General features: G+C 41.9%; 1 protein-coding gene, 1 long non-coding RNA gene and 2 pseudogenes across 2 annotated transcripts; 2 read left to right on the top strand and 2 right to left on the bottom strand.

Annotated features, from left to right (window-relative positions):
• Positions 1 to 8795: 8795 nt before the first annotated feature.
• Positions 8796 to 184181, bottom strand: TSPAN5 (tetraspanin 5). Its single transcript, XM_042935846.1, has 8 exons — positions 183720 to 184181; positions 41929 to 41979; positions 22719 to 22865; positions 18566 to 18736; positions 15497 to 15622; positions 13553 to 13600; positions 13338 to 13454; positions 8796 to 10975 (listed from the first exon to the last, which is right to left on the bottom strand). Exons 1-8 carry the CDS (start codon positions 183798 to 183800, stop codon positions 10910 to 10912), a joined length of 807 nt encoding a protein of 268 aa, XP_042791780.1. The 5' UTR covers positions 183801 to 184181; the 3' UTR covers positions 8796 to 10909.
• LOC122218024 lies at positions 143742 to 144675 on the bottom strand (annotated as a pseudogene).
• A 7021-nt stretch (positions 184182 to 191202) lies between the features above and the next one.
• Positions 191203 to 191335, top strand: LOC122218720 (annotated as a pseudogene).
• Positions 191336 to 206625: 15290 nt separating this feature from the next.
• LOC122217065 lies at positions 206626 to 209174 on the top strand. The gene is made up of 3 exons (XR_006201276.1): positions 206626 to 207009; positions 208140 to 208221; positions 209111 to 209174. It is a non-coding gene; the product is annotated as an uncharacterized LOC122217065 (long non-coding RNA).
• Positions 209175 to 252020: the final 42846 nt, after the last annotated feature.

Here is a 252020-nt window from a genome sequence, read left to right as displayed (position 1 = left end):
AAAAGGTATACCTTACTCAAAACTTAGGGAATTAAATCTCCGGAGATGGAGACTGGGCATCTGAATTTTTAAAGCTCCAGAAGTGATATCTATCTGCAGCTATAGTGGAAAAACATTGGCCTATTAGAAACTAGGCCAATCAAACTTTCCTTAAAGTCTTCAGAACTTGACCTGGCCAACAAATGGCAGGTGGCCATTTACTGCATCAATAATCCAGGATCATTATTCAACCTTCAACCTTTTTGGAAGCCACTAAGTTCTGACCCAGGGACCAATAACAACTTTCTTAAGCTGCTCCACTCCAGATGTGGTCTAAGGTAGACATCTCCCAGAATGGTCACAGATCTTTCTGACAACCCAAACTCCCTGGAATGGTTATTCTTGACACATGCTCTGGAGATATGACCTGAATATCCTCCTGCTTGCTCAGTCTTACTGGGCATAACTCCAGATACACCCATTGTCCACAACATTCTGCCCCCATCACCTTGATGGAAAGCCCAGACATCAAGAGCCTGTTGCTGATAATCTGGGGCCTTGAGCTCCTAGAGAAGGTAAAGGGAGTGAATGCACCCCTGATATGCACATAGCCTTTCTCTTCAGCTTTCCATGTGTCCATGTGTGCCTTACAACTTTCCATGTGAGGACCCATGACTTCCTCTTGTCTGGAAAAGGGTAGTTTCTCTTCCCACCACTGGATACCTGAAGGATAGCCAATTAGTGCAGCACAAATACTCTTACTGTTTGAACCTAAGCTCATGAGACTCATGAGGATCTCAATTTCATTTGGCAATCTCACAAGAGTTTTTCTCAGCTTAATGTTGATCCCCCCTCCCAGCAACATAGCTATTTCAAAAAATAGTTGTTTCCAAAATCCTTCAAGCCTGGGAAAAAGTCAGAATTCATTAGCAAAATAATTTCTCCCAAGGTCTGATCCTCACCCACATTTGCCTTCCCTGTTCGATGCTTAAATAGGATTGGAGGGAGGGAGGAGAAGAGAGCCTGTGAGGGTTAGACACAGGCCGGAGCTCATCCAGGGTTGTCTGGCAGTTGTCAGGGTCAGTTCAACTTTGAAAAAAGCATCTTACAGGGAAGTAGAGATCTACTTTATAGAATAAAAGTCCATCCTTTAGGTGAGCCTATATTCTCTATTCTCATCCTGTACTGACATGCTCAGAAAAGCAGCTTCATGAATATTTGGGTGCTTGAGACACAGCGGTCAACAACATGGGCCAATTCCATGGAAAAAAGGCAATGTTCATGGGAATTCATGTGTTAGGAGTTCTTCAGAAGTGAGTGTTGTGGAGCATGTGTTTGGGGGAGTGGAGAGAGGGCCCCCCGAGTTCTGACAGGATCTCCCTGAGAAAGCCATTTTTTTTTAGGTGAGTCTAGGGCATGCATGGGGTTTGGAGAAAAAGAGCAGTTTGACCCCTTTAATCCCACGGTATAGGTACCACCATCTCCATCTTACAGGGTAGAGCACTGAAGTAGGAGAGAAAATAGTGTATCTAAGGACCCACCTTAGGGGCGGGGGTGTGGCCGAGCTCTAAGGAGCAGCAGTTTATGACCTTCTGACTTTACCACGAATGGGTTTCCTTTTTTCTAAAAGCAACCCCAAGACTTTTCACTGACAGTATTAAAAACAAGACAATAGCATCACCATCACCCTAAAATTGAGTAGAACACTTGATACACAGGAGGTTGAGAAGACGCATGTTGAGAGCCAGCATTAGCAATTGTTCAAGGAAGCAGAGTAACGAAAGCATTAGTAAAAATTAAATTAGGACTTGAAGCCAGAGTCCTGAGACGATCTTTCCCAAAAGATATAATGTACCCTCGAGAGCCATTTTCTTACTCATGTTCTCCCACTGAGAAGATGGTGGGAGAGGACAGCACTGCTCTGCACTCAGACAGCTCAGTGGCAAATACCTCCATCACAACAGATTTGGGGGGTGGGGTAACCAGCCTTCTAATATTTTATTAGGCTAACATAAGTGCTAATCTGGAAGAGATAAAAGAAAATTTTCCTCTTTTGATTTTGGGTGCAAATCTTCACCAAATTAACAATTTTCATTTTAAAATTTGTGAATGATAAGGTATCAACTTTGCACAGTTTTAAATAAGGCTTAACTGTAAATGCCACAAATTAGATGTGCTTAGTTAGTCCTTTGATATAGTTCTTCCACTGTTAGGAGTCTACCAATGTGCAAAGTATAAGAAATGTACAAGAAAGTTTACTGCAACTGTATTTAGTTGGAAAGGGCCTAACTTTCCAATAGTGATGGTTGTTTAGTTAAATTATGGTTTATCTAGACCAGCAATTCTTGAACTTTTTTGGCTCAGGATCCTCTTACACTTAAAAATGGTTGAGGCTCCAAAGAACTTTTATGTGGGTTATTTCTATGAATATTTACTATATTAAAAATTAAAAAGGAGAAATGTTTAAGGCACAAAAATACCCAAATATATATTCCGTTAGTTGTCAGAGTGAGGACATCACTACAGCATTCAGTCTCCGAAAATCTCCACTGTGCACTCAGCAAGGATAATAAAGAGGAAATGTCTAAGTATTATTATGAAATAGTCTTGATATTGTGGATTCTTTGAGAAGGCCTGGGGAACCTCAAAAATTGCCTGGACTTTTGCCTTCATTTTGCCTTTTTTGAAAAACCCTAATCTATACAATAGAATACTATGTGACCATAAAAATGTTTACTGTATAAAATATTCAGTGATAGTGAAAATGTTCTATTTTGAATAAAGCAGACTACAAAAGAGCATAACCAGTATTAGAAAATTTAAAACAGTCTATGGCCATACCTCCCTGAACGCACCCTATCTCGTCTGATCTCGGAAGCTAAGCAGGGTCGGGCCTGGTTAGTACTTGGATGGGAGAAAATTTAAAACAAAAAAGTCATAGACACACTAATTCGTGAGTCTATACCAATACAGACCTTTAGATGGTAAAAATATAAAATATATACAATATATATACACATATAAATACACAAAGATATAAAATATAAAAATGAAAACACATATTTCTTTTTCTGTTTTCCTGTGCTTCTTGCACTGAGATTCTTCTTTTGCAGTTAGCACAAGATATACTCAACAAATACACACATATTGCCTATTTATTGCCACCCTGAGTTTTCCTTCCCAGACATGAAAATTTCAACTCAGTAACTTTAGGAAAGATGTCATCCAGAAATATCAAAGATAAGGTATGAATTTTGCACTGCTGTAACTAAGGCCTACCTGTACATTGCCTTTGCCTTTCAGAGTGTGGTCTGTAGATGACAGCAGCGTCACCTGGGGCCTGCTAGAACCATGGCCTCCACTGCTACTCAAGACCTGCTAAATCAGACCCAGGTGATTTAAGGTGACCCAGATGATTCATGTAACATGAAAATGTGAAAAACTCTGGTAGTGCAGGAGGAATTACCTGGGAGCTTAAAAATGGGGAATGGGGGGCACCTCAGTCAGTTGAGCATCCGACTTCCACTCAAGTCATGATCCTGCAGTTTGCAAGTTTTGAGCCCGAACGTTGGGCTTGATATTGTCGGTGCAGATGCCGCTTTCGATCCTCTGTCCCCCCTCTCTCCCCCCTCCCCACTTGTGCACACACACACACACTCTCTCACTCTCTCAAAAATAAATAAACATTTAAAAAATGGGGAATGGAGGGGGCACCTCGTGGCTCAGTTAAGTGTCTGACTCTTGATTTCAGCTCAGGTCATGATCTCATGGTTCATGAGATTGAGCTCCATGTTGGGCTCTGCCCTGACAGTGCAGAGTCTGCTTGGGATTCTCTCTCTCTCTCTCTCTGCCTCCCCACCCACTTCTCTCTCTCTCTCTCTCTCTCTCTCTCTCTCAAAAATATGCATTTTTAAAAAAATGGGGAGTGGGGAAGGTCTGCATGGTGGTGTTTTGGGTTTGGTTTTGGTTTGTTTTTGTCTGATACTCCGATTGGATTGTAATGTGCATCTACTGCTGAGAACAACTACTCTCAGGCAAGGGCCTGGCTTCAACCTGAAAAAGAACAAGACTGTCACCTCCAACCTCCACATGCTTCCATGCAATGTTCCCCGCTGCAACATGTTGGTGCTCACCCTGCCAGCTCCCAGATCATAGAAATTTCACAGGGATGGTGGAGCTGGATGGAGCAAATGGCTGGGTTCCAGAACAAGGAGAAAATAAGGTATTTGCTGCTGCCCTGAAGAGCTCTAAGGCCATTTGATCTGTAAAGTTACAGTGACTTCATGCATGGGCATGGGTGTCATGGCTGTTATTTTATTTGCTTCCCACAAAATACTTCGAAAGAGAATTCTGGCAAATTTTTGAAATGATTTTTTGAGTATTCTCATCAAAAGCCAGGTTTTTGTACCTGCAGACATTGTCCAGCTTTACCACAAATCCTACTTTGCATCAAACACCTCTTCATTCCAGAAGGAGGGGGCTATGGATCACCTCAGGTACCAACCCCCGTCATTCAGCAAGTTTCTGAGGTCTTGGCCTGTGCCAGGGACTGGGCCACAGTTCCGGGACTCCGTACGCTTGACTTTCTCACTGCTTATCTGCACTTTTCCTCACCCCTGGGGCCTCCCCAGCAACACTCACCTTCTCACTCCTGCCCTAGGATGGCTTCCTCTGCTCTTGCTGGGGGCCCAGGTCAAGCCTGTCTTCCTTCTTGAGGCCTTCTTCCATGGCCCTGTGTTCTTCCCCTCTGGGCCAGCACCACCTTGGAAGATACTGGTTTAACTCAGGATGAAGTCTAAATTTTCCACATGCGTGGGGTTATTCTCTCCTTTGGTTTACATTTCCTCAAAAACGTATGCAGAGTGCTTACAGCACAGTGCCTGGAACATAGTAAACTTTCAGTAAATGCAGCCTGTTACTTCAAGGCATAGATGACACATTACCCGCAGTACCAGCTTATAGGAGGCTGTGGGTGGGCCAGTGGGCTGATTCAGTCACAAAGTAACAAAACTTAAAGAAAGCACACATCATGGAAATATAGCTATTTTATTTATAAGGCTTTAATCACCCCAACAAGTTACATTTAAGATCATTTACTTAAAAATGGACCACGATTTTTAACAATAAAACATCCCTAGGGCACCTGGGTGGCTCAGTTGGTTAAGCGTCCGACTTCAACTCAGGGCATGATCTCACGGTTGGTGAGTTCCAGCCCCACATGGGGCTCTCGGCTGACTGTGTGAAGCCTGCTTTGGATCCTCTGTCTCCCTCTCCCTCTCTCTCAAAAATAAACAAACATTAAAAAAAAATTTTTTTTTTAAATAAATCATTCCCTATGTTTAAGATGCCCCACAAAACATGCTGAGACTATGTGTAAGAGCTTAAGGAAGATACAGAGAGCATGTCCTAAGCCATGTTCAGGTGCATCCATTTAAACAATACGGAGGAGCTCTGCCCAGGGCACATACATACCAATTCTAATGTGAAAAGCAGCATGTGGACCTCAGAACAGTCCTCCCACTTCCTCCCTGAAAACCAGCACAAGGCAATCAAACTCTGTATTTGTTTCCTAGGGCTACAATAGCAAAGTACCACAAAGTTGGTGGCTTCAGCCACAGAAATTGTCTCAATTCTGGAGTGTAAAGGCCCAAAATTAAGGTGTTGGCAGGCCTAGGTCCTTCTGGAGGCTCTGAGGGAGAATCTGTTCCTGCCGCTCTCCTAGCTTCCAGTGGCTTAGTGGCAATTCCCGGCATTCTGTGTTCGTGTGGCATTCTCCCTCTGTGTGCAGCCACATCCAAATTTCTCCAGAAGACCCATCCTACTCTAGTATGACCTCATCTTAACTAAGTACATCCACTCTATTTCCAGATAAGGTCACATTCTGCTGTATTAGGTTTAGGATTTCAACATACGAATTTTTGGAAGACAATTCACCTCACAACGAACTCCTAAAACACAAGTTACAGTTGGTAATCCAGACCACCCCCAAAACCCTACCAATCTTCTTTAAAATCAAAGTGGCAAATTCTCGGATCAAAGCAAACTCCAGGGGATCCAAACGGGTGCTTATAGAGAAAATACCAGAAATGTCGTATTCATTGCTTCAGGAGAATTGCTTGCCCGGCAGATAAGCAGTTTTAGACTGCCACCACCTCTCATGTAAACTGTGTCTGAGTCTTGACAGGAAGGCAGGGCCCAGCTTCACCTGCATGCACCCTGACACAGAGCCCTGTAAAGTCCCAGGACATAGACGGTAAAGAGAGCCAAACATCCTGCTCTCTCACTTTCCAAAACAAACTATGTCATTTTCAGGAGTGCATAAAGGGAATGAAGGACTTACCAACCCAGAGCACACAAAATACAGCCATATAACGCTCAAGTGTCTCCAAAGCACAAGTACTTCTGAATAGTGATTTCATTCCTGCAGAAACCAGAACTCCAGCCAGTAGTTGTTCTACATGGTCACCACTAGGGGGCAGGCCATTAATACGTTCCTGTCAAACCATTTGCTCTGCAAAAGTTAATATACGAAGATAAGTTCCAGATTTACAAGACCAGTGCCCTAAACCCTGAGCTAGAGAGCCTATAAGCTCCAGATTTAAAAGGAGTCTTTCTAGTTGGTTTTCTCCCACATACATTGCAAGTACACATTCAAAGAAAAGCAACAACATGGGAAGCACTATCTTGTTTGCATGCTGTTTTCTTTTTAGAATGTATTTGCACAGTAAGAAACTCTTAAACTAACCTGCTCTTCCTTCAGGTATTCTCCGATCGGGAGCTCCTAGAAGTAAATTGGGGCCTCCACTGGCCAGTGCAGGTCCCAAGGAGTTTGATTTGGGTTAACGGATACCAGGAGTGGACTAATTCAGGCATCCTGTCATGGGTGCCAAGCTTATAAGAGAAGTACTCATCATGAACACTCCAAAGGAAGCTGTATTTAATTCTTCAAAATTACAGAAGTCCTAAAAACTAGCACTTCTATAAACTCGACCTTTGTCACAAACTCTTCCAAAAAAGAAGGCAAAGGAAGTCTAAAGTTGGCGTTGGTCTTCGTTCCGAGTTTGGCTTCTCTTCTCTAACCCCTACCCCTACCCAGAGACATCCGCCTTATCTGTCGTCATATATAGATTTTATGTCACCAGAAGGCCAAAGTTAGTATATTTCCAGGCAAACACTATATTTTTCCCTCAAAGACGCGGCTTCTCACTGCTGAGAGGGCAGCACCTCCGAGCAGTCCCATGACCTCACTGGAGTGTGCTGGCCATGAACCCTCGTTGGCCAGTGTTCATGGAGAGGTTGCCAGTTCTTCCTTGGAGGTCTAAACAGGATTTCCCTAGAGAAGGAGGGCTTCACTGAACAAATGACAAAGAGAGCTGCAGAGGGCCAGCCAGGTCACTGGGCTCCAGCTCCTCATTGTTCAGCCCCCCGGCTTCCCAGGGCTCCTGTCCAAGTGAGCCGGAAACTGACACTCAGAGGGACTCCACAGAACTGCAGAATGACCCCACTCCTGCCCACACAGACCCAGGGCATGAATGAGGAAACATTCTGCACAATGAGGCCAAGAGATACTTTTCAAAATCTCCTGGAGAGAAGGAAGACTGGGACCTACAGTAGGGAGAAGGCTGACAGAGACATCAAGGTTTACTCCTTGGGAGGAGAAAGGAGGGAGAAAAAATAGAGGGACTGACTTCTCTTTTAAGTGCTTTGTGATGCAAAATTCTTTTATTCCTGTGTTCGTTTTTAAAAATGGTATTAAATATTTTTAAATCATGGAAGCAATGATTTTGTCGTAAGCAAACAATACAGATAAAGAGAAATTTAGGAACCGTCCTGCAGGAATCTACCTTCAAAACAGGAAGAAACTTCCTGTAAGCCCTGAGTTTTGTGGACAAAGCATCCTTTTACATCTAAGCTAGAATTTTCTTTGTTGGCTCTGTGTCTGCTGTGAGCAAGGAGGGCCAATCACCTCACAGAGGTACATATCCCTACCAGCACAGCTAAGAAAACTCAGTAGGGACTGTTTATCTCCAATTGCCACTGACAACTTTCTCTAAAGTCAAAATAACATTTTGGTCTCAAATATCCAGGGAAATGAGGTAAAACGTTTCTCAAACAAGTCTTGGGACCTACTTGGGTCTCTATGAAACTTCACATTTTGTTTGATCTTTGAAAAAAGTCTAATAGTTTTAAAGACAAGTCTTTCGACAGTGGTAATTCACAATGAAAGGACATTTACAATAGCATTTTTCAAATGGGTTTTTAAGATTCTTATTCTCAGGGACTACTAGCAATTATTTTCTTAGAAAAAAGTTGTGAATATTACCAAGATAATGAGTCCTGAATTTCACTGTGCATTAAATTTTTAACAGGAGCTTCTTAAAAGCATAGGCTCTGGCTCATGCCCTCCCAAACTGCCAGGGGCAAGGCCTGATGATCTGCATCCTACGTGGTCCCCAGGTGACTGTGACCAGCAGACAACGACCTCAAGGACAGACAGTTCCTACATACCCACCTCTCTATCTGCACCCAGTAGCACAAAGGGACTTTTCCCTCCCCAACCCCGAAATGTTCCTTTCCCCCTTAGAGAGCTGATCAGAGCAGTACTTCTCAAACTGTGCATCCAAGACGCACAGCATCACCAGGGAACTTGTCAGAAACGCACCTCCTAAATCAGAAATTCTGGGGATGGGGCAAACCCAGTAATCTGTTTCGGCAAGCCCTCTGGTTGATTCTGATGCCCGTTAAAGTCTGAGAGCCACTGGATTTGAGAATTCTGCAATTCCAAGACAAGTAATGAAGAAAGACAGAACTCCACGTAAGGTAGAACCAGTTTATTAATGACAGCCTTAATTACAACCACTCTCAAGTGTAAAAAATAAAGGGTGACTAATTAAAATTTAGAACGCACTTGGACTTGCCGTTTGGCCTTTCACTGGATGTGCCAAAGGGAGGGGATCCTGCCTGATTCTGAATCAACTGGTCAGAGGGAGTTCACCGGAGAATGAGGTAATAAAGACAAGAGTGCCAATTGCGGGGCTCGAGTCTTCTCCGTGTTGGAATGACATTACAGAATGACAACTGCGTGGGGGCAGAGATGACATAAAATCATCTTACAGCCAGAAGATGGAATGAACATCTCTAACTACACAGAGACACAAAAACACACATGCAGCCACACACACACCCACACTCTGGAGACAGTTTTCAAAGAATTTCTGTCTTTTCTCTGAGCAGATTGACACGTTCGTCAGCCACAGCGATGCAACATGGGGCTAAAACAGAAAAGCTTGCTAAATTTCCACAAAGCATGCTAGCTGCCCAGTTTTGTGCTGGCAAGTGTGGCATCACCGTAAAATGTACCTGTGGTTTTCCCGCCGTTCCACAGGCTGATGTCTGCTCCCCAGGAGAGTGGCATCCTGGTGGATACCAGCTGGATTAAAATGTGGGGGCAGGACTCATCCCTCCCCACCTTCGTGGGGGTAAGGATGAGCGGCAGCACCTGGAAGTGGTGTCCGACCTTGGGTCACAGAACACTTGCCCCATCAATGCCCCTCCCTCCTAAGTATTTGTGCTTTGTTACCATCCTGATGGCTAGTCTGCACTAGGAGGGAGTTCTGGCCATGCTTTTTTGTTGTTGTTGTTAAATAAAAGCAAAGTAAAACCAGAAGGGGGAAAAGAAATTATAAAGTTCTTGATTGTGAGTCAACACTGTCTCAGCATTAGGTTCAATTCCATTCAAAGAGAAAACTGGGGGCTGCGGATGAGGCCCCGGAGACTGATGGGGTAAAGGGACTATCGAGTCTGTGGAAGCATTTACCAGTCGCTTCGCAGCCAGGGAGGACACGCCACACCTCTCAAGGCCGGGAACCTATGAAGTGAAATGCCGACCAAATAACATTTATAAATGTTCGTGGGAGACATGGCAGGAAAAGGAGTTGGTAGATTCAGGTTCACAGATCATGCAGGGAGATTATACCAAAAAATTAACATTGAGCTGAGTAAGAAAACACTTTAAGAGAAACTGCATCCCAGCTCTCACTTTTGGGAGACAAAAACAAAAACGCAAAAAAAGCCAAACAAAACCCAGAATATTCCAGAGTTTCCAAAGAATCCAACAACTAATAGGGTGGGCGGGGGTGAGGGATGTTAACCAATAACCTCTTCATTAACTTCAATTTCTCCTTGAATGTCATTGATAAATAAAGCTCAGGCCTACTTAGAACAACGATCTGTCCTGCTAAAATTCAGCATCACAAAGTGTCCTGCTGCCCTTACTCCATGCACGTGGGATACACAACGTCCCTTCTAAGGGACACTCCAGGAGAGACCACGCATGCCCACCCGCATTACTTGCTGAATGCGGTCACAAACTCTGAACCCCGAAGACAAGCTGTTTTCTTCTTGGGATCACAGTTGTTAACAGTTCCTTGAAATGTACAGCGAAGGGGTGCCCCAAAACACCACAGCCCCCCCAGGTAAGGGGCTGAGTTTTAGGAAAGATGTACTTCTTTAGGCCATGGAACAGAAAGCAGTCCCTTCAAGGTGTGACAAAGAACAAAACTGCTTCTTCCAGCCCTCCAGTTATCGAAGTGGAGAACGAGACTGTGTGTTCCACAAATTCAGGTACATCTGGGTCCCTCACCCTCCCTCTTTTTCTTGTTTTGGTAAGTATCCATCCATAAATTCATGGCTACAGTAGAGATTCACGGCTCAACGACTTTCATACTGGTTATCTGTTTAATTCTGTCAGTGAGCAGCATTTCCCAGTTGCACCACCCCCCTCCCCCAAACCAAGTTCTTGGCAGCTCCATCAGGTGAGATTGCAAGATGCCTCTGTGATCAGGGTCCGTGCAGCATGGATTGGGTTGGGCACGCTGGAGGGGCAGGAAGGCTGGGTCTGTCCAGTGTTTTGCAGCAGCATTGCCGGGCCCTACCAGCTAGCCCTGACAGCTTCAATATCACTAACCAAATTCTGGGCCAGGCAGATCCCAAAAATCTGGGAAAGGAAGGAAAAGAGAGTCAAACAGTGAAACTCAGAACGTCATTAGGCTTTTCCTAGGTCAATGAATCTCTTTTCTTTCATTTTTAAAATGGATACATAATTCATACACTATAAAACATGCCCTAATTTTAAAGTATACACATCAGTGGTTTTTAGTATATTCACAAGGGTGTACGACTATCACCACTGTCTAATTCTAGAACATTCCATTACCTTGAAAAGAAACTCTGTACCTATTCACAGGCATTCCTCTTCTCCCATCCCTCGCAACCACTCAAGATCAATCCTTTTGATGACTTGACTAATATTCCATTCTATGGATAAACCACATGTTGTTTATCCATCAGCAGCTGATGGACATTTACACTGGTTCCACTTTTTTGTTATTATGAATAGTGCTGCTATGGATGTCCCTGTACAACTTTCTAGTGAGCAGATTTCCAGTTCTTTTCGGAGTGGAGTTGCTGGGTCACAATGGCAACTCCGTTTAACTTTCCGAGCAAGTGCCGAATTGTTTTCTACAGTGACTCTATTGTTTTCATTCCCTTTAACAATGTATTACGGTTCCCATTTCTCCACATCCCTGCCAAGACTCATCATTGTCTTCCTTTTTAATTATATCCATCCTAGCATGTGTGAAGTGCTAGGTCATTGTGGTTTTGATTTAAACTTCTCAAATATCTAATGATGAGCATCTTTTCATGTGCTTATTGGCTATTTGTTACTTTCTTTGGAGAAATATCTATTCAAATTCTTTGCCCATCTTTAGATTGGGCTGGTCTTTTTATTGTTGAGTTGTTCTTTATATATTCTAGACTTTGGACCCCTATCCGACACAATGATTTGCAAGTATTTTCTCTCATTTTGTGGGTTGTCTTTTCTTTCTTATCATTTTTAGCACTCAAGTTTTAAAATTTTGATGAAATCCAACTTATGTACTCTCTGTGGTTGCTTGTGCTTCTGGTGTCATATATAAGAAAACACTGCCTAATCCAAGGTCACAAAGATTTACACCTACGCTGTCTTTAGCTTTAGCTAAGAGTTTTATAGCTTTAGCTCTTAAGTTTAGGTCTTTGAGCTATTTTGAGTTAATTTTTATATATGGTGTGAGGTAGGAGCCCAAATTCATTCTTTTTACCTATAGGTATCCAGTTGGTCCAGCACCATTTGTTGAGAAGACTATTCTTTTCCCATTGACTGATCTCTGTTCCCTTGTCAAAAACCAACTGACCATAGGGGCACCTGGGTGGCTCAGTTGGTTAAACATCTGACTTCAGCTCAGGTAATGATCTCATGGTTGGTGAGTTTGAGCCCTGTGTCAGGCTCTGTGCTGACAGTTCGGAGCCAGGAGCCTGTTTCAGATTCTGTATCTCCCTCTCTCTCTCTGCCACTCCTCTCCCCTCACGCTCTCTCTCTCAAAAATAAACATTAAAAAAAATTTTTTTTTTTTTTTTTAAATCAACTGACCATTGACATAGGGCTTATTTCTGACTTTCAATTCTCTTCCACTGATCTGTGGATCCAACCTTATATACCATCTTGATTACTGCAGCTCTGTAGTAAGTGTAATTGGAAAGTGTGAATTCTCCAACTCTGTTCTTTTTCAAATTTGTTTTGCTATTCTTGATCCCTTACATTTCCACATGAATTTTAGGGTCAGCTTGTCCATTTGGGGGCGGGGTGGGGGTGGGAAGGCAGTTGTAATTTTGAAAGGGATTGCATTGAACCTGTAGATCAATTTGAGTACTGCCACCTTCACAAAATCAAGTTTTCCAATCTATGAATACGGAACGGCTTTCCATTTATTTAGGACTTCTTTAATCTCTTTCAACCACTGTGCCCCATTTGTGACCCTCTAAGAAAAGTATTACATCTCTACAAGATAAAAACCTCAGCTCTTGGGGCTGCTTAGGAGGAAAAGTGGGTGTCTTCCTTCCCTCACTAGCATTTTGACAAGGTGGTCCAGAGAGAGAACAGAACACTGGATGTGTGTGAAATTCTAAAAAGTCTTAATGTTGCCACTGGGATCTACTTCTGACCATTCCTACCTGCCCCAACTGTCACAATACAGTATTATTTTGCCCATGGAAACACTGGAATGTCAGCAGACAACTGCTAACCCAATCAATTTCTCCATCTTGGAAAGGAAAAAAGATTTCCTGAAGTATTTCAGGATAGTAGCATCTAAAATGGGCTTTAAATAAAATATAAACCCAATAGTTTAGGTCTGTTTCCCAGCCTTCCAATGTGTCTTAAAAATTGTAATGTTAAGGTGATTAAGCAGAGCTCCTGTCCTGGGAAGGGCTCTCCCAGAGCATCATTTCTCTGTGACATCCATAAAGGAGCCTGGTCTTACCTGTAGCAATGCAATGCCTATGAAAATACCAGCCACGATGGTTAAATTGTCCTGCAACCACTTCTCAAACTGGGGCACACAGCCTTTCGTGTAGATAACAATCTGCTGGTCAACTTCCTTCGCAAGGGAAGAGGAGAGCACAGTGTCACCATGCAAGTTCAAAAGCTCCTCAGAAACACCCTTTGTGCTAAGTGACAAGATGAGATTCCACTTACTGGTTTTTGCCTGGCATCATAGCCACACTGAGTGTTGATGACATCTTCCTGGGGAGGAAGAAAACAGAAAAGTGAAATTCACTCAATAGACAGGAAGCCCACCTAAGAATTAGCAGAAGATCCCTGTTAAGTGTCGTTAATAAACTGCGTGCTTAGGCATGGAGATGTCCTAGGTACCATGTTAAACACTTTTATGTATTATCCTAAGTAATTGTTATAAAAATTCTCAGAAGTAAGTATTAAAATATGCCTTCTTTTTTCCAAAAGAAGAAAACTGAGGCTCGGGAAATATAAGAAAAGCAAGCATGTTATTGACAACTTCAGGAAGCATATGGGGTTCAGAAAACTAAGACATAGATAAAACCATGGTAAAGGGCACACTGACTATGTTTACTTATGCTCTTTTGGGGGGGGGGACTTCTGCTTTTTAATCTATATACTTCTGTATCACTTAAAGGATTTTTCAATGAGAATGCATTACTTTAATAATTAAAAACAAAACAATGTGCTGACAACACATCACATGGACAGACACCCTGACATTTCACAGGTCTGACAAGAAACGTGGGTTCTGCGGTTTTAGGTTTATTTTTTCCCCTCTGCAGGGTACGGGGTGGATTTTATTAGCTTGGCATTTATGGAATGAAAACTCTCTACCCAGAGTATCTGTAGTCAAAAGGGGACCATAATGCCTTCAGAGACGCTTCATACTTCTGATGGAATGTTAACACAGGGCAGGAGCTGGAGACAGAATAATTTGCACCTGCCGGCCAGTACCTGCGTGGGCACCCAGGGCTCTGTACTGGGTGCTCTCCTGCCTGTGAGCCCTCCTTAGAGGAGAGAGCATGAAACTAGCCAGTAGGAAAGGTGGACTTCCTGGCAGGGTCTCAGAGCAGGGAAGCACAGTCCTTTCTGATTCTCAGTCTCTTTCAGACCAAGAGTAATAGCCCGGAGACCCCTCAGAAGCCCTCAGAGAACTACTTTTCCACCCGAAGACCACGGCCTCTTTTAAAGAGCCCCACACCTTACACCCTCCATGGGGAAATTGCTGACGAGTTCAGTGTCCCTCACTGGGCTCCACTTGATTTCGAGAAGGGCGGCCTGGAGGAGGCTGCCTGGACTGATGTCCCAGAAGGCCGAAGAGTGGGGGATGGACATGTGCAGAAGCAAATTCTCCCGCTTGTTCTAACATTCACTCCTGGCTTTCAACTTACAACAAGACACTTGCATCTCAAGACATCCCATATCCCAGTCACATGATTTGACCCAAAATACAACCAAAGTCATGGTAGAAGGGGTTATGCACAGGTGTAATATTTTATCTTTTTCTCAAATACCAACTACAGTTATTATCATCATTGCAACTGAAAGTCCAGGCAGCTGCGGTCTTCCTACCTAGTAGATGAGCCCTATCCTACCTCAAACTCCTCTCCTATCCCTAATATCTCCCCCAGAACCAAGTCAGGATGCAAAGGATCACTAACCCCAAACCAATGCAGGGAGCTCTCACCTAAGAGCATCCTTCTCACAGAGAAGGAATTAGAGACACCACAGGCAGGCTTCCTGGGTCTGAAGCTCGGCTCCTCACTTGCTAGCAATGTGAGCTTGGGAAAGTTAATTAAACTCTACCGGCCTACATTTCACCCAAAGAGGGAAGATAATGGTGGTATCCGCCAGGAGGAACATTCTGAATTTTATTGAGCCAACTCACAAAAAGACTGAGACTAGGAACCAGCACGTACTACTAAATTAAGGTCAGCAATTATTACCCCTACTGGGAAGATCTGAGCACTGTGCCCCCTACAGGAGCTACAATTGGGAATGAGCACGTGAGAAGAGGCTTCGAGAAAAAAGTCACTCTGCTCATCCCCCCAAGCCCCCCACCCCTGCCCATTCTCGGTGTGACGTGTGGAGCTGGCCAACAGTCTGCTGGCCTTCACTTACTGCGGGGTCTTTAGTACAGCAGGAGAATGGCACACCGCATCGCTCTCGACTTGCATTGGAATCTGTGCAATTGAAGTAAATATTTAGGTTCCAATCATCAGCTCCAAAAGCCCCACAGCACTGCCACTAGAGCAAACAGGAGAGAATTAGAACATCTTGACTTGGAGGCGACCAGGCGCCTATACTCACGACCAAACGACCGACACCCAGCTTCCGCCAGCTCTAACCTTCTTTTCGGTCTCAGAATTTAGTTGTAAACCAAACTAAACCTAAGCAGCTCCTATAAAAGCTTCCAAAGTGATTAAGGCCCAAGATTTGTAAGATGTGTTAGCATCTGATTTAAATGATTTAGGAGACCCATGGTGTTAGGTGGAGGAAGGGGAGGAGTTGCTCAGCAGGCTCAATCAGAACAAGGTCTGCCTGGCTTGGGTACATGGAGGAACATTCTAGAAGGATAAATAAGACACTGAACCCTGACTGTGCCTGAAGGAGGCAAGTGGGGTTATGGGTGGGAGGGCTAGAGGCTTACTGTCTAAAAATTGTGGTCTCTACCGCATTAAGGGTTTTTAAAAAATCCTTTTTGTTAAGGTATAATTGACATACAATAAACTGAACATATTTAGAGTGTACAACTTTTTTTAATGTTTATTTATTTCTGGAGAGAGAGAGAAAGAGAGAGAGAGAGACAGAATCCAAGCTGTCAGCACAGAGCCCGACATGGGGCCCGAACTCACAAACTGCGAGATCGTGACCTGAGCTGAAGTCGGACACTTAACTAGCTGAGCCACCCAGGCACCCCTTAAACTGTACAATTTTATAACATTTGACATACGTATACATTTTTAAACCATCACCACAATCAAGATAGTGAACATGCTCATTACCCCCAAAAGTTTTAGAGGCTTACTTTTCATTATATATGTTACTACTCTGAAGTTTTTAAAGAGCATGTATTTACATTTTCAACTTAAAAAATTTAATGATCCAGCGGCCGCTAGGTGGCTCAGTCGGTTGAGAATCCGACTTTGGCTCAGGTCATGATCTCATGGTTCATCAGTTCGAGCCCCACCGTGCTGACAGCACAAAGCCCACCTCGGATCCTCTGTCTCCCTCTCTCTCTGCACCTCCCCCACCGGCGCTCTCTGTCTCAAAAACAAATATTTAAAAATATGTAAATGCACTTAAAAAAAATTCAATCATCTAATTAAAATGTATATAAAATGAGCAGTTAAAGTCAGTGAGTCTCAAATGGGGCCTGGTTCGAGAACTGCTTGCTCCAGAAGCCAACTTCGTCACTCCCCTCAAATGGACTAGCTCTACCTCTCAAGAGTTAAATCATCAAGCCTTGACCATTTTAAGGCTTTCAGGACCAATAGCTACTTCAACACATTAAACTCCATAACAGAAAAATAAAATCACATGAAATAACAGGATTTCCATATAAAGCAGACAGCATTTCAAGAGAACGTGTGCACGCATGTTCTTCCAACCCGTCTGGTCCTTTGAGGGCTTGGGTTGTGCGTCTCAAGGTCTTCCTACAAAGCTTCATCAGATCTGTCACGCAAACTAGTCAGTGATGACATTTGGCAAGGTGTGAGCTTGCATCCATTATGACCTAACAAAACACTGAAGTCTGCTGAGGAGATGAAACAGGGCTTAATTTCACACCTGAGGTGCAACTTACTCGAGGATGGTCATTGATGCTACTGAACAAAACCAACACAACTCAGCTGACTTCTGAGTACCTAAGGAAGGAGGGTGGTCTGCCAGATAGCAAGTGCTGGTGCAGTCGTCTCCTCCCTTTATCAGAAGGGACCCCAGCTCATTCTGGAAAGCTGTCCAACCAAGAGACCACCATTGATCCACTGGGCTTCTGTTGGCCCTCCCGTCCTGCATTTATGGCACAGACAGCACTGTCCAGTTCTGCTCACCTTATCCAGTTTCTCAGTGCATGCAAATAAAGACCTTAACACCTTAGGACAGTTACACCTTAAGCCTAATATAAAACCATGCACATCTCATTAGAGTGCCCTAATATTTGCAGGAGTTAAACAGTAGCTATTATTATTTCCGTTTTACTCTTGGGGAAATAGGTCAAGGTTCTGTTAGCCCACGGTCACTTTGCTAATCAGATTTTGGCACTAGATCTGTAGTTCTTCTGAACCTTGTTTATACCATTTTGCATTTTGAGTCAAATGGGGTGCCTGCTACTTCATTTGCATTACAGAGGACATCACCTGGTAACGTTCAGAAACCTGGGGTGGGGGGTGGCCCTGTGAGAGATTCTTTACTTGTTAGAAGCCACCAGGGCTTAGAAGATTCTCAACTTTCAGTTGCATGGAACTGCATGTGCTAGGATATTTGGATGGGCATGTTAGGAACTTTGTGGACAGACTTTCTATTGCTAAATGTATTATTGTGAGCTGTGAAGTGTGGAAGACGATCAAAAGGGAACAAGGGGTGCCTGGGTGGCTCAGTGGGTTGAGCGTCCGACTCTTGATTTTGGCTCAGGTTATGATCTCATCATGGTTTCGTGAGTTCAAGCTCCACACTGGGCTCTGTGATGACAGTGTGAAGCCTGCTTGGGATTCTCTCTCTCTCTCTCTCTCTCTCTCTCTCTCTCTCTCTCTCTCTCAATCTTTCTACCCCTCCCCACTCACACTATCTCCGTCTCTCTCAAAATAAGCAAAAAAAAAAAATTTTTTTAAGGGGACAAGGAGCAAGAAAGAATTCATGTTAAACACCAAATAAAACGCTGCACCTCTAGCAAAAGAATATTCTTCAGATGTCAATAGGAAACAACAACTGTAGTTATAATCTTGTTGCTCAAGAAGTTTTCTTGGTCCCTTGGACTTCGTAGAAATTGAGGTAAGTGAAAATAGGGCATTTCCATTCAGGGTGCAAATCATGTAAGTCATAAAGCAGGTCAGAAAATAATAAATACACAAGCAAACAAACAAAACCATGTGGAAGAATCAGAGGTAGGTTCCAGCTGGCACATGCAGAAGCCAGGAGGAATGTTCTCATTCCTCGAGAAGGCTTTCAACTTAAAAATAAATTTAAACTTACATATTCCTGGGTGAAGTCTATGAGGTTCTGTAAATCAATGTCATCTCTGTACGCTCTGATGTTGTTGTTTATAAAGAAATACAGCTGGTCTTTGATCCAGTCTTTGAAAACAAATGCCAGAACCCCAGCAGTGAGCTCCAGGAAGAAAATAATTCCCAGGAACACAGAAAACTAAGACAAAAGACACACAGAGAACAGTTAAGAGGGCTATTTTGATCATATATAGTTAGAAGGTTCCTTCTAAAAAGGTTTATAATTACATTGGGTGGTTGTTACACATGTCCAAAGCAGATAATCTTCAGTTTAAGATTCATTAATAGAATATTATATTCCAAGAAAGGATTTTTAAAAATCATTCATAATCACATTTTAGGGACTCTTGTGGTCCATTTGGTAATTAAACAACAAAGCCTATAAGCAAACATGGATAAAAGGAATTTCTCATTAGACCCACATTAAGACCTAATGAGTTTCTTCTGATTGATGTACTGCCAGACTCTTGAACCATGACCTGCCCCTACCTCTAGTAAGCTTTCGTAATGCTGAAAGAGAAATTATCTCAGTATTGTAAGATTGACTGCCATTTGTTACTATGGCCTTGATTCTGTATGCAACATGTTCCTTTTCTGGATTCAGATACTGCTTTAATTCTCCTTTGCACCTGCTTTATGGTGTAAGATAGCAGATGTGTTCATCTTGGATGAAGAGGTCAAAGAGGAAGTTTGTGTGTGTGGGCGGGGGGGGGGGGTGGTGGCGGCGGTGGTGACTAGGATGTGAAAATCATTTACCATCATGAAAACTGGGTTGAAAGCTTTCTTAGGAACACTGGCTGTGCTCACCCTTCTTTGTAAATACCAGTCTCAGAAGATTTTAAATAACATCAACCTGCAGCCAAAGGAAGACTTCTGGCTAATGCAGACAACAAGAATTTAAACAGAAAGGCTGGAGGCCACAGGTAATGTGATTGCCCATAAATCTGGAGAAATTGCCTTTCCATCTAGAAGACTCAGATGGCAGTCATACCAACGTATCATTCACACCCACGGTTCTTTCCACTTCCTATCGCCCCCACCCTCTTACTCTTTTCTAATTCATTGTGCTGAAACAGATTATGAGAAATGAGGTTGTGAAGGACGAGGTGAACTTCTGGTAACAAGGACAGAAAGAGGGCCACAGCTGCTCCGCAGAGCTCCTGAAAGCTACAGGACGGAGAGTGGTTGAGAGGCAGAGGGGGCTAAAGCTCTCTGCCTCAGCAAGCAGACATCAAGCAGCCAACCGAGAGAAAAAGGTGCTGGAGGAGTGGCGCGAAGCAGACTACACAGTTACTTATTAAAACAAAGCAAAGACAACAATATGTTAATTCCTCCAGCAAACATCGAAGGACCCATAATAGATTGGGCCCTGGATATGGAGGGCTTTGCAGAAGCAAGGATGAGTAAGGCATAATCCTGCCTCCAAAGACCTCACAGTCTTATGTGCGGTAAGGGTGGGAGAGGGCAGTGGGGTGGGGCCTTCTCACATCAAATGTCTGCATATCTGACAGTGTTTTTCCAGGGTACCAAGGGCCATCTTGGGAGGGTGGGCATGAGGGGAGGGGTGGAAGAAAGGAAGAAGTCCCTGGCAAAGTCTAGGACCCCAAAGTTTAGGCCTTAATTCTAGACCCTCCAGGGCTCAGGTTCAGCTTCCATAGATCTCCTGGTTATCTGTCCTTGATGCATTCAGTAGAAACAGGATCTCAACTGTTAATTATCATCAGTGGTACCAGTAATTTCAAAGTAAGCTTTCCTCAATCTAGAAAAAAGGGCAGGAAAAAACTATCACTTTTACTCAATGCCTACCCCATAGTATAAAACAACTCCCGTCCCTTTATTAGGTACAGAAATATACTAGTTATCACACTATACAAATGAGAAAATCATTTGTATACAAATGTACACAAAATACCAAGTACAATACAATAGTACACAAAATACCAAGACGCAAGTCATGAAGAGATTTTAACTAGCTTTTTGTTCTCATCACCATAAAGGTTAGGCAAGTTCATTTTCCAGTTACCCTGGGAAATTTTCCTTTAATGTTATATGATACATATATGTCAAAAATTAAGTCCAAATTAAATTCTTATAGAGTATTTGGCAGAAACATATATGCCCTGGCCCTGTAACCTAATTTCCCCCACTTTCAAAGGTGCAGAGACTGACTCACAGGCTTCAAACTAGGGCCTTAGCTGACCAGGAAGCTCCATTTCTATTTCACATTATCTTAGCTCTCAGATTTTCCCTCAGCCAATCTCCTAGCCTTACAGAATCCAATCTTCGAGGCTGTTTTCAAGCCATGTTGACATTTGCTTCTACTTACTTCACAGCTCCTGCTCAAAGAATATTCTGGGCCAGGTTTTATTGTTTGTACTAAATAGAGACCATTTTAAATATTATCCGACACTTTTAAAAGCCAAGAAACAATTCAATTTTCTTCACTTCCAAAATGGGACTTTAGAAATTAAGGTGCTGATTTAGAGAAATGTATCTATTTCTGCCTGTTCAGTTAACTCTGGTATCTTCAAGTACAAATACAATAAACTACATTAAAGGGATTCCTCTTACAAACTAAACTGTATTCAAGTAGATCATATTAAAGGGGATCCCATATTGAGGCCACAGAGGCTAAAACTGATAAAATAGTGGCAAATGCTCAGTATTATCTGTGGCCTTATGAGACTACAGAAAAACTGAGTGAGGTGAGCCCACGCATTTAGAAGGCTCTCCTGCCAGGAAGACTGGCAGGTTAGGATCATGGACAGAGCTCTCCTGGGGGCTCCACAGGTCTTTGATTAGGTAAGGAATGAAGTAACTCTGTGTGTGCATGTGTTTAAAAGGGGGAACTGGGAGATAAGGCAAACGGAGTGTTAGGAAACCAGTTGTTCCCAACACAGACCTATGTATACAGAACAGAGAACCAACTGGTCACTTAAGTGTAGAGAAGACCAAATATCCCTTAGTTTTCCCTGTTAGTAGAGTCACATAAACTTTCAGGATAAACATAAGAACGTTCAGGTCCGATTCTCCAAAACCTCATCCGCTCCAGAGCTGCCCAAATTTGAAATGGGCTACCCTGGGTAGGGTACAGTGAGTCTGCTCTCTTCAGGGATATTCAAGAAAAATGCCAGAGGATGATGTGGCCCGGAAAGAGAATCACATATCGCATGGCTGCTGGCACTAGTTCAAGTGTAGGCTCTTGTTTTAAGTGAAAATGTCCCTGAATGATGAGAAGTATGATTCTAGCAACAGGGGTTATTACACGAATACTGTTGTCCAGAAATCCCACCATCTTCCCTCACCACAGGAAGGTGGATTGTTTTCACCCTTCCGCTATTATTCAGAGGGCATCCACACAGGTGCCCACCCGCATGCCAAGCTCCAGACTGACAGGCACCTTTGGCTGACCTTTGACTACACCTAACAAACCTGTTTCAGATACATACACGTAAGCATATGCCATTTTTTTCTCCTTTGGAAGGAATCTCCAAAGGAAAGGCTTTCATTTCTCACGCTCTACTTTATTACTTATCTGCCCCTGGTAAAACTCCTCCTCTAAAAATTTTCATGCTAACAGTGCACACACCCTGCAAGGGACCTGAAAATTATGCTGATCATACAAAAGGAGAAGTCTGTACTGGCAGAGAAGGAGGAGGACGTCCCTCTTACTGTTTTTCCATATTCGCCGAAACCTACTGCTTAACAGATTTAATCAGGACAGGCCACAGCCAATGTGCTTATGTCTGGTTTTTCTCAACTATGTGAAGAGTTCACTACCAACTAGGTACTTAAAAGAGGAGGTAAAAATCACTTAAGAGAAGAAAACTATATGTATACCTACCTTAATCTAAAGGCATTTTAGGGACTGGAAATGCAAATCCTGATATACACGTACAAAACCTCCACGGAGGGCACGGGCTGGGGGTGGTACTTATATCGTTAAGAAAAACGGGGGAGCACGTAGCTGGTGATCTAGAGAGCTCTCCCAAAAGGAGAGCATTAGCCGGGCCATATTTTTGCTTTGCCTTTGGTAGAGCCACTTTGCCTACAGATGGGGTATCCTCCTGTGGAGAGACGGGAGCTTAGCCCTCAGCCTGAGAGCCGAGTGGGATACTCACGAACTTGAGAAGGAAGGTGTTTTCCCGTAGCGCTCCAATGCACCCTGCGAATCCCAAAATGAACATCACTCCTCCCACCACAAGGAAGAGCCAAACCGGGTCAAAGCCACCGAGATCAGTGATGGAAGAGATGTTGGACAGAACTCCCTGGGGACGGAAAAGCACACACAACAAGGCACCAGGATGCCCGGTCAGTGTTTCAACATGGAAAGATTAATACAATGGTTTATTCCCCCTTTCAATGAAAAACTTCAGAGGTCATCTGATTATTATGCATGATTAATACTCAAGAAACACTGCAAAAAACAAACAAAAGACTACTTTTTTCTAAGGTCTAGATAAGTTTGCAATTTTGGTAAAATTACATAAAGCAAAGAAATGACCCCAGGAAACTGTCATCAGACCTTGTATGGAGAAGATGTGGATGTTACCTTTTTTTCTATGTCCAAATATAAGCAGTCATAAGTAAAAACATGTGGGTAAGAGAAACACACTTCCCAACCCCCAGGAAGAGGAGTCATTTTTGAAGCCCCAAGGCAGACAAGGGCCTGCTTCAAGCCTGTGGCATTTCTCAGGAACCAGGGTGTGGAGCTGGATGCTGAAGGCTACCACAGCAGGCCAGCCCCAGCAACAAGCCCCTGCAAGTCTTCCAGGGAAGGACCATGCCTCAGGATCCACCCTTGAGCTTCACAGTAGACCCTACCCGGCTCCGATCCCCCAAAGCCCACTTAGGTGATCTGTGCTGATGGCTATCTCACACTGACTCATTAGGGGTATTTAACTTAATACCTTTTTTTTTTTTTTAAGAACTGAGATATAGGGGCCTCTGGGTGGCTCAGTCAGTTGAGAGTTCCCATCACAGACCTATGTGTACAGAACAGCCTTGATATTGGCTCATGTCATGATCCCAGGGTCATGGTATCAAGCCCCCACATCGGGCTCTGAGCTGAGCATGGAGCCTGCTTGGGATTCTCTCCCTCTTTCCCTCTGCCCCTCTCCCTGCCCCCCACATGTATTCTCTCCCTCAAGAAATTTAAAAAATCAATAATTGAGATTTAAAGGATTCATACGTCAAAAGTTACTCCCAGACTTTCCACCCTTTTGTTTTCCTTCCAAAGGAACCCAGAGTGATTTCATTTCTTCATGGACATGCAACTTTTTTACAGAAATCATTTCTCCCTCAGCTGTGATACCACATCACATACCACCCAGACCCTATGTTAGAAATTATGAGATTTTTTCCCCCTAAAATACAAGGTACACATTTACTATTCATTCCTATAGAGGCAGACACCTGTTTTTTTGAAACTGCGGATGTATAGGAGTCTTAAATACCCAATATCATCAATATTTTATTTTATTAAATTTGTTTTGAACTCTCAAAATATCCCAGAATATCATAGTATAGCTTGCTGTGAAGTCTTATAACAATTTGTTTTCATAGCACTGCCAACAACCTGAAAGAACATAAAGTATGTATCTGATTCTATACTTGAGGAAAATGAAACCCAGAGAGGCTCGGTAGCTTGCTGAAAGTCACACAGCTACTGATATTTTGGAACCAAAACAGAATGCCTACCTCAGTGTTTGCCTACCAAGTGGAAGCCATGTATTTGCTTCCCAGCACTTCCCAGTCAGCATGAATTAACACCAAAGTTTAGGAGTTTGAAGTTTCCATCCATTTTAAGGTTGTAGGATCATTTGGACAAAAACAATTTGTTTGTTGTTATTGTTGGTGTTTTTAGACGGGGCATTAACTTAAGAACAATAGGATATTAATAATAGGACAGATATGAGAAATACAGGACTCTTAAAATGTACAATTTAAACTTTACAGGAAAGGCCAAAGGTTTAAATAAGTCACAGATAAAGGGTTGAGAGATTATGAAAGCAGTTAGGAATGTAGGGTGTATTCACTAACTTCTGAGGTGACCTCACAAACACAACCACACCCTTCATGAGACTGCTTAGACCAATGGTTTGATCCAGTCTTGTGTTTCTCATATTTCCAAGCTTCGAACTGTGACTACTCTGGGGAGGCAGGGGAGAAGAGGAAAACACAGAAATAGTTATCAACTCTCTACCTGCACAAATGATGCTGAGAAAAAAATTGCCAGAAAAGACACACAAAATCCAAGCACCAGTGGTGAGGGGCCAGTGTTAGAAGGAAATCAATCTCTCCCCCTAGAATGTCTCTGAACACAGGTGTCCATACTTAAAGTCTTAATGTTTTAGACCTGCTAATAAGACAGGGGAAAAAAAAGGACTTTGGAGGGTATATAGATAACATTCTCTTAAAATTTAAAGAGTTAATTATGAGATAAGTAGATTCAATTTACTTGGTACCGAAAAGAGGCAGCAGAGGTGGAAGTGACAGGAAGAGATGTCAGTACGATTGTAAAAGAGGGCTTTCTAATACCCTCCAGCAATGGATCAGAGAAGGCTTCCCATTCATGGGGAAGCCAAACTATGAACCTTGCTGTTCAGTTGTGTTAGGATGGATTCCCAAATTGGATGGGAAACGGGGCACAAGGACCTTCAGGTTCCTCCCAACTTTAATACCATTCTATGATTTCACCTATTTTTAATGGGCTTTTTGTGACTCACACTCAAGTTTGAGCAAAGATCCAATTGTTCCCTAACACTCTTCTGTGATCTGTGGCTCTACACAAAGAGGTTATGGACAACAGGGGCATTTATCTGGGCAGCTCTGGCCAAGCCACCAGCCAGCCAACACACATACCTGCGTCTCAAACACAAAGCTACACCCCAAAAAGAAAAAAAAAAAAATGATGTCAACTATCAGTAGATTCCTGGATCATTTGTCTTCTCTGGGTTTCATTTGGAGAAGGAGTATTTGGCTTCCCAGACAAACTTATTTTCATACTCTTACTCTGTCCAGCCTACGGGGGCAATTTTAATTGAGAGGCCTTCAACTGTTTCCATGGAAACAACAATCATTTGGGGGCCTAGCAGGCCTGCAGATTCTACTCATTTAATCCTAAATTCCGGCAAAAGCCAGGGCTGGAGACAGATACTGAGTGCTTGTGGGAGACAATATTCTGCAAAGCATGAAAAAGACTACCAAGAACTTTATTTTTAATGGATTCAGAATACACCCAGGTCGATATCTGTTGAAAACTAACTCCAATCTTAAAACACAAAGTGTGGAAGTCAATGCCCAGTGCCCAGCTTCCTTTTCCTCAGGATTAGGGCTACTTACCTAGACAGAGATGAAAAAAGACTGTACTTCACCTGTGCTGTGTTTCCAAATATTCACTGAAAAGCAGTCTTACTGCTTCTGACTACACAGATTAAAGAAGAGCTGAACGTAATCCTGGCAACAAGATTCTGGATTACAAAAATGATGGGGAGTTGATAGTTCAGCCTTCTGTTGTCTTAAAGATGGGGTCTCTCATTGGACTTCTTAATTTTGTTAAGTTCCATCTGACAAATGAGTAAGAAGTGTTAGCACCATGCCTGCTGAAGAATAATTATAATCAAAGCTTGTTGTTGACAAGAAGCCGGGGGGGGGGGGGGGGGGGCGCGGGGGGGGGAATACAAGGTCTAAGATTACAGTTAAGTCTGCCAAGTGATTTAAAATAGATATTCTGATTGGTGGTAAATCCTGAGGAATGCGCAAGAACAACACCAGCAGATACCTAGTCTTCTGGGAACCTGTGGGCACCACTCTCTTCTTTGGGGAACAACACTTCCCCTTCTTGTAAGGATTCCTTCTCCCCCAAATGCATTCCATGTGCCCCTCAGAGCTGCCAATTCTCACATGACCCCACTGCCCCAGGACAGTTGAGAAGTCTGAATTGCCTTCCTCTGACACTAGGATTTACAACAAGCGTCTCCCTCCTGTGGCTGAAGTTGTAAAATACCAAATTCTGGAGCCACATATACTGTGTTTTCCACCACGTGGAGAAAGTCAATCTGCAGTGAGAAACAGAAAGCCAGGCTTAGGCAGAAACAAAGAATAAGGGTAGGGAGGGAAAATCCTGTCAGTATTATAATCCCTGGCCTGCCAATGAGTTCTACTAGTCACTCCCAAATACTTAGAATACCCCACCCTTGACTGCACAAGCTGGTTCTATTTGAGTCTGTGTTTGCATTTGAGGACCTGCACAACCTGACAACAGCTGAATAAATTGTGCTTTTAATGCCACATGTGTGCATATATACAGGTGCATCACACACACACACACACCCCTCCAAAACCGGAAGTTCACACTTTAGCAGGGGGAAAAAAGGTTTTGGGGGGTGGGATGGGGAGCGGAAAAGAGCAGAGGTAAGCTTGGACTTAATATGGTTCCTTTACTCAGCTGGCTGATATTTACAGTCAACACAGCAATTAAGCCAGTGTAAACAGTCTTCCTTCATGTTGACTCGCTATCAACTCAGCATCATTAATGAAATGAGTTCTGCATGGAATTTTTAGGTGCTTTGTCTCGGTCAATACTTACATAATTTAAATTCCAATTCTCCATGTAAATCTGAACGCTCAACCCTTGAGCTTAAATATCAACTTTTTAGAATTCAAACTTATTTGCGCACCTGGGTGGCTCAGTCGACTGAGTGCCATCGGCTCAGGTCATGATCTTACAGCTCGTGAATTCAAGCCCCACATCGGGCTCGCTGCTGTCAGTACCGAGCCCACTTCAGATCTTCTGTCCCCCTCTCTCTCTGCCCCTTCCCCACTTGTGCTCTGTCTCAAAAATAAAGATAAAAAAAAAGAACTCAAACTTATTGAAAAAAATAAATACAAAATGTCATTTGGCTCCTCTCTTCCATCCCCAGCACTGCTGCTTATGTGAGAAGTACATACACACAGCCTGGTATTTGCATCCCACTTACTAGTAAGTTCTTTTACTTCTACAAGAATCCTGCAGGCAGAGCCCTGGGAGCAAAAGCTGTTAAGGGCACTGGGCTTCATGCATCAAGTCAGAAAATACCCTCCAACGAAGCTGAATCATGAAATGAAGAAAAATGGAGAAGTAGAGCAATTAGCCACATGTACTTATTCCTTTACCCATTTGTTTTGGTTGACATGAAAATGGAATTCTGAACAGTAGCAGTAGAGAAACATAAAGAGTCAGAATAAGAAAGCCAGAGACCAAGACTATAGATCACAAGAATATATTCAAGTACTACAGACTCAAGAATATAGGGAGATATCCTACACATATATTCTTAATTTATCATTAAGATTATATTAATAAACACTGGTTTTTAAGAGTTCTTCATATTCATACTATGTATTTCTGTATCTATAGTCTGATGCCCTCAGCTCCTCCAGACCTATAGCCGGTGCAGCAGCAGAGGCAGAAACAAATTGACCATAACGTAAAGTGCTGCTCTAAAGACAAGATGAATACCAGGCAATTAAAAAAGTTGAAAGAAACAAATATATTCAGCAAATTAGCGATTCCACAAATTGCCTTTTGGACAACTAGCTTAGCTCTTGGCATATCAATTCAGAGCCTCCAAGAGAGGATCCTCCAGTGAAAATAGAAGATTTCCATTATCTACTAGGGACTGGATAGTATCTCTCAGAACTTAGCAAGAAGACCAATATGTGCCTAAAAAGAAATAAAACAAGTTCATGGAACATGTCTAAGGCAATACCATACAGAAATTTAGAGAGCCAACAAAAACATGTATCAATATGCATCCTCTATCTAAGGTAAAGGGGAGACTCAGATATTGCAGTCACTCAGGCTGCTCTAGAGTGTGGCAGGGAGCATTTGTCCTGCACTGTACTCATGCCCACCTGTCCACCTACAATTTCCCCTGGAATCCAGAAACACAGAAAGAGGGTAACCTGGACAGGGCTAGATGAGGGGCAAAGGGACAGGACACGATAATACAGATATATCTTGTCCTGAATCCTAGTTCCACAACCTACTATCTGTGTGATCTTGGACAAGTTAACAAACCCAAGTCTCAATTTCCACATCAGTGAAATGGTATCTCACATCCTCAGGATGAAGGAAATAATTCAAATAAATCCAAACACTATGCTAAGAGCTTGGCACAAAAGAAGAAGCCAGTGAATGTTTACCACTTTCCTCATTATCATCACTATTATATGACACCACAAGGAAGCGATCTGATGCTTTAGAAGCACATAGGAGAGGCATCTAACCCAATTGCACTGGAGTGGAATCTGTTTTGCTCTGGTACTTACTTTACCTGACCCCCCTCCCCTGCCCTTTTTTAAATGTTTATTTTATTTTTAAGAGAGAGCATGCAAGCAGGGGAGGGTCAGAGAGATAGGGAGAGAGAATTCCAAGCAGGCTCCACACTGACAGCAGCAAGCCTAACCTGGGACTCAAACTCACGAACTGTAAGATCATGACCTGAGCCAAAGTCAGACACTCAACTAAGAAGCCCAGGTGACCCTGTGCCTGACCCTTTCTAAGGAAAGCCATACCATATCTGATGATCATGCCTAATGGAGGTGGCAGTAACTGACTTGCAATCAGATCTTCTTTATTGGGCAATGGGAAATCACCTAAAGGCATTCAGAGTAAAGGCGGAAGAGAGAAGCCATGAGTAAGCAAAAGCCAGGAGTAGGCAGAAGCCATGAGTGGGTGGAAGCTAAGAGTACACAGAAGTGGTGCAGCGGAGAAAAGAGCAGCGAGAAGTGTGAGTCAACAGTGGTGAGCACACGGAGCAGTCAGCAGCCATGCTGCCATGATGGCGGCACTCTGGACCAGGGATAGCAGGCTTCTGCTGTCAAGGAGCCAGATGGGTGCCCTGGTGGTCAAAAATTCACCACTCCTGAGTGATCTTCCAGCTGCTTAACAATGTCGTACTCCCTGTGGGATCGCGTCATCCGGTGGCTTGATGAACACGTATATCTCAGTAAGAATGTGAAAAATCAGCCCACCTTCCCTCTGCTCTCCTTCCTCCTCATCAGCACCTCATTCATTCAGCTACCTCTGGAATTTAAGCAGCTTCTCACCAGGGTTCTTCAATAAAGGAATATGCTCTGAGGATAACGATTTCTTCTTGGAAAAGGTTTCTATGCACGTGCAGAAATGAAAAGGCAAACAAAGCTCCAGAAGGGTTTCAAACCAATAAACCTCAGGAGCGTCTGTGGTTTTTTTCCACCACCAGCTCAGAGAGTCCTCTGTGTACCACCTGGCAAGCTTCAGTTTCTTCTCTCACAACCCACACAGAAAAGAAATGCAAAAATAGCATTAATAAGCCCCTAAGGTCTGGGACTCTTCTGCTTTGGCATATACAAGCACATTCCTTCCGACTGCTGGATGAGAAACAAAGAGACAGTCACATGGAATGTGCACCCACAGCCTGGCCAGATGGACCCCTTTGAGATTTATGAGACTGGGTCCTGATTCACCTACCCCTCCAGAAACCAGACCCTACTGGGGTGGAACTGGCAGCAGTTCTAGAGTAAAAAGGAGAGAAGCATTTCCCTACTTGAGAAAGGAGGTGGTATAGGACATTCTAAAGAAGATGAGGGACCGGGGGAGGGGTGGTCCTGAAGAGCAGGAGGTGCAGCTTTAAACAACAGCCACAGGAAGACCCAGCTGAAACCAAAGGCCGCAGGGAGGCCTGCTCCTTAAACATTCACCAGAGATCCCCCCAGATATTAGAGAGGAAAGCCACTCTGCAAACCCCCCAACGTCCATTTGTCTAAAGAACTGCAGCAGAGTCCAGAGACAGAACTCAAAGGCGAAGAGACAAGAGCTCACTGGGGCCTGAGCGGTCTGGGGAGATGTAAGGTTGTGGGGGCAGCGGAACTCGGGGTCTGGCCAACAGATGCAGGGTTAAAGGAAGACCAGCCGCATTAAAGGCATGCGGTTTCCCTTTTTTTTCTTGTCAAAGGTCATCGATGAGATTTAAGGATCCCTTCTTACAGATAAAAAATGGCCATGACCTGCTTTGGGAGAAGAGGAGGAGAGGCCATCACCTTCCAGGTCTCCATCAAATCCTGCAGCCAGGCAGCTGGGGGGGCAGCCAGCTGTACCAAGTCCTATCCATTAGTGCCACTCACAGGCCAGAAATGCCCCCCCGGCCTGAGGGGCTGCCTCTCTGAACATGGAAACAAAGCTTTTTCAGAAATCCAGCATGTTCCCAGGCCACTGCCCAGATATTTTCACATGCATGTTCTGATGATGGAATACGTACCCAGAAACAGCCCTAAGTATAAAGTTTAAACTGAAATATGTAACAGAGGCTCTGATCACGGTGACCCCAAAACTAAAGTGAAAAAGACGAAAGCAAAGTCTAGCCTAGTGGCAAGTAATCACTGTATTCGAGGGCTCCAGAGATACAACTCAGTTATTGAGTAAAGACCTTCCTGGGGATCACCTGAGAGGTGACAAGTACTGCGTTTGTCAGGGGTAGTCCGAGTGAAGGCATAGTGACACCCCCAGGAGCGAGTCTAGAGGGGAGACAGGGAAGTAGTGTGTTGGACAGAAGTATCTGCAGTGGGTATTATGGGAACACAACGGGGAGGGGCAGGTGATGTCAGCAAGTGTAGAGACAAAGTGACAGGGTCTGGCTCACCGAAGGGTCTACGTGCGAGTGGAACAGGTGGTGAGAGGAGACTAACAGGTCGGTGGGGTGAGCAGAGGGAGGCCCAGGTCATTTGTGCACTTAGAAAGCTCACTCCTTGGGCAGGACGTGGGTGTTAAGGAGGCAGCTGGTAGGCTCTGTGGGGATCTGCACTACTGAGCACACTGTGTGCCCGGCATGAGGCTCCCTGGATTACTTCACCCTCACAATAAAGCTAGGTAGGACCAGTGTCCATGGCAAGAAACAGACTCAGAGACGGAGTAACCTGCCAGCCCATCCAATTAAGAAAGTGGTAGGGCAGGGTGCGGAGGTCAGGCTAACAGACCCCAGAGCAGTCTGTCTGCCTACCGCCATGATGCTCTACAGTCTGAAAAAAGCATGCAGCAATGAGCAAGAAGATTCTTATTTTCAACGCGACGTCGTACACCTGTTTCTAAAATTTTAAGAAAAAGATGTAACGTGATATTAGAATGACGTTTTTACCCTAGACTTCCCTGATCACTATCTGAAGACCAACATGAATAGGAGACAAAGACCCGCCCCCCCCCCCCCGCCTCCCATCCCCCACACACCCCACAGGCAAAGAAGAACTTTCTCTTGCACACCCCACAGAAATCAAGTGGATATAAAGTGGCTTAAGGGAGAAGAGAGTGAGAAATTCCCGCTTCTCTAGAGAAAGTGGTTACTGTGCTGGGCAACACCACTCCCCAGCAGCTTGCTTTTTACCTTAAATCTAGTGAGGAGTTTCAAGGGGACCACTGGGAGGGGCGGGGAGGGGGCGGTGTGTGCTCTGAGACACAGTGATTAGGATCAGACTGCCCAGGAAGAAGCCTGTGGGCTTGGCTCTGACTCCCGCCCTGGAAATCTAGAGAGAGAGGAAGGCTTAGGGCAGGCCAGTGCTGTTCTGGTGGCATTGGCCTCACCCCCAGATGAGTGTGTCCAGGGAGAGGCAGCTTGGGGTGAGAACAGGAAACCTGGGGGGAGAACAGGAAACCTCAAAAGGCAGAGTGCAGAGGAGCACTGGTTGAGGAAGATGGCCAGGTCTGAGCAGGGGAACCAGGCAGCCGCCAAGAATAGAGAAATCCACCAAACTCAAGGGAACCACTAGACAGAGGGACTCAGCAGGGAAGCCTCAAAAAGACCAAGATATCATCCCCTTCACCATCTGCCAGGTCCCAAGAGCAAAGCTCCACTCCCACTTCAGCTCTGGCAGGAAGTGGGCAGAGGAGCATCTGGTGAGCTGGGGAAGGGTGACAACAGGAAGCAGGGGGCAAAGGCCTCACCCTGCTCTCCTCCTTCAGGGGCCCAAGGCAGATGGGGCTGGGAGAGCAAGAACGTTGTAACACAGAGTTAGGTTCGGAGATTTGATTACCATCCAGCCCATCCGGGCTTGGACTTGTGCCTCAAGAACAGAGTAGAGCTATGATATCTGAGAGTGAACTCCAAAGTCACAGGATTGTTGACCCACCTGAATTTTCATTCCTGAGAAATCCCTCTGAAAAAGAGTTTACACAGATACACAAAAAGAAAACAGGTGTCAATATATTTCATGTGTTTGTTGAACATGCTGGTGACAACACATCAGCTCACATGCTAACTTTCCAGGTATTGAGAAAGAGCTGTTTGGTTTTCAGATTTTTGGCTACAACAGAGAACTTGAGAGGATTTCTTGGATAACACAGAGAGAGGCAGACAAACTTACTATGTTTCGGTCAATAAAATGCTATCTCCAAAGAAGTATTTTCAGCATCTCAGAAATGTCTCCTTAAAGTAGTTTTGAAGCCAAAGCAGGCATTTTTCTGTTCCAGTTAGCTGGGGAACCACCTACACCTACTGCCTCCCTCTGGCTATGGAAACTTGACCACCACTGCTATGAACTGCCTGAATCACTGAATCTCCTGGTCTCAGATTTTCCTTCCAGGGAAAATGGAGGCAGTTTTTCCAAGGTGAGTCTCGGAAAACAATCATGTCAATGACTATGACATGAAATAACTGGAAGGTTCTAAAGGGAGACTTACAGTGAGACAGTGGTCAGGGGAAAGCCTCCAGGAAAAAGAATCCTTCTTGTCCATCCCGCAGGAAAGCCAGAGAGAAAAGCAGTCCAGGCCTGAGATGTTCTAATTCCCATTCCCCTACTAGGTCAGGACTGCCACCAACTTTCCCTCCAGGATGCTTGCTGCAGAGCCCAGGCAGGTTAGCGCAATGGAGGGAGAGGGAGGACGGGGCGGGGGTGGGGGGGGGTGGCGCAGACTTCCAGTGTAACCTCTCTGGGCCTCAGTTTACCCACCTCTGAAAGCTCTCAAAGTTTAACCCTAGGGATCCACAGGTCATGGAAGTGAAAACAAAACCCCTTCATGAAGAGCTGCTTTGTCCGGTGCAGTCTTTACAGTATGTAAGGGTCCTCTGAGTGTTCTCATTCATTTGCTCACCAATACGTTCTGGGCACATGTGGTGTATGTAGGAGGCACGCAGCCAGAATGGAGCATAAAAGGGCAAAGAAGACAGGCTCCTGCCCGCAAGAGGTTTTCAGGTCCCACGAGCCCAGGCTGCACCCTCTGCCCGGCTGGCCAGCGCCTGTGCTGGGGGGACACAGGCAGCCACGGGGGCCTTGACTGAAGACCAGGGATCGACACTCTTCCTACTCCAAGAAGCTGAGTCTCTGCCTGGCCCTCGACAACTCTGCTGCAGCGCCCCCCTTGCGACCACTAGTGATGTATCCCTCCACCTCTCGCCCCCACCTGAACACTAAGTGAGAAGCACACACAGGAAGCAAAATGGAAAAGGAAAGGTGCCCCTCATTTTTCCACGAAACGGGGCAATCATATATAGATTCCTATTTTCATGCCAGAAATGAACGTTTATTTTCTTTCCCGACATGTAGAATTAATGGATTTATTGTTGTTTGTAACACTGTACCATTATCAAATCAGACAGAACCATATGTAATTCTACTTGCTTTTATGCTGTAAGACCCGTCAACACTACATGCTTATGAGAGATCTGGGGCAACTTCAGACTTGCGTAACTGAACCCTACTGGTGTTACGATTTAAAAGAATGCTTGCTTCGTTCATTTGCTCATTCATTCTTTTATAAGCAATATTCTTTGAACACCAGCTATATGCCAGTCAATGTTCTAGGTATTGGAGTGAAGCAGGAAACAAAAGTCTTTGCCCTCACAAAGCTGCTTTTTTAGTGGCGTGTGTGATCAACACACTTGCTGGCATGAAAGTGGTAAAACCTATAAAAATAGGTAGGAGAAAAATCCAGGGAAGAGGGAGAGTAGCTACTCTAAATAGGTCAGGAAGGCTTGTGGACAGAGATCAGAAAGTAAGGAACATGCCAAAGTGGAACTCTCGGGGACAGCATACCAGGTAGGGGAGAACAAGTGCAAAGGCCCTGGCTGGGGTGGGGGAGTTATGTTTGAGATTTTGGAGAAACAGCAATATGGTCAGTGGGGGCTACAGCGCAGCAGGGAAGGTCCCAGAAGTAAGGGGGGCACCATATACGGCTCAGAGAGTGATGATATGCTCATTGGAAGGTTTGGAGCAAAGAAGTGATAGGATCTGACTTACATTTTTTTTAAAATTAAGTACAGTTGACATAAAATATTAATTTCAGGTATACAACATAGTGATTCATCATCTACATACATTATGAAATAATCACCAAAACAGTCTAGTTACCATCTGTCATCATACAAAGTTATTACAATATTACTCACAATATTCCCCATGTTCTACTTTTCATTCCTGTAACTTATTTTACAGTTGGAAGTCTGTGCATCTTACTCCCCTTCACCTATTTCACTTATTCTCTAACTTCTCTCCACCCCCCCCCCCCCACCTCTAACCACCAGTTTGTTCTATGTATTTGGGAGTCTATTTTATTTTTTTAGGTTCCACACATAAGTGAAATCATATGGTATTTGTCTTTCTCTCTCTGACTTACTTCAGTTAACATGATACCCTCTAGGTTCATCCATGTCACAAATGGTGAGATTTCATTTTCTTTTTTTTACAGTTGAGTAATGTTCCATTATATATAGACATACCACAAATCTTCTTTATCCTATCATCTATCAATGGACACCTAGGTCTAGCTTCCATATTCTTGATATTGTAAATAATGTTGCAATGAACATAGGGGCATATATATCTTTTTAAATTAGTGTTTCTGTTTTCTTGGGATAAATACCCAGAAGTAGAATTGCTAGGTCATCTAGTATTTCTATTTTTTATTTGTTGAGGAAACTTCATAGGTGTTTTCCACAGTGGCTGCATCAATTTACATTCCCAACAACAAGGCACGAGGGTTCCCTTTTCTCTACATCCTCACCAACACTTGTTATTTCTTGTCTTTTTGATACTAGCCATTCTATATTATATTTTAAAAGGATCACTCTGGATGCTTCATGGAGATGGACCTGGGATAGGAGTAGGTAGACAAGAGTAGAGGCAGGGAAATAACTGTGGGTGTGGTAGCAGCTTAGATCAGGGTATAAAAGTGGAGGTGGAAAGAAGACATGAGATTCTCCATATATTCTCCAAGTAGAGCCAACAGTGTTTGCTAATGGACTGAGTGTGGTATGAGAAGAAAAGAAGGAAGAGTGTGAAGAATCACCCAAGCAAGTAGAAAGAGAAAGTTGTCATTTATTGCAATTGGGAAGAGCAGATTTGGGAAGGGGAATCAAGAGTGGTGTTTTGGATTAAGTTTCAGAAGCCACTGGACATTTAAGTGGAGATGTTGGGTAAGCTATTGGCTATACAAGTCTGGAGTTCAGATGACGTCCAGATCAGAGATCTAACTTTGGCAATCATCAGTGACAGATGGTGTTTGAAGTCCCGCACTTGGAGGAGATCTCCTAGAGCCTGAGTGAAGATAGAGAAAGAGGTCTTGGGACCGAGCCTGGGGCACTCCAAAATTTAGAGGTCAGAGAGGTGAGCCAGAATTAGCAAAGTGTGAGAAAGCATTGCCTATGAAGTAGAAAAACTGAAGTGTGGGATATCTTGGAAGCCAAGTAAGAAAACCATTTCTAGAAGGGGGAAATGATAAACCATGCTTTAGTACTTGCTTTACTGACAGGGTTTATGAATTCCTGGGTGAGAAAATAACATGCTTCAGGACCCAGTATGGGTCCAGTAAGAAAGTACTAGGTTCAACTAAGTCCCTAGGCTGGTTAATCAGAGATAAAGCGAAGGATATAGTCTATCTACAAAAACAAGAAACAGAAAAACAGCCTGATGTAATGACAAGTAGATGGATTAGAAATTGCTTGACTGATGATGCCCAAGGGCACATATAAGTGAATGAGTGTCAACCCCAAAGGAAATTTCCAGTAACATGTCAGTGGGTTCTGTCTTGGCCTGCTCAACATAGAAGTGGCTTTTATCAGTGATAAGTAAACTTGACTGCAATCAGAACAATCTAGGAGGCTTGTGAAAATAGAGCACCCCAGTGTCTACCCCAGACCTACTAAATCAGAATTTCCCTGAGAGGGCACTGGGGGGCAAGGACCTAAAGGAAAGCCTGAGTTAGAAGAAAGAATTGAGGGAGAAGCTTGATCCAAATGTACAGCTAAAACCAACATCAATGGAATAGGGAATGTGCTGGATGACAGCTGGGTAAATGTATTTGATTCTGAAAATCAGCCAGACATGAGGTGAACAGGGTGAACTTAGCTGGATCTGAGACCAACTTGGGACTCCCAGTGATCAACAGCAGGATCTCAACCTGCACTGACAACAGATGAGAAAAGGGACATAATCCAGCCACACCTCCTATGGCCCCTAAAGCACCTTCTCAATGGTACAGAGGACACACTAGAGAGAGGTCAGGGGATCACAACCAAGATGGTGAAGGGACTCCTCACCCATAAAAAGCAGCAGATATTTAGCTTGAAATGCATAAGGAACCAGGCCTCCACCTTGAATGCCTTAAGGGCCAACAGGTAGAAGGACTTACTCTGTGGGATCCAACAGGGTAGATCCATAATCAAGGAGTAAAAACTAGTAAGACATGATTCGACTTTTGTAGAAGGAAGGTATTTCCAATAGTAAAAGTAACCCAAAGAGACAGAAGTGGTGAGTATTTTGGCACAGAAATTGCTAAACTTATATACACCCCAAATTAACATATATTACAATGTTATATATTGTATAGTAGTGTGTGTGTGTGTGTGTGTGTGTGTACCTTTCCTAGACTGTAAATTCTCTGAGGAGTTATATCCTGAGTCCAGTACGAACCCAATCCCGTGCTATGTGCTCAATAAATGCTATCTGAAAAAGTAAGTTGATTATGGCTGGATGCTGCCAAGCCTATTATAGAGGTGATTCATGCTACATAATTGTTAATGTTCCTTCTAAACAGCAGATTCTATGATTTCTGAAAACCTTCACATAAACCAGCTTCCCCTGGAGACACAGTTATCCTTTGCACAGTCAATTTGGAATTCAGATAAAATGGATTATTTCATTATCATGTCTAATATTCAATGGTAATATTAGCCCTAGGTTTAAGGCTCAGCCTGGTATTATGTATGCACAAGGGGGTAATAATTTTTGTCACTAAAAATGTGTAAAAATGTGTAAAAATGTGTAAAGCCTTGTCTGTTAAAGAAATCTCATCCTTCCAGTGGAAATCTGGTCCTTCTAGCTGGGACCGACCCAGTTTGGAGATTTACAAATTCTACATCCCTACTGGGGGGAGCTCACTGATTCATGGGCTGGTGTTTTCAGCCCAGCAGGTGCATGCTACCCACCACCCTTGGCCAACTGTGGTTCACCTCAAAATTTCATCCCATCAGAGGTGAGAAGTTAACCCAAGGTGTTTTCACAGAGAAGCTTTCGCAGTCACCAAGGTGATCAATGCAGATCATATCTTCCTTAAGAGACCCCCAAACAAAACCAATTCTTTGCTCCATAGATCAAAGCCTGAACTCTCCTAAAATTTGAGGCAGCTTCCAACACCACCATTCTGCTCCTCCCCATGCTATAGTCATGCGTCCAAGGGAGGCAGCCCTATATACAAGGAGCATTTACTTTATACCAGGCACTTCTTGGGGACCATCTCATTTAGTCCTCAAAACAAGCCTATGAGGTGGTTACTGTCCTCAATGCACAAATGAGGAAAGGACATCTCAGAGAAGTTAACACAGTTGCCCAAAGTCACACCGATGGTAAATGGAGAAGCCAGTATTTGAACTGTGGTCTGTTTAGCCTCAAAGCTGTGCTCTTATTCCACATAGGAACCAGAGCAATCTTAAAAGCCAGACACTTAAAAAAGAAAAAAGAAAAAAGAAGAAAAAAAAAAAAAGCCAAATCAGGACACTCCCTTATCAAACTTCAGAATGCTCTGGTGACTTCCTCTCATCCAAACTTCTACAGGACCCTGCCTGCTCTAACCTCTCTGTCTGCCCCTCTTGCCACATCTTCTTCTTGTCCTTGCTCTCTCCCTTCCAGTCCTACTGACCTCCTTCTTGTTCCCTGGAACCCCAAGTCCCTGACTCAGGACCACCACACCTGCTATTCGCTCTGCCTGGAATGCTATTCCCCCAGTACCCTGCAGACCCTGCCCACTTCCTTCGGGTCTCTGCTCCAATGCCACCTCCACAGGGACACCATTCCCAACCATCCTTTTCTAAAAGACACCCCTTCTCTCACCACTCTCTAACGATACCTTAGGTTTCTCGATAGCACTCACCAGGACTTGAACAAAGGCGGGTTTGGGCGGGGGAGGAGTAAAATGGGAATGGAGTCAGTGGGAGGGGGTTGTGGGAAGACAGGGTCAGAGGGAGGGGGTTGTGGGGACAGGAAGCTCAGCAGGAGGGGCAGCTTGGTAGTGTGGCCTGGCGACCACCCATTGAATCACATTGGGTTCCACGGCCTCATGTTAGGGGTGCTCTGATGGTGGCAGTGCAGGGGCCTGCTTAGTGCTCACCCTGAATCCAGTGTCCTCAGGTAACCCAGAAGTGGGGGTGTGAAGGCTAAGGGGAAGAACAGAGCCTGCAGACCACCATGGGCAAGACTGTAGCCCTACCTGTCCCTCCTTCCTGCTGGTTCACTTCCCCCAGGTGGGTTTCTTCCCTATGTGCCCCCTTCCAACCCCACTGTACCTTCTTTGAGACCTTGATTTATTGTTCACCCCTCTTCTCGAATTTACTCCTTGGAAAATATATTTCCCCAGAGTCTGTCCGTGTCAGGCACAATTCAAGACGGTGAGGACATGTCATGAAAGGTCTAATGACAGGAGACAGGAAAGGATGAAGTGAGACAGACAGAATGTCACATGGACATGGGTGTGGGGAAACAGGTCCATAGTTGGGAGGCTGGTGGTCAGGTAGGTTCCACAGGAAGGTGATTTGAGCCGGACTTGGATCAGAGCTTGGTGACAGCTAGGCAAAGAGCACTCGGGATCCCATGAAACTCCTGAGGGGACAGTGTCTACATCAGGGCCAGTGAAGGCAGAGGCACAGATGCCATCAGGCAACAAAAAGGCCTCAGTGCTGGGGCAAGGGCCCAACGGGGATTGTATCAACTCTATGTTTTGCAGCCAGCTATGGAAAATCAGCTGGCTGGAGTAGAGAAGTGAAATTATCTGACATACATCTTCAAGAAGTCCGTTGAGGAATTAAGGAGACCAGTATGGGTCCATTGCAGTTCGAGAGACCTTGGTGGTCAGCATCGGGGTAGGTAGCACCCAAGGTGGTAGGAAGAGGTCCTCAGCTAGTTAACTGCTTATTGTCAGGGCCCCACAAGAATGCAAGCTCCACAGCGCAGGGACTGCACGTCATTCACTGCTGTGTCCCCACGCCCAGGGGCCATACATGTGGCCGAAGTTCACTAGAGAGGGTTGCTATGAGTCCTTTACCCTCTGCTACCTCCATTTATTCCCAGCTGGCGAAGTTCTGCTACATAGTAGCTGGATGGCTGGCTGGCCAAGTAACTTCAGCTCTCCAGAGAAACTTTCCATTCACTGGTAGTGGCTTTGACAAAGAAGGGACTGCTATTTCAACCCTACCCAAAGGCTGCGTCACTCCCTTGCTCTGATATTTGTGTGACACTGCCAGCTTTAGAATTTTGTCATTTTATCAGAGAAGAGACATTTGGGGTAACTGATGAAACAAAAAGGTAATTATATTTCACAAAGTGGAAAAAAAAACCTTCCAAATTACCAATGGTCTGTTTATTGCTACAATAGACAATTAGTTCATTTAATGCCTTCCAACATCTTTTCAAATCAGATAGAAATGGACTCTTATTAAAGGAGAGTTATAAAAAGCTGTGTTATCTGGCATTAACCAATCAGAAGGCTTCAAAAGTAACATTTCTGAGATTCCACCAATACAAACCTACAAGCCTACAAGGGGACCAGGCAGAAGACATGTATTCAACATAAAAGTTTCTAGAGAGAAAATGTCTGTTCTGGGAACTTAATTTGTCTCCCTTCATCACTGGCCTGCCTCAGAATGTTGCTGGAAGGTGGTTCACTTTCTGTAAAACATTTTACATTCTGTATAAGTAGTCTGCAAATAAACAAAGGATGGTTCACTTTCAAAACTCAGAATGAGTTTTATTTGATGAGTTCTATCTGAACATTTTTTTTTTCCTTTTTTTACTTATAGAAATTCCTACTGGCATCCGAGGGGCTTTTGATGGCTGGACTTTCTTAGTTTTTCCTCTCCTAATACACAGAACATCTCACAGAAACTCTTGGCTTCAGGCCGTGGTCAAGCTCAAAGGATGAAATACCAAAGAGATAACAGACTGGTCTTCTGGGAAAACTTAAGCTAAACTCTGTTTACAAGCTTTCACTGATCCATACACTCCCTCACTCTCACAAGGTGGGTGATAAAACGCTGCCAACGATTTCACTTCCAAAGAAGGAAGAAAAAAAGCTCACGTTAATTTCTGAATTCCAGTGCTTGGCCTCAGTAGAATTTGTAAAGAAACAATTAAAAGGTGCTGATGGGAAGTAAGGCAGAGGAGTGGACACAGAGAGGTCGGGTCATGAGAGTGTTGCTTAGAGCATAAACTGCCGAGAACATTGTATCTTCACCATAGCCTACAATATGCCACTCTGTACTTCCAGATATTTCCTTTTACTATGTTGTATTTAAATTTCAAACATTACTAAATACTTTCAATCAGCAGACAAGTATTCACATTCTTATTAACGTTAAGTTTATCTGATATTCAAACATGAATTTTATCCAGCTTCCTTCATACAACATGCTAATAACAGCTTATTACATAATGCTCACACTAAAAAGAAAACCCATCTTTTACGGCTTGAGTAATCTTCCAAAGGGTTAAAAGAGAAAGAGAGAAGGCTGCAGGTGGTTTAGTGGTATTTATAAGCATTACTGAAATTCTTGTGCCAGAGTGAGGAAACGTTCCACATGAACGCACATCTCCTGCTAACTGATGTTATGCACATGTATTGTTACTTTTGTAATTATTTTGATAAGATGACTGATTTAGCCTTCATTTCTGAAGAGCCTTTGAAATATGACACTATCTTCTAAGAACACTTTCTTTCATTAAAGAACCACGTTTCTTTATACTCTGCAGCTGTCAAAGAGGAAAGGAGACAACATGTAAGGCAAAGTGCAGCCTCTAACGACCAATATGTGTGCATTTTCATGATATTCAACTTACTTTTTCATTCCACGCCCACAGTCCAATTCCAAGAAATGCTATTCCCAAAAACTGAAAGAAAGAAAGAAAGAAAGTGTTAAGTATAAGGGTAGATGCCATGTTTTTACTAATACAAATAAATATAAATAAAGTTTTCAACCAATTCTTTTATCACTTACCTGGCTGAGAAATAGCCTTGCCTAAAATCTGAGTAATAGCCTTTTATGGGAAAAGAAACACCATAATCACCTTCATTAAAGCTATTACAGCATTAAGAAGGCTTGGGTAAAGAAAATGTAGTATACATTTGCAATGGAATATTATTCAACCTTAGACAGGAAGGAAATCTTGTCATTTGCAACAACCTGGAGGGCACCATGCAAAATAAAATAAGCCAGACAGAAAAGATAAATACCACGCAATATCACTTACACGTGGAATCTAAATAAATAAGTTGAGAGGTGCCTGGGTGGCTCAGTTGGTTAAGTATCTGACTGTTGACTGCGGCTCACGTCATGACCTCACGGTTCGTGGGACTGAGCCCTGCATGAGGCTCTATGCTGACAGCAGGGAGCCTGCTAGGATTCTCTCTCCCCCTCTCCCACTTGCACTTGCTTGCACACTCTCTCTAAATAAATAAATAAAACATTAAGAATAATAATTATAAATAAATAAGTTGAACCCATAGAAACAGTAAAAATGTAGGGGCCAAGGGTGTAGTAAAGGGTGTAAGTTGTAAGGTAAATAAGGTCTGAGGATCTAACGTAAGCATGGTGACTGTAGTTGGTAACACTGTAAAAGTTGAACCTTGCTAAGAAAATGGAAATGATGTCCCACACACAGGAAGGTAACTACAGGAGGTGATGGAAGTGTTAACTCAAGGCTAGGGAATTCTTTCACAATGTACACTGAATCATCACATTGTACTCTTTAAATATCTTATAATTTTATTTGTCAATTATATCTCAAAGTGGGGAAAAAACTTCTAAAACATTTTTAAAAGACAGGGTGGGGACATGTCGGTGCTTAGAACTCACTGAAATTATGAAGAATAATAATTAGGCAGAACCTTGAGCAAAATCAGAGTCATTAATATGTTTAATGCTGCCTTTTAGGGTAGGAGAGGAAACAGTACCCACCCCCGTACACCCAAGCCAAATGTTCACTAAAAAAATGGATGACCAGGGACACGAACGTGAAAGAGCTGGCGACTCTGTCTATGCCATCATGCCGTCAGAAATGGGCCAGGTCCCGGAGGGCAGGCAGAAGCCCAGGATGCCCCTCAACATACTCTTCACCACGTCTTCAAAAAGTAACAAGAATCCTACCAAGTTCAATGTGACCCAAAGAAAAGTCCTGGATGCTGCCATTTTTCAGAAAGTTAAATGATTTACATTGCAGTTGAGAGGCCTTCCACAACTTGGCCTGCTCTCAACTCTGTGCCATACGTTCACATGCACCGTGAAGCACAAACCACACACCCCCAGCGCTGCCCGCCAGGGAGGGAGGGGGAGCAAATAGTAACAGAGGGATTTTCCATTTTAGTTAGTTGTCACTGTATTCCCTCTGCTCTAAGATACACATTCTCCCCCCCCACATTTTAACATGTCTAAAATTGGGACAGATCTTGAAATCAGTGGCATCCCAGTTTTTTCCCCTCTTGATTTTACCTAACTAAAATAGGTCTTTTTTTTTTTTTAATTAATCAAATTAAAAATTTTTTTCATGTTTTCATTATTTATTTTTGTGAGAGACAGAGCATGAGTGGGGGGAGGGGCAGAGAAAGGGAGACACAGAATCTGAAGCCGCTCCAGGCTCTGAGCTGTCAGCACAGAGCCCGACACGGGGCTCGAACTCACGAACTGTGAGATCATGACCTGATCCGAAGTCGGACGCTTAACCAATTGAGCCACCCAGGCATCCCAGCAGCATGTCTTGTAATCAGGGTGTCACATGTTTGAGGACACATTGTACAGGGCTGTCTGCCCACTAAGAGCTCAGCAGTCAGAACTGGGTGTAACGGAGCATGAGGGAAAACACATCTTATTCCTCATCTTCATTATCAATAGCAACTCTGAGTGAATTTCCTTCCCAAACGCTGAAGTGAAAAGAGAGTGGGCAGGTTAATGAGCAGTTTCAATCGGATGACAGCAGCACACTGTTTATTTTACTAACATCTTGATTAAGTTAAATGTCAGGAAAGCTGTCCACCGAGAGGGTGTGCAGAGAAGACAAGAGTGAGTGAGGGTGGTTATTCTTTGCAGTTTGGGGGAAATCTGAGAGCTGTCCACCTGGCGAGGTCATCATTCGCAGCAGGGAAGCGTGGGGGTTGCTGACGCTTTGAGGGCATCGGCTAATGGATCCAAGAGGGGCTGGGGGAAAACAGAAGGAGCAGAGGGGAAACGCAGGACTGAAAAAACAGACGGCTGACTGCCCTGAAAATCTGGTTGTGTTTTTAGAAGAACTTCCCAAATCTCCCGCCAATTATCTGATTCTGCAGTGAGACAGCATGTAATACCTTCTGAGCCTCCATGCGCAAAAGCTTCAGCAAGTCCTTGATTTGGCAAAAACTGAGGACCCCTTTCTTTTGTTCTTATAGGTTTGAAAAGGGTTTAGAAAGAGCTGTTGTTCTGAACCTCCCAAAAGAAAACTAAGGTCCCCTCTATGGCCCTGGTTGGAGTGCTATGTCGCTTTATGTTTTTGATGGAAAACAACAAATGTACCAGTCCCCGAAATGACTCAAAGATACCTGGGACTCTGTAGTACAAAAATAAAGCAATTCAGCATGTTACTTTCCTATTTATAGGTCCTAGGCACAACAGGGTAACAAGTGATGACTGCATACACAGCACCCCATCAGACCTAGAAATCACAGAGTGCTTGACTTCACACCTATTGATGTGAAACTCGTCCCGGTGAAATGCCTGCCCTACACTAAAGCTCTTCATGGACAAATGTTCAATCATCTTCCTGATGTGGCATTTAATCACAGTTACTGTAAGCAACGGGTGGGATGTTGTGGCAGAGAACATCATGGTCAGCCGTTCCTCTGGGGTGGACATGGTACTGCTGAGGGCCCTGCTAATCACTAACATTCATTTCTTCTTACTTGCCAGGCACTGTGCTTACTGCTTTGTATGTAGTGTCTCTTTAAGCTTCACAGCAATTTTATTTTGGAATAGGCACTGTTACTAACCTCCTTTTAAGAGAAAAATGGGGCTTACAGAGTTGCATTTGCTTAGAAGCACACAGCTTGAACCGAGAGGAGATTAACACCAATGTAGTATATGTTCTTACCAGTCCTGATAAATTCCCATTTTCCTCCCTGGGACGGGAAGTAGAGGCCCTTGGGTTAGAATTACATGTGAGATGAGGAGGACATCGTATACTCTGCCCCCAGCAAGCAAACGGGAGTTGAAGAGGTAAAACAATGAGAACATGGCCTTCACATAAGAACTGGCCATAGAACAGAAATTCCCGTGCTGGTGTCAGCAACGGGAGTGATCTAGAACAGAGAAACTCAGTGGCGGGTCAACATTCTCCTCTTTGCATGAAGTTCTCCTCTTGCACTTTGAAAACCCATTTTCCCTCCCGGATCATAGAAACAGACTGGAAACCAATGATCTTCCACAAAGAAGAGAGAGAGAGAACTCAGAATTTAAAGAAGACTCACAGCTTCCTTTACAATCCTGCTCTAATACTTTCTGCTCTGACTTTCCAAACAAGGTTTAAGAATTTTCAGAAAAAAAAAACAAAAAAAAAAACAAAAAACCACTGAATGTGAGGTCAAGGAAAGCACTCACTACCTAAGCAAGCAGAATGGGGCCGGGGCCTCAACTGCACATACCTTCAGCACTACATCACTAGCAAACGTCCTCCCAATTACTCTCGGCCCATGTGTTTTGTTTTAAAATCAAGTTGCTCCAGCTTCAAATAATTAAACAGAAGAGAGCCAGAAAACAGAGACAGGCACGCAGCACTGGAGGCACGCTGAGTTTCCCCTTTCCCACCTCCAGAAGGAAAGTCGACCGTAAACCACCAAACTGACCTCATTCTGAAACCTAGGGGCCAACTTCCAGGGAATTGGCCAAGAACATTCAAGTCAACTCTTTATTCCTTTGAAAGAGAAAAAACAACAACAACAACAACAGATCTGAGGCCTCCCCCTTTGGCAACGAATGCAAACGGGCAGTACTAATGTTTGACCACCCAATTTTTGACGTGTTTAAAGTAAGTTACGATCATTTTGCCAACAGTTGTTAACTGGCAAAGTATGAACTAGGTACTGTGTTTTATATGAATTCCTGAAGACAGCACTGCCTAAAATATAGCCACTAGCTACTGAGCTTTAGAAATGTGACTAGTGCATGCTGAGGTACACTAATACGTTGGATTTTAAAAGACTTAATATAAATGAAAGGAATTAGTCATCCTACTATTTTTAATTTTTTAATGTTTGTTTATTTTTGAGAGAGAGAGAATGACAGAGTGTGCGCAGGGGAGGGGCAGAGAGAAAGGGAGGCACAGAATCCGAAGCAGGCTCCAGGCTCCGAGCTGTCAGCACAGAGCCCAATGCGGGGCTCAAACCCACAAACTGCAAGATCATGACCTGAGCCAAAGTTGTACGCTTAACTGACTGAGCCACCCAGGTGCCCCAGTTGTCATTCTATTATTGATAACATGCTGAAATTATAAACTTTGGATATACCGGGTTAAACGGATTTTTAAAATTGATTTCACCCGTTTCAGTTTCCTTTTATAAATACAGTACCTGGAACATTTAAATTATATATGTGGCTTGCACTACATTACTGTTGGACAATGCTGGTCTAAAGTATCCCAAGTCAATCCCATACAGGAGATAGGGACATTATCCCCCATTTTACAGATAGGGAGACTTAGAAACTTTAAGGTGGGTTGCTCAGGAGATCTGACTCCTCAGTCCAAGCTCAAAACTATTTTAGTGCTTTCCTGAAACTCTTGTTCTAAGATGCAAAATTGGCCCCTTAGTTTTTAGGCATTCAGGGCAATGTTGTTCCTGACTGGGGTTGAGAATGGCACTAGGTGCACACAGAGTGGCATGTGGGTGGAAGCTGGCTGGGGTTGGCAGAATAGAAACCAGCCGGGTTGACCCCAGAAAAGGCTAGAGAGGAAAATGGCCCTAGTATGTGAGTAGGGGAACTGGGTGTCTGTGCCAGGAGGGACAGCTGCCCCCTTTGGGGGCTATGAACAGAAGATCTCTCTCCATCTGTTGCTTCAGTTCTTGCTGAGCCTTCCACAACATGGAAGTGGAACAGTGCCCTGTTCTAACTGGTATAAAAATAGACAATTTAAGAAGCCACTCATCTGTCCACCTACCATCTTCAAATATTCTTGAGTTCTGTGTACTAGATACTACTTTTCTCTTGTGATAAATATACAATTCCTGCCCCCAGCGAGCATACAGTCCAGTAAGCGAGATAGATTTTAATCAAATAAAGCATAAAAGACAAAATTGTCCTTGATGGTGCTTTAAAGGGAAGAAAATAAGGCCAATACAGACAAAAGAGGGAGATCTGACCCTGAGAGCAGTCCAGGAAGGTTTCCCTAAATAAGGCATGTAGGACCTGGGGTCTAAAAGATGAAATGTTAACCGGCAAAGAAAGGAAATAAAGTTTCAGGCAGAGGGAAGAGAATGTGCAAAGGCCCTGTGGTGAGAGGAACACAGCAAGTAAAAAGGTCTACAAGGTGACTGGTGTGACTAGTGTGTGGACAATGGGGGTTGGGGGAAGTGGCAGGTTTGAAATTAGAGATGTGAGTGTCCACCAGCCCATGCAGGGCCCTATAAGGTACATTAAGGAGTTCAGTCATTAAGCTAAGAGCGACAGGAAGCCTTCCAAGGGCCATCTGTGTGTAGTGGGCTGGGGTGGGGCAAGGGCACAGGACTTTATCATATTTGGTCTTCATAAAAATGATAATCTGGGCTGCAGAAAAGAAAGACCAGAGTTGACACACAAGGACTGGAAAGAGGCAGGTTTAGTCACATAGACAAGACCTGGCTGTGACCCGGATGGAAATGTGGTGAAGAAAAAGATGAATTGAGACTATTTAGAAGTAAAACTAACATTTTCAGTGATGACTCCATATGGTGAAGGGGGGACAGGGGTGAAGAAGAGAGAGGAGGGGTTATAGATAATTCCTATGTTTCTAGGATCTTCTGCATGGAGACTAGGGCTCTTCAAAATTCATCTTATGTCCTCTCTGACAGAAATAAATCTCAGGTGCCAATTTCACAACTAGCTTAAGATCTAGTGGCATTTCTGAAGGACAGCTTTCTTTTATGGTATTTTGGCTGCTATCTAAATTCTCTTTGAAGCATGTTTCAGCTTGTACACTTAAAAAATAAGTTAATTGAAATCTATATACATGTCTCCCCTCCCCACTAAGTGTTTTATTCGTAAAAGGAAACAATTATGTACAGGTGTACATTAAAGGTCACGGACAACCCTTAAGTGGACATTTTCAATCCTCTTTGTTTAAAAAAATGACAATTACGTCAATGGCATCTGCCCAGCATCCTGTGAACAGGCTCAAAATAATAATGCAGCAAGGTAAACACAATAGAGGAAAAGAAAGATCAGGTCAATCTTCTCACCTAAACTAGAGCCTCAAAAATATTATCCTAAATAACAATGGAAGGAACTCTTTTCCCGTCAACATTCTGATGAAGTTTAAAAAAAATTTTTAAGCTCTGCCTAAATAAACAGGAGAGATTTATTGAAAATATTTGGCACAGAAGAGAGGAAAGAGTGCCAATGGCGGGGGGGGGGGGGGGGGGGGGGGGGGTGGAATGTATTTTCCTTAAATTATAACACAGGTACTTTTTATTTGATGTTTTCTGACACAGGTACTTTTTATTTGATGTTTTCTGACACTTTAGGGCAGGTGGGGTGGAGCATTCCACACAAGGGTGTTAACAAAATGCATATTGTCTTTCTAGAGCAGGGGCTGATTTTAGGAATAAAAAGCCTCTGGGCATAATTCTTGCCATGTCAAAGGCGTAAGCATGGGCTGGTAGAAAATTCAATACACAGAACGTCAATCCTAATTTTGCCACTGGGTCCCCACGTACCAGCTGGTACATTCAAACTGTCCGGAACACTCATGATAAGATGGCATGACAGATAAAGCTCAAACTCATAAACAGGACATTCCCCATCTAAGCTGGAGTCGACCTCTCTCACTTCACTTGGCCCTACCGACCTCCATGTCGTCTGAACACACATAGCCTGCTGAACCCCGCCTCCAGTGCTCTGTGGTTCTGTGATCTTGACAAAGGCTCTTCCTTCACCCAAAATATATTTACTGGGCATCTCCTATCAGCCAGGCAGTGCTCTGGGGGTTCTGGAAAAATTAGGAAACCAAACAGACAAAAGTGCCTGCTCTTATAGGGTTGACATTCTAGTTGGGGCGTACAGGGAGGGAAAGGCAATAAAAAACATAAATGAACAGATTACATAGAATTTAAAAAAAAATTTTTTTTTAACGTTTTATTTATTTTTGAGACAGGGAGAGACAGAGCATGAACAGGGGAGGGTCAGAGAGAGGGAGACACAGAATCTGAAACAGGCTCCAGGCTCTGAGCTGTCAGCACAGAGCCCGACGCGGGGCTTGAACTCATGGACCATTGTAAGGGTTAAATTGTAGTGTAGGGCTAATGCTTAGCTTGAAAAATAACAGCTTTGTGTTGACACTGAAGGTTAAGAGATAACAGCCTTGCCATGCTCTGGTAAACTACTGCCTCATACCCTTGTAAATTAGGCTTCACCAATTAAGGAAACAAAAGTTCAAAGAAAAGAGCATCAGAGGCAGGGTCAAAGTGATCCACTGGTCGCAACTTAGAGGCAGAAAGTCTAAAGTAAACACCTCATTAGGCAACTGTTTCTAACTCATCTGGAACCTGTTTCTTTGTTCTGTTCCCAGGTGATGATAAAATGATGTGATCGGTTATAAAAACTCTGTACCCCGGCTGTTCGGGGCCGCACTCTTATCAAGAGTGTTGGTCCCGATCGGTCGGCCTTGCCTCTCATTGTAATAAACTTTGTTGTGACTGTCACTGGTGCCCGTAGCATTCTGTTTCAGGAGTCGTGTGGATGCAACACCATGAGATCATGACCCGAGCCGAAGTCGGCCGCTTAACCGACTGAGCCACCCAGGCGCCCCTAGAATTTTAAAAGGTAAGAAGAACTGCAGGAAAGCAGGGAGAGCAGCATAACCAGACTGAAATGTGTCTTAAGGTGGAAGGAGATATTGCGATATTAAAACAGAGAGGCCAAGGCAAGTCTCCATTAAGAAAACTACACATAGGGGCACCTGGGTGGCTCACCTGATTAAGCATCTGACTCTTGGTTTAAGCTCAGGTCATGATCTCACAGTTCCTGAGATGGAGCCTTGTGTTGGGCTCCGTGCTGTTAGTGCGGATTCTCTCTCTCGCTATCTCTCTGCCCCACCCCACCCCCACCGGCTCTCGCTCACTCTTTCTCTCAAAATGAATAAACAACTAAAAGAAAGCTACCCATAAGCAAAAACATGAAGCTGATGGAGTTGGCTGGCAGATATGGGGGGGAACAGTGTTGCAGGCAAAGGAGCAGCCTGGCTGGGCCCTATGACAAAGGTAACAGGAGCCAGGTGGGGTTATGACTGCGATCTTCTCAGGGAGAGAAAGAATCACTGGAGGGCGATTCCCATGGTTCTCATTTGTCTAATGGAGGCAACAAGGCACCCAAGGAATTGCACAAAATGACTGTAGGGGTCCATGTGCTCATGTGAGACTGGGTGGCATACCAAGAGCCCATCATGGCACCGGTTCAGTCAGCACTTTGTGAGTATCAGCACCCTCCCCTTCCTCCTGCGTTTCCCGGCCTGCCTCCTCTGCCCAGACGTATAGCGGCTCCAGATGAAGCCCTGCCTCCTCCTCTGAGGAGAAAACCTCCTCATTCACAGTGATCAGAAGCCTCTCTCTTCTGAACTTCAGTCTCACCACATGGACCCCTATTTGACATTCACACACACACAGGGTTGTAAAGGGGTGACATAATCAGGGCCCAGCAACGGAAGTGATGCAGCTGTGTTAACCAGAGAACATGTGCCTGGTTAAGGGGGCAGCAGCACCTGCCTTCCAATTAATCGTCTCCCTCCCCTGATACCGGCCGGAAGATTCTTCCAGGATCAGTGTATAGGAGTATCGCATGCATTTAAAAGAAACCAATAAACTCTAGTCAGAATACCAAGATCATGTTTAATTTAAAATCTTTTCTATTTATTTTAGCAATCTGAATTAGGAATTTGGGGTCTGATTGGACCCATAATTTTAAAACCTACTTATTTTGAAATCCCACATTAAATTAAGTTTCTTCCCATAGGGCTCCTTGATGCATCTTCCCTCTCCCTAATTTTATCACTCCTTGCTTTTGGGTTTTGGTTTCATTATACCTATTTTAAGTTTACTTATTTATTTGAGACAGACAGACACAGCACAAGCAGGGGAGGAGCAGAGAAAGAGGGAGACACAGAATCCCAAGCAGGCTCCACACTGTCAGCACAGAGTCCAATGTGGGGCTCGAACTCATGAACCATAAGATCATGACTTGAAAGTAGGATGCTTAACCAACTGAGCCACCCAGGTGCCCCTATTACACCCATTTTTAAAAATAGAATCCTTTTGGAAGAATGTGAGATATAAATTATAACCAATATTGAGGTTGGGGTAGCTTCTCAAGCCACACCCTCCCTTTTTGAAAACTGGCTCTCACCCACAAAGGTGGGCCCTTGCAGCCATGTTTGTGAAGGAGGATTCACTCCCACTCTACCCTCTTTAGACTGAGGAGTTGACCAAGGTGGGACATGTGGCTCAGAAAGAGAGCCATTCCATCAAAGACTAGGCTGAGACAGTCTCTCTTCCCCAGGAACGGGGTACTGGACACAATGGGTTTTGTCAGCCTCAGTGTCTCTGATGCTAGAACAGACTGGGGTGCAGACTGGGAGAAAGCAACATATGTAGAAAGCAGAAGAGAGACTGAGAGTAACTTCCATTCCTGACCACTCTCTGCTCTTTATCCCCAGGACCCTTGGCTGCACTTCCCAACTGTGAGTCCTAAGCAATGCCCTGGGTCCTCATGGTACCTCTCCTCTCTCCCTTCTTAGTTCAAGCAACTTTGGGGGCTTTCTGTTACTTGCAACCAGGAGAGTCCTAAGACAATAAATAAGAGACCAGCTTAATTCCCTTCATGCTTAGTGCTGTGACAAGCTCCCTGCTAAAAATTAAGTGTGTGGCACAGGCATGAGCGTGATGGTGCTCTAGAGACTAATCAAGACCTGGCAGAGGGTGTCTTTCCTTTCCAAATAACTGAGTAGAAGCTCTAGTGGTTCTGGACTATGGGGCAAAGCTTTTGCCACTTGGTGTGAGGAGGAATACATGATTCAGCCGCACAACCACCTAAGGGAAAGAGCTGCCCTCTGCTTGCTTGTTGACTTTTGGAAACAGAAGGATACAGTTAGAGCACAAGAAATGATCCCAAAGCAATTACCACAGCAGAGCCTGAAAAAAAGGTAAGACAGAGCAGGAGAGGAGCCTCTTCCGTGGTTCCTGTATCCTCTCCTTCTGTTTTCCCAGAAAGGACAGAAGGGCTCTCTCTGCCTCTGAACTTGTACCACACCAAGAGAAGGCCAAAGCACCCCTCTGAAGACATGTCTACAATCCAGGGACAATCTTGTTCGGAAATTCCTTTGTTAAAGTTTGGAACTGAATATCTTGGCAAGAACTAGTAATGTGAGATGGGAAGGGAGAGAAAAGGGGAGGGTTATGCAGGCAATAAAACCTATATCCTTCTTGGAAATTACGCAGGCAAGGCAGGCACATAGCAAGGAACGTGAGGGATTAAGCTGTGCAATTCTGGATGGAGACACAGAGGGTGCAAATTTACAGCCCACTAATCTTTGTCTCCGTAAAAGCAAGGCATACACCGCCTGGGCTATTCCATCTGTAACTCTCTGATTAGATAAAACCAAGGCTAAGAACAGACCAGAGAGATGTTCCGAAGGCTGAGGAGGACGGAGGGATAACTCAAGTATTTTAAACCATAGGCACGAGAAGTAAGTTATCTACAGACAAACATCAGCCTTCATGGGAATAAGCTCCTGCTGTTTGCATTAAACAGCCAAGCGGTGCAGCTCCAGCTAATGGCAGCTTTGAAAGTTTAATACTCTCAGGTGCACACTGTTTGGTGTTGAAACATCTTCAGGTTTTAAAAAACATCTTGGGCAAGATTTAAAGGTTAATGCAAATGAAAATTAAAATAGGATTACTCTTTTTTAAAGCACAAGTAGGATTACATAATTCAATTCACTTACTAAGTATCTTCAATATATACTGGGCACACTGCTAGATGCCAGCGACAGAAAGGTGAAAAATACAACCAATGATCTCTTTTCTTAAAAAGCTAACTGTCGAGGGGTGGTGGATGGGGAAGAAAGGAGTGAAACCACAACACGCACAGGGAACAGGGAACAGAGCCTTCCCAGAAACACGTTGCCATAGAAACACAGAGGCCAGGCTAGGGGATCACTGCGGGGTCAGAGGAAGCTTCCTAGGAAGTGACACTTGAACTGTGTTTAGAGGAAAGGAGTGGGGGAGACCATCTCCTGCAGAGAAGGCAGCTTGTGCAGAAGGACGAAGCCTGGAAGAGCACATCCCTCAGGAGTGGGCAAGTGCTTCTGGGGCTGAAGCAGAGACCGTCAGGCCCGTGCCCGGCAAGCAGTGCTCCTCCTCCAGGTGTGGGTCCTGCTGCTCCAGCAGCACCCAGGAACTTGCTAGAAATATAATTCTCAGGTGGCCCCAGACCTACCACATCAGGAACTCTGGGGATAGGGCCCACCAAGCCCTGTTTTAACAAGCCCTCCAGGTGACTGGGATACATGGTAAAGTTTGAGAGCCTTTGGGCTGGAGGTTGCTAAGCAGAGGCCTAATCACTACAGGCTGTGTCTTGGGGAACCAAGGCATCCCCAAGCTATGTGAAGCCAACCAAGGTTTTAGCAAAAACAGTGACAGGATCAGATTGCATTTTAGCAAACTCATTGCCGTACAGCATAGAGGATGAACTAGAGGGAGGTGAGACAGGGAGCCAGATCGGGAGGCTACCATGGTAATCCTGGTGACAAGGACACAGCCCCAAAAGGCAGAGGCAGTGAGAAGAGGATGAAGATGGAAGAGGTTAAGGAAAATACTCTGTGAGACATCGTGACAGAAGCAGAGCATGTAACGTTAAGACCATGCTTCCTTGAACCAGAATGCCTGGGCTTGAAACCTAAATACATGACCTTGGGCAAGTCACTTAACCTCCCTATTCCTCCATGTCCAAATCTATAAAATGGGGATATTTATTTCTATGAAAACAAGCTCCAGGGGAGCCTGGGTGGCTTGGTCAGTTGATCGTCCAACTCTTGATTTCAGCTGAAGTCATAATCCTGGGATCGTGGGATTGAGCCCTGCATCAGGCTCCACCCTGAGGTAGATAGAGCCTGCTTAAGAATCTCTCTCCCTTGCACCCCACCCCCACCCCTGCACTCTCTCCCATCACATGCTCCCCCTAAAAGAAAATTTTTTTTTTTTTTTTTTTTTTTTTTTTTTTTTTTAATTCAAGGGAAACCTAGTGGCTCAGTAGGTTAAACATCTGACTTTGGCTCAGGCCATGATCTCATGGTTCATGAGTTCGAGCCCCGCATGGGGCTCTGTGATGTTGATGCAGAGCCTGCTTGGAATTCTTTTTCTCTCTCTCTCTCTCTCTCTCTCTCCTTCTCCCTCTCTCTTTCCCTCCCTCCCCCTTCCCCACTTGCTCTCTCAAAATAATAAACTTAAAAAAATTAAAAAGAAAACAAGCTCCATGGGGGCAGGGATTTTCTGTCTGTTTAGCTCATTCTGCATCTAACAAACTTAGAACAACGTGTGCTTCACAGATCTTAAATATCTGTTGAATGAATGAGGGAATTACTTGTGGAAGAGGACATATAAAAAAGAATCTAAGAAAATTCCCAGGTTTTTAACTTAAGCACCTTGGTACACTGCAGCATGAATTTTGAAGTTAGGAAGACTACTAAGGGAGAAAAATCAATCTCAGAGTTCAGTTTCGAGCACTCAAGTGAACACATCCTGGCACATACACAAGAGAACCAAGAAGCTGGTCAGCAAGGTGGCTCCAGAGTTGAACTTAGGTTAGAAAGTAGGCTCCACCACTTACTAATTGTGTGACCTTGTACAAATAATTAACCTCTTGGTTCTCTATCTCTTCCTCCATAAAGTACAGAGAAGAACAGTATCCATCTCGTAGGGTCACTGCGAAGACTAAATGAGAGAATGCATCCACAGGGCTTGGCAAAGTGCCTGGCACATTGAACGTGCTCAGTAAGTGTTGTTGTGGTTACTGTTGAGGCCACATGAAGAGTTTGTACAGAAGAGGACCAAGGCATTGTCCTAGAGAACACGAAGATTTATGGGAGGCACACAGAGGGATCTCGAAGGGGAGACTACAAAGAAGGAGACAGAGAGGCAGCAGGAATTAAGGAAGGTGTCACCAAAGCCTGTGGAGGGAGAGTTCATCACCTGTACTTACACATTAAGTCAGGGAGAGAAAGGGGCTGAAATAGTGGAGACTGCTCATGTTTAATTAAATGGAAAGTAGAACTTAGAACAAGAAAACATTACAGAAAGTAACTTCCCTCCTTTCAAACTAGTCCCTGACTCTGGACATGACTGGCACCATCACCAGACAATCCATGCCACGTGTGGCTGGGCAAGACCCAAGATTAGTTGAGAGGTGTAGCATCAACCAGAAAGGAACTTGGGACTAGCCTGGGGTCACCTCTATATCAGCTGATAACGTTCTTTGCTCGTGTAGAAGACCAAAGGGTTACACAGTGTGCTTCAAAGACCAACAGATTGGGTGTCAGGAAACCCCAGGTTTAGTGCCAACCAAAACATTAACTAGCTGTGTAAATTTGGTCAAGTAACTGAACAACAATCTCCTCGAATATAAACGGAGAATGCCACCACCTGCCCCAGCCACACAGGACCGCGGCAATCCAACACAAGAGCAGACATTTTGACAAGGATATGCTACATAGTTGTTGAAATATCACACCTTATCCATCTATTAAAACAACACGGTGACATACATGCTGTAGCCTCCGGCCAGGTCATCTGGCACACATGTAGCCCTTGAAAATCGGTGTACTCTAATTGTTCATGGAATCTGCGCTTATTTGGTATGTAACCAGAGTATTTTGTGCTGGGAGATAATTTCCTCAAGATTTTGCCCTTCTTATGAGGGAGGAATTGATCGGAACTACAAGCGAGTCCTTTGTTACCGACTACTTTCAAGGACATTTGCAGAGCAGACAGCCCAAGAAGACAGAGACAACGTTTCTTCACAGAGACCCTTAAAGGATCAGGCAGGCTTACTGCCAATCATAAAAGCTTGCAGTTCCCTCAACTCAGGGATCCCCTCCTGTGACACAAGTCATTATGTATACCGTGGTCAACTGGCCTTCTCTGCATCACTCTATGGAAAAGAGTATGAAAGATACACTCTGGCTACTCGTAGTGCTGTGATTAATAAAGTCCTAGGTCTCCAACTTAGGAGTCTCGGGTCTCTGTCCGCATCCATGACACTGTGGCAAGGGAACCTGGTAGCTGGCAGGTAGGGCAAAATCTCAGACCCTTCACAGTTCTTATTACTTGCTGTTCCTACTTCACAGAAGAGGAGTTGGTACTTCCTCACACCCAATAGATTGTTCTCCAGCACCATGTCTTGCTCCAGTCTGCCAGATTGGAAGGCAGAGGCGATGTGAAGTCATAATGATCTCTGTTTTTTTTTTTTTTTTTTTAACCTAATGCAAAATATCTGTAGATCTGTCCATGTACCTGTAGATTTTAAATTTTTGTTGTTTCTTTTGTCTTGCCAATGTAATCTACTTTCTTTTCTAAGAAACATAATGACATTTATACATTTTCTGGGGGGAGGGGAAGTGACTGTTACTAAACAGATATCTTTGCTATAGTCAATGTATAATTCTTTCATTTAAGTATCCCCATTTGACTGGGAATATTAAAAACACTCCTTAGAAATAACTGCAAATATTTCAGGTATATTTTAGTAAACACTGAACAGTAGTTAGAAACACTTGTTAAAGAACACAGGAGACTGTAACTTCAGTTCCTTCGTCATCATATAAAATGAGAATAATAGTGCCTATTGGTCCCCATGGTGTGCACACGTGTGCATGGACACACACACACACACTCACACCATTTAGGCAAAGTCACCATAGGAAACTATATTCAGAGTGCACTACTCCTTGTTAGAATTCAGAATATTTCTTTAAAATAAAATCTTATTGGGACGCCTGGGTGGCTCAGTCATTTAAGCATCTGACTTCAGCTCAGGTCATGATCTCGTGGCTCGTGAGTTCCAGCCCCGCATCGGGCTATTTGCTGTCAGCACAGAGTCTGACTCAGATCCTCTGTCCCCCCCTCTCTCTGCCCCTCTCCTGCTTGTACAGTCTCTCTCAAAATAAACAAACTTAAAAAAAAAAAACTTAGTAACATTAGTAACACCGGCATCCAAGAAATCATCTTTGAGAACCTCAAGTTCATATTAAAATGAAAACTGAATTTTCTCCCAGTGGGCCTTTTGAAATGCTAAAATTTGAGAAATATGCTACATCCTAGAAATGCCATGTGGCCTTCTGAATAGCTATCACAGAAGTTACAATTCTGATCAAATCAAGCAAGAACACTTTACATTTCCATACTCATGCTTAAAATCCCCTTAATATTTTGCTTGGTTGACGTCACCTTTTTGATGCTTTATATTCAATGAAAACCTAAAACATCTTGAGAGATGAACACAGGATACATGGAGCACACCCAGGAGATCCAAATCCATTGATTATCATGTGAAAGAAGGCCTAGAGGCAATTAGTCCTTTGTTGTGGATGACAAATAAACCTCCACATAAAATGTTCTATACACTGAGGCATCTTTGATCAGTCTTACTGGCTCAATGACTCACAAAGGATGGGGAGGGGGAATGTCTGAAAACAAAAGGGCAGGCTGAAGGCACCATTTAGTTATTTATTCTGTATGTTCAGCTCAGTTTTTCCTCTTTCCAACTTTTCATGACACTATAAAAAGAAATGGAATGGATTCTTTTCAACCAAGAACATCAGCACTGCATACTAAGGAGAAAAGTATTGGCTTAACACAGAACCCATATAAACCACTAAATATCAACCTGTTCTCTCTAGTTAGGTATTTTTAACAAGGGAAATGGGCTTTGACAAATCACTCTTATATAAAAGAGTTTATTACACAGACTCCTGGAAATTAATTTACATATAAGACAGGCTGCAGCCAAACCATTCACAGCTTCAGGATGGAAGGCTGGGTTCTCAACAGGCACTGCCTTGGAAACGATCCATGTATGTGCTCTCTGGAATTTTCCTTTTCTCTTAGAATTGTCTGGAAGTGTCTCAAGAAGAACAACAGTGTGAGTGATGTATGAATAAGCTGTACCTATTTCCTCTGGTTTAAAGAGACCCACAACTTTTTGTTCTCTGAACAAAGGTGCATATTAAAATAATTTGAAGACAAAAAACAATGTCCTAGAGATCAACAGGCTTCTAAAATGATTAATTCAGATGCATGTAAAAATCTGGTATGGAAGCAGGAATTATCTTTAAGACCACTGATATTTTCAAGTTAAAAGGGACAGTATAAATGGACCGTATGAATCATGAATAGTAATACAATCAAATGAATGTGGCCTGTGGCAAAAAAAAAAAAAAGAAAAAAAAGGTGGTTCAAATCCGGGTCCCAGCATTTACTAGATGTGACCCTAGACAAGCTGACAGGCTCTTGATTTTCTTACCTGTAAATGGAGGCAGTAATAGCATCCACACAGGCCTGACATGAGAATTAATGAATGAAGATCTGTATTTTATATATAACATGTACTCAGTAGACACACTATTATGGCAATTAAAAATGTCATGGAAAAAGCCTTTTTTAAGTACCATATAGGTTCGCTTTTCAAATAACAAAAGGCAATTATCATATCACCTGTGCATTACTCAATTAATCTAGCAGATTTTTACGAGAACGGATACAGTATATACCATGGGAAGAAAGATTACAAAAAGGATTTTAAACCTTCCTCTCCACCCCGGCCCCTTTTTTAAGGAACTTCTTTTCATTCTCAGTATAAGATTTCATTTAAAGCTATTTAACCAGAGAGGGTCACCATGGGAAAGTAAACCACTGACAGCATATATTAGATGCACATTAATTTATAGAGGTAGCATAATGCTTATGAAAAATAAACTGGCTGGAAGCCCACGGTTTGCCCTTGAGCTTCAGCCAGCAAGGAAGTTTCAGGCCATGTGATTAGTGAATGAGGAGACTCTGGGTGATTAATTAGTGCTCTAAGCCAATCCTATCAGACGGCCTTTCAGCCAGTAATGTAAAATAAGCTACCCGATTTTAACTTCCTCATCTCAAAATTGACTTCCATGTGAACATGACTTTGTCAAGCACTTTAAATATTGAAGGAAGATTTTCTCCAAATCTCCTTTAAGACAAATCCTGCTTCCTTTGACACACATTTTAGCTCTCGTGAACGGCAGACTGGATGGGAAAGGATCTAAAGGAAGTGTGACTGCAAATTCTCTGAGCACCGAATTAAGCTAAACTCACTTTATAAGTCCCCATAAGTGTTTGATGCTCAAAAGAAAAAAAAATTGCCTATGCATGAACAGATTTTGTATAGAATCCTAAAGGTCTATCAGTCTCTTTAAAAGAAAGTCATTAAAAAAAATTGTGCATCAGTAAGTTTAACTGGATTTTATTATGCAGTTATCAGTGTGTTTTCTTAACATCTAATGAAGCAAGCAGTGACAAGTAATTTGTTTTTAAATCTGTGATTTCCCAGATATTTCTGATATGTATTTTATCCATATATTGTCCCAAGACCAATGTTGCTGTCTCTAGATTTGTTCATTTATGTTACTGCACAGGCAGTTCTCTGCTATCTATTACTATTTCAGTCAAGCTTCCTAAATTAGATTTAAAAGAGAAAGAAATAACTTTCCTAAATTAAATCAGTTCCTTTAAATGAGGTCGACCTTTGGATAGATAATTTGTGTAAACATAAAATGGGTCCTGCACTTCTCTAAATCTCATCATTAGTGAGGATCTCAAAACTGGGCTTCAAATGTGAGAGAGGGGGTTAAGAGATCAACATTCTATTGTGGTCTAAATATTTTCTCATTGCAGAGGAAAGGCTCCACATTAACCACACTGTGTGAAACTATCCTCACATACAGGGCCTACAGAGCAGGGAACACACACAGAAACCTATCTAAAAACGTCTTCTGTTATAAAATACAGGTCTCCTGGGCTAAAATCATTATCTGTTTCATGCTGCAAAAGCTCAAGGTTTAAAGATACCAGGCTGTGCTTAGGCAGAGAGGAGGCTGTTACTGATCTTTGCTCATATACTGTTGGAGCTGAAAGCAGCCTCTGAGATCCAGTCATGTCAGGAAAAGGGAAATTGAGAAGCTCTGTTTAGAAGCTGGAATCATACCCCCAACCAGATATTGTTCTTTTCCAGATACACAAGGAATCCAAGGCAGCCCAAGAGATGAAATGTCCAATGTAAGCAGCCGTCACAGCCTGAACCTCCCCACCCCCAAAAGCCCCCCTCACACGCATCCGATTTTACAGCTTTCAAATGTCAGCATAAAGGTAGCGAAGCATCCAAGACACTAGCCGCTTTCTCAACAAACCCCTCAGAGGGCTTCAGTGGGGAGGACCCCCTGCTCTCTGCACAGGGACCAACCCTGATGGCACCTACCACCTAGTCATAGAGATAAGTTATAAACCAATAATTAACATAAAAGCTAATTTGCAGTAAATGCCATATAGGAGATTGAGGAAAAAGTGGTAACTTCAGAGAAGATCATGAGACGCCAAGATGAGGAAAGATTTCACGGGACAGTGTGGGTCTCAAGGGAAGGATAAAATTTCAAGAAATGGAGATGGAAAGCCTTTCTAGATCACTGTTTTTCAACCAGGTTTGAAAACCTGCCGATAGCAGCACAATGGGTCAAGACCAGAATTTCTTTCCTCAGTGAACAGGAAGTATTTCGTGTGGCTAAGATAAAGGACTGCTTCGTGAAACTTGTTTCATACGTGAGATAGATTTCTTACCGAGGGTCTTGGTCAAGAAGTTTGAAAACCACTGCTTTATTGTATGGAAAAGAGTGAAGTTGTCTATCTAGCTGAAAACAACTCAGTTATCAGCTTATTTAGGCCAGACTGGAGAGTCTAGAACGTGGTATCAAAGAGTTTGGATTTGGGGGCATCTGGTTGGCTCAGCTGGTAGAGCACGCAACTCTTGATCTCAGGGTCGTGAGCTCCGGCCCCATGTTGGGCATGCAGTCTACTTTAATTTTTTTTTTTTTTTAATTTAAAAGAATTTGAATTTTGTACTGTAGGGACAGCAAAGTCTTTATAGGTTTTCAGCTTTTTGCCCTTTTTAGTTTTATTTAGTTTTATTGACACCTACTGTGCTTAGTATCTCACACATGACCTCACTTAATTGTAACAACCATCCTTTGAAGTGGGTATTATTTCCATTATAGAGGAATAAGTGAGAATCAGACAGATTATATAACCAGCCCATAAAATGAAGCCAGGTCTTTTGACTTCAAAGCTCATAATGTTTAAAAGAAACAAAATTTTGAAGTGATCAGAGCTGAGCTTTAGGAATATTAATCTTGCACCTTCAAACAGCTAAACTGAATAGACTGTAGACAACTACACACTATTAGAGGGGTTTCTTTTGATCACTCAATTTCAGAATTTAAGAGCAATTTAAATACACTCCAAATCCTAGGCAAAAAAAAAAAAAAAAAAAAAATCACACCAAAACCAATAGTTAAAGCTGCTCTTTCTTAATCACCCTAAAAAGAATTGAATGAAAGTTCTTATTTCTCACTAGCTTCGTTAGTATCCCTTTCACTTCATTCTGAGCAATGAAGTTAATGACTGTTATCACTCGCAAAATGCTTTGAAGAAAATATGAAAATAGGTGCACTTGCAGAAGTCTGCCCTAAAGCAGAAACGCTAACATAAAAGAAGTAACCCACTGCTTTCCTCAGACTCACTCCCTCCAGCCCTTCTGTTCCCACACCCAGACACTCTGTCTGATCCTACCTACCTCCAGGAACAACGGTGAGGGCTAATGGTGTGATCTGTGAAGAGCCCAGAGCTCCCAGAGAAAGAAAGCCTGGAGAAAGCTCAGATATTATCACTGGGGGGCTGAGACTATGCCCGTGGTAGACTTCCTAATATAAAAATGTGAAGAAGAAAATGGAAAATAGAATAATGGTGTGCCTAATTTAAAGGGAAAAAAGAAGAATTTGCAAGTGGCTATATCTGATGAATAGAAGACAGAAGGCAGAACGTAGTGAGCAACGACAAAGAGAAATCTTCTCCCTTTCTGCTAAAAGCACACACGAATCAAAGAAGCTCTTCTGTGTAGCCAGAATGACCCAATCAACCACCTAACACTCAGAGGAACCAGGGCGGGAAAGGTGTTCCTCCGCCCAATGTGGGAGTTGGACAGAGAAATGTGTGCTGAGTATCCAGCAAATCAGAACGATCAGCTGTGCACAGGCCCCTTCTCTGCACACTCTGAATGATCTAGTCAGTGTTTCATGACTGATGTACAAACCCTCTTTAAAATAAAATACTCACAGGGGCTCCTGGGTGGCTCAGTCAGTTGAGCATCTGACTCTTGGTTTCAGCTCAAGTCATTATCTCATGGTTCCTGAGTTCAAGCCCCGCATTGGGCTCTACACTGACAGCATGGAGCCTGCCTGGGATTCTCGCGATCCCTCTCTCTGCCCCTCTCCCCGCTTGTGCTCTCACTCTCTCAAAAAATAAATAAACCTAAAAAAAATTTTTTTAAGAATAAAATACAGACCCTCAAGGTTGATTATTGTTATTTAAATATTTTTTAAATGTGCAGAAACAGAAAACTTGTATAAAATCCCAAATATATTTACAAATCAACTACATACACTATCAAACCAACAAAACTCAAACTAGCCATGATAATTAAATGTAACAGATGATGTTTTTTGCTGCCACTAAAACACTGATGTAGCATCTAGCCTTGTTCTATATTTAATCTGTTTTGGTATTTTGACTTTCATGAATGTTTACATAGAGAACATTTGTTTACATAAGTATGTTCTACAAAACAGCAAAAAAACCTAGAGGCCAGATTGAGATGATCAGACCTCACACTTAACCCAAAGTAAGCCAATTTTATCACATGAAAACTTTACAAAGCTCTCTTATTTGCTTCAGAGGTAGCACAGCAGCATCATTGAAATTTGCATTTTTTCTAGCTTCAACTGAGGAATAATTAAATAAAATTTGTATATATTTAAAGTGTACAGTGTGATGTATTTAATATACTACACGTTATAATGACTGTCACAATCAAACTAATTAACATATCCATCACCTCACAGGGTTAGCATTGTGTGTGTGTTGAGAATATTTACGACCTACTCTCTTAGCAAATTTCAAATACGTCATAAAATATTACTAACTACAGTCCCCATGCTGTGTATTAGATCTCTAGGACTCATTCATCTACATAATTGAAACTTTGTACCCTTTGAACATTTCTCCATTTCCCTCATCACCTTAGTCCCTGGCAACTACCATTCTACTCTCTGCTTTTATGAGCTCAACTTTTTTTTTTTTTTAAAGGAGTTTGTTTTTAATGTTTATTTATTTTAAGAAAGAGAGGCTGCAGGGCAGGAGCAGAGAGAGAGAAGGAGAGAGAGAGAGAGAGAGAGAGAGAGAGAGAGAGAGAAAGAGGGAGAGAGGGAAAGAGAAAGAAAGAGAGAGAGAGGGAAAGAGAAAGAAAGAGAGAGAGAGAGAGAGTGAGAGAGACAGAGAGAGAGAGAGAGAGAGAGAGAAAGAATGAATTCCAAGCAGGCTCCATGCTGTCAGCACAGAGCCCGATACTGGGCTCAATCTCACAAACTGAGATCATGACCTGAGGCAAAAATCAACAGTTGGACACTTAATGGACTGAGCAGCCCAGGTGCCTCGAGTTTGACTGTTTTTAGACTCTACATATAAATGGGACCATGCATTAACTGGGTGACTAATCTAATCACTGCTAAAGTGAGAAACAGACATTTTTTTCATCGTGTACTTACCAGTTATGCTTACTACCAATGAACTATATTGCAAGGTGCACGTGCAAAGGCTAAACTGCCCATCATCCTGCTGGGAACAGGAGTATGGTACTGACTGCTCCCAGTTTGGTGTGACCATACTGCAAATCGCTTCTCATTGATCTGTCTTCACAGTTACCCTGGGGGGAAATGTACTTTACCCACATTTAGCAGATGAGGAAACAACTAAGTGACACACCCAAGGTCACACAAATTGATAGCGATGGAGCCAGGATGCAAAACCAGGAAACCTGACTCCAGACCTCAAGCTCTAAACCACAAATGCCTCTTGACCACTGTAACCGCCATGTAGCCCTGCGCCAAGCGCACGCACACACACACACACAGATGCAGGCACTGCCCTTATGTCCAAGCAGCCACTTATAATGTGGTTGAGAACATGATCCAGAAGATGCTAATATTTTTAACTGCCTACCTCCACTTGGTTATTCTGCGATCAAGTAAGACAGGTGCACCCAAAGATCAAAGACATTAGAAGCTTTTCCTGCAAACCGGTAGGGTCTACTTTAGGATTTGAAAATGATTACAATTATGTACTTCTAAAAAGTAAAAAACTGCCAGATGTGAGCTGTGAGTTTAAAAATGACATGTCCCAGGGCGCCTGGGTGGCTCAGTTGGTTAAGCATCCAACTTGATTTCGGCTCAGGTCATGATTCACGGTTCATGAGTTCGAACCCCATGTTGGGCTCCGTGCTGACAATGTGGAGCCTGCTTGGGATTCTCTCTCCCTCTCTCTCTCTCAAAATAAATAAACTTAAAAACAACAAAAAAAGATATGTCCGTTATAAATAAAAAAACCAGGGCTAACATTTATTCGAGTCCTTAAAATGGATCGGGTGCAGGCAGGCACTTCACTTGGATCGTATTTCACAGACACCTCTCAAGAACCTTCAGAGGTGAACACTACTAACTACTAACTTTGCAAATATAGAAATTGAGCTTAAAAGACAGAAGTGACCTGGCCCGGAGCACGCACCCAGGCATCCAACTCCAGAATCTCAACCCACACTATGTTACGGCTGGGAGAAGACCTGCCAGCAATATCCTTTCCACTTCACTCCTTCTCCAAACTCTGGGACTTCTGCAACCAGTTTAATCTGTAACCTACTTGTCCTATTTGGTTGGTTGAACAATAGCATTCTGTCAGAATAACACAGATCTGTAATAATTCAGAGCCTTTTGGCTTTAAGACCAAAAACTATTGTGACCCTAAGAAGAATCACAATGAAAGAATATTAAGATTTTCAGTATGTTCAAGCCAAGAGATCCACACTGTCCTGGGAATACAAAACCCAGCTTTGGTCACAAAGCCAGACCAACATTGGTGCAGCCTCCAGCCTAGACCATCAGTTCCTCAAGGCGGGCTTCAAACCTCACATGTGGTCGCTGGCAGGAGAAGGAGTGCAGAAAGGCCACGTGAGCCTCAGGCGTGGCTGCTCCACTGTTGTTCACCCAGCCAGCTCCTCACTAATTAGGCAACATGATGGATGGGTGCTGCCAGGAGGTGACAAGGCCCCGGGGATCAGGGCAGAAGAGAGTTCCCACAGACAGGGCTCATGAGCCCAAGAACGAAAGTTCCCCCGACGCTGAGAGACGGTGATCATAGAGACTTCGTGCTGGTCACCAGCCTGTGCCAGGAACTACAGGTGCCTTCTGTCTCGTACCATTGCTTATCACACTGTGAAGCGGACCGTGCTATCCCCTTTATTATACAAATGAGGAAACCGAGTCTCAGAGGCAACACAGCTCTAGGAAGCAGTGTGGGCCAGAGTCTCCCACACCCACAGTTGTTTCCATCTTCCCGGATGTACTCTCTATGCCACCTGTGCCCAGGCTAAGGAGACAGGATGGGCCCTGGATTTGGGAAGAAAGGAATGGATGGGTGATAATCTGTGGGAGGAATACTTAGAACCAACAAATGTTTTACAGACCACCTGAGTCCTTTCATTTATAGATTAAACTAGAGAAGTTATTAGACTCACATGGGATTACAGGGTTGTTTTTTTTTTTTTTTTTTTTTAATATTTTTGAGAGAGAGAGACACAGAGCATGAGCGGGGGAGGGGTAGAGAGCAAGGGAGACACAGAATCCAAAGCCCATTACAGGCTCCAAGTTGTCAGCACAGAACCCGACGCAGGGCTCAAACTCACAAACCACAAGATCATGACATTTGCCAAAGTTGGACACTTAACCGACTGAGCCACCCAGGCATCCCCAGAGGTTGTTTTTTTTTTTTTTTAATATTTATTTTTGAGATAGAGACAGACAGAACATGAGTGGGGAGGGGCAGAGCGACAGGGAGACATAGAATCCAAAGAAGGCTCCAGGCTCTGAGCTGTCAACACCTAGCCCAACACAGGGCTCCAACCCACAAACCACGAGATCATGGTCTGAACCAAAGTCGAAGGCTTAACTGACTGAGTGGCCCAGGTGCCCTGGGATTACACAGCTTTTATATTTCAACTAGAATTACTGAATCCTTACTTTGTAGCAGAAATGGTCCTAGTACCTTTAAATACATTACTAATTTAATCCTCACCACAATCCCATTAGGCAGGTACCCTATTTCACTGGTGAGGAAGCTGAAGCATAAAGAGATTATGCAATTGACAGAAGATCTTTCAGCTGCCAAACTCTACTCCCCACAAACCCCTTGCTGCCCCTGCTGTGCCCCCACCCCACCCCCCACCCCTGTGAGCCACTGAAGGAGCCAACATTCAGGTCTCTGGTGCTGTCTCTCCCTGCTAGGAGGTGGAAAGGACCCTACATGAAGTTCTGAGACAAGCCTAGCTGTGGCTTCTGCAGTCTATCTCCCTGGTTTTGCTCCTTTTCCTCTGTGGCACAGCTATCCAAGTTACTGCCCCCCATGGAAAGATGTCTAGGTTTATCTTCTCCCTTGCTTGGAGGTGATTTGGCTGGATTCCAGCTGACAGCAGGATGAGGGGAGCTGTGTACCTGCCTGCAAGGGGTTTGTCTCGATGCCCTGAAGGACCCTGTCTCTGTCTGGCACAGTCTCTTCTAAAGTATGAGCAGCAACAGGGGAAACATGCTTACGTGAAGGCTTGGGTTCTTCACACTCTTATAGACCCAGCACAGGAAACGGACTGTTCCAAGGCCATAGATCTCAAGGCCAAAGAGGAAAGATGCACACAGGACCCTGGAGTCAACTGTTGTTTATGAAGTCACTCCATTTTCAAAACAATGACTTGGGACACTTTGCCTCTCAGAGTCCGACTAGGAAGGAGTAGTTACCTGAGAGAGTTACCTGCTCTCCACACTTGACACCAATAACAAATCTGGCCTGGGATGGAGAAATCCACGGGTGTCTTCTAGCTGAGGAAGGCAGGGTAGAGAGGCTGCACCAGTTCACTGCATTAGTGTTTTAGTCTGCCAGAGGGTCCCCCAGATGGGCAGGGGGCCAAGGACCACAGGGCTGACCAGAAGCCAAGAGTGGGCTATTCCCCTGACACCTAAGGTTCACATCCATGTGATGACTACAATCCACGGCTCAAAGCCAGCATGGAAACATTCGTTTCAAGCCACTTCGGGAAAACATTCAATTTTTCCCCTGTGCTTGGCATATACAAATTACCATTCAATGAAATATTTGCTTCTATGGAATGCGTGACATAGGAATTCTTCAAAAACAGTATTTTATGTTATACTTTGTATCAGTTCTTGTTGAAATATTTATCAACATGTCCTACGACTGCCTGTGCAGGGATTTATTCAAATTTATTTCATTTTGTTTGTGTTGTGCCAATTTTTACTGGTAAATTTCTTTTGACTGTATGTACTATAAAAGAATTCATTCAAATTTGCTTATTACAGTTTGCTTTCGCATTACCATTATTCACCAAAATACTATACAGGTATGTGTGTGTGTTTTTTTTAAAGCTCTGCATGTGTGATATAAAAATCTCAACTGTTTATAAGTGTGTTATATTACATATTAGGTACCCGTGAGTTTCATATATCATCTGTATGACTAAACTGTTGGGAAGGAGACTGTAGAATATTATTGGTTATCCAGATGTTAAGATTTCCTACTGGATCTCAGTATATTGTTTTTGCATAAACAAAATTCTTTCCCCCACCAAAAAAAACACTTTTAAGTCACTTTAAATACATTTATGAAGTATTTATGTATTTTTTATCAAATAATTATTTGTAAAAATTGGAACATCTCCTACAAAGTTCTGCTTCTTATACTGCATCTGAAACAGCACACTGAAGGAGTCCAGGAACCATGAGCCACTCCCAAGTTACAGCCTAGACTGAACCCTAAACTCCTTACCCCATTTTAAAGGCAGGAGGACCTCAGATACCCACAAACACAAAAGACCTCAAAAACAAGGCACATCCAGATCTTTCCAACCACTCTTTTGCCGTTACTCCCTTCTTCTCCGCACCATACTGACATGGCAGACTTGGAATAAAATCAGGAAGTTCATCTAGGATCGGAGATGGGATAACAGTGTATTGGGCCTTCATCCCTGAATACTTCATTCCCTTCATTTTTTTTTTTTTTTTCCCTCTGGTGATCTCTTCTATTTTGTAATACTTCAGTGGGGGGAGTGGTGAAATATGGGTAAAAAACCATATAATTCATTCAAACAAAATTTTAATTTACAAACTATGGTAAGACAACCTTCAAGATGGCCTCCAATGATCCCCACTTCCTGGTATTCATACTCTTGTGAGTTGGATAGGTCACCAACAGATTTCAACAGGAGTGATGGAATGCCATTTCTCAGAGCAGCTTATAAAAGATTCTGGCTTCTAGCCTGATGGCTCTCTAGTGCAAGTGGTCTCAGATCAGCATGGCACTGAGGGAAGCCATGTTGTGAGCACCTCTATGGAGAGGCCCATATGGCAAGAATTGAAGCCTCCTGCCAATGTCCGCATGGCTAAATTTAAAAGCAGACCCTCCAGCCCCAAATTTCCAAATGACTATAGCCTCAACTCACAGTTTGACTGCAACTGCATGAAAAAACTACTCTCAAGATTCCTGACTCTCAAAGCACATGAGATAATAAAAGTTTGTTGATTTAAGGGGCACCTGGGTGGGTCCGTTGGTTAAGCATCCGACTTTGGCTCAGGTCATGATATCACGGTTCGTGGGTTCAAGTCCAGCTTTGGCTCATGCTTACAACTCAGAGCCTGGAGCCTGCTTTAGATTCCCTTGCTCTCTGCCCCTCCCCCACTCACACTCTGTCTCTCAAAAAATAAATGTTAAAAATGTTAAAAAAAAATGTTTATTGCTTTAAGCTACGTTTTGGGGTAATTTGTTACACAGCTATAGATAATTAATACACACAGGCTTTCATATTCTTACATGAGCATTCTTCAGTTGTCAAAGTTTCTATTATAAACATGAATTACTTTTTGTAAACAGAAGAAAAGTCTAAAGTAATGTTTTAAGAAGCTTCATCCTATTGGGGCACCTGGTGGCTCAGTTGATTGAACATCTAACTCTTGATTTGGGCTCAGGTCATGATCTCGTGGTTTGTGGGATTGAACCCTGAGTCGATGCTGACAGCATAGAGCCTGCTTTGGAATCAATCTCTCTCTCTCTCTCTCTCTCTCTCTCTCTCTCTCTGTCTCTCTCTCTCTGCCCCTCCCCCAGCTCATGCATGTGAGTTCTGTCCCCCTCTCAAAATAATAAACATTAAAAAAAGAAAAAAAAAAAAGGAAGCTTCATCCTGTAAAAGACTATATGTAAGTTCGTCTTCCTGGCCAAAGAAGAAATGGCTGGCTAAGATGGTGAGTTCCCTCTGTCCTATGGCTCTTAATTCCTGGGCTGAGAAGCATCTAGCACAGGCTGGACCAACTAAGATGACACACAGCTGATGTGAGCACAGATAATGGCAAAGTGAAAGAGATTCCTCCTATCCTGAGATTCTACCAGCACTCACATGCCCCCAATCTGTCTTTTCTCCCCTCACGTGGGCTTAAAAACATCCACCCAAGATGCAATTTCATTCACAAAATGTAAAGATTATCCAAAACACTATGATCAATTGCTTCTGTGGCTGAGGACTGCAGAAGGACATAGATTTAAAGAGGTATTTATAATTAGCTTTAGGAAGAATTAGCCAAACAACCCAAAAAACCTGTTGTGAAACAACTACACAGGATGAACAGCTGCCATGCCTTGTGGAGTGGCAGCATGAGGTGGCACGAAGACTTCAGCTTCAACAAGACTAGGTCCACACCCAGGTTCCATCTCTTTCTGGCTGTGTGGCTTTGGATTAATTACTTGACCTCTCTGAAGCTCAGCTTCCTTACATGTAAAATAGTACAGATATTACCACCTACCTTGTATGTGCTCAGCTGGCCACATTCCTTCCTTCTCTAGATAGGATGGATAAAGCCACATCACTAGACCCTTTCCAGCCCTACAATTCTCTGGACCAAGTTTTGTACTGGCTTGCGATAGATGGAGATTCAAGAACACTAAGTTGTTCACATCTACCAAACTTCCTTCTCTCTTGGCAAACTGAGAGACTCTCATTTCCTGAATGTTTCTCTCAAGAACATTATATCCTGGCATTGCATCATTTTCTTCTGGAAGAAAATGTGGAGTAAGCCAGGAAATGAAATCTTATGAAGAACATGCCATTAACTAGCTGGGTGCTTGTAAAGCAAATCATTTCACCCCTCTGGGCCTTGGCTATCCTGGTAAGATAGGTTATGGAGGTCATTTTGACCTCTAAAAGCCTAGAGTCTAATTTTAGGGTGCTATGGAGAAGGTTTCAGAAGTCTTTTTATGTGTTATTACAGGGTTTCTGTTTAAGGGATAGACATCTTTGTATAGTTTTGCTCTCACTTGCTCTCTCTCTCCCCGCTCTTGATTTACCTCCATGTAAAATGCTCTCATTCCCTTTGCAAAATATATTGACGAAAGCCTAAGGCAGGTTGAATGCTGGCAGCTGGCAGGCTACTCTTAGGAAAATCTCTTAAACCTCTCTGTGAATCATTTTCCTCCTGTGGAAAAGAAATAATAGTACCTCACATGACGGGGTACTGTGGATTTCAAGTGAGTCGATGTAGGCAAAGAGCTCAGAACACATAGAAAGTCCGTAGAAGTGTCAGCCTCTGGTGGTCACAGAGCCAACACACCTGTTCATGTTTGTTCCCACCAACGGGGGCTGTGTGCCTATGCCAGGTGAGCTGTTTCCTTTCAGACATTTTAGTGCCAATTGTATTTACTCTGCATTTATACTATCCAAGCACCATGTAAAAGCAATTAGATATGAATGCCAAAAGAGTCATTTCTGTAAAAACTAATTTAAATGCTTTGTAAAGGGTCACTGAAGGCAAACACTGGAAAAAAAAAAAAAAGTCTGCTATTAAATTAGGTGTGGGAGAGACCACTGTAACAGGCTGGAAAAATTCTGGAAGGATCCTGAACGTAGATTACTTTTCAAGTATTGCTAAATTCTAGATCCACCTTAAAGAAATGTAAAGGTCAGTTGTAGCTGATAAATTGTGGCTGAAGTTTATAAAAGATACTATAGTCAGAGGATCCATCCTCAAAGAAAGCAGGCTGGTCATGATCTCCTGGTTCATGGGATCGAGCCCCGTGTCAGGCTCTGCACTGATAGCATGGAGCCTGCTTGCAATTCTTTCACTCCCTCTCTTTCTGTCCCTACCTTGCTTGTGTGTGTGCTCTTTCTCTCTCAAAACAAATAAATAAACTTAAAAAAAGGGGGGGGGGAGGAGTCTGGGCAAATATCAAAACATTTGTGGCACTCAAAATTTTATAGCAATTGACAGAACAGTGGCAGGAGAATTTCAGGGTCTCCACATGCACAGCCAGGAAAAAACAAAATGCTAATCATGTGGCTTAAAAATTATGCTTTCATTTAAAATTAAATGCCTAAAGCATGAGTCATTTTTCATGTATCCTCATTTTAACTGACTCTTCAAGTTAATTACCAGTCCCAATTTAGTGTGACAAAGGGGCTTTAACTCTGTGTGCACATGTGTTTTCACACAAGTGGATGTGCTTGATGGGGTTACAAAGCTCCCATTAGATAATATATGTAAATCACATCACTTCCTTGCCTGGCATTTTACATATGTAAAATACACACACACATACACACACACACACACATATCTATACACACACATATATATACACATACACATATATATGTAACATATATATACACATACAGATATAAATTTGCACATAAAAATTGAGACTTTAAAAGGATTTTTTAAATTATCTGTAGGGAATTTCCCAATTTTGCCCCCCAAATAATACAGTACATACTTTGGGAATAACTGAATCCATACTTTTGTCTAGACTTCACAACATTGGTGTTTCCATCCTATGCAGTTACAAAATATTAGAGCACAGTAATGGCCTTAAAAATAAAGGAGTACAAAAAACGGGCAAAGGAACTGAATATACATTTCTCCAAAGAAAATATATGACCAGCCAATAAGCACATGAAAAGATGCTCAGCATCAATAATTATTAGGGAAATACAAATCAGAACTACAATGAGATACCACCTCGGACCCATTAGGAGGTCTACTATCAAAAAATCAGAAAACAAGTGTTTTGGCAAGGACATGAAGACATCGGAACACTTGTACATTGCTAGTAGGAATGTAAAATGGTACAGCTGCCGTGAAAACAGTATGGAGGTTCCTCAAAAAGTTAAAAATGGAATCCCCATATGACCCAGCAATTTCACTTCTGGGTATTTACCCAAAAGAATTGAAAGCTGGGTGTTGAAGAGATATTTGTCCATTCATGTTTACTGCAGCATTATTTACAGTAACTAGAAAATGTACACAAGCTAAGCATCCATCAGTGGATGAGTGGACAAGCAAAATGTATTATATACGTAAAATAGACTATCACGCAGCTTTAAAAAGGAAAATCCTGTCATACGCCACAACATGGATGAACCTTGAGGACACAATGTTAAGTAGAGCTAGTCACAAAAAGAAAAACACTGTATGACTCCACTTATATGAGGTACTTAAAATAGTCAAGATCATAAAGGTGAAGTGTAATGGTGGCTGCCAGGGGCTGGGGACAATATGAAGTTGTTGTCTAGTGAGTACAGAGTATCAGTTTTACAAGATGAAAAGAGTTATGGGAACGGATGGCACTGAAAGCTGCACAAAAATGTCACTATCCTTAATACCACTGAAACATTCACTTAAAAAATGGTCAAGATGATAAACTGTATGTGTACTTCAATTGTAATAAAAAAAATAGGGGCGCCTGGTGGCTCAGTCCGTTAAGCATCCGACTTCGGGTCAGGTCATGATCTCACGGTCGGTGAGTTCGAGCCCCGCCTCGGGCTCTGTGCTGACAGTTCAGAGCCTGGAGCCTGTTTCAGATTCTGTGTCTCCCTCTCTCTCTGACCCTCCCCCATTCATGCTCTGGCTCTATCTCAAAAATAAATAAACATTGGGGCACCTGGGTGGCTTGGTCGGTTAAGCGTCCGACTTCGGCTCAGGTCATGATCTCACGGTCTGTGAGTTCGAGCCCCGCATCGGGCTCTGTGCTGACAGCTCAGAGCCTGGAGCCTGTTTCAGATTCTGTGTCTCCCTCTCTCTCTGACCCTCCCCTATTCATGCTCTGTCTCTCTCTGTCTCAAAAATAAATAAATGCTAAAAAATAAATAAATAAACAAATAAATAAATAAACATTAAAAAATAAATAAAATAAATAAATAAAGGAGTGCTTATCTTGTTTCCAATTTAAATAGTGGACTTAAAATATCTTACAGCCGGCAGATGAAAGGCTCCAGGGTGTGACCTCAACTCTGCTGGCCCCAGACCCACAGTACTCTTTAAACACCCTGGCAGACACAATTCACCATCTGGAGCCCCTACGGAAACCAGAGTACCCATCGTCTCTTGCCCCATCTGTGGGGTGTGTGTGTGTGTACAATCACAAGTATAGGGAAAGCCCTGGGCTGTCCAATCACTGAGAAGCCTAACCTCATGCAGTCTGATCCTCATTCACAGGCAGAGGATGAAAAACGGGCTGCAGAATGCAGTCATGACCTTCAGACTGGCCAGACCACAAACCGAAAAGGAGTGACCACTGAGGAGGTGGGATGTCACATCTTTGTAGCCTATGGTTTAGAATCAAAGTAACAGGTGCTAAAAGCTTGGGAAAGCAGATCAGAGGCAGCATAAAATAAGAAAATGACTTTTAAGTGGTAACAAAAAGATGGGGTGACTGAAAACTTTTTTTATTTTTATTTTTATTTTTTAGCAGTGATTAGGAAAGATGGTATGGTAGACCTTTGAGCACAGCTATAGTAGAAGAACGAAGATGAAACGTAGTTTGGAATTCAAAGCACATAAGTGTCAACACTACTCTCTGTTGGATTATTCAAAGACAGTACTTTACGTGGAAAGTCCTATGTTCTGAGAAGGAACGGTAGAGGAGCACAGTGGGCATCTGCTAGGACTTCCCCAGGCAGCAGCCCGCCCTGCTCTCCCCATGTGGTTGGAGGGGGGCTGAGTCCACAGGGTAGATGCTCCCGCCTCTTCTGGTTCAGCAACAGAGGGGGCAGAGCGCCAGGAAAGGAGGACTTGAAATCCATCAGAGTCAGTGCCCCTCAGATGTGGGACCAAATTGGAACTACCAGAGAAGAGGCTTTCTCTTTCCACTACTGGGATATGAAACTAGAGCAGCTGGTGGCTGTTTCTGCCACTGCTTGGAGCGAGCTCGCCTGAAAATAAAGCCAACAGGGAAAGGCAGAGCAAGAAATGAAGAGACAGACATTGCTGATATCGCCAGAGCAGCTGGATGTGGCCAATGCCTAAACCAACACCCGTAGACTTTTCCATTATGTGAGTCAATAATTTCCTGGTTTTGTCAAGCCAGTTTGATTGGGGTTTCTGTCACTTGTAATTGAAATTAGTCCTAACTAATTCAAGGTGTAAATGGCTGCAATCTATTGTTCCCATTTAACCACACTGCTTACAATCCATGTTTGGAACACGGACTTTAACGCTACACTTAAGCCATGTACTCTTAGTGGGCTCAATTTAAATTATTCCAAGGGCAGAAAAAAATGTAATCCAACTGGGGATACATGTAAATATTAAGATACAATATTAACAACAGCAACTATTCCTTTTTTAATTTTAATTTTTTTTATTATATGAAATTTATTGTCAAATTGGTTTCCATACGACACCCAGTGCTCATCCCAAAAGATGCCCTCTTCAATGCCCATCACCTATCCTCTCCTCCCTCCCACCCCCCCATCAACCCTCAGTTTGTTTTCAGTTTTTTAAGAGTCTCTTATGCTTTGTCTCTCTCTCCCACTCTAACCTCTTTTTTTTTCTTTTTTTTTCCTTCCCCTCCCCCATGGGTTTCTGCTAAGTTTCTCAGGATCCACATAAGAGTGAAAACATATGGTATCTGTCTTTCTCTGTATGGCTTATTTCACTTAGCATCACACTCTCCAGTTCCATCCATGTTGCTACAAAGGGCCATATTTCATTCTTTCTCATTGCCACGTAGTACTCCATTGTGTATATAAACCACAATTTCTTTATCCATTCATCAGCTGATGGACATTTAGGCTCTTTCCACAACAGCAACTATTCCTTATGTGTTAGTGTGTGCTTAATGTTAAATGCTTTATATAACTCAACCTTCACATTTTTTTTAAGAGAGTGCATGCATGTGAGCAATCAGAGGAGGGGCAGAAGGGGAGAGGGAGAGAGAATCCCAGGCATGGAGCCTGATGCAGGGTTCAATCTCACCAACTGTGAGGTGATGACCTGAGCCCAAATCAAGAGTGGGATGTTTAGCCAACTGAGCCACCCAGGCACCCCAACCCTCATTAACAGTTTAAGGTAAGTATTCTTACTGATCTCTATTTTAAGTATGGAGAAACTAACTAAGAGAGGTTAAGAAACTTGCCTAGCGCCAGAGACAAATAGTGGTGACACAGAGCCAAGAATGAACCGAGCCCTCTAACTAAAATATTTGCTCTTAACCGCTCTGCCCTACTGCCTCCAAAAATCACAGTGTACTAACAACACGCAACATAGTTCTGCTGTGCCACATAAAGAGGCTCAGAGGTTCTGTGGTGCCCTGAGCCATCCCTCACCACAGTGGTACAAAGGACACGATGCCACACGGTATTCCTTGGAGAGGTGACTTTGCAACTGCAGGTAGCAAACCATTAGTGGGTCATGAAAACTGATTGAATGAGTGCAGACCAGTAGTATTTTCCCCCATGGAACAGAAAATATAGTATCAGATTCTGCAGCGTATGCTATAAAGGTAAATATTGCTTTGTGAAACCTTTTTACTTACACCTATAAACACATTTATGCATTCATACACTGGGTCACAATGTAAAACACATCTCACTATAGATCACTGTTAATAAAGTTTTGAGGCCACTAATGCAGAGCAAAAGACTCTGTGCCTGCTGGCTGTGAAAGCACCTAAACCAGGAGTCAACAAGGTCCAGGGAAGAGAGAGAGGCAGACATTAAAACCAAATGGCCTCGAGAGTTGGGGGGACATTAAAAACAGACCCACGCTGCATATATTTTCATGAGGCAATCCTTTAAACGAATCCATCTGACTCCCTAGGAGAACGCTTTTTCCTTAACTAAATATTAGAGACTACAAATACTTTCACAAAACCCACAATATCTGATGTTTATGTAGTAATTCAAACCTGAAAACAGTGAAGCCAGTGATATTAACCTAGAATGTGCTGTACGTAAATGGACAAGGCTCGCACAGCCAACAGCACTGGAGCTGGAGCCCTCGGCAGCACCCCAGGCAGAAGGCTGATGTTTAACCTCACCGATAACTTGAGTTTGGGAGGGGAGGGAGGGGACCAAAACGGACAAGTACAACAGCAGCCCTGACTGGATTAAAAGAAACCTCAGGCTCACTCTCCCTCTCGCTTTTCTCGGGTAGTTCCCAGTGCGAGGTGGCACAGAGATGTCGAGGGGTTGAACATCGAACACTAAACTGCCACCAAGGCTTGCTGGCTTTCCCCCCTCCCCCAGGGAAAAAAAGCTTCTTAAACTTTTATTAAACCGTCGTCATAAATTGCTTATGAGAGCAAAGTAACATATTTTATCACTTGCCCTTTATTTCCAAATGGCAAGAGGTGAGCCTGTGCCTACTTCAAAGCATGGAGCCAAAATCAGCTGGCAGCACCTTTCCTGTCATTAACGGAACTGGCAGCACTGTGGAAGCCCATTTTGTTATAGTCTCATCCATAATAGATTTTGTTTGAAGCTTGTACAGACTGAATTCGGTCACTTGAGTTACCGATTCATTGTAAAGTTTAAATGCCTCTGTGTTTCTCCCATCACTCTTTTTTGGTTCTCCCACACAAAGTTGTTTAACCTCATCGAGTCGGGAACCATTTCTTGTCAGTATATTTTCATCAGTGGTTCTGAACCTTTTGTGGGTTCACAGTTCCCCTTTGAGCATCTAATGAAAGATGGGCCCCTCTCAAGAAAAATGTGAACGGGTGTATAGATGTGTGATGCGCCCACACGAAATTTTGCTAGAATTTTACGGGGTTCATAGACATCAAAAAAGTCCTCCATGATCTCTTAGGAAGCATATGAACCCCAGGTTAATATTCTCAGTCCTAAACTCTATCACCCTTTATGGTAACCAACATATTTGTAGCAAAAAAGAAAAAATCTGCCCACTAATGCACTTAAGTCGTTTCTCTTAAACACATACCAAAGAACAAAATGAACAAACAAAAGTATGATGTCAGCATTTCCTAGTTAACTCTATTACACTTTAGAAATGGCCAGTTAAGTATTTAGGGCCAGTTATTTAGGACCATGCTTAGTGCTAAGATGGATATAAAAAATGTAGACGTCTCAGTTCCCCATCTTAACAAAATATATTCTGAAGCAATGGTTGGGGGAAAAAAAGACGATACACAGTTACATGTTAAATTCTCTGGCCCTAGCTAAAGGCATAATGAGAATTAGACTTGATTCTTTATTGATCTTCATAGTGGCCATCCAGGGGCTTCTCTGCTTATTTAGAGAATATTTCTCTTCTTGTTACATCATCTTGAGATTCATTGGAGTATCACACTGGTGGGCTAAGAGGGATATGACCCAATCCTGGGAAGCATAACATTCCATCTACCACAATGACTGCTTTGGGAATAACAAGTGGTCAAACCTAATACAATGAGACCCAAGACTAAGACTTCTACTTGAGTATTTATAAAGAGAAACTCTCATTTGCTAGTTATTAAAAAGGTACAAAAGATGCCAAGAACTGCTGGTGGCCACCTTAAACCCAGAGGGGGATACTCTGACTGAGAATGAAGTCAACCCAAGAGACAGAAGAGCCAAGAAATGGATAGATCCCTACATGATTTGATGGATATAGCTGTAGCTGAAGCATCTTTCAGGTAGAAGAGCAAATAAACTCCAACTCCACAGAGAGCGTTGATGACCACTGTAAGTTCAGGTTCTGTACTTCCCTAACCTTTCCCTGAAACTAGTACACCTCCCAAGGAGTACCTGGAATTTACCAGGTTGTCATACAACGTGAAAGATTTTAAATGATAAATGACTCATTAACTGTTACTTTACTTGATGCCACTATAATGCCAGTCAACAAAGCAATGGTATTTAATTAAAGGCATAGATTTTCAATATTTTATGTAATATATATTTATATTAAAAACTTCTGTGGGGGCGCCTAGGTGGCTCAGTCAGTTAGGCATCTGACTTTGGCTCAGGTCATGATCCCACGGTTCGTGGGTTCGAGCCCCACATCGGGCTCTGTGCTGACAGCTCGGAGCCTGGAGCCTGCTTCAGATTCTGTGTCTCCCTCTCACACTTAATCTCTCTCTCTCTCCTTCAAAACTAAACAAACATTAAAAAAACAAAACAAAACAAAACAAAACTTCTGTGAGCTAACATCTTAAAATGGAACAGTAAGCAAAACATATTACTAGGTAACACCACTAGTGTAAAATTATCTAATTTGTCGTCCAAATGTATTAGAGTAAATTAAGTAAAACTAAACCAGTAGGATAGCATTTTAGGACCAACCTAAATCTCCAAGAGGGAAAAATCATTAAAGTCCAAGCTAAAACACTAAAATACATCTTAAAGGAAGTGAAAACAATACATTAAGTACAAAACAGTTTAAAAAATGTTATCCCTAGGTGGCGGTATTACAGAAAATTAGAAAGAAAAGGATCATGCATCATTCCAAACTGTCCTTCCAGATCATATTATCTTGATAATGGGGAAAAAAATGAGTTTTTAAAAAGATAACATGATACAGATTGGAAATAATAGGCTTCTCTTTCAAAATGTTTTAAGAAGGGGTTCGTTTCATTAGGAAATTGTTCATATGCTGTCACTGAAAGAACCTTTCAATGGTGAAATAGGCACTTACATACTTTTGGGTGTATTTCCAGATAGTTTCTTGGGATCAGCAGATCAAAGAGTCAAAACAACTAACCACCGGTTTGGGCAAGACCATACCAAACCAAATTTCAGACTTCAGCTAGTTCTTCTCCAAATTCTCCTAAAGAAAATGTCAAAAGCATTTCTGGTGATGTGTCAAAATGCTAACAAGTAACAAGGTCTTACAATCAACAAGTTTTTCTCCAAGTGTAAGTTCAATTCCATTTTATACTTGATCCCTTCAAAAGTAAAATTTTCCTTCCATTATAAAAAGAAACATCTCATCCCAACTCCCCAAAAGGATATAAAATATCTGGTTATGTAACTGCCTTTTAACTTTTTAGCTGTGTTTTTAGAAAATTTGAAACTCATCTTGATTTGAAACATGAGCCTACTGATTCCAAAAGCCCTGTTACGATGTGGTGAAGTTCAGTGTCTCACACTTTGTGTGTTCACAGCATGAGCCATTATGGAGAAAGCTTATTAAGAAGTTCTCATTTCATATTACAAATCCATAATCTAATGTGCTAATTATATTCGTTCAGTTACCGCACATCCATAAATGCCATTGTACACAATAATCATTAAAATTCACTGTGGAATAATAACTTCAAAATCTCATCTTGAACACAAAGCTATTTGAAATTACTATATTATCTTTAATTTCTAGCTTAAATTTATTTCTAGCTTAAATTTCGTTAAATGCCCCTGCAGGCTTTTTATAAAAGAAGCTAAATATAATGAGGCAACAAACCCTAAACTATTCCATTACCACAGAAAATATAAACTCTTATTAACATGCATAAATTCTGAATGAAAACAAAAGTTTCAGGGGTGCCTGGGTGGCTCAGTGGGTTGAGCGTCCGACTTTGGCTCAGGTCATGATCTCACTGTTCGTGAGTTCGAGCCCCACGTCGGGCTTATAGCCTGGAGCCTTCTTCGAATTCTGTGTCTCCCTCTCTCTCTCTGCTCCTCCCCCACTCATGCTCTGTCTCTCTCCTTCAAACATAAATAAAAACGTTTAAAAAAAATTTTTTTTAATTAAAAAGAAAACAAAAGTTTCAGCCTGGACCTAAAGGACAGATCCACAAATATTATGAGAAAGCATTCTCTAAAAGGGCAATTTTTGCTTTCTAAACAAAAGATTCTTAGCAAACAGATATGCCCTAATTACTAAATAATCTCACCTACATGTTCATAATGAGGGTTGGAGGTAGAGGGAAGACACAGATTATAAAAGCTCACAGATAAATGCCATGTGTGCTGCTGGATGGTTATAAAACACAGCTTACGAAAACCAGAAGTTTCTCTAAAGCCAGACCCTGAAATGTGATTAGACTGTACACACAAGGGGCTAACAATGTAGGTGAGCTATAGTTTCCAGCAGCCTCAAAGCAATGCTTCCTAATGGTACTGGAGATGTTCAGGTTGTTTTCTGGTTGTTGTTGTTTTTAAATCCAGATGCAATTTGTGAAAATCCACCCATATGAACACTTTTGTGTAGGCACATCGTGTTCCATGAGCCACGAAGGTCTCCATCCTCTCCCTCCCACCACCCCTTCAATTTCACGTCACACCATTCCTTCCAGTCGTCCTTCTACTCCTTGACCACACTAAGCCATTTGCCACCTCAACCTTCATGCTAACTGAATTTCTTCCTTCTCCTCTGGATGGGTTATTCCCAGGGGCTCACTTCAGAGGACAGTCCCTCAGGGAAGTCTTTCCTGCCCACCCATGTTAGTCTTTACTACATCACCTGATTATTCCCCCCTCACCTCACTTACCACAACCTGAAATTATCTCTTAATTATATCTGTAGTTGTTTTTCAACAGTTTCCCTTACGAGAATGTATGCCTCAAGAGAATGGAGACCATATAGATCTTATCCACTGCAGTGTCCCCAGTGCAGTGCCTTGCACTTAGTAAGTGTTCTAAAACAAACTGAAGGAATAAATGACACCTCACCTTAAAAAGTTTTTTCCCAAGTATTATGCTAAAAGGAGATTGAAAAGAAAGTAGTTAAAACTTAGGAAGTAGCTGGAACGGAGACAGAGTTAAAACTCTATTTTCAGACTGCTTTCATGTAACCTTGCTTTATTCACCACCACCAGCACCATCAGCATCATGACAGTGCTGATAACTATAAACCAACAGTTCCCAGTCATCTAGCCTACCCTTTTGAAGAGAAAACTTCTACCACACTGTTAGATGTTATTAAGGATAAAAGCAAGCTTATTAATTTTTTTTCTTCCTGTGAAAAGATTGGAAAATCACTTCAGGCATTTGCGCTCACGTGTGTGTATTACACACACACACACACACACACACACACACACAAACACGCCCCTCTCTAGCAGGAATAGCTCTTCAATACCGGACTGGTATCTCCACCTACAACCCAACCCACTAGGGACTTCATAATCCTTACACACAGCCTTGGCCTGAGATGCAGAGAAATTTCATGCCAAATATGTGGGTGGGAAAGTCAATTCTATCCTTCCTGCAGAAGGATATAGAGGCAATTATTACACAACTTTCAGATGACCCATGCCTTCCTGTCTCAGGAAGCTCCCAGAGGCTCCCTTGCCTCTTATTCATCAGTGCAGTGGGTTTCAAACTTGCTCAGATGATGAAGCACCTGTAAGTTGTACTGCCCATTGAGAGAAAGCATGAAATTCTAAAATACTTTGTTTCTTCTTACAAACCAGGAACAATTTTTCTGGTAAGAGAAGGCAGTATACGAATGTCATATAAAATCACAGCCTAAATGTGTGTGTTCAACAAAATAGTATTGAGACAGTTATTGAACTAATTGGTTGTAGGAGTTTTTCTGTTAACGGACTTTTGCTACTTATTCATTCATTCACATCTACTAATACTCACCAACAGGCCTGTGGTAGCTAGTGCCAAAAACTGAAATTGACAGGAGAAAACCTTGAAACTGAAAAATTATTTCTATTAACCTATTTTTTTTTCTTCTGTGGATAGGGATAGGCCATTACTCATGTCTAGCAATAAAACTGCTGGGTTGGAGGAGTGTGAATCACGCCTTAAGGGAAGTCTTCTCCTAAAGTCCAATTATTATCATTCCTGGCTAAAAATAATGACAATCTATTTTTTCATCTTTTTATATATATGGAAGATCTTTAAAAATATTTCTAACCTTTTAAAATCCATATATAAAGAAGGAAATACATACATATATATATGTGTGTGTGTGTGTGTGTGTGTGTGTATATATATATATATATATATATATATATATATATATATATGAAAGAAATTTCCAATTCTCACCAAGTTTATACTTACCAAAAATTAACTGAAATGGCTATTTTTAGGTAACAAATTTGTTAAAAATTATACCATATTCTGAAAAGAACCAAAAAGCAGAATGATCCCTCCAACCACATTGTACTGTCGTGTGCACAAATGTTACATATGAAGTGACCTGAAAGTTGACTACACAGAAAATCTTTACTTAAATACTCTTGTTGGGGTTGACAAAGTCAAAGCCAATCAGACATGAAAGACTTCCTTTGATAGTAGTGTCCTTAAAATACATAAAGATGTTAAAACAGTTTTATTATAATAGCACTTTTCAAAATAGGGCACACACTCAACAGTAACATAAGCAGTACAAACAGGTCTGTGGTCTCCAAAACTGACAGTAATGCAACTGAAGCAGAAAAAACACACAAACAGGATTAAATCTCACCACAGAAAAAAGAGAGGGCAGCATCTGGAACTTCTGGCATGCTACTAAGAACAAACACTGGCAGAGATACAAATTCTACAGTCTAATCAAAGCTGGGTGGCTGTAATTTGGGAAGCTTACTTTCCCTTCTTAGTTAGAATAAAATGTCCATCAGAACTAGTTTGTAGGTAACTATAATGAATACAATAATAACCGTTCTACTATCCAAGTACTTTTTTAATGTTTATTTTTGAGAGAGAGAGACAGAGCGTGAGCAGAAGAGGGGCAGAGAGAGAAGAAGACAATCCAAAGCAGGCTCCAGGCTCTGAGCTGTCAGCACAGAGTCCGATGTGGGGCTCAAACCCACAAACCATGAGATCATGACCTGAGTCAAGTTGGATGCTTCACCGACTGAGCCATCCAGGCACCCCTATTGTCCAAGGAGTTTTTAAAGTACACACACTTAGAAATCTGTTTGAGCATTTCAAATAAATACTCTATCCTCAATAGGAAGAGGAGCATAACCCCCCATTCCTGAACTCTGGGCTGTGCACAGTGACCTCCTTCCAAAGAGCACAGTGTGGAAACGCAGGATGGGGAGTGATTTTACAGTGGAGAAACCTGACAGACCCTCCATCAGCCAGGTGACCATGCCCAACATCAACAGTGTAAGTCACACTGATAAAAGTAGGTACCCTTGATATGACCAAAATGGCATTTTACTTCCGTGGTCTTCCCCCAAAAAAACTTAACCCTAATATCATGAGAAAAACATCAGACAAATTGCAATTGTGAAGCTCTGTACAAAATATGTGAATAGTACTCCTCAAAACTGTCAAGATCATCAAAAACAAAGTCTGAGAAACTATCACAAAAAAAGAGGAGCCTAGAAATCATGATGATTAAATAGAAGGTGGTATCCTGGATAAGAACATGGAATAGAAAAGGACGTTAAAGAAAAATAAGGAAATCTGAATAAAGAAGGGACTTTAGTTAAGAACAACATATTGATATTGATTCATTAATGGAACAAATGTACCACATTAACACATAAGAAATGAAGAATGGAAAACAGGATGTGGGGAAAAAGAAACTCTATACTATCCTTGCAAGGTTTTCATAAATCTAAAACTCTAAAAAATATTTCCATAACTATGATTGAGTTTGATATCTCCGTTTCCGTATACCCACAGACAGAATAGAAATAATGTGGACAAAAATTCTGTCCATCTTTAAAATTTGTTTTCATTGTTGCTCAGGTGGTTGACCTTCTAAGTGGAATTAAAACAAAAGAGATTCTAACAATATCATCCAAAAAAAGAAATCTAAGATGAGCTCATTCTTGTCTACTCCCCTCTTAGGTAGCAATGGTACCTCTTACACTATTAAATTTGACTAGCATCTCCTTACTTCTTGTACAATGTAAATCCAAAGCCCATCAGAAAACTCCCCAAAGTGTTTTCTAAGGACTGCCAGTTCGACACAGCCCTTACAGAGAAGAGTCAAGAGGGTGGGGGTATGTTGAGCTAGCTCTGTGCCACAGTCTCTTGGCCAGCTTAGTAATGCCACGGTAAGATAGGTTCCTTTATGGCTGTTCCTTTATTGAGGGTCCTCAAATGTGCACAGTGAACAGGATATATTGTTTCCCAAATTTCTTCGACCACAAAACTCTTAAGGTTGTGTGGCGGGGGGGGTGCATCTCCAGGAACTAGGTTTCTTGGCACAATTTCGGGAAACACAGCTCTCAACGGTGGTTAAGCATCCTGAGACAGAATATGCCAGCTCCTGTTAAAGCCTTCTCTGGCAACCCAACCCCACCCCCCCCCCACCACTTCCCTACACACCCATGACTCTTACTTAGCTTCCTGACACTGTGAATCTACCAATCCCACAGTTCACCATTACATATTATTTTAGTTATTGAAAGAGAGGGACTTCTATCTTTTCATTTTTCTATCTAAGCCTACAATTAAAATGGCGGCGGCGGGGGGTGGGGGTGGGGGGCTGCTACAACATGTGCTTTCATCTGGGAAGAAAAGTTCCAGGGTATATTTTCTCATTGCTATGCAGCCCCTGCAGATATGATTACGGACTTTAATTTGAAAGGAAGAGCTATAGTACTTCGGAGATATTTCTTCAGAAATGGTGAGTCAGTCACTGCAGATAAGAACAGAATCTTTCTCAGCGGGCAATCAGGACCCATAATTCCCTTCTAACTGATCCTCTGATGACTTCATAAAAACAGATGAAGAGGTGTGAACAGTGATACATGGAGAAAACTAAAAATTTTCTGTTTAAATTTATTCTTTTAATTTCTTTACTAAAAGAAGGATTTCTTTTTTAAAAAAAGTATATTGACGTGAGGTTTGCATGGCACTCCGAAACATAAGATGTAATTTAGTCAATGCTGAAAGGAGTCCTCTGCCTTCCTAGCCATTCTCCCCATAGCTACATGAAGCAGGTGGCCCTGTAATATATCAGTCATCCGACAGAGTTAAAGAAGGAAGGGTATTACCTACCACAACTTTTCAGCTATGTTCCTGAGCAGGACATAGGCATCCACCTTAGAATCCTCTTTGGGGTTGGGGCTATTTTACTGATCACTCAAATACCAGCTTTAAAACACAGCAGCTTGAGAGAAGACCAATAAAAAAAAATAAAAGATATGTTTGTCTACACTGAGCATAAGAAATCTAAAAGAAATTTTCTCTAAAATTTCATGCTGGTAGAATACTATAATTTTTAAAAGCCATTGGAAAAAAAAATGAAAAGCGTTTCAAATTCTACTGGAATATAAGAGCAGAAAACTAAAAAGCTTTTTAAGAAGGCTTAGAAAAGGTAATTTTTTAATGAAAGCAATTAAAACCCATGTTTTACGTTGTTCCTGGATCTCAGTCTCCTGGCTGACAAAGGCAGTCCACACCAAAGGCTGAGCTGAGATTAAATGGAAAGCTTTAAAAATTGCAGAGGGGGGAGGAGGGGCGGGGTCAGTGGCTTGAGCGCTGCCCAAGGGCGGCTAATGTGGTGCAACCTCAGAGATCTAACGCTCTCCGGCTCCTGATTAACATATGCAGAGTGTTTCCAAGTGCTTTTAAAGTTTGGTGGGTTTTTATTTTTCTCTTCCCCGGTCATCAAAACACTCCAGAAGGCAGTTTCTGAATTCTGCCCTTTTGTTTTAGCTTTTCCTAGCTTCACTGTTAGCCTTGCCTGCTGCTGACCACCTGCGCACACTTAACCGAGTGTCAGAGCTGAGTGGAGTCACTGGAAACCCAATATGGGTGAGGGGAGCTGACCCAACAGGCCAAGAGTCGGAGAGACTAATTGTTCAGGCTGTCATTCTGACACAAATTGAAAACTTTCAATCCTTGTCCTGGGCAGGACATAAGCAGGGACAAAAGTCCCTATCTACTGTGTGCTGAGCCTCGGCAGGTTTTCTCCTTTCATCTCCCAGCACCCCGTGGGGTAGATCCTGTAAATGTCCCCACTAGGATAAGGATGACACAGAATCAGCAAATGAGAAGTAACTCCCTCTAAGAATAGCAGAGCAGAATTCTAACCCACGCCTCTCTGCCTCAAACCTGTACTTTCTGGCTTATACATACCCTTCCCCCAACACAATGCATTGAAACACAGATGAAAACAAGCCCTTAGAGAATTTTAACAGCATCAGCAAACAATAGACAATGTCCCTCCCACATTCCCTACAGCAAAAAGACATCTGTTTTGGTAAGATTTCTTACCAAAGATCAGTCTAGGATCTCGGTTCCCAGTCTGTCAAATTTGGAAATCATAAAGAATCACCTTAAACATAGTATGTACGAATGGAAAACATGATCAGATATTCAATTTTTTTAACATTTATTCATTTTTGAGAGACACAGACAGAGTGAGGGCATGGAGGGGGAGAGAGGGAAACACAGAATCAGAAGCAGGCTCCAGGCCCTGAGCTGTCAGCACAGAGCCCGATGCAGCAGGACTCAAACTCACAAACCGTGACATCATGACCTGGGCTGAAGTCGGATGCTTGACCACCCAGGTGCCCCAAAACATGATCAGATATTCAAAATGAATGTTGCTGGGTGATGTTAGGTAATGATAGGGTGATGTTATAATGCGGAGGAATTTTTTTCTATCTTTATTTATCTCTGTCCTTAACCAGAAAGGTAGAATAATTTATAAATAGGAGTAAAAGTAGGCTAATAAAGAAACTGAGGAGTTCATATGAGAGTTTAGACATTTATATATGCTAAATTATTACATACACACCATTTTATTAAACACTTAAGCATTTTTTTAAGCCATCATTAGATACTGATTTTGCTTGAATTAGTTCAATAATCATCAGCTGGAAATGCTTCTAACATAAGTAAGTTCCAAAAGCTTTTCTGTATTTGCAAAAACTGTATCTACAGACTAGCCATAGCTACATTCTTTAGCCCTTGTATCTTCAGACAGACCCTGAACATTCAGGTGTTCTTGAAATTAAGGCTAAATTTTCACAATGGTAGAAAGTAGAAACTTGAGCCAACCAACTGCTACAGCCTACAGAAAACCAACAAGCAGTTTCGGTCATTTTTCCCTCAGTATAGAATGAGGTGACTGACTATACTGAGCTGCTTCTGCTCCCCCCCTCCGGAGATGTCATTTCCCTGAACAATTTCCACCGGCACACAACCAATCCCTTCAAAGACAAGCATTCCCTTAAAATTAATTTTAATCTTTTCCTAATCCAAAACATCAAACGGTGGAAAAAGCAATTTTTCTAAACAGAAACGTATTTCCTTTGGTCTCCCAGTAGATTCTAAATTCTAATCAAATTTAGTCCAAAGCCACTTAATGACTACGTATTCCAACCCGGATAACGAGACATGCTGCTAACTTACCATTTGGTGACAAATGCCTCTTTATTCAAATGTCCCACCCCCCCCACCCCCCACTGGTGGTATTATTAGCAATGAAAAGAGTGACTTAGAGGCCAACTTTTTAAAGAGCAGGGTAGATCTTCATCCAAGTTTTTCCCATGATCTCCTACAACTGAATAACATTGACTACAGGGAGATTTTTGAAGTATGCTGCTAATGAATTTTTTCCCTCCACACACCTATATTTAAATATTTCTAAATGCTAAGCACAAGAGAAATAAAGTTGAAAGAGAAATGGAATAGAATATACGCTCCAGGAGGGCAGGAGCCTAAATCCCTTGGTTCAGCGTACATCTCTAGGGCCTGCCTAGCACAAGGCGCTGCTTACCAAATATTTATCGAAATGCACAAGACAAATCCTTGCCTTCAAGGAGTTCACACTCCTTGAAGTGCCAGGCACTGTTCTAGGCTCTGCAGATAGAGCCAAACGTATCTTGGAGGAAGCAAAACCCATCTTGCGTCCTCACTGCGCGTATTCTGAGGGTGGACAGGGAGGGAGAGATGAAAAGGTGAGATGGGAGACAAATGAAAAACTATGTATGAGTTACACACTCTTAAGGAAAAAAGGCAGCTTAATAAGGGGGAGGGGAGTTTTTCTAGATTGGGTGGCCTTACACTTGGAAGACTTTCAGAGGAGGTTGAGATTTAAACGAAATGAGGGAGTGAGTCGTACAAGTATTTTGGGTCAAAGTGTTCTAAACAAAGAGAACTGTTAAATAGGCAACTAGTAATACCAGAGTTTGCAACTACTATAATGAGGTACGCGGGCTGGGCTTGCTAGGTGTGTACTGTGATTGCACTTCTTCCTGGACACCCAGCAAGACCACGTGTTTAGCTGCTCTTGCAGTTTGGGGCAGCCTTGTGACTCGTCTTTGTCAAAAGACTGTAAGAGATGTGTTATGTGTCACTCCTGAGGCAAGGCTTTCAGAAGCAGGCATGTCTACTCCATGCTCTCTTTTTTTGCCTTCCACATAAAGTAAAGCACAAGGAATGGGGTCAGCAGAGCCATATGGAAGAGGCCTGGGTCTCTGAACGTTAACTGGGAGACGGCCATCTGCTGACCACGGGTACAGCAAGGCATGAACAAAATTCTCTCCCATATTAGACTGGGAGCTCCTGGAGGACAGGATGAGGCCTTTTTCACTTTTATATCCCTAGAGCCTGGCACAACACCTGGTGAATGGTAGGTACTCAAGTATTAATTGAATAGATACTATCAAGATGGTGAAAAAAAGCAATTTGTTCTGTTAAACAGTAATCAAGGAAATGAAGCAGCAAGAGTTCACGGTAAGGACAGTTTAAAAAATGTTTTTTAATTTAGGGGTGCCTGGGTGGCTCAGTCGGTTGACCCGCGGTCATGATCTCATGGTCTGTGAGTTGGAGACCCGCATCGGGCTCTGTGCTGACAGCTCAGAGCCTGGAGCCTGTTTCCGATTCTGTCTCCCTTGCTCTCTGCCCCTCCCCTGCTCATGTTCTGTCTCTCTGTCGAAAATAAACCAAAAAAAATTTCAATTTTTTTTTTAATTTACTCAAACTCAAGTTAGTTAACATACAGTGTAGTACTGGTTTCAGGAATAGGACCCAGTGACTCATCACTTACATATAACACCCACTGCTCATCCCAAAAAGTGCCCTCCTTAATGCCCATCACCCCTCTAGCCCATCCCCCACCCACTCCCCCTCCGGCATCCCTCCCGTTTGTTCTTGGTATTTGAGAGCCTCTTAAGATTTGCCTCCCTCTCTGTTTTTATCTTATTTTTCCTTCCCTTCCCCTATGTTCTACCTATTTTGCTTCTTAAATTCCACATGAATGAACTCATGTATTTGTTTTTCTCTGACTTATCTTGCTTAGCATAATATACTCCAGTTCCATCCACGTTGTTGCAAATGGCAAGATTTCAATCTTTCTGACTGCCAAGTAATATTCCATTGGGTGTGTGTATCCACATACACGGATACACACATACGCACACACCACTTCTCTGTCCAGTCGATGGACCATTTGGGCTCTTTCCATAATTTGTTAATTGTTAACTCCATAATTTGATAGGGCTGCTATAAATAAACACTGGGTAAAATGTGCCCTTTCGAATCACTATTTTTGTATCCTTGGGATAAATACCTAGTAGTGCAATTGCTGGGTTGTGGAGTAGTTCTAATTTTTTGAGGAACCTCCATACTGTTTTCCAGAGTTACTATACCAGTTTTCATCCCCGCCAACAGTACAAAAGTGTTCCCACAAGAAGTATATGTTTAAGAACAGAGTGAACAGCTCATAATGGATAGGAGGGGTGTAGGGGTAGATATTCTTGGCAGAGTCAAGAGCATGAGCAAAGAGAGGAATATTATATATGGTAGAGGGACATGATCCAAAAAAGTGTCCATACTTGTATACTTTTCATTCAATAAAGGTTTATTAAGCAACTACTAGGTACTGAGCACTGCTGAAGTTGTCAAGAGCACACAGCCTAGTAAGGCTAGACCCTGCTCAAGGTGGGTACTGAAAGTCAGGATACAAAGAGGACATAAAAAGGAGAATGGTAATTCTATTGCGGATCATGACACTGTAGCTGCGTCCTGAAATTCCAGCAGACATGGTCCAGGCAGATTAGCCAGGGTTGGGCATCCTAGAGGAAGAGGGTGAGCAAAGGCTTAAAAAGCTCAGCCCTTCAACAAAGTAAGCTCCAAGAGGCCAAGGCCTTTGTTGTATTCATTGCTGAATCTCTAGGGCTTATACTTAGCAGACTGGGAATGACTGAAGATCTGGAGGAAGAGGGTAAGATTAGAAATAAGGCCACAGAGGAGGCAGGGACAATAAAGGAGAAGGAATCAGAGAGCCCTGATGGGGATCACATCAGGTTTGCATTTTACAAGAGCACTCTGGTTGAAAGGTACATGAAGGGGTGTGACCAGGAAAGGAGAGCCTTAAGAGATGGCTGCAAGGGCCCAGGCCCCAGCTGACAGGTGACTAAAACTGAAATAAAAGGGGAATTTGGGAGTAAATCACAGGATTCCCGAACTCTATGGGGAAGACTCAGAGGCTTGTGATTTTATTTATCTAGAAAAGAGGAAAGTCTATGATGACTACTAAATACAAGCAAAAGCAGGTTCAGAGTAAACAACAGTAATCCAATGTTGCACATGTAACATCTGGGTTGCTTGAGGGTTTTCCAAGAAATGTCCAAAAGGCAGTTGGACACGCAGGCATGATGCTCTGGGAAAAGTTCTGGTCCAGTGTCAAAAATCGAAGAACCAGCAGCATTTAGGTGATAGCCAATGACATGGGAATAAATGAAACTGCCCAAACACAGCTACCACTGCTACCCGGATTGTTCACTGCACAACTCCCAGAGCTCTAGGGGCCCCAGGTCACTGCAGTTTTGTACAACTGTCACAGCATTTCTCTGGTAGATACCTGTAATGAATCTGTAAGGAAAGACATCTTCTAATTCATCAAAGTCTTTGTATTGATGAGCAACAGGTTTGCCTCCAGAACTCCTCCAGAACAAGCAGTGGTGAGATAAAGGAAAGGGAAGAAAAAGGGGAAAGGCAGGTGAGAGAGAAAAGAGACAAAGCAAAATCTATTTCTGTTTAGGTATCATTTCGAAACTGATCAAGGGGCATCTGGGTGGCTCAGTCAGTTGAGCATCCAACTCTTGATTTTGGCTCAGGTCATCATCTCACAATTCACCAGCCCCAGGTCAGGCTCTGCACTGACAGAGCGGTGCCTGTTTGGGGTTCTCTCCCTGACCCTCCTCCGCGTGCACATATGAAAACCATCCTCCTGCTGCTGTCTCAGAGAGATCTAGGGGCCCTCCTTCAGCTTCATGTTCCAGAGCTCCATTTCCTTTGTAAAATGCTGCTGCTGCAGGCATCCCTACACATAGACACTCACCTAAACACAGTGAACAATTCTCCCCTGACCTTCACCAATTAGAAGACTAGGATAAAAATCACTGCAGGGCATTTTCAAACGGCCCTCCCCAAACTGGAAATGAACATGATAACAAATACCTGTTAACAGCACAGAATGCTGCTGTGTTTCGACAGCAACATGCATGGTGTGGAACCAGGGGTTCTGAAATGGGGGTGACTTTGTTTCTCCCCCAAAGGACGTCTGACAATGTCTGGAGACGTTTTTGGTTGTCACAACAGGGGGACAGGGAATCAGTTCTTTTGGCATCTAGTGGGTTGAGGCTAGGGGTGCTGTAGACCTTACAATGTACAAGACAGGTACAAACAATTAGCGGTCCCCAAATCTCAGTGGTGTCAAGGTTGAGTAAAACTAATATTAAACTATAAGTTTTTTGCGGCCTAGGACCAGTAAGTACTCCCCGACTCAAAGCAGATGCTCAAAAATGTTTAAGACCAAATTAAAAGGAAGACTTATCACACCACATTGAAGCAATGGGCAATAATTTCACTAATAATTTCACTTTTTTTTCTCCTTCTGCTATCACTGGCTTCCTTCTAGGCTTCTAGACTTTTCAAATAACCAAAAAGTCAAGAAGTGTTAGAAGCCTAAATGATATATACAGTTTAAGTGCTTTGATAAACCAAATTCTCTCATTTCTATCAAATTCTTAATTTCTGCCTAACATAGATAAACGCTTTGAAAAGAATCATCCCTGCCTATGTAAAATTTCATCATTTTCCACAAGTCACATAGATTAAAATAATGGTCTACTAGGAAACACAAACAAAAACAGTTGTTGACCATTGTTCTATATATTGAGAAATGCAATGTTGGCAGCTAATTTAGATTAGATGAAAAAAGCAAACAGAATGAAATAAAAGCAGAAGCTAAATATAGGTCATCTAAGTTAATCTCACTCTGACTCCCTTTATCCATTACTAATTACTGCTCCTCACACCTAACCTCAATAGCCTTTCATTTCTTTTCTCAAAATTTAAATGGGAATAATAAACTCACACGTTTTGTAAAGGGGCATCTGATTTAAGTTCTGCCATTTGCTTGGATCCTGACACTAAAATTGACTGTGTTCCTAATTTGTAAGGTTCTTCTTTCATTTCCACTGTAACCAGATGAGAGAGCACAAAAGCTTTTTTTTTTTTTTTTTTTTTTGTAAAAACCCTAGAGAAACATGTTCCTGCCCTTCCTGAAAAGGGAGACAGGATATCACTATCCCAAACCAGCACCCTTCAGTAACTAATGCCTTTTTGTCCCCCAGTGTTGAGACAATGGCTCCCTTAAGCGTCAGATGCCCTGAGAGTGCTACAACTGCTGAATGAATTTTCATGGAACATAAATCACTTTCCCACTACCTGCCACTTACAAACCTGCTTCTCATGAACCTTGGACCCTGCACAATATGGCTCGTCATGTCCTTTGTGACAGATAGGAACAAGGGACTGTTTGCATAAGTAGATAAAGGACATTTTCCCTATTGACACTTATGTTTTTTTCCTCCCCTTGTGCAATGAAAAGAAAAATTTTTTTTTATTAAAAATCACAGGAACATCCAATTCCTGCATGCCAACTAAATTTAAAATATACTTAAATATTTCCATGTTTCTTATGGCTGTTGAACACTTTAATAGGACTTTTAGAAACATATTTATCTGATCATTTCCTAATATAACCTCCATGTGGATCAGATCTCTTATGCTTTTGCAGGAGAACTTTTGAGCAACTTTTCATCCCATTTCGGGGGGTCTTAGAGGATGGAGGAGGATACAGACACACCGTAAGACGAACCCACCCCCCACATTTACCGGTTGAGAAATTCTTCCCATATATGGATTTCCTAAATTCACTTAATCCTCTTGGACCGGACTTGCTGAAAAGAACAATGATTAAATACTGTTGTTGAGGTGACAGCATTCATATTCATCTAATCCCACTGCTCTGTGCTAAATTCAGGCTGCTTTCAAGTGGGAAAGTTACACACTTCCCACAGGAACTGAAGTTGCCGGCTCCTTTGCAGCCCTTACCCTAAGCACCTGGGGAGCCCAGGGGCTGTTTGGAAACTCACACAAGCAGCACCCCTGCTGAGTAAATCACAGCTGCCAATGGTCAGCCTGGGTGCCTGTGTTCTCTCCTTTTCCACTGGCCCAGAGCACACACCTCACCTGCACACCCAGCTCAGACATGAACAGATGCTGAAGTCAGGCGGTCCCATCACAAAAAACAACACTTCTGTGAGCCAGGTTATGCCAGAGGCTCTCTAGGCACGAACTCATGAAGTAATTTAATACAAGCTTGGATAAAAAGCCAAGTGAGCAATTTAGACGCCGAAAGGAAACCCAAGGGAAAGTCCTCTGGCTTTCATGAGAAGACAGCAATAGGCAGAGAGCATCTTGGACACATTCGGATGGGAAACGAGAGAAGAGTTGGGGCAGCGGCTATCTGCCAGGTCCGTTTTAGGGAAACGGTGGAAAAGTTTCCTTTACTCCAACTCCCGAGATTAGGAGTGCTTACAATCTGGGCTAATAATTCTAAACTCCTCTTAGGGTCAGGAGAAGCAAGTGACATTGAATGTAACTGAAGCAGAACAAGAGCTATGTGTGCCGATCTTGCTGAAAACCAAATGAAGTCCAGCATTTTTCTGAGAGTGGCCGGAAATCAGTCTTCCACGTGGCATGTAAAACCTTGAAGGGGAAAAGCATCAGCCTCAACAAGTCTCATGGGGGGAAAAAAATCTATTAATGAAAAGACCTTTGCAACAGAAAAAGATGGCAGTAGGGATGTATGCTGACAACCTTGAGAATAATGCCACAGGCTAGAGCCAAGACATGTGATTCTAATGTCAGGCCCGAGCCCAGCTGGAGCGGCCATGGGAAAGAAAGATACCATACAGAGGAGAAGCCCAGGGCCAGCGCTGAGTGAAGTGGGTGACAAATTGGTGCTAAGGCACCATAAGCGGCAGGCTTGTTTTCTCCCGCCTGAGGATGTAAGCTGTAAGAGGCTTTCACCCTGGAGGCCTGGATGCCGGGGAGGCAGGCGGGCAGCATATATACAGCGGAGTTTCCCTCTGAGGCGGCGGGAGGCTGTCACCACCAGCACAGCAGGGAAAACCTGACACAGACACAGATGCTGGCCTCTGGGCCAGGTGGGTGCGTGGCCCCAGGCGGACGCAGAGCACGCAGGGCAGGAGATTCACAATCCAACACAGCACGTCCCCCAGGCCGGCAAACGTGCCTTGGCCTGGAGAGCAGGACTCAAACACTGTGGCCGATTGTCACCCAAACAGCTGTGCTGCAGCCTGGGAGGCCAAGTGCGGGGACGCTGGCACGATGTCTTCAAGAGGGTGCAGGCTCCTGAGCGCAGCAGAAACAAAGCTGCCCCCAGGGGCCTGCTGGCCAGTCCTTGCAAAGGGGCATTCAATAAATGATTGTATAACTGGCTTCAATTTCCTCCTCTTGCGCCCACAGGAAAATCTATCAACCAGAACTGACCGAATTTCCCAAAACCTGTGAGGCCTGGGAAGATGCAGAAGGATGAAAAAGTCTCTCTGCCCTCAAGGGGCTTATTGTCATCTAAGCCAAATCATTTTTTTCCAAATCTGTTCACAGCCTTCCTTATAGTCAAAATCAATTAAATGGGTCAAAATCACAAAATCAGCATTGTTTTTAACACACACACACACACACACACACACAGAGCTATGAGAATAGAAGAGAAAGTTCTTGTGGAACTTTTGAATCTAATATGTATGTTTACTACTACTGTGAGTCAAAGTGAAACTAAGTTTGAAAGTTGCTCATCTACTGAGGAAAACAGAAACACCTAGCCATATACAAGACCTTGCACACACACTATTTTGCAGAATCATCCATGAACCCCATGAAGCAAAAGTCCTCATTATGCCCATTTTTTCCAGTGACTCAGAGAGGTTAACTGGCTTGTTCAAAGCAACACAGCAGAGCTTGAAAATAACCCCAGATGGGTCCGACTCCAGTATACCCTTGAGTCCCACAGGAGTTCAGGGACACTGGTAAGCAAAGAGGGCTGGAGGAGAAAGAAACAGACAGGAGCCAGGGGGATACAATCTGAAAGGGGCCCGGAAAGGTAGGTAGATCTTGGCTGGGGTGAAGGGGAAGAGATACAGAAGTGAGCGAGGCTATTTGGGGGGTAAGTGGAGAATCCAACCTGACTGTAGCAGAGGGCACTGGAAATTGAGAGACTAAAGCAGTTGGACAGGCCCCAGCAGCCCTTATCAGACACTTTGAGACCTGAGACTTTGGACACAAACACTAACGTCTTTGAGCTTTACTTTCCTCATCTGTAAGATGGGAGTAAGAACAGTACCTCTACTTCAATGTAGATGGAGTAAAATAATGTATGCAAAGTGCTTGAGCTCAACATAGGATAGCTTAAAAAAGTTGCCTCATCCAGAACCCTGCACCAATGAATAGATGAAAACACATCATTTTATTTGGCCCTGACAGCAATCCTATAAAATAGACAAGATAAACTTTAAGGGCTCAGAAAACTCTGGCAGAGACCAAAGATGACTTACACTGGGGTTTCTGTTCTGGGCTGCTTACTCAAAGGGGAGAAGGGGAGATAATAAGGCTGAATAGTTTGGGCAGTCTGATGGCGACCTTGAATGTTAGGCAGAGAAATTTAGACATCCACCAATACGTGTCAGGGAGCATAAAAGGTTTTTGAAGACAAGAGCTATGGGGTAAGAGCGGGGATGGGGTGTTAACTAATAGGAAGGCTCTGAAATTAGGAAAATCCTACTGCTCTTAGACCTAATTTTTATAGGTCAAGATGTGCAGGGGCGCCTGGGTGGCTCAGTTGGTTGAATGTCCAACTTCGGCTCAGGTCATGATCTCGAGGTTTGTGAGTTCAAGCCCTGCACTGGGCTCTGTGCTGACAGCTCAGAGCCTGGAGCCTGCTTTGGATTCTGTGTCTCCCTCTCTCTGCCCCTCCCCTGCTTGTGCGCTCGCTGTCTCTCTCTCTCTCTCTCTCTCTGTCAAAAATAAACATTAAAAATAATAATAAATGAAAAAAATAAAAGTCAAGATATGTACACACATCCCAGAGAAATAGCTCTAAGACTTACAAAATTGAAAGTATTATATCTAGGGGCAAGAATCAGATGGGGCAGTCAGATGGGGATTGGTAAGTCCTGAAAGTGGAGAAAAGTTGAGATTTTAAGAAAGCCACAGTGGTCTTGCCACTGGGAGCAATAGGGACAAGGGAGCCACATGCAACATCCTTAGTCCTTGGAGGGTTCAGGAACTACTGGCAAAGTCAGCCCTGCTGCGGAGCAGGATGGAGGCAGCTGAAGCCAGTTCCCTTTGGGTGTTCCCACTGGCAAGCCTCCTGACCGTGAAACAGACACCCTGGGCTTAACCTGATGCCATTTGACACTTAGCTTTTTGTTTTTATTCCATGCTAGCCAACTAAGCATCTGATAATGATTTGGCTCCCCATGCAGGCCTGGCTACAGGAAGAGAATGTGTGCTGGTTACTCCCACACTAGAATCCCAGGCCATGAAATGGAAATAGAAAGAGTTCATTCCCATTTCAAGTCAGTAGGTTGGCAATCTGGCTTTGTATATCCACTTCCTGAACTCAGTCAACACAATGGGGAGATGAACTCTTGTTATGCTCATCAACTCCACTTCTGAGCCGAGAGAGCTGAGGTCCTCAAGGAACCAAGGACACCCACGGAATATGCTACTCTGTAAATCCTCCTGGGAAAACCCACTTTGCCATCTATTGATGGCCTGGGAAAGCAATGGGGACTCATGTCAGCTTAAAGGCCACAGAGGTTAGGGAACCAAAAAAGATAAACTAGACAAGAGGCAATAGGAATGCGGAAGAAAAAAATGAAATTACAGGGCTCCTGGGTGGCTAGGTCAGTTAAGCGTCCGACTCTTGGTTTTGGCTCAGGTCATCTCCCAGTTTCATGGGTTCAAGCCCCGTGTCGGGCTCCACACTGACAGTGCAGAGCCTGCTTGGGATTCTCTGTCTTCCTATCTGCCCCTCCCCCACACATGCTGCCTCTCCTCTCTCAAAATAAATAAATAAATATTTTAAAAAATGAAACTACAAGAGAAACAAAGCAGCAAAAAAGATGCAAAGAGGACTCAGATCTTCAATTTCGGGGACTCCCAACCTCTAAAACACAGTGGTTTGTAGAACCTGGATTTTGCTGGAGACGTTCACTTGAGATGACATATAGTAGCTATGTGCAAGCCACCAACTGATTGGGATCATAAAAGTATTCATTACACTGCTGGTCACCCTTTTCACTTCACAAAAATTTACTGAGGAGTGACAATATGCTAGGTATTACTACACCAGTCACTGGGGCTCTCTGCCTTCAAAGAGCTTAGAGTCTACTGGTGTTACAGGGAGGTTAATTTGCTATTTTGATAAATCTAGGTACTACAATGCACACAGTACAATGGGAACACCTAAAATAATGAGCACCACAGGGGAGAGAACTAAACTTTTTCAGCCAAAAGAGCTAAATCATTTTTAAAGAGAATGTAGATCAATGTTACTTTTTCATCTTGTTAATTTAAGTAGGCTTCACGCCCAGCATGGAATTGAAACTCAGGACTTGAACTTGCAATCCTGAGATCAAGACCTGAGCTGAGATCAAGAGTCAGATGCTTAACCAACTGAGCCATCCAGCACCCCTCATCTTGTTGACTTCAAATCAAGTATCAAATCATGTCCAGGTTTCATTCTGTAAGTGGTGAGAATAAATAGCAACAGTACTAGAAGATGTGATCTTAGCTGAAGGATTGTAGCAACATGTGTAGAAAATTCCCAATAAAGGCAGATGCCAGCTCTATCACAGTCCATGAGAAGGCAAATATCTAATATTCAAGCCACAAACCAAACCCTTACGTAAGGCATTGCCTGCCTACATAAAGACTACACATTCCTCTAGTTTCATCATCTAGTATAAAATTCCCAAACTGCAGCTCACAACTCATAATAATTTAATTTTCCATTCACCGAAAATTTAAGAGATCATAAAATCTCAGAGCTGAGAAGAAAGGCAAATTCAGGAAGCAAGACAATTCCAGGATACTGTTATCTTGTAACCCAACAGACTTTTCCAGAAGAATAATCACCTCAAGTGCATAAACCAAGAAAATATTCTAGGGCTACCAAAAATCAGAAATCTTAGAAAAAGACCTAGGATATTCCTCAATTACCAGGACAGGGTCAACAGAGGTATAAGGAAAATACAGAGCTAAGAGCATTGGATGACAGACATAAAAGAAATGCAGCTATATCAAAAAAGCAGATATAGAAACAGTCTTGGTTAGAGCTCATATCTCCTGCCTACCTTTTTATTCCCCATACCAACCCTCTACTCTAGGCTTAGTATAATGTACTGTGTTTGCAGAAGAATAATAGTGGAAGATTGGGGAACAAATATTTCCATAACATCTTCTATAGAGTATGTCTTCAAAACTGCTTTTGTTCCTGGTAGACTGCTCTTACTGAGATGTATTTTTTGGTTGTCCCACTGGCCAACGCTGAGGAACAGTATAGGAAGCTGCCCTAAAAATTCTTTACCATGCTCTAGAACTTTACCATGTTCTAGAACTTCTCTAAGCAGTATTATGTATTTTGTAACACGGGGCTGATGGTGGTTCACTCTTTGCACTGCTTTATAGGAAGCTCAGAAAACATTTGCCAATCAATGTTGAACTTTTGGCAAGTTCAACTGCCTACCAGTGCAAAAACATTACTTTTATCCCTTATTTTCCTTTCACCCATTCTCCTAATTAAAAACAATAAACGAAAAAAGTGTAATAGTTAATGTTAATAGCAAATATTTATTGAGTGCTTGTTAAATATTCTAATGCCGTAGTCTGTCTATATATCCTCTACCTTACATTTTGACTCCTAAAACCGGGTTTATTAAATACATACACTTAATATATGTAAGTATATTAAATTTTGGTTTTGGAAAAGTTAGGGTATGAAAAGACGGGTAGACGGATGAGTAAATTGATAGATGGGGGGAGAAACAGATCAATATCTCACATTATGGTGGTGGCTTTTCAGCCTTATCATGAAAAAAAGGGCATAAATAATGGCAAATGGCTGTAGATACACTAGGTGGGACTTGGTTCACCCTGGGCTGCAGTCTAGACACTCCCACATTAAAAGCAGTTTCAGATATGTTCCGCCATAAAGCAGAAAAACAAAAACTAGTACTCCCCTGTAGTAGACATCCACTGTAGCTTCTCATTTGTACCCCTAATTTGCCTTGTTTGTAAGCATATATAAATCCCGAGTGCAAATTTCAGCCTTCTGTAGGGTGGGAAAGAAAAAAACACGTGTATAAAAATACACAACATAGTATCTGAACTAGCTGAGAGCCAGGGTAGCTTAGAGAGTAGGGGCACAGACAGGGGGGAAGAGGGAGGGGCACAGAGAGGGAGAGGGTCTTCAAGCATCCACAGGAAGCCAACTTTCCCCTTGAATGCTGACACTCGACCAGGTCGATGTGCTTTCATCTTAGCACTCGTTTCTTCCTCTCCTCTACCGTAAGTCCATACAGAACCAAGCTAAGCTGGCTGTTGTGCAGCTGCAACAGACCAAACTCCAGGTAGGAGTTCCTGCAGCTCACTGGGAGCCATTCCAACAAGTTCTAGCTGGCTGGATTATCTAGCTCTCAAACCAGAGACTTACTACAAAGCAGCACATTAGAAGTGAGAAAGGGGCCGGCCCCAAGCCTGAAGGGCATTCCAAGAACTAGGCCCACCCAGAAGTCTGTGGCCACTCAAGGAAGGGGGACTGCATGCTGCCAGAGGGCCCGGCAGATGTTGTGACAGGTGGGCCCAAGGCTTCCAGGGGGACAGTCTCTGCAAGAGGCCGGCAAACTCCCGGGAGCACCAAGAATTGACACAGACAAGAAGGCTTCCCACACGGGGTGTGTCAGCTATTTTTCAGATGTATAATGTTAGTATAGTTAATAAAAACATTAGCAAATACTATTAAACTTAGAAAAAAATGTATAATAAAATCCCATTCTATCAGACAAGCAAAAATACATCTAATGCAATGATGGAAACATGTCGTTATACATTTGTCCAAGCCCACACAATATACACCACTAAGAGTGAACACAAAAGGTAAACTGCGGACTTTGGGCATTATAATGAATCAGCATGGGTTCACCCTTACCATTCTAGTGAGTGATATTGATAATGGGGGAGGTTATGCATATGTGAGAGCAGAAGGCATATATGAAATCTCCATACCATCCTCTCAATTTTACTGAAAACCTAAAACTGCTCTAATAATAATAATAATAATAATAATAATAATAATAATAATAATAAAATCTGTGGGGCACCTGGATGGCTTAGTAGATTGAGTGTCCGACTCTTGATTTCAGCTCAGGTCATGATCTCATGCTCCATGGGACTGAGCCCCGTATCAGGCTCTGCACTGACAGCACAGAGTCTGCTTGGGATTCTCTCTCTCCCTCTGGCCTCCCCTGCTTGTGCTCCTGCTCTCTCAAAATGAACATTAAAAGAAACAAAATCTTTAAAAGTAAGAAGTAAACATTAAAACAAAATACATCTTCTGTGTGAGGTTTGGGAAATTTGACAGTGAAAGTGTGGGGGGGAGCAGTGCTTGGGCTTAAAAAGTTTGGGAACTACCAACATATCAGTAATAGGCCTTGAAGTCAAACATCTGGATTTAAATCAAAGCTGCCTCTCTCAGTTCAGCATCTGCAAAATGGGCATGAAACCCTCTACCTCATAGGGGTCTGTGAAAGAGTGAGCCCAGGACAGCAACTATTTCCCTTGGTGAATTTGTTCATACATTTAACAAATAAGTACCATCAAGCATCACTAGACTCTGTGGACGTAATGGTAAACCTCCAAGGTTTCCACCATGAAGGATGGGATAGTCCAGTGGGGGGGGACACTGAGAACAAAGACATCAACGTCACAGTGGGCCAAACACGAGAACCATGAGCCCAGGAGCAATGCACAAGAGGGAAAGCTGGCCAGGGTACAAACAAGAGAACAAACCCATGTTGTAACACAGTTGTTACATTTAAATTTAAAGGAGTTTTAACTCAATTAATTACTTCAGCAAATATCTAAATGCTGCCATGTGCCTGCTCTGTTCTAGGGGCCGAGGTCAGAGCAGAGAGCAGAGCAAAGCCCCTGCCTCCGTGCAGCTTACATTTGGGGAAAGAGAGGTCACATCATAAATATTTAAGTAAAAATTATGTCAGAGAACTGAAAAGTGTGGTGAAGGAAGCTAAGGTCAAGGAGAAGGAAAGGGGATGTCATCTTAATGATCTGGGTTGGGCAAAACCAAACCATGAGCTGTCCACGAACAGGTGCTCCAGGCGGATTAAAAAGCAAGTGTGATAGCTCTGAGGTAGAAGCTGCCTGCCAAGTTCATCTCAACAGCTTATTTATGTTCCCAACACGATGTCTTCAGAGGGCAAGGGAGCCTTCAGAAAGCGGCGCATTCAAAGCGATTATAAGAAACACAATGATGTTCAACCGGGAAAACCCTCAGCCCTCCAGAAAGTCAGCCGCTCAAAGTCAGGCCACCTTCACCTAAGCCAAGGCTTCACTGTACTGCCTTTTTGATCTTCTTGCTACGCTTTTTTGCCTTTAGCCACAAAAATGAATATGGAGATGAAAAGAAGTTGTAAATATTCTTCCCTCATGCAGCACCTTTTCCCCATTCACCTGGAACATGTTTGCCTCATGTGACAATAAACAGTCCAGATTGTCTAACTCCTGAGAAAGAGCCATGTCACAATCGCAGTGATTTGTTTACAGAATCTTGCCCACTGCATAATTAGCCCATAGGTCACCATCTGTCTCTAAGTCCTCCTAAAACTAACCATATGTTGTTTTCATCAAGGGCTCAACTCAAGTAACACACACTCTGCCCCAAGAAAAATTCTACAAGCCCATTTTTCCTATGGCAGAGGGGCTGTAGGGGGCTGGAGGAGGGAGGGCACTTCTCCATTACCACACTTTAAAATTGTTCCCCCTCACGACCACTGTTTATTACAAAGGTGAACCCTGCTCCTCATGATGGGTTGATCAGTAGGAATTCTGGTAGCAAGCATGGGCACAAAGACCTCCAAACTTTTTGGGATTTGTAGCAACAGGAATCAGCTAACCAGCAGAATCCAGTCATCCTGGATGAGGAGGTCTTTGATCTCCCCAGAAGCCTCATCCATATATTTCTGGTGATAGGCCACCAGGGCTTTAGACATGGATTGCATAAATCTGGGCTACGTGACCACCACCCTTCACATGGACTCGGACATCCACCCTGGCAAATGGTTGCTTGCCCAAAGCAAGTGAGGCACTGTGTGTAGCTCATCAACCCGAGGGGCAGCTTGTTCACCTTAATGAGGCCATTGCCCTGGATATAAGACGATGGCCACAAACAAAGACCTGCATGGACTGCAGAGGGCCCGTGGACCACATGGCTCCAAGTGTAGACAAGAGCTCCTCGCCACACAGTGCCACAACCAGAAAACCACTTATTATTTTTTTTTTAATTTATTTGGTTCTCTTCATGCTCTGTGCATGGCTACCAAGCCAAGCAACTCCAATAATTTCTAGAAATTTCTGAAGGGGTCCTTCCATTCATATTGGGTGAATAAGCTCAGGGCCCCAGAATTTTAGTTCTTTTCTACAGTCTGACCCAGTGATAGAAAGAGAAATGCACACCAGCAAATATATCTTATAAATAATTCTTCCTCTCTATTGTCTATTGCACTTTGTAACTCTAAGTCATCACATATCAACTTTTTGATCAGAGTAACTCTGCTTTAAAGTACATAAATGAATCCAAATCATGGTTTCAAACTGTACAAAAACAGTCCTCTAATACGGTTTTGATTTGAGAGCAAGAATCCTCAAACTGTTGAGTTCTGTTCCTCTCCTCATATCACCCACCAATGACTAAACAATGAATAAGCAGCAGCACAAAATGTTCTAGGTTTTAGTCTGGTTTAGTTTATTTTTTAAGCAAATTATGAATAAAAATTATCCCCCCAAAATGTGCCTACAGTTTAAAATTACATGGCAAGGAACACTAAAGCATTTAGACAACTCAAGAACACTAGAATCTCATGGTAGAAGTGGGCCATTAACACTGCTAAGAAGCAGAGAAACCAGCTCTCCATCTACCCACCTCCCTTAGGGCATTACAAAATTAATCTGACCCATGGTTTACAGAGTCAAGAATAAACTGTATTTACAAAACTGGCCACAATTTCATCATTTAAAAAAAGGCCAAGAATTTCCTACTAGGCTAATGATTCCATGTGGCCTGGGAAAGTATTTGTTGAACTAAACTGGTACAAAGAGAAATTTTAACTTTCTAGATCTCCTGACTCCTTAATCTTTAGTTAACCCTTTCACCAAAATAATCATGCTCTCCCTTTAAAGGTTTAGCACTTATGGAACTTGAATTGAGTTTATTTTTTCTAAACTCACCAACTATTAACGATTGGCAGGTTCCTCCCTCACGGATAGATTTTGTTAAAGGTGATTTTCTGTCCTCCACCAAGAGCATTTACTTTACTTATATGCACATAACAGAAGACTAACTCTCAGGAAATTTTAAAGTTATTCCTAACAGATCTTGAGCATTCTCCCAGAGACTTTTTTTTTTAATTGTTTTTAATGTTTATTTATTTTTGAGAGAGAGAGAGAGAGAGAGAGAGAGAGAGAGAGAGAGAGAGATCAGGAGAGGGGGAGAGGCAGGGAGAGAGGGAGACACAGAATCCAAAACAGGCTCCAGGCTCTGAGCTGTCAGCACAGAGCCCGATGCGGAGCTCCAACTCACAAACCATGAGCCGCAGTTGGACGATCAACCGACCGAGCCACCCAGGCACCCCTCCCAGAGACTTCTTTAACTTAAGGGGTTTAATTAAGGAAGTCTTACAATGGATTAGGTCTTACTCAACTTACGTTGGAGATACATCCCAATAAACATATCATAGGTTGAAAATATTGTGGGTCGAAAATAAATTTAATGCACCTAATCTACCAAACAGCTTAGTCTAGCCTACCTCAGACACGCTCAGAACGCTTACATTAGCCTACAGTTTGGCAAAAATACCCAACACAAGCCTGTTCTATAATAAAGTGTTGACTATCTCATGTAACTTATTGACTACTGTACTAAAAGAGAAAAACAAAGTGGTTGTAAGTGGATCTGTTGTTTATCCTTGGGATTGCGTGGCTGCCCGGGAGGTGCCACTGCCGCCAGTGCCCGGCAGCACGCGACAGCATTGGACCACGTATCAGTAACCTGGTAAAAGGTCCAAGTTCAAAATCTGAAGTAGTGTTCCACTAAGTGTGTATTGCTTTTGCACTGTCAAAGTCAGAAAATCATAAATCAAGGGACCATCTGTATTTGCAGTAACAGGGACACAAGCTGTGCTAGTTCACTATGTGCCCCGTAGAGATTTCTCCCCCTCCTCCCATGGCCATGGTGGAGTGAGTCACAACGAAAAGCAACAGTAGTGTGACTGAAGGACACAGAGGCAGATGCGGATTTCCATCCTGGCTCTGCCTCCTACCTTACTTCCAGCCCTGGTTTCGTCTTTTCCAAAATGAGAACGCCACCTCCAAGCCAGAGTAACGACGAATATTACGGGAAAGCACAAAGGGAGCTTAACAAGGGACCAGACCGGCAATGGACACCCAATAAATGACAACATTACTGAACAGGTTAGAGACGGTTCTGCCCTACCAAGCCTTTTTGTGATCCAGTGAAACCAGTCTTTGCCCACTTCCCCCTTTATTTAAATCCATTTAAATAAGGAAGAGTAGGATGAAGGTGAAGAGTTAGCTGGGTGAAGCAGGTGGGAGCAGGAGTTCCCAGACCAGAGGACAAGCATGAGGAACGCACATGGACAGGAGCCAAGAGGTACAAGACGCCACACATGGGGGCATGGACTGCCAGGCAGCGATGGACAAATCAGGGCTCTCCACAGCCACAGAAATGCAGTACCTACAAATCCCCTTTTCAGGGAAGATCTAGTGACACAGAGGAAAGTTCACGATGTAGTGGTAAACTGAAAAAAAGATGAAGCACAAATATAAAATATGTTGTATATATACAAATGTTTGTAAAAATATGTAAAATTACTTTATAATATATAAATTAGCAGGGATAAGCACTATTAGCAGGGAGTGCGCACACACACACTCTTACTCTTTTATATATATAGGTTTTCTAAATTCGGGGGAACGATTTGAACACATAAAAAATCTCTAATGGCGGGGGGCGGGGGGGAAGGGTGAATTTATTTGTAAAGAAGAAAGCCCACACTGTCAGCATCTTTCCCAATGAGACCATAGAAACGCTAATCATTCCACTCTATGCTCTTCAACACGCATATTACCTGAACAGTTTGCCAGCACCCAGCTCCTCGTACTTATTTTCTTCTCTATTTACCAGGTGTCTGTGATTACTTACTGGGTAACTAGGACCCTGAGCCACTGGGGTTGACCCATGCGCTTCTTTTCTTCAGAATGAGAAGGAGGGTCAGGAATAATATCCAAGCTCTTTTACATATCTCAGTTAACAGAAAAAATATCTCTTGTGGCTTAAGTTTTTTTCTAAATAATCGGTACCTCACACAGTATTCTAGGAACTTTTTCCTCTTTCATTAGAAGCTACAGTACAATATCCTGAATACGATATCCAATGCCATTTCCAACCATCTTCCTTAAAATTAAAAAAAAAATCATTTCCTTTCTCTGAAGGCCTAGAGTATTCTCTCACCTTCTGGATATTCATGTGATTTATAAGAAGATTAAAAAAACAGTATTTTTTTTCCTCCCCCAGTTTATGTGTACCCATCTACTTTTCCATCTTATTAAAACTTCAAATTACTGGGGTGCCTGGGTAGCTTAGTCGGTTCAGCATCCAACTTCAGCTCAGGTCATGATCTCTCAGTTAATGAGTTCAAGCCCTATGTTGGGCTCTGTGCTGACAGCTCAGAGCCTGGAGCCTGCTTTAGATTCTGTGTCTCCCTCTCTCTCTCTCTTCCTCCCCCCAACTCATGCTCTCTCTCTCAAAAAATAAAAACATAAAAAAAATTGTTTTAAACTCCAAATTATTTAACTCAATCAACCTGTAATGCTACAAATCTTATTTAAAGTTGTGCTGGCAAATCTACAATATCCATATATTTTGCCTTTAAAATAAGGAAAAAATAAACAGATGCACACCAAATTAGATTATCTGAACACATTATCTTTGATTATCCAGACACTGTGATTCAAAAGATGTCATGCCTAATAAAGATCTTTTTCTAGCATAAACTTAGCTATTGCTTTTATTAAGTCCTCTATCCAGATATTCATAGAGATTAAAAAATTGTTTTATGTTCTGCTTTAAGATAAAACCCAAAATCTAGGGCACCTGGGTGGCTCACTCGGTTAAGCACCCGACTTTGGCTCAGGTCATGATTTCACGATATGTGGGTTTGAACCCCATGTTGGGCTCTGCACGGACAGCTTGGAGCCTGGAGCCTGCTTTGGATTCTGTGTCTCCATCTCTCTCTGACCCTCTTCAACCTGTGCGCACACTCTCTCTCTCTAACAATAAACATTTTTTCAAAAAATCTAAAACGAAACTCTAAAAAAAAAAAAAAAAATTCATCTTCTTTTCCATATTTCTATGAGCAGAAAAGAGCAGGGTCATCCCTGCTTATCAACCACAATGCTCACACATTATATTTAAGGGCTACGAAATACAGTTCCTGGCACTCCTCATCCAGAAGTTACTAACGTACTGAATTTGAAAGGTTTACTGCCCTTAAGATTTTCCAACGGTCGTGCTAACCAGAATCCTTAATTTTCCACCCTGAAACTCCACGTCTCTCAACATATGGCTTCTCCTACCAAAGCATCTCTGCCGGTATAAAATACGTAACTTTCCCACAGAGTATTGCTCCGAAATTGACTTCTGAATGCCTTACATGATCAGGACCTATCATCATGCAAGTGATGTGATTTTCCCAGCTCTTTAACCCATGTTATGATATTTGGGCTCATTTATTTCAGACAGATACTGTACCCACTCACACTGTTTCACATCTGACAAGTGTTAGGATGATAGGCAGCAGAAATGAGGAAGCGCCACGGAAAACGGGAATGCCCGGGACAAAGAAAAGCAGCAAGGTGGCCTGGACTGCAGGAGCACTGGCTCCAGAGCCCAAATGTTTCAGCTCAAATCCATCTCTACTAACTCAAGGCTGTGTCAACACTGAGTGGCTTTGCCACTTTGTGAATCAGTTCCCACAGCTCGAAATGGAGATGCCCGTAGTGCTAACTCTTAGGGTGCCTCTTATGATCAAAAGATAAATCAAAGGAAGTAACTCAGTGAAGTCCTCAGTTCAATGCCTGGCACATAGTAAATGATAAATATTAGCTGTTTTCAGGACCTGTTTACCAATTCAGGAATGAAGAATGCCCTGAGAGATTCAAGATCATGAATGATACCTTATCGAGGAGCTGCCCACATCACATCAGATCATAAGATTCAACACACATCCTGTTTTTGGCACTTATTAATTCTGGAGAGCTAATTAGAAAATGAAATTTATTTTAGGAAAGAAATGCAAACAGCTACGCAGAGTTAATCAATTATGCAAAGCTGCGTGGTCAAGAGGCAGTCCCAAATCTCACTGACCCTTCCCCAGGCATGAACTTGAAACATGCCCTGAAAACCCTATCACCTTTATATCCCTGAAGAGCAAACCCACCTGTGAAAAAGTTCACTCACCATCCCCCTAAATGCTTACACTTGAAGAGAAAATAATCCCACAATTATATTTGGTTTTATCTACTGAGAGATGAATTCCCCCTCCCATATGATATTGTTTGGCTCTTTCCCAAACAATAACCCCTCGATTGTTCCCTTCTTTTCACCAGTATTTATTAGCATATATAATATGCCAAATCCTGTGCTGGGCTTGGGGGATAGGATGCAAACAAAACAGTCACAGTCCCTTCCCTTTTTGAAAGCGGAGAATAGTTTGCCCTTTATTTAGAAAATCCGCACCCACTGGATTTGAGACTTGAAATTCCCTGCAGAGGAATGTGAAGTTATGTGGAATAGACAGAACTGTTGAGCTCTAGGATGAAACAAGCATTGAGAAAGGGGTCCTCCCAGCATACTGCATCCGAAAGAGTAAACAAAAGTATACATCCACCCAAACCTCAACATTCTTTTCATTCCTGTCTTTGTCCCATTTAACAAAAGTAGACAGCACCACCTCCTTCCTTCCAGGTCCAGCACAGCTCTCCGCTTCTCCTCTCGTCATTCTCTGGCCATCTCAGGAGTCCCCTCCTCTAACCTGAGCAGGGCACCACCCCAAGGCACACCTGCTGGAAGCTTCTAGAGAAAGTAAGACGGTCTGTTTTCCACCCACATGTGCCCCACAACATTGACCATTGTCCTGTATTCTCTCTCTAGTACATAATAAATACTCCTGGCGTGATTATGACTGTCAAGGGCACAGGGAGATGTGCTGGGTGGAACAGCTGGGGAGTGGGCAGCTTTCCTCCACACAAAGCCCTGAAGCACAACAGCTGCCGCCCCCAGGTCCTCAGAGAGGGCATGGTCAACTGCCACAGAACATCTCCACCAGTATTCCACTCCCAAGAAGCCCAAGCTGGCCCTGCTCCTGCCATGCTCCCAGCTCCATCCTGACATCCTCCAGTGTGTGCACACATGTTCCTCCTCCTGTAACAGAACCACGATAACCTCAATCAGAGGGAGGAAAAACCACCACCAACCACTGAACCTCCACCAACCTATGCCTCAGTGCAGCATTTCTCACATGAACCAGGAGCAAGTTAAATTTCTGGTGCCCTAAACCAATGAGCAACCTGAGAAAGAATTAATAGCACAACCCATGAAACTCTGCGGAAAAGAAAAGATTCGTAGTTCTGTTTTAAAAGAGAGAGAGAGAGTGCACGCAGGAACACGAGCTGAGGAAATGAATGTTTAACCAAAGGCCAGAGCTCCATCCTGTTAAATTTGATTATTTTTTAACACTTCTTTGAAACAACATGGTTATTCATTTTCCCACTAAAATGGTAAGATAACAATAAAGACAGAAAAATTGCATTACAAGAATGTACTTCAACATTAAGGCTTCCACACACAGCCATCACTCCCCATTACCAAGGTCGCTTTTCAAGACTTTCTCTAATCCTAGCCACCTCATGCAGCATTAAGAGGGCACTTAGGCTTATCTATGGAGAGCAAAAGTGTCCAAGTTAGGTTTATTCAAATCAGATCTTCATAAGCAATATGAAGGATGGACATGAAAAGTTTTTAAAAAAAATTATTTTGCTGCAATTTATGAAACTTTATGTAAGAATATATGTGAAATTTTTCACACATTTGTATTTATTTAAATTTGTTTTTAAATTTACATACAAGTTAGTTACCATAGTGCAACAATGATTTGAGGAGTAGATTCCTTAATGCCCCTTATCCATTTAGCCCATCCCCCCACCCACAATGCTTCCAGTAACCCTCTGTTTGTTCTCCATATTTAAGGGTCTCTTATGTTTTGTCCCCCCCCATTTTTATATTATCTTTGCTTCCCTTCCCTTATGTTCATCTGTTCTGTGTCTTAAAGTCCTCATATAAGTGAAGTCATGTACTTGTCTTTCTCTAATCTCGCTTAGCATAATACCCTCTAGTTCTATCCACGTAGATGCAAATGGCAAGATTTCATTCTTTTTGATTGCCGCGTAATACCCCATTGTATACATATACCACATCTTCTTGACCCATTCATCCATCGATGAACATTTGGGCTCTTTCCATACTTTGGCTATTGTTGATATCACACACTTGTATTTATATGCCAGATTAGGTTTTAAAAAAAAAAATCTTTAGGGGCTCCTGGGTGGGCTCAGTCGGTTAAGTGGCCGACTTCGGCTCAGGTCATGATCTCACAGACTGTGAGCTCGAGCCCCGCGTCGGGCTCTGTGCTGACAGCTCAGAGCCTGGAGCCTGTTTCAGATTCTGTGTCTCCCTCTTTCTGACCCTCCCTCGTTCATGCTCTGTCTCTCTCTGTCTCAAAAATAAATAAACGTTAAAAATTAAAAAAAAATCTTTAGATCCAAGAGTATGTTTAAATCATTCCGTAAAATAATTTATATGCATACATGATGATTGGCTAAGACATCTGCTCTGTGACATTTTCACATTACACAACAACCTTTTTTTCCATTAGTGAGTCTCTCCAGGTTTTGTCTAGGAAAACAAACAAACAAAACCTTTCATGCCTATTTGCCCAGAGAAAACAGAAATACTAGGTGAAAAAGAATGGTCCGTTACTCTAAGGAAAATAAGCTCTTGTCCATCACAATTGTAAACACACATGTTCAGATGTAGGTTTTACACACAGAGGTCTGAGAAACTATTGTGGGTGGTGACCGCCCATTCTGATCAGCTAGTGCAAATGGAGGCTGATGAAGGGGGCTGCATGGACCGGCCTACCCCACCCCAAAGTCCAGGGAAAACTCTCCTGACCCAGACTGCTCAGTTCCAGCAAGGCTGAGCTCTCTAGCTGACCTCTTTCCCTCTGATGCACACTGGGAAGATTTTGAGGGTAGAATTACCCCAGGCTCTGCCGTCCAGGATAGGCTGGAAGCCCCATCTACACTCGCTTCTTCAACTCTCCTGCACAGAGCAGTGGAGAACAACTCACCTACGCAACCTGGAGAAGGCTGCCCGGAGAAAAGTCAAGGAGAGGAGAACAGACACCAGATCACCAAGATGATGGCCATAATAGCCAATATGAACAGTGAATAACACTGTTGGACAAATTATAAGAAAACTAGAAACCATGTCTAATTTCCTTGTGAATAAATTGAGATATTCGATTTTAAAGCCAAACCACAGAATTTTTAACAACATGAAAGCCTATTTTTCAATTAAAAATGAGAAACCTGCCACTTAAGAATGTTTACAATGTCAGCCAGGTGCAGACAGGTATAGAAAGAGCTTCCTGTCTGCTGCCCAGGCAGGGGCTGTGAAGAAGTATGTAATTTGTTCCTGGAGTTTTTTCCAACTGTAATTTCTGTGGAAAACGAGAGACTCTGGCTAGATCTCCATTCTCTCCCCTCTACTGCCTCTACTCAAATCCCTCCTTTGTGGACCAAAGTTAATGACTTCAATCTGGATGCACAGGCTGACCATTAGAAACCCCAGAACCAGTAAAAGGGGCAAGAAAAAATAACTGGAACAATTTGTTGGCTCTGAGAGGCTCATTATGCTCTCAAAAGAAAACAAGTACTCATTTTGAGGAACTCCTGATTTGAGTTTCATTTTCTAAGACTTGTATAGAATCGAGGACAGCCAAGAAGATATTTTAACAACAAAATAACGAAAACATGTAACTACAGAGATGGGAAAACCTTTCAGAGAATATAGCAAAGCCCAAAGGAGTGTGGGTGGCTTGGCTGGAACATCCCAAACTGCTTACAGAGAAAAGGGGGTCCACCTCAGAACTCTGTCATCTCTAATGTGTTTTCCCTGGATAACCCAGTCGATCATCACTAGCAGATTTCCATGTGCAAGTAGGGTCAGGAATGCATAACCTTGCCCTCAGGGAGCTCCTTTCTACACTCAGAACTTTCTACACTCCCCGTTCTTTTAGGCGACTCCTTTTCTCCTGTTCTTTTATCTCAATCTTTTCTGCTAATCCCTCTGTAGGGTACTAATTACTCTATCACAATTACATTACTCCACAAACAAGGACAACACCATACAATAAAGTCCAAAATGGATTAATGTTGTATTTACTGAATTAACTTAATATATTGTAATCACATCATTAGCAGATTTTACAGTGTATGAAAAAGGAACGGTAATTCTTTCCCATTGTTTTCAGTGCCACCAACTTTGATTAAAAAAACAAAACAAGAAATATTTCCAAATCACCTATACAGCCAGCAGTCTGCCCCCTCCCCCCCACCCTTTTTTTTTTTTTTTTTTTTTTTTTTTTTTTTTTTTTTTTTTTTTTTTTTTGCCTAAGAGACCCACAGCACGAAACCAAATCCCACTATTTTTCACAAGACTAACTAGACATGGAGGTCAACTTAGGGGCCCAGTAGGGAGAAACTCGGGTGCTGACCAGGATATCTGGGCCCAAGAGATTACCACTAGTAATCTGGTTCAAATTATGATGCTGTCTAGGACCAAGTTCATGCAAACCTGCAAGGAAAGTCAATGCACACCACACACGCAGGAGTAAAATGAAATGGGAAAGCATGCAGAAGAGATTTGTTTCCGGTCCTGATAGTAAGTGCAGGACGGCATTCACCGGCTTGCCACACACAGATGTGAACAGAAGCCTCATCGACAAGACACCCACAGTGATCTCTACCCTAAGCTTAAAATCCCAAGTCTTGAGGCAAACAATGCTGCAGAACAATTTTTTTTTTCTTTCAGGAATCCTCTAGCTCCTTGTAAAATGAAGTCCAGAATGTCTTCCCACTAGCTTATTTTCCACATCACTAAAATTCAAAGATGAATTCACATTATATTCTTTATCAGTGCCTCCCCAGCACTAATCCCACTACAGTTAAGTCTTGAAGCACACAGGTTTGAACTGCATGGGTCCACTTACATGCAGATTTTTTTCCCAATAAATACAGTGCAGTACTGCATCCATTTTCCTCTTCCTTGTGATTTTCTTAGCTTTTTTCTCTAGCTTACTTTATTCTAAGAACACGGTATATAACACACATGTAGATCTTACAAAATAGATGTTAATTTGCTGTTTATGTTATCAGTAAGGCTTCCGGTTAATAGTAGGCAATTACTAGTTAAGTTTTGGGAGAGTCAAAAGTTATATGTGAGTTTTATTTAAAAAAATTTTTTAATGTTTATTTATCTTTGAAGGAGAGAGAGACAGAGCACGAGTGGGAGAGGGGCAGAGAGAGAGAGAGAGAGAGAGAGAGAGAGAGAGAGAGACACACAGAATCTGAAGCTGGCTCCAGGCTCTGAGCTGTCAGCACAGAGCCGCATATGAGGCTGGAAATCACAAAGCTGTGAGATCATGACCCGGGCCGAAGTTGGACGCTTAACCGACTGAGCCACCCAGGTGGCTCCCATTTTATTTATTTTTTAATACATGAATTTTCAAGTTCATGGGGGCCAGTGCCCGTAAACCCTGGGTTGTTCAAGGGCCAACTGTATGCTGTAATTAAGGTGTCTCCCTTGTTAAAACTGCAAGTCCCTGAGGGCAGGGGTTACGTTGGTTTGATCTATATCAAAGTACTAATGACCAGAATGAAGACAAGTATGCATGAAAGCATGGTACCCACAAGAGATGTAAAATAACTACCATGAGTTGTGAATTCCCTATGTGAGACAAAAACAAAACACAGTCCTTGGTATCTACAAGAAGAGGCAGATCTACTTACATCTAGAACACAAAATGTTGTTATTCATCCAGAAGTCACCCACCTTCCATTCCCACTATCCCCCTCAACCGTAACCCAATTCAACTTGTCAACTGAAATAATCCAGGCAAAGTGGTTTGAAAGTCAAGGCCATGCATTGACCCCTTTCACTTCTATTTCATTTTACCAGTTTGGTCCTAGATTTCTACTTTTATTCTTCATACACCAGCATAATTTTCCTTCATTTTGTTTCTACAGAGATGGCATTTGAATGATTAAAAGAAGGAAGGCAATTAGCCCCATGATCCTGACAAATTTTCAACTTGAGAGGAGTGTTGCGTGAAGGCAAGAGCCAGGGGGGCTCAGAGAGCAGAGAGTCTCAGATTAAGCGCCTGCTCTCTCACATGACCCCATGACCTTGTCGGTGTTGCTGAGCCTCAGTGCACCAGTGTTCTCATCAGCAATATAGAAGTAGGTAACCAGACCACCCTCATGTAGTTCAGAGGAGGGAGTGGGAGAGTATATGTGCAGTGCCCCACAGAGAGCCTGGGTCATGGCAGGCTTTCTGTCCACCACACCTGGGAGGATGTGCTGTTTCACCATTCCCTATTCCCATCCAACTTCCACCAGTCAATAGGTCTCTGCAGTATTTGTACACATACACAGACTGGCACCTGCCATCCTTGGCCCTGGCTCCTTCTCTGCCCCTAAACTTACCTCCCAATCTCAAAACACCCCCTGAGCCAAAGGCCATGGGACCCACTATACCCTCTGGCACCAGAGCTTCTTTGGAGGAAAAGGAGTGGCAAGACCTTACAGAGACCTTCTGAATTACTCTTACTATATAATAAGGACACTTGAGCGACTGCCATCTTATGGAAAAGTTATCCAATCCTTAACATTCAAGATAAGCAATCAAAAATGCTTTTTATTTAAAATTTTCCAGTTACTGAACAAGCACATATGCCTAAGTATTACTGAAGCTGGAGAGTGTGTAGAATACTCAACCCTGCTTCCCAAGCACCATCGTACTACGTAAGCACTTAACACCAGCTCAATAACTGTTGAATAAATGAATCAATGAACAAATAACCAGCAGGTAAGAAAACAGACTTACAAATGAGGAGTAAATACACAAGAGTATTTGCAAAGACACAACTGGTTCCTACTTTAACCTGCAGGCTTTCCAAGTCAAAGATTCTGTGATCTCCTCAAGCTAACTTGTCCTTGTCCCAAGGTTCCAAGAGGAGAACCCTAAAGGACATCTGCCTCCTCATACTACAGGACTATCACCATGCAAAGCATGATGAATCAGACTTCAGAGAAAATGGAGGTGCCTAGAGAATCGACTCAAGGCATGTTTTGACAATTTATCCTCAGAGCACCCAAGGTTCCAGACTCCATCTACTTCCTTCTCTCAACAACAAATACCAACAAGAGGAGACCTAAAGTTTGAGGACACCATGCCTCCTCCTCCCACCATTTCTCAAGCCAACAGACTGGTGGCCAGCTTCAAGAGAATAGCATTCTTGTACTGTCTTTACCTGCCCTTACCTCTGATATAGCTCAGAGGAAGTGGTTTCTTGAGGTTGGGACTGATGTTGAAAGAGCACAAGACTCGGAGTCAAGAAATCTGATTTTTAATCCAGAATGTGCTCCAAACCAGATCTGTGCCTTGGACGATCGAGCTTCCTTCCCTGGACACCAATCTCAACTGTGAGAGGAGACCCCGTAGGACATCACGAAGATTCCTTGTGGCACCACGACATGGAGACTACATATGCAGCTGAGAAGACGAGCCAATTTTGCTCTCTGGCCGCTGACTAAATCCTATTTTTAAATCCGGTTTCTCAGTCTCCCGAAAAAGTTGGCCTGACAAAATAAGACACCACGACACAATCTGGAAGAACCAGCGCTGTTAAAGCAGTGAGCGTCAAGACTCCCTAATGGCACGTTTTGAATCTTGTGTCCACTGGCACCTGACCTCCTACACAGCCAAATGTACTGGGAAACATCTTTAAGGGTAGTCTCAAGTTAGAAGAAGCTATAGTATGATTTCCTTTTAAAATCTAGGTAAAAACGGCTTGCAATTCATTTAAAAGTACTATTCTGGATCTGTTACCAGAAGAGCAAACCTCTAATTTTTTTCCCCCTTCCTCTCTTTTCTACTAACCACTGAAGACCTTGCAAAAATCCAACATCTCCCCATTAACTGCCTTCTCACATCTGCAGCAAGCCTTGTGCAATTTCTGAGCCAGGGCATCGTTTCCAAGGGAACAAAGCAAGGGGGGAGGGTGGGGACGAGATAGGTCTAGCACATTTAATATGCAGATGAACTAGGTCACTCAGTAGTCTTTCACTAACAGGCAAGAAGATAGATGAAAGCCTTCTATTCTTTCTTCTCCATTTTATATTATGAGGAATTTATTTGGGGCTCTGACAACAGACCTAACAATTATCCTTTGGCAACGTGGTTTCCAAAATACAAAACTCCAAAGAGAGTTTGTACAGTTAATCAAGCGAAAAGCAGCTTCTGTTGAGAAAGTCTAAATGGAAAAAGGAAAGGGGTCCTGGAGCACTGAATCTAATTCTAGACACTTGTTTTTGTAGTTCCCTTACAGCTAACGAACAATGGCACAGCACATGCGCCCTTGCCAACTCTTCACTCGAGCGGTTAGAATCCCCATTCTGATCTCCCCACCGAGCCGGCAGCATGCACAAGAAACTCCCAGTTCCCCAGTTGGAGGAGTGACTTTGGCTTCCAAAGGGGAAAGGGAAGCCAAGGAGGTGGTGCTGTCCTGCCCCCAGCACAAAGGCAGGGAACTGAATGCGCTGGCTCTCGGGAGGCAGAGGGGGCCAAAAGCCAAGGGTGAGGGGCCGACGCAGGGCCGCTCTCTCCTCTGACGGGTCTTCTCCAATGGCCCGCATGCGGTGCTGCCGCCACCACATGCCAACGACCGCTTCCCAGCCATCCTTCCAGAAGAGTGAAGAAGCCCCAAGAGAGTGGGGGCTGCGGAAGGGTCAGTTCAGCATACCCCAGTAACAACAACAAAGAGATGCTCTGGCGGGTCACAGGCAGAGATGAAGAGGCATTTGTGTGCACCAGCAATCCAATCAGACAGCCCTGCTTGGCACAGGCAGGGAGGGCGAGGCTCCCCAGAGCTACAGAACCCTGGAGCATGAGACACCAGGACTTCTAGCGTTCTCCATGGCAAACAAAGACCCATTGTGTTTTCCCCAGGCAGCCATGCTGCCAACTTGTCTCACACCTTCCAAAGGGGCCTCATTATTAGTCTCTTCCTGGGCCGTCTGCCTTTTCTTCGGCTCCATGAAGAGTAAACATGTATTTCACCACTCTAAAGGAGGTGAGTGGGGTCGGGGGGGAAGCAAACAAGTCAGAAACAAGCTCCTTCTGTGCAGACCTCACTGAGGCGAGGCACACTTGCCATCTCCACAAAGACCATGGCACTTGGGCCCAGGTCCACAAGGCCTGGCCATTTCCAAGTCTTCCAATAATAATAACTGGCCCCTTTGGCATTTCACCGAAGGCGTTCCCTATGCTTCCCACCCTGTCCTTTTACTTGTTTCTTAAATGAAACTCACAGCCAAGCCATCCTCCAGCCAAGCACAGGCCTGAGCTCTCTCTTCTGCAAACTGGAGGTTCTGTGTACCACTTTGGAGACTGCTTTCATTTTCCTGTTTTGTAAAAATGGTCATGTCTCAGAAAGTTAAAAAGGAATTAATTTTATCACGGTCTGCAGGATGACAAAATAAAAGGGGCATTAGGACTCCAAGGCATCATGGAGTCTTTGAAGTGAGGCAACTGAGCCAATGTCACATGAACATGGTGACCAGTCACAGAGGCTGCAGAGGACCAGAGAAATCTGTTCTCACCATATGTCTCACTAAGTAAAGAAAGGGCAGTACTGGGTGTTAATTTCAATTTAAAGTTAACAACTCTCTTCTGTTCCTGAGTCGGCCACTTCTGAAAAAAAAGGATTTTAAAACTACACTGCCTATTTTTTAAAGGATCTCTTCTTGGGGCATATGGGTGGCTCAGTTAAGCCTTTGACTTCGGCTCAGGTCATGATCTCACGGTTCGTGGGTTCGAGCCCCGCAATGGGCTAACGTGCTGACAGCTCAGAGCCTGAAGCCTGCTTCAGATTCTATGTCTCCCTTGCTCTCTGCTCTTCCCCTACTTGCGCTCGGTCTCTCAAAACTAAACATTAAAAAAAAAAAAAAAAAAAAAAAAAATTAAAGAATCTCTTCTCATCTCCCATAGGTCTTTATACTTATTTTCACTATTTGTAAAAATCTCCCAGAGTACCCATTATTCCCAATGCTTGAAAATAAAGGACAAAGATTAAATGACAGAAAAAGAAAGCCAAAGAAAGTTCAGTTATGATATTCATAGAGATAAGGTGGCCCTGTGGCATATGGATCTGTCCTAACAGATCCTTGCCAAAGGCAAATTTAAGCTTTCCAATCATTTGTGTGCCCCCAGAAGACTTCAAATGTTGTTTCTCTAATGTGAGCACTGAAATAAGGTCATTGAGTTTACATTTAATAACATCTTACATTTGTCAAGTGCTTTGTTTTTTAAGGTGTTCATTTCCAACTTGTCATTATAAATGTCACGTTTATTTTTTGACAAAAACCCTAGAAGCTTGGCTGGAAAATAAGCTCCTATTACATTCTACATATGAGAAACCTGAGGCCCAGAATAGGTATGAGGCCTAGAAAATAATACAGCAGAAGGGTGGCGGTTCTGTGACAAGACTCCATACACCGATCGCTAATGCTAGGCTCCCTCCACAACACCCCCCCCTCAGTGCTCTCCACAGGGGAAGAAAGTCCACCCTGGACTGGTCCATGCTGGAAAGGAGACCTACATAATCTTTAATAGCAGACAACTGTAGGCCATCACATTGTGAATTCCTGCACAGCAAACATGGGTCAGCAAATTGAGGCAGGCATATTTTTGTATTCTTTCTCATGGGTCATCTAATCCCCCCAAACTAAGACCAATCCTTGCCGGAGGCACCGAAGAATGTGGGTGTTTAACAGCCGGCTCACCAGCCTGACTTGGAGAAGTAGCCGGAAATATTCCCAGGGCTTTCAGGAAAAGCCTCTGATGAGGGCTTTAACAGACAAAGGAAAGAGGTGGGGGGTGGAGGGGGGGGGCAATTACCAGGGAATTTAATTCCCTATAAACACCAATTTGGAGTAATTGACAAGAGGGTGAGGGGCGCCTTTCTTTCCTCCTTGGCAGGATTTCTTTACATCAGCTGGATAATTGCTTCCGTTCCACAATTGCCTAGACCTACAATTGGATAGGGGCAGGTTATCCACGTACAGACTACCAGAATTAGACTCAGAACGGAAACGCCAATGATGTAATTAAGTTTTTACAAATACTTTGCCATGGAACAGAAATGTTCATTACCTTGTGCTAAGTGTGTCTTCTCCGACCAAAGTGTAAAATGTTGAGGCAAAATACACCGTATCTTCTATCTGGTGTTGCAGTGTTAGGAGAAGCATATCAAGGAACTGTTGCCACAGAGGGTGGTCAGGTCCCCCCGCCCCCGCCTTTACTTCTTTCTTCTTTAAGAATCTGCTGAGTTATTTCAATAGCATATCAAGCTCCATTTTACACAGTCACACCTCTTTCCCCTACTGCAATCACAGGTAATGAGCTTCCAACATCAGACTGATTCTCAGCAGCCCAGCCTGCTTGCTGTCTGCAATTCCAGTCACACCACTGTATATCGGGAAGGCAAAGTAGACAAGAGACCAGGAAATAAAGGTGCACCACCTCCATTTCAAAAGGAGCCACACACAGATCACAAACTCCTCTATCCCCCTAGTAATCAGTCAAGCATTCCACAAAATGCTTATGGTGCCACTGGACATATAGTTGCATGTGATATGGACCAGAGCCAGGAAGCTGCCCAACAAAGGAAACAAAGTCACTAGCCAATTATGTGCCAGGCACAATGCCAGAAGTTGCCGCTTCTTTCATCTCATCCAATTTTCCATAAACCACTGTGGACATCCCCCTTTTACAGATGAGGAAATGGAGGTCACAGTGCTGGCCAGGGTCATGACTTGAACATGAGTCAAACTCCAAGTCTGGTGCCATTTCTACTCATTACCTAAACCAGGCCCCTCAAGGGTGAAGTGGTTCTTGTAGCCAAGTTATCAGTATTAAGAAAGAGGAGTTATCCTGAAGAAGGCTTTGATCAGGAAAGGAACTCTAGGTCATTGCCTGGCAGCCCAGGTGAACTTGGTCTTGAACTCCAACATACCATATCTAGATGAAGAGAGGAGCCCCCTTGAAAACTGAACAGCCACTTCATCCCACATTTTACATGCCAAATATACAACATACTGATTTCTTCAGACACTTAATTCCCTTTAATTTGGGTTTCATCAAATTTAGGTTTACCTTGACAAGATAATAGCTATGAAATTTTGAGATCTTAAACTAGGAGCTCTTCAAGTAGCTGACTCTCCAAATAAATACCCATCGGTGCAGGAACCTGAGAAGACAAGAACGAACACACATTTTGGTAACTCAGTAAACCTCAAATACCTATGTCTGCCTCAAGCGGGAAATCAGCTTCCCTAGTTTTTTTTTGCCTATTTGATAGCCCATTGGAATTCTATCAGCCACTTTGCTCTGCTAGGCTTCTCCCATATGTTAGGTGTTTTCTCTTCATTGCAGGGATAGGATAGTTTTGCTGGTCTGCTAAATTCAAAGGCAGGAACAGCAGGAACAACAGGAACTGAAGAGTCACTTAAAGAAAGACAAGAGGAAAATGTGCCAGAAAGTAATACTGTTTATACTGTTTACTCCTTAAGTTTGCCAAAGATCTACAGGAAAACCCTGTTAAAATATACACTTTAAAAAGTCCCCAAAAGCTTTTGAAATAAGCATGTAATCCAGAAGGACATTTCAAAACAATCAAAATGGACCAGTATAAAAGTGCTGATAGTCCCCCATTACTTACGAATTACAGCCTAGAAAGTTATTTTTTAACTGGTTTGTTACACTTGGAAAGTAACGTTTTTCTATAGAAACAGGGTCATAATTAGTACTTTCTTTACCTTTTTTTTTTTTTAACTTTTTTTAACGGAAACTGAAAAAGAAATCAACTCTGAGGTATAATTTACTTAAAATATACTCACTTTGAATGTACAGTTAAGTGTGTTGTGACAACTGTATACACATGTAATCATTCCACATCAAGATCTAGAACCTTCCCACCAACCCCCCAAAATTCCCTTAATCCCCATGCCAAGACCCAAACAACTACCGATCTTCCTGTAAATACTAGTTCTGCCTGTTTCAAAACTTCAAATAAATGATTCCTACAATGTGCAATCATTTATGTCACCCTTCTGACTCAGCACAACGTTTCTGCAATCCGTGCATGCTGTATATAGCCATAGTTGGGTCCTTTTTTGAGTGGCAGTCCACTTATAAATGATACAACTATTGGTTTAACCATTCCCTGGGTGATGGACACCTTGGTTGTTTTCCAGTGTCCATCTGGAACTGGTATAAACACTCACACACACATATTCTTGTGAGTCCATTTTAATTATCTTTGGTAACTGCTAAATGGTTGATAAAGCTTAAAAATGGACCCACAAAGGCCTTTTCAGTCTGCTGTGTGCCTGATACTATCACTGCTGAACTGGTCGAAAGGAGACCTGTGATGTAAGGAGGCCTGTGGTGTGTACAGGAGGAGAATTTTCTCTGCATTTTTCTACTGGCAAAACTAGAAACACTTCGCCAATTTCGAATTTTCTTTCGGACGAAGCCCCATTTACACACCTCTCTCCTCACCCCCATAGGTGGCTAAGTGCTCACAGCCCTCCTATCACCCCTACTCTAAATCCCCAATGAAGCCACAGAACCAGCCCATCTCTCTTCCAAAGTGTCATCAGTCTCCAAAATTACATTCTTCTCCTTTCCTTCCTCTCCCCCTACAAATCAAAACTTCTGCCCCTGTTTAATTGCTCATATTTAGGGATTAGGAAGGCAATCCGATTAAATGGACCTTTGCATGAAACACCGGTAACCCCTTTAAATGAAGATGTTGAAACAAAAGTTAAAGAGATAGCCATCTTTATAATCCTACAATACTCCTCTTATTCCAAATAAGGACAATGAAGTGAAATAATGAGAGGTCAGTATAGGAGGCAAGGCAGGGGAAGATTTATTCTTCCTTTTAGGATAGGAAGTTCACTGTGTTTATAGGCTACACCTGCCACATCGTATTCTGTGTCCTCCAAAGTTATTTGTTTTTCACAGTTTCTTTCCTTCTTCTACATTCTCTGCTCACAAATTCTCAAAAAGTCTCATGTTCTTTTTACATTAGAACCCACAGTCACGGCAGCATGGTGGTGGTGAGGAGGTCATTCGAAAGCGGGATAATGACATCTAGAGTAAGATCTTTAGGGGTCTCACTACCAGTTCAGTTAGACTGCACCCTACCAGGCACTTTGCTGAGGAAGCTCCCAGCTAGATCATTAACATCATATGCTTTCACAAGGCTGACAAAGAACATTTGCCATGGGCCTATTATAAAAGATCAGATTTCAGAAACTCAAGCATAAAAGCAATGCTGCTATCAAAATAAGTCTGTTAACAGATTTTGAACCTAAAACCATTATTAGCCAGCTCACACTAGGGTGTGAAAGACAAAATCAGTGCCACTGTGGTTTTTGTCTTTTTTTTTTAATGTTTATTTTTGAGAGAGAGAGAGAGAGAGAGAGAGAGCAAGCACACACACACATGTGACTGGGGAAGGTGCAGAGAGAGGAAGAGAGAGATTCCCAAGCAGGCCCCACACTGCCAGTGCAGAGCCCCACGCAGGGCTCAAACCCACAAACCTTGAGATCGTGACCTGAGCCGAATCAAAAGACTCAGATGTTTAACCTACTAAGCCACCCAGGCACCCCTGGTTTTTGTCTTCTATCTCATCTCTCATGAACTGACTTACCCAGACAGCTTAGGTATCATCCAGGCAATGGACAAAACAGTTCTGATTTATGCAACCATCTCCGAGTTCTAGTTCTAGTGGAACAAACACTTTCAAATGGATCAGAAGTGTTTCAATTAAACAATATAAAGTTAATGTACCATAAGAGCCCAATCTGCTTTACAGCTCATGAGTTCGAGCCCCACATCAGGCTCTGTGTTCACAGCATGGAGCCTGCTTGGGAGAGTCTCTGTCTCCCTCTCACTCTGCTCCTCCACCACGTGCTTGCTTGCTCTCTCTCAAAAATAAACATAAAAAAAAAAAAAAAAAAGTCCAATTGGCTTTGGTGGACTGGTCCTATGTCACGTTACAGACACAGCTCTTCTTCACAGTGGAAAAGAGAGCCAGTGTCCACATTTGGCTCCTTGAGATTTCTTATCCCCCTGCTACTTACTCTGGAGCTTGAGACCAGTCCCAGCCAGCAGAGATTAGAAAAGCCACAAAACTCCTCTAATCACTTCTGAGTCGTACAGACTCTAAGGCAACCCAAGCCTAATAGGCACTTGAGAAACAATTACTTTCTTGAATTTCTGGAATTACTTGGTCATTTTGAACTACCACTCTGATCACCTGCCATTTCCTCTTCCCTGTGTGATGCTAACTTAACCTTTGGAACTGTTGAAAATGGGGTGAGCCAGGATGAAAGAAAAAAAAAGAGAATATTAGGACCTTCAATCACCCAGCACTGCAGTGAGCTCTCAGTGCTCTAGATTTCAGTGGTGCTGTGGCACCAGGTAAACTCCTTATTGTCCACTCTAGGAAAGGAGACCAAAACTCCGTTCATACAATGGTGCTCCCCATCACCAATCACTCAAGCTTCATATAGGTTCTCTACTTGATACCAAACAAACAAAAAAAGGTTATTTTAGTCAATTCCTGGGCTTCCTGAAGACTTCTTTCCACAAAAATGAATGCTTTGTAATGCTAAGGAGATTCTCACACTGAAAACTGTTCTCACATCTCCTCATCAAAATGACAGCGTCACTGCATCTTTGACACCATGCCGTTCTGGAACTGAAGAACTGAGATGAATCAGCAAGGCATTGTCTTGTAAAATAGCTAACGTGACATGGGACATGTTAATAGGAATAAGACATGTAGGGACTATGAAGTCATCTCCTGCCATAATCTAAACAGTAGTGGGATTCATACTTGAACGCCAAATGCAGTCTGAAGTTCCAATTTTCAAGATAAGCGAACAAACTGGAACCAGCCCAGGAGGCTTATATTTGGAGAAAGTGGTGTTCCCAAATGTGTAAAAACGTTTTACAACTATCCTTGAAATCCACAAGAAGGGAAACGGAAAAGAGAGTATCTATTGAGCATATACTCTGTTCTTAGTACCACTCACCCTTGAACAATATGGGCCTGAACTGCACAGCTCCACATTGACACAGATTCTTTTTTCTCCATTAAATACAGTATTGTATTCTAAATGTATTTTCTCTTATGATTTTTTCAATAACATTTTTTTTCTAGCTCCCTTTACTGTAAGAATATAGGATATGGTACATATAACATACAACATATGTGTTACTTGACCACTTATGTCATCAATAAGGCTTCTGATCAACAGGAGGCTATCAGTAGTTAACTTTTGAGGGAGTCAAAAGTTATATGCAGATTTTTGACGGGGGGTCGGGGTGGGGGGAGAGGGGGTGGGTGGTCAACGGCCCTAACCCTTACACTGTTCAAGGGTCAACTGTATGCTTTATAGGACTCTTCATTTAATCTCTAACACAACCCTAAAAACCAGATTTCAAGCCTTTTGTAAAGGCTAAAAAGTATTAAGCAGCTTGTCCAGAAACACTCAGCTAGGATTCCTCAACCCTTCTCTCCCCCTGGACGTCACTCTTAAAAAACCCAGGTGCTACCAGGCTCTTCAAATTCAGCAGATCCAAAATTGGATTCACTTTCCACTTGCTCTACATTTTAAATATTTTACATATACATATGTAAAATATAAAATCTTTTAAATATTTTACATATACATACGTAAAATATAAAATCTTTTAAATATTTTACATATACATACGTAAAATATAAAATCTTTTAAATATCTCGATGAATAAGGGCAGTTCATAATGGTTTAACAGTCAGTAATAGATTATTTAGGCTTCTCTTTTTTTGTTGTTGCTAAAACAAAGAACTATTTCAGAAAGTCTGGTGGTCTAAGGTTTGAAAGAGTCAAACATTTTAATATAACCTTGAAGCAATAACTGGATTATCAGCATGTCAGGGAAGAAATATGCCAATTATCAAGCAACGACTTGGCTAAAGTTCAGTTGTGGGAGTGCTAATTAATTCAATGAAAAGAATGTTGCACTGCCCTTCCAGGACTGATCTGTGGACAATGCCACCGACCTACAACTATAGCAGGTGAGAAGAGCAGAAACATACTTCTGCCTCTCCTCCACCTCCCATTCATGGCAGCTGCTATGCACCGTGCCCCCCTGTGGGAAATCTCCGGAGTCTCTGACCCAAAAAATGCCCAGAGGACAACAAGCATACCATTTTTAAGCAAAATATTCTGCAGATATCGCAGTCCATCTATAATGCTAACTTAAAAGGGGCGCCTGGGTGGCTCAGTCGGTTGAGCGCGGACTTCGGCTCAGGTCACGATCTTGCGGTCCATGAGTTTGAGCCCCGCATTGGGCCCCTGTGCTGACAGCTCAGAGCCCGGAGCCTGTTTCAGATTCTCCCTCTCTCTGACCCTCCCCCGTTCATGCTCTGTCTCTGTCTCAAAAATAAATAAATGTTAAAAAAAATTTTTTTTAAATAAAAATTAAAAAATTAAAAATTAAAAAATTAAAAAAAGAAAAAGGGGGCGCCTGAGTGGCTCAGTCGGTTAGGCAACCGACTTCGGCTCAGGTCACCATCTCGCGATCTGTGGGTTTGAGCCCCACGTTGGGCTCTGTGCTGACAGCTCGGAGCCTGGAGCCTCCTTCAGATTCTGTATCTCCCTCTCTCTCTGTCCCTCCCCTGCTCATGCTCTGTTTCCCTCTGTCTCTCAATAACAAATAAACATTAAAAATTTTTTTTTAAATATAAAATAAAATGCCTTGTGTTTACACAGCCTTTAATTAGCCCAACCCCTGGTGGGAATGCACACTGGTGCAGCCACTCTGGAAAACAGTATGGAGGTTCCTCAAAAAATTAAAAATAGAGCTACTGTACGACCCAGCAATTGTACTATTAGGTATTTATCCAAGAGATACAGGTGTGCTGTTTCGAAGGGACACATGCACCCCCATGGTTATAGCAGCACTATCAACGATAGCCAAAGTATGGAAAGAGCGTAAATGTCCATCAATAGATAAATGGATAAAGAAGATGTATACACACACACACACACACACACACACACACAATGGAGTATTACTCGGCAATCAAAAAGAATGAAATCTTGCCATTTGCAACTACGTGGATAGAACTAGATGGTATTATGCTAAGTGAAATTAGTCAGAGAAAGACAAATATCATGAGTTCACTCATGTGAGGACTTTAAGACACAGAACAGATGAACATAAGGGAAGGGAACCAAAATAATATAAAAACAGGGAGGGCAACAAAACATAAGAGACTCAAATATGGAGAACAAACAGAGGGTTACTGGAGGGGTTGTGGGGGGGGTGGGATGGGCTAAAACAGGTAAGGGGCGATTCCTTACAGGTAAGGAATCTACCCCTGAAATCATTGTTGCACTGTATGCTAATTAACTTGGATGTAAATTAAAAAAGAAAAAAAAAATTAGCTCAGAGTCAAACTATCAATCCCTCAGCCTATTCCATCCCTGGGAAGAACCACAGGAAGAACCAATTTCTAAAGACTTATAAACAGTCTAAAACTAGAGATATACATGTGGCTGTTTAAAATTCGCCCATTTTGAGTTAATGTGTGTTTTTTGGTTCTGTATCTCAGCTGTCAATCCAGGATTGCTCCGGAAAACCACAAACCACTGTGAAATATGCTATCTCCCTGCAGCTCCTCTCTGCTGTGTGGACTTCATGGAATTGCCCTCATCAGAAGCAACTGCAACTCTAGCCCTGGAATCAGAGCATGTTCTGGTTACCTGACGTGCAGCTCATGCTGAAACCACCATTTGTCATCTCTGTCTACGGCATTTTTATGCATATAGCACATTTCTCCCAAAGGGCAGTTGAATGGCATCACTTTGTACCGCAGTCTCAACTGCTCTGGGCAGTCAGGACCATCCAGAATCATGCACATCACAGCAGCCTATATTTTACATCAGAGCATCCTAGATGTGCTCTCAGAATCAAAGGAGAATCTACTCAACTATTTTCATGTGATGCGGTAGCAAGAGGCCAAAGGAAGCTTGATTTTATTTTTGCAGATTACCCATACCCTTGAAATAGTCCTTGTTACATAAAGCAATTCATCGAGTCCAATTCTGGCTTTCCCCCATTCTGGAATATTCATGCTCAGATTTGTACTTGCAAAAGAAAACAGGACAGACCCAGAACACTTAGACCACAAAACCTTCCAAAGCAATATCAGACTCTCCTCACAAGCTACTCAAGGAAAAGTAAGGAAACATCTGTCTGCACCACATACTATTCCTAGATAAAACTATAAGGGAGATACAGTTTTTCTGAATTCTCTATATACCTATGCTAGGGTTTAAACCTTTTCCACTGCCCATCTTATTCTCTACCTTTCACTCCAGATCAAACACGATTATCAAGGAAATGTATTCTGAGGTATTTCTGTATTGGGATACGTTTTTAGTTTTAGACTACAACTTAGTGGCTATGATTAGCAATGGCTCAAGTGGGAAAGTTTACGCAACTATTGAACACATATGAACGAAAATGAGGAACTGAATAAAAAGTCTTTTCCATTCCCAAATTTTTATGACTATTTTTTAATGAAGAAGAACAGAAAATGAAAGCTTGATAAGGAAATGCAATTTGATTCTAAAGAGGCTCTACTGCGAGTCTCATTCCAAATTAAAAAATACATTTTCATCTTTATGAGGCATTAATGAAAGGTCCCGACGTGAACGTGCTTTTGCAAGAAGGTAAAAATACAAAACAAAACAATACACCAACTCTTCATAAAGTGGCAAGGTAGAAAACTGACCACAGCAAAGGGCCACTCCCTAAGGTGAGATATCCAACGGATATTCTGCTCAGGATCCTGAATGACCACAGAGGAAAATCATCACTCAGGCAGGGAGGTCGGCAAAGAAAACCCACTCTCACCCTGCTCACTGTCCCCGTTCTGGGTATAATCTTGCTTTATCGGTTGTTACAACTCCTGGCAGCTCGAACAATCCAGTTCTCAGGAGAATGGGGGAGAGAGCTCAGAGAACCACATGCTGCGATCTCAGTATCCCACACAAAGACTTTTTCTAAAAAACAACTGTAGAAAGCGGTCACAAAGAAAGCATTTCCATGTGGCTGGTAAAAGTGCAGAGGATGGCACATACATGAAGACTTGCTGTAAAAACCTTAGACATTAACCCCTCACCTACTGAAGTAATGTGCTTTCTTTAAAGAATTCTAAGAAAGAATTCTAATACTCACCCCATTTCTCCTTCTACCTTGGTTTCCAGGAAGCTCAGATTTAAATGTAGTGCTCATGGGCAAGAACTTTGCTAGCCTAGGTTATTTGGTATAATCATTCCCCCTCCTTCCTCCATGTGGTTTTGACCATCTATTTATGTTTTATCAGTCCTCTTTGTCTACATATACATTTTTGTTACAATCTTCCTTAAATACTTGTGCCTGTGATTGGAATACACAGTTAAGAAAAACCTCGTAATGCCTTGAACAAAGCTTATATACACTGCACCTAGCATTTTATTTTTTGAAAAATCTGAAGAGAAAGTTGAACTTCGGAGCCTTATCCATAACATGCTAGACATAAGCTGCTGGAGTGTGAATGAGTGGCCAAAAACATCGTTTCAACTCACAGGATTCTCTACTCCATTATGCAGATGTCCCTCCCCCATCACAGACAAACATACCTGTGATAGGAATTCTTTCAGTTGAATCCCTTCTGATTTTTAAAAGCTATGGAACTTCTCCCCTAGAAAAAATGGACACCCTCACACACACACACACACACACACACACACACACACACACACACACACAAAACACACACAACATTGGACTTGTAACTTGAGGCATTCACAGACCCATCTGGGTTACTTCTTGCTACAGAGATGGTAGGGACAAGGGTAAGTCTCTACAGCAGGCATCTACCTGGAATCTCTCCTGTGACCAACCCACCCACCAGGGCAGCTCCACATGGAGCTACAAGCTCCTGACCTCCTTTCCCGGTCCCCAGTGAACCACCCACAGAGAGGGCCAGTCTTCTGTGACAGTGCAGATCCCAACACTGGGAAATGACAATAGGAAAACGAAGCCCAGGTCTCCTGACCCCAACCAAATCTCAGCATTTTCACCCTTCCCAGTATTAAGTGGCAGCATCCTTTCTCTCCAGGAGAAAAAAAAAAAAAAAATCTGTAACAATTTCCCACTGTTACAAAGGAAATAAATGCAGTGCCTTATTTTTACCCACAAAAAAAAAAAAAAAAAAAAAAAAAAAAAAAAAAAAAAATCACACAATACTTCCTTCAGTCTCTCCCCCCAATAGATCTGATTTGCCTTTGAAGATTTTTCTAACTCCAAACCCTCAGTACTCACCCTCAAAAAATACATATGTTTCTTCTTTTCCCCCACCACTACCTTTAAATTCTTTTGTTGCTCCCCCAGACGAAATTGCAATTATTGATAAATGGTATTTATTTGTTTACTGAGCAAAGCAACCCTTATCACAGACCAAGGCTTACATCACTCCCTTGCGTAAGACTTAAATTTAGAGGGTTTTATGTAGCCAATTAGGATTAGACTAGGAGGTCACAATGACAATTGCCTAGAGAGTAGTAAAAGAAAGAAGAGAAAAGAAAAAAATAACCACCAACACTGGACAGTCCACCTGGATCTACTGGGATTTTCAATCATAATATTAAATCCAACTAAAAAATATTATGGGGGGGGGGGAGGGCAGGGAGAGAGAGAGAAGACTGCTGTGCAAGCTTTATCCATGACGAATTAACTTAAAATTGCTAAGGAGGAGATCTGAATGTTGGATTTTTCAAAACTCCTTGTTAGTCCACTGTGGGGCCAGAGTGGAGGACCACCCAACCTAGTGCATTCTAAGGGAAGTAGGTGCAGCAGGGAGGGTCAGGGCAAAAGCAGAGTTGGTGGTGGCAGTGGAAGTTAAACCAGATGTGTCCCTTGTTGCTGGTCCTCCCAAATAGACATATTCATCCAGGGAGGTGTTTGTAGGGAATCCATTTTTTGAGCAACAGTGGTGACAGCCAGCAGCCCAAGCAGTATGGGGGACAGGAGTGGGGGAGTGAAGGAAGTTTCTCATGAACACAGCCCCCAAACCAGTCTCCATCCTCTTGGGCTCTGGGTACAGACCCAGAAAATCTATTCAGATTTTCTCCGGACTCATGGGTGTATTAAAGGACAAGCTTCTAGCAGCTTATTCATCATCACCACTTCTCAGTTCAGAGTATTCCTAATACCCCAAACTCCCTGGATGGGCAAGGCACAATTTGCCCCTATCTTAATGGGGCTGGAAGGTCCCCACTCCCGGGAAAGACCAAGGGAGACAGAGCTGAACCTGAGGGAGAGTGAACATGACAACCAGCTAGAGATGAAGGGTTCTGAGCAGAAGGGGAGCACACGATAAGTCACAGGCTAACTGATTTCTGTTGCTTCAGGAGCACCTTGCCCTCAAGTAACAAGCAAGAGGGCCCCACATCCAACACAAAGAAGCTAATAGAATTTGCAATAATTAGCCCAGCTGCTGTATAAAAAACACCCCAAACCTACACAGCCCTCTCTTGCTTGAGCTCTACTCTACTCTGTCTGTAGACAGACTGTCTGCTGTCGCTTTTCACAGCAGAAATCTTTCTTCTAAAATCTGATGACAGGTAAACCAACATCGTTTTTGTTTTGGGTTCAAAATTAGCTACCAAAATGGACACTGATCAGGAGCTGGACTCACCTAGGAGGTCTTACAGGTACCAACCATAAACAGGACCACAAAGCACTCTGATAAAGAGCAAACAAAGTGGACCCAAGAAGCACAGTCAAGCATATGTTAAAAAAAAAAAAAAAAAAAAAACAAAAAAAACAGTCTGATTAACTAAGAGCTACAGTAGAAACATCATAAAATGTCCTGTGGTGGCCCTTCACTATCCATCTTTATTAACTAACCATTCATCTAGTGTCCCTCACACACCCTAATATTGCATCAAGAAGGAAGGATGACTAATGTGATAGACCATACCCTGGCATCTTCCCATTGCTCCTTTGCCCCAATACTTTTAACCAGCCATGCCACGCCCCCCGCCCCCCAAGGGAGACTATACTTCCCAGGCTCCCCTAAAGCTGGGTAAACTCCTATGACTATAACGGATATATGACTTTAAGGGATGTGTCAACTTCAGGGTCGCCTTCTTAAAGATATAGCCACTTGAACCACTGACTTGAGACATGGTAACAAACGAAGCCACCTGGTCAGGGGTGGAAGAAGGTAGCACTTCCCCCTCTTAGGCTTTACTACTCACCTCTGAATTATGATCTGAGGACCACTGTACTCAGGGGTGTTCTGGTCACAGGAGACTAATCCACATCCTGAGTAATTCCAGAAGGAAGCAGAGAACTCATTTTCTAGCCCTGACTCCAATACTGGTTTGAGGAAAGCCACTTAACCTCCCCCTTCCACAGTTTCCTTCTTTATAAATTGCAGTTAAAAGTACCAATAACAAGAATCAAATGTACTATCAAAGTACAAATGCTTTGGAAAGTTCTGTGATATAACTACAACGCACACACTTGTGGAAGGTACTGCCCAGAATGAAACCTGGTTCCAGTTATACCCAAATACTACTACTTTTGACAAGCTAAAATGTCAGTTCACCATGGCGATGAAACGTTAACTCTTTTAAATATATCAAATACTTACAAATAGGATTTGTACACACAGACATTAAGATGTCCATTAAAACTAGGAACCAGGATAAACTTAGCCAGACTCACCAAAAAAAAAGGATTCCAATAAAATCATAAATAAAAGAGGAGAAATAACAACCAACACAACAGAAATACAAAGGGTTATAAGAGGAGGTTATGAAAATTTATATGCCAACAAATTGGACAGAAGAAATGGATAAATTCTTAGAAACATCATCTCCCAAAACTGAATCAAGAAGAAATAGAAAATCTGAGCAAATGGATAACCTGCCAAGAAAGTGAATCAGTAAACAAAACAGACAAAAGTCCAGGGTCCAGACGGCTTCACACATGAACTCTACTGAACATTTAAAGAAGACTTAATACCTATTCTTCTCAAAGTATTCCAAAATATAGAAGGAAGACTTCCAAATTCATTCTAGGAGGTCAGCATTACCCTGATACTAAAACCAGACAAAGACACTACAAAAAAAGTGAACTACAGGACAGCATTCTGATGAACATAGACACAAAAATCCTCAACAAAACATTAGCAAACTGGACATATTAAAAAAGTGGCGTTTATTCCTGGGATGATGCAAGGGTGATTTAACACTCACAAATCAATGTGACATGTGACATCAACAGAAATGATAAAAACCATATGATCATCTCAATAGATGCAGAAAAAGCAATTTGACAAAGTACAGCATCCATTCATGATAAAAATCCTCAAAGTAGGGTTAGAGGGAACATACCTCAACATAATCAAAGCCATATATGAAAAACCCACAGCTAACATCATGCTCAATGATGAAAATAGTATAATACTAGCACAAAAACAGACACATAGATCAACGGACCAGAATAGAGAACCCAGAAAAACCCACAATTATATGATCAATCTTCAACAAGGGAAGACTAGACAATAAGGAAAAGACAGTCCTTCAACAAATAGTGTTGGGAAAATTGGACAGTCACACGCAAAAGAATGAAACCAGACTTCCTTTCACCATAAACAAAAATAATTCAAAATGGATTAAAGACCTAAATGTGAGACCTGAAACCATAAAAATCCTAGAAAAAAGCACATGCAGTTATTTCTCTGACATTGGCCATAACAACTTTTTTCTAGAAAGGTCTCATAAGGGAAACATGCAAAAACTATTGGGACTACATCAAAATAAAAAGCTTCTGGGGGCGCCTGGGTGGCTCAGTCGGTTGGGCGGCCGACTTCGGCTCAGGTCATGATCTCGCAGTCTGTGAGTTCGAGCCCCACGTCGGGCTCTGTGCTGACAGCTCAGAGCCTAGAGCCTGTTTCAGATTCTGTGTCTCCCTCTCTCTGACCCTCCCCCGTTCATGCTCTGTCTCTCTCTGTCTCAAAAATAAATAAATGTTAAAAAAAAAAAAAAAAAAAGCTTCTGCACAGCAAAGGAAACCATCAGCAACAAAAAAGAGGCCATAGTGAATGCAAGAAGATATTTGCAAATGATAAATCCAATAAAGGGTTAAAGCCAAGATACATATATAACATATAATTCAACATCCAAAATCCAAATAATCCAATTAAAAATGGACGGAAGACATAAAACAGACATTTCTCTAAAGAAGACATACAGATGGCCAACATACACATGAAAAGATGCTCAACATCAATCATCAGGGAAATGCAAAATCAAAACCACAATAAGTTATCGCCTCACACCTGCCAGAATGGCAAAAATCAAAAACATAAGAAACAAATGTTGGCAAGGATGTCGGGGGACAAAAGAGACCTTCATGCACTGATCGTGGAAATGCAAACTGGTACGGCCGCTTTGGAAAACAGTATGGAGATTCCTCAAAAAACTAAAACTAGAATTATCATATGATCCAGTAATTCTACTACTATTTACCCAAAGAATATGAAAACACTAATTTGAAAAGATACATGTATGCTTATGTTTATTGCAGCATTTACAATAGCCAAGATATGGAAGCAACTGAAGTGTCCACTGATAGATGAAGAGATTAAAAAAAAGGTGAGATTACACACACACACACACACACACACACACACACACACACACCATAGAATATTACTCAGCCATCAAAAAGCATGAGATCTTGCATTTGCAACAATGTGGATGGATCTAGAGAGTATAATGCTAAGTGAAATAAGTCAGTAAGACCAACACCATATGATCTCACTCATATACGGAATTTAAGAAACAAAAACAAATGAACAAAGGAGAAGAAAGAAAAAAAAAAGACCAACCAAGAAACAGACTCTTAACTATAGAGAACAAACTGATGGTTACCAGAGGGGAGGTAGGTGGGGGCATAGGTGAAATAGGAGAAGATTACGAACATACTCACTGTGGTCAGCACTAATATATGGAATTGTTGAATTATTATATTATATACCTGAAATTAACATAACACTGTATGTCAACTACACTGCAATTAAGATTTTTTAGATAATAAAATAAAACCAGTAACCATGAGAGACAGGGAGGTGGCTCCATGTGGTGTGAACACTAAATGTGGTTCTAATCACATCTCACCAGGTAAGAACACGGTGTCCTGAGCAGGGAGGCAGAATCCAGACCTCACTGAGGTTTCTCTCTGGCATGGCCATTGACAGCCCTTAGGGCACCTTATTTTAGAAATGGGTAAGCTTGCTAAGTTGCTTTATGAGAAATACAAAAAGACCCCTTCCACCACCAGGCTGACCCATCTCTATGGCCTGGGAGGTTGGAGAGCAAGCTACATTTCAGTGAATTCAGCCTTCTCTTGCCCCTCAGCTAGGGGCCCCTGTACCAAAAAAACATGTTCCAACTGCACACAGGGCTCTGTCCCAAAGTTAAAGTGTAGTAACGCATTATCATCAATAACGTAGTTGTACCTCATTTTTCCTGGGCTTCCTAATTCTGGAGAGAAACCACTACCTGTCAAAAATGCACCAGGATCCCTTCATTGGAAATTGAGGTATATTGCATTCCAAAGAACAGTTAAGTGAATTCTCTATCCCATCTCCCTACTATGCACTCAAAAAAAGAAAAAACGGAAACAAAACACTAAGGAAACACAAGCAGCAAACATCACAGAGACAGGTTGGAAGGGAAGGCTTAAAGCCCAGTGCTGCAAGCAGGGGACAGTGAGCACTGAATGAAAAGGCTAGAAGACAATGGCTAAGCATCAAGGGATTTACAAGAACAATGATACATCCTTCAATTATATTCTTTGGCTTAATCTTTTAGTTTTTGTAATGTTCAAGTGAAATCCATTTACAATTTCCAGAACAAAGCCAACAGTACCCTCAAATTTGCTTAGCAGACCTAAACAGTAACAATGTTGTAACTGGCAAGGACCCTTTTGCCTTTAAAGGAACATTTAAATGTGTGTTAACATAATGTTAACTACACTTCCTGAGGTGATGATTTCACAACATATACATGTATCAAATCATGCAGTATACCTGAAACTAGTATGTTGTATGTCAATTATATCTCAATTAAAAAGTCAGCATGAGAGATCCTTGTGGTAATGAAACTGTTCTATACCTTGACTATTGTGGTAGATAACATGAACGCACACATGATAAAAAATTCATAAAACTACATATACCCCGCCCCCCAAACACACAAAATACTGGTGATATCTGAATAAGCTTGGTGGATTGTATCAATGTGAGTTTCTTGGTTGTGATGTTATCATTTTGCAAGATGTTACCACTGGAAGAAGGCAGGTGAAGGGTACATGAGATCGCTCTATTATTTCTTACAACTGCAAGTGAATCTACAACTATCTCAAAATAAAAGTTCAATTAAAATAGCAATGATAATGATAATGATAAAGGGCAACATAGGCAGGCCACCTTGTAGGCACAATACTAAGGGAATGTATGACAGACCCAGCATGACCTCCGTCATCTCTCCAGGAGCACACTCCTCTCTCATTCCCTCCTCCCCAGCCAGCCTTTCCCCACTTCAGGGTCTTCCAACGTGTTGCCCCCCTGCCTGAAATACTGCAGCTCTTCTCACCTTTTGGCTGGCCTTCCCCATGCCTCAGGTTCCAGCTACAGCATCCTTTCCCCAGAGAGGCTTTCCCCCCAACCTACGCAGTGCTCTTCCTGGGATTCCTCTTCAAATGCTGGGTTTTGTTTCTCTCGCGACAGCACTTACCAAAATGTATACATTTCTTTTTCCTGCAGTATTTATGTACTTATTCCCTGGCTCCCTTATAGAGGTCAATGCCAAGATGTCAAGAATCATTTCTGTTTTGTTCACCATTTTATACCCAGCCCAGTGACAGTCACCAAGCTCGGTGTGCATCTACTGAAGGAACTTGGGAGGACGGAAGAGACACCACAGTCAAAAGGACAGTGACGGGCCCTGTGCTGGAGACCAAGTCAAACAGCTCTGGGCTGAGCCCAGCATCTGCACTTTCTAAGTTCCACAGCTGATTGAGATGCACAATGCCCTATCGAGAGGGGTACTAACCTAACATTTGCCTGGCAAAAATAACATACTCAAATACCCAATCACTCTATACAAAAGTAGTCTGAAGAAAAACGTACAATAGTGCCCCAATTGCTGATAAGCAATCTGTCCGTAAAGTAGGAGGCTTACAAATGGTGGCTATGCTCTACTCTCTCATCGTATTTCCAGATATTCTGACCATACCATAAATGATTGTAATAAAACCTACCCAGGATATTAGAGTTTCAACAAGCACACGGAAAAGCGATATTGTGAGTGAACAAGAATCCATATACACTAAGCTAGTTTAACAGCTGCAACCATCTTACCCATAAGCCTGTGTTCTCTGATAATGCAAATGTGGTCTTTGCAAAACACCAAGGCCCAAAATCCCTTCCTTCATAATGCAACAGAGTCCCAGCCTGCTTACTTCAGTGTCTGTTAACACACCAGTCTTTCCCCATACAATTTTCTAGTCCCTGTTGTAGACATCAAAGCTTTGGCCAAACAACAACAAACATGGTGACTGATATAACCCAGTCCTGCCTAAGATCTCTCCTGGTGGTGGTTACAGCAGAAATTATTACAGGTAGATAATGAGAAATGCGGGGAGGGGTCAGGTGGGAGAGGCAGTCTATGAGTTTAAAACGCATGGTCATTGTCACTGCTAAATGCCAGTTTTTCATCTCAAAGATCCCCCCCAACAATGCTAACACTCAAGCTGCATTTTCTCATTGCTTTCCAATGTTATCCCTCCCTAGGCACAACCAATTATCACTTCCAGCCTTCACCTAGCTAACTAAACAGCCCCTTGCATGTCTTTATCCTTTCATTTCTGGAACTGTTCTGCTCACAGAGCTATTCACTCTGAAATTTTACCAAAACAACTGCCAACTGCCTAAACAATTATTTCATTTTTAAGAAAGTATTTCAGCAGTGGCTGGATATCTCAAAGCACAAATGAGTTTTCCAGTGTTCGGTTTTCAAAAGTCACTTGGTATCATTCATCTGTAGCTTACAAGAGTAGATGCAGAGAAAGGAGCTGAGCTGCCTAAAACTTGAGGGAGGGATCTCAAGACTAACTCAGAGTTCTGCTTAGGGCCCTACTCTAGTCCTACAAGCCAGATTCCCATCTTCAATTCAGCCACAGACCTGCCACACCCACCGTACTTTCTAAGGAAAAGGCCCTAGGCTGCTCCCAGTACCATGGGGACAAAGTTTTCCAGCTGAAGTGATGGCCCCACTCCCAGCTGTTTGGACTCGAAGTGAGCCCATGACCCAATGCAAAGATGGTTCAGCGGGACCTTGCAGAGGTCAAGAAAGGCTTGAGCCATTCTCGATTTTAATACTCTCAGTTATGTTAATAAAGAATTGACAAGATATTTTAATACCTACATTGAACAAATTAACATTTCTAACACCCAAACACTTATGACTAATTATGCTCTTCATAAGACAGTTACAAGATTTATAAAACATATTAATTCATAGTGCACTACAGGCAGAATATCCGTTAATGAGAAACAAATTTAGATTTGGATGATGAATGCCGTCTTCTTTCAATCCTGCCAGTTTGTCTCTGTGACTGAGTATAGAGGCTCGTGTGGAGAGAACACTAACAGAATCAATTTGAGGCCCTTCGAGCACGCGAGGCCCACGCTACATGGCCTTGCAGTCAAGCCCTTCTACCCTCCTCCCTGACATCACACACACTATGCCCTTCTGGTCAACATCACAGGATAAAGAATTTAATTAAAAGTTCTACTTAACAAAGATGATGGTAATTAGCTAGACCCATGAAAAGTCATCCTAGCTGGTTTAAAGAAAGAGGCAGTAGTCACAAACTCCTGCTGGTGACACCCCTGATCTAGATCTTGGATCCAGAGCAACCTGTCAACATATGACCTGTGAGGCCTGGCCCCTCACAGGAACACTGTTTCCATCTTTGGATATTCCTGAGATTCTCATCCCTCTCGTTACATATAATCTGAACCATAACCCCCTGCTACAGAGTTGTTGTGCTGTGGGACCAGGAGAGCCTAGTGCCACACTTGCCTGAAAATTGCTGAGAGACCACCCCTGTGCAAAATTTACCCAAGCCTGAAAACCTCAGGGGGTTAAACAGAATACAGTACTTTTCCACTGCACTTAGCAAATCACTCCCACCTTTATGGTTTCACGGCCCTTCCTTTCTGTTTTGTGCTCAATCCCTCAGCTTCTCTCTTCACTGAGAGAGTACAGCATTCAATTCAGTATTTCCAGATTCTCAGATGCAGAGATTTCTCAACAGTGCTTTTAGGGAAAAGAAAAACACTACATTAAATATACACGTTGATTCTTTGATCCACTGGAATTCCAACATGTTTTTAAAAGTCAACGTCATAGAATGAACAAAATAAGGTAAATGTGTCTATTTCAATTAGGAAGAAGCGATGGAATTAAGGCAGAAATGGCCAAATCTGGCCGGCAGCACAGTCCTGGGAAACATACAGGGCATTTGGCAGCTACAGCTAGGCAAGAACTAGGACAATAAGAACCAAAAGGAAGCAAGACAAAGATGCTGCAACTCACCTCAGACAATGCACACACAATGTCTAGAGAAGGTTTCCAATTTCCCAGAGCTCTGCACTAGAACCTCATCCAAACACTGGGTAGATTTGCAATGCCGTTCTGGTTGCACTTTTCTGTCACAAGGTTTCTTAGTTCCATATTAACCCACCCCACTCAGCTCTTGCTTCTTTTGCATTCCATCAAATCTGCATCAATCCTCAGAATTGTACCCCTGCTTCCCTCTTAAAAATTAGAGCCCTCAGAGAAAAAGGAATCATTGGGGAGGACATAAGAAGTGACCTCTCATGAAGGACACTTCCAGGACCTGAGCCCAATTCCTGAGAAACAACCCATGTTTACACAGACCATTCTGAAGAGGAAGCCCAAAGCTCTTGGAGTCTGTTCTACCTTGAAATAATTCTTCCGAATATGGGTCACTTAGCATTTAAGAACCTAACAGGTCAGAGGAGAGGCAATGTGAGGTCTTTACCTCTGGTAACTCTGACAAGTGCTAATAAAGAAACCAGCTAGATCTGATGCCCAAAGGACAGTAGGGACATCACAAAGAACAAAGCACAGTCTCAGCCCTCCCAGGGTCTAGCTGCACAGTCTCAGACAAGTGGTGAAACCTTTCTCAGGTCTCAGTCTCCTCCTCTCAACCTGAAGGGGTTGACCAGATGGCCTCCACTGCCACTGCAAGAATATGCTTCTATAATTGTATGTCATGTGTCCTGTAAGTTACCTCCCTAACAGCAGTTGCAACCAGTACTGTCCCAACAACAAATGAGAGGAGATCCTTTCCAGGCTTCAGAGAAAGATAAAATAAAATAATGATAAAATAAAATAATGATCCATAAAATAATGATCCATAAAATAATGATACATACTTTGATTTCCAAATTCTTAAAAGCTAGATATGGACAAACACCACCCAAATCTTTAAAAAAGAAAAGCAAAAGAAAGGGTTTGTGCTTCACTTTAAGAAGTAAATTTGTGGAGCCCATTATTCAAAGAAGCAAACACCAAAATATATGAAGATACATATTGTAATAGCAATGTAACAGAACAGATGGTAGCTACATTTGTGGTGAACTCAGCATAATGCATAAACTTGTCAAGTCACTAAGTTGTATGCCCATAACTAATGTAACATCCTGTGTCAAGTAGATGCAAATAAATATATATACGTATGAAGATACATATGATGATTTAATCAGTGTTGGGCATTAAAGATCTTATACTTCTATCATCATCTGGTCTGGCCTCTTCATAGAGAAGAAAAATTAGGCACAGAGAAATTAGGTAATTTGCCCAAGGACTCCCAGCTAAGAAGAGGCAGGCCAAACAGTAGCACCCAGCCAAGAATGATTTAATTAGTCCGAAAAGGTATCAGAATAGGTTAGCAAATTCTGGGTTAAGCGCCTAGTCTTTGGAAGCTACAGTCAAAGAGGACAGCCAAGCCCTCCCACACAGCATTGCTCACGGCTCTCATACACAGGCCGGAGCACCAGGCTGACCAGTGCAGGACGCATAGATCTTTGGCTCCCACATTCACACATTTCCATCCAGGACAAAGACGGCAGAAGCCCCACAAGGCAAAGAGCAGCTGACACCCCTCCCAAAACAGGCCAGTGGCTCCTAAGTGCTTAGGACCTCAGATTCCAGGCCAGGTTTCCCAGTTCACTGTTGTTTTTGTGCCACACACAGCCACCTCACCACACCACGGGAAGCTAATGCCACCAGGGCCAGCCCACCAGCAGCAGCTGCCCCAAAGATATCACCCCAGGACCTCACTTCCTGCTCTGGCAATCAAGCCCTCCTCCGTGCCAGTTCAAGGTCTGGCCCATCGTTTTTCAAAGCGTAGAGCTGGACAGGCCCCAGATATCCAAGAAACCATCTGTTACCCAACTCTCCTTCCTCCAAATTCACTTCACAACAGACCACAGATCTACCACCATCCCTGGTTACACAAGTAGGAACTATCAAGAACCTTCTGAACTGAGGCCCCCTTGGAGAGCTCCTCCCATGATGACCCTTGTCCAGAAAGGGAGGAATCACCAGTGTTAAACCAGACATCCTGAAATCAACGCATTTATTCTGACAGCATTAATTATGGTGAATGTCAGAAAAAGGCAGAAAAATACATTCAACTTTCTAAAGTCCTAGAATTTTAAGCCATTTCTCCTTTTCAATTTCTATTTATTCTTGAATAGACACTTTTCAAAGCAAAAGTCATGAGTATTAAAGACAAGGTTGCGGGGGTGGTGAGGGGGGGTGCTCCTGGGTGGCTCAGTCAGTTGAGCATCTGAATTCACCTCAGGTCATGATCCCACAGTTCGTGAGTTCGAGCCCCACATTGGGCTCTGTGCTGACAGCTTGGAGCCTGATGCCTGCTTCTGATTCTGTGTGTGTGTCTCTCTCTCTGCCCTTCCCCTGCTCATGCTCGCACTCTCTCTTTCAAAAAATAAACATTTAAAAAAAAGTATTAAAGACAAGGTGGGAACAATCGCACTAATAACCTACAAATATCCCAAACTTAGAACAGTATAACCTTACTTTCCAATTAAGAGCAAAATCAGAATAAGATTGAGCACTCTTTGAAAGCCATTCCAATATTACTAAATTTAAATTCCAAGTAAACCCCAAGCAGTTACATTTGCATAATAATAGTCATAATAGCTAACATTGATTGAGCATTCACTATGTGCCAGACTGTATAAGGATCCTCATACATAGGATCTCACTAAGTTCTTCTAACAGCTCTATTATGATCTCCCCCTTAAGTGAAGGGGGCATACGGAAGGTAACTAACTTGCCTAAGATCATAGCGATAAGAAGTGGCAGGGTTAATGTTCAAAACGTAGGTCCACAGGACTCCAAAGCCAGTGTCTTTAACATTACCCCACACTGTGCTGGGGTCTTTGGTGTGTAGAAGCAAAAACTAAAACTGCATTTTAATTTACTGAACCGCATCCCTCTGCATTTTAAGAGGTTCTGTGTAAATGACTGCCCTGAAAATTTGCCGGCAAGGAAGGGAAACTGGCACTCGGCTGCCAAGCCTGTAGCACAAATGTCAAGCGGTATGCAGGAGCCGGAGGAGTAAGTGAACCGTGTACCTGGCAAGGTTACGTGTGTGTCTGTCTCAGACTCGAAATTTTTCAAAGAAGTGAAGAGCCGAGGAGATGGGAAGGAGAATCTCATTCTCAATTCTGCAGAGCGTGTTAAATAAATATGATCAGCCCCACACAGCTCTGATAAAGTCAGTCTGTTAAAAATAAGCTATAGCTCTTACTACCTTCCTTTCCTCACCCAACAGGCACAGCAATCCATGAGCAGCAATCCATGAGCACACACACATACCTTATTAGTACTAGCCTATTTAAACTCTAAATTTTTAATTCTGTTTATTCTCTTGTGGGGAATTCATTCAGCAAACATTTGGCTTCACTTATACTTGTGTTGCTATGTTTTATTGCTGGCATCCAGAGGATGTGCTCTTGGGTAGTGATCTCAGGGGTCTCCTGCAGTATCAATAGTCACCAGGCAGCCAGATTTATGGCTGGACAATGGAGATCAGGAGGATTAAAAATACAGGCACGGGCCCCTGGGCATATTTACTAGTGGTCACACTTGGATTGGCTGCACAAGCTCGTGAGGTTTGGGATAGAACGGAATACCTTCCCTTGCTGTGCCTTTTCGAATTCTTCACAGTCAACTTCCATTTCATAGTCTTACCAAGCACCCATTATGTGCCAGCCACTGTGTTAGATGCTGGGAATGCTATGGTGAGCAAAGTAGGTTTATCGCCTAGTTGGAAAGACAAATTAATCCAATGATGACACAAATGAGTGATTTACAGGGGAACACTCTGAATGAACACAGATGAAGAAGTACTGTGGCAGTTTTGGTTTTTTTTGTTTTTTTTGTGTTTTTTTTTTTGATGGATCTGTTATTTAATTAGGTTCTTTGTAAGAAATTTAGAACACCAATTTGTGAGGGTAAACTCCATTCGTGAGAGCAAACACAGAGCGGAGGTAGCCCTGAAGCTGAGGAACGGCTTTGATTTTTGGCAGAATTTGCGAGTCCACAGCTTTCTGATCAACCTCGCGCTGCTCTGTAATCTCATATTTCTCTTTCTCCGTGTCGAAGATCTCACCTTCCTGGTGTCTGGGCTTATGCAGCTTCTTCTTCTTGAAGTAAGCATCAGTGAGGTGTTTGGGGATTTTCACATTGCTGATATCAATTTTGGTGGAGGTGGCAATGACAAATTTCTGGTGTGTTCTACGCAGAGGAACTCGATTAAGGGACAGAGGTCCAGTCACAAGTAGCAAGCCACTGCTCAGTTGCTTCAGGAAAACCACTCTCTTGCCTCTGTGGCGCCCAGTGAGGATGATCAAAATGGTCCCAGGAGTGATGCTAGCTCACAGTTTCCTCACATGCTGACTAAAAGGTTTTTTGCCGTGGCTCAACAGCTTCCGAGGCACATCTTCAGTAGGATAATACCTAGGCATTTTGCGAAGTTTAACCACTCGGGTACCACCATTCTTGTCACCACCAACTGGTTTTGTGACAGTAGCAAGAACCTTCTCCTTCTTTTTCTTTTCAATCCTGGATTTAGCTGCTGAATACTTCCTCTTGTACATGGCCTTTCTCGAATACATAGCCGATCGGGAATACCTGCCAATTCCTCTGACTAGGACAGGGTTTCAGCTGCAGTGGGGCTTCCCCTTCTTTGGCGTTTTAGCCTTGAGGTTACCCTTCTTAACCTTGCCACCAGCATCAGCCTTCTTGGCTTCAGGTTTCTTCTCCTTAGCATCCGGCTTCTCAGCTTTTTTGCCCGCCATCTTGCAAGATCCTGTGGCAGTTTTTAACCACAGTCGCAAATTCTGATATTCCTCCATTGAAGGGGAGGTCTAAATCTCCCCTTGTGAATCTGGGGCCGGGGGGGGGGGGGGGGTGGGGGGCAGGGCTGGACAGCTTCCACCACTAGAGAGTGAGGTGGAAATGATGCTACGGATTGCCAAAGCTAGGTCCTAAGAGGTCGTGCAGCTTCTTGCCTTTTTTTTTTTTTTTTTTTTTTTTGCGCTGGAATACCCACTCATGGAGCCCTGAACCATCCTGTAACAAGTCTAACTATCTTGAGGCTGTCCCGCTGTGATGAAGTCTAAGCCACATCAAGGAACCATGGATAAGAGCGCTGGTCAGACCAGTCTTTGGGTCATCCCAGGCCTGGCACCAGACACAGGCTCCCAGAAGAGTCCAGCCCCAAGCTGTTGAGCTCTAACCTGTCTGCCAACCTCAGACATCACAGAGGAGATAGACCACTCATCTACAGTGTATCTGAATTCCTGACATACCTGGAGTCCTGACAGACTCCAAGAGCAGAACAGAACGGTGGTTGTTTAACACCAGAAGTTTCCAAGTGCTTGGTTGCACAGCGGTAGATAACCAAATGAAGGGTAGCATATGTAATAGAAGAGGCTGCCTTATCCTGGAAGCCCTACGTGAAAATATCCCTGGAGCTGCAGTTGGAAAGGTGGAAAGGCTTCAACAAATGGAAGGAAGGGGATGGCAAAAACAGGAATAAAAGCAGCTCGTAAGCACAGGTCCTGCGGTTAAAGGGAGAAAGCCAGCAGGCCAGAACACAGACTAAGAGAAAATGAAAGGGCTGAGGGGATAGGCAGGGGCCAGCCTAGGTTCAGGGCTTTGGTCTCTTACTTGACAGCAATCAGAAGTTCCCTAACAGTTGTTTTTTGGTTTGGGGTTTTCTCTAATTGAGGTAAGATTCACATAACGTATAAGTTCCTGTTATGGGTTGAATTAGGTGTCTGAAAAATGCATATGAAGTCAAAACCAGTACCTCAAAACGTGACCTTATTTGGAAATAGGGTTGTAACAGATGTAATTAGTTATGATAATTAAGCTGGGCCCTAACCCAATAGGGCTGCATCCTTATGAAATGGGGAAATATGGACACAGACATGCACATAGCAAGAATGTCACGTGAAGACAAAGGCAGGGCTGGAGTGAAGGGTCTATGAGCCAAGGAACGTCCAAGATTGCCAGCAAGCCATCGGAAGCTACGAGAGAATCCTCGAACAGATTCTCCCTCCACACCCTCAGAGGGAGCCAACTTTGCCAACACCTTGATCTCAGACCGGTAGCCTCCAGAGCCATGAGACAAGACGTTTCTCCATTTTACAGCACTGAGTCTGTGGTACTTTGTTACAGCAGCCCTAAAGAACTAATACAGGCATCATTTTCACCTGTGCAATTCAGTAATTTTTAGCATCTTCAAAATATAGTGCAATAATCACCACTATCTAAGTCTAAAACATTTTCATATCCCCAAAGGCAATCCTGTTTGCTTCTTCCCCAGCCCTGCCAACTATTAGTCTGCTGTTTTTATGAATTTGCCTTTTCTGGACATCATATAAATGGACTCACACAATATGTGGCCTTTTGGGTCTTACTTCTTTTACTTTACATAATGTTTTCAAGGTTCATCCATGTTATAGGATGTATCAGCACTTCATTCCTCTATATAACAGCCAAATAACAGTCCAGTGTATGTATAGATCATCTTATTTACCCATTCATCAGTTGATGGACATTTGTTTTGACTTTTTGGCTATTATGAACAACACTGCTATTGAACATTCCTGGACACCTTTTATATGAACATCTGTTTGCTATTCTCTTGGGCAAATACCTAGGAGTGGAATTGCTGGGTCATACGGTAACTCTGTTTAACTTTTTGAAGAGCTGCCAAAGTGTTTTCCACCGGGGCTGTACTATTTCCACTCCCATCAGCAATGTCTGAGGGCTCCCTGGGAAGTTGTAAGCAGATGGGGTAAACCTCAAGATTGTGCTTTGAAAATAAGAAGAACCAGTTTTTGTGAAAGAACATGAATTAGTTTTGGACTGATGGGTGTGACATGCCCTTTAAAACATTCAAGTGGAAACGTCAGGTGAGAAAGGCTTGGAAAAGAAGCCAGTCGGCTCTGGAGTTAAAACTGGAGACTCCACAGCCATAGCTACGGAGTGAGGGCACCTGGGTGGCTCAGTCAGTTAAGCATCTGACTCAATGTTGGCTGAGGTCATGATCTCACACTTCATGGGATGGAGCCCTGTGTCAGGTTCTGCACTGACAGTACAGAGTCTGCTTGGGATTCCCCCTTTTCCTCTCTCTCTCTCTCTCTCTCTCTGCCCACCCCTGCCCGCCCCCCCCCCCCCCCCCCCCCCCGCTGGCTCCATTGCTTTTGTGCTCATGTTCTTCTCACTCAAATAAACTTACAAATAAACTAACATAGGGGTGCCTGGGCAGCCCAGTGGGTTAAGCATCCAACTTTGGCTAAGGTCATGATCTCCCAGTTTGCGAGTTGAAGCCCCACGTCAGGCTCTTATGCAGATAGCTCAGAGCCTGGAGCCTGTTTGGGATCCTATGTCTCCCTCTCTTTCTCTGCCTCTCCCCCTACTCATGCTTGCTCTGTCTCCTTCAAAAATAAATATTTTAACAAATTTTTTTGATAAATTAAAATAAAATGCTTAAGAGAAAATACAGAGTGTAGAACATGAGAAGCTTGGCCAGAACCTTTCAGGAGCTCCAAAAAATGAATAGTGTGGTAGAGGAAAAGGAATCTGCACAAAGGAGCATCTTATAAGTAGAATGTAACAAAATAATCAAACTGGTGGAATAAGAAAGAGGACGGTGACAGAGCAGGACAAGAGATTCACCAATAAGAACAAATCTGAAAAGGGTCTCACTTCTAACACTTTAACAAAGAAGATAAGCATCATTTTACTTCTTTCTACACTTTTTTTTTTTTTTTTTTTTTTTTTTTTTTTGCGCAGGGTGGGGCAAGGAAGGAGTCATGGTGGTAGAGAGCAATACTTTTAGGTTCCTCGGTCTTCTATGTAAGAAGTTAAACTACTTGACCTTTTATCAGAACTGGTGAATAAATGCTTTTCAGTCTGAACATCCAGCCACCTAACTTAAAATAGACCTCATGAGGGAGCTGTGTGGAAAGAATCTGGTTATGTACTTAACAGGGTCCTATTGTCTCATCAAAGCGTCTGAAAGCCGGGGAAGACAGTTGGACACCGCTTCAAAGTAACACGAAGAAATCAACAGCGATTAAAAGCGAGAGAATAATCATTCCTCTATACACCCTCACCGCCAAGTAGATATTTAATTACAGAGGCAAATCAAAAGAGGAGAATCCTAAGAATAAACCTATAATAATATGTTCTGTCCCATTTCAAAATTACGGTTTAGATTATTTCACTTCACAAAAGCCATACATAGTTCCAGAGATTATAAAACTCTTTACATATCAATCAAGAGTGTAACTAATCCTTTCAGGCCTACATAGCAAGGAATTGAATTTTAACTTTGTAATTATGGGAGCAAAAGTCTCAGGGTTAAATAAACATTGCCTTTAGCCGAGCAGAAGCCAGTCTGGTTCAGGCCAAGCCCCTCCTTGGATATAGAGTTATGCCCTTGGTTACCTACTCCTTGAGTGACCCACAATTTTCATACAAAAATCGGGAAATGTCAAATTGCATCACACTGAATTACTTTATTTGAATATAACATACACACAGTTGCATATTCACATCCTTTGAATGATAGAATTTTGTCAATTGACAGAAGAAGTGTCCTCCACAAGTCTGGAAATAAGAGCTTTAAGGTAAGTCTATGTCAGGCAGAAATCCAATTGACAGTAAGACCCGAAAAAATATCTTCTTTTGCTTTTTATGAAAACTATGCAATTGGTTCCAGTTATATTACCACATTCAACCATATTGGAAAAAGTAATAAAATCACTGTGAGTATTAGCTACAGTCAGGCATACATGCTGGTGTTTGTGCCTGGTATTTAACTTATGCTATTTCAAAAGCATTATTATCCCTGTTTTATAGACAAAGGTCCTGAGGTACAGAAGCTCCAAATCTTACCTCTGGTGAAATAGAACTGAAACACAAACTTTTTTTTTTTTTCTTTAAACTGCGATCCTAGGACTGCCTCTACTATACGGTCTTCACAGACTTGTGGGAATTTTTAGAACGTTAGTGCTAAGTACAGATGGAACTGCTGCGTAAACGATGAGAAAATAAAATAAAAAATGAAAGATGGTGATCTCCCAGTGGAAAAAAGACTCACTTAATATATATTTAACAAGTAACATTTTATTAGTAAGTTCTACAAGAAGTTACTTGATTTACTTTATTTTGTTGTTGGGGAGGCATAAAAATTTTAGATATGGGTAGTAATAAAACAGCAAATGTTCTCACGCACTATTTCCCACAGTACATAGGGAAAAGTTCTAAGCCCCTGATTCAAAGAATCAGTTGATCACGGTACTTGGAGAGACTATAAGATCAGTAACTAATGCTAATTAGTACTTAATGGGGTAGAGCCACAAACATTAACCTATTCATTAATGCTCACCACACATCTCTCAAGCAAGTAGGAGCATCCCTCTTTTATACGGGGAGTGCAGGGGGAAGCTAATGTTACAAAAGTGATGGCAACTGACTTCCAGGAAGTGCTGGTCATAAATACAAAAGGACAAACACTATACTTAAGATTTTAAACTTTATATAACCAGAGGCACAAATGAGCATATTTCTAGACACGACTAATAAATATACTCATCCTAAAACAACAATCATTGAAAATGCATAGCATTCCAGAAAACAAAATATGGTTTGAAAGCACTGAAATATAACAATAGCAATAAAAATAGGCAGGGGGAGGAGGAGGAAAAAGCCAGTAATTGCTAAGTCCTTACAGTATGCCAGACTCCGCTCTAAGTACCTTATGATCATTAATTCTCAACCCTCACAATGAGGTTGTGAAGTAGGTATTGTTATTTTTCTCCAATGTGGAAACTGAGTGACACTGATAGTTCAGAACAGGATGTGAAACTAGTCTGGCTCCAAAGTCCATGCTCTTGACCACAACATCACAGTTTAAAAAAAAAAAAAAAAAAAAAAAGGCACAACTTGTTTTCATGTTCAAATGAACATTACCATGCAAGACTGAATTTTAATTCAATAAGAAGAAAAAAGCCACTTAACGCTTTGCACTTAACCCTGTTCCCAGGGGTCCTTCAGAGATACATCCCATGGACCCCTGGGACAATACAGCACCCAGCCAGACCTGGTCCACTCCAGTTCTAAAACACACATTTGTATCTAAAATACTCGTTCCTCTCTTTCATGGCTTCATCCAACCTACTCCTTGAATCCAATTTCTCTTGAATACATTTAATAGCTTCTTTGCAAATGAATCCTATTAGTACTATTTATCCATTCCTTCCGAAACCATGTGTTTAGGGGGCTGGAAAATAGCATGTCAGTATTATGTTTATTTCACAAAATACACTGCTCTTTAAAAAAAATATTCTTGCCTAGAGCTTTATGCACTGAATCAGTTATAAAATTTACACTACAAGAATTTTTAGAAATTGAGTAATATGTTTAGAAGAAATAAAGCAAGAAGAGCAGAAACACTTCATACCTAAGTATCTCTAAAGGATTTTCCATACACCAATTATTCACTCATTCCAAAATCACTTGTTATTGTATTTATCAACCTGTGGTTCAAGGACCACCCACCTGAGAATCACCTGGAGGGTAGTTGTTAACAATACAGGTGAGACCTAATGAATTCTAGTTTCTATGTAAAAAAAAAAAAAAAAGTCTGCATCACCAACAACACACAAATGGGTTGTCCTCAAGTATGAGAGCCACTAAGTCCCTTCAGCGTGCCTTCAAGACAAACAACTATGCAAAGGGCTCATCACATTCCCTTAATCGCTCTCCCTGCTTCTACCCTTCTTCCTATCCCCACATATTTGCTATTCCCTATGTAACAGAGTGTTCTTTTCTCAAGCATAAGCCAGATCATGTCACTTCTCCGCTCAAAACTCTCCAAAGGCTTCTCATGGACACTCCATGGCCAGAAGCCCTGACTGATCTCCCATTACACCTTTCCTACCTCTCTCCCCTCAGCTCCAGCCACCATGCTGCCTCCTTCACACACCCAGCCCATCCAGGGCAAAGCCTTTGTACCCTCTAGGCTCCCTCCGCCTGGACCACTCCCCTACAGATACCTGCATGGCCTTTACCTCACTTCCTTTGGAGCCTTGCTCCAGAATCACCCTCACGGGAAGCCTCTCCTGGCCACCCTACCAAGAACCATCACACCCACCCCACTCTCTCCCGCCTGATTTTGTCCCCTTTAGCACCTATCACTATCTGACATACTTGCTAGTTTATTTATCTTGTTAGTGGTCTGTTACCCTCACTAAAATGCAAGCTTACACGTTGTCACTAAAATGTAAATAAGCTTCATAGAAGCAGGGTTTGTTTTTAAGTCTGTTTCATTCTTAAATGCATCCTACTTGGCCCATAGAAATCAAACAGTAATTACTGACTGAATATCAAAAATGCTCAAATAAACGTATTAATGGAGCATTGTAGGAACCTAAACGAGACAGCCACCAAGTCCTCTAGGGTACAGCCTACCTCTCTGCAGAGAAGGTAACACAAGATGGGGTTTGCAGGAGGAATACAGAATACCCTCTAAGAAAAGGAAAGATGTTCTACAGAACTGGCCGGCAATTTTCAAAAATGTCATCATCATGAAAGACAAGAATGAGGAACTCTTTCAGATCGAAGGAGGCTAGAAAGGTGTGAAAGACATATTTGGAATAACTGGAGAAACTCGAATGGAGTCCTTCAGTGAAGGATATATTTTATACACACACACACACACACACACACACACACACACACACACACACACACACACACACAGAGTTCCTTTTCAGTCTTCTTAACCACTTTCCTAGAAATCTGATATTGTTTCAAAAGAAGAAAAAAGGGGGCCCAGAAAAAACAAAAGCAACAGAGTTCCATGAGTAAATGTAATGTGTTAAATAATCTGTAAATGAAAACCCAATGATAAAATAGGGAAGAAAGGACTATTTCTTCCAAATGTCTCCATCCCCCTTGTCCCCCCATTCCTCCAAGAAAAACTTTGAGCCTATATCATCTTGGCTTAGAGTCAGCCCAAATATGGTAATTTTTCTTTAAGCGTCACACAAATAAACCCCTGGATTACAGTGGAAACACAGCATGCAGCAGGACATTTGTCTGTGTAAACTCTGTAGCAAATGACATCTCTTTTCTCCCTACAGAGTAGAAGCTTGATCCCCATGAATTGCTGTAACTCAAAGCATACTTTTTACATAAAAATAATGATAGCGTTGGAAATAGAAAAAGTAAATCTTTGGACTGGATTGCTGTTGTGAGCCAGAGAAGGACTGAATATAAAACAAGGGGGGAGGGAGAGGAATAAAAGAGTAACAGCACTAGGTTATAAAGAACCAGACTGACATAGATTTTTTTTTGAAACTGGAAGATACAGGCAACATGCCTCGAATTTAGATACCAGTATTAAGGGCCACTCTTCCGAGCACCTACAGCTCCCCTGACAGGTCACATCCCATTACAACAAACACCACAGCAGAAGAATCTGAGTAACTCAAAGCATGCCTAGCTCATGACCTCCTTACCTCAGGCAGTACACCATATCTAACCCCATTCTCCATTGAAACACAGAAGTACAAACATACAAAATAAATATAGTGAGTGATTACTCGCTGTACAAAGGACTCATCAGAAGTCTCTTAACCTTCCATTAAAAGGTACAAGGCTATTTTTAAAATATAGAAAAGAAAATTAGCTTACCTAAGACTTTTCGGGGATACATGTATGTACTGCACAACCAAACAGGCACGTGAGAGCAGAAATTTCATGCCACAGGAGGGGAGTCTAGGGCTGGACGCTGAGCTCCCTCCAAGTCCCCTATTCTCCTTTGTACGTGGGGCCCACCACGCTCTCTGGTACCGGTTTAACTTGAATTTTCTTCCAGAGTCCTGAAGTTGGGAAAGTTTTCACTTAAACAATGTGTTTTTCCAACTGAAAATTGGTGACATCTGTCAACACAGGCCGTGTATTCTCTGGTCAGCCATCAATGGAGGAAAGCAACTGCCAGGACTGGCAGCAGCTCGGCTGATCCTTTACCTCACTCCCGATCACTCCCTACCGAAGCCCCATCCCTACCGAAGCCCCACTCCTGACACTCAATAGTTGTTTTTTTTTTTTTTTTTTTTTTTTTTAAGTTTGTTTATTTATTTTGAGAGAGACAGCACAAGTAGGGTAGGGGCAGAGAGACAGGGAGAGAGAATCCCAAGTAGGCTCCACTCTGTCAGTGCAGAGCCCCACGCAGGGCTCAAACTCATGAACCGTGAGATCATGACCCGAGCCAAGATCAAGAGTTGGGCGTTCAACTGACTGAGCTACCCAGATGCCCCTTGATGGCTTGTTTTCTGCCTGGTCCCTCAAAGCACAGGAATCTGCAGCCCCAGCTTTGAAAAAACAGCAGCAACAACAGAATAGCCAACTTGCTAGGATACCAAAACCAAGCTACAGAGTACACACTCTGCTCTAATAAGACTTCAGAGAAAAAGCATATTATGTATAAATTACACTCACATTTTTCCAAAGGCATTCTCACCAGCATCATCGGCAAAGAGGCAAAGTTTATCATTTTTAACTGAAACCACTTTGCTTGGGAAACAGGAATGCTTTGAAAGTCTCTTAGCTTATCAAAACATGAAGTTATTTGTTTTAGAAGCCTCTACAAGAGTTCAAATGTAATCATCATATATAGATTTTTTTTCCACAATTGAAAAACCAGAAAAAGCTAACGATCCTAAGCATGCACAATCTGTGATGGAAACAAGAAACATAATTGCCCTAAACTGTCAAAAGAGTAACTTCTTTCTGAATCTCCTAATCTTCCAGTTACACACTATATGTAATCAGAATATCTTCAGTCCCACAGGGATTATTTATGGGCACATGACCATACTCATGGACAGGTCACATGCTTCTCCATGCCTCAATGTCCTCAGCAGCAAAGGGTGAAGAGGAACAGCACAGACATCACACAGGGGCACTGGGAGGATTAAATAAGTTAATATATGCATGCGGCACTTAAAACAGTGCCTACCATGTGTTTCCTTTTAATTCTTACACAGCAATCACTACTGCTGAGTCTTGAATTGCTTGATACACTGACCTAAACCACAGATAAGTTAGGTTTTCCTGTCAGAAACGTCCTCCTCTCTACCCTGGTTTACAGGGTGAAACACTGTCTGTCTGAACAGTTCTCCACTCAAAGCACATTCCATTACTATCAATTTAAATTGCTGCCAAATCTCAAAAGTCGTTAATAAATGCGGTGATTTCTTAAACGGTTTATGGTCAACCACTCTAAGAAGTACTTAATGGAAAAGAATTATCTCTAAGCCAGTATCCAAGAGATAGAGATTTATCAAAACAATTATAGAGTTTAAAGAAAAAAATCCCCAGCACAGTAAAAATGCAGCATTCAGAAAAATTCAGTGTAGGAAAAGAGGAGTATCCCCAAAGGTGGAGCCTGCTAGCTAATGAATGAATGAATGAATAAATGAATGGACATCAAATTGGTGATATGCTGCTGACCAGACACATGCTTTCCTAAAAACAAAACCACCAAAGCAACAAAACAAAAAACACCACTCTGTTTATACCGGAGTCATTGCTGAACTGTCTTGTCAGACTTACAGAGCCAGGTAATAAAAATATATAAAAAATCCTCAACCAGCCTTCCCTAAGTGCTTGCTGTATGCACCTGCTGCAATTGTGCTTGATGTGGATGGGGTGGTCCCTGGCCTCACGGAGTTTAAAATCCAGTTGGGGAACAAAACTAACAGATAAACTAAGTGGTAACGTCTGAGAATCGACTATACGAGTTCAAAGAGTGCTACAGCCAAGGTAGGCTGCAAGCGCCTTCAAAGTGATTGGGAACAGGACAAAGACAAAGGAAGAGGACCCCAGAGAACCAGCACTACAGCTATCACAGTGCACAGGGGTATACACAGCAAAATGCAGAATGTAGGCTCAGCTCTGCATCCTAGCAAGTTTGATGAGGGTTTTTTTCTGTTGTTGGGAGGGGAAAAATATATATACAGCACTGGGCACCTGGGTGGCTCAGTTCGTTGAGCATCTGACTTTGGCTCAGGTCATGATCTCAGGGTTTATGAATGTGAACCCCGTGTTGGGCTCTGTGCTGACAGCTCAGAGCCTGGAGCCTGCTTCAGATTCTGTGTCTCCTTCTCTCTCTGCCCATCCCCCACTCACTCTCCGTCTCTCTCTCTCTCTCAAAAATAAACAAACATCATAAAAACACACACACACGTGCACAGACACACACAGCAAGTGTTGTGCTCAGACAATCCCTAAACTTCCTTCAAAATGCACAGCAACATCACCTCCTCTGAAAGCCTCCCTGACCACTCCAGACTCGGGCATACATACCACTTCCCTTCTGTGTATTTATTTATAAGTCTTTCCTCCACTGGAGTGAGAGCTCCTAAAATCCAAGAATTATCTGAAACCATCCTGTACTGTAGTTATAGGCGTGCATGCTCAGTCAACATCCCTGGATCAAATGAGTACGAGGGAGGATCTCATAGCCAGGGGAAGAACTCTATAAACACAGTCCAGGAACTAAGGCCATGCGCCATCTGGAAAAGGCACAGCCCAGCTTCCCTCTACACTGGCGCTACTTGGCAGGAGGGAAGGCCTCTGTTCTCAAGGAACGTGGAGTCCACTTAGATCACAGAAAGTATCCTGAGAAAGCGTGTTAAGTGCTCTATTACGGCAGTCATTTATTACTGGGAATTTGAAGACGTCCTCCCCTTAAAAGGAGGTGCAGTGGTTTTTTAAAGGCCCTGTAGGGCTAAGGTCTTCAGATGACAGATCACTGGCACCCGGTACACATCACAAATAAGAGTTCACTGGGTCATACCAAGGAAGAGAATTAACTTACTCATAAACCTCAAACACTCCCTCTTTTGCTCACGGGCTAAGAAACTGCCATCTGGAAGGCTTAGCAGACGAAAGGCATTATCACGGTTCTCCTGGAATATTTCTGGTAGGCAGGGAACACAAGATGCCAGAACTTAAAAAAAAAAAAAAAAAAAAAAAATCACATAATTGTGATTACCTCATTTCACCTTTCTTTTTAGCCAATCTAAAATTCAGCCTATGGTAGATATTTAACTATTAGCAAAATCTCACAAATGCTTTGCTGAATCACTGGACTAGCAAAATGTCCATGAGGCATGCCCAGCTCCCACATTCTACTGCTCTGGCCTAAACCGACTGGGCAAGCAAAGCAAGTGCCCTTTGCACACAACCTTCGAACCAAAAGATGGCAGGACCGCAAGGAAGGCGATGCTAAATTTCACAGAGCCCATCACCAGACTCTCCTTAGGTCCACCGGGATATCCCAGAGGCATGTGGCTTTAGTGCACTGTCCCTCCCTGACGCCAGATGCGAGTGCCCAGGCCTAGGAGTTGAACACACCTGCACCCTCTCTCTGGTCTATGCTTTTGTGTGGTCTTTGTTTTCTGGCATCCTTCGAGACTGCCTGGGCCTCTATGAGGCTCCCCGGGCTTCCAACCCTGCAGAGCCAACACAAAGGAAGTCACCGCTTCAAGGCTCAGCAACTGAGGCACAGAAGCCAGGCCGGAGAGAGACGGGCGTTTGTGGGTGTGGTTTTGAGACCGCAGGCTATGCGCACAGATAAAAAATATCTTCACACTGGAGTCGCAAAAAGCCCTTTTCCCCTGAAAGGGCCACCAATTTCAAAATGTCTTGCAAAGCGTGTTCTCGTCCATTCTTCAGAGCCTTCCTGAGGCTGGCGCTTGTAGGTACCAAGTCAGAGAAGAGGAAACTGAGTCTCTGGGGGCCTGGGCCATAACAGGCCTTAGAAAAGCAGGGCCTCGTGCTGCCTTTTAGATTTTAGATTTTTTTAAAATGTTTATTTTTGAGGGGCGCCTGGGTGGCTCAGTCGGTTGGGCGTCCAACTTCAGCTCAGGTCACGATCTCACAGTTCGTGAGTTCGAGCCCCGCGTCGGGCTCTGTGCTGACAGCTCAGAGCCTGGAGCCTGCTTCACATTCTGTGTCTCCCTCTCTCTCTGCCCCTTCCCTGCTCATGCTGTGTCTCTCTCTGTCTCAAAAATAAATAAACATTAAAAAAAATTTAAAAAAAAAAAAAATGTTTATTTTTGAGAGAATGCGCTTATGTGTGAGTGGGGGAGGGGCAGAGAGAGAGAGGGAGATGGAAAATTCCAAGCAGGCTGCGTGCCACCAGCGCAAAGCCCAACGTGGGGCTCGAACCCATGAATTGTGAGATCACAACCTGAACCAAAGTCGGATGCTCAACTGACCGAGCCCCCCCAGAGACCCCCCCTTTTTTTAAACTCAACAAGATCACTTGGCACCACCTGCATGACTTCTTTACGTCTACAGATGGGCAGTGAAACTGAAGCGTAGATTATTCCTGTGCTTCCCACCAGGTCCCCCACAAACCCATTGCCACCTGGAGACCAGCTTGTGCTAGAATGAGGACAGCAAGTGCCGTGTTTGGTGGCCCAACAAGTGCAAAAAGCCTCAACCCCTTCCAATTAAGCTGTCAGCCCCTGATTGGAAGAAGTACCTACCCTGTGTTTATTTTCTGTTTCTGTAACAGCCTTGATGCCTCTCACGATGATGTTCTAAAATCCTAAGTGCACGGTGGGATGTTCTTACCTCTTCAAAATATTGGGGGGGGGGGGGGGGAGGTGAAGGTCCATATACACATGCTGCCAGAGTTTCAAGAATATAAATTATCTTCAGCCAGATGAGAATTTATCAACAACCACCTCCCACCCTGCACTAGGAGCCTGAAAATTGAAGCATACCTGAGTCATTCACCATCCTTTGGTTTTAAATAGGATCACTATATATGCTATTATCCAAAATGAGTCATTTTCAAAGTGAAAGGGGACACTATTAGTCAGGACACCAGGACTACAGGTGTAAATCCAAACTGCTGTGGAAAACCAAGTCCTATGGAGCACATTAAACACCCTATCCCAGGGCATCAGGCTACCATCAATGTCACGTTCAGCGTATAGCCCCTGCCTTCTGGAAGCTGACTAGTGCAGAATACAATCAAATAATCACCCAAACAAGCAATAACTGTCTAACCCAATTATGATGCATAGTCAGATGGAGAAGTCCTGGGTGATAGGACAGAACATTCCAAGGCTTTAACCGATTGGGGGGCGGGGAGAACCCTGCATGCTCTGGGAGTAGCATATGTAAAAGAGTCTGAAGTAGGAAGGACTCCAAGGAGAAGAAAAAGGCCAGAGGCCTGGAGTGGGAGAGGAGGAGAAGATAAGGCTGCAAGGTGGGCACTGGAGGAGAAAACAATGGGGAGCCTTTTACGCTAGACCACGGACAACAGGAAGCTGAGGAGGGCACTCACAGCAAGGAGTGTCATGAGTGCGTTCAGACAGAAGACATGAGACATGAGATAAGACCTCTCTGGCTCACGGTAAAGAGTGCCAACAGGGAAGAAGGTAGGAGGCAGAGACCCGTGGGCGACCAGTGCAGGGAGGAGGATGAAACCTCAGACCAGGGCAAAAGTTGTGTAGATAGACTAATGAGGGCAAATGCGAAAGAGATGGAGAGGTTAACACCTGCCCTGGTGATGGGTCAGAAGGTTGCCAAAATTCTGGCTCAGCCGGGGGGGGGGGGGGGGGGGGCGGAAGGCTTGAACATAAGACAGCAAAGCCAGTTCCTTATACAACCCTAAATTACCCTAGACTTGCCCCACGATCCTGTTCACACAGCCTCAAAAATCCTTCACAACATAATGTTCAAATGAAGTGTAAACGCTAAAGCTACCTTGCCAGTTTTCCCTCACCCACAAATCAATGAATCCTTCAACAACCTAAATAAGGGGACACACCTAAACAACTCAATATCCTGTGTTTGCTGTGACCTCTTCAGTTATATCACCCAATAATACAATTGAAGATGAAGTTATTAGAGTTCTGAGTGATAAATCAAGTTTGCCTTTCATCTTTGGAGATGGTATTCAAATCTCAAATGCTTTCTAGGATTAAAAATCTGTAAAATCACATCGGATCCCATTTCATCACTTGGATGAACAGAACTTAAAATGATTATTGGTAGCCACCCTTGGAGACAATCTGATCAATAAATTGAAAGGAATCATTTGAATCACAATGGCTACACCACCCTGTACCACTACCCCAAAGACTAGATTTTCATGAAGTATATCACACAGAACAGAACAGCGTCCAGGCTCTTCTAGGTCAAGCCAAGAATTCCCACACACTTAAGTAAAAATGCCCAATCACAGTAAAAAATTACTAAGAACTTACATTTGTATCATACCCCCCACTTCGCAAGGTTTTGACTTTTTTCAGTGACCTTGACGGCCCATGCAGGCAAATATGTACTCAAGCATCAAGATTTCTCACAAGAGCTCAAGTGGTAGGAAGTGACAGCACCGCTCCATAGCGCTATCTCCCAAGAGATAGGCACAAAGGACCTTTTACCTTGTCCTACCTAAGCCAACAAAGGAAAACTGGGGCCAAAGACTGGATTATAGCATCATCAAGTTTCACTACCTAAGATTTTGCTACCATGTCCTCAGATTTTCTAGAAGTTTGCATTTCAAATATTCAAATAATGTTAACTGACCTGCATATATATGCACTTTTTTCCTTTGAATAATTATTTGAAATAAACCAATTCATTAAATGTGGGTTAATGTGTATGCTAAAAGTGTTTGGTACTAAAGAAGTCCACAAATGGGGGGGAAAAATCCATTATGAGAGGTTTGTCCCAATGTTTAAAGATATATAGTCAACATTCTCTTACCTTCCAGACGTACCCCAACCCATTCAAGAAAAGGGTCCAAAAAGTATCCAGGAAACACAAAGAAGGAATCTGTGGCTCTGGGAGGAAAGAGAGGATTGTGTCAGAGATAAGTCTCTACAGATGAAGACTGGAACAGAGGCAAGGTGGAGAGAATTAAAGGATAAAAGGAATTACAAACCCTAACTGGAGGGGGTGGAAGAAGAGACAAAAGAGAACCATTCTCTGAAAAGCACCTTAAGTTTGAACTAAAACAGAGAAACAGAGTGCAGAAATCAGGACAATACACTACTTAGAACTTCCTCTACTGCCACGCTGGCTAACTCTTCAGGGACAGAGGTGCAAGAGAAGAGAAAGACAGGGCACAGGCAGAAAGAGAGCCAAGTATAGTAACCATTTTCCATCACCCCAAATTGCACTGCCAGCCCGACTCCTGCACCAGCACATCTTTCCACATCAGAGAAGGGGAGGGGGGGTTTGTTCACATTCGGCTAGTGGTTTACTGTTAACTAAGCACATTTTCCTATTTAGTCATTCACGCATTCAAAACAATTTATGGAATGCTTTCTGGGAGCCAGGTGCTGTCAAGACCTGGGATGAGACTGCATTATTCAGGTCCTGTCTCAAAAGGACCTCAGAAACCATGGGAAATGCGCCCCCAAATGAATCAACACCAGAGAAGACCCAGGTGGCAAGCACCCGATAGACGTGCAATTCCAACAACACAGTCCCTGCAGGAGGGAGGGTTATTGACTAATGCCTATCTTCTCACCATTGTTTAAAATGGTTCTAATGGTAGACCTAGCTAGACAGAGTACAATCCATATGATGTGACAGCTTGTAAGTTTCACAATTTAATAGGCAGCTTGTATGTTAACCATTCAAACCCACCTTTGATTTATCCATTAGAAAACAATTTGCTGTGAATCAAAGGCCATCAGGTGGAAAATAGGGTGTTAACAGGGAAAAAAAGACTACAAAACAAAAACGATTGCCCAGACCCACTTAAACTGAAAAAGGCCAGCACTTAGGCTAAGAGCACTCCACAGCCCCCCCCCCCCTTTATAGAGGCCATCCAACTGGCCAGAAGAAACCTATATAATCGCCTTCTTTTCAGTATTATAATAGATTCTGGTGTATTTTTTTTATTATTTTTTTAAATATTTCTGAAGATCTATACAGAATATATGCTATAGGATTAAACGGCTAAATGGGGTACACCTAAATGATGGGGTGGGAATAGAAGCAGTTTAGCAGAGCTACTTCTGTAACCAACAGCCTGTAGGCAGGCTGTAATTCTGACACCAATTCTTACAAAGACAATTACAGCAGCACCAGCACTAATCAGGCCCGGAGATCAGTGCTTTGTACCCATGACCTCTTTATTCTTTACAACTTTCTGTGATAGATGCTATACCGTTAAAAGAAGGTAGACAGAAATGGTGGAAAGGTCACTGAAAGCCCAGATAAGTGCAAAGTTACAGTCAGGAAAGTGGAGTTCACGATTCACTAGTCTCCAGGCCCCAATTCCCACAGGGGGATGGTAAGCAGACCAGGCAACACCTGCATACACAGCAGACTGTGTCACAGCACAGAGGGAACTGAACTTAGGGAACCTGAACAGTTTATAATGAACATCAAATAGATCTACCCCTTTGCTCCATTGCTCCATACACATACGGCTGGGGAACAGAAGAGAAGTGTGGGAGGGGAAAAGTAGGCAAGGTCACTGTAATGAAGCTTGGCTTTAATCCTGTCCTAATTAAGAGCCAAGTAAGTACTTAAAGCAGGGCAGTGTGACACAATCAGATGTGCCACTAGAGAAATCTCTCTATAGCAGAATGGGGAGAATGGAGTGTTGGGAAGGTAGGGGGTACTATAATATTGAACATGGGAAATAGTAATGACCTGAACCAGGGCAGGGACAGGTGGTAGAGAGAAGAAGCAGAGCATACAAGCATACACTGATTAAGACTTGCAGTACTGTGCAGGATCCAAGATTTTAACCTACTTACAAGCTAACCAGTTAGCCTACCACAGTTCCATGGGTGCTGGCGAGAGACCGAAAACCCCTGAGTCAGAGACAAAGGATGGTTTATTACTCACAGCAGTGGCACTAGTCACAGTATCTATACTTGTGCCAGCTCTCTGAGCAACACTTCCCACAGGACAATGCAAAGAGGGCTCACACAGTGATCAGGACCACAAGAGAGGGCTCCTGAACTTAGGGAACCCAGGTATTTTTTTTTTTCCATGGGCATCTACCTTCCAAGGCTTTCACTATACAAACATCCTTAAAAAGCCCAGAACAAAGGCAGTCAGTGCCCCAGCTCACAAGATGTGCAGAAACATGGGACAACTATGGAGAACAGTTGTTCAACATACTCCCTTTACTCATGAGGGGACAAAGTCTCAAAAAGCTTAAAGAGGGCAGCAAAGCTGCCTGGGATTCAAATCCTTACCTTAACGATGCCAGGTCCCACAGACTTCCACTATTTGAAATCCCTTTATATAAAATACATATAAAGTGACTTCTGCTAGTGGATGGGGGTATGGGAACAACAGGTAAGTCCTCTAGGCTTTTCTGGAGGTTGTCAGCTCACCTGGGCAGGAAATAAACACATTGGGGGCTGGTACCTCCACCTAGCTATAAGGAAAGTAGACATTCTCTGTGTGCTAAGGGTCCTCAAAGCTTGAGTGGCAGGACAGAACCAAGTTGCTGCAGAAGGCAATAGCAGTGTATCTTCATGCAGTAGGGAGAGTTCCACTCCCAAGTCTTTTTTTATGAAAATGCATCCAGAATAGTGAAGAAAAGTTTTTACGTTGATACTTGGTTTTTATTTCCTAGAATTACTTGCAGAGGCAAGCAATAATCTTCCACACAAAAAAGTGATCTCTATTAATCTGGGCATTTATACTGGCAAGCGCTATATATATTCACATATGTAATTAAAAAGTAAAGTAACTGTATTAAGAAACCGGAAAAAAAAAATTGGTCAGCAGCCTCTTCATACCCTGGATTCAAGATCCAAAGGGAACTACAGACAATCACTTCACAAACAAGGTTAATTATTTTGAATATGAGTAATCAAGCTTATTCACTAACATAAGCAAACCACTGGTTTATTTGATTTCAAGGGTACAGTAACAGGTTCAACAGCTGCAGTTCTTTTGTTCTCCCTGGGCCCAATAAGGACCAGTTGGAGAGTGGATCCTGGTCTGAGGTTTTTTTAGCCCAGTCTGCAAAGTCCCAAGGCACCTGAGGGTCTTTGTCAGACTAAGGAAACCTCTCCTTAGCAGGGAACTCCCAGGTCCCCATGAGAAGCCCTCATGTCTACCAACATCACCCTCATTATTCAAGGGCTGAAAGGCACAAGTGGTACTTATCACACTACGCAGAAATGTCTGAACCCATTTAACTTAAAGGACCACCCACTTTACATGCCACTTACTTCAACCATTGGATGACTGCCCAATATACACAAAGCTCCACATTGCACAACTCCGGGGAGCATCATGCATATCCCAGGAAGTTGTACAGACCACAACTTATGTTGTGCAGCCCTTGGGGATGGGGGACAGAGGGGTCACTCCCACAGATATTTCCCCCATTAAAATCCACTTCCTGATCCATGCACTCTTAATCCATGAATCCTTAGATTTCAGCAGTCACCATGGATCTCATTTTGATGGCTATAGATGGTTAATACCTTTCACATATCATTAAATGAATAAAAAATATTTAGAATTTGGTTGACTGAATGCAAATAAGATTCACACTAAAACAACAGGAGTGGGGTTTCAATAGCTTACCTCATATTTGAGCCCCGAGAGTCCACTCTCGATGTAAAATCTTAATATCAGGCCTAATTACCATAAGGTCATATTCTTCTTTTCACAAGGGAAAGAGCAAGTATCTACTGCAGCTAACAAGTAAATACACTTTTACAGGTATTTGATGAAGAAAAAACACAAAAAAATATTGTTTTAAACAAATATTCTTACTTGCCTTTCATCAGCTGCATGACTGTTAATATAAATGCTCTCTAAACTGCGTAAACCAGCTTGGAGATGATCTCGGTGTTACTCTCCAACAGGTTAAGTGATTGCTTAAAAACAATTCATTCCACAAATATCACAAAGCAAACAAATTTTCTTCCCCAGTCCAATTCAGCAGAGCCAGGATGTTTCTGAGATGGGTTCTTCCTGCCTCTTCTTAGCTCTGGCCTGCTGCCTTGGCCTGGACTTCCCCATATCTCTTCTTTCAGGGCCAGATGTCCTCCTAAGCTCCTAATATCGTGTGCTCTCTTCCCACCGCCACCAATACTCCTGGGTTCTGTTGCTCAGTACTCTCAAGATCAACCTCTTGCATATTTCAGTTTTATATCTTACCTGACTCAGGATACAATTCTTGGCAAAGATGCCGTGGTCTCCCTTGGTTCCCTTGGTTCCCTTGGTTCCCTGGAGACACACAGGCCAGGGGCATAGATATGAAGTACACGAAAAGCTCTGAGGAACCACCCACTACTGCCTTCCTAACCACACTATTTGTAGGTTAGGCCCAGGTGATTAGGGTCTAAACAGGACACAGCTCAATATATTTAACTGGATAAGTATTCAACTTACACACAATACACCTGTATCTAGCCTTATTTGCTTTTACTCTACTTACATGGTAATAAATTAACCTGTTACCATCTCTTGGAAGCTGGCAGAAGACACGAAACACCTGGGTCAGAGACAAAGGACTAGTATTCACAGCAGAGAGCATGAGCATCATGTTTGAGTAGGTTCTCCTTGTCCCAAAGTCTGAGGGTCGGGGGGGTTGGCACGGAGGGGCCCAGATGGAAGCTGCACGTGCTGCTCTATGTCTGCATCACAGCTGAGGAACCTGTGCTTTAGGGAACCTTCTGCTTTATAATAAGCAGTAAATGAGACTACACTTTGTTCCAGAGAGAGACATTACCTCATCCTTCAAGACTGCTCACTGCAAATACACCTCTAAGAAATGGCCCAGGTAAAGAGGATTCCTGGCACACCCAGTAAGACACGGAGAAGCACAAGAAACATGTGGAGTGTCTTCTGATAACTTGTGCATATTCCTAAATTTAGATAATTATCTTTATGGGGTTCATGGTCCCAGAAACTCCACCACATGAACCTCCACTACACTCGTCATGGGATACAAAAGCTGGGCATAGGCCCCTCACTGGAAAGGAACTTTGAAACATCCCATATTTAATTGCTTAGTCCAATAGCCCAGTCTAGGACTCCCCCCAAGCACATCCTTCCCTCAAGACAATGGCCTTTGCTTCTCTTCTTCCTCTCTTTCACCTCCTCCACCTTTGGAAACTTAGGATTAGAAATAAACAAGAAATAAAAAAACCAAACTAATAATGGACAGAAGAGAAGCTGGTCTCAATCTGGGAAAAACTTCAGTTCCAGAAATTTTCATCTATACAGTTCAAAGAAGAAAAATCACCTATGATAGTTCAGAAAATGAAAAACGAGACAAAATTCCACTGGGCAAATGTTCACACTCTGAAAAGCATTAACTTTGGGAAGGCAGGCAACTTTCTTCTTGTCAGAATTATACTCTGACATTCCATACAGTGAAAACACAACTTAAAATGCCAGATTCCTTAAAGTTCAACAGCCCATAAACATCATTTATAACAAAAAATTGTAAGTATACAAATATAAATTCAATTTAAAAAGTTGTAATTATTATCACAATAAGTTATATATTAATAAACAGGTTCATAAACATACCTACTTGTACATAAAAAAAAAAAATCTTTGCAGAGGGCCGAAATGGATGCTAGTTTTTTTCCTAAACTAAGGAAATTACTTTAGATTTAACTAATTCATTTCAATTAACAAGTATTGGGTAGCTACAATACTTTAGGTATTTTTCCAGGCATAAAAAATTTTATGCCTTTCATATGCCTATAAGATCTACACATGTTATTTTTTGGAACTGTAATTTCTGCATATACTACCATTAAAAAAAAACAACAAAAAACAACCCAGGTAGGTCTGTGGCCTCAAAATGACCCTCGAGACAGGACATGAGAACTATGAAAAAAGCCAGTGTTTGTGATATAGAAACAGAGTGCTGATCAGGTCACGCCAGGAATGGGCATGGTGGACAGCTGCAGCTAAACAGGAAAGCAAATTAGGGTCCAGGAGAGTGGGGAATGGAGCAGGTGTCCTGGCCAGAAACCCGCAGATCCAGTTGCCAAAGGAAAGCATGGAGGTACAATTTCTACCAGTGAGTGAAGGACAAAAGGAAACAAACAAACAAACAAAACTTTGCTGTGAGTGAAAAGTTCTATTATACAGAGTGTATCTCCCTAACAAGGAAAGGTGAGGCTCCCGGACACCAACACCTTTCCCAGATGATAATGAACCAAACAAAAGCCTGCACCTGTCCTGAGTTGTCATCTATTCTACACTTGATTACAGTATCAGTATCCGCTGAGTGCTCACCCCTCTCAGGGATCCATGGCAACATCTTATTGAACTTTTACAATTATCCTAGAAGTAGACTCACGTTTTGCCCAAAAGGAACAGTTCAGAGCGATGGAGTAAATGTACACAGTCACACAGCTTCAAAGGGTCAAGGCCAGTATTTGAACCCAGTCAGTCTCACTCTTAACCACTACCTTAAACAGGGGGGAAGTATTCTGTCTAGCATGGGGGATGGGAGACAATAAAATTAAATATATAAATAAAGAAGCAATGTCCCGTTTTTTATATCATGTGTGACTATCTGGGGCTAATGGTGCAAAACAAAATAAATTCCATGGGTAGCTGCATTCAATACAAAAAATACCAAATAGGAGAGCACCTGGGTGACTAAGTTAGTTAAGCGGCTGACTTCGACTCAGGTCACGATCTCATGGTTCGTGAAGTTGAGCCCGCATCGGGCTCTGTACTGACAGGTCAGAGCCTGGAGCCTGCTTTGGATTCTGTGTCTCCCTCTCTCTCTCTCTCAGCCCCTCCCCGCTCCTGCTCTGTCTCCCCCCAAAAATAAACATTTATAAATAAATAAACCAAATAGGACCTATATGAATTCCTGGATTAAGGTCATCACCACAGAAACTTCAAACACCTAGTAGCTTGTTTAAATATGAACAATATTAGAGATGACAAAGAATTTCAAATAATACCTACACCATCAAGCTTAATCTATTCAATATGCAACTTTATGTGCAAATTAATCGAAAGGCTTTGTGTTTCTGCTAACTTAAAAGCCACATATGGAATCCATATGAAGCCAGGTTTTTGAGTCTGTTCATTCCAAAGCGTAAGAGTAATACATAGTAAATGACCTGAGTACTCACTTCACACAAGCAAGGTTGATGTTAATCAGAATGCACCAAAACCGTTCAGAAGAACCAAATGGAGCCGAAGCACTAGCACCTGAAAACTAGGGCAATTCTGCGCGCCCACAGCGTCCAGGCAACACAAGCCAACACCGGCTTCTAGGTGAATTCGTAAATGCTAAACAGATGCCTTCCCCACCATCCTCAGCAAAATCCGCAAGGCCTCTCCTGGTCCCCTCTGTGTGCTCTCCCCATGCAGTGTGGCGGAGGAGGCGTGAGCCCCGTGAGACGCTAGGCTCCTGTTTTATAGCTGTTCCCTGTTTTAACGTGGCGGGCTCTGCTGAAAATTTTGGTTGGGGCAAAAAAAAAAAAGGGGGGGGGGAGGAGGAGGGATTCACTATTAGGACCCCGCGGGGCGGGGAAAGGAGGTAAAAACCTAAATGATTTTTCAGGTCCTTTTCAACATAGAAATACTTAGATCATATAAAGAGGACTGCAAAAGACCAGTGAAAGGATAGTTCCAATACCCGGGCACTAAACAGATTCACCAAAGAACACTGAATAGCTGTACCGCCATTCATTCCTGCTGAAAATAATTCCAACCTTCTGTTCTGTCATCAGCAGGTTAACCTCTTTAAGGAATGAGAAAGAGATTCACCTTCACTGAAAGCAAAAAGCTCGGTCTTCACAATTCTGAAATTAAATTCACAGAAAGAAGAGGGGCAAGGCAGGGGATATTCAATAGAAAGCTCACAATTAAAAAAAGGTTCTTAGCAATAATTAATGATCTGTTGGTGCCTTCAATTAAGATGTAGTAATTTTATAGTTCAAAGAGTTCATTTTCTAGTCTTCATTTAAGAACCAAAAATATAATCACAGTCTTTTTTTTTCTGTTTATGCCATCGAGACTAAAACTGATCTATGGTTTTTCTTTTTTTTTTTTTTTAAAGTAGGCTTCTCACCCAGTGTGGAGCCCAACACAGGGCTTGAACTTAGGACCTCGAGATCAAGGCCCGAGCTGAGATCAAGAGTTGGATGCTTAACCAACTGAGCCACCCAGGGGCCCCTCTGGTTTTTATTTTCAACTTAAAAAAGTTTTTCATTTGGTTTGCATATTTATACTAAACTGTCATAAAAGAAACTTTAGTCTTTTATCATAAATAAAATTGTTTGGAGGTCATATGGTCATTTAGGAAGCTTGTCTTTCTCCAAAGAAAGCACATATCTACTAACAACAACAACAAAAAAAAAATCCAAGGGTATAGATCAATATTTAATATTCATGAAGGATATATATTTGATAATTTACTGACTTATACTGATATATTAAAAATCCAAGTATATAAATATCTAAATGGAATACTTGTATTTCACAAAATACAAAATATTTCTCTCCTCTTTTTAGTGACACCAGTCCTTCCATTTTTAAGATATTGATTCTGTATCTTAAAAAAAAGAAGAATAAAACACAATTTTCAAACTTTTATGTAATTGTTTCAAATCCTCCCTGGAGAGCAACTTTAAAACTCTCAAAACATACAGTAAGAACATTAGGGATTATTAAATCTTGAAGACTCAGGAAAAAAATGAAAACGCCACATGGAATTAGGTCATCTAGCCATCTCTTCATTCAATTTATTTTTTCCGCAACCAATAGACAAAGCTAAAGGAACTAGTACCAGATAAACACTATTTTCCCTAGGATTACAGTTATGAGATTAAAAAAAAAAAATACGAGGTAGCATTTGTCACATGAGTTACCATGTGGGCAGTTGCCACACATATTTGGATAAGCAGGGCACCAATAATACAACTGGTGCTCAGAAATTTTTCAGCTTTATTTTTCTGTCTACATAAAGGTCATGTTGAAAAATATTTAAAGCTAAGAGCCTGGGTTTTGGGGTTTTTGTTTTTCAGCTACCTACCACTGTAACTCTTTCGTTTAAAAGTACAGGGTTTTTCAAATGCCAAAGGAGATCTATTGATTTTTTTTTTTTTTTTTTTTTTGGTTGTGTGGAATTGATGTTTATTCACGAGGTATTTGTTCTGTATGTTGAAACACTTATTCTAAATGTTATCCTGAGGGGGGAAATGCAGGTAAAGTCAGAAGAAATGCTTAAAAGCTATTGATGGCAGAGCACCTGGGTGGCTCAGTTAGTTAAACGTCTGACTTCGGCTCAGGTCATCATCTCACAGTTTGTGAGTTCAAGCCCTGCACAGGGCTCTGTGCTGACAGCTCAAAGCCTGGAGTCTGCGCCTTCCTCTCTCTGCTCCTCCTCTGCACGTGCTCTCTTTCTCTCTCTCTCTCTTTCTCTCTGTCAAAAATAAATAAACATTAAAACAAAATTTTAAGCTATTGATGGGAAAGCACTTTTTTTTTTTTCCTTTACAAAGTTAAGTAACCGAGGTTTGTTAAATTCAAATCCTTGTAAGAGACTACAAGTCTCTTTAGTGAGACCCTAAAATGGCTTTTTGTTTGTTTCGGGGTGTTTGTTCACTGCTCTCACAGTATTTCACTAAGAGTCTCCATTTTTAATATAATTGAACCAAAAGAAAGTATTACTGGGATTGTGGTGAATTTCTTTTCCTTCAAAAAAATGTATATTAGTGTTGCTGTATTGTTTTTACAATAGAAAAGTATAAAGAAAATGTCCTATTCTAAAGAATGCATCAAGTAAATGGACTGATTCCAAATTGAACATAATCCAAAGCAACTTGAAGGAAGAGGAGATGGATGTAAAAGGAACCCACTGAGATAGATTTCCTCAGTTTTTAAGGTCAACCTCCTATTAGCCGGAGATCCAATTTTCCAAAGCATTTTCTTTTTTCTGCCTAAGATGTAACTACTCATTGGGCCCAGAGCTGGTAGCAACTTTTCAGAAATGGGGGGTACCTCTCTTTTTTCCCCGACAGGAAACAGAACCTGAAGTAGGCAAAACTTTCAACACATCTCCCCAACCATTTTACCTCTAGAGATCCATCCATCTCACTAATAGAGTTTAGCTTATAAATGTATGCCTTCCTTCGAATTACTTAAAAGCAGGGCTCCCCAAAGTGAGATTCCCTGGTGACCTGGGGTGCCAGAAGAGATGATTTTAGAATACAGCATTAAACAATCTTGAATAAGAAAGTCATTTCCTTTTCAACTCTCTTTTAATCCTCTGGTCTAGTCAAGGAGAAAGTCTTCATTTGATGCCAGGACGTCGAACACTTTGTACACTTGTTAACCTCTGTTGTAACAAAGGAAAATAAGCTTCTGACTCAGGCCTGCTAGCAGGCACCAATCACTACCTAGAAATTAATAAGCCAGATTATCGTCACTGTATGTATTTGAATAATTATATTTTTGAAGTGTTTTTTTTTTAATAAATGTATTTAAGGTTTAAAAACAGAATTGATTTAAAAGAAAAGAATAAGTTTGCAATGGTCTAGATCCTTGCAATTCAAAATGAGATCAGTGGACCAGCCACCGTAGCCTCACCAGTGAGCTTATGAAAGTGTTAGATTTTTGGCCTCTCTCACGCCTACTGAATCGGAATCTGCATGTTAAACAAGATTCCCCACGTGAATTGTATGCACATTAAAATTTGAGAAACTCTGAGGTGGCACCAGAGTTTGTCCAAAACCATGCAGGAAGCTTGCAAATGACTGAACTTTGGGGTTCGCTGTTTGGATTATCAGGTGGGCCATCCTCCAGGCCTCACGGAAACTGGCTAGCACAGATTAGAAGGACAAGGGGATAACTTCAGTGTTTGCAAAGGGAAGTCACAAACCATCAAAGGATTGTGAGGCCAACGAGGGAATCAAAATTAATAGTGTTGGGCATGTTGCAGGTAGGCTAAAATTACCTTAAGTATGCTCCTATAATATCCTGTCATGCTCCACAGATCATTCTTTTTGACCAGTGAACACTACAGTAAAAATTCTACTTACCCTCCCTTTCATCCCTCCTCCTTCCCTTTCAAGGGCTGGGGTTTTCTGTACACCTTCTGCATAACAGTGAGTGACAAGGCTCCTTGCACCTACTAAATTAGCATTCCCTGGCCTTTTCTCCTAGAGGTGAGCCTAATTAGAGAGAAGATTATGCTTAGAATTTAGGACAGCCTGGGGCACCTGGGTGGCTCAGTCAGTTAAGCATCTGACACTTGGTTTTGGCTCAGGCCACGATCTCACAGTTTTGTGAGTTCGAGCCCCTCATAGAGCTCTCCGCTAACATCACAGAGCCTGCTTGGGATTCTCTCTCTCCCTCTCTCTCTCTGCCCCTCCCCTGCTCACATTGTCTCTGTCTCTCTCAAAAATAAATAAATAAACTTAAAAAAAAAAAAAAGAGGAGGGCACCTTTTGGGATGAGCACTGGGTGTTGTATGGAAACCAATTTGACAATAAACTTCATATATTGGGAAAAAAAAAGAAATCAATTAATGGAAAGGTAAATAAAAAAAAAACAAAAATGTTTGGAAATGAAGCTATGTTCTTAAACCCAGTAGTCAAGAAAATACAATGACAATTAGATAATAAAAATTCAACACACTAAAAAAAAAAAAAAACAGAAAGAAAGAAATTAGGACACTCTGGGTCCTCTGTGTCACGTGATGCCACTGGAGGCAAAAGAGCACAGCACCCAGTGCACCCCATTACTGCCGCAGAGAAGTCACACCGTCAGTCAGTCACCAAGATGGGTGGCCCTTTAGTCAATGACCAGGTACTTCAGGCCAAAATTCTACGTGTGTGCCAATTCGAAGGCCCCTTCAACAATCTAAAGAATTTTTCTGAAATACAGAGTAAAACAATGACCAAAATATACATGACTGATGATACCATAAAAGCTAAAAGCTAAAAATATGTAGTTACAGCCATCCAGATATTTCTAGAATATCCCGATTCAACAGATGTTAATAAAAGATTTTTATTTCCGCCAGGTGTTAGGCCTAACACCAGAGCTCAACGTCAGAAACTTAACTGTCCCAGCACAAAACACTAATAGGAGACCAAGACCGTATGGTTTTGCAAAGAAAATGAAAAGGGAATCTAAATGGGTAAAGAAAAACGGGGAAATTAACAACAAACAATAGATGCAAATTCATGGTCTGGTATCCATGATAAGAATTACATGCCATTCATTACAATGAAAAGAACACTGTGAACATTTGTTAGATCTCTTTTCCCTTTAGTTATTTTGAGAATGCGCTTATGTAGGCAGAACATTACAGAGAACAAAAAATATATGTTACAATGTAAGATTACTTGAATGGTTCTGAAAGAAGTTAAGAAAAAAACAATCAAAAAAAAAAAATCATGGGTGTTGAGGAAAACAGTAATAACTGCTAATATCTACTGAGTTTTCCAAGCCATTCATACATATTAACTCCTCTAATCTTCATGACTCCAAGACAGATATTGAGTCTTAATACTACTATTAACGACATCAATTAACACTACGACTAAGAACGCCATTTTGCAGATGAGGAGATTGAACTGTAAGGTGACAAAATAACCTAAGGTCACAGGCCTGGGAAGAGAGCTGGGTAAAAATCAGACACACGTGAAATCCAAACTCAACACCATACTCTTCAGCCTGCTTCCTCGCCTGCCCAAGTCACGATGCACCTTTTTCATCACTCTCTAATACGGTCCCAAATAAACCATTTTTCCACAAGGTCAATGACCTGTGGAGTCTGCATCCGTTAAAGGGCTGGGGCATTTTTATAGAACTATACCTTAAAACAGGAGAACTAACTTTTGGCATTAAATGCTTCAATAGTGATTAGAACTACTTACTTGGCAGAATTAAATTTTAAGGCTGCTTGGGGGGAAATATTAACAGCTGGGGGAAATTTTTGTTGGAAGCAAAACATACTTTGAGAAATGCTTAACTCAAGTATTCCCCTTTTATTAGGACTACTTAATGAAGTACAAAGCATTAAAATAGCTGGCCTGAATATTTATTAGAGCACCAGCTGTTCCCTCCAGATTTTTAGAAATTCAAGACTTAGTGCCAAGTATAATTTAGAAAAAAAAAAAATCTCAACAAGTAAAAAGAGCCCTATGTCTTATAATACTTCTGTAAATAGTAAACAGTAGCTGGAAGAGGTATACAACATCACTTTGCCTTTTCAATGAGAGGAGCCAAAGTGTTTTGCCATCTACTTCCAAATACTAATTGGTTATCAAGGTTGGTGATTACATTGCTTAAAAATTATACCTTGCATTTCATAATTAACAATCTTTTACATACAGATACCATCAGTGCTAACCACAGTGTTTGTCCCCCATTCTGGGTCTTTTTTTTTTTTTAAGTAGTCTTTACACCCACTGCAGAGCCCAGAGTGGACCCCAACATAGGGCTTGACCTCACAAGATCAAGACCTGACTTGAGATCAAAAGTCGGACACCCAACCAACGGAGCCACCCAGGCGCTCTTTTTCTTTCCTTTTTCAGAGCAGTGTGATAACTATGCCCCAGTAACACATCTCAGAGAAATACTTTAGAATTTTTTTCCAGATTTTATTTCTTTCAAAAAATGTCCACTTTAGGAGCCCAGCCATAACCAAATACCTAATCTTTTTAAAGGGGGTAGGAAAAAGTCAAGAAAATTATCTGAAAATTCATTATGCACACTCTGAATATTCTACATTGAAGCTTCCCTTGCTAAAGTAAACTGACAGGGGTGCCTGGGTGACTCGGTTAGGTGTCCGACTCTTGTTTCAGCTCAGGTCATGATCTCACAGCTTGTGAGGCTGAGCCCCGTGTCAGATTCTCTGCTTGAGATTCTCTCTCTGCCCCTCCCCTGGTCACACGTGTGTACGTGTGTGAGCGCACATACACACGTCACTCGCTTTCTCAAAATAAATAGTAAAAAATTTTAAATAAAAATTAACAAGAGAAAAAAAAAGTAAACTGACAAACATCAGGCTTGAGTCTCCTGTGTTGTGTCACTGTCAGCTCTTTGTGACAGTGCCGCACACGGGGATGTGGGAGAAGAAATGTCCCTGCAATGGCATTGCAGCAGTGAAATCAACAAAACTGCCCTAGAGATACAGAAAGCAACTCCCCTTCACCCCATCCCCAAATGAGGGTACGGAGGGCTGGAGAAACAGGAGAAAGTCCCAGGAAAAGAAGAGCACCTTGGCCAGGGAGGCCGATATTTGAAGGGGAGGACAGTTCACTATCTGGCATCTGTGGTTAGACCCAGTCCACTGCCCTGAAGTGTGCAGGGCAGCTAGGGCAAAAGAACAAAATGTCTATTTCTTCACTGTTCCTGTCGAGTAAATAACTAGCTTCTATCCCTATATGATGCTAATTTTTAGCATACTAATTGCAGCACAAGAGGTTCTGTTTAGCAGAGATTTTCTCATTTTGTTTTTAGGACTTTCAGATTTAAAAATAAACTGGCATTTTTGGATTAATAAAAAATTCCATGAAGGATAAAATAGGCCGCATTATTTTTTTCTCATAAGCAACGAACACTAGCTTCATGTGCTGGTGAAATCAGTCACTCTTTGGTCATGGCTCTACACTACCCACTCCCAGCTCCCCCAAGTGTCCTCTCCAGACAGCATTTGGAAGAGATGCTACATCTTGCCAAGAAAAACAACCAGAGCTTCTCAAACTCAGCTGGGCATCAGAATCACCTGCAGGCATTTAAAAACAAAACAAAACACACACACACACACACACACACACACACACACACACACACACACACACAAAACCCCACAATACCAAGGCCCCATCCAGGACCTACTGAATCAGATCCCCTGGTGGGAAGACTAAAATTTCCTAACAACTTACTAACTACACTGCTACATCTATAAAGAGGTGAAATGCCAACTGATCTTACAGAAGTCACTCTAGTTAGTGAGACGGACTTCCTGGGCATGAAGAGATTCACACATAGAAGAAGGACCCACACAAGCAATGATTTTGTTAAAACATGCCTTGACCATCAAGATTCAAAAACATCTGAAAGCTAGAATGGTGGTTTTCAATAGTTTGTTTAAGCAGGAGACCCCTCTTTTCAAGCAAAGTTTTTCATGGTATCCCAAAATATCAAACCTAATGGCTGAGTTCTCAGGCGGGGAGAGAGGTCACAGATACTCCCTGTCAGCCCAAGCATACCTCAAGGAAGCCTAGGGCTTCTGGCAGCACAGTTTAAAAACTGCAGGGCTGGAATAAGACATATAAATGGGATAAACATATAGCACTAAATCTAAATTCAAATAATTAACTAGAGGGTTAGGGCTGCTGATTAGCACTTAGCCTAAGGAGATGAGTTTGACAGAAGTTCACCTGAAAAAGAAGTGAAGGTTTCATTTCACTAGAAATTCACTTTGAGCCAACAATGTTCTCTGGCTGCCAAGAAAAGCCTGTGTGGTTTAGCTGAGGTTAATCACTACTATTTGTATTGAGAGATTTACCTTTTACCAAGCACCTTCATGTGCATGCTCTCCTTTAATACTGGATAACAACTCTATGAGATATTGGAATTATTTTCCCCATATTTGAGATAAGCAACTGAGGAAATAATTTGTGAGAGTAACTTACTCAAAGACAAATCCAGGCGGTGGCAGAGGCTTCTACCTATAGGTCCAGCATGGCCTAGAGACTTAAGAGGAAGTTCGATAGTAACAGCCCACTGCTTTCTGCATGGTTGGAACAGTGAGTGAAGAATGTGTTCCACTCTGGTTGCTACATTAATGGAAGTGTGTCTGACCACAGGCAGAGTATCGTGACAAGGGCAAAGAACAATCTGGAAATTGTACATGAAGAATACATGGAGGAATTTAAAGCTGGAAAACAGAACAGTTTTTAAAGATGGAAAACAGAAGGTTTAGGAATGACAAAATACCTGTTTTTAAATACTGAAGGGCTACAGAGAAAGGAGGTAAGTTTTGTTTCATATCACAAAAGTGTTACATAGGCCCTTTCCCTTCTTCTGAAAAATTCTGTCCTAAAGCCATTAGTTGGGACCAAGCAAGGTAGGCCTTTGTGCAAGTACGGGTATGAAGAGGGATGTGGAAGCCCAGAGCACAGTATCAGAGCCCAATCAGAGTAGGGAGGGTATTTGGGGTGCAGGGTTGTGGCATTCATGTTGCAGCATCAGCAGGTAAGGAGCGCAACAGGAGCAGCTGTGGAAGACTGGCTACATATGAGGAGAACTTATCAAATAAGTAAACTGTTAAGAATAATGGGAGCCAGGAATCTCACGATCAAAGAAGGTATTTACAAATATAGAAAAGGAAAAACCTAGAATAAACCCCATGGTATCAAATAGGGATTTGAGGTATCACGGAAATCATGATTTTCAAAATATAAATAAATATAGAAACGCATATGTAATATATGCATATGTGCATATATGTATATACATACACATATGCCGCCATTATATCCACTGGGAATTCCCAGGGGTGGTGATACCCTCATAGCGATGAGCACACTTAGCAACTAGATCTTGGCTTCTAAATAACATTTGCCACTCAAAGGAACCAAGGCTCCTTGGAGAAATGACTGATACAATAGATGACACCCCAAAATTACAAAATGAGCTTGGAACATCTTGTTCTGCCAGAAAGCACAGAAATGTTCAAAGAATGATGGGAGTTAAAGGGCACAGGAGTGGGGGGGGGGGGGGGGGGCGGCGCCTGGGTGGCTCAGTCGGTTGAGCTCAGGTCTTAATCTCACAGTTTGTGGGTTTGAATCCCATGTCAGGCTCTCTGCTGTCAATGCAGAGCCTGCTTCCAATCCTCTGTCTCCCTCACTCTACTCTTCCTCCAGCCTCTGTTTCTCAAAAATAAATAAACATTAAAAATAAATAAACAAACAAATAAATAAATAAATGGCACAGGAGGCAGCATGGCCACCAAACCTGGGACCAACTGCAACATCAAAGTAAGGAGGGTAATAGTTTATTTTATTTTTTATTTTTAATGTTTATTTATTTTTAAGAGAGAGAGACACAGAGTGTGAGCAGGGGAGGGGCAGAGAGAGAGGAAGACACAGAATCTGAAGCAGGCTCCAGACTCTGAGCTGTCAGCACAGAGCCCGACGCGGGGCTCGAACCCATGAGCTGTGAAATCATGACCTAAGCCGAAGTTGGACACCCAACGAACTGAGCCACCCAGGTGCCCCAGGAGAGTAACAGTTTAAAATGCACTGAAGAAAAGGAAGCAACTTCTTACTGATTTATATAAATTAACAGGTTGAAATTTTGATGAGGACTGGGCTATTTACGTTGTTTGGACGTAACCTGTCACAAAATATGTACAAATTACAAAAGGAAAAAGAGTAACTTCATGGCAGAGCAGCTTTGGCAGACCACACTTTAATCAAGTGACCATCAACAGTAACAGGACAAACAGAAATCAGTGCCATCTGATGGGATGCCATGAAACGAACACGGCACCATTTCTGTAATTTTCCTACCAACGATGCACAGTCTGAATCTAAGAATGAGAAAATGGAAGACAAACCCAAAGGGAGGGACATTATACAAAATAGCTGGTTTATAATCTTCAAGTGTGTCCAGATCCTGACAGAGAAGGACTGAAAGAGCTAAGTAAATACAATGTATGTTCTGCATTGGATTCTTTGCTTTACAAGACATGACTGGAACAACTGGGAAACTTGAATGAGGTCTAAGGATTAGATGATGGTAATGTATCAGTGGTAATTTCCTGGCTTGGATGGCTGTCCTGTGGCTATCTGGGAGAATACCCTAGTTTACAGGAAATATACAGTGAAGTGTTGGTGTGACAGCCATCTTTCTGGCAACTTTTTCTCAAAAGATTCAGGATAAAAACAAATTATACCACATGCAATTTCTCTGTAGGTCTATCTAAGATTGTTTCAAAACAAAAATTAAAAATCAGCCACAGTAAATTACAAGGATGGGAGTTACAGGGAAACATATTACATCTACTTGGAGGACAAGTGAAACTCTAACAATTAAAGTGGTCCAAAAACAGATCCATGTTTAGATGGGTTGGCAGGATGTTAGAGAAAATGTCTCACTGAATAGGAAGTTAGAGGAGATGACGTCTAGGTACTTTCCAATGATTTCATAATTCGTTCGTTCAACAAATATTTATTAAACATCTACTATGTTCCAGACAATGTGCTAGACACTGAGATTATGAAAATGATGGAGAGACAGTCCCTGCAGGTGAGGCCCTTATAATCCAGTGATGATTAATGATTCAGAGGTTAGAAATGTAAGATAGTCATCAGTGTCACATATAGAAAGAAGCATGTGTCTTCAGTACTCCATTGTCTTTAATTGTCTTTAATAATCCAATTTTCATTTATGAATTTTCAATAGACTACACATAGTTTATTATACTATCATATTCTCTAACATTTTCATCCTAACTCTTTATGCTAGTGGGTGGTGTTAATTGAGGCATATGCAAAAACTTTATCACTTTTCAATTATGAACAGATGTAAGTGACTTACTTGATGTTTTATTTTAAAATTAAAAGCATCTTCTAAAATAAGTTTCAAAGGAGAAGCTGGGGCTATCGTTACTAGAGGAGACTTAATACTTGAAAAGCGAACCCTGACACCTTCTTCAAACAGCTCAAAAGTCACTCCACATCTCTGTGCTCCAGTTTCTTCATCTGTCACAAAGATGTCATAATATGCTTGTTAAGATGCTTTGAGATGCTTAGAAGAAAGAGACCATAATTATAAAGCTTTGTTAAAACACGGGTTGCTTTCACCTTATGCCTGGGATTATTATTGTGGACACATTAAGACAGAGTGATCCATTTTAGCTCACCTTGGCAATTTGATGCTGGGTGGAACATCATTTGGTTTTCTACCTTTTCCCCCTTTGCTTCATTTCTATCTTCCAGGGATATCATCAAGTGTGAATGCTTCAGTGCCTTCTCACTGACCCAAGAGTGAACAGCCAGACCAAGCAAGTTCAGTATTCAATTACTTTCCCCACTGAGGTCTATACACCTTTGTTACACTTTTTCCATATGACACTTTCATAACCATATTTAGCTTTCTTCCTACCATCTCCCTGTAATTCAAAAGGCAATTTAGACTCCCATATGGTTGCCATCGAAGCTAACAGATGTCTAGCAAATTAAAACAAAAATTATGACTTATAAACTGCTGATGTATCGTCATTCCAGAACATCTTACAATTTATAGTGAATCATAAGATAAGGCTTCCTACTTAATGCCCCCCCAAGGTTCCCTAAATCTCTCTCCTCTCTGAATTTAAGCCCTGTGGAAACAAATTAGATACAATATTCTGCCATCAACCCAGGATAAACCTCCTCTTAAAGACACAATGTAATATTTGAAAGCACATCAAAGAGAAATTTGGCCTCAAGTATCCAAGGCTGTTCTAATTGTACTGTAAAGAGAAGAGAAAAACCAGTTGGTGTCCCCAAGCCATTCTTGGTTTTCCCAAGTCATTCAAGGTTTCCACTGATCCATGGGGCTTTTTTTTCTAATAAGTGACAAATTTACTGAATCCATTTTACTGAATCCTAGGAAGATCTTAAAGGTATTAACATTTCCTAGTGGTAATGATGCCAAAGTATCAGGCTAAAGTATTCTAGAAGTTCTACAGTGCAGAATGGAACCAGTATAAAGTCTAGAGACAATAACAATAATGATAGTCACCATGTGTTACATATTGAGACATTGTACTGGGTAATATGTTACTCACTGAATCCTTGAAACTATAATTCCATTAGATAATGTTATCCTTCCTTTATAAACCAGAAATTATGGCTCAGTGCAGCAGAGTGTATGTTCCAAAGATGGCCGCAAGCCACATGACCTTGACGTTTGTCCATAAAAGGTAGAATTTCTTTCTTCTCCCCCTTGAAATTTAGCAGACTCCATGTGTGCTTTAACGAGTAAAACAGACAAAAGTGACAATGGGGCAGGTAAGTAGTTTTAACTGGCTGGAACCTTCTTTCAGTCTCAGAGACAGGAAGAAGCCTCAAATAGGTGCTCTAACCAACAATCCTGGCTGAGCTGTAAGCAAACATCAACTGCCAGTCATGTGAGTACACCATCCTGGCCACCCTACCTCAGTGAGACTTCACATCTCACTGCAACTGCCCAAGAGACCCCAAGGGCAACTGCCCAGATGAGCCTGCTCAAATCACATAACTGTGAGGTATAATAAAAAAGTTTTGTTTGAAACCACTAAGAGTTGGGGTTGATTGTTACATAACAACAGATCAACAACACCAGAATGAGGTCAATTTACTTGCCTACAAACAGTTAAGCATTAAAACCAAAATCCAAAAAAGTCCAGAGCAAAACATCTATTAATGGTGTGAGGTGATGTGGGGGTTCAGTCCCCCAAAAAAAGAGACTTTAAAACAAAATTCCCTGTCTCTTCCCTCACCCACCTCAAAGCAGCCTAAGGGTTTTCCAAGAAATGTCCTAGTAGGGTGACACCCTCAATAAAACCAATTCCCTTCTGGCTTGAGGTCTTCCAACATTAAATAGGGAAAATGAGATTTTCCCCACCACCCTGTGACAACTAATGAGAAAGGAATCTGTACAAGATGTTGACTTTGTTACTCAGAATATCGTACAACTGTTATATAAAAGGATTCATATTTTACACACCAAACTGTAACTCTAATAATAAAAAAAAATTTTTTTTAATGACTCACAGGACTCCATTTGAGATTCACAGTTGGGGACAGGGAAGAATGCAAACTACACCAATGAGTGAATAAGCCAAGAAGAAAAAATGAAGTAAGAAAACTGATCTTCAGACAACTCTCAGTAAGAGAAAAGGTCTGTAGTAAGTACTCCCATAGATGCTATTTTCATTATACACGGTGCCCATCTCTTGTATTTTTCTTCCCTAGCCTATTGGAACGTGACAGATACATTCTTTGTCAGAACTAGAAAGAACCTTACAATTCATCCAACTCCTTCATTTTAAAAGCTGAGAAACTGAGGCCCAGGGCAGTTAACTGACTAGCAAGGAGTCAAACTACCCATTAGCAAGAGAACCAAGCTCACAGTGCCAGGGTGACAATGTCCACATGTCAATTTTATTTCACCAGAACTACATACACCTCCAAACGTCCTCGATGTATGTCACATTTATTCTAGCATCTCACAGCGTGAAAATGAAAGATTAGGAAGCCATGCTCTCTATTATGAATCTCTTCTTCATAACTGTGTAAGGGTAGCATCGAGTCTGCTGTTTCTGGCAGTAACTGACAGGATGGTAACTCTGTATTGGGTAGAGATGTGCAACTTGACAGAAGCAGACTGCCAAGTTACTGACCCCCGTTCTTCAGTCACTAATATCTTAGTCTGAATTACTGTACTTTAATCGAATGTCATGTTACCTTCCTGCTGATTGTGACGAGAGACTATGGTACTGACACACTGGGAGATTTAAATATGGGGTAATTTTGAAGTAGACAGCAGGATAGGAAAGGTATGAAGGGGTACCTGGGTAAAAGGCACTAGGCACAGAAAGGAGGGAGGAAGCATATACAAAGCAGAGAAGGGCTATAAGGAATTTTGCCTGGGGTAGCTTGTTTAGTTCCACAGCCTAGGTTTCCTCTCAGGCTTCCCATAAAACTCCCGCCAAAAGACCTTCAAAATCAAACAAGAGGAAGCTCTATTCTGGAAATCTCTATGCACGCATTCCGTAATTCTTTGATGCTCTCCACAGTTCTAGTGGAACTGCTACAACCCAATCCACAGAAAATACTAAATTTTCCTCTGTATACTGCACAAAACTACACCAAACTGTTAGGGAAACAGGCCCGAATCCCTTTCTTTTCCACCTCCTGCTATGAAACTACAGAGAAAGCCCCTGGGTGCTTTCTGTTGCCTGGTAGCTGAAACATGCAACTTTTGAAAGTGTTCAAGTAGAATGCAGAGGCCTGGACTCATTACCTCAACAAGGTCCAATCTCAGTTCAGTAGTCCCTGACTCTCAAAGTCACAAAGTTTCAAGGTCCAATAAAATCAAAACACCTCACTCAGAAATGTGACTACCCAGCACTTTTCAACATTTTTCAGATGACAAAAAGAGAAGCAAAGAAAAAAAATAATTTCTTCTTCCTATTAATTGCAGCAGGGAGGGGGCGACCACTCACAGGAATCACATACAATCTCTGGCAAGAAAAACATACAAACCTGTCTGTGAATGACTAGATACAATATTTATTCATGTTCTCCACCCCCCCCCATTCTCTTTATGAGTCTTGAGGACAGATGACATGGTGACACAGAGTGGTCCCCAAACCCTTCCATTTCCCTTTGCAAAACATGCAAACCAATGCAAGACACTTCAACAGAAAATAGGAAAAAATGTAAAAATGGCTTTGTTAATGTGAGTAGGAAAAAAAAATGAATATACAGAGCTATATGGATAACTATTCTCATAGCTGTACATGTCTACAACAAATGGCTAAAATTAAAGAACAATCAAAATAAACACACAATGTGTGCATACTGCCGTGGATTATGACTGATCCCACCGTTGCATTATTGTGTGTCTCATACTGAACCTACACTGAATAGCAACTTGGAAAACACCCCCAGACAGCCACCATCTTTACTTTCCACTGGGTGGGTGGGGGGGGGGGGCACATTAAGGAAGAAGATGGGATGGGATGGGATTGGCGGGGGGGGGGGGGGGGGGGGGGGGGCGGCAGGAATAACACAGTCTTTGAACCAACGTTCTCTCCTTGCCCTAGTGAACTCTTTGTCTGGTTGCTGAACACGTTTGTGAAATCAAGGAAAATAATCCAAACAAAACAAAAGAGTAGGCATCCCAGCCTAATTACAATAGGTGCCCAGCACCCTGTGTTGCCAGCAAAGCCAGAGCGTGGTTTGAATCTTTCGTTCAAGCATTTGCTCTCCGTACCCCCAATAAAACCTATCTCATACATTCTCTTTGCATTTCTCCAAGGTTTCCCCAAAACGGCCCACTCTGTGTCACTCCTTAGAAAAGGAGGACGTGAGGCACGAACACACTGAAACATGTTGATGGTGACTTGTTATCACCCTGAGAAGATACACATGGAAATAAAACCCTCCACCCCACGCGCCCACTAGCCAGTCCATTATGCAAAAGGAGCGCTTTCCAGCTGATGGGGAAGAGCGCGCAGGAAGCGTTATTTACGTGTACATTACAGAACCGTATACCACTGCATCTGCATCCTACACAAAGCCCGAGATGGTGCAAGAAGATACACGCTGAGCATGGCACAGACCAGCCGCGGCAACACGGAGCCAAGCCCTCGTCCAATCAGATCCCCGTTAGAAGGTGGACCTCAGGGTCGGCTCTGCCCGATTAGCCTTCCCTATTATGACACCACGCTCTGCCCAACAGCCATATCCCACCGGGAGCAAATCTAATTCGTGCGGTTGCTCATTTCTCAAACTGCCGAGCCTTTCTTTCATCTGCATCCCTGCTATTCGTCCCTTAAAAAGCCACCCCAAGGCCTGGGTGCCCCCTTTCCGGCTCGGTTTTTCTTTTTACCTCTTCCCACTCCTAAATAGGATTAAATGTTTATCTCTCCAACGCGCAAGCTGGAAAAGCGGAAGGCAAATGCCTCTCCTTGCTCGGGCAAGCGCCCGAGGGGCTGCGAAAAGTAAAAGCAGCAAGCAACGTGGGGGAAATCGCCGCGGATCGATCGGCCACAATAGTTGAAATCCCAGAAGCGCTCCAACTTACCCAAAATATGACATTGAAGCCAAATATGAAATATTTGATGCAACAACTGACTTCAGGACCCTTGTAGTGCTTCCCGGACATCCTCTGGGTTCATGAAGACACTTGCCCCGGCAGCCCGAGTTTGGAGCCCCGGAGCACCGTTGCTCGGAGCAGCCCGGAGGGGAGCAGGGGATCTGGGACGCAGCTCCGGGCCGCGGCTGAACCGCACGGGGACCGACCGGCGGAGAGCCGCTCCCGCACCTCCAGCCCCCTGCGCGTCGAGGCCGCCGGAGCCGGGGTGGCCGTGAGCTAGCGGAGAAACCACGCGCTGCAAACCCCGAGCCTCGCCAAAGCTGGCCCCGAGCCCAAGGCGAGAGCCCGCGTCTGTCCGCCAGGCGATCTGTCGGTCCGTCGGTCTCCGAGCTTCGGGCAAACGCGGCCACAGCAGATGCTGGTGGAGACGCTACTCGCTCGCCCGCCCGCCGGCTCGCGCGCGCCCTCCCACCCCTCGCTCCGCCCGCCGCTCGCTCCGCCCCCTCGGCGCGCGGCTCCTCCGCCCGCAGCTCCGCCCTGCAGCCGGCTGCCCGCCGCCAGAGCCTCGGCGAGGCTCGCGCGCGCGCGTACGGGCTCGGGCGCTCCCGGGCGGCCGCGGGCCCACGTAGCCGCACCGCCTCCTGCCACCGCTTTCCGCTCCTCCCGCTGCCTTTCTCCCCGCCCCTTCTAGGACCAGCCGGGAGCGCCGCCGACCCCCCAGCGCGGCAGCGGAGTAGGTGGGGAGGAAGACTGGCGGAAGGGAGGAGGAAGCGCGCCCCGGGATTGGGAGCAGGCTGGCGGAGAGACTGGGATTGAAGAGCAGCGGGTCCCTCTCCGCCACCCGCTGCGGCAGACTGCATCTGGGGGTACGCGGGGGAGAGGGTCGCTCCGGGGCGAGAGGGCTGGGTAGTACGGATCCTGCGAGCCCCCTGTTCCCGGACAAGCCCCCTTCCGGGTGTGACCACACTCGCCCCCTCCTCCACCACCCGGTAGTGCTGCAAGAGAAGACTCCCGGCCACTGAGCGTGAGTGGAAAGGGGTCGTAGACTTTGCTGGGAGCAGAGGGTTGGGGAGCGGGGAAGGGGGAGGAAAAAAGAGACGGGAAATGGGGCGAGTAGATTGGGAGAATTGCAAAGGAACGTCTCCGGAATCCAAGTGTGGCTCCAACCCAACCTCCCCACCTGCCGGAAACAGGAGCCTCGTCCCAGAAATGCGGACAACCAAGGAGAGATGGCTCAAAGGAGTCCCAGCCGGGATACAATTCTCACCCTAGGGTCTTGCAGTAAACACAAACTCGGACAGCAAATGCCCCGCGAGAAGGAATAGTGCCGAAGATCCTGACTGGTTCCAGGAAGTCTTCTGGGAAGTTGGAATTGGGATTATAAATCATAAACCATTAAGCTTTTGACCCCTGGGGAAGGATAGAACGCGTGGCTGGAAACTGTTTTAGAGCGCTGAGAAGGTGTGCCTATTGGTTGCGTATCCGACCTCCTCCTGGAGCACCTTCATGGGTGCTAGGGAGCAGGTTCGAAATATGAGCAGTTCAGAACTGTGTGTAAATGTGTATGGGAATGTTTTTTCCAAGCTTCACAGAATTAGAAGGAGAGATGAAATCAGGAAAAATTTCCAGCACCACCCATGTAACCTGGTACTGCACGCAGAAATCTGCGTGTTTCCTAAACTTCCCATGTGATACTTAGTAGGCTTATATTTGAGAACCTTTTGCATAGGGTTTCTCTGGTTAACTGCCTATCACTTTACTCAAAAATAGGATAGCTAGTTGACAACCTGTAATCCAGCTTTGGAGGGGCAAGAAGTTGCTTTTTCTTGCAATAAACCATCCTTTGAGATAAGCTTGGCCTTGAGAGGGATTGAGGGTATATTGAGGTCACAGGGGACCCACAAACGTGAGAGGATCAGGAGATCCTATCTATTCAATACCACAGAACTATGATACTAGCTAACACAGTGACTTCAGCCCTTCGGATGATAGAACCCTCTCTCCCTCATAAGTGCCCTCCACCTACGGAAAACACACAGCATACTAACCAGGTAGGCTAAGCTTCAAAGGTAAGGTCTGCCTTCAACAGCAGATTCCCTTCTAACAGGAAGGCACTGAGAAGCTTTACCTAGACCTATTCCTGCGATATTGTAACTCTTTCTATATATATAAATAGAACAGTTCCTGTAGATTCCTGGATAAGTCAGAGGAAAGGTCTTTCTTAAGTAGAGCTAACACAATTCAGAAAAGGACTGGAAATTTGATCCAATTGGATCTAAGTTGAGTTGATCCCTAAGCAGGATTTATCTTTGAAATAAAAACAAAGAAGGGAGAGTTCAGATAACTCATCAGTAATCGGGAAGACTAGTTGAATTCTCATTTCCTATGTCAAAAGTAAGTTTAAGTACATTTGTAAAGCAAACCAGAAGAAAACAGTATTTGTTTAACCTCTAGCTAGAAGTATTTCTCAACTAAGAAGCAAAAGAAGAAAATGATGTGGATATGACTGGGTAGTATCTTAAAATGCATCAAGCATTGTTTTAAAAGGCAACCTAAACCGGGGAAAGAATATTGACAGCAGACATGAAAAAAAATCTGAATGTCTGTAAGTAGGGCTCATATAGCTGAAGCTAAATATGAAATCTCAATGATTGAGTATAAACAGAAAACAAACTATATACAAACAAATACGAATAGTAATAAATATATGGTGAAAATCAACCTTACCAGTAATAGAAATAGACATTAAAACAAATTAATGATAGGGGGCCTCTGGCTGGCTCGGTCAGGTGAAGCATGCAACTCTTGACCTCAGAGTCATGAGTTTGAACCCCACGTTGGGTGTGCAGCCTACTTAAAAAGAATAAATTAAATAAATAAATAAATAAATAAATAAATAATTTTTTTTTGAAAATAATTACAAAGGTATTAAGATAATGAGCACTGGTTTCCTCATTCGTTGCTGGTCCTTGTGAAGGGATATCATCCATTTGGAAGGCATTTTGGCTGTGTGTCCCAGGTCAGGGAGTGCCTACACTTTGACTCAGCAGTCCCACTTCTGGGAATCTAGCCAAAGAAATACTCCAAAATATGGGGAAAGTTATATACTGCAATTTGTACATCATGGCATTATTTATATTGAAGATTTGGCCACAGCTTAAAGATCCTGGGGTAGGGACTATGGCCGTGTCCTTGTAGCCACCTGAACCTGGACCATAATGTTACTTCATGTTTTTTGCCTGTGCCCATGTCATTCTTGCCTCTGCCTAAAACACTCTCCTTGCCCTTTGTCTGCAAGCTGACTCCTCTTACTTATCCTCAACACTTTTTAGCTCCAGTGTGCTAAACTGTTATGCACTGTTATATTAGTTTCAGGTGTACACCATAGGGATTCAACAATTCTATGCTTTGCTCAGTGCTCATCACCGTAAGTGTGCATTTAATCCCTTTCACTTATTTCACCCATCCAGCATTTGCAAGGTTCTTTCTTTTGTTCCCTCAACACTTCCTACATTCTTCCATTTTGCAGTAGGAGACTACCTGTAATTACTTGTTTCCCTGCCTGTCTGTTCCACTCTGCTGTGACTCCTTCAAGGGTGTGGTCCATCTCCTTTTAATTTTAGAATCTAGCGCCTTGCTTAGGTGGCAGGTGCTTGATAAATATTTTTTTAACGAATGAATCATTTACTCAAACATTTTGCAGCCATTAAGGATGATGATTATAAAGAGTATGTGGCAATATGAATAATTATAATGTTAAATTTCCAGGGCACTGTATATGGAATTATATCCAAGTAATATTGTTAAATGAAGAGAGAAAAGTGCAAAACAGGATATACAATGGGCTGCCATTTTGTAGGGGAAGAAAAAGAGCGTTGACAAAGGAGACTGGAAGCTTTGTATACACACATATTTCTGGTTAATGGGTCAGTCATCTACAGAAGAAAATAAGAGAAATTGATAATAGAGGTTTGGGGTGGGGTTGGGGAGCACACTGGAAAACTAAAAGATATGATACAAAAGAGACCTGCTGTATATTTTAATATACCCTTTTGTTTTTGAAATGTGTACAATGTGGATGATATAACTGTTTTGAAAAATAGATCACCCTACAAAAATTTTATGCAATTGGATGAAATAAGTTAGGAGTCACTTCTCAATAAATAATAACAGTTGTTGGTTGTGGGATTGTGGGTGATTTTGTTTTCATGTCTCTGGCTTCCAATTTTTTTTTTAATGTAGCTATATTGCTTTTACAGTCACAAAGATAAAATTAAAAAGACTAAACAATTAACTAAATAATCATTGTATGTATTTCATCACAACTTCCTCACTTCTCCTTAAATTTTGATCTATCTTAAGAAGAAAAGAAGAAGAACAGTTTTCTCCCTGGAGACTCTTATGGTCATCTCCTCTATAATTCTGACGTTGAAAAATGGTTAGTAAGTTTAACTACCAAAAAGTTAACCAGTCTTTCAAATAGCAGTGAGAACATGTTAAATAGGTAAAGCATGTTCTTCTAACAGTTGCAGAGCTGAACAGCAAGATATGACAACAGCATTATACCAAATTTAAGACACCAAATTTAATGAGCTTGTCTGTCTCTGTTTTACTCGTCTTGCCCACTTTTCTGCCTCCCTCCTCTCCCTTTTACTGTCTCTGCTCCTCTAGTCCTTTTTTTCACTTCTATGCAACCAGCACAGCTGGTTACCTCCCCTCCCCCATTGCCTCCTTACTCTCAGAACCTGAGGAGTGTTCTAGTGTCCCCCCCTCTTTTAACATCCATATCTTCTGGGAAGACCAGTCCCCTGCCAGGCTCCAAGGGATGTCTTGACCTTCTAAGACAAACTTGGCTCTTGCCAATGTTTCGTTCAGAAATGGGCTGTGACACAATTCTGGCCAATGAGACATGAGGAAAATGTGCTGAGGGGTTCCTCACACCTAAAAGATGGTTTCTTTTTGGCCTTGGATTTAATTGTGTTTGGATACAACAGCTCGATCCTATATGTAGTCTGATAGTAAAGACCGTACCAACAAGGGCAGAGTGAGAAACTGAAGAGAACCTAGGCCTTGCAGACATTGCTGCATGGCTGACTTAAGCCTACCTCAGGACTTCCTGTCATAAGAGAGACTCACTTGGTTACGGGCACTGTGAGAGGGGTTTTCAGTTTCATGCAGCTTAAAGTATCCTGACTTAAAACACTCTCCTCTGAGCTTCTCCCCATCCTTTTGATTTTCTCTTCTTGAATCACCTCCAGCTTCTCCATGTTTCCCTCAGTAACACTCTTTTTCTATTTTTCCCTCCCCTGTCCTCTCTTCCCCCACTGTTCTGTCTCTTTGAACTAATACGGGGCAGACCTTTAGTGCACTGTCTGACCAGTTGATAACCCACCCCTTTCTCTCAGCCTTTCTCAGCCACAAAACACTTCCCCACCTCTGGCCATGTTTGTACTTCACAGTGGACAGGGCTGTGTAGATCCAGGCTGGCCTACCAGAGAGTCTTTCTCACTCAAGGGGGTTCAGTAAAAAAAGGATCCCTTCCTGTGGCTGAAATGGCGGTGATGTTTTTAGGAGAGTTGGGGTGCCTGTGTTTCCAGCAGGAAGCCAATCTCTCTCTCTCTCTCTCTCTCTCTCTCTGTCTCTCTGCAGAAAGAGGAAGGAAGCATAAATGCTGAGAGAAATAGCACTCTGACAGCGTGGGTCACACAAATGGTGCATTTTGTCTTCTGAAAGGCCTCCAGCCATGCTAAAGGCTTTCTACTTCTGGGTTTCTTCAAGAGGACCTTGTCCTTGAGGTTTATGAGATTTTTAGACAGAATCCTTCCATCTCAGCCCATTTTGTCTTTAGCTACTTTGAAATGGGAACCTCACATTTGCAAATCAAAAAACTTTGATTAGACAATGGGTCATCCCACCTCAAATCCATTGTGAAATGAGGTCAACTTAAAATATTTTTTAATGAGTCATAATATAAAATTAAAGTGTATTCTCATAGTTAATGGATTAACTCTTGTGCCTACTGTTCTTTAATTGAAAAGTGAGTGAATTAAATGTTATATTTTTCTATGAACAATTGGTCCCCCAGGATCAGTACCCGCCCCATGCTCCCCTAATCCCATACCCACACATACCATTAAAGAAGATTAGCTTTCAGAGTCCAAGGAAGAACATAGAAAGTATATTTGTCTCAAAAACATGATTAAACAAGTATATGTAGAACATAATTGTTTCACTTTTTGAAATCAGTTATAATTGCTTGTACAGTAAGATTCTGTCTTTTACAAAATATGACAAAACAGGCATCGATTTTATTCTACTTTCTTTTGAAAATAGCACCTCAATTTCCTCCTGCTTTGGAATTAGTCAGCTAAGCCTGTGAATCAAGGTGCCAGGCCCCTCCCTCACCTTAGGAGGGAGCAAGTACTCAGAAGCTACCCTTTGTGATACTGAGTAGAGGGAGAAAAAGACCAAAAACCCCCTGGAGTTCAATGATACAGGAACTGAGACCACCTTTCAGATCCTCCTGGTTCTTCCCCCCTCTCTCTGCTCCCAAAGCTAGCTGAGTTCTTTCCAGTAAATTTTCTTTCTGATTAGCCAATGCCTATTTCTATGGCTTAGATCAAAAACTCCTGGGGCACCTGGGTGGCTCGGTTAAGTGTCTAACTTCAGCTCAAGACATGATCCTGCAGTTCATGGGTTCCAGTCCCATGTCAGGCTCTGTGCTGACAGCTCAGAGCCTGGAACCTGTTTCAGATTCTCTGTCTCCCTCTCTCTCTGCCCCCACCCCCACCCCGACTCATGCTCTGTCTGTCTCTCTCAAAAATAAATAAACATTAAAAAAAAAAATCTCCTAATACTATGTGAACTTTTAAAACCGCACCTTTTGGGGCACCTGGGTGGCTCAGTCAGTTTCAGTTAGGGTCATGATCTCACAGTTTGTGAGTTTGAGCCCAGTACCAGGCTCAGAACCTGCTTTGGATTCTCTTTCTGCCCCTCCCTCCCTCCAAAATAAAGTTATTAATTAGAAACTGCACTTTCCAGAGAAAAATACTAACTTCTTTTTTTAAGTTTATTCATTTATTTGAGAGAAAGAGAAAGTGCAAGTAGAGAGGGATAGAGAGGGAGAGAGAGAATCCCAAGCAGGCTCCACCTTGTCTGCTCGAACCTACCGTGAGATCATGACCTGACTGAAGTGGAACGCTTAACCGACTAAGCCACCCAGGCACCCCGAAAAATATTAACTTCTGATTTCAAAAATAACATATTCTCTTTACACAATATTTAGAAAATACACAAAAAACATTTTTAAAGAATCACCCATGACAACATTTCCAAGAAAAACTATTGTCAATATTTTGATATATTTTCTTTATTAATAAATATTTTTATATGATTGATATAAATCTCTGCAGACTTCATTCTGCAGAGAAAAAATGTAAACCTATTATATCTTTCATTTCCAGTGCCCCTAAGCTTTGCACAGTGGCAGTATCATAGCCAACGAGGTTTATCCGAGGCATGATTATTGCTAATTGAAAACTTCTCCAGGGGCTCCCGGGTGATTCAGTCGGTTAAGCATCTGACTTTGGCTCAGGTCATGACCTCACCCCTTGTGTGTTCCAGCCTCGCATAGGGCTCTGTGCTGACCACTCAGAGCCTGGAAGCTGCTTCAGATTCTGTGTCTCCCTCTCTCTGCTCCTCCCCCCACCTCCAGTCTCTCTCTCTCTCAAAAATAAATAAAACATTAAAAAAAAAAAAAAAAAGGAATCAAGGAGAAGAAGGAGAAGAAGAAGAAGAAGAAGAAGAAGAAAATATAACTTTTCCAGTGCCCCAAAATAGTGCCAAGAAATCCTCTATTAGAACAGAGGCAAGTCCATCTCAAATTTCCAGGCTGTGGTTATCAGTCAAGATTCCAACCTCATAGCCCCATATCTCAAGCCCTTCAGTGTTTTCCTTTTCCACCAAATATCAGTCTTCATTTCTATTCTTATAAGGCAAACATGCCTACATGTTCTCTTACATTCCTAAGTCACTCCCAACTCCAAACAATCTCAAAAGGCCATTCCCATCATATAAACCTCACCTTCCATCCATCACCAGATCAAATTACTTCACAGTTAAGTAGAATTCAACTCCTTATGAAATCTGCCCCCACTTAGCGGTAGGCATGCATATCCAGTAATTGTCTCTTTCACATTCAGCCATCTTTAGCCTCTAAAAACTTTGCTTCTGTGATGAAATATCCCTTTCTAGTGAATCTATAATGGGTGGAACACTGAACTTAATGTTCAGAAACAGGGAATAGATACTAACAGATTCATCAGATATCTACTTAGGTTTTATTATGCAGAATCAATTGATTCAGCCACAAATACCTATTGAGCACATCTCCTGTTAAGGCACCTGTGTTCATGGTTCCTGCCCTAAAAGTGCAACTGTAAGAAATAGACAGAGGTAAGAACTCAGGTCGGAGTGAATTAAATGCTATAATTCCAACAAAGTGTGGCATGCATACAGACCATAAATAAAAGCCTCTTCCAGAGCTATTTTTTCCTTTCTTTTTCTTTCTTTTCTACAATGGTAGCATTAAGATAAAACTTCTAGGAACAAAAACTAGTTATGTTAATCAAGACTGAATGTCTTATATCCAAATCATTTATTTGAATGGGGTCAAGACTCTGGACGAATAGGTTTTTGAAGTCATGCTTAACCACATGGTACAGCTGCTGTGGAAAACAGTTTGGTAGTTCCTCAAGACATTAAACAGAATTACCATATGATTCAGCATTTCTGCTCCCAGGTATATACAAAAAAAAAAAAAAAAGGAATTGAAAGCAGGGACTCAAACCGATACTTGTGTACCAATGCTCCTAGTAACACAATAGTCAAAAGGTGACAATAAAACAAGTGTCCATCAACAGATAAGTGGATAAACAAACTGTGGTATATACATTCAGTGGAATATTATTCAGCCTTAAAAAGGAATAACATTCTGATACATGCTGCAGCATGGATGAACCTTGAAAATATTATGCTAAGTGAAATAAGCCATACACAAAAGGGCATATATTTCATGGTTACAGGAAGTAGAATAGAGCTTACCAGAACTGAAGGGCAAGAGGATGGAGAGTTATTGTTTAATAGGTAGAGTTTCTGTTTGTGATGACGAAAAATCTCTGGAAGTGGATAGTGGTGATATTTGCACAGAGTTATGAATACTTAATGCCACTGAACTTAAAAATGGTTGAAATGATAAACTTTATGTTATGTATGTTTTACCACAATAAAAAAGTCTATACTTAAATAACAAATAGAGGAATAGTTCAAAATGTTGATAAGTTGCTCTCACAAGTCTAAATATGATCAAAATTAAATGTCCAATACATGCATTCTAAGGCTATGAGTTGTATGCGTCCTCACTTTAGGAAATCTAAGAGAAGTGCAAAAATAAATTAAGAGGCAATTGCACATAGAAGGATCTATTTTACAAAGGGATTTATCTAAGCATCCCTTTAAACAAGGAGCCTCCCTAGTAAACTTAAGAGTGGAAACACTCCACTATTGAGAGCAGGAACACTCTCCGGAAAGAACTATCAGGAAGCTGGGGTCCCTCTCCAGTGCACAGTCTCAGATAGGAGACCAGCCACTTGTGTCTTTCTCTTTCCAGAGGAAACTCTGGCCCCTCTCAAGACTCCCATGAGAATCCAACACATCTGAGGTGATTTGGGGATGTGTGGTTGAGGGCATATAGCTACGTTCTAAGCTGGCAACCTGAGTTTTCCTTTCAGTGGTTCAGCTGCCTTTTCCATCAGACCGTAGACTCCTTGAAGGCAGGATCAGGTTTTCCTTGTAGTATGTTGCAAGTATTCTATACATGCTGGGTACATAATATTATTTACTGAATAAGTGAATGAATGGATTAACTTTAGTGAAATGACAAGGGAAGGTCAAACAGTTCTGAAATTCTAATATGTAGGAAATCTTACTTGAGTCATAAAGTTCAAATGACACATGCAATCCTAGAGAAATACTTCCCAAAGCATAAAATGAAAAAAAAAATCTGTGTTCAAGTTTATTCTATCTACAAACGAGACATATTTTCTATTGTGTTTGTAATTCTGCCGCTTACCCATATGTACCACATTGACTAAGTTCACAATAAATACTGTTGACAGAATGAATGACAAGGCAAAAAATAGCTTGCAGTACTTTCATTTTTTACAAGTGTGGAAAGCATATTAAACCATCTGCTGATTAAAAATATGCGTGTTTTGACTTGCATATGAATCAAATTAACATACATAAATCCAGCATCTTCACATCACTAGATTCACAGCCATAGCCAATGTAATTTTCCATGTTTCTTCAAATTCATCAATTTCAGTGACATAATTAAGTTATTAGGCATAAAGTACACAGCAGTGATATATAACTAAAAGCTAACTTTTGTTTTATTTCAATTCAATGATTGCTTATCCTCTAAAAATAAAAAGGTGTAAGATTGTTGGAAATCTAAAATTTTATGTTCAAATTTGCTCTATAAATACCTAACATCACCATGGAAAACTAAAATTTGAGGTACAGAACAGGAACTATTACCCCTCAGTATGATGAATTAGGATTAACTGAAATACTGTACGTTGAACAATAGCACCTTGCTGCCTATATAACTCCAGAAACAACTTGCAAACTTCAGTTTCTACCTGCTTCTGCTGGCCCATTACCACCTACCTCTCTCCAAGACCCTATCCGGAGCAGGGAAGATATTCTGTGAAGTAAAGGAACAACTCTGTACAGTGTTACACTAATGGACCAAGCAACCACGCTGGGAGGAGGAACACATCCAAATTGCAAACCTAGGTCAGAGAGAACACCAGGTCTGGGCCAAGACAATTAAGATAGGGTCAATCGCGGGGCACCTAGGTGGCTCAGTCAGTTAAGCACCAACTCTTGATATGAGCTCAGGTCTTGATCTCATGGTCATGAGTTCAAGCCCTGTGTTGGGTTACATGCTGAGCATGGAACCTACTTTAAAAAAAAAAAAAGAAAAAAGACAAGGTCAATCTCTGTTATTAAGAGACACCTATTCCTTCCTCTTAACTCATCAGTCCCTCAGGATCCACCACCGTCTGGAGCACCATTCCAGGACCAAGAATGTAGCCCAGGTGGAAACTCTAGTACCTTGCTATTGATGTACCTCTGGCACTATAAACCTGCCACCATATAAATGCCCAGCACCTTGGTCATTGGGTCGTCCCAGGACTGCTGGCACTGAGCCACTGAGAACAATAGAAGTCTTTCTAAAGCGGTGTTTCCTAGCTTTGTCTGGTGATAAGAATCATCTAGGGCTATTGATATAAACACAGATTTTCCTAGACAAAAATATTTAGGAGATCTATCTGGGGTCCAGGAATCTGAATTTGTAACAAGTACCCAGGTGATGCTCTTCACCAGGGAATTTGGGGAAATACTGAGTTCAGTACACTCTTCAACGTGTTCCTAGAGTCTCCTAGTAGGGGGACGGGGGGAGTTGCCCTGTGTGGATTCAAGCCTTGTCATCTTCAGGGATAATGAACTAAGTGTCCTTTGTACACTGAGAAGTCTTTGTAAATCCAAGGCATGCCATCATTATCATGATTATATACCTTTAGCCACAGCCTCCAGGACAATTATGCAAAGCTGGGTGAGCTTCTTCTCAACACACAGGGCTGAATGACCAGTTGAGGGAGGATGAAGAGTGGCCAAAGGCAGAGGAGAGAGGGAGGAGAAGGAATAAAATCTGGATCGAGAAATTAATACTTATGTATTTCAATCCACAGCTGCTTTGGCTGCTGATATAAATCAAAGGAAGAAGGAGAGAGATTGAGGGAGAAAATGTAAACAACATGAATTTTTCAGATATTAAAAACTGAATGTGTTAGCTGAATTATTCATTTATTGAACTTCCAATTTATTTTTCAGTACTACTATGTGAATAAATGTGAGTTGGGCTCTGAGATACAAGTAGGTATTAAGATAAGCACCTATGATGGGTAGCCACACAAAGTAGGGTGCCTGTGAATTTTAGTCATCTACATGAGGTTGCCACAGCTGAGAAAAAGATTCCATTCTGTCAGTTTGGGTGCTGACTTACCATAAATTAAAGATGAATGTACTTAGAGCACAGTCTCCCCCGTGGACACAAAGCCCAGGCCCTTCCTTACAATATTGATAAAGAAAATTTGCAATGATGCCAGAAATGAAAGATCTGTATATTCTTACAGGGAGCTGGGAGATAATTTAGAGACAACAACCACTCTCTTTCTGAGACTTGAAAAAGAAGTTGTGAGTTACATAGTACTCTGCAGAATCACGTGGCATTAAGAAAAGGAAAATCGTGCTCCAGTCTCCTTCAAAAGATAATTCAATCTTCTGAATTCAATCATATTCTGATTGAATATGTTCCTGCATACTAATGGAGAAATGGACTGGCTTTTCCTGATCCCATCTAAAGGCATGATTATACAACCAAATATTAGCAACTCAACTCAGCAAATACACGTTGTACAAATAAATAGCATGAATGAGTAGAGCAGGTAAATCTCCTAGATGGAGTTGTTTGGGAAGAATCCTTCAAGTTTCTGAATACATTTGAAAAGACACAGGAATTCAAACTTAACTCTCCTCAGGTCAGAAATGTATCTTAGCCCTTTAAGAAGGTGTAGTTCCTCCCATTGTGACAAATATTCCAATGAGCTGGGGTGCAGTCAGGAGATGGCTTTGGGATAATCAGGAAGTGTATTGAATGCCGAATATGCTCCCCAAAGCACCCTTTTTTGACAGTCACATGAAATATGCAAAAGGCACTTAATAATTCTCATTTTCAATTACAATTCCTTAGGTGTCATTCCTTTTTTCTCAGATATGTACAAGAAAAAACGTATGTCCATGGTCATCCTGCTGATAAAATTTCAATCACAGAAACTTTCCCTTTAAAACTAACAAGGCTTTTTATCTCCCTGAGTTAGCCAGATAACGATTGCACAGGCCACTCGGAATCACCGGGGAGAGCTGAAACTGGAGCAGCGCGGATAAATGAGATCCCTGTAGATAAACCACATAATTCAGGGCAGCCAGGAGGTACAGACTCTTCCCTCACTTAACCTTGTAGCAAAGCTCCTGTGGGTAATTTGACTCCCTGTGAGCTTTTCTCTGTTGGAATGGAAGGTGGGTTGTAGGGAGAGAGATGTTAGCGGGGGAGGCAACATCCTGGGAAGGAAGGAACACTGGATAAGGACATAGGAGATCTACCCTAATTTGCCCACCTTTGCTCAATGACTTTGCAACTGAAAAACCTTAGCTTCCTTACCGAGAAGGGGGGAGACTGAACCTGTGGGAAAGAGATCTTGACGTGGAAGAACTCTCCAAATCCCTGCTGGGGACAGTGGGAAAGTAAGCGGGTTCCAGGCTGTGGCTATCACCAAACGGTATTCTGTCTGTCTGTTTACATGTTGGGATTTCATACAGGATTTCATTTTCTGCAGCGTATCCTGTACTGAAAGAAAGTTTGCAACCCCTGGATTAAAAGAATGGTTTACTTTCAGTTAACAGTCAATAATAAAAGGGATATAGACCTGCTAAAGTGACTAGAAGGTTCTCAAAGTATTAGCTACATATTGGTAGAATCTACAAAACGAAGAGATGCTCAATGGATGTGAAAGAGGAAATTTAAAGAGAACCTCTGAGGGTTAGGAAAAAGAGCTACATCATTCTTTCTTCCTCCCTTCTCAAGGCAAATTTTTACCTGTGCCCCAGTGTCTCTCAGCTCTGGCTGCCCACCAGAATCACCTGTGCAACCATTAAATTATACAGGGTCTGGGTCCACGTCTGGGGATTCTGACAGAGCTTTTTCAGCTATTCCAGTAGTGTGTGTGTGTGTGTGTGTGTGTGTGTGTGTGTGTGTGTGTATGTATGTATTTAAGGATCCATAGCTGACTTTGATGTATAACTATGATTGACAATCTCTGCTTGGCTTCAGTTCTTGGTCTTTCCTAAGACCACTCTCATAAAAGACATTAACAACCTCCCCAATGTCAGTTATCATTTTTGGGCAGATGACTCCAAATCGCACTCTCTAGAAACAACCACCTTCCATCTGGGTGTCTCAGCTCTTTGCCCACCAGCCAGCCTTGCTTCCAGTATCACTCCATCTGTTAGGGCAAAGTCCTTCTAGTGGCTCAGGCTCTCAGTGACCCAAAAGCATCTCTGATTCTGCCACTCCCTGTGCAGCCAGCATCCTATCCGCACAAGCTTAACAAACCTACCCCTGTATCTGATCTTAAACCAGGTCCCAGCTTTCCATGCCTACTGCCACTCTTGAAATCAGGCTCCCTTTATTTCTTGTCTACGATGTATATAGTCATCAGACTTACAGGAGTCTCATTCTCCCATCTTTACCCTCTTTGATCTACCCTAATCTGACTTAACTAACCCCTTGTTTAGATAACTACAAATAAGTAACCCCACAGCCTACCCTTTCAAAATAAACCCCTCCATCTATCTTTTAGGTTCCACAATAGAAACCCAATCTAAGTTTCCAGCCTGATCTTTGATTACACAGCAGCATGAACACAATCCACCAACCAAAGAGCATTGTTGTTTCTTTTGTAAACATATCCTAGGCTTTCCTAATTATGCGCCCCTATTGTTCTCTCCCTCTCCAAGACCCTCCTCCCCATTCGATGCCACCTCCTCTGAAAGGCTCTCCAGAATTCTCCAAGTGAATCTGAAGCATACTGAAAAACATCGTGCTTGATCCTCTTTCATAGTAGTCATTATACCCTGTCTTGTGGTGTGGCTATCTATGGCTATCTCTTATCACCTTTACCAAGCTGCTGCTTCTTCAGAGCCCTGCCCTGGGAGCCTTGTAGCTATACAGAAAGAGAGGGGTCTTTGGAACCAGAAAACCCTATATTTAAATCCCAGTTCTGCCACCCAACATCTGTTTGAGCTGGTTCAAATTATTTAACCCTTCTCTGTTCTAGTTTCCCAATCTGTAAAATGGGAATATTAATATCCAGTTCCTAGGATTAGTGTGACGTCTGAATGAGATGTAAGGTGTCTGACACAAGAAAGGCTCTTAACAAATGGTAGTTCCCATTAACGAAGGTCAAATGGGGACTCCACACACTTTTATCTATAATGGAAGATGATGTGCTGCTAACCCAGCCTAATGGGAAACTTCCTCTACAAATATTTGCCAGCTGATCCTTTTTACTTATTAAGAAGATGGCAAGGTATTTTTGAGACAAGACTCTGAAGCAGGGAAGTAATGGCTTCTTCCCTATTATCTGTTGGCCAGTAATAATAAGTGTTAATACTAATAGTGAAATAGCAAGGGGACAGGAAAGGGAAGAAAAGGCAGCAAGAAAACCCTGAACTAAAATGTCCAGCAATACATAGTGAGAGACATAAAATGCCCACAACTTTGCAAAGCAAATATCAAGTTACATTATGCAGTAATGGAATAAGCCATATTCAGGAGGGTAGAAATCATTAAATAATAGGAGAGTTATTAGAATAATACATCAAATCATTATGTCAAATACAAAAAATATTTAATTGCTTCTATATACAATACATTTGATAAGATTTAACACCAATCCCTAATAGCATTATTTTAAGAATAGAAATAGAAAAAATATTTTTTTTTTTTTAATTTTTTTTTTAATCTTTATTTTATTTTTGAGACAGGGAGAGACAGCATGAACAGGGGAGGGTCAGAGAGAGAGGGAGACATAGAATCTGGAACAGGCTCCAGGCTCTGAGCTGTCAGCACAGAGCCTGACACGGGGCTCGAACTCGCGGACCACGAGATCATGACCTGAGCTGAAGTCAGATGCTTAACCGACTGAGCCACCCAGGCGCCCCAGAAAAAATATTTTCTTAATATAACAAGTATAAAATTAAAATCAATAGCCAGCATTATATTTAATAGTAAAACATTAGTGATAGCCCCATTAAAATATGTACAAAAGAATGAAAACTATTTAATATTGTTCTGAAAGTTATAACCAGTGCAATAAGACATGATACAAAATTAAAGGTATATTATTAATAATGAAGCGATAAAATGGCACTTATTTTTAAATGAAGTCATTATACAATTGCAGGTTCAAAGAAATAACTTAAAATTTGATTGAACACGGGAGATGGATGCAAGATAAACAAACAGGCATCAAAAGCACCCTAACATAATTGAAATAATCAGTTGGAAACTTTTAAAATTCATATTAATATGTAGTTCTAAAAAAGATTGAGATGGTTGTTAGAAAAAGTGAATACAGAGAGCCCATACACTGTTACAACAACAACAAAAATATCTTAGAAGTAGATTTAATGTATACTATCTTTCATCTATTTAAACAAAGGAGCAAAATTTTATTGAAATATATTTATTAGAGCTTGAGAAAATGGAAAAACACATTGTGCTACTGAACACAAAGACGTTGTTCTAAATGTTTAAATATTTTTTAAATAATAAAGGTTTAATCAAGACACTCAACAAGTATTTACTGAACATTTATTACATGCCTAGCAAAGTTTTAGGGGATAACCATACAAAGAATGAATAACACAAAGACTGCCCACACGGTGTTTAGATTCTTATGGAGCTGACACATCAAATAAAGCCTTACTATAACATAATGTCAGGTGCATTGAATATAATATGTGCATTAAAGAAAAATAAAACAGGGTTAAGCAAGAGAGAATGAAAGGAGGAGAATATTGTTTAGAATGAAGTGATCAGGAAAGGTCTTTGAGGAAGTAACATATGAACAGAAAGTTAAATAAAGTGCAGTGGAAAGCCATGTGGCTGTCTGAAGGAATGGTGTTTTTGCAGAGGGAATAGCAAATGCAAACACCCAGACATGAAGCCATGCTTGATGTCTACCAAGAACAGTAAGTAACCCGGTGTTATTGAGATAGAGCAAGTGAAGACTAGTAGGAGATATGAGACAGATCATATAGGGCCTTGTGGACCATATAAGCTCTGGGTTTTATCTTAAATCTGATGGTAGCCATTGGAAAATTTTGATCAGGTAAGGATGTGATTTAATTCCATTAAAAAAATTTTTGTCTGGGGGCAGCTGGGCGGCTCAGTCAGTTAAGCATCCAACTTCAGCTCAGGTCATGATTTCACAGTTCATAAGTTTGAGCCCCCCACCAGGGGAGCTTGGGCCCCACTTTGGGTGAGCTTGAGCCCCACTTTAGGCTCTGCACTCTCTTTCTCTCTCTTTCTCTCTCCCTATCTCTCTGCCCCTCACTCACTCGTGCTCTCTCTCTCTCAAAAAAACAAAAAAAATTACATTAAAAAAAGTTTGGTCTCAGTGCTGAGAACAGATAGGGTGGAGATGAGGGAGAAGTAGTAAGAGCAGTTAGAAGGCTATTTCAGTAATTCAGGCTGGAAAAAATGGGCTTGTGTTGGGGTAGGAGGGGCAGGGGAATCCGAAGTAGAGTCCAGATCTATACAGAAATAGACAAAAGATTTGCTGATGGGTTGGATAAGAGGAGTGAGAAAAAGAACGATATCAAGGCTGGCCCCTAGGTTTTTGTCTTGAAGCAACTGGTTGGATCTTAGTGTTCATAACTGAGATGGCAGAGACTGAAGAAGGAGTAGGAGTTAGGAACTGAAATGAAGAGCTGTGTTTTGAACATATTAAGTTTGCAATGTCTATCAGATGCCAAGTGGAGATGTTGAACAGGCAGTTGCTATGCATCTGAGACTCAGGGGTACTTCTTGGGCCATCAGCAGAGAGGTGGAATGTAGAGTCAGTGGGATTGGATGAGGTCATCTATGGGGAGAATGCCACAAAGAGATGTCTAGGGGTCACCAAAATGTAGAGTTTGGGACAAGGATGAAAATCCAGCAGAGAAGACTGAAAGGGGGCAGCTGGCACAATAGGGGAGAAACTTGGAGACTTGAGTCTTAGATGCCAAATAAGTAGTTTACTATAACTCCCATCAAAATATCAGTGATTGGTTTTCATTAAGTAACAAAATCATTCTAAAACATACTGGAAAAATTTAATGCACACCTAGGATAATAGACCATCCCACTACATAATTCTTTTGTAACAACTGATAAAGACATGATGTTTTTATGACTTGGTAAATGAAAATGAATTCCTATATATAATCTATATAATCCTTCCATCTTTATACTGACACACTTGTTTCAGTCACCTTGCTGGTGCCCTTGTAGCAAGATAACAGAATGTAGCCTGTGCTCGAGAAAATTTTGCCCAAGAAATTTTGCTTTTGATACTCACAAATTGATCCTATTTCATATAAGTATTCATTATGCCATAAGAAAACATAATAAACCATCGGGCAGGGATGAATTATTTAATAAATGGTATTGGGACAAGTGTCTAGAAATATGAAAACTAAATTGATTTCTTTATCCCACACACCAAAGTAAATTCCACGTTGATTAAAAAGTTAAGTATCTAAAATTCCAATAATAGAAACATGTTAAGAAACTATGGACATCTATTTATAAAACTACTATAAGAGGGAAGATTACCTAAGCCTAGAAATAAACAGGAGAAATTATAAAGCAAAAGATTAGCAGATTTGAATCTATAAAAATGATTTTTCTATGCACAAAAAGCCATGAGGTAAATATGAAAATGGAAAAATGTTTTCAATAAAATATAAAAGTTAATATATCATCTACATAAATAGTTCATGCAAACTGATATGAAAAGTCCTAGGGCCCAATGATAACTGGTCGATAGAATACTCATAAAAGAGATCATTACCCAAAAGAGAAAATCCATCTGGCCAGCTCATATGCAAACACGCTGATTCTTGATAATAATCAAAGAAATACCACAACAAATTGTTATAATTTTTCAGCAATACTATTACTAAAGATTTGTTTTTAAAAAGCATAACATGCAGTCAGGAAGAGTTCAGTAAGGATGGTCTTCTTTTGTCCTGACGGTACACATTTAGACAAGCAATTTGAGCATCTCCACTTGTAGACTATCATAAAGAAATAATCCTTATGTGGAGAAAAATTATTATTTAAATAAATAAATAATATGATTATTTATAATAGCCTTTAAATAGAAATAATATAAATGCTTTACAGATATGCTGGACTTGAAATAGTTAAATTAGAAAACAGCCTTCCCTGTTTTAACCAGAAATAATCTTCTTTTTTTTTTTGAGAGAGAAAGAGAGAGCATGAATTTACATAAGTCAGGGGAGGGAGGAGGAGGGGGAGAGGGGAGAAAGAGAGAGAGGAGAATCTTAAGCAGGCTCCACACTCAGTATAGAGCAAGACATGAGGTTCGATCCCACGACCCTAGGATCATGCCGTGAGCAGAAATCAGGAGTCCAATGCTCCACTGACTGAACCACAGGTGTCCCACAGCCAGAAATAATTCTTAAGTTACAAAGGAAGCTTCACTGTGTGCATATTTCTGCCCAGTGGGGATCTCTTTGTAGCTCTGACCCCAATCAGTAAGTTAACTCTGTCCACCAAAAGGAGAATTTAGCTGCCATCCGTGCAATGTGGGCAGAAGATAGAGGCTGCTGACCAGGGAACACAGAGAACGCAGAGTAAAAGACTAGAGAACTCCAGGGTCATGCAAATAAAAGGGAGGTTCCTCTGATAAGAAATAAGCGGCACTAGGCATCTTTGCAGAGCTTATTGAAACAAAACAAAGTCTCCTTTGTGATGAAATTGATAAAGAGTATTATTTTGGGCAAACTCAAAGCAAACACAGGCTTTCTGCTGAGAAATCAGGGTCACAATAAAAGAAAATGACATTCCTGCAAACACTGGCATAGAAAACGAACAAGCTAAAGGTCATCAACAGAATTCAGGGGACACCCAAAGTAGAGGAATCTCGACCAGACCAGAGACTGCTCACTCAGTGACATTTCATATACATTCATTTATTCCCTCATTCACTCTTTCATTAATTTAGTAGTTGATTCATTACGTATCTATTGAGTAACAGATATATGCCAGGCACTAAGCAAGTGTTGGGGGTTACCTTAATGAAACAAAGCTCTGCTTTCATAGAACATAAAATAGTAGCAAAGCTAGCATTGAAGCAATAATAACACAAATTGTTATTTAAGTTCAAATTCAGGGGCGACTGTGTGGCTAAGTCAGTTGAACGTCAACTTTGGCTCAGGTCATGATCTCGCGGTTTGTGGGTTCCATCCCCGCGTGGGGCTCTGTGCTGACAGCTCAGAGCCTGGAGCCTGCTTCAGATTCTGTGTCTTCCTCTCTCTCTGCCCCTCCCCCACTCACACTCTGTCTCTCTCTCCTTCAAAAATAAATAAACATCAAAAAAAATTTAAGTTCAAATTCAAAAGTGTTAAGTATAACCAAAAAAAAAAAAAAAAAAAGTTTTAAAATCTGTGAGAGCAAATGACAGGAGGACCTAACCTAACTCAGGGCATCAGAGAATCCCTCTTTGGTTTCTATGAGGCTTGAAATTGTAAATGAAATTGAATGGTGAAAAAGATTTAGTTAGGGTAAGGATTTTTACCAATTCTTTAGGGGGAGAAGGAATTGGAAAACTTGTTTGTGATTTACTGAATATATAATTCACATATGCTTTCTATGTAGTTAAGTGTAATAATAGTTTCTGTTCAATTGTCTGAATTCCATCATATTCAACAAATTGTGTTATTTTTATAAAGATCTAAATTATTTTTTTGGATAGATTTTCAGTTTGGGCAATCCTTTCCATCTATTTAGTCAAGATTCTGGTATTTCCAACATTTCTGTCTGGTATTCTAACCATCACCAAACTATAAACATTTTAGTATAGGCATTTCAAGATCATGCATTCATTTAAAACAAGAAGACGAGTATTGAATGCTAAGCTATTAACGTGCTAAGCTCTATTTTTGTAACTGAAGTTGCTGTGGACAGGAACACAGATAAGGTTCCTGACCTTATAGGGTTTACTTTCCAGTATTAACTTAGATTTTATGTTTCTAATGTTCTAATTAACATTTCCAACAGCAATATATAGGAATGACCACTTCACTGTATTCTCATCAGCACGGGGTGTTATTATTGCTTGTTTGTATAATGAGGAAAAGTACATATAGGGTTTACTTTCCAGTATTAACTTAGATTTTATGTTTCTAATGTTCTAATTAACATTTCCAACAGCAATATATAGGAATGACCACTTCACTGTATTCTCATCAGCACGGGGTGTTATTATTGCTTGTTTGTATAATGAGGAAAAGTACAAAAAAATAAGGCACTGTTACGCATTGAATTGTGTCCCCCCCCCCAAATAACATGTTACAGTCCCTATCCCCATTACCTCAAAATGTGATCTTATTTGGAAGTAGCGTTTTTGCAGCTGTAATTAATTAGTTAAGATGAGGTCATTAGGGTGGGCCCTAGTCCAGCATAACTGGTGTCATTCGACAAAGGGAAAAGTTGGACACAGATACACACAGAGGAAAAACAACATGTGAACATCAAGGTAGAGATTGGGGTTATGCAGCTGCAAGACAAACAGCACCAAGGATTGCCAGCAAATCACCAGAAGCTGGCAGACAGGCATGGACAGATGATCCCTCACAGCCCTCAGATGGAGTAACCCTGCCCACAGGGTGATCTCAGACATCTAGTCTCCAGAACTCTGCAACAATATATTTCTGTTGTTTCAATCACCCATTCTGTGGTTCTTTGTTATGACAGCCTGAGCAAACTAATACAGACGTGCTTCTTACTCTGGATTCCCCTGAAAGAAAGGAGACTTTGGTGGTCATTCATGTTTGTTCAACACTTGCCTCAAGATGTAAACCTTGCTCTCAGAAGTATCACGACCTTTCGTTAGTTTGTTTTTTCTCATTTTCCCTGTGGGTTTAGATACAAATGATAATCAAACAAACCTATCACAACGTTTCGTTAGTTTGTTTTTTCTCATTTTCCCTGTGGGTTTAGATACAAATGATAATCAAACAAACCAAAGGCCTTCAATGAACAATAAAGGTCTCCATCATAGGTTGCCAAATTGGGGTAATCAATGATAACTGGATGCAGGAGTGGATCTAGCTTTTGTGGGGCTTGACGTTTATCTAATCTTCTCTAAGAATAAAATTATAAATACAAAATTAGGGAATAAAAGTTAGCATTTATTTAAAATAGAAAGAAAGTAAAACAAATTACAAATATTAGAAAGATGATAAACACTACAAATGCCCCTAAGTCTAGAAATATATAACATTCTTGTTTTAATTATCTCACATCCCTTTATGATTTTTTTCTTACATATTTTGGCTGCATATTCTTCGATCATCTCTTCCTAGGACATCAATTTTGTAACATGGCTTTCTACATAGAGAAAAAAAAATTAGTTGTCTTCCTCTGGCATGGTTGGTCAAAATTTGTGTTTCATTATTGATAGATGGGTTGCATAAAACATTTAACTTCACACATAGATGTAACTCGCTGCCACAGGATTGAGCCAGAAACATGGGAATTCTAATAAAATCTATTTTAGGTGATTTCCATTAAAATGTATTTCGAGTTTATAATTATATATGATGTATCATCAAATATATTGCTGACAGGAGAGAATTTCTGCCTTGATGAGGCATTGATGATAACTGAATCCTCTGCTTATGATTTTACACATCTGATGCTTGGAGGAATTTTCCACAGAATTGCTTCTGGCTCTGATCACTGCAAACCTTGTTTCTCTCCCCACACACTTCCAGTGTTAGGTGTTGCAGGACACATTCTTATCCTGACATGACCTCTGACCCTGGTCTTTGAAGTCATAATGCCGGGTAAGTTGGCTCAAGAGCAGGAAGAGTATCTGGGAGTCATTTCTGTACTGGGTCAGTAAGTAATAGCTTAGCTATATAAGGCGGTGACTGTGGCTTTCACAAATACATCCCAGTAAACCAGAACTTAGTATGCCCCTAACTCAACTTCCCTTAACGAGATCGCTGAAATACTGGTGTCCACAGTAACATCATTGACTGCATTACAATACATGGGAAGTCAAAATGGAAAGAGAATGGCTTAACCAATTGCCATGAAAGAATTTTGCTTTTACAAAGTTCACCAAAATCTAGAATTGTGTAAACATGTCAGGATCCTTCCCTGGGTCCTAGAAGGAGCCTGTGCATGAGAGGACCCCTCCATGAAAGGGGTCTTGAAGCTTAAGTTCCATTTGCTTCATGGTGACCTGCCTTTCACAGTGCAAAATGAATGATCTAAGCCTCATCACAGGTATGTTCTTTAGATATTTAATTTTTGATCATTTGTACTTTGGCAGCAGAGAATAATGTTTAGACAATCTTTCCGGAGCAATGGCAGGCTGTGATAAAATAGAGAGTGGGAAAATGAGAGGAATTGTTAGAAGAGTTGGAAAGTGGTAGTGTGCATGGAAATAATGAGCTATAAATGCAAAATATAAGCATTTTCTCCGTATTTTATGTATAATAGAAAGGATAGATAATGATCTTCAAAGACAAGATAATGTCAACCTGATTTATTTAACTGAGGAGGTCAGAGAACTTTGTTTTTTTTTTCAATCCAGAGAAATCTGTGCTATAAGGACCTAACCTGAAAGTTAATTTGAGCTATTGCTTTGTACCTTATTTTCATGTGGACCTCAGACCAAATTATTTTAGCATGTTTATAATGGAAAACACACAAGGTTTGTTTTTAGCAATAGCAGTAATAAATTGGAAAATGGCTAAGTCTGTATTTGTCATAAAGATGATAATGATAATATTAGTTTGTGGACCCAGTGAATTCTGTTTGGTTTGGATTCTTTGGTCCAAGTAAATCAGTGTTAGGGTAAGAATAGCCCTGGGCTATTCGGTAGATGTCTTTATAATAAAAGGAGTTCTCTTTTGATTAATAATTAAATTGCACTATTGATCTTTGGATAAAGGAAAGGCACAAAGAAATAAATTTCAAAGACATTAACATGCAATCTATTTTTTTAGTGAGTATAAAAACAAAGAAACAATCTAATAAATCAATAGGAGTAACAAGCACTTCAACAGATTTTGACATCAGTCTAAGAAGTTAGAGATTACTTAGATGTTCTTCCTAACCAAGAAGTGTCTTGCTCCAACTTTAACCATGGAGCTATGGGGTGTAAATATGTGCTGACAAAGGGGTCAGAGTCTCTGACTGCCTTGATTTGTTCTCTCCCGTGTTCATTTTTTCCTGCTGTTGCAATAAACTATCACTAATTTGTGGCTTTAAACAGCACAGATGTATTATCTCTACAGTTATGCATGTCAGAAGTCCCATATGGATCTCACTGGGCTAAAATCAAGGTGTCAGGAGAGTTATTTTCCTTTCCGGAGGCTCTAGAGAAGAATTTGTTTCCTTGCCTTTTCCAGATCCAAGGGGCTACCCACATTCATTGGCTCCTGGCCACTTTCCTCCATCGTTAAGACCAGCATTACAGCATCTCTTCTACAGGTATATTGCTTTCTGGCCATGGCTAGCAAAGGTTCTTTACTTTTCAGGGATCATGTGATTAGATTGGGCTCACCTGGATAACCATGTGTGACCACATGGATGGACCTATAGAGCATTATGCTAAGTGAAGTAAGTCAAGTGGAGAAAGACAAGTGATTTCACTCATACATAGAATCTAAAAAACAAATGAATAAACAAAGAAAAAGCACAATCAGACCTGTAAAGACAGAGAACAAACTGATGGTTGCCAGAGGGAAGGGGTAAGGGGTTGAGAAAAATGGGCAAAGGGGAGCAGGAGATACAGACTTCCACTTATGGAATGAGTAAGTCTGGGAATGAAAGTTACCTCTTAGGAAATATACTCAATGGTATCATAATAGAGTTGTATGGTGACAGATGATAGCCACACTTGCGGTGAGAACAGCATAAAGCACAGAGAAGTTGAATCCCTATGTTGTATACTTAACAACTAACGTAGCATTGTGTGTCAACTATAGTCAAATAAAAAAAAAAAAGAACTCTGATGGTTGTGTTTTTGTATGAGTTGAGTGGCTATCTAGCCTGCACATGAGATAAAGAGATAAAATACTACTATTTTGGCTACTATTTGTCTTGGCTTGATTTAAACTACTGATTTTACAATAAAGCCAAAGGGCATCAAAGTCCATTTCCAGATTCCTGCACAGTCCATTTCCCTTCATTGCTATTTTGTCATTTTGTGCTTTCCTGATTTTGCCCAAATATTTGCAATTTGGGTGGGGACCACAGATTACCGGTCAACCCAAAATTCTTTTACCTATGTGCTATTCTTCAACTTGCAAGTAAGTAAACTCCAGTCCAACAAAGCTCCTTTGAACTTTACATATCAAAGAAAAATCACTCTTTTTAGACTAACATCTAAAGCAGCACGGCGTGCATGGAGAGGCCCGACTGAGATCTTCTGGCAGGCTGTCACCTATTGACTAGAGATCTTTGATTTTGGAAAATGATTGTTTTTTTACATAGATGTTGGCCTCTGCTATGTAATCCTTCCCTTTTATGCTTTGCCATTAAAACTATTTACAATCAAGACACGAATCTCTAACTCTTTCTTTCTTTGAATGGTTTAGTTAATTGTTACCCACTGGTGCTATCCCACAGTCAAAGGAGTTCTTTGTACCCTGCAATAATGACTGAAGAAATGAATGAATGAATGAATGAATGAGTGAATGAATGAATGAATGAGTGAATGAATAAATACAAGACAATGTCATGTGGTAGGTGAGCCCAGGCCAATCAAGTCTTGGCTCCGTAAGCCTCAGTTTCCTCATCTAAAAAATGTGAATAATAATATCTACCCTGTAAATTTATTGTAGGAATTTGGGATAACATATGTAAAATCCTTGAAACACAGACACTGGCAGTAAATGTCTCTCAATAGGAATCATTATCCAGTGTTTTGCTCTTTGGGGATTACACAACTAACCCTCAATAATCCACATGTGGGTTATTCTCTTTGCAAATTAGCTCCAGCAAAATTTTGAAAGTAAGTAGATTTTCCCACGAACTCCTCATTTACTCTTGGCTGACTTCCCACCACCAATCTCGTGTGTGTTTATAGAATGCAAACAATTTAATATTAAGCTACATATTACATTAGTAGAAAGGTAAATCTGAGGCCACAAATGGGATACATTAAAAAACCAAACATTTATGACATTTGGATTCTCTAACTTGCAGTTACTTGCCAAGATTGCTGAACAAGCCAGATGTAAAATTTTTAATTTTATTGTATTAAATATAGGGACAGGATAGCTGGCTAAATATTTGTATGGTTTTGTAAATTAAAAAAAATTTTTTTTTTTTTTTTACTTAACACTCTTAGATCATGTCTATGTATAAACACCAATATTAATTTTCACCAAACAGCTTTTCTGACATCTAAAGTGTTTGCTGTCACTGGCTCAGTCGGGATCATCAGATCAGTCATGTCTGACCTCAATCCCTTCTCTGGGCCTCTGGAGAGGAGAGCTAATGTAATCATGGCTTGCTGATGAGTTATCAGCCATTGCACGGAGCTGAATCCTGTAGATTAATAATGGAGAGATAGCAAAGTTAAAGCCATGGGGAAAAGGCTAAAATGTAAATACGTGGGGATGGCTAATAACAGTGGCAGAAATTTGAAAATGAGGTTATTAGGTTATAGTATAGAAGGGTAAGACATCACAATTCCAAACCAAATTAGAGATATTGCACTACTAATACATTACCAGAGGCTAGTGGATAAAGATTTGAAGAGGGGGAAATGACATTTAAGTATTCCTGCTGCTCATTGAGGAAGAAGGAAAACATGAATAGAAGAAAAAGAAGCAGAGGCCAAAGGATTTTCACAGGGAGGAGCAGGGCTGTGCTTCAGCACCACGAGCCAAACTCCACATGTACCCATGTTGACTGGCTTCATCACCCAGAGCGGGAGGCGCCTGGAATGTGTTCTTTTTTCCCTTTTATTCCATAATGTCTTTATTGAGATAAAATTCACATACTATAAAAGTCACCCATCTAAAAAGTATAATTCAATGGCTTTTTATCTGGCTCACAGATATGAGCAACCATCACCACAGTCCATTTTAGAACATTTTCATTATATCAGAGGGAAACTTAGCACCTATTAGCTATGAACCCCCATCTTCCTATTTCTCCTCTAGCCCTAAACAACTACGAGTCTACTTTTAGTCTATAGATTTGCCTATTCTAGACATTTCATATAAATGAGGGATGCCTGGGTGGCTCAGCTGGTTGAGCATCTGACTCCTGTCAGCTCAGGTCATGATCTCACAGTTTGTGAGATCGAGCCCCATGACAGGCTGTGCTGTGGGCAGCACAGAGTCTGTTTGGGATTCTCTGTCTCCCTTGTTCTCTGCTTCTTTCCCACTCATGCTCACTCTCTCTGTCTCTCAAAAATAAATAAACATTTTTAAAAAATGAAATCATATAATATGGTGTTTTGTGTCTGGCTTATTTCACTTAGCATAGGGTTTTCCAGGTTTATGCATGCTATAGCATGTATCAGTAAGTCATTCCTTTTTATGGCCAAATAATATTCCATTGTATAGATATACCACATTTGATGATCCATTTGTCAATTGATGGACATTTGGGTTATTTCTACCTTTGGCTGTTATGAATATTATGAATAAACATTTATGTGTAAGTTTTTTGTGTGGACCTTTTCATTTCTCTCGTGTACATACCTAAGAGTGGGATTGCTTGGTCATATGGTAACTTAAGTGTAACCATTTGAGGAACTTCCAGGTTCATTTCCAAAGTGTCTACACCATTTTATATTCCACTAGCAGCAATTGTGTGAGGTTTCTCCACAACCTCGCCTGTCATCTGTTCTCATCATTTGGTTTTAAATAGTTTCTCTTATATGACAAGAGAAGTGAAATGAAAACATCACATTTGCATTTTGGGCACAAGAGACCACTATTATTGGTATTCTAAGAAATGTTTATTTTCTACTTTATGGTTCTACTACTAATGTGAGCTAACTTTTTTCAATATGTACTATGATAATATGGATGATGAAGGGAAAATCGAATGCTGCATTTTAAATATGTGAAAAATGGTTCCTATACATTGCCACTTAAATAATAAACAGCCTAAAGTATCCATACATACTCACCCACCCTGAACTGGCAAAGTCTTACTCATCTTGTGGATCCCTGGGTACCTTCCCCAAGTCACTGGCTTGAGTTAGGTCACCTTGGGGTGAGGCTCCCTAGAGGCTCTACTTCCTCTGACGCAATATGCATCAGAGTTTATTCTCATTATTTGATTAATATCTGTCTTGTCCTCTAGTCTATAAAGCACTGGGGCAAAGTGACCTTAGCTACCTTCCCCACAGGTTTCCCAGCATCTAGCATATGTGTGAACTCCACAACTATTTGCCAAATGAAGGAGCAAGAAAGGTTTTACACGAACATTCTCCTGCTTACTAACTTACTTACTAACTTTTCCTGCTTACTCACTTTTCAGTGAGTATGTATAAATTAGGCTTAACCATGGAATTTGCTTAGTTTCGATACAAACTGCATCCAGGCTGCGTCTCAGCTTTTTGACGTCCTCAAGAGCAGGCTTCTTTTGCCAGCAAATTCCTCCCTGAATCTGCTAACGCTAAGGTATGTTCAATATCTGTCTAAAAACTATCCTAATCTTCCCCAACAGAGGCCAGAGTGTAGCTGAAACAGCTCTTCTGACATTTGGAAAGCTCTGATTCTGCCAGTCATTTTCTGTTCTTTATCATGTTTTTTCAAGGGAAAAAGCTGTTTTCCTGTGTGTGAGGACATTCTCTCCTATCTAATAATGCTCAATTGTCTTTTATTCCATTAGTGTGTGAGAAACCACCCGTCCAATTGAGATCAGAGCTGTGGATGTCAAAGTGTCTCATTTTATATAGACGTGCAGCTGTCAGATCAGAGATCAAAGGCTTGCCTTTAATGAAAACAAGTCATTTTTACCAATATGACTATGGAATTCATATGAATAGTTTTCTGGATCATATGATTGGCATCTGTACTTCTCGAGCTCCCACCACTTTATCAATGAGTTGGTTTTCCAAATAAAAGGATATGGAAAATATCCTAACCTTTTCCTTCCCTTCCAATCAGGCTCCTACTGTGGTCTCTATAAAGAAGGTTTCACAATGATGTCCTATGGGTCATGCTTGAGAAATACATTTTACTTGACTAGCAGCATTAAATGTTTTTTCTTAAGTTAATTTAAATTTCTTAATTTAATTATTTTTCTTAAATTAATCAGAATTTAGGGGCGCCTGGGTGGCTCCGTCAGCTAAGCGTCTGACTTCGACTCCGGTCACGATCTTACAGTTTGTGAGTTCGAGCCTCGCGTCAGGCTCTGTGCTGACACCTCAGAGCCTGGAGCCTGCTTCGGATTCTGTGTCTCCCCCTCTCTCTCTCTCTCTGCCCCTCCCCACTTGTGCTCTGTCTCTCTCTGTCAGCCAAAAATAAATACATGTAAAAAAATTTAATCAAAACTTAGAAGATTCCCATAAAGATTTGACTTTCCAACTTTCCTTGGTAAATCAGGCACTAGCAATACTGGGTGGTGCTCCCGCAAAGGAAATATCATAGTGCTGCCTCTAAGATGATACCCAATGATCCTCACTCCCTGGTATGCAAGTCCCCGTGAAACCCCTACCCCTTGAGTGTGGCCTGGACCTGGTGGCTCACTTGTAATGAAGAGAGTATAGCAACAATGATAGAATGTCACTTCTTAGATTAGGTGCAAAAATACTCACTTCCACCTTGTTCTCTCTTTCTTCTTCGCTTGCTGTGGAAGAAAGCTGGCTTGCAAGTTGTGAGCTGCCCTAAGGAGAGACTTCTGTGGCAAGGGACTGATGCTTCCAGCCAACACCCAAGAAGGACCTGACACCTTTCAACAGATATGTTCGGGAGTCAGAAGTGTATCTTCCCCCGCCAGCTGAGCCTTAAGATGAGCTCACTTACAGAGCTGACACCTGGCTTGCTGTCTTATGAGGGACCCTGAGCCAGGGGACCCAGCTAAACCATACCTGGATTCCTAGCCTACAAAATACATATATTTTTTGAGAAAGCATATATTTATTGTCTTAAGACAGCAAGTTTTAGGGTAACCTGTTACACAGCAATAGATAACCAATACAGTAATAATTAGTGGTCTGCTGGAATTCAGCACAGCTGTGCCCTTTGGAAGGTATATGTTCTCTCGGTCTGTGCCTGTCCAGCCCACCTCTGGCTCCTGAGTCCCGGCTCTATAACGTGGAGTAATCCACCATTCACTCAGCCACCCCACCAGGACCTAGCATCATCCCTTAAGCCACCCAGTTACTAAGCCCTGTAGGATATACACGTGACTTTCATACCCCGTCTTCACTCCACACTCTTATCATGTGTTTGGTACTTTGCATGGTCTTGCATGAGCTTTGGCAGCGGTCTCCTGATTCCTCTCTCTGTTTCCTGTCTCACTAGCCTCCAATTCATCTCTGTACATAGCGGTGAGAGTGCTCTTTTTTGTTTTTTCCTCTGAGAGAAAGAGCACTAGCAGGGAGAGGGGCAGAGGGAGAGAGAGAATCCTAAGCAGACTCCATGCTCAGCACAGAGCCCAGCCCAGCATGGGGCTCAATCCCAGCCCCTGAGATCATGACCTGAGCTGAAATCAAGAGTCAAATGATCAACCAACTGAGCCACCCAGGCACCCCATGAGAGTGCTCTTTCTAAATTCTCTCCAGGATAAAATCCACACTTTTTGGCTTGGCTTCCAAGACCCCCCCATGAACAAGCCAGCCTTGCACTCCAGCCCCATCTCTACCTCACCCACCTCACCACTGCCTGGAACCACATGCTTCAATCATCCCAAACTCCTCACTAATCCTCAGATGTGTCTGCTGTGTCCCACCTCTGTGCCTTTGCCCTCACTGGCCCCTTGGCCTGCATGAATGCCCTTCTCTGAAGCACTCTTTTGTGCACCTTCAGCCTTCAGTTCATACTACTCTCCTGGTGCTTCAACACTCAATTGCACTTGCTCCCTTACCAACCATTCTTCTCTCACTGGGTGTTGAGCTCCTCAAGGGAGATACGATGAGATAGCCATCTCTGAATGTGCAATGTCCAGCATACTGTCTGCACAGAGAAGGTACTCAATTCACAACACTATTTCCACAGAACAACGCCAACCAAACTGATTCTATTGTTGCCCCTTAATGCCACCACTTGCCAGTCCTGCCACCTGGACAGAAACCACTCAGTTCTCCCTCTTCTACTCATCCTTCAGGTCACAGCTTAAAAGGCACTCTCCTAGATCACTCCTGATCCCATAGATTACATCAACAATCCCCTTGGCAAGACTCAGCACTGTTGTAATCATCCACACAGCATTTACTATATACCAGGAACTTTTCTAAGGGAGTCGTACATATATCAGCTCATTCAATCCTCCCATAATTCAATCAGGTTATCCTAGCTTACAGATGAGAAAACGGAGGCATTTGAACCAAGCAGTCTGACTCAAGGTCTGTGTGTCTAACCAGCCTTTTTAGTGCCTATCATCGGCATGCCTGCACCGTACCATCCCACATATGTGTGCATGTATTCACACACCATTAGACAATAGGCTCTAAGAGGACAGGGTCACATCTACCTTGTCCTTTCTGTTCCCCAACTGCAAGCCCAGCACCTGGCACAGAGTGGCTATTATTGATGGATGAACTCTGAGTCCCTGAGAACGGATGGACAAAAGAAATTTTGGAACCAGTAATTTATACCCGGGCCCCTGGACTGGCTGGCCTTTGAACCTGATCCCCTGGATCAAGGGATGCAACTCTGAGTAGCCCACCTCAGGCAGTCACAGCTTGTCACTTTTCATGCAAAACCTAGTTCTAAAGCTCAACAGTGTAAAAGTTTCAGAGCAGATGATAGCCTCGTCAGGAAGCAGGAGACATCCAAGCTCCATATCTGGTATGAATGCTCTAGTGTCTGCTGGGACCCTGGCCATCGAATGGCATCCAGGAATGACCCTCAAGAATGTATCGACTTCTCATAATAAAAGAGCTGATGTCTTTTAAGCCCTCCTACAATGTTCCAGAAACTCCCTACCATGAGTTCAAGTCCTCACAATTCTTCAAGGAAACTTTTTGTCAAGATTTGAGATCAGGAGGGAACCCTCCATGAGGACAGCACTGTGTCCCCAGCACCTAGAACAGCTGAGTGGCACAGAATGGGTGCTCAACAAATGCTGGTCTAGTGAACTTTGTGGATGAGGACGCTCAGGCTCAGCAAGTCCAGGCCATACCCATTGCCACCCAGCTGGTCAGTGGTGCAGTGGGGAGGGATTTCAGTGTAAGACTCTCCGGAGCTAAGTCATGCTTTTTTCACATTCTACACTTACTCCGTGTAATATTCCCATTCCCAAGAAACTGCTTGGTAGAATTAAGGTCTTGAAGTTCAGGAGTGAGGACCATGACAGCCAGGGCCCAAAACATGACTCCTGAAAGTTGTACTTAGTGACTCAGGCCGACTGTGGGTACAGGAGAACCTCACGAGTTCTTCTGAAAGCAGATTGGGGTCATACAAACACGGAAGCCATATTCTGAGGAGCTGGTAACTCCCCTCCCCCATTGTTCCTCAGGCCTGTCTTTTCCCTTCATGGTCACTGTTTGCAAAAAATAAAAAAGTCAGAAAGGCTCTTTTTGCATTCTCTCTTTTTCCTGAACACTCATGTCAGCAGATTCTCTTCTTTTCCTGAACGTTCCTGAGCCACTGATGTCCCCTGTTAAATGCACTGCTTTCAGGGCTGACTTTCAGGCTGGATTAAAAGACAGACGGCCCTGTGCAAGCGTTAACTCGTGGCTGTGCACTGCATTTTTAAAGGCCCAGAGAGCTGCTGAAGTATGAAATGACTTATCTTTTACAAATGACTGACCTCATTTCACTCCAAAAACTCTGGACTCATTATTTATGTGGAGTACCTATCTCCTCATTATAAATCTTGGAGAGAAATTTCCATCCACACCCTTTAATGTTCCGTAGTTTTGAAACTCTGTTTCTGTTCCTTGCCAAAAAAAAAAAAAAAAAAAAAAAATTAGCAACCAGAGGAAGTATTATGGATACCCTTTAAAAAGCTGAACTATTATAATGAGTTATGAAATTGTTACTATTGGAGATGAGTTGATCGACCTCTTTGCCTATTATGTCCTTTCTTCTTGGGTGTGTCTGTGAGGCTAGTAATGGGTATGGAAGCCCCGCTGACATCTGATTCAGGTAGCCTTGGCTCTCAATCTACAAATTAAAAAATTTGTAGCGGCTCAGTTCAGAAAACATGTTTCTATGTAAGAAATTGATCATGTTAGACTTTTATGTTCATGATTATGTTCATGAGTGAGACACTTGGTCACTGTACATCACAATTTGAGGTTCATACTGAAAACAAACTACCTAAGTTTTAATAAGTTTTAGTACTGTTAGGGTTAGATTTGCTACCTTAGCAAATATGCTGTTAATCTGAGAGTTAAGAAGTAAAGTACAATCAAATTTAGAGTGGACCATGGGGGGACTGGGTGGCTCAGTTGGTTGAGCATCTGATTCTTGGTTTCAGCTCAGGTCATGATCTCACAGTTTGAGTTCAAGCCCCACATCAGTTCTGTGCTGACAGCTCAAAGCCTGCTTGGGATTTTCTCTCCCTCTCTCTCTCTCAAAAATAAATAAACAACAACAAACAACTTTAAAGAAAAAATTTAGAGTAGACCAGACTGAAGAGACAGTATCACGAAATGGAAACTGCATGGGATTTAGATCTCAGCTCTGCCATTACTGTGTGTCCTTTGCCAAATCACTCACCTTCTCTGAGCCTCATTTTCTCCATCTCTAAAATAAGTTTAATGGTATTCACTTCACAGGTTACGGCAAGGGAGAAATGAGAGAATATTGGTGAAAGCACCGGTTCCTGCTTCCTGCCCCTCTTAAACTGGGGCTTTCAGCTCACCTGAGCCCGCCTGAGGCTTCACCTCGAGGTGCCACCATAGCTGTGTCCCACCCTTAGCGCTTATTACCTTTCTCTCATCTTTGGTATTTTACAATGTGTAGTTCCCTCTTCTCAATACTCTCGAGCAATCTTGTGTTTGCCAGTCAAATCATGGGTAGAAAATGAATACACACTGAGGAGGGTAAGTGTGGGGATGGAGAGCAATGTGCCCATCATACAGGTGGTGCAATACACATGTTAGTATCGTAAGGCAGCCTCCAGCCCACTGAACAGTTTGGGAGCCTTGATTGGTATTTTACCTCTTCAACATATTATCCTCCATCAACAAAGAGCCACAGCCTCAGGCCCCAACCTAGAGTGTGCAGAATTGCAGAAATGCAGGATGGACTGGCACAGGGGTTAAGGGATTGGGCTCTGGAGTGCCCACTCAGGAATCCTGCTCTGCATCTGTCCATCATGGGACTATGGGCTTTGCTTGTCTCAGCCACCTCAAATGTGAAGTGGGAATATGAATAATACTTTCTTATTAAGTAATTAGTGTTAATATTTGTTATGGACTGGATGTTTGTGTCCCCTCCCCAAAATCATACGTTGAAATCCTAACCCTCAACGTGATGGTATTAGGAGCTGGGACCTTCGGGCAATGATTGGGCCATGAAGGTGGAGCCCCTATGAATGGGATTAGCGTGCTCCTAAAAAGAGACCCCAGAGAGCTCTCTTGCTCCTTCCACCATGTGAAGATAAAGAGAAGACTGCTATGAACCAGGAAACAGGCACTCACCGGGCAACTAAATTTGCTAGCACCTTGAGCTTGGACTTCTCAGCCTCTAGAACTGTGAGAAACACATGTTTTTTGTTTAAGCCACCCAGCCTGTGCTATTTGTGTTAAAGCAGCCCAAACTAAGACATATTGGCATTAGTATTATTTTAGCTCTTTGGTCTTGGGAAATGAACTTGTTCAGATCAGATTCTACTGTTTACAAAGAACAGAAAGCACACAAACAAGGTCAAGTTAGAGAAGACATTGAAGACACATAAGAGAATCCCAAGGAAATGTAATGCAGGAAGTATTGCCAAACCTCATGGGACTGGAAAGTCATCTTTCTGTCTCTCTCCCTACACACATGTGTATGCACACACAGAGAAAGATGCAGAGAGGTTTTCAGCATTGTTTCTCTCTTTGCATTCGACCCATTCTCCACATGGCACACCAGCATCCTCTGTTTTACATGGTTTCTGCTCCCCCACATAACTTCAACTTGTATGTGGCATTAGCCCACAGCAGGCCAGCTCTGCTTCTGACACTATGGGGCCTCACATGTCTAATATTCATGGCCATGTCACCATACACACTGCATTTCCTAGTCAAATTCTAGAGAAGAAATGGCTGAATTTTGGCTAGATTATGGACTAGTTTTGGGCGGTCAGATATGGTGCCCTGGTCCAATCGGCTGGGAATATGATTCTAGAATCACTGTGTCCAGGGCAGGTGAGTCAGCCCATTAAGCTAGAAGGAGGAGTTCTACCATAAACACTTCAAAATATGATTTTACTTCAGCTATAAAAACTGTTACATTTTAATTTTCATAGAAAAATGTAATAATACATACCTCATTTTCCCATGTTTTGTATGTTTTTTCTGATAAAAGAAATACATACATATTTTATAACTTTTGGAGAATATATACAAAGAATATTAAAAATAAAAATCTGGGGCGCCTGGGTGGCTCAGTCGGTTGAGCGTCCGACTTTGGCTCAGGTCATGATCTTGCGGTCTGTGAGTTTGAGCCCCGTGTTGGGCTCTGTGCTGACAGCGCAGAGCCTGGAGCCTGCTTTGGATTCTGTGTCTCCTTCTCTCTCTGCCCCTCCCCCGCTCATGCTCTGTCTCTCTCTCTCTCTGTCAAAAATAAATAAACATTAAAAAAAAATTTTTAATAAAAATCAACCTCGATCTTCCTCCTTAGAAATTAACCTCAGAAATTGAATTTTCATATATTTCTTCTTTTTATCCCTGTTGCTGTCTTCATGGTTGTGGATCTATTATAATTATTACTTTTGCAACATGCTTTTTCTTGGTCTGAGTGCTCCAGGAACACATTCTGAAATATAGATTCAAGAGCACATACTTTATTTTTAATGTGACCCCAGGAAATACCAGTAAGCAAGTGGGGAAGAGACACAGGGAAGGAAAATATTCCAGTTACTGTGTAACAAGTTACTCCTTAATGGCATATAGCACTATATACCATTTTGCATGTAATTTTGTGCATCAGGAATTGGGGGAGGGCTCGGCTGTGACATGTCCTCTGAGTCTGCAGTCATCTGAATGCCTTGCTGGTCCGGATGTTCCAGATGGCCCATTCCCATGGCTGGAAATTGATCCTAAGGGTCTGCCAGGAGCTCAACCAGGGCAGTCCATCAGAGCATCTGCCTGTGGGTACTCTGGCACAGGTGCCTCAGTGTATTCAGACTTCTTACCTGGTATCTGGTTTCCCCAAGAGTGAGAGTCCAAGAGACCCAGACAGAAGCTGGCCTTTCATTTTCTAGACTTAGAAATCATAGAGTGTCAATGCTTCCATACTCTTTTAGTCAAGGCTGTCCCACGCCCTCAAGGGGAGGGGATGTAGACCCACCACTTAATGAGAGAAATGCCAAAGAATTTGGGGTCTTTTAAAGATCACCACAGGAAGGAAGTCAATAGATTGTATGTAAATAATCCAACTGGCATTGTGTAGCAAGGGAGTGGAGTTCTGCTGGAGAACTCTTGGACACAGTATAGAAAACATCTCAAAACTGTCCCCAAGGAAGGCTGAGAAAGCTGAAGTATTTAACCATCCACTTCCTGTCAGTAATTGGTTGGGTTGGGAGTTTGGGGAGTGAGCAAGAATTCCCCTAAGAAGTGACAGGCATTCCCCCAGCACTGACTTCTAGTGTGCTCCCTGGTCAGAGGAAAGCCTCAGGCAGAGAGTGTCATGTGATCACAGCAAGCAGCCTTTTCAGGAAAGGAGACGTGTACAGAGATGAATGCCACAGGGTTCTGAGGAAGGTATCTCCTACAGCATAGGTATTTTTCCTTTGTGACAACTTCTAATGTTACACAGATATTTTGCTGTTCAGTTAACATCATCTTCAGCATAAAGCTGAAGGCTGGGTAGGGGTGGGAATCACACCCTTGTGTCAATGAATGCCAGCACATGTCCTCTAACTTTAGACCACCAGTTACTCATCTTTTTGATCTTTTTGGTTGACTCCCACCCTACACCAAACTTTCACCTCTCACCTCAAGATCCCTTTCAACTTGCAGCCCTTTACTTCCAGGAGATGATCTAGTCTGTTTCAATGACAAATGGAAGTCATCAGAGATGACAAACCTCAACTCCATGATTTCCCACCCACCCATTTCCTACATCGATCCCTTTCTTCCTTTTCTTCCAACCTAAGAAGGTAAGGAGTCCCTCCCTGAATTCTAGACAAATTCCCATCCTCCCCTTCTCCACTTTGTCTCAACCCCACCTGAGATCCTCCTGCCTTCTCCTCCATCTTATCTCATTTCCTCTCAACTGCTTGCTCACTCTCCACTCCTCCCACCCTTCCTACAAACACACCCAATACTTTCTTTGGGCTAAATTAACATGCCTTTGCCCCTCTGGCAGATGTATACTTTCTCTCCTCATTTCCCATTCATTCTACAATCCACTGCATTTCAGCTTCTGCCCCTGCCACTCTCCTGAAACTGTGCTTGTCATGTCAACCACCAACTGCCAACTCTAGAGGGTGAGTTATAGCTCTTGGCTCTTAGATGCCTGCTGCAATGGAGTCCACCAATAGCTCTCCTCTTCCTTAAAGCTCTTTGCCCACCTTGGGCCATGATTCTGCACTCTCCTGATTAACCACACCTTATGAACATTACTTCTCTCTTTTTTCTTGGCCACTCTTCCCTTGGCTACCTGTAGCTCACTTTTAGCGTACACTTTTTTTCCTAGATGATCTTATCCTCTTTCATGCTCTCAATTAGAATCCCTTATCTGAAATCCTTAAGGCCAAATGGCTTCAGAATCCAGAATTGTTCAGGTTTGGGGAGGGTAATAAGGAGCATATGCTGAAAATTATACACTGGTCCCAGTAGAGTCTGAGATGGTACCTTGCAATCAAGCATATGAATATCTCTAGAGCAAAACACAGAACTATTCACAATAAGTAGGATTTTTCAAGGCATTATAAATAGTTCTCATGTATGTTCACATCAGGTTTTAGTGTCAGAGAGCTCAGGTCAGGTCAGGTGTTGCCACCAAATGACTTTCTGAAAGACTTGGTTTTTAGACTTTTTTTTTTTTTAATTTGGAAATTCCACCTAAGGGATTATATCACCTACATGCACCTATGACTCATAAATCTTTATTTCTGGGTCACAGCAGTGTCTGGAGCTTTAGGTTTAGCTGTCCAAAAGCCTGCTAGATCTCTCTACCTGGAGGTCTTACAGACATACCAAGCTCCACGCATCTAAAACTGAATATCGTCCTTCTGTCAAAGGTCTCTGAAACAGATATCTGTGTGCAGGAAATTTACTGGGGAGACCTCTAGGGAACAGCAACTGGAAGCCGGGCGGGGGTGGGGGGGTGCAGGATAAGACACAAGGAGAAGTTGAAGTGTGATGCAGACACAACAGAGGCTTTAGCTGATCTTCAAAGAGCTCTGGGGTTAGAATGGCCCTTCAGAGTTGCCCTGAATTGAGAAAAAGGAGCTTAGCTTTTGTGTCCTTAAATCAACCAATCATTGAATGTGGGCTGCCTTGGCAAGGGGATGTAACCTGAAGCAAAGTAGCTCCTTTGGGCCAGAGAGGACTCAGCTGGAAGCCTGCCATTAATTCTGGAGGCTGGGGGAATGATGGTTTCTGTCTTGAAGGCTGTGCACCATGGTATCCAATGCAAGTTCTCCTCCAGTTTCTGTGCCTGCCATCCACCTAGGCACCCAAGTTAGTAGCTTTTAGTCATCCTGGACTCATCTCCATCCCTTACCACTTCTACGTCTGATAACTCATCATGTTCTCCCAGTTTAGCCTCTAAAATATAATTTTTACATCTGCCTCATCTCCTCCATCTTTATGTTCAATGTCCTAATTCAGACTCACACTGTCTCTTTCTTGCCTGGTATTGCAATTGCCTGCTACCTGTCCTCCTTCCTTCATTCTTTTTCTCAACTACATCCATATTTTGTAGGTGCAACAAATGAACTATCTAAAATTCAAATCTGGACAGGGCATTCCACTCTAGAAATCTCCCAATGGTTCACCATTGCCTACAAGACATATCCCAAGTTCCTTAGCCTGTTATACAAGATGCTCTATGATCCAGTCCCTGTCTAGCTTTCCTCAGCCGCTATCCCAACACTCATTAAGCAGTACCCCCCTAACTGCAACTTGTTTTCCTCTTGCAGTCTCTGCTGCTTCTTGTCTCCATGCTTTTACTCATGTGGTCCTCTTGTCTAGATGCCCTCCACCCTGCCTCAACTCATCGTTTAATACTTGACTCATTTATCGTTTGCTTTGGGTAGCTTCTCTAACTCCTCATCCCCAGTCTTTGTTGAGTGCACCTTTGTACATGTGTAATACATCTGCTGCACTTAGCACTGTTGTAATTCAAGCTGTTGCTGTTCCTGGAAAACCAGGACAGTGGTTTCGTCTTTTCACCCCTCTTACCTCGCACAGAGCCAGGGACATAACAGGCTTTCATTAAAGCTTGATCGATGAATGAATATAAGATGATAATAATTATAATAGCTAATGTTTACTAGTCACTGTGGTAAGGGATTCATATACATTTTCTCATTTTATCCTTAAACAATTTTATGAGAAAAGTACCATTATTCTCATCTTCCTAATGAAGAAACTGAGGCTCTGAGGGCTTCAGCAACCTGTTCAAAGTCACACTGTTAGTAGGTGGTAGAACTGGGATTTGAATCCAAGTATGTTTCACCCCAGGATGTGAGTTCTCAACCACTGTGCAAATGGCTTCCAGGAGCCCAAGAACATCTTATTCACAGCCCTGAAGCTGCAAAGGCTCTTGCCTAGGTTACACCCCGTAACCAGAGACTTAGAAGTCAGTGTTTAATCCAAAGTTCAGAGCATGTGATTCTCCGACATTAAACTTCAATGGTCTCCTACTGAAATTGAATAAAATCCCAGATCTGAAAAATTGCTTATACGGACCTGAACAACAAGGCCCCTGCCTTTCTCCATCTTCGTGTCTTCCTGCTACGCTGTTCCCATCACACTGTGTGCCCTTCACAACTTGAACACCCAAGGGCTTTCTAGACTCAAGGCCTTAGTACATGCTTTGCCCCTGTCTGGTTTGCTCTTTTCTATATTCTTCCCTTCCACTTAGCTATAACCTACACATCTCATTTAAATGTTACTTCTTCATAAAAGGTTTTTGAAGTAGGTCCTCATTATTATCTGCCTCATGCCCTTGTTTCCTTCATAACATTTATCATGATTAGCAAGTATTTTATTTTACTTGTTTATTTCTGTCTGCTCTTTCCCCTCGAATTATCAGCTTCATTAGAGTAGCAACAAACAGAGGTCTGTTTGTTGTAATTCCAGCACCTAAGACAGTGAATGGTTGAATAGGCACTAAATGTATATTAATTCACAGTTATATACCTATAGAATGGCTGTTATTTGTTTTAAAAAACCCACATAGAGAAAAATAACAAGTGTTTATGAGGATGTGGAGAAATTGGAGCCTTGTGTATGCTGGGTGGTAGGAAAGCAAAATGGTACAGCTGCCATTGAAAACAATATGACAGTTCCTCAAAAAATTATAAATAGAATTACCATATGATCCAGCAATTCAACTTCTGGGTATATGTCCAAAAAAATTGAAAGCAGAGACTTAAAGAGATATTTGGACACCCATATTCATAGCATCATTATTTGGAATAGCCAAAAAGGAGAAGCAAACTAAGTGTCCATAGATGAATGGGTAAACCAAATGTGTGTTTGTGTGTACACACACACACACACACACACACACACACACACACATATATATATATATATACAATGGAATATTATTTGGCCTTAAAAAGGAAAGAATTCTGAAACATGCTGCAACACAGGTGAATTTTGAGGATGTTATGCTAAGTAACATAAAACTGTCAGAAAGACAGATACTGTGATTCCATTTATATGAGGTACCTAGTATAGTTATATTCAAAGAGACAGAAAGTAAGACAGTTGTTCCCAGCAGCTGTAATTGGGGGCAACAATAGGGAGTTATTATTTCATGGCCACAGAATTTCAGTTTTGCAAGATGAAAAGAGTTCTGTGAACAGATGGTGGTAATGGCTGCACAACAGTGTGAAATTACTTAATGTCACTGATCATTAGTACACTTAAAAACAGTTAAGATGGTAAAATTTTGTTATGTGTATTTTACTACAATTAGAAAGAAAGGAGTCAAGAAAGAAAGAGACAGAAAGAAAGAAAGAAAGAAAGAAGTCAAGAAAGAAAGAGAAAGACAGAAGGCACAAAAGAAAGAAAGAAAGAAAGAAAGAAAGAAGAAAGAGAAAGGAAAGAAGGAAGGAAGGAAGAGAAGAAAGAAAAAAAGAATTGTATATCTGTTTGGTAATACTCCTGATCTCCTGGCTCCCAGTCCAGTATTTTTTTTTTTTTTTATTTAGATGTGCTGGCTCCTGTCAGAGTATGTTCTATTAACTAAGCATTATAAAAGAGACAATCTCTTTTCCCAGATGAGAAAACTTTCTAGGATATATCATAAAGGGATAACACTTACTTTAGAATTAGAAGGAACTTTAGAGTTTACTAAAATCTGTATCTTCTTTATCAGTCAGTGAGGATAGAGTTAACAAAGGCAGGATGCCATTACTGCCTTGGTAAGGAGAGGGAGTAGTCACTGGAAACTTCATTATACCACACCTCATTCTACAAGTGAAGGCACTCAGACTCAAAGAATTAAATGACTTGCTTAAGGTCTCCCGGTGATAAATACAAGATTGTCATGGAATGTATGATCTAATAAAGCTTCTACTCAGGCATCAGTAAGGAAGGAGAACATTAGTTTAAATCCGGAAAATCTACCACAAACAGAACATCTAAAGAATGTTTTGTTTTAAAAAGAGGGTGCTTTGCACAGCTCCCACAGAATTAGCATTCGTCAGGAGCTTTGTGCTATGAACTTTGTAAGTCTGATTCATCATGTTACAAAGAAAAAATTTTAAGATCATGAGTTTTCTTCCTGCTTTTGTCCTAATGATCATCATAGTTTATGGGACATTTGGACATTGAAGCAGAGTACTAAATTATAAATGTTTAGCTAAATAAAAGAAAAGCTAAGTCAAAGAAAATTATTAAAAAGATCCATAGACTTGCATCCTCAAACAAAGATTTTTCATAACTAAAAGACTTTGAGACAATTTTACAGACTCCCAGAAGTTCACAAGATGGTACTTTGAAAAATTAAACACAAAGTACTGAAACTTCAGGGGAATAAAACAGGAATGGTGCTTTTTCCGCCCCCCTCAAGGATATAATGCAGAATAGGATAGCAACCAAGAGTCTAAGTTCAAAAATCAAAATTCTTGGGTTCATCACTTACTAGCTGTGCAACAATGGGCAAGTGACTGCACCTATCTTTCTGTTATAGTTTTCCCATTTGTGATAAGGGAATAATTGTACCTTCTTCATCAGGTTGTTGTGAGAACTGTATAAAATAATATAGACAGGATTCTTATCACATTGCCTCTCTGGCACATACTAGGTGCTCAAAAAATGCTAAAGAGTAGTATTATGGCATAATTTGTTCTTTTTGCTACCAGAGGTGGTTATAAAACCATATTAAATGACTAAATCCTCTCAATTTTTTTAATGTTTATTTATTTTTGAGAGAGAGACAGAACACAAGTAGGGGAGGGACAGAGAGAGAAGGAGACACAGAATCAGAAGCAGGCTCCAGGCTCTGAGCTGTCAGCACAGAGCCCAACGCGAGGCTCAAACTCACGAACAGTGAGATCATGACCTGATTTGAAGTCTGACGCACAGCCTACTGAGCCACCCAGGTGCCCCTCTCCCAGGTGTTTTCAATTTACATTGATCTATTGATCTGTTGACACCACCCTGAAGTCCAAGTATTATTGACAATGTACAATTACGAAGATGGGTCTTAGGTGAAAAACAGTGAATGGTAATGCTTAATTAGATAAAGGAACAGGAGGAGGTGGGAAAGGGGAAAGGAAAAGAAGAGGAGCGGTAGAAGGAGAGTAAAGGGCCCAAAGGTGGATCTTTTGAGGGGTGAGAAAGACGGGATGTATCAACCTGCCACCATGGTGGTCCCAGGATCCACAGCTAGCCACATGTTGGACCAAGACAAAAAAAAAAAAAATCAACAGAAACCAGTTTATAGCTTAATGCATATAGGATATTGCTATACCAAGGATGCCAACATTCATAAAAGGATTTCCTTGAAGAATCAGTTACCACCTTCTGTCTGCAATTTGCATGTGAAGCACACATATGAGGGAGAGGCCTCCTCCTCTTAGTTTGCCTGCTTCACTTGGTGGACACAAGTGTCTGTGACCATCAGGGTGAGGACTGCCCCCAGGCCTCTAGGGAATCGCTCCCTAATTCTCCTTTGAATGCCAGCTTCCAGGGATACCTCCCCATGTGCACAAGCAGGACACTGAAGGATCTGAAAATAGCACTTAGAATGGCCTTTATCCTCAAAGAATTTGCAGCCTCAAGGTGCATGTGGAATTGTTTGCAAATTATTATACATTTGGCAGATTTCTCCCTGGTCAAGTGTATCAACACAAACAGAAGAGTTAAAAAACAAACCACTCCCATTATTCTTCTCAAAGATGAAAGTGTACTATTTACATCATTTATGGAAGTAACAGAAAAGCAAGATGAGGAAAACCAAGCCTTTGATGTGTGTGTCTTAGAATTAAAATTAAGTCGTCCTAGTTTGATGTGCCCATCATTAGCTACATTTAGAAAGAGTCTGCATTTTGCTGGCTGTAAAACTGGCTGTAAGCATTTCAGTTTCTTATTTTCAAAGCAGGTCACAGGTTTCCTAGGCCCCTTCTGCTTCCCTTTGGGGAGGTGGAAGGAATTTTTCCACTGCTCATGGTTTCCTTTCCTTTACTTGAGAAATAAACAAAGGCAAATCTTGCTCGTACCATCATGTTTCCAGCTTCCTAATTCCTTTGGCTGAGGTTTGAACCAATTCTCTAAGTTCTACTTCCTTCTTTTTCTCCCCTTTCTGTGCCACCAATGTTTCTTGTTCCGATGGTCTGTTATAATTATGAAAGTTTTGTCATCTTTTCTGGTAGATTTCTTGTGGTTCTTGTATGGAAAGCACTCTGCATGTGAGATTAACTTATGTATGTAGTATGTTCCTTATGTGAAACAATTTAATAATTTCCCTTTGAAGAACACCATAGTCAGAAACAGAAACCTAAAAATCTGCGTTCTAGCATGTTGCAGGATAGGTGATCTAAGTGGGAATCTATAAATTGTTAGGACAATTTCTGTTTACTTGACAGATTTTTTTTTAATAATCTAGAAATTCCCATCAAATTGGAAGATCTGATCATTAATTATTTTAAAAGAATACTACCTATAACAAGTATCTCATATTAGGTTCTATCTTGCTTTAAGTTATAGCTTATGTGCTGTGTAGCTACTAGTAAAACAAAAGACAAGTGGTTTAGATTAAGTTCACCATTATTCTGTAAAAAAAGATAAAAATATATCCTGAAAAATGAGAAGGTCAAGGCTAGTCATGTTAGTCATTGACTGCAATAGGGAGGTAATAGAGATAGAGAAATGCTACTATAATAAAAAGAGGTCATCTGAACCTCATGTTTTACAGGGGGAGGAGAAGAAACCATGTACTCATTAAGTGCTTGCTATGTGACCGCACACTGCTGAGTGCTTTTCATATGTTTTTTTAAATGTTTATTTACTTATTTTGAGAGAGAGAGAGAGAGAGAACACAAGTAGGGGAGGGGCAGGGAGAGAGAGAGAGAGAGAGAGAGAGAGAGAGAGAGAATCCCAAGCAGGCTCCACATTCAGCATGGAACCCAACAAGGGGCTCGATCTCATGACTGCAAGATCATGCCCTGAGCCAATGCCAAGAGTCAGACGCTTAATAGACTGAGCCACCCAGGCGCCCCCCACATATGTTGTTTTATATAGTATTCTCAAAATGCTGTAAGACTGCCATTAACATGACCTGTTTATATAAGAAGAAATGGAGAGGTTAGATAATTTGCCCACGACCATGTGGCTAGGAGGTGGTGAAACTGGGATTCTTATTATTCAGATTCCTAAGTATATCTTTTTGTCACTAAACCATCAGAGATATAGATATATAAAATAATTTGGGGGGGGGGGCGCCTGGGTGGCTCAGTCAGGTAAGCGTCCGACTTTGGCTCAGGTCATGATCTCATGGTTTGTGAGTTCGAGCCCTGGATCAGGCTCTGTGCTGACAGCTCAGAGCCTGGAGCCTGCTTCAGATTCTGTGTCTCCTCCTCTCTCTGCCCCTCCCATGCTCATGCTCTGTCTCTAAATAATAAATAAACATTAAAAAAAATTAAAATAATTTGGTTTTCCTTATATTAAAACTTGCTTTTCACACCTGCTAGAATGGTCAAAATCTGGAACACTGATGACACCAAATATAGGCAAGAATATGGAGCAACAAAAACTGATTCGTGGCTAATGGGGATGCAAAATAGCAATGTCACTTTGGAAGACAGCTGGCAGTTTCCTACACAACTAAACATGCTCTTACCACATGATCCAGCAATCATGGTCCATGGTGTTCACTCAAAGGAGTTGAAAACTACGTCCACACAGAAACCTGCACACAGACGTTTATAGCCACTTTCTTCATAATTGCCAAAACTCAGAAGCAACCAGGATGTCCTTCAGTAGGTAAATGGATACATATACTCTGGTACATCCAGACAATGGAATATTATTCAGTGCCAATAAGAAATGAGCTATCAATCCATGAAAAGACATGGAGAAAACGTAAGTGCATATTACTAAGGGAAAGGAGCCAATCTGAAAAGACTACTCCAGGTTCTGATACTAATTCCAATGTGAGGTGGGGGTGCTCCCCACACCGACAAGCAATTCCCCAATACCAGCTGGGTGTCTTACAATTCAACTCAATTCTGACGCTATCTAAAGAGAGCATTGGATGCCACAGGTTAAGGGTTCAGTCCTACAAGGCTGCCCTCCCCACCACACACCCACTTCAGATGCCAGTTGGAAGTCTAGGTTGTCCCCTGTGCTTTTGGCCAACTGGCTGGATTAGAGGTTCCAACACTACCTTTCTTGCGTCTGGTAATTTGCGAGAGCAACTCACAGAACTCAGAGAAACACTTTACTTACTAGATCACTGGTTTATTATAAAAGGATGTAACCTAGGAACATCTAGACAGAAAAGGTGCACAGGGCTATGTGTGGGTAAAGGGGGCTTCAAGCCTTCATGCCCTTAGAATTTGCCACTCTTCCAGCACCTCCACTTGTTCACCAATCTGGAAGCTCTCCAAACCCCATCCTTTTGGTTTTTATGAAGCTTCATTACTTATGCACAATTGACTAAATCATTGGCTGTTGGAGATTGAACTCCATTTCCAGATCCCCTGGCTCCCTCCTGCAGGAAGTGGGACTGAAAGTTCCAACTCTCTAATCACAGGACTGGTTCTCCTGGCAGGCAGCCCCCATCCTCAGGTGGGGGTCCAAAAGTCACCTCAGTAACATGACAAGAGACACCTTTGTTGCTCTCATCACTTAGGAAATTCCAGAAACTGGAGCAGGACCAGATATATGTTTCTTATTATAAATCATATTACAGCTATATACTGTATCATTCCCACTGTATGACATTCTGGAAAAAGCCAAACTATGGGAACAGTAAAAATATCTTTGGTTATCAGGCATTCAGAGTGGAGAGGAATGAATAGGTGAAGCATAAAGGATTTTGAAGGCAGTGAAATTACTCTGTGCAATACCGTAGTGATGGATACATGTCATCGGACATTTGTCCAAACCTTTAGAATATACAACCCCAAGAGTGAACCCTAATGTAAACTATGGACTTTGGATGATAATGATGTGTCATTGTAGCCTCATCAACTGTAACAAATGTGCCCTTCTGGTGGGGATGTTGATAACAGGAGGTTATGTATGTGTGGGGGCAGGGGGTACATGGGAAATCTCTGTACCTTCCCCTTAATTTTTCCCGGAACCTAAACTGCTTTAAAGATTGTCTTAATAAAAAAATTGCTCTGTATTGGATAATGGGCAGCTCAATGTCAAAATAGATAGGTTTTATTACCTTGATGGACCACAGAACTCATTTTAAGACTCTATTATTAGTGTGCATACAAGTAGAAGAGAAATAACCTACTGTTTATTCTTCATTGAAGAATTCTAGCCCTGTGCTCGGGTGTTTATGAATGAATGAAATCTAAATAGTGTTTCTGTTTAGATTATTTTTCCCTGAGCTGAGTGCAAATATATTAGGAGAAATACTAAAATATTTATAGCTGTCATTATTTATGAAGTTTATTGGTCAACTTGGTAATGAAAATCTCATTGTAACTCACATTGACGCTCCTTTTTAGAACAGAGCCTTATTAAAGATACGGTTATGGAAGCTACTTCATGCCCATGGGAGCTGTGTGACCTTGGAAAAGTCATTTAACATCTCTGAACCTTAGTGTCTTCACTACTAAAATGGAGACAATTCCTGATTATCCTAAAGACAAGGAAGCTGGGTAGTTTTTTTTTTTTTGTCTTTTCATTGTTAAAAATATTTGTTTTGATCAAGTCTATCATAAATAAGTCAGTAGAGGTTCCATTCTGTCACAGATGCTGCTGCAAAGATCCCTGTGCCATCCAAGCCGTGAACATCTGATTGATGGAGCATACACTTTCCATGTTGCTCCTATTCATTGACTGTTTTCAAATCCACATGATCAAATAGTCCTTTATCCCCAAAGTAGGCTCAAAACAATTGGTTCGGGCATTTCAGGATCTGTATTCCTCTTAAAGTCCAAGTAAATCACAAGAAGTAGGAAGCCCAGCAGATGGTGAACTTGGTGCCTTCGAAGATGCCATTGAAGAGCTATTGCAGTGCTTTTTGGCCTCTTTGCTCAGCTTCACTCTTGCAATGTCCGGGATGGTGCAGGATGGCAATAGATGGTTTTTGATACCCTTCTGGTGGGATCTGTGCTATGAAAGTCCCAACTCCTCAACATGTGATATGGTCCCATCCCACCGTCCAACCTATTCTGTCATGCGCCCTTTTCTGCATGTCCATGGACTCCAGTCAGACCACAGCTGTGTTCACTGACCACCAACCACGCCCATTTCACTCCAGGCCCCTCCCACTGGAATCCCCTTCTGTCCACAGCCAGTCACCTCTCCAAGAATACTATGTCTTTTCGGGGCAGAGTGTGGGCCTTGCCCCACAGCCAGCACACAGCCTGGCATATGACACAAGCTCAACGAATATTTTTTGAGTCAAACAAAATTGACAAAAAGAGAAACGTAGTGAATGGAGGAGAGGATGGCAATACCACCAGCTGATGCCAAAATGTGCTGCTTTTCTACCTGGGGACACCAGCCCCTTCCACACACAAGTGCATGTTGCGTTAAATGTGTCACCTTATCACTTTCTTTTCCTTTTCAGAGCTACCCTTTCATGCTTTCTCCTAAACCAAAAGCTTAGGAGAAGTCAGGTGCACAAGTCCCCTACCCCTGTCTACCCCAGAGCCCCTTTGGAAACAGTCTTACTTGAGAAAAAAAGATAATTATGTGCAATATATGAGGGAAATGACAGAGAAGGGTAATTATTAGTGTGGGACAGAATTTAGTTTAAGAAAAGCTAGAGTAATACTACATCTTTTTTGGATAGTTATTAAACCACAGAAGTATCTTGAAACCCTGACTATTCAGAACAAAGTGTCTAAGGAAATTCTTAAGACTGAGTTTGAGGAGGGGTGCCTGGGTGGCTCAGTGAGTTAAGTATCTGACTCTTGATTTCGGCTCAGGTCATGATCTCACATTTGTGAGTTCATGCCCTGGATCAGTCTCCACGCTGACAGCATGGAGCCTGCTTGGGATTTTCTCTCTCCCTCCCTCTCTCTGCCCCTTCCCCACTTGCACTCACTCTCTCTCTTTCTTTCTCTCTCTCTCTCTCAAAGTAAATAAATAAGCTTAAAAAAAAAAAAGAAGAAGAAGTTTGCAGAAATACCTGTGGAAGCAGAGCTGCCCCAAGAGTTCAGGCACGGGCCACCAAACCTGGGGGTCTAGAATGTGTGTCTAATCCCAAGTATGCATTAACTCAATAGTCGCTATGTGGTGGACACCATCATAGGCTGCTAGCTACTACATATGGAACCCATCATGGCGCTAAGGAAACGGTACCATCCCATCTCATCCTTCCTGCAACCCCAGTGAGGTAGGTATCACTATCTACACTTTACAAGTCACCAAATTGAACATCACGGAAGGTAGCTCAGTTGTATAATGCCCCACAAAATTCAGTGGCAGAGCAGGATTTGAACACTGTCTTTTCAGATTCCAAACTCATCTACTTTACTTCACAAGGAAGACTTTGCAGTATAACTGAAGAAATTGTTCTCAAGAAATAGTCACAGGTCAGGATAATATATGACAAAGTGCTAATTTTAAGCACTGATAAGAGTTGTTGATTTCTGGTCTCTAAGGCAGTGGTTATGATTAAGTCACTCACATCTGAAAACAAATTAATGATGAGTAGATAGTTAAGTGTGTACTTTCAGCCAAATCCTATGCAAGTTGCCTTTAGATACATCAAGCAAACTTTTCTTACAGTTATCTGTGAAATAGGTATTATTATTAATACCTTCAATTTACAGAAAAGGAAAATGACATTCAGATTTTTTTTTTAATAATTTATTGTCTAGGGCTCCTGGGTGGCTCAGTCGGTTAAGTGTCTGACATCAGCTCAAGTCATGATCTCACCGTTCGTGAGTTTGGCCCCACACTGAGCTGGCTGCTGTCAGTGTGGAGGTCACTTTGGATCCTCTGTCTCCTCTCTCTCTGCCCCTCCCCAACTTGCGCGTTCTCTCTCTCTCTCTCTCAAAAGTAATAAACATTTTTGTAAAAACTTTAAAAAAACTTTTTAAAAATAATTTACTGTCAAGGGGCATCTGGGTGGCTCAGTAGGTTAAGCGTCTGACTTTGGCTCAGGTCGTGATCTCATGGTTGGTGAGTTCAAGCCCCACATCAGGCTCTGTGCTGACAGCTCAGAGCCTGGAGCCTGCTTCAGATTCTGTATCTCCCTCTGTCCTTTGCCCCTCCCCCACTCATTCTCTCTCTCTCTCTCTCTCTCTCTCTCTCAAAAATAAATAAACATTAAAAATTTTTTTTAAGTAATAACTTATTGTCAAGTTAGCTAACATAGAGTGTATACGGTATAGTCTTGGCTTCAGGAGTAGATTCCCATGATTCATCACTTACATACCACACCAGTGTTCATCCCAACAAGTGCCCTCCTCAATACCCGTCACTCATTTTCCCCATTCTCCCCAGCCTCCCACTCCCATCAACCCTCAGTTTGTTCTCTGTATTTAAGAGTCTCATTAATAATTTATTTGGGGCCATGTTGCCATGTTTTTCAAAATGTGGTTTGAAATGTGGCTAGAACTTTTGTGACAGGCTTTACCCACCAGGTTGCTACAATAGTAGGATGTTAGTTGGAGCCATGGTATCCATCATTGCTCCTGTTTGGTGACAATGTACCAGAGAATGAAGCCAATATGGTGAAAAGCCTGGTGGACAGGGACGGAGGGACTGGCTCCTGGTGATGTGTTTGAGCCTCTGAATGTAGCTGTGCCTGAAGCTATGCCTGCTTTTGCATTTGTCCTGATTTGCTCAATTTGGTATGAACTAGGTTTCTGCCACTTTCAAATGAAACCGTAACTAATGTAGCTAGCACATATCAGGGGCCTACTCCGTAACAGGCCTTTCACAACTGTTAGAATACAAAGCTTTTGGGGCACCTGGGTGGCTCAGTTGGTTAAGCATCCAACTCTTTTTTTTTTATTTTTTTAACGTTTATTTATTTTTGAGACAGAGAGAGACACAGCATGATCAGGGAAGGGGCAGAGAGAGAGAGGGAGACACAGAATCTGAAATAGGCTCCAGGCTCTGAGCTGTCAGCACAGAGCCCAACGCGGGGCTCGAACTCACGAACCGTGAGATCATGACCTGAGCCGAAGTCGGACGCCCAACTGACTGAGCCACCCAGGCGCCCCCCAACTCTTGATTTCAGTTCAGGTCATGATCTCATGGTTTGTGGGATTGGTGCTGGAAGCCAAGCTACCAAGCCTGTGTGGCAAAGCCCGGGCTGTGGATGGATTGGTGACTGTAAGGCGACCCACCGACAGTGAAGCTTCTTGTCCTCCCGCTTTTAGGTAATTTGGCCTTAAAACTACCTGGGGTATTGTCTGTTGGGGAATTGCCCTCGGCAGGCCCCCTGGGAAAAGAACCATTAGGGAAGAAAATAAGCTTCCACAAGAAATTGTGCGGCCTTACGTTTGGCCCTTGCCATCCCCATGGAGACTCCTCTACTTACAGGAAGGATAGCCTCATGCATTTGCCAGCAAAGGCGGCCAACGAAGGAGAGACAGAGGGATCCGAAAGCCCCACTCCGGTAACTAAGGAGTGTATTATGGACATAGGTCACTCTGACCCCTAGGCCCACCTGGCCCCCAGGAGGCATTCCAGATGATGATTGAACCTAGTCAGTTAAAGCTACAGAATGGTTCATTGGTTCCTAGGTGCATTGTCTCTCTGAGAATGTATAAGGCATGGGTTTCTAAGGCCCTCTTGGCCCCCTTTCTGGCACCTTGGACTCAGGCGAACACTTTTGTTCTTCAAAACCACGAATGGTTCAGGGAAACAACTAACAGGTCGTGTCCCTGCAACTGTTTCACTTGAGGTGTTGAGAGATAAATGACCCTTCATGAAAACAGCAAAGTAAATACTTTATAAATTATAGATAAACATAGGTACATAATAAAAACAATAAAAGAAATTAATCAAGAAGCAAAGGGCAGGAGGCAACGTTATGACAAAACAATCAAGTTATTCCTTATTGGGTGATTATACAAAGGAACAATTTTAGAATTGGGTAATGTTAGAAAAACATAGATGACGTGTGTTACAAGGAAATCACTAGCGAATATAATGCCACGTTTACTGCAATAAATCGGCCAGTTCAACACACTGCTGTTGTCTGTGTCCATTCTTATTTTTGTTTTGTTTTATTTTCACTTTTTCGCCGACGCCGTTCATCCTTCCGGAACCCCTGGACCTGCTGGAGCTGGACTCCGGCAATTGAGCCCTGCGTTGGGCTGTGCACTGACAGTGTGGCGCCTGCTTGGGATTCTCTCTCTCTCTCCCCCTCCCCCACTCTCTTGTGTTCTCTGTCTCAAAATAAATAAACATTAAAAAAAAAAAAAAAGAATGTGGGGCACCTGGGTGGCTCAGTCAGTTAAGCGTCCAACTTTGCCTCAGGTCATGATCTCATGGTTCATGAGTTCCAGCCATACGTCAGGATCTGTGCTGACAGCTCAGAGCCTGGAGCCTGCTTCAGATTCTGTGTCTCCCTCTCTCTCCGCACGCCCCCCTCAAAAAAAATAATAAACATTAAAAAAATAATGAATACAAACCTCATGATGCCAAGGAACCACTTCATTTTTATCCTTAACACTTACAACCATCCACCATACTATGTATTTTACCGATTTGACTGGTTTGGGTGTATCCCTACCCCCCATAGAAGGCAAGCCCCTTCTGAATGTCTCTGAAGGAGATGGAAGAGTTCTGGGCAGAGGAGACATCTGACCTGACCTGCTGCTTTGACAAGGTTACTTGGTGACGAGAAGAAAACGAAGGGGAGAGTGAAGAGAGGCAGAAGGGAAAGCAATTTGAAGGCTCTGGAAATATCCAGGCAGCAAAGTTGGCAGCTTGGACCAGAGTAGTAGTAATGGTGATGGGGGAAAGTGGCCTGATTCCAGATGTATTTAGAGGTGGAATCATCAAGATTTGGAGAGAAATTAGATATGGAGATAAGAAAAAGGGAGGATTTAACATAATTGTGCAGGCATCTCTGTCTCCTCTGTAAATTGATTTAAGGGTAATCACATCTTCTTTGCCAGTCACTGATTTAGGAATAGGCATATGAATGAGAAATGACAAGACATCTCCTGGGAGCTTTTCCATAAAAGAACAACAGGAAGAGAGTCACGCTCTTTTTCCTGTGGATGTAGTTGCTCCTGGATGTGATACCTGGAGCATCTGCACATCTTGATACCAGCCTGAAGATGAAGCTTGGAAATTGACAGAGCTGAGAGATGGAAAAAACCAGCATCCTCGGTGACATCAGTGAGCCACTCAGTCAACCAAGCCTAGCGTTGAACTTCCTCACTATGAGATATTATATTGCTATATTATTTAAGACAGCTTGAGGCAAGATTTCTGTTGCTTACAATCTAAAGAATCCTGATCCAGGACCCTCTTTTGTAGGTTTTACAGCTTATCCTTTTTAGAATGAATTACCAAAGAATTTAGAAATGTTTCCAGTGCGTCCAAAACAATATATCCTACATTATAACACTCTTGGCTGAAGGAAAAAGAGCTGGTGGGAGGAAAAAGGCTGGAAAGGAAACCAATTCCACGGTTATAGTAGGAAACAAATTATATGTACATTGATTTATGACATGAAAGGAAACAAATCAGTTGAGGGATTGTGAGTGCAAAGCTATGGTGCCCTAGAGCAGCATTTTTCCAACTGCACTTTGTGAATTGCTGGTAGGTCACATAAACAATTTAGTGAGTCTAGACTAGTATTTTAAAAAGTGGAGTAGAACAAGTAGGATAGAGAGAGGAATAGAATAGAATAGAATAGATCAGAGCATGTAATAAGATTCATTATCTTGTGGAAATTTTGTTTCAGTTATATATTTGTATATGTGTCTACTGAGTCATCACGTAAAATGTTTGCCTTATTGTGGGTCATGGCCAAAAAGATTTGAGAATACTGTCTGAGAATAAATTGAGACACTGACCAGCCCTCTACACACAACACTCTAAACCACTAGTACAGACTGGTCAATTTACTCTAATTACACAAATACACCTAATACCTTTTCTTATGAAAAAATATTCCCTTTTTTTTTTTTTATCATTTGATAGAAAGATGGTGGGGGACAGGGCAGAAGAAGAGGGAGAGAGAGAATCTTAACTAGGCTCCATGCTCAGTGTGGAGCCCAACACAGGGCTCGATCCCTCGACACTGGGATGGTGACCTGAGCCAAAACCAAGAATCGGAGGCTCAACTGACTGAGCCACCCAGACACCCCATCTAATGAAAAGTATTCTCATCACGTGACTATAACAAAATGTTCCTTCTCAAATAAATATGGTTCCCCAGTTGCATGGAATCAGTAGCATATCCAGGTTACCCAGCTGAGCCCCTGTGAGGTCCCTGGATCTCAGACTGACCTGCTCTGTAAAGCTTGCTCTTGTGTTCTCTCCCCAGGGACTCTCTAAACATCATTTTTGGTTTCTGCCTGATTCTTGCTCCTTACGCCAACACTGGCGGAGGAGGCAAAAGAGATTTATTTCCATGGCATTGTTGTCCAAGGTACCCTCAAATTGGTGTAGATTCATACTAAAGCTGATTTTTTTTAATTCCAAAGAGATTGAAAGTTGCTCCCCAAATTTCAATTTCCATTGCAATTAGAGGTTAATTAGGAGCCTCATCATGGCACATATATTCCTGTCAAGGGGCTCCACTTATTCCAAGAAATCTTATATATCATTCCAGTTCATGATATGAAATATTTGATAAGGTAAAGGGTCTGTGCTCTGTGCTGATGGACAAACACACTGGCCTCCTGTCCTTCAGGAGACAATCCCAGGAGGAATTCTGTATGCTCCTCAGAGGTCCTTAAATCTCAGAAATTTCTGCCTGAAGCTAGACCTTGATAATACACGCTTCCATCAACTTTTTCTCCTTCCCTGGCCCACTCTCTCTTTTCCCTTCCTCCCGCTCTTTGGGATAACTTCCCAAATAGAACATTGCACCCAAATCCTCGGTAGGACTCTGCTTATAGGGGAACTAAAAGAAAATCTAAACTAAGCAGAATCTACGCGACTTAAGGGCAAACACATCTAAAGAAGTTATTTCACAAACCCAAACAAAGACTTCATAATATGATATATTTATATAGAAATGTTTTTATAAGAATAGGGAGGGATCAAGTAACAGGGAGTAGTCCTTGAGAGTCATGTTCAGAAGAACAACAGAAATTAAGGTGGAAACTTAGAAATGTGTGGCAAGAATCAGCAATCTTACAGAAAAGAGGCTGGTGGTCTCCGGACCCATTTCTTATCCACCTGGGAATTATAAGTCCATAAGGAGATGGATGGGCAGCGGTTGAGAACAGTGGAAATGTACACATGGACAGCCTCACACCCAACCTCCTTTTCAGAAGGATCGCAGCACGTGCTAGCTAGCCTTTTACACTAGATCTGATCTCTAGACAAAACAAGGGAACTGAGAATGTGAAAGTCTATTCTGGGAAACAATCTTTCACAAATCTTCACAAATTATAAGAAATTTGAAAGGCAATTGAATTAATAAAACTCTAAAGTACAAAAATATATTTGAGGGTCAAAATGCAGCATCATTTTCCAAATACTCACAGAAATGCAATCTGCTCTACCAAGCCAATGCTTTAAAAAGTTCCTTAGGTAAGGGGCACTTGGGTGGCTCAGACAGTTGGGAGTCCAACTTCAGCCTGGATCATGATCTTGTAGTTCATGAGTTCGAGCCCCGTGTTGGGCTCTGTGCTGACAGCTCAGAGCCTGGAGCCTACTTCTGGATTCTGTGTCTCCCTCTCTCTCTGCCCCTCCCCTGCACTCCCACATCCTTGCTCTCTCTGTCTCTCTCAAAAATAAATAAACATCAAAAAAATTATATTAAAAAGGTTCTTTAGGGTAAATTGGCTTGGTAAAACATTAAAAACAGCTTATAATGTGTGATGTTAATTATTTTTCATTAATGAATGCTTGAAATAGTATATTGTTGTGAACATTTTAAATATCCTCCTGTGCTTCCCTTTATGTTATTTGTAAAGCAAAAGATATTTTTTAAGTGGCAAATCCTTGTTCAACCTTCTTCTAGAATATCACAAATGATGCTTTTAGTGATGTCTGGATTAATGGTATTCTCCTGCCCTGACAGGCACTGACGGTAAGACATACAAAGGCTGAGAACCTACAATTTTTTCTATATTTAACATTGGTCAGACCCTTATTAGTGTCAAATCAAGTTTTCGTTTCTAAATTTTGAGAGATCCATAGAGGAGTTGGAAAAGGTGTAAAGAGAAGCAACAGAAACCATTAAAACGATGGAAAAGAAAACCTGTGAGAAAAAATTAAAAACATTGAACTGGCTTCGCCTTGAAAATTACCAGTAAGGACTGATTTAATAACTTTCCTCAAGAACAGGACCATTTATTTGGAGGACGGTGCTAGCTGGCTTTTCTCCATCTCTATAGAGATGAAAACCAGACAAAATTGGATTAGAATGCAACAAGAGGGTTTCTCTGACCTAAGGCAGAACTCAGCTGCAAAGGTGATTAAGCTCTGTCATTATCATCACTGGAGCGTTTTGAAAATATGTTCAACAACCATTAGCTATGGGTAGTTTAGGCAACCCACTGGAGAAGGAAAAGCCTTTCAACTCTGTGTTTCCATGTATTTGAGCTCTCAGAAGCCAGGTTAAAAGGGTTAGTCAGAGCAGAGGGGAGACCGGATTTCCCACACTTGGGAACAGGATCATCAGAGCATATCATATTTCATTCTGAAACTAGAAAGATTTAACACTGAATGAATGATATCAGCCATATGCTGAAGTAATGCAACTCTAAGAGAGGATTTGCAAATATTACTAATGAAAATAGCATTTCCCAAGTTTCATAAAGGGATTAATGGAAACCATGTTGCAACAGATCTAAGAGAAACTGTGATTTAATAATATTCATTTCACATCTATTGAATACCTGCTATGTTTCCAGCAGCGTGCCAGGCACTGGAGATTGCAAGTCAAATACGACATGGTCACTGCCCCCTGGGAGTTTACAATCTGGTGAAGAGAGAGATATGGTAGAGGCTAATCCTGTATTAGGGAGCAGTGCAGCATGCTGTGGGAGCACCTGAGTGAGACCCCGACTCCAGAAGGAGTGTTCTGGGAAGGCTTCCTGAGAAAGGGTCCTGAGGATGAACTTTGGAAATAGACTAGGTATAAAACTGGCACAAGGGGAATTTCTCACAGAGAAGCAAATGGATGTTAAAGGAGAAATAATAATACAAGAATACCAAGAATGAGTATGTGCCAGCCACTGTATTAAGTGCTTCATCAGCATGATTCTATTTGATCATCTTGACCTCCCCCATTTATTCATTTACAGACATTTGAGTACCTCCTATGTTCCAGGAACTGTGGATACACGGGTGAGGCGAAGAAACACAGATTCTGCCCTCCTAAAGCCTAGCCCATTGCAGGATGCTATATAATAATCAATCATAGGAGGTATGATGGATGGAAAATAGAGAAAGTTGTTAATTACAGTATTTGTAATTTCCTTCATTCTTTCAACCATCAAAGAGAATTCCTTTTTTGTCTTCTAATCTTCTCCCAACTCACTCCCTCTCCTGCCCCATGCCAATAAGGATCCTTTCTCTGTCAGCTGAGTTCCTGAGCTGTAGTGATGCCAGATCTAGTTAATGGGGAAAGAGAGACTAGATTTTAGAATTAAAGACAAGCAACTTGTGGAGAAAGGAAGGAAGGAACGAAGGAAGAAAGAAAGAAAGCAAGAAAGAAAGAAAGAAAGAAAAAAATGAAAGAAAGAGGGGCACCTGGGTGGCTCAGTCGGTTGAGTGTCTGCCTTCGGCCCAGGTCATGATCCTGTGCTTTGTGGGTTTGAGTCCTGCCTCGGGCTCTGTGCTGACAGGCTCAGAGCCTGGAGTCTGCTTTGGATTCTGTGTGTGTCTCTCTCTCTACCCCTTCCCCACTCTGTCTCTCTATCTCCCAAAAATAAACATTAAAAAATTTATTTTAAGAAAGAAAGAAAGAAAGAAAGAAAGAAAGAAAGAAAAGAAGTAGATAGAAATAATTTAATCAAAATTAAAATGTTTACACTATTACTATTTTTGGTCTTATTTCTTTTTTGTCTGTTTGTTTTTGCTCTTTTTTAAAAAACATAATTTATTGTCAAGTTAGCTAACATACAGCATATACAGTGTGCTCTTGTTTTCTGAGGTAGATTCCCTTGATTCATCACTTACATACAACACCCAGTGCTTATGCCAACAAGTGCCCTCTTCAATGCCCATCACCCATTTTTCCCTCTTCCCCGCCCCTCTCAAACCCTCAGTTTGTTTTCTGTATTTAAGAGTCTCTCATGATTTGCCTCCCTCTGCGTTTGAAACCATTTTTACCCCTTCCCTTCCTCTATGGTCTTCTGTGAAGTTTCTCAAATTCCACATATGAGTGAAAAGAGATATCTGTCTTTCTCTGACTGATTTACTTCACTTAGCAGAATACCCTCCAGTTCTATCCATGTTGCTGCAAATGGCAGGATTTCATTCTTTCTCATTGTCATGTAGTATTCCATTGTATATATAAACCACATCTTCTGTATCCATTCATCAGTGATGGACATGTGGGGTCTTTCCATAATTTGGCTATTGTTGCTAGAGCTGTTATAAACATTGGGGTACATGTGCCCCTATAAATCAGCACTTCTGTAAACCATCAAAACCCTAGAGGAGAAAACAAGCAACAACCTCTTTGACCTCAGCCGCAGCAATTTCTTCCTCAACACGTCTCCGAAGGCAAGGGAAATAAAAGCAGAAATGAACTATTGGGACCTCATCAAGATAAAAAGCTTCTGGACTTCAAAGGAAACAATCAACACAACTAAAAGGCAACCGGCGGAATGGGAGAAGATTATTTGCAAATTACAAATAATCCAGTGAAGAAATGGGCAGAAGACATGAATATACACATTTCCAAAGAAGACATCCAGATGGCCAACCGACACAGGAAAAGATGCTCAACATCACTCATCATCAGGGAAATACAAATCAAAACCACACTGAGATACCGCCTCACACCAGTCACAGTGGCTAAAATTAACAACTCAGGAAACAACAGATGTTGGTGAGGATGTGGAGAAACAGGAACCCTCTTGCACTGTTGGTGGGAATGCAAACTGGTGCAGCCGCTCTGGAAAACTGTGGAGGTTCCTCAAAAAATTAAAAATAGAACTACCCTATGACCCAGCAATAATAGCACTATGAGGAATTTATCTAAACTATTGCTTTTTATATCTTTTATTGGCCACGTTATTATGTTTCAGGAACAGTTCAATGCACCTTGCTAGCATTATCGCTTACAGTTCTCCCCCAAACACTGGGAGAGGTACTGACTTTCTCCCTACTTAACAAACGTGAAAACTGAGGCATAAAGAAGTTAAGGTAACTTTCACTAGGTTACAGAGTTCATAAGTGGTGCAGCCAGAACTCAACACCAGTGCTGTGACCCCAGGGTGCACACCAGCAGCTGGAGGGAAGGTTCTTGGGGCTGTAATGCAAAGTGTGACTGAGGGCAAGAGGAAGGGCAGAAGTGAAGTTCTAAAGTGTAGTGTGAATCATTAACTGGATCCCCTTGATATTCTCTGGTTTCAGTAACAAATTCAATTGCTTTTAATTACTTACCTTGAGTTCATATCTCTGAGAGTGACCCTGTGCTGGGACTGGGCCCCATGGGCCAGTTTTAATGTGGCATGTAGATCACAGGACTGCAAACTGTGCTGTGCTAGGAAGGAAAAATACAGAGAACTCTAAGAGCAAAGGCTGAGGCCCATGATCTGGCTTATGGGGTCAAAGAAGCTCTTCTGAGGAAGTCAAGTTTGAGCCTGATTGGAAGGCTGAGTAATGGTTACCTGGGTGGACTCCGGGAAGAGGAAAGAGTACGTGCAAAGGCACTGAGGCAAGGGTGGAGAAGGACATTGAGAAACTGAAAGAAGACATGGAACTGGAGCACTGAGAGTGAGAGGGAGACAGGTCTGGTAAGGCAGGCAAAGAAGTAGACCACGGGACCATTCCTTGAGGTAGAGAACACTGAAAGAAGGCCAGGTTTGAAATGTTCATTCATATTTACCTGTCACGAATCTGTCTTCAGTGAAAAGGATGCTCCTTTCCTCCAGGTGTAGGGAGGGCACCTCTCACATGAGGGCCTTGTGACCTGCTTTGGAAGAAGCTAAGAAAGCCCTTCCTGCATCTGCCATTTTTCGAATTCCCTCAGCCTGAAATCCTCAATGTGCCAAGGTGCCATATTTTGGGTACTGTGTCCTGAATTGCATCAACAGGAACACGGATTCTGGAGCCAGGGTGGATCCAAGCTCTCAGCTCCACCTCTCATTAATCACTTTGGGAAAGTGACATGCTTTTTTCTGCCTCAGTTTTTCTGATCTAGGAAATAAGTTAATGCTACTTACCATATATAGGATTGTATGAGGATCAAAGAAGTTAACACATGAATCTCTGTTGTTACTATCACCAGATGAGTTCGGAGGTGGACATTTAAGAATAAGCAAGATTCTATGGTGGGGGAGGCATATAGGTGGAGGGAGGTATATAGGTGGAGGAAGCAGTATGAAAAAGGAAAGATATGGGTAGGTGGGGGGTGCTCAGAAAACTACTGTTTTTCCAATTTGGCTGAGGCAGAGGGTACATGTTAGGAACAAAAGACACAGAAGTGAGAATTTTGGGGTGGGCATTGTATAAGATGCCCAGCTGAGGAATTTCTACTGAATTCCAAGGACCATAGAGAACTTCTGAAGGTTTTTGAACAGGCATATAAGATTTGGGATGTATTTGGGGAAAAGTAATCTGGCAGTCACATAGTGTGAATTATCGTAGGAAAGACTGACCGAGAAACTGAGAAACTTTGCTGGAAACTTTTTTAAGTAGACTCTCATACTGGCAAGCAAATATATATATTGAGCATCTGATAAGACATGCTGGTCTATTTGGCAGTCATGCTTCCTAGGGTAAATTAATACAATCTATGGCTCATAAATCAGTCCATCCATCTATTCATCAATAGGCTTGCTTATTACTTTAAAGTGCATTTCCTTTTAGATGGCTCTAAGAACACTTACGAACACATGCAAATACAGCAGTCACATAAGTCAGAATGAAAAATCAAAAACTATATAGGGGAAATGGAAAGGTAATTGTCTAGAATAAGGATCTAGAATAAGATGGTAAATTCAACTGGTCATTACATTAGTTCTAGCTTGCTAAAAGCCCAGGCATAAAGGGAATCTAGAAAGAGACCTGTGTAGTACTTAATGTCTAATAAAAGGAAATTTATTAGTTTTTAGGTAAGACTAGCCTTTTCTTTCTGGAGTCCCATAGAAAATTAGCATATACTCCCTAATGAAGTCCAGTTTTTAGACCATGAAAAATCAAACTTCATATAGTCACTTCTAGTGACTCATTGGCATGAGTGGTCCCCCAGAGCCTCGTAATTCCCCTGAACTGGTAGAGAAGATTTTCTGAACTTACAAAATCACAGGCTTGAAAGGAAGTATGTTGTAAGTTTGTCATACATATAGATGCCAAGGCTAGAGCAGCAATGGGAAGGCTATGTTCTGTCACAGAGCAAGAAATCCAGTAGGTGTCCTCACCACAGAAATGGGCTGGCTAACTTTCTATTAGAGAAGTAGGTTATTTCAACTGAATTTTTAAATATGAGCTATTTTAACACATAGAAAAGTACAGAGAATAATAATGAATATCCTTATTTCCACTACGAATATTCAGTAAGTGTTTCCATATTTTCATATTTGAATCCATTTTTTTTAAGAAATAAAGCTTTGAAGAGCATTGAAGTCTCTTTTTCACTCTATCTGATCCCAATTGGCTCCTTATTTCACTAGAGTCAACCAGCATCATGAGTTGGTGTATCCTTTCCACCTGTGTCTTTCTAGTCTTACTCCAGAGATATGTATGCATGAACAATATATGATATTGATTGGAATCAAATTGTAGGAATTATTCTGCAACATTATTATCCATTATTGTGTGTTTGAGATTAGTCATCAACATCTAACCGTAGATGTAGTCCATTTAGCATTCTGTTCTGGAAAAAAAACCCTGATATGTAATATATGTGAACCTGATACCCAATTGTATATATGAATTGTTTGCAATGTTTCATTATTATACATAACACTACACTGAACATCTTTATACATGTCTCCTTGTGTACTTATGCAAGTTTCTCTTGGGAATATTCTTAGAAATGGAACTGTTGGATCATGAGGTAGGAATATCTTAAACTTTAATATATATGGTCAAATTACTCTTTGAACTGGTTTATACCACAACCAGCAAACTATCAGAACTCCTATTGTGTCCTAACATGTATACTTATTTTTTTTAATATTAAAGATGGGTGAAATGGTGGCTCATTGTTTTGATTTACGGGATTATTGGTAAGTAATCTTATCTTTTCAGATGTTTATTGGTCATTCAGGTGTGCTCTTTTGTGAATTGCCTTAACAAAACTTTTGCCCATTTTTATAACAGCTCATTTTTCCCTCCTGTTTTGCAGGAGTGCCTTCTTATATACAATGGTCTTTTTATAATTTGCATCTGGATTATATAAATTTTAAATATGTTCCCCTGTTTGTGACTTGTTTTCAAAACTATTGGTGGTATCTTTGGTCAATGGAAGTTTTATTATTTTTTATTATTATTATTATTTTTAATTTTAACGTTTATTTATTTTTGAGACAGAGACAGAGCATGAACCGGGGAGGGGCAGAGAGAGAGGGAGACACAGAATCGGAAACAGGCTCCAGGCTCGGAGCCATCAGCCCAGAGCCCAACGTGGGGCTCGAACTCACGGACCATGAGATCGTGACCTCAGCTGAAGTCAGACGCTCAACTGACTGAGCCACCCAGGCGCCCCAGTCAATGGAAGTTTTAAATGATACCACCCAGAAATCTAAGATAAAACTCACCAAAATGATGTATATTTCCCACTTTTTGTTAGATAAATACAATCCTCCTTTTGCTAGTTTCATTACTTATGAAAGAATAACTAAAGTTTGGGATGACCCCTTAAGATAGCTAAGGCAAAAGAAATAAACGTGCCATCAGGAATATCATACACACAGCAGCGTAGGGGAGGAGTCTATTAGGCTAGAGCTTATGGGGATTTTTTTAAATTGTTTTAAGAGTTTATTTAGTGTGTGTGTGTGTGTGTGTGTGTGTGTGTGAAAGAGAGAGAGAGAGAGAGAGAGAGAGAGAGAGAGAGAGAATCCCAAGCAGGCTCTGTGCTGTCAGGGCACAGCCCGACACTGGGCTCAATCCCACCAACTGTGAGATCATGATCTGAGCTGAAACCAAAAGTCAGATGCTTAAGTGACTGAGCCACCCAGGCACCCCAGAAGTATATGGGGATTTAAAGTCTTTTTTTCGTCATCATGAAAAGGAATTGCTGAAAAATACATTCTCAGATTTGAAACTCTTCAAATTATATTGTGCTCTGGAGAACACAGGAAAAAATAGTTTCTTTGAAAGCTTATAAACCAGATTAGGAGGATATAAATTTCATTTTTCCAGCAAGTTTGCATTTACCTTTCCTCAATAACAGGATGTGTCATAGAGCTAAAGTGTGTTTGCATCTCCTTGTGACAGAACCCTGGCTCTGCTTAACTTACCTTGATGAATATCCCTGAATTCACTCCTCTAAGACACTGTCCATCTCTTTTCAACAATACCCAGTTAGATATCTTGATAGAAGAATAAATGATCTAAATAATAAAAATTATAAAACCCTCAGAAATAAATTTAGCAAGAAATATCCAGATGCAGTCTATTGAAGAACATAAAAGATTTTAATTACTGTAGGGAAATGCTGTGGTCCTACATTAGGACAGTTAATTATTGAAAGAATGTTGGGGTGCTTGGGTGACTCAGTTGGTTAAGCATCCAACTTTAACTCAGGTCATGATCTCCTGGTCCATGGATTCAAGCCCCACGTCAGGCTCTGTTCTGACTGCTGGGAGCCTGGAGCCTGTTTCATTTTCTGTGTCTCCTTCTCTCTCTTCTCCTCCCCTGCTCGAACTCTGTCTCTGTCTCTGTCTCTCCCCCACCTCAAAAATAAGTATTTTAAAAAATAAAAAAAAGGATGTCAAGTGTCCCCAAATTTATCTATATGCTTAACAGTACTACACCAATAAAATGAAGCAGTAAGAATAGCCTCAAAAATTCCAAAAACAAAAGTAGTAAATTATAACTGCCTTGCTAGATCTTTAAATGTCCAAAACTGGTGCCAAAATGCAAAGTCCAAAAGCATGTAAAAGAAATTACCAAATGATGCATGGACTTTTGAAATCAGCTTGAAAGGGATGGGCAATTCAATATATGATATGAATAACCATTCAACCAATATAAAGTTAGATCACTACTTCACATCATATGCTGGAATAAACTCCAAATGTATTAAAGGGTTAAAAAAAATAATGCCATCACATTATCAAAAGAAGATAGAGCTGTTTATTTATATATCTTTGGGAGTGCAAATGGCCTAAGAAAAGCAGAGAACATCCTAGAAAAAAATCAATAGAAATGAATACAAAGTTTCTTCATGGTCATGATGATGATGATGATGATGATGATAAAATTGGAGGAAAAATTACCATCTTATCTTTAATATGCAAATAAGTCTTCTGTCTAAATGCCTACTACAGGTTGACAGAGTTGTAATGTAGGAAGGGAAAAAACATTCACTTTTTTACTTTGTGCATTTTAAATGGTTATTTATTTATTTTGAGAGAGAGAGAGAGAGAGAGAGAGCACAAGCAGGGGATGGGCAGAGAGACACGGAATGTGAAGCAGGCTCTAGGCTCTGAGCTGTCAGCACACAGTCCAAGGCAAGACTTGAACCCACGAACCGTGAGATCATGATCTGAGGCAAAGTCGGACACTCAACTGACTGAACCACCCAGGCACCCCTTACTTTATACATTTTAAAAAAGAAATAATTATGGTGACAAGAACCATATGATCCTCTCAATAGATGCAGAGAAAGCATTTGACAAAATACAGCATCCTTTCTTGATAAAAACCCTCAAGAAAGTAGGGATTGAAGGAGCATACCTCGAGATCATAAAAGCCATATATAAACGAACCAATGTTAATATCATCCTCAATGGGGAAAAACGGAGAGCTTTCCCCCTAAGGTCAGGAACAAGACAGGGATGTCCACTCTTGCCACTGTTATTCAACATAGTATTGGAAATCTTAGCCTCTGCAATCAGACAACACAAAGAAATAAAAGGCATCCAAATCGGCCAGGAGGAGGTCAAACTTTCACTCTTCGCAGATGACATGATATTCTATATGGAAAACCCAAAAGATTCCACCAAAAAACTGCTAGAATTGATTCATGAATTCAGCAAAGTTGCAGGATATAAAATCAACGCACAGAAATCGGTTGCATTCCTGTACACCAACAATGAAGCGACAGAAAGAGAAATCAAGGAATTGATCCCATTTACAGTTGCACAAAAAAACATAAAATACCTAGGAATAAATCTAACCAAGGAGGTGAAAAATCTATACACTGAAAACTATAGAAAGCTTATAAAAGAAATTGAAGAAGACACAAAAAAGTGGAAAAAGATTCCATGCTCCTGGATAGGAAGAACAAATATTGTTAAAATGTCGATACTACCCAAAGCAATCTACATATTCAACGTGATCCCTACCAAAGTAACACCAGCATTCCTCACAGAACTAGAACAAATAATCCTAAAATTTGTATGGAACCAGAAAAGACCCCAAATAGCCAAAGACATCTTGGAAAAGAAAACCAAAGCAGGAGGCATCACAATCACAGATTTTAAGCTATATTACAAAGCTGTAATCATCAAGACAGTATGGTACTGGCACAAAAACAGACACTCAGATCAATGGAACAGAATAGAGAACCCAGAAATGGACCCACAAACGTATGGCCAACTGATTTTTGACAAAACAGGAAAGAATATCCAATGGAATAAAAACAGTCTCTTCAACAAGTGGTGCTGGGAAAACTGGACAGTGACATGCAGAAGAATGAACTTGGACCACTTTCTTACACCATACACAAAGAGAAACTCAAAATGGATGAAAGACCTCAATGTAAGACAGGAAGCCATCAAAACCCTTGAGGAAAAAGCAGGTAAAAACCTCTTTGATCTTGCCCGCAGCAACTTCTTACTCAACACATCTCCGGAGGCAAGGGAAACAAAAGCAAAAATGAAGTACTGGGACCTCATCAAAATAAAAAGTTTCTGCACAATGAAGGAAACAATCAGCAAAACTAAAAGGCAACCGACAGAATGGGAGAAGATATTTGCAAATGACATATCAGATAAAGGGTTAGTATCCAAAATCTATAAAGAACTTATCAAACTGAACACCCAAAAAACAAATAATCCTGTGGAGAAATGGGCAAAAGACATGAATAGACACTTCTCCAAGGAAGACATCCAGATGGCCAACCAACACATGAAAAAATGCTCAACATCATTCATCATCAGGGAAATACAAATTAAAACCACCATGAGATGCCACCTTACACCTGTCAGAATGGTTAACATTAACAACTCAGGCAACAACAGATGTTGGCGAGGATGTGGAGAAAGAGGATCTCTTTTGCATTGTTGGTGGCAACGCAAGCTGGTGCAGCCACTTTGGAAAACAGTATGGAGGTTCCTCAAAAAACTAAAAATAGAACTACCCTAGGACCCAGCAATTGCACTACTAGGCATTTATCCACGGGATACAGGTGTGCTGTTTTGAAGGGACACATGCACCTCCATGTTTATGGCAGCACTATCAACAATAGCCAAAGTATGGAAGGAGCCTAAATGTCCATCGATGGACGAATGGATAAAGAAAATGTGGTATATATATACAATGGGGTATTACTCAGAGATGAAAAAGAATGAAATCTTGCCATTTGCAACAACGTGGATGGAATTAGATTGTTATCATGCTAGGTGAAATAAGTCAGTCAGAGAAAGATAAATATTATATGATTTCACTCATATGTGGAATATAAGAAACACAATAGATGAACGTACAGGAAGGGAAGCAAAACTAATATAAAAAACAGGGAGGGGGACAAAACATAAGAGACTCTTAAATATGGAAAACAAACTGAGGGTTACTGGAAGGGTTGTGGGAGGGGCGATGGGCTAAATGGGTAAGGGGCACTAAAGAATCTACTCCTGAAATCATTGTTGCACTATATGCTAACTAATTTGGATGTAAATTTTAAAAATAAAAAATAAAATTAAAATTCAAAAAAAGAAAGAATTATGGACCATTTTTACTTTTTTTCCTCTATATTTTCTAGGCTTTAATTTTTCTATAATAAGCACACACTACTACTTTGGTTATCAAGGGAAAACCCATCTTTTTAAAGTAACTCTAAAGCTTTAAAGTAGGCTAAAGGCTAAAGTAACTCTAAGAAAGAAACATTCTGAAAAAGTCATCCCAACTGAAAAATAGGCAAAAGATATGAGTATAATAAAGCAGCTCATAAAAGAAGTAAAAATGGCCAATAGGCACAACAAAATATATTTAATTTCATTAGTAATCAGAGAAATACAAATTAAAATAATCCTGAGAAATCACAGTGGTCTGTGAAATTGACAAAGATTAAAGAGAAAGATAATGTTCAGAGCTGGTAAGGGTTTGAGGAAATATGTTCCCAGGAAGTGCCAGTAGGAATACAAATTTGTATAACAGTTCCAAAAGGTAATTTATCGAACAGATCAAAAGTCTTAAAATGTGCTACCTTTGACCTCCAAACTTTGTCTTAGCAATTTTTTTCTGAAGAAATAATCAAATAAGTGCACAAAGACTTTTAAAGTATCATTTGTCATAGTGAAAACTGGAAACTGTTCAAATGTCCACCATAGGGGAAAGGTTAGTAAATGACAGCAAATCCACAGAAATGGAATACTATGCAATTGTTAAATAGTTATGTAAATCTACATTTCTTCAAATGGAAAGATGTCCACAAAATAGTAGAGAAGGCAGTTTG

The sequence above is a fragment of the Panthera leo genome, chromosome B1 (genome assembly GCF_018350215.1).
Source record: "Panthera leo isolate Ple1 chromosome B1, P.leo_Ple1_pat1.1, whole genome shotgun sequence".
NCBI classification, from domain to species: domain Eukaryota; kingdom Metazoa; phylum Chordata; class Mammalia; order Carnivora; family Felidae; genus Panthera; species Panthera leo.
Note: the sequence above shows the minus strand (reverse complement) of the source record. Positions and strands in the feature narration are given on the sequence as shown.

What these genes read in the sequence shown, in the direction of transcription:
- TSPAN5 (XM_042935846.1), bottom strand. Translation starts at nt 183,800, where the DNA reads ATGTCCGGGAAGCACTACAAGGGTCCTGAAGTCAGTTGTTGCATCAAA. An exon ending in TGTGGGCGTGGAATGAAAAA is followed by an intron (nt 22,866 to 41,928) that starts GTAAGTTGAATA and finishes TTCCGTCCCCAG; the next exon opens with GGAGTTCTGTCCAACATCTC. An exon ending in ATGATGCCAGGCAAAAACCA is followed by an intron (nt 13,455 to 13,552) that starts GTAAGTGGAATC and finishes TCCCTTGCGAAG; the next exon opens with GAAGTTGACCAGCAGATTGT.